Source organism: Cynocephalus volans, chromosome 15 (assembly GCF_027409185.1).
Source record: "Cynocephalus volans isolate mCynVol1 chromosome 15, mCynVol1.pri, whole genome shotgun sequence".
In the NCBI taxonomy this organism is placed as follows: Eukaryota; Metazoa; Chordata; class Mammalia; order Dermoptera; family Cynocephalidae; genus Cynocephalus; species Cynocephalus volans.
Genome location: NC_084474.1, coordinates 18,393,400 through 18,681,757, shown reverse-complemented (window position 1 = coordinate 18,681,757; position 288,358 = coordinate 18,393,400). Strand labels below are relative to the sequence as shown.

Below are 288,358 nucleotides of genomic sequence, written 5' to 3'. Positions count from 1 at the left end.
CATGCCTCCAAGGGTCCACTATGTTGGGAGAAGAAAGAAAGGGAAATAAGAAGGGATTAATTAAGAATGTCTGAACTCACAGTTTTTTAAACAAGTAAACACAGACACACATACCATTAACTAGAAGCAACGTGGCTCTGAGGTTGATGTCTACTCCTCACCAGCAAGGGAATTGATGAACCCTTTCACCAGGTGCAGCCCAGCGAAACATCTCTGTGTTTTCCTGCCCACGTCGTGGAGTTTCATCATCCAGGTCCTGCATGGTCCCAGTGGCCAGGTCCTCTGTTTACCCTTTTCCACCCTCCAGCTGGGGTCCCTAATGGTGGCTCCTCGAGTGCTCCTCTGCCGTCTTCTCTCCCCTCACATGTGCCCTGTGCCCCCCCCACATGCCCACATTTGACCTTGAGGATCAGGCACCGCAGACATCCTTTTCCCACTTGGCCTCAGCTGCCTAGACAGTGGAGTGGAGGGAAGAAAGGATCAGACACTGAGATGGGAAGACAGCACCCAAGAGAAAGCAGACGGCTTCTCCTGTCTCGCCCCAGAGCCTTCTGGCCCCTTCCACTTCCCTCCCCTGATTCCCACCATCTGGGGTCCACCTCTGAATTGACAAACTCCTACTTGGTCACATCTGGTAGAAGACAAAGAAACAAGGAGTTTGGAGACCTAAGCTAATAGGCAGCACTTGGCATGCACAATAGAAGCAGCTGCTGTTTATAGCCCTTTTTAAGGGTGGCCTCAAGCCGGACCTCACACTTCCCCTCCCTGTGGGGCATTGTTTTACACAGAGCATCTGGAACCTCGCAATCTTGCAGCTAAAAAAAATCCACACATCCCATGAATCCATGAAACTATAACAAACTCTCTTTCTGGGAAAACTTCCCAGACCTGCTCCTGTTTACCTCTTATTGTAAGACAGGTCTGTGAAGTTCCCAACTCTTCACTTTCTCTATCCATTAAATGAGAATATAAATATCAGCCAGTCAGCAGTCCAATAAAAATGCTATCCCATGAAGCCTTTTTCTAAATAACAGCCTACGAAGTTGAGACACTTTCAATTTCTTAACTGGGAAAAAAACAGCGTGAATTCAGGTTGTCAGTTCAAGACTAATACCACACTGCATAAGAGGCAAGTAGCAAGGCCCATCCTGCTTGGTACTGTAATCTGTGTTTCTTTCCTGACCCCAGGGTTTCTCCTCCCTGGTCTTGTACCCATAGAAACAAGCGTGGAGTTGGCAGGCGGCAAGGAGGCTCTGCAGGCGTCATCTGACTCCACCAGCGCCCTCCCAATACCCATCCTTGATTTCAGACGCCTGAGCTGGCTCCGTTGGGCAAGGTGGCGCCTAATTACCTCCCTTCTGTTTTTTCCCTTCTCTCCTCTCTTGTCCTCCCGATCCCCTCAGAGGACAGCCTTTCCAAGAAATAACACACACATGCACACCTGGCTCGATGAGATAGGGAACTCACCATGGATACCGGGCTACCATTCCCACTCCGGCAGCGGCCCCTGGGAATAAGTAACTATCTCTAGAATGCTACAAACTCCAGATGTGCACCGACTTGTGCCTTGAGACCTGGCTTCCCTGTCTCATTATGCATATTTTTTTCCACAAGTTCATATATGCATATCAAGCTTTCAGAAGGAGAAAAAATTGGAAATGGTAATCTTCCTTTTAATATGCTACCACATGCCAGCCCTGAACAGCTGTGCACACACAACACGTTGGACTGGACATGAAATATAGCCCAGGACCATTTTCTAAGCATTCATTCCCAGGACTTACAAAACACATTTACTTGGAAGGAGGTCACACAGTCTTCCTTCTGCATAAAAAAGTGGCTTTGAAATAGGTAGAGCCATCTGGAAACAGCCTCCTCCACTATTGATATGTAAAATGCACATATTACACCATCTTGCCAGGGACCATGCAGCAGGAGGCTGAGACACACACAGGCCATAATTGTTTAAATGTACAGCCTCTGGGTCTCTGCAGTGCTTACCTTGCTCTGCAAAACCATTTGCCAGCAGCGTAGGTGACTCTGGACAGGCTGGGGAAGCAATCTGTTCACACGGTCATTCGTGTGTGCACGAGGACCGTCCTGGAGCCCAGATTTGGGAGAAATCATTTGAACACTGTCTGCTGCTGCTCCAGGCTTGCTAATGGGAAAGAATCTGTCAAGTGCGTGACTAGGAGTAACAGCAAACACACCCTCAAGATAATGACCCAGCACTTTTGCTCATTATTGCCAAGTATTTCCATCTTGTCCCAGTAAGACTTAGATCTCACTCTAAGAACTGGTTTTGCTTTGCATTTAAAGGACAAAAACAATAGGTCCTATATTGCTAATTGATCTCTATGTAGTCAGGGGGCTGACTCTATTAACATTTGCATCCTCCCCCTCAAGAGCCTTTTCACTGCACAAACCTTATCCAAATAAATTCTGAACCTCTGGAGCTATTTAACTTTTGTGTTTTTCTTCCATTTTTATTTCCTGGGCTTGTTTTTTCATCTCTGTTTTATTTTAAAAATATAGACATATACATGATATGCATAACATAAAACAACAGCCTTAAATTTTAAATGTCTGGTTAAAGGATATAAACTTTCAGTTAGAATGAATACATTTTGGGGATCTATTGTATAGTGTGGTGACTATAGTTAATAATAACATATTGTACACTTGAAAATTACTAAGAGGATAAATGTTCTCCCCCCACACACAAAATGATTACTACGTGAGGTGATGGATATGTTCATTAGCTTGATTGTGGTAGTCATTTCACAATGTAAACATATATCAAAACATGACATTGAACACTGTAAATGTATTGAATTTTTAATTGTCAATAAAGCTGGAAAAAAATTTAATGCCATCCCAAAAGAAATCCAAGAAAGAATACAGTGCTCTGGAGTAATTCAAAGGGTTAAGCTGTTAAATGCACAAATAGCAGAGCTCCTGTTACAGACGGGGAGAGAGAGAGCATTGGAAGGAGGAGACCACTGTAGGTCAGCTCGTCCTTTACATTGTGAAGAGCTTGAAAGGGCTAATAAACCCAGCAGCCTATGGCAAAGCTAATTTATTTTATATTCCTAGTCATCACATGCAATATTTTTTGGAGGGGGAGAGCAAATATAATTCAAAGAAAGTGATAAACAATAAAAACAATATCTAGTGATGCTTTCACCCCCAAGTTAGGAGGCCTCCTGTCTTTTTCTCCCCTTGTAATGCCTTTTGCATCCTGTTTGTATGCCAACATTTTGGAGGTAACTACCTAAATAAGAGGCTCTAGCCTGGGGTCAGTGGCCCCTCTTGGGGGAGACGCAAATCGCCTGAGATGAGCGACTCCCAGGTGCTGCTGGGAAGCACTGCCAAGCGGACAGCTCTCGGGCAGGCTCCCTGGGCCACGTGGAGACCAGCTTCTCCCGGCCTAGAGCTGCATTCCACGCGCATGAGGTCACCGGACTGCAGATGAGGTAACGGTGCAGCCGCCTGTGAGCTGCCAGAGCTTGCCATATGACCATTCGTGTAAACACAGCGAGGTCCCCGTGGGGCTCCGCGGACAGCTGGGCTCTGCTGCTGCTGCAAGAGGTGGGAGCCGGGACTCCCCGGGAGCTCGACCGCGCCTTAAAGGAGCCAAATCATTGCTTGAGCTCATGTCACTCCCACTCTGACATGGGTCCGCCAGCCTCAGCTGAGAGCACGTCCGGAGAAGGGAGGGCTAGCCAGCCCTGTGGCAGGTTTGCACGGGGGCACGGAAGAATAAATAACACCACCCCTAAAAAAAGGACCTGCCCCCTCGCAGAGAGACACTATGCATCAGGGCCTTGCACGGTAAGTCCAGCTCCAGACGTCTCTGCTCTCACCTGGGAGAGGCGGTTCCACCATTCAGACATGTAGAAACCTAATACCCTTTAAGTTAGAAACATGGTTGGAAAACAAGCGATTTAAAAAGCCAATAAAGAAATACACGTGGTAAAGATCTCTAAACTGTAAAAATGACAGATGCATCTCCAGAGGCAGAGCTGCCCTGCTCAGGCATTTCAGGGATCCCATGCAATTCTCAAGGTCAGAATGTTCTTTCCAGGGTCAAGTCGGATTAACTAAATTCTGCATCTATCTCATGCATTCCTCATTTATTCCTTTTTTACTGAGCCCTACCATGTGTCAAGCACTGTATGAAACACTGGGAAAGTTGTAGAGACAGGACGGTGTCTCCATGCTGGTGGAGCTCACACACCAGCAGACAATCTACGATGTCTACAATAAAGGGGGGGGTCACAGAGGAGAAATGTGGGAGCTACAAAGGCAGAGGGCGTGGGAAGCCTACCATGAGGATCTCACCAAGCTGAGATGGGCGTGTGGGAGTCACAGTGAAAGTCAGGGCAGTAGTGGAGCTGCTAGCTAACACTCAGGGGCAGGGGGTTGCTCAGTGCTGGGTACTGGGGGGCACGTCACGTCTTGTAACAACCCTGCAAGGTAAGTCCACCGTGAACCCCATTTTACAGATGCTCAGAGAGTTTACAGAAGTTAAATAACTTGCCCAAGGAAGGGGTGGTATCAGGATTTGAACAACGGCAGTAGGAACCCAGAACTGGGACTCTATAATCACTCCATCCCAGACACAGTGAAAGGGACACCAAAACAAGCAGACTCTCCGGCCAAGTGTGGGGCCTGTGCCCTGCCAGCAACACAAGGCAGAAGAGAGCTGGATGGTGGGAGAACATTCTGGGAAGGGAAAGAACAGCACATGTGTAGGCCCAAGTACGTATGTGCATGTGGGCAAGATAGAGAAACAGAGAGATAGAGAGAGAGAGACAGATCAAGAGAGAGAAAGACAGAGAGAGAATTCATGAGCCACACCAAAGAATTTGAGCTTTCTCCTAAGGGTCATGGGAAGCCATTTGCTATGGTTTGAATGTGTCCCCAGAATACACGTATTGGAAATTTAATTCTCATGCAACAGTGTTGGGAGGTGGGGCTAATGGGAGGTGTTCAGGTCACAAGGGCTCCACTTTATGAACAGATTCGTGCCATTATAAAAAGGGCTTACAGGAGTGGGTTTGCTCTCTTGCACTCTTGCCCTTCCACCTTCCAAAATGGGATGAATCTTGTTTTGCTTTCTGCTGCTGTAACAGAATACAGAGTGGGTAATCTATAAAGAAAAGGTTTTTTTGGCTCATGGTTCTGGAAGCAGGGAAGTCCAAGAACATGGAGCCAGCATCTGGCAGGGTTCATCCCATGGCCAAAGGCAGAAGGAAGAGCACACAGGACAGAGAGGAAGGGCTGGTCCATGGCTCACTTGGGAGAGTGTGGTGCTGACAACACCAAGTCAAGGGTTAAGATCCCCTTACCCGGTCACCTTTAGGAAAAAAAAAAAGACAGAGAGGAGACATCAGGCTGAACTCATCCCTTTTATCAGAAACCCACTCCTGGGATAATGGCATTATTCCATTCATGAAGGCAGAACACTTATGACCTATTCACCTCTTAAACATCCCACCTCTGAATACCATTGCAATGGCAACTAAATTTCAACATGAGTTTTGGCAGAGATGTTTAAACCACAGCAGATGACACAGCAAGAAGGTCCTCGTCAGATGCCAGCTCCTTGATTTTGCTCATTATAAAGTACTCAGTCTCAGGAATTCTGCCATAGCAGCACAAGATAGACTAAGATATCATTGAAGGGCTTCAGGCAGATTCACGGGATAAGATTTGTTAGAAACATGGCTCTGGCTGCCATACGGAGAATGGATTGGAGAGCAGTGAAAGGCGTGTTGAAATAATCCAAGTGAGAGAAGATGACCAGGATTAAGAAGGAGCTGTGGGCACAGCACCAATGCAAGGGGTTGAGTCCACTCAGGAGGCAGAATCAGCAGGTCTTGGTCATTGATGGGATGTGGGGTGGTGAGAGTGGGAGAAGAGAAGGAAGGTGGAAGAAGGAGGGAGATGTTTTCTGACGGAGCTGCAGGATGCTGGAGGATGAACGGATGGGATGTGCTCACGAGGCACTTGGACGTGCAGGTCTGAAGTGCAGGAACAAGATCCGGTCTGAAGATAAAGATTTAGGAGCCGTAAACACACAAAGGGCAACCGATCCTTGTTGTTGCTGAGTGTGACAGAAATATCACTAATATCCTATTCCCTTTAACTTGTATCTTTTGGATGCTCATAGAAAGGCACATTCTCCCTCACTGGAATATTAGCTATATGAGGACAGGGACATTATTTTCTTCTTGTTCTTCAGTTATTCCCCAGTAAATGGCATATGGAATGTAGGAAATGTTCCATAAACATTGTAGAATAAAAGAACTGAAGGATAACTCTTTCTAAAATAAGCTTATAGAAATGATACGGGCAGAGAGTTTTAAAAGTTTTAAAGCATACCAAAGAACTGAAATTTTAAATTTTCCCTTAAACCCTTACCCCTCAGACCCACTACATAAAACAAGGAAATGATGGTACCCACAGGGCATCGTCCTCCCAGCCTCAGTCAGCTGGGTGCATGCTTCTGCAGCACCCGGCTGAGAACATTTACCTTCTGTTCTTAACTCTATTTGGGTCTTTCTTGCTTTGGCAGTATAGATGGAATCTAAAACTTTAAACGTGGAAACTACATCTATAATACCACTTTTATTGCATAAATATTATCCATTGCAGCACTGAGGAGTCTGATTGTTTCCATAGAAAAGCCAGTGCATAATACACACACACACACACACACACACACACAGAGAGAGAGAATGGTAACAACCAGAGGTCATGGATATGTTACTTAGCTTCTTTGTGATCATTTCACAATATATACATATATCAAAACAAGTTGTGCACCTTAAATATATACAATTTTTATATGTCCATGATAGTTCAATAAAGCTGCTTTTTTAAAAAAGAAATTAAAAAAGCCAGTGCAGCAGCCAGACCATGTATCACTAAACCTGTACTGTCCAAAGGAGAATATTCCACACTTCGAGATCAAACATGTTCTCTTTTCTTAAATTACATCAGCTGCTCTTATTTGAACTATAATTTTCTTCTAAAATTTTAATTTTGCTCACAATTTCTATTGCCTTTTCCTTTTCCTAATTAACAGAAGACATGTGCATCCATCTTATCATGAAAATACTCCAGTTCTTCATCATAGAATGTGTGTCATGTGGTCTCCCTTCTTACAACATTCTTCATTGGGCCCTGGGCTTTCATTTAGGCCCATTGTTTTCTACACGGTTGCACAGCTGTCATCACAGGGCTCCTTTTCATTGTACTCCTGGGTCAGTTCCACTCTTTCCCAGATTCCTGTTTTCCTTTTTCTTTAAGTCCTTTTTTCTCAATTTTCCTATTCTGTATCTCAGCCACACTAGCATTCTCTCAGATCCCTGAAAATACCAAAAACTTCTACTCCCCTCCCCTGCCTCAGATCTGAACATAACCTGTTCTTTATATCATTTAAGTCAGGGTTAAATGTCGCCCCCTCACTGAGCACCGTCCCCCCACCATCCACTCTAAACCACCTCCCAGTCATTCCCTATTAAAACAACTTTTTTATTTTCAACATAACACTCTCATTTCCTGATATTTTTCCAGTTTCATTCACTAATCTATTTTTTGTCCCACCCCATTAAAATGCCAAGTCCAAGAAAGCAGGATTTTTTTCTGTCTTTTCCACTGGTGAATCTCACACCCTAGAGCAGTGAGAGGCACACAGAAGAGATTTGATAAACACAGCTGAAAGAGCTCTCGGAAGGCCCCATTCACACACACACAAGGTCTCTTCTCCTCCATCATTTGACATGACAGAAGAGAGGTCAGAACCTTAGTATGTCTCCTCTAAAATTTTGGTACCCTAAGACTGTAAGTTCTCTGAAAGAAGAGGAGTTATGAGTTGGTGGGACAAGAGGCTAAGGAACAAGATGCAAAAGAGAGATGCATAAGGAAAAATAGTTGGTTGCCATTTAGCTAACTTAGTGGGGTTTGTTTAGCTGAAGGGGAGAGAGAAATTGCTGGGTTTTGCTACTAGAAAAGAAGACTAAATATTTTGAAAATCCCTCAACTGCAAAACCCCAAGATGCTGGACAAATTGCAATATTAAATGAATTGATTAACTTTCAAGATAACAAGGGAAATTCCCAGAAACATAAAATAAAGTAAAACAAAACAAAATAAACCATGAGCAAAAAAAAGTACAAAAGCCAGGAGTGGGGGCTGCACAAGAAACACATGCCAGTATCAGGATTCTAGAGAAGGGTTGGCAAACCTCAACATGCAGGCCAACCACCTGCTTTTGTAAATAAAGTTTTACTGGCACATGGCCATGCCAATTTATTTATGCATGGCCTTTAGCTGCTTTTGTATGACAACAGCAGAGTTAAGTCACTACAACAGAGAACATATGGCCCCCAGGCCTAAAATATTTACTACGTGACCTTTCAAGAAAACCTTTAATAGTTGCTCCGGGAAATGGGGTCTTTTGGGTACAAAGAGGAGAGATGAACCCGAGACTCACATAAAGTTTGAACTCTTCAAAGGGTCTCACACTCCAGAGAGAAGGTGGACTAGAAAAAAAACGTGCTAGCTTAAGAAGTCAGAGGGAAATCTATCTGTCTCCACCATAGCTCCAGGTGGAATGTATTATTAAAAGTAGTAATAGTAATAATAAAAACAATAATGATGGTCTTCCCTGAGAAGTAGTAGTTATTGGCATGCTTTCATATGGGTATCAGGTTCAGAATTTTCACTGCACAGCTAATCTTGAAAACCCTAAACAGAGAAAATAAATGTCTGGCAGAGAGAAATACAAATCCTCTCCAGAGCAAAGCATTCATTACCCAGTCATGTGAGGATGCCCACAGTTTAATTAAATATTAGTTTTAAAAAAGAGAAAAAATTACCAAACCTAGAGGTAACCAGTAAGTAAGAGTCAACAGGGGCCAAGCCCGTGGTGCGCAGGGGAGAGTGCGGCGCTGGGAGTGCGGCGACTCTCCCACCGCGGGTTCGGATCCTATATAGGAATGGCCGGTGCACTCATTGGCTGAGTGCAGGTCACGAAAAAGACAAAAAAAAAAAAAAAGAGTCAACAGAAATAACGAGCATGATTTAATCCCCCAATGTAGTGGATTGGATTATGTCCTCCCAAAACTCACTGAAGCTTGAATCATGTCCCACAAGTTTTATGTATTAGAAACTTGGACCCTACTGGACTGTTAAGAGGGTAGGAAATCCTACTATGGTGATTGAAAGGTGGAACCTTGAAAGGGTGATTAGATTGTGGGACCGTGCTATAGTGAATGGACTGAAAATGGTGGTCAGGGGCATGGTTCTAAGGGCTTTAAAAGAAGAGAGGGGAGAGTCTGTCTGTCTGTCTCTCTCTCTCTCTCTCTCTCTGTGCCTCCACCATCTTGCAATGTGAGAGCCCTGGGTCACTGTCACCACCACAAGATGAACTTTAGATTTCCCAGCCTCAGAAACTGTAAGCAATAACTTGTGTTTTCTTTCTAAATTACCCAGTTCCAGGTATTTTGTTATAAGCAACAGAAATGGACTCATACACCCAAAGACTTCAAATATTAAAATCATTAGATGTAGAATATAAAATAACTTGCATGATGTGAATATACTTAATGCCAGTGATCTGTATACTGAAAATGGCTAAAATGGTAAATTTTAGGTTATGTATATTTTACCACAATAAAAACACAAAAATAAAAATAAATAAATAATTATGTATAAAATATATGAGAAATAAGAGAAAAAATTGAACATGGGAAAAAAAATCAACACGGAAAAGAGGACTATCAAAAATGACCAAATGGATTTAACAAGAAACCAAATAGAATTTATAGAAATAAAACTGTACCTAATTAAAACCATATGTATAGTAAACTACATACAGGGGTACTTCAAAAAGTTCTTGGAAAAGATTCATACTATCTTTTATTTATTTATTTATTTTGTGTGACTAGCTGGTACATATTCTCTTTTAATTCTATTTTCCATGAACTTTTTGAAGTAGCTTCATATATATACATATATGTGTGTGGATAGATAGATAAATAGATAGACATATAGACTAATGGATAGGTGAAAGAGCAAAAGACACACGAATGAAAAAAGCATTAGTCACCTAAAGAAAGATCTGAAGAAAACACTCAAAATGTGGCACAAAAGATAAGAAAATAGATAACAGTAAAAGAAAGGGAGGAAAGAATGACAAGTTCTAACATGACCAGGGTTCCACAAGAGAGACCAAAAAGAATGAGGAAGAGACTGTCTAAAGAGATAATAGCTAAGAAAACTCTAGAACTAATAAAAAACATGAATCCTCAGAGACAGGAAATATAATGCATCACAGGCAGGGTAAGTTTTCCAAAGTAATCACACACACACAAGGTACGTTATGTGAAACTGTTAAACACGAAAGCCAAAGAGGAAATTTCTAAAGGAACAAGAAAATAAAATCACATATGACAAAGTGACTACAGTTTGATATCAGACTACCATCCCCAAAAAAGGATGCCAAAAGACAGTGGAATCACATCATCAAAGGCTAAAGAAAAATAACTGTCAATCTAGAATTGTGTCCTTAGAAAGATGATCTTTCAAGAATGAGAGCAAAATTAAAACATTCTGGTGAAACAAAAACTGAGACAGTTTACCACTCACGGACCTTGATGGAAGAAACATCTGAAGGATGAGCATGTGGAGGAGTGACCATGATCCTTGCAGGGGGCTCTGGAATAGAATGAGAAATGCTGAGCTGAATAGCCTAGGAAAGCAGAGAGGATTTTGAGGCAAGAGAAGAGGGGGAGACAGGAGAGCTGCCAAGAGAGATGAGAGTCCAAAGAAATGTCTAACGGGGTATATTATTGTGTTTTTTCTGGGTGGAATGCATTGCAGATTGTTCCTCCTGATTTCCCACAATATGGCCTATAACATACACCTGGGTTCTTCAAAAAGTTCATGGAAAAATAGAATTAAAAGATAATGCAGAAGGGTGGAGCAAGATGGCCAAACAGAGTTGTCTGCTGCTCATTGCCCCTAACCCCCCTCCCCACACACACAAAGAGACCAAAACAAACAGACAATGATATTTTGACCAGAATGACTGAAAAAATACACTTCAGAGCACCAGGGAATGATGAAATGCTTGTGTAGCACAGAAGAGAGGGATAGCACCGTAGAGAGCAGAGCAAGTATCCTGCCTCTGCCTCACTGTCTCCTTGCAGACAGTGGCGCAGAGCAAGGTGAAGAGAAAGTAAGCTGGACAAACCTCAGGTGTTCCCACTGCCACCACAAACACCAGCAATCCCTGCCACAACAGGGTCCCCCAGTTCTCACAGGCCCCAAGCCCAGTTTGGAGAGTAGATGGGAGTTTGTGCGGCTGCATAGCCTCATAGTAGAAGGCCAAGTAGAGCAACTCCCAGCCTCCTGACCTAAGCAGCTATAGCACAGCACCATCTTGAAACTGAACCCTCTTCTAGAGTGCATCCTGCCCTGGGGGCCAGTGGAAACTGACTCCTTGCATCTTGAGGCCCTACCTTTATCCTACTATGTTCACACAGACTCCAGCAGAACCATGAACCTGGCTGCCTGGAGCCTGAGTCAGACAGAGACCCCTTGATCCTCCTACCCTGCACCCAAGCACACCTGTATTCAGTCCAAAAGCTGGTCATGTGGTGCACCACCCCTTGGGAGAGACAACCTCAGAGTTGCATGTCCATGACCAACCTGACCGGCAGCCAGGCATCAACTCTGCAACTCAGAGAGACTACCAAACAGCCAGTTGGCCCTATATGCCCACACACACCTGGCCCAGAGTCTCCAACCCAGCACAACAGAGGCAGTATTGACACAAACTCCTGCAGTCTAGGCCGCTGACACATTTGCAGACATCTCTGAAGAGGATTAAAATCAAAGAAACTTTTCAGAAATTATGCTACTGAGTCCACCCAAAACCAGAGTCAATGCAACACATCCAACAGACACTCTAGGACCCATACGAGAAAAAGTCATTTGTACATAATCTACACCATAAAATTGGGAAAAGTAACTACTCCATTAGATGCACAGATATCAATGTAGGGACACAAGAAATATGAAAAAACAAGGAAATGTGACAGTAGCAAAGGAACACAATCAGTCTCTTGCAACAGATGCCAAAGAAAAGGACAGTCATGAAATGCTTGTAAAGGAATTTCAAATAGCAATCTTAAGGAAACTCAGTGATATACAAGAGAACACAGGCAAACAATTCAATGAAATCAGGAAAACAATTTATGATCTGAATGAGAAATTTAACAAAGAGACAGGTATCATTAAAAAGAACCAAACAAATTTTGGAGCTGAAGAATTCAATGAATGAAATAAAAAATACAATCAAGACCTTCAACAATAGACTATATCAAGCAGGAGAATTTCTGAACTTGAAGACAGATCTTTTGAAATTGCTCAGTCAGAGGGGAAATAAAGAAAGAAAAATGAAAAAGAATAAAGCCTACAAGATGTAAGGGACATCATTAAGCAAGCAAATGTTCAAATAATAGGTGTTCCAGAGGCAAAGAGAAAGAGAAAGGCACAGAAACCCTATTTAATGAAATAATAGCTTAAAACTTCTCAAATACTGAAAGAGATGTGAACATTCAGATTCACGAAGCTCAAAGGTACCCAATTAGACTCAATCCAATAAGATCCTCTCCATGACACATCATAATCAAACTGTCAAAAGTCAAAGACAAAGAGAGAATTTTAAAAGCTACACAAGTACCAGTCAGCTGCCAAAAAAAATAAAAAATAAAAAAGCAAACCTAGAAGCTATGAGCAGATTTCTCAGCAGAAACCTTGCATACCAGGAGAGAAGAGGATAATATATTCAACATCCTGAAGGAAAAAAACTATCAGCCAAGAATGCTTTATCCAGCAAATCTATCTTTCAGAAATGAGGGAAAAGTAAAGACCTTCCTGGACAAGTGGAAGCTGAGGGAATTCATTACTACTAAACCAGCCTTACAAGAAATGCTAAGGGGATTGCCACACCTGGAAATAAAAAGACAATGATCACTACCATAAAAACATGAAAAAGTATAAAACTCACCTGTACAGATAAATCCTTAATTCAAACTCAGTGAAATAATGGTGCTATGTAAAGCATTCAATACTGTAGTATGAAGGTTTAAATTCAAAATGGTTGAAAAACACCAGCTACGATTTGTGGCTAAGGAATATACAATAGACACAAACATAAATTAAGGCAACAAAAATATAATCTGTCAGGAGGGAAAGTCTAGAGTATTTTCACGTGACCAAAATTAAGTTGCGATCAGCTTAAAATAGTTTATTATAACTACAAGACTCTTTATGTTAGCCACAAGGTAAGCATGAAGAAAGAAATTACAGCAGACACACAAATGAGAAAGAGAAAAAAAAACAACAAAGCTTAGCACCATAGAAAATGACAAACCCACAAGGGTAAGTAACAAGAGAAAAAGAAAGGAACTAAGGATTTACAAAACTAGAAAACAATTAACAAAATGACAGGAATAAGTTCTCACATATCAGTAATAACCTTGAATATACATGGATTAAATTCTCCAATGAAAAGAGATAGAGTGGGTGAATAGACAAAAAAAAAAAAAAAAACCAACAATATGCTGCCTTCAAAAGACTATTAAAGACTAACATAGACTGAAATTGAAGGGCTGAAGAAAGATATTTCATGCAAACAGAAACCAAAAGTGATCAGTAGTAGCCACATTTTTATCAGATAAAAGAGACTTTAAATCAAAAACTGTAAAAAGAGACAAACCAGGTCATTGTATAATGATAAAGATATCAACAAAAGGATATAGCAATTGTTAATATATATATATTATATATATTATATAATATATATATACACATCCAACACTGAAGCACCCAGATATATAAAGCAAACATTATTAGACCTAAGGGGAAAGACAGATTGCAATTCAACAATAGGAGGGGTTTTAACACCCCACTTTCAACAATGAACAGATCATCTGGACAGAAAATAAACAAAGAAAAATCTGACTTAAACTGCACCATAGACCAAATGGACCTTACAGACATTTACAGAACATTCCGTTCAACAGCTGCAGAATACACATTCTTATCAACACTCTTCTCCAGGATAGATCATATGTTAGGCAACAAAACAAGTTTAAACAAATTTAAAAAGATACAGATCATACCAAATATCTTTTCTGACCAAAGTGGTATAAAACTAGAAATCAACAACAAGAAAAACTTCAGAAACTTCACAAATACATGGTAATTAAACAACATGCTTCTCAACAACCAGAGGGTTACTGAAGAATTAAAAGGGAAATCTAAAAATTCCTGAGACAAACAAGAATGTAAACATATCATATCAAAACCTATGGGACATGGCAAAAACAGTTCTAAGAGGACACTTTATAGCAATAAAGGCCCATATCAAAAAAAAAAATTCTAATAAACAACCTAACAATGCACCTAAAGAAGATACAAGAAAAAACAGCAAACTAAACCCAAAATTGGCAAAAGGAAAGAAATAATAAAGCTCAGAGAAGAAATAAATGACATATAAACTAAAAAAAACTATTGAAAAGATCAGTGAAATAGTTGGTTTTTTTGAAAAGATAAACAAAATTGACAAACCTTTAATTAGACTAACCAGGAAAAAAAGAGAAAGGACTCAAATAAAATCAGAAATGAAAAAAGGAGACATTACAATTGATGCCACAGAAATAGAAAGGATCACAAGAGACTATTATGAACAATTGTACGCTAACAAATTTGATAACATAGAAGAAATAAATAAATTCCTGGACAAATATAATCTACTGAAATTAAATTATGAAAAAATAGAAAATCTGAACAGACCACTAACAAGTAAGGAAATGGAATCAGTAATTCAAAGTCTAGGGCTGGCTGGTTAGCTCAGCTGGTTGGAGCATTGTGCTGATTATTACACTATCCAGAGTCTGATCCCTGTACTGGTCAGCTAACAAAAAAAAAGGTAATTCAAAGTCTTCCATTGAAGAAAAGCCCAGGACTTGGTGGTGCTACTGCTGAATTCTACCAAACACTTGAAGAAGAATTCATACCAATTCTGTTCAGATTATTTCAAAATATTGAGGAAGAGGGAATACTTCCAAATTCATTTTACGAGTCCAGCATTACTCTGATTCCAAAACTGGACATGGATGCAACAAAAAAAAGGAAATTACAGGGCAATATCCCTGGTGAACATTGATGCAAAAATTCTCAACAAGATACTAGCAAATTGAATCCAACAGCACATTTACTATGACCAAGTAGGATTTATCCTAGGGATACAAGGATGGTTTAACATATGCAAATCAATAAATGTGATACACCACATTGACAGAAAGAAAGACAAAAACCACATGATCATTTCAATTGACACAGAAAAAGCATTTGACAAAATTCAACATCCTTCATGATAAAAACTTGTAACAAACTAGGTATTGAGGATACATACCTCAATACAATAAAGGCCACTTATGACAAACCCACAGCTAATATCATACTGAAGGGAGAAAAACTGAAAGTTTTCCCTCTTAGATCAGGAATAAGACATGGATGCCCATTTCTACAACTTTTGTTCAACACAGTACTGGAAGTCTTAGACAGAGCAATTAGACAACAGAAAGAAATAAAAGGCATCCAAATTCAAAAGGAAGAAATCAAACTGTACATGTTTGCAGATGACATGATCTTATGTACAGAAAACCCTAAAGACTCCACCAAGAAAAACTCAGAACTAATGCACAAATTCAGTAAAGTTGCAGGAAACAAAATCAACATACAAAAGTCAACAGCATTTCTATATACTAATAGTGAACTATGTAAGAAAGAAATCAAGAAAACAATTCCTTTTACAATAACTACAAAAAAATTAAGATACTTAGGAATAAACTTAACCAAGGAGGTGAAAGAACTCTACAATGAAAACTATAAAACTTGGAAGAAAAAAACTGAAGAGGACATAAATAAATGGAAAGATAGCACATCTTCATAAATTTTAAGAATTAATATTGTTAAAATGGCTGTTCTACCAAAAGCAGTCTACAGATTTCATGCAATCCCTATGAAAATATCAATGACATTCTTCACTGAAATAGAAAAAAAAAAAATCTTAAAATTCACATGCAACCATAAATGAACCTGAAGAGCCAAAGCAATCCTGAGAAAAATGAAAAAAGCTGGAGGCATCATACTACTTGACTTTAAATAATACTACAAAGTTGTAGTAACCAAAACTACATGATACTGGCATAAAAACAAACACATAGACCAATGGAACAGAACAGAGAGTCCAGCAATAAATTCATGTACCTACAGCCAACTGGTCTTTGACAAAAGTGCCAAGAATACATATAGGGGAAAAGGCACTCTCTATAGTGCTGGGGAAATTGGATATCTACAGGTGGAAGAATGAGACTAGACCTCTACCTCTCACCATATACAAAAATCAACTCAAAATGGATTAAAGATTTAAATGTAAAACCTGAAACTATTGAAACTACTAGAAGAAAACATAAAAGGAACAATCCCCTCAGGGCTTGGCGAGAGTTTTTTAAATAAGACTTCAAAAGCACAGTCAATAACAAAAGCAAAAACAGACAAATTGGATTACATCAAATTAAAAAGCTTTTGCACATCAAAGGATACTGTTAACAGACTAAAGACACAACATGCAGAATGGGAGAAAATATTTGCAAACTCTACATTGATAAGGGCTCGATATCAAGAATATATAAGAAACTTAAACAATTCAACAGCCAAAAATTAACCCAATTGAGAAATGGGCAAAGGATCTTAATAGACATTTCTCAAAAGACCACATACAAATGGCCAATAGGCATATGAAAAAATGCTCAACATCACTAATTATCAGGGAAATGCAAATCAAAACAACAATGAGATATCACTTCACTCCAGTTAGAATGGCTATTATCAAAAAGACAAAGGAAAACAAGTGTTGGTGAGGATGTGGAGAAAAGGGAACACTTACACACAGTTGGTGGGAGTGTAAACTAGTACAACCATTATGGAAAACAGTATGGAGTCTTCTCAGAAAATTAAAAATAGAACTACCCTTTGATCCAGCACTCACACTACTGGGTATATACCAAAAGAAAATGAAGTCAGTATGTAGAAGAGATATCTACACTCCCACATTTGTTGCAGCACAATTTAGAACAGCCAAGATATGGAATCAACCTAAGTGTACAACAATGGATGGATGGATTTTTTTTAAAACATGGTATATATTCACAATGGAATATTATTCAGCCATTAAAAAAAAAATAGAATGAAATCCTGTCATTTCTTGCAACATGGATGTTAAGTGAAGTAAGCCAGGCACAGAAAGACAAATACCACATGATCCCACTCATGTGGAATCTAAAAAAAATTTTTTAAAGATTGATATTATAGAGAAAGAGAGTAGAACAGTGTTTACCAGAGACTGGGGAGAGAAAGGGAAAAGGAAAAACAGGGAGAGGTTGGTCAATGGTACAAAATTACGATTAGATGGAAGGAATAAGCTCTGGTGTTCTATTGCACAGAAGTGAGACTATAGTTAACAGTTACATTATGTATATTACATGATAGCTAAAGGAGAGGACTTTGATTGTTTTCTCCACAAAGAAATAATAAATGCATGAAGTTGTGGTTACATTAACTAGCCTGACTCAATGATTATACAACATATAAATGTATCAAAACATCAGATTTTACCCCATAAGCATGTACAATTACAATGTCAATTAAAATAAATAAGAAAGAAAGAAAAAAGATAAGGCAAATCTTTCCATGAAATTTCTGAAGTACCCTCAAACATTTCTCTTAGGTATTTCAGGGAGCTGAATCTCTTTCTCAAGATAGGATTAAGAGTTAGATAAATGCTTAACATGTATGCAGTCATGAACAGGGTTACACAGGACCTATCTGTGGCGTATTGGTAGAGGAATGTCCCCAAGCTCTAGCGGGCATAACCTAAGGGTTTTCTGGTGGAAGCTACTGGTATTATTTTTATAGCGCACTTTTATAGCTTTTCTCTCCATACCACTCACCACAAGCGAAAGGGCTTATAGTAGTCACCCCCTTTTCTGCAGGGGATGTTCTAACATGTCCAGTGGATGGATGCGTGACATCAAGAATAGTGCCAAACCTGACTGCTGTCAGTCAGAACACATTTCTGTTCAAGTTTTCTACCTACAAATTGAATGCCTTTTCCATCTTAACTAAGCACTTATCATATAGTGTGGCCATAAAACTTTTGCAGCTTGAAGTACAACAAGCAAAAGCAACACAAATTTTTTTCTTTTTCACAATTTCATGGATAGATTTGTTCTTACCATAGATCTCAGCATACCATTTTTTTCTTTCTTTATTAAGTCAAGAATTTTCACCTTTTCCCTGAAGAAGCATTTTCCAGCTTCTCCTTGGCATATTCGAATTGCCAGCAGCACTACTCTTGTGCTTTGGAACCATTATGAAGTAAAATAAGGTGACTTGGATACAAGCACTACAATACTGCAACAGTCAATCTGCTAAAGGAGACAGTGACTAAGTGACTGAGAGGCGTGTATTAGACACTGTGGATCCCACTGGGCAAAGGCGTGATTCACATTCCAGGGGGGAAGGAGCTGGATGGTGTGAGATTTCATCACACTACTCAGAATTGCACCCAATTTAGAACACATGAATTGTTTCTTTCTGGAATTTTCCATTTAATATGTTTGGACTGCGGTTGACCGCAGGTTACTGAAATTGTGGAAAATGAAACTGCAGATAAGGAGGGACTATTGTACTCACCAGGTTGTACTATGGTTGGACTATGTCTGAGAAGAAGAGTTAAGTCACATTGTTGATGGCAGATTCCTAGCACAACCTTAGGGAGAAAGAGAAGCCAGAAAGAACTGCAAGAAATACATTTCTGTTGTTTGTAAGCCACCCAGACTATGGTACTTTGGTGTAACAACTGGAAAGAACTAAGACAGTGCCTTAAAATGTTATTGGAACGCAGCCATGCTCTTTGTTTGCATGTAGTCTAGGCTGCTTTTGCCCTATAAAGGCAGAGGTGAGTGGGCGCAGCATCAATAACAAAGTAAGGGACGAGGAAAGCATGAGGAAAGAGGCAGATCGTCACACCAGTGGATGTGGTGCTCACATGGCCACAGGCCCCAACACCCTCGTTTCATACATATGCCTGTGCGCAACCTTTGCTTCTACTGCTCCTTAGTCTCTCTCCTCCTCTCCCAGATTCCAAGGTACAGAATGTTCCATGGCAGCCCATATTTCACATGCCTATTAGAAGGCCATAACCACAAAGCTACATAATTGCCTTGACCATGGCCATGAGCTGTGTGGCTCCCACCAGCCCAGCTGACGCAGCCCTGGTCAGCATGTCCGGTCTGTAGAAGGCACTTGGTTTTGCTGCAACATAAGTCATTCTGAGTAATGATAATAGCAGATGAACTCTGCAGGAACCAATTTCTTCTCTCCTTTGAATTAAGGCACAGAGGTCCCTGCCTCTGTCCTATACAAGGTGATGAGAAAAGATTGCGACAACTTTTGGAACTCCCCAGGGCTCAGCAGCTCCCATGACTGCCTGTTCCCTTCAGAAGGCCATAAAAATGTGCCCATTTTGAATTTGTACTCCAGCATGCCTTTCTCTTCTAAGACAGCAGGTCAGTGGGTTAAGATGGACCTGGTCTACATCCTAGCTCTCCCACTGGGCTGTGTGGCCTTGTTGAAGACACCTCGCTTCTCTGAGCCATGCAAAATGAGGACAGCAAGCCCTTTCCATAGATGGTTGAAGTTGGCATGGCAGGCAGGGCTTCTGGGTGCTGTGCCTCCCCTCATTCAAACTGCTTCCCTTGCCTGTCTTTGCTTCTGTTATTTATTCCTTGTCTTTTTGCACTTCCTGCCACTTTTCCTTTAAGTTCAGCTTCTCTGGGAAGTTTCCAACCCCCAGGCTTGCTAAGGTGCCCTTCGCCTGTGCACGTGGCTCCCCTCCTTTCCTATTTCATAGCACTTACCTCAATGCTTTGAAATTATTTCCACACCTGCCTGCCTTACCTATTCATCAGGTCCTCCAAAGCAGGAAGCTTGAGGCTTTGTTCCCGACTTCCAAGCACACTGCCTGGCACATGGACTCTAATGGAGTGTTGGGAAAATAGAATAGTTTAATCAGGCCCCCTCTTCTCAGGCCCTGTTGGGTGTGGTGCAGCACATTCTTTGTAAACAAATTGTCGGGGGGGTGTGTGGAGTAACTGGCATGCACACCAATGTATCTTTTTAGTTTTGTTGCTATTGTGTTCTTCAGAGAGTTGTGTGGAGCAGCAGCCCTGAACTGCTGGCCGGCAGAGAGCTTGCATCTAAAAAGAGAGCATGTTTACTTTGCTGGTAGCTGCTCAGTTTTTTCTTTGGACTTTGCCAGTAGCAGTTGTATTTCTGAGTTTCTCTTTGGACTGCCTAGCTCTGAGACGTGTGTGCAGAAATAAAGACTATTCTTTCTTCAACCAAAGCTCCAAGGACGTTTCTTCTGGTTACCTAGCTTGCGGACTTGCATGTGAAGGGTTTGTGACCCAGTCTGGACAATGGGCTTGAGGGGTCTGTGAGCTCCAGATCCAGCCCTAGATCTGCATGGAAGGTGAGGGAAATGGGAGGGGAGCCATGGTCAAATCACAGCATCCTTGAGTTCTGGAAATCTATGCAATTCGTCCCTTTCAGTGTCTGACCTCTTAGAACTGGAAGCTGCCCTTTAAGGTACTCTGACACAAACCATGGCAACTCAGCAGGAGCTTTGTGTTGACGCCCCCACTGGCTCTGCAGTTCCAGGCCCTGGAGGACTGGGAATTTGGAGGAGGAGCATCTGTCCGGGAGCCCCGGTCATGTGTGCACACAATCAGTAGCCTCTCCAACACAAACAACCCAGGAAAGACAATACCAGTCTGTTCGAAAGAGAGGAATTCTAAGCAGCTGCTATTTCCTGGATGACTGAGTATTCTTTACCCTGAAAACATGGATAGTCTGACCAGAATGTATTCAAAAATGTCTTTTCCCCCTAGTTTCAAATTAAGAGTTGCAATGTCACCCCTGAGCAGTTAGTGATAGTGACAGCAGAAATAGTGAGGTTTCCAAAGGAAATTTCAGTACTGCCACCTCCAAGGACTATGCAAATTCAAGCATAAAAACCAGAAATGAGAGTGCACGGAAGAATGCAAAGTAAGTGCACACTGTTTTCTGGAAGACCTGTAGGTATAATTTCAGCCTCTGATCAGTCTCATTGTGCAAATGATTTTTCATGTGCCACATAGACATTTCTTTTTTATGGCTTAAATATCAGGCTAAGGAAGAAAACACCGTGGCCTTTTATAAGGGAAAGTGTCTCCCTAAGGAAGTAATTGAAGGCCCCAACTGCTCAAGTCTTTCAAAAGAGACTGTACAAAGCACCCCTGAACACACTGTGGGGAATGATTCTGTGTTCGCTGGGGAATTGGTTAGATGATCTAATAGGTCTTTGCCCTCCATCTAATTTTGATGATTCGCGTGTGACTTATTTAATTGTTATCATCTACTGCAGATATATAAAAGAATGCTTTTACTCTGAAAAAAATCTAAATTCAAATCATCTTTAATATCACCAAGTTTCTACTCCCATCACATTTCAGAACATTGACATATTAACTTTTTGACCTACCCTCCTGCTACCTCCTAGGATACAAAAAGTACATCTGCTGCACAGCTTGGGGTAATGGGGGGGTGGCCTCACCCAAAAGCATATTGAAAGCAGTTTGGGGAGAACTAAGGGTTAAGTGAAGTCCCCCAGGAATTCCAATCTGTTGCAGGCTGCTACTCAGAAGCTGCCTGGGGCCTAGGTGTAACCACAGCTAGGAAAACAATGCCTAACTGCCTTATCCTCGGCAGCATTTAGCATTTATCATGTTCAGAAAACCACCTGTTACTTGTAAGAGAGTCAAAAGAACTCTGAGCCATCACTAAAGCAATAATGAATAAAAACATATTGTGAATTGCTACCCGAACCCCAGGCAGATGTGTTATTTAACTATAGGCTTTATATGTGCTATTAATTTGGAATAAAAAATAACAGACAACAAAACATATACCAAACCAAGACCCTGCCTGCCCCAGGGTTTTGTTTCTTCTCAGGTCCTTGACAGTTGTGGTTAGTAACCCAAATGCAAGCAGAGCCAACACTACTTGCAAACTTGAGTGGTGTCTGACAATACATTAGGACACAGCTGGCAGCCAATCAGAATCAAAGGAACCACTGGGTCACTGTGAATATCCATAAATGACAGTGGAAGGAGATGGGTGAGCAGCAAAAGCCAATTCAGGTTTCCATCCTCCCCCTGCTCAGGGTTCTCTCTAGCTGAGGCCTTTTAGCCCTGCCCAAGCCAAGAGCAGATCTTCTGTCCCAAAGGAATACACACCTGAGTACTCAGATCCAGCCAGGGATACTTTCGGTGTTTCACTGGGAAACATCCAAAAACACATTTCTTCAACTGTCAGCAGAATTGCGATCAAACACAGAAACTCACACAGAAGGGTCAGCAGCAGGGAGGGGTCAATCTGTACTTGGAAGTTCTGTTTAGCGGCAATGGGTTTGTCTTTAAGTCTCTGATTCCATCTCCTTAAGCTCTTTCCAAATCTTCAGAGAGAAACAGTGCTCTTGCGGGGGTGAGGGGGAGGGCAAGGGGCTGTGCACTGAAGAATAGAAGGGCAAAGCAATTTTGTGGAATGCAGGTGTTCATAACTTTGCACTAAACATTACTCTTACGTGAATTCAGAAGTCAGTTGACAGATCTATGCAAATGTATGAAAAGTGAAAAAAGACAAGGTAGCATTTGTTTTAGAGCTTGAAAGCATCACTTTGATTTGCAATGATTTTTTAATCTACCTCTTTTACCACAAGGAAACGCTGCAAAGACAAAAGCCCCAAATGTCACGAAATAAAGCCTACCAATGTTCTGTTGGCATATATTTTAATTCTTGAACAATTATCCTGCCATATACATTTATTCTTGAATTTTATATATTGACACACTAAATTTTGAAACTGAAAGAGAAAATGACACATTATAAATAGCTGAGATGCAGAACTGACTTTAAAATACAGTCTTCTAATACATGTGTGTGTGTGCATGTGGATGTGCTGTGTGCTACTAAATCTGTGAAAAGTGCAAATTGCTGGGTTATTGCAACTGACTGCATATCACTCTCAAAGACCGAATGTCCATTTTCATGCCCTGAAAAAGTTTTGTGTAGGTCTTTTCTGGGTTAGATTATCATCCATATTTAAGACATGATCTCTACTCTAGTTAAAATAAGTTGCACTAATACGAATTCATAGTTGAGAGAGGACTTCATGTGGCTGCAAGCATATTAATGCTCTTCAATGGCTCCCCACTGCCTTTGAAATTAATTACAGACTGTCATTCAAGACTGCCCAAGTATGAGCCCAGACACCTTTTCTGCATTCACCTTCCATTACTCCACAAACTTCACACTAGCCACAGCAGACTCCTGGATGCTGTACAGAGCTCGCTTATCTTTTTTCATCTTTGTGCCGTTGCTCACCCTATTTTCTCCCCAGAAATACCCTTCCAAACGCCCCCCATCCCAGTTGGTGTCATCCCAAAGACCATTTCCTGGGTACCATGACTCTGTCTTATTCACACCTATATCCCCAGCATTCAGCACAGAATCTGGCAAGGGGTAGAGATTCAATATGCATTGAATGAATGAATATTCAAATCCTTTTCAAAAATTAGTCTTGTAATGTAGCCTTTTCTGATCCCTTCCTCTGCTGGGCCGCAAAGCACAATGCTGGGATTCTTCTGGGACTTTCCATATTGGATCTGGTATCACAGTTACTTGTCTCGCCTCCCTCAGCCCCTCCCCCACCCCGCCAGATCCTAGTCTCCTAGACCTGCTGCCTACCTGCTAAAGCTATTAACTCACATGCCTTGCAAGCACCTTACCCTCAGTCAGTGTTTCATAACAACAGTACTATCTAACATTCGAATAGTGCAGAAAAGCTTACAAAGCATTTTCATATTCATTATCTCATGTCATTCCTATGATAAGTATATGAAATAGGAAGGGCCACCATCTGATAGACAATAAAATAGTTAACACTTATGGAGGGCTCACTTTATGCCAGGCACATTAAGTACATAACCTTGTTTAACCCTCATGACCCCCTGAGAACAGCCTTGTTTTTGTCCTCATTTTACAGCGAAAGACTCTGTGGCCTAGATCAGCTAAGTAAAGGACCACGGGCACCCAGCCGGTCAGGGCAGAGTGGCGGTGTGTGGGTCAGGCAGGGCTGGCATCAGAGTTCGTCCATCTAGTCGTTGTCCCTGACTGAAGCTTACAGATTCTGTCTCAAAATTTCAGTGCTGCAAACAGCAAGGGCAAGGCAGGGGGGCCGTTCTTTCCACTACACTTCATGGCCTTTCTGTCCTCTCTGGAAAGAACCCTGAGCTAGCACCGAATGCAGTGTGAGAGCTGAATCTCGCTTGGTAGGATAGCCTCGTGGTTCAGAGCACCGATTCTGGAACCAGACTTCCCAGCTCCCAAGTCCAGCTCCACCACGACTAGTGGTGTGGCCTTGTGCAAGCTGGTTCATTTATCAGTACCTCACCTGTGTAATGGAGGCAATAACAGTATGAGCCACTCAGGGTGTTGTGAGGACTGAAGGAGTTAATGTAGGAAGAGCGCAGGGTGCGTGCCCTGTGCACACTTGGTGCCTTTGGTGCGCTTCTGCAGCCAATGGAGAGTCCAAAAAGACTTTTCTTAGGCTTCGCTTGAGCTTCCAGGCTCTCTGCATGCTTGGACCACCCCTAAACATTCCAGAGAATATTTCATGCCACACAGAACTGGCCCTCGCATCCAAGGCCACCTTAGCCCCAGGATGACTTAGTGGTCACTCTACCATCTACCCAGACTCACATGAGTGCAAGAGCTGACCGAGAAGGAAACACATGGCTCCCACCCCAGCCCACCTCCCTCCCAGAATTCACTTTGGGCCCACTGGGGATAAGTAACAACCACATAGATGCTCATTTTGTCCTCATTTCACACATGGTCCTCCAGATGGTGCTGACATTCTGCACGGTCCCATTTTCCATTTGCGTGCACTTAACCCAACTAAAAGGCCACCACTGTGCCCATCTGCATGAGCTCCCAAGCTCTCTTATCTGTTCATCTTCCACTCCCAGCTCTCCACTTGTCTCTTTCTTTGTTTCCTTCTATTTCTCTACTTCTTTCTCTCTGAGTCTCTCTCTGTCCATCTCTCTTCTCTTTCCTTGTCTCTGTCCATCTGAGGTTTTCTCTCTCCTTCTCTCTCTCTACCTGCCCCCACATACACCCCAACATGACATGCTCATTGGGCTCCCAGGTGAGTTTGCCTCAGTCCTATAGGCAGAAGTAGATTGAGATGGGTTAGAAAGAACATACTTCACACCTGTCAATTAAGCTCAACTGCTTGTGGTGTGAAACTAGATCCCAATGCCTAGGGACAGGCTGACCTGGCTGGATTGGGTCGAGCCTCAGCTGTCCCTCCAAAGTGGCTCAGGGAACAAATGCTCCTTCTGTTCTCGGGGGATGAGAGCGTCTCCTGGAATGTCCGGAAAGCAGCTGTGGGTCCCTCCACAGAGTGGACAGAAGGGACTGTTCCCAGCGAGCTTATGGCACTATATGTACTGCAATTGGTTGGCTATTTTTACAAAATTCCAAATACACAGCAAGAGGACAAACATCGTATAAGGAGGAAATAAGTGATGTCCCAGCATTGGTGTCACTGGAGTCTATCAGTAGCAAAAAAATTTCTTGAGACTGGACTGGCCATAATAGGAAAGAAATATTATCTGAAACAAAGTTGCCTCTATTAATATATTACTTTCGATTTTAAAAGGCCTGCCAAATGGGACAGAGCCCATCAAGAGTGAATGCTGGATGTTGCTGCAAGAGAACGGTAATAATATTTTTAAGGATAGCCTGAGATGCAAGCCTTCATCTATCATTTTCTTCACTTGACAATTATTTGAGGGCTTACAGTGTTGAAAGCATGGTGGTAACCACAGGGGATGTGCGCCCCCAGCCTCACGGAGCTTACAGTGTAGAGGTGAATAAGGACAAGCACACAAGCAATGACCACTTTGTGTGCTGAGTGTCAGGAACATGAAAGTCCAGGGTGCTGAGTGCAGGAAGTATGGACTCATGTGGCCAGTAGTCAGGAAGGGCCTCTGGGAAGGAAGTGACACAGAGCTGAGACCTGACCCATGAGTCAGGGCTAACAAGCAAAGGGAAGGAAAGAGGGACAGAAAGCACAAAGGCCAGAAGTGAGAGAGGTTGGAGAGGGGAGAGAAGCCAAATGACAAAGGGTCTAATGGGTCCCCTTAAGGAATCTGAGCCAGATCCTAAGGTCAATGGAAAGGTAATAAGGAGCTTTAAGTACAATGTAATTAGAATTGCATTTTAGCAATATGTCTCTGGCTGCAGTGGGAAGAAAAAAATGGGGGCAAGCAGATGGCTGTTGTAGGGACCACAGTGGAGAATGAAGGAATCTAGAAGCATTCAGGAGGCAGACCCATAAGGCCTGTGGTTAACTATACGAGGGGCTGCTTAGGAGAAGGAATCAAGGGTGACCTCTCAGGCTTTGGTTTGGAAGGTGATGCCATCTCCTCTTGCAGAGACTCGTGGAAGAACAGCAGAGTGGTCAGGAGGTCCCACAGGGGCATGTTAATGATGCTCATGGCCATCTGTGACACTCAGAATTGGGTTGGCCCATGAGCCAGCCACCTGTGCTCACATCTTGGATAACTCCTCCCTTTGAGTGTGGGCAGGGCCTGTGACGTCCTGCTAAACAATTGAATATGACCAAGGCAATGGGATGTCCCTCCTGGAATCACACTGTGCAATAGGAGACTCTCTCCTAGCCAGCTGGACTCAAGGCACTCCTGAGAGCTTGATGGAGTGAGCAGCTGTGTAGGAAAACATGACAAAGGACTTTGAGTAGACTCTAGAATGTGAAGATGGCCTCCAGCCAGCAGCCATCAAAACGTGGGGATCCTCAGTCACACAGCCACAAGAAAATTAATTCTGCCAACAACCTGAGTCAGCTTGTAAATAGATCCTTCTCCAGTTAAGCCTCCAGATGAGAACATAGCCCAATGGACACCTTGACTGCAGTCTTATGAGATTCTGAGCAGAAGACCCAGTTGAGCCACGCCTAGACTTTTGGCCCATAGAAACCACATGATAATAAATATGTGTTGGTTTAAGACACTAAGCATGTGGCAATTTCTTATTCAGCAATAGAAAAATAATACAGCATCTACCTGGAGATAGCACACAAGCAACTGGCTCTTTGGGTCTGGACCTCAAGACAGAGGTCAAGCCTGTGGATGACACGTTTGGCAAGTATTAGCATATACAAGGGGTCTTCAGAAAGTTCATGGTGGTGCTGGCCAGTTAGCTCAGTTGGTTAGAGCACAGTGCTGATAACACCAAGGTCCAGGGTTCGATTCCTGTACTGGCCAGCCATCAAAAAAAAAAAAAAAAGAAAAGAAAGAGAGAAAGAAAGTTCATGGAAAGATTTGTATTATCTTTTAATTTCATTTTTCCGCAGACTTTTTGAAGAACCCTCATAGATAGGAGCTAAAGCCATGGGAGAGTATGCAATGACAAGGAGAAGGTCTAGGTGGAAACCAGAGGACCCACCAACACTTAGTTGATGAGTAGATGAGGAGCAGTCTCAGAGGAGTCTGGGAAGGAGTGCTCGGCAAGGTGGGAGGAACAGCAGGAACATGGTTGTATTAATAATAGCCAACATTTATTAAGAACGTTCCGTGTACCAGGTAGTGTTCTAAGTGGATGATGGTTATTAACCCATTTAACACTTACAGCTCTTTTATGAGGCAAGTGCCACCATGTTGATATCCTTATTACAAATGAGGCAACCGAGGCACAGAGAGAATAAGTAATTTCCCCAAGGTCACACAGCTAGTAAATGGCACAGCAACACAGGTGGCTGGCTCCAGAGCCCACATTCTCACCATTTTATGCTACATTGATGCTTTCTGTTACGAGGAGCAGAAACTCAGTGCAAACTACCGTAACCCTAAGAGGGAATTCACTAGTTCACCATAACGAAAAAGACGAAGGGTGAAACATGCAGTGTATTTCAGGGACACCTGGGGGTTTGGTGCAATGTCATCACTCCCCCCACTCCACCCCTTTCTGCCTCTCCACATCTCTCAGCTCGGCTTTCCTAGCATTGGCTTTTTTCTCAGAAAGCTCTCTTGACATGACTGCAAAGACAGCTCCCAGCAAGTCCAGCATGATGCAGTCTTCAGAGGAGAGGCCCTGGCCCATCATTTACCCACCTAACCCAATCACAGGGACCAGGGACACAAACTGCCTATGTCTGTGTACCCCCAAAATTCATATGTTGAAATCTGGTCACCAATGTGATGGGATTAGGGGGTGGGGCCTGGGGAGGTGATTAGGTCATGAGGGCAGAACCTTCATGAATGGGATTAGTGCCCTTACGAAAGAGACCCCAGAGAACTCTTTCACCCCTTCTGACATATGAGGATGAAGCCAAAAAGCACTGTCTATGAACCAAGAGAAGTCAGCCCACGCCAGACACTGAACCTGCCAGCACCTGCACCTTGGAACTTCCCAGCCTCCAGAACTGTGAGAAATAAGTTTCTGTTGTTTATAAGCAACCTAGTCTATGGTATTTTGTTATAGCAGCCCGAATGGACTAAGACAGCTCTCCCTGACCTTAAATTTAGAATCAATTGAGGGATAAGTGCAGGAGCCAGAAAGAGTCCACCTGTCAGATGTAAAGAGAATGAAGGGGTAGGCAGCAATAGTGGAGACATGACTTAGGTTTTTGGTAAAAATGGGCTTTCTAATATTGCACCTAAGAATAAAAGTTATCCAAATCATCAACAATACTGGACAGTTGGCAGCTATCCCAGCAGGGTACAGCCTGGTTGCACAGCCTGCGTAGCTAAGCTTGCCACATGGCATCATAATGCACTTTCTCTGCAGGCAGAAGGAGAGACAATGGAGATAAGCCACACATGACTCCTCCCAAGCCCACCTACCAGGTGATTCACCTCTCCACCCACCTTCCCACCCCTTTACCATCCCCCGGGGAATCACGAGGAAGGAAAAAATATCCCAGGTATACAGATATTAGAATAGCTAAAATTTTAAACCTGACAACACCAAGTGCTGATTGAGGACATGTAGCAACTAGAAGTCTCATCCATTGCTGATAGGAATACAAAATGGTGCCATCACATTGGAGGACCATTTTTTTTATGAAGTTAAACATACGTTTACCACATGACCCAGCAATCCCATTCCTAAGTATTTACCCAAGAGAAATGAAAACCTATGTCCACACAAAGATCTGTCTGTGAATGTTTGCAGAAGTTTTCTTCATAGTCACCAAAAACTGGAAACCATCAAAATGTCACAGCAGCTGGTGAATGATTAAACAAGTTCTAGTATGCACATGATGGAATACTACTCAGCAACAAAAAGGAACATGTTATGGATACACACAACAACATGGATGAATTGCAAAAACACTGTGCTAAATGAAAGGAGCTAGTCTCAAAGGGCTACACACTGTATGATTCTATTTATATGATATTCTGGAAATGGAAAAATCATAGAAAAATATCACCTCAATGGTTGCCGGGGCTGGGAGTAGAGAAGGGATTGAGTACAAAGGGGGATGAAGGAACTTTTTGGGGTGATACAGTATTCAATATCTTGTTAATGATAGTGATGACATGACTGTATGTGTTTGTTAAAATTCATAGAACTGCATATCTAAAAAGGGTAAATATTATTGTTTGTAAATTAAATTTCAATAAACCTAAAACAAAACAACAATGAAAATAGGCATGTTATGATAAATAGCATAGTGGTTCTCAAACCATAACGTACTCAGAATCACCTGGAGAGTTTGGTAAAATGGATTGCTCAGCCCTTGCCCAGAGATCTGATTCGCAAAGTCTGGAGTAATGTTTTGAGGCCCCCTGCTAAATTAGGGTTCCAGTCCCAGAGTGGCTGGCAACACCACCCTAACAGAAAATGAAGGGGAGCTGAACATGGATGTTTACAGTGTGCCTTTCACAGGACACTTCTTTCATCTGACAGACAGCCTAATGCCTACTTTTCTGACCCACAACAAGAGGGCCCCTCACATGGGAAACTTGTTTATATTGGCAGATGCCCTTACGGATCTTGTCCGACTATGTCCAGTTTATGCCTGCCTGACCACTGCTCTGGTGCTGGGAGCCTGACCTTGTGTTCTCTGGAGTGTTCCGGGGAAAACCCAGCCTGGGGCAGCCCCTGGTTCTTCAGATGGAAGGTGCAAATTCCATACCCCACCACAAGAGAAACATGTGCAAAGATTTTTCCTTACAAATCCTGAGCAGAGAGAGAGCAATGAGTCGGGAGGGCGGTCCTTCATCCCTGGTCACAAGCGGCAGGAATGCAGAGTCAGGCAGAGACACAGACAGAGCAAAGGACATGGCAACTACCAGTATGTATAAGGGAGTAGCATGTGGATCACTTTGAGTTTGTCAGCAAATGCCTGAATGGTCTGTTTAAGAAAGTGTTGGGAAAGCAAGGAGCCCAGTCTGCTACACTGGAGACATGCCTCTAAGTTCTCATCCCTGGCCACGGGCTTGATCCACTGGGGGTAGTGCAGAACTGGAAACCGTGTCAAGAGCAAGTGAATCTTGCTTCTGGTATGAAAAGTTAAACCTGTATTCAAAATAGATTCCGAGGCAATATCAAATTGTAAGAGTTCACTACAGGTACACCTGAGAATGTGCATTTTTATCACATTCCCAAGGGATGCTGATACCACTGGTCCAGGGACCACACTTTGGGAACCATTGCTCTAGTGAAACCCCTCCACATGGAAACAAGGGGCAGGAAATGAGAGCAAGAGATGAGTGCTCCCTCCTCACCAGGTTTTTGACCCAGTCTGGAGCCGATGGTAAAATGCAATTACGCAGGCTGAGAAGTTCAAGATTTGCAGTTGGAAAGCCGGAGACCCAGGAGATATGAAAGTATAGTTTCAATCTGAGTCCAAAGGCCTGAGAACCAGGAGAGGCAATGGTATCAGTTTCAGTCTAGGTTCGAGTCTGAAGGCAGGAGAAGACCGATGTCCCAGTGCAAAACACAGGCAGAGAGAGTGAATTCTCCCTTACTCAGCCTTTTATTATATTAAAGTTTTCAATGGATTGGATGAGGCCAGCCCATGTTGGGGAGGGCAATCTGCATTACTCAGTCTAGTGATTCAAATGCTAATCCATCCAAAAGCATCCTCACAGACATACCCAGAAATAACGTTTAACCAAATATCTGGGCACCCTGTAGTCCAGCCAAGCTGACACATAAAATTAATCATCACAGTGGCCCAAAACAACACTACTTTGGAAGAGCATCAAAGAAGTCAAAGGAAATAGAACCTCTGTTAATCCAGTTGGTTGCAAATCCAAGAAGTCAGGGGAATGTCACCAGTGGTCCTGTTCACTCTCACACAATAGTCAAACTGGCTTGTGAAACTGTGGGAGACAATGTGCACACTGGAAAGGGACTCCAAAGTCCTTGATTCTACTACTCCAGAGCCACCACCGGCTACAGGAACATGAGCAATTTGTAGGCAAGGCCATTATTAAGTTCACCTCCAAAGTTGTGTCAATACCCAATAAGATGGTGTTTTAGAGGATCAGAAGTGAGTCACTCACCTCCAATTGGCACCTTCAAGTGGATCAGTTATATAAGACACTCTGAATATGAAGGGTAAGGGTAGGTGGGCTAAGTTAACCAGGGGGGACTAAAGGTGATTTTTCTCCCCCACTGTAGTAGTCCATTCTGTGTTGCTATAACAGAATACCTGAGACTGGGTAATTTATAAAAAAATGAAATTTATTGCTTACAGTTTCCGAGGCTGGGAAGTCCAAAGTCCATCTGGTGGTGGCAACAGTGACCCAGGGATCTCACATTGCAAGATGGTGGAAGCAGGGACAGCAGAGAGAGAGACAGACAGACAGACTCTCTTCTTCTTTTAAAGCCCTCAGAACCATGCCCCTGACCACCATTTTTAATCCATTCATTATGGCATGGTCCTACAATCCAATCACCTCTTCAAGGCTCCACCTTTTGATTACCCTAGTAGGATTTCCCACCCTCTTAACTGTCACAGTGGGGACCAAGTTTCTAATCCATAAAACTTGGGAGGACACAACTCAAGCCCCAGTGAGTTTTGGGGGACATAATTCAATCCACTAGATTCTGTCCCTGGCCCTGCAAAACTCATGTCCTTTCCACATACAAATACATTCATTTCATCCACAAAGTCTTAACCTGTTGGAACTCAAAAGTACAAAATTCAAAGTCCCATCTGTGAAATCAATACACGGTATATACTTCTAAGATACAATGGTGGGACAAACATAGGGTACATATTCCCATTTCAAAAGGGAGAAATAGGCCAAAAAAAAAAAAAAAAAAAGTAACAGGTCTCAAACAAGTCCAAAACCCAGTAGGGCAGGCATTAAATCCCAATGTGGGCAAATCAGGTACCCTGACTCCATGTTCAACTTCCTCTGCATGCTGGCATGGGGATCAGGTCCCCAAGTCCTTGGCCAGTTCTGCTCCTACTGCTTTCCTGGTCTCAGGCCATACTTCAGCTCTCCTAGGCTGGTGTTTCACTCTGATAGCTCCACAGGTCTGTGGTCTCCACGGTGGTCCACTAGGCATGATGCTGTTGGGGTTTCTCTGCTGCAACTCTGACCCCACACTTCCACTCAGCATTGCTGTAGTGAAGGTTGTCTCTGGTGACTCCACCCCCGTGACAGATCTCTTCCTAGGCCCCCAGTCTTTCCCATACAACCTTTGAAATCAGGGTAGAGGCTCCCAAGCTTTCCCAACACTAGCATTCTGTGAGCCTAAAGACTTAACACCACGTGGATTCCTCCAAGGCTTCCAGCTTGTATCTTCCAAAGCTGAAGATCCAGCCACACCTGGGGCCAATTTAGCCATGGCTGGAGTAGCCAAAGCAGCTATGGTGCTGGTGCTAGAAGCAACTTCCCAAAGTGGCCCTGGGCAGTGAGCCTGTGGAGGGTGTCTCAGGCCTGTTCCGCAAGACCATTCTGTCTCCCTAGGCCTTTGGGCCTGTAATGGAAGGGTTGGTCCCAGATGCTTCTGCAATGCCTTCAGGGCCCTTTCCCCCTTCTCTTGATAATCCCATTCTTTTGTGTTAATCTTCTAGTACTATTGCATTTTTCTTCTGAAAATGCTGTCTGCTTCTCTTCCTCAAGACCAGGCTGCACATTTTCTAAGTATTTATGCTCTGCCTCCCTTTTAAATTTTGGCTTTACATCATGCCTTTTCTGCCATAACTCAGCATAGGCTGTTGCAAGTGGCCATGCAGCTTCCTTAATGCTTTGCTGCTTAGAAATGTCTTCTGCCAAATACTCTGGTTCACATCTCTTAAGTTCCAACTTCCACAAAGTCCTAGGGCATGGACACAATGCAGCCAAGTTCTTTGCTATGGTGTAGCAAGGGTGATCTTTTGTCCAATTCCCTATAAGTTCCTCATTTCTATCTGAGACCTCATCATCAGCATGGCCTTTACTGTCCACATTTCTATCAATATTCTGGTCACAATCATTTAACCATTTAATTCTAAAATGTTCCAAACTTTCTCTCATCTTTTTTTCTTTTTCTGAATCCTCCAAACTCCTCCAATCTTTGCCCATTACTCAGTTCCAAAGCCACTTCCACATTTTCAGGTATCTGTATAGCAACACCCCACTCATGGTACCATTTTGTGTTTCTATAACAGAATAACTGGGACTGGGTAATTTGTAAGAAAAAAAAAATGAAATTTATTGCTTACAGTTTCTGAGGCTTGGAAATCCAAAGTCCATCTGGTGGTGTGACAGTGACCCAGGGGTTTCACATTGCAAGATGGTGGAAGCAAAGAGAGCAGAGAGAGAAAGACAGACTCTCCCCTTCTTTTAAAGCCCTCAGAACTACATCCCTGACCACCATTTTTGATCCATTCACTACTACATGGTCCTACAATCCAATCACTCTTCAAGGCTCCACCTTTTGATTACCTTAACAGGATTTCCCACTCTCTTAACAGTCACAGTGGGCACCAAAAACTTGTGAGACACAATCCAAACTCCACTGAGTTTTGGGGGAACATAATTCAATACATCCTTGCTGATCACCAGCCACCAACCAAGACCATGGCTTAAGGATGCTGCTTCCATTCCATAAGATAAGTAAGAAAGGAAGAGCATTTTTTTCCCCAAAGCAGCCCACCTTCTGTTCCGCATGCCAGGGCTGAACTCGCATTTCCAAATAAGTTTTCTCTTCTTGAAGTCTCTGGATGAGAGCGGGTAAGAGAGCTGTCCCAGCTGTGGGCCCCAATTTCATCACAGGAAAAGCAGACTGCTCCAGTTCCTTTGTTCTTTTTCCAGAAGTGAGGCAGTTTCCAGGCTTCTGTTTTTTTCCTTTATGACCTTTTTCTGAAGAGCTCACCAAAAAGCAGATACCATCTTTCATCAGTTCTAAGATGCACATTTTTTTCATATGTTAACATCTCAGGAATGGGATGCATTTTCTAACTCATGGCACCTTGGCTGTGTGCAGTAGTTAAGTTGGCACATCTTACAATCAATGTCTTTGTTTTGATGAACTATGGAAATTTCCCTTCAGTGCGGGGACCTTACTTACGTGTCTTCCATAACTCTAACCACAGCCCTGTACGTTTGATCTGATATCCCCTATTATGGCAGAACACAAAGACTAGACAGATATAGTGACCTGCTGAAGGCCACAGCATTAGTAAGTAGCAGAGTGGGATGGTACAGTCATGTGGCCTCCTGAAATATTTCAGCTGGATCAGAATTATCAATCAACCATACCCATGAACAACACAGAGATGAATAAGAATCATTAGAGGATTATAGCTTAAACTCTAGTATCGCAATGTATAGATTTATAAAGATAGCCATACACTGAGAAATTTCAAAAACAGCTATGGGACAAAGCAACCACAGAACTGTCATCTTCCCTGGGCCTCAGCACCCTCATCTGTAAATATGGTCACAATAACTATGGTGGCTACCACTTAGTGAGGATGTGCCTGTAACAGGAACAGTGCCAAGAATTTTCTACATCGTCTTATTTAATTCTCACAGTAGCCCAAAAAAGTAGATATCCTCTTCATCCTTAGAAACTATTGCTTAGAATGTTTAAGTAACTCACCCAAGTTTATAGAGCTAGTGAGTGTGGGAACTGGGATTCAGCACTACCTGCCTGGTACCAGGGAGCACTTAATCCTCATCCCACTCAGCCCCATCCATCAAGGGAGGTGACAAGACCAGACGACCTCTTATGTCCTGTCCCTAAGAGGAAATGGTCCTGCTCTCACAAATAAATACACAACGGTCCTATGCCTGCTGATACGCCCATGATGAAGTGTTTAAAAGTGATTTGGTTTTGTAGCATCCTCAAAAAGTTAAACATAGAATTACCACATGATCAGCATTTCCATTGCTAAGTATATACCCAAGAGAATCAAAAAACAGGGACTCAAACAGACACTTACATGCCAATGTTCAGAGCAGCGTTATACACAACAGCGAAGAGATGTAATGAAAGTGTCCATCAACAGATAAATGGATAAACAAAATGTGGTATATACATACAATGGACTATCACTCAGCCTTAAAAAGAAATGGAATTCTGATACCTGGTAGAACAAAGATGAACCTGAAAGATATTATGCTAAGTGAAATACAAGGGTACTTCCAAAAGTTCGCAGATTTGTATTATCTTTTAATTCTATTTTTTCCGTGAACTTTTTGAAGTACCCTCATAAGCCAGTCACAAACACTTACGATTCCATTTATATGAGGTACCTAGATTAGGCAAATTCTTAAATACAGAAATTAAAATAGAGGCTCTCAGGGGTTGGAGGGATGGGGTGGGAGAGTTCGTTTTTAATGAGTACAGAGTTTCTATTTGAGAAGATGGAAACGTTCTGGAGATGGACTGTGGTGATGGTGGCGCAATATTGTGAATGTGCTTAAAGCCACTGACCTGTACACCTAAAAATTGTTAAAACGTTGACTTTTATGTTGTCGATATTTTACCACAATTTTTTTTTAAATCACCAGGAAAAATGATTAGGGGCTAATTCTGCTACTCCAAATCAAGAAAAGGAACACTTTTGAGCCCTGCGGGAAGGTAGAGGTGAGGACCCAGGTGCCAAGAGAATGTGCTGGAGAAAGAACCATGTTGGGGCAAGAGGGGGCAGGTTGCGTGGGCCGGGAAGAGGGAAGAGATGGAAAGGGCAGAGGACGTGGGTTCTGCTAGACAATCCCGGGCACACACCCAGAGCGGCTCAGAGCAGATGGCAAGTTTGGTCTTGACAGCGAGCAACGGCTGAGGTGTTCCATGTCACTGAGAAACCGTCTCAGGACTCTGGGGAAACTTTAAACCCACACTGGCCCTTTCACATACCAAGCAATACTGTATCCTTCCGCAAACCTGTAAATAAACATGTGCACATCTTAGTTTTAATTGCAGTAAGGAAACAGTTGACTTATGAAATCACTAGCTGGCCTTCAGGTGACATTCGTGCAACCTGCAAGGTTTATTCACAGCGGATTGCAGACGGGGCGTGCTGTGCTGTTGGAGGCGGGGGCTGATGGGCAGGTCCCTCCCGGGCAGGGCGGGCAGGGCCGGCAGGGCGGCTCTGAGCTCTTCCCCTGCAGCGGGGCAGCCACCGAGGCCCAGCTCCCGCCACGCCTGCCTCCTGTTGCTTTCATATTGTTTTCACAGAGAGAGGAATAAAGCTCTACGTTCAGAAGAATCAGGAAGGACTCTAGTACTCAAACCCTTGTTTGTGTGGGCGTTGTGGGCGGAGATGAGAAGCAAGATGAGACGCTGCCTGTCTCATCTGGGTATCGTGGAGGCTGCGGAAGAGTCTGCACTGGTTTCGAGATTTATCAGAAAAATAAACAAAGGAAAGTATTCTCCGAAAAAGTAGCAAAAGTCCCAACTCAGGATCACAGGACTATCTCATATTTAATAACTCCAGTCTATTTCCATCAGCCTGCGTAAATCTAAGAATCAACTCTACCTCCGTGCAGTCAGGGGGCTTGACCTGCCAAGCGTGGGCAGACGGGCGGCTGAGGGCTGCTGTCCGCCCGTGGCCTTGGCAGCTCACTTCCTGAGTCTTGGCTACTCACTCCAAAATGAAGAGGTTGAAATAAGTGGTTTCTAAGGGTAAAAGTATGTGCACTATCTCCATTTATTCTGCATGTATAGTTTTTAATAAGGGTGATATATAACACAATAAAATTTGTGAAATAGAAACCAGTTTAATGACCCTAATTCTATTACCCTAACTAAATAGTTTTATATTTAAATGATTTTAATCTTGCAGGATAAACAAGGTATAACTGGTTCTGAAAGGTACTAAAATGTTTCAGCTGTTTTTTTCTTTTCAGAAAAAAAAAAATTCTTATTAATACATTTGATTTTTTTTCAAGTTTAAGCCCTTACGCTTTCTGAACTTCAGGGGCCTATTCTATGTCATGATGACTCTTGGTGAGTGTTCTGGGCTGAATCATGTCCCCTCCCCGAAATTCATATGTTAAAATCCTAACCCCAGTATCTCAAAATGTGACTGTATTTGGAGATATGGTCTTTTAAAGAGGTTATTAAGTTAATGGTATTAATGGGACCATTATGATGAGCCCTAATCCGCTATGACTGGTGTCCTTACAAGAAGAAGAGATCGGGACACAGACATGCACAGAAGACCATGTAAAAACATGGGAGAAGATGGTCATCTACAAGCCAAGGAGAGAGGCTTCAGAAGGCGCCAACCCTGCCAATACCCTGATCTAAGACTTCTAGCCTCCAGAACTGTAAGTACACAAGTTTCTGTTGTTGAAGTCAGGAGTCTGTGATACTTTGTTATGGCAGCTGGAGCAGACTAATACAGGGAAATAAGACTGATTTTCTTTCTTGGTAAACTATACTGATCCCACTAAACAATCATCGACCACAAAAGTGCTGTGACCAAGGCTTTCTCTATAATAATCCCCAGGAAAACACCTAAACACACACACACAAAAGATGTTTTAATAGGTAAAAGCTATTAAAATGTAACATGAATGTGTTTTGCAACCATTTTTTTGATCCTGTAACAGAATGAGGGTCTTGCAAAGTAACCACATCCTCTGTGTTCAGCTGCTTCTCCCTTCCTGCCAGCCAGCTCCGCTCACACAGATGCATTGAGAGGGCGCCCAGGACAGAGGGTAAGTGGAATAGCTCCCTCTAACCCAGCCTGCCTCTTGAATTCTTTTTGAGAAGATTTGGCTAACAGTCTTTCCACTTTTGCAAAAAGGAGCCGAGAAACACCCCCTCACAGCCCCCGCACGCCCACAGTTTCTTCAGAGAGGTTGAAGCAGGAAGCATTCTCCAGGGAGCAGACCTTTGACAGCTCGTTTCTACAGCTCTAATATGACAAATACTCCAGTGACTCACCAGTGGCAACTAGAGCAGCCCCATTCACCTGCAGTAATGGGAGGATGGCTTCCCACTGGCACTATTGTTTGCTCTGGATTTAAAGCACCAGCTTCCCCTGTACAGAGAGTGGCAGCTGCACAGAGACTTTGTGTCGTGACCAGTAGAGCTTTAAACAACAGTAAAGAGAACAGAAGAGTCAGGCAGGCTTACCTTAGAGGAACAGCTCACAAGGCCCCTCAATTCTGAGTTGGTACAGCCAAGATTAAAAAGGTAAACAATCCACCTTGTCCTACAACACTCCAAAGACTGAATGGAGGCTAAAAGGACCATGGCCCTTGCAGGACCAAACTGCATAAAGGAGCTGCTGAAAACAGCTGCAGCCCAGTACCGAGGATGACCTCCTAGAGGTGGGAAGAATGAAGCAGCCTTAGACCAGGGACATGCTGAAAAGCACCTACTACGTGCAAACAGGATGGAGCCTGAACACCCCAAGGACTTCTGGCCGACCACACAACCCAGCCCCAGCACCCAGGATGATTACTAAAAGGCACTGCAACCTGAATGAATACCACCAGCCAACTGCTGCGGTTACAACCTAGTTTCAGCATTTGCCTCAAACAGTTCATCCTCTTTCTCATGGGGAACTTTTCCATGACCACTGCTACCTCCTGTCGTTAAAAATCAGCCTCTGCACTGTCACTTCCTTCACATCGTCACTGAGGTCACAAAAAATGTAGAGAGTGACACCCCACCTAGCCCTGACCATTGGTGCTTTGTCCAGCCTCCCCAGTGACATCATTCTTTGCAAGGTTAAGGAAAGACAAGCCAGGCTTCCCACAGAGGTCACCTCCAAGCCAGGCCCGATCTTAGGAAGTGTATAATAGGACAAAGAGTCGCCAAAGCCATCAGAGAGATGCTAACCTTGTACTTGTTCAGAGGACATTTTAAAAGAAGGCATTGACAATACAGGCAAGTGCCTGTATCTCTACATGCAGCTTTCCACATACACCTTTCTACTTGCTCCTCAAAGTTTGTAAAAGAGTAAGATCCCATTCAACAGATGAGGCCTTTGCTCAATGTCAACCTCTCAGGGAAGGCTTCCCTGGCTCTGCTGTCTAAAATATCAACATCAACCCTGTTCAAACATATCCCATCCTCCATCCTGCTTTCATTTTTCACCTTAGCACTTGATCAGTCTCTAACATGCCATTTTACTTTCTGCTCTTATTGTCTGTCTCCCAGACTAACATATAATAGTTATATGTTTAAAATCCTCTGTGAAGGCAGGACCATGTACATTCTGCTGATTGCTGGGTCCCTAGCACCCAGAACAGCACCTATCACGTAGTAGAGGCTCAAACTTTCCTGAATGAATGGAATAAGGCAACTGAAAGTTGCAGAGGTTGAATCCAACAATACAAGCTATTAAAAGGCAGAAGCAGTTGTGAACTCAAATTTTCCAATACAGAATCTTCCCCCAGCACCTTGTGCCCTCCCTTCCTGGTAGAACTGAAAAAACTGCCACATCAGCTGGCATCGTGGGAGACAGAGAGCCCACCAAACAAATTAAGGTGGATAGGACGCAGAGAGGAAGAAACACATTGCTGTTGGCATTTTCTTTGAGGATGGCTAGAAAAGCAAAGGCGAGTGGAAGGACCCACGAGAAAAGAGAAAAGTGACAGTTGATTCCAGGCTGACGAAGGAATAAAAACATAGAAGATGAAACAATATGAAAACAGGAACAGAGCTCTGGGGTTGGGGAAGCTACTCCATCCCCAGGGCTTTCTTTAGCAGCAGATGGAGAAAGGAAAAATTCATATAGCTTCCCAGGGAGTCAAGAAAGGAGAAAGCAGCCAACATTTAAGACAGTCAACTTTGTAACAGCCTGAGAGAGCTCTGAGGGTTTTTTTTTGGAGCTGCCTAAAGGAGGGTCACGGAGTCTGGGGTAGAAGCTTCCCACTGAGGACTAGCTGAGCAGAATATGAGAGGGAACTCAGCATCTCTGCAACAAAAGCAACATTCAGCCAGACTGTGTCAGGACCCACCAGTCAAGGGAGATTACACTGGGCTTCAATGATGTAGCTGTAGCTGGAATCTCCCTCTTTCCAGTACCAGTAAATGTAAGAAGGGGCAGGTAACCCCAAGCAGCTTCCCTTGGGCTATAAACCCCGGATCTTTAGAGAAGGATTCAACCACTCAAAATATCATCCTGGGCTAGCACTGTTGTCGTACCTCTCAACCACCACCTCCCGACCCCGGGGGCTCAAAGCTACACATCCTGGGAAAGGTGCCTTGTTAGGAAAATACTCCAGGGAAAATGTTGGTCAAGGGAGTACATGATGACAGACTGGGAATAATGACCTGAAGTTGAGAGATGGGGACCAGGTGGAGTCCCAGGCCAGGCCAGCTTGCCATAAGACCCTGTGGCTTCTGGCATCTGACAAACTTTGCTGGGGAGGAACTCCTGAAAGGGTGGTCTCAGAACCAAGACGCGGGCATGGCTTTTACAGAGAGAGGTGCTGGACACCACCCCACTGAAATAACAGAGGAAGGCTGAACTTCCTGGAAGCATATAAAAGGCTCATCCAGTACCTCTCCTAGCGAGCAGTCTTCTTGGCTTTAAGTAACGACCGAATCAAAATCATCCCTGCTGATGAAAGACAGGATGGCTGGATTCGTTTTAAAATTCTCCAGCAAACCAAACAAGTTGGGGAAGGGGATAGGAGAAACTTGACGGGGAAATGCTATACATACTGAAGCTGGGAGAGGGTTGCATGGGGATTTATTACACCAGTGGATTTCAAAGAGTCCTTTGCAGACCAGCAGCAGCAGCACCTGGGAACTCTGACAAGTTGCAAATTCTCAGCTGGAGCCACCCTCGGAGCTACTAAATGAAACCCGCCGCGGATGGGGCCAGCCATCGGTGTTTTAACAAGGCCTCCAGAGGCTTCTGCGGCGTGATTCCTCTGCCGCTCAAACTTGAGACCCTGTGCATAATACCATCCCCTCTCCTTTTGTGTAAGTGCGATGATTTCCATAATAAAGGGTTTTTTAAACCGTCCCTCTGGGCATTTTTGTTGTTGAGTTGTTTATTTCTTACATCACTTGTCTTCAATTGCTGTTTAACTATTGTTTTGATCTTCTCCTGGAGCCAGAACAAAAAGTCAGGAAGCAGAAGCGACGACGGCTCTCCCCCTCTCTCCCTCAGCAGTTTGCAAATATAAACTTCCTGTACGAGACGCCCGGGCCCGCGCACACCCCACTCACACCTGAAGGCTTGAGTCTGCCCGGAGACCCGGCAGCAGCTCCCGGGGGGGCGCAGGCTGCAGTCCGGAGCTGCCCCGCTTTCCCCGGGCCTTCGCCGTCCAAGAGTCCGGGCCCAGATGGCACCGCCACGCGCCGATCCTGTGCGGTCACCCGGGGCTCGCGAGAATCGTCCTCCACCCCCTTGAGTTGACGTTCACAATTGCAGCTCACGAGCTGTGGGTCCCCTGATCTTTTCCATTCTTCCTTTCATAAGTTCTTTAGACAGAAGACCGGGAAGGGAGGGGAGGGCCGGAGGTCGGGTCACAGAGCGGTCCCCTCCAGGCCTGGTCGTCTCCTCCCCCCGTTCAGGGTTGTGCATTCGGCTGCAAGGCTCAGGGAGACCTGGGCGGCCGCAGGAGGTGATGGGTTAAGACAGAAGCGGGGGCCGCCTTCCCCCTCCCCCGTCCCCAGTGCGCGGTTCCCCCTCTTGTGCTGTAAAACAATCCCTTTGTTTCCTCTTTAAGACATTAGCCTCAGGGGCCATTACAGGGAAGAAAGGTAGCCTGGCTCTTTTATCTGCACGAATCCATTAAGCGTGGCCTCCGTGCAGCAGGCCGCTCGTTTACGGGCTGCTCCACCAGAGGGTCCTGCGGGGGGCCGGCCAAGCGCGGGCCCAGACGCACCTGTATCCCATCCCACTACCTCCCGCTCGGGAACTGCAGTCTGGGGGGAGCGGGGAGCAAGAGGCCCCCAAACAAGAGTTAAAGCAGTAGGGCCGACGAGCTCCGCCGTTGTGGAGGGCCTGCCTCAGCCAAAGCGCCCAGCTCCGTCTCTCCCCGCACACCCGGGAGGGAGGGGTGAGCTCTCGGCCGGAGACGGGAGACGCCCCCACCCTTCGCTTCCTCTGCTCTGCACGCAAGTCTGCCGGTCGGGCCACCGCGCGGGAGAGGGGACGCGCGCGGGTCCGTCGGTCCGCGTGTCTGTCGGTCCCGCAGCCCGACGGGCGCTCGGACGGCAGACGTTCCCTTCCGTGCGCGCTTGATCGTGGTAGTGCGGGACAGCCACGAGTTTTGTCACCGGGGACCAAAAGGGGTCCTTTCACCTTTCTTAGCAAGCTGTGATGCAAAATGCCGGCTGGAAAGCACTAAGGCTCTGGAGGTTTCGTGTGTCTCATCAGAAAGGAATCTAACACCGATTGATTATTTGTATCTTCCCCCAAGAACCAGTCGCCCAAATGCCCGCTCTGCCTGTGCGCTCCGCCTTACCTAGTCGCCCGGTCCAACAGCAAAAGCCGCGGACAGGCCCGAGGCGCAGGCACCGGCGCGAGCGGCTTTGAAGGCAGGGCTCTGGGGGCCGGGACGGGGGAGCGGACAGGAGGTTGGAGCCTGGGCCAGGGCCCTGGGAAGATCCACTGTAATACTTTCGGGAAGCCTGGGGAAGGGATAGTCTCCTATTCAAATTGCCAACAATTCGGATTGTTGAGAGGAGTAAAGGTGGCACGGGGAGCCACAATGCAAAACAGGACTCTTTCTTTAAATTCTCTGTTGTATCTGGGTCTGAGAGGGAGCATCGAGTCTGTGCGTCTCCTGCTTGAAATCTCGGTGGAGTGACCTCCTTTGGATCTTCTCCTGCTCTTTCACCATGAATATAAATATTTTCTCCACTTACCATATGTTACCCACGCACTTCCACAGACCCCACCGCCACTGCCCTGCTGGGCTCCTTGCAAAAGGAGAGTCTGCCCGCCTCTCCCCTCTCAGCCGGGAGGGCAGGGGGAGGAGGGAGCAGTGTTGTTTAAAGGACAATGTCACTTTCCTCTTCATCAAGATTCTTTGTCAATTGCTGGGGAAATAATTGACCTCAAGCTACTTCAGTCACAACCAATAGAAAAATGGAACGGTGATGTGTCCAGCTGTTAAGGGGAAGCAGGCTGGAAAACAAAGGTGGCAGGGAATGGGCTGACATGAAAAATATGTAAAGTTTCATGTGAAACAGAGGAATCTCACTTAAAAATAACACCCAAAAAACCACTAGAATTCTGTTCATGTCATATCTCCAAGGTTGCGGTCCTGAACTTATGCCTTTGGATAGCTTAAACGGAGAATCCCAACAGAGAAGCCCTTTAATACAGCTGCCATCTTTTTGGTTTTCTGACCCTTTCCTTAACTTGCACCGTGGTACTTTTTTCCCAACATCCTCCAATCAGCAGCCAGAATGATTCAGTTTTGTCTGATTCAGGGGCCCAGGGAATGTTTTGAGAGCTCAGTGGTTAAAAAAAATCGTTTGGGATTTTTATGGTTTGTAAGTGTTGGGATAAAGTGGCAGGAGGAAAAGGTGGGACTAGGAGGAATAAGGGGGTCACTGGAGAGAAAGCCAAGAAGAAATTCAGCAATTAACTTCCCTTGGTTCCCTTGGAGAGATGATGGTTAAAAGTAGTTTGTTAAAACAAATCTCGTATTTCAGACCACAAGATGTCCCATTTACGAATCTGATCCTGTTCCAGTTTGAACCAATCAGGCAAAAATCAATAAGGACATTCGACGCCACCAGTGTGGTAACAAGCAAGAACAATATCAAACAGCAACTCAACTAGGCCTCAAACATGAGCTCTTAGCCTGAACTGTGTGCTCTCGAAAAAAGGAGAAAAGAGAACTTCAGAGGGAAAAAATCCAGATGCTACAAAAGCAGCCCCCGACAGCTTCAGTTGTACACATTTTCTCCACTAGTATGTGATTAAACCAGCAGAGTGGATGTGTGAATGTGGCCAGCCACGGTCCCTGCCTTCTCCAGGCTTAGCACTGAAACACCAAGGGTGAAGAGGAATATCAATTTGGCATAAACTCCTGTCACCTGGGTGGAAGAGCTCATCAGACCCACAAATGTATTTCTCAGCAGCTTACATCATGCAGTCACAGAGAGTGGTGGGTGTGTGTGCCAGTCATCTTGAAAAGAAAGCACATCAGTGCTTTCTGTAATAGGATTTTTTCCATTTGTGTCTTCTCTGAGATGACCCCAGGTCATGTGCTGCTATGGTCTGAATGTTTGTATCCCTCCCCAAATTCATATATGGAAATACTACCCTGCCCCCTCCACCACCACCAAGGTGTTGGTATTAAGAGGTGGGGGATTTGGGGAGGTGATTAGGTCATGAAAACCCTCCTGACTGGGATTAGTGCCCCTATAAAAGAGGCCTGAAATAGACCTCTCATCCCTTCCACCACCTGACAATGCAGCTGGAAGGCACCATCTATGCACCAGGAAGCAGGACTTCAACAGACACTAAATCTGCCTATGCTTTGATCTTGGACTTCTCAGCCTCCAGAACTGTGAGCAATAAATTCCTATTGTTGATAAGTCACCTCCCTCCAGTCTATGGTATTTTGTTATAGCAGCCTGAATGAACTAAGACAGTGAGCATATTTCCGAATTTCTCCCACCTCTCACAAGTGTTTTCCCAGATCTTTCCAAGGTTCATTCAAACCATGGCATAATCAGTAGCTACACTTTACTTCTCTCAGAATTACTAACTCCAGCCAGCAGAGTGGTATTTATTTAAGGAAAGAAATCACTGCTGAAGGAATGCTCTAGTTTCCATCACTGTTCAGAGCTGCTTACTCCTGTTTCATTTGATGCTAAAGAGATTTGTGTATGTAACATCCTTGAAAAGAGCTGCTCTGGACTAGTTTTGTTCTAGCTCAATCTAGAACTATCATTCTAGAATTCAACAATTGTCTGATCATGAAATATTCTAATTGTGCCTATTAGGCTCCTCCCCCCACCCCCCTACTACCCCACCTCAAAGCTCCAAGTTCACCTAATGGTTCAAGAATGAAGCCATTGAGTTGGAGCTCTAGTAATGATAACAGATTTGCATTGGACTCTCCTGTTCTCTCTTAGTCTCTTCATGACCCCTGGCACTCATTTGCAAGGTGGGAAACCAGGGTTAGGGTGAAATCTGTGGCCATGGTAGTTAGTAAGGCTCATTGGTTCATGTGAGCATGAAACCTATGGCTTGGCCTCCTTAGCCCTGTATTAAATCTAACATTCAAAATGCAGTTGAATGGACATAGCTCTTGCCTGGAACATATTTGTAATTTGGTAGAATACAATATGGCCCTCACTGAACACTGCCCCATCCTCAAGATTTTCTGGACAAAACAGAAGAAATTAGAGTAAGCTGTTGATCAATATTCTAGATTTATGAAAACCAAATGCTTTTAAAGTATATATCTTTCATTCTGCACATAATTCAGGTTTAAACATCTTAAAATGCTTCATTTTTATTGTGTGTAAATTATTATTCTATTTATGTAAAAACAAACAAACAAAAATACCTAGGAGAAAAGCTAAAAAGAAATCGATCAAATGATTTCTGTGTTTTAGTTTAGAGACAGGATTATGAGTAAATGATTTTTCCTTGTCTCAGTTTTCCAAAATGTTATTAATGGTTACAACTACTTTTCAATGGAACAAGATATATAATCATTCCATAAACATTTGCTAATGCTCATGCATAGGAATCACTATAAAAATGTAACTTAAGTGCATACACACACACACACACACACACACACACACACACACACATTGCTGTCAGTTCTTGGACCAAGGATGGTCACCTGATCCAAAGCTACCAAGCTATTAACTTCTCAGTGACCAGTCAGATCGTCTCTTCTCAATAATTTGAATAAAGACATGTATAAATTGTGGTAAAGTCCACAGCAAGCTTTCCAACTCAGATGTTAGGTCGGGGCGGGGGGGGGGCGGTTAGAACAGGGGTCAGTTCTATAGACAGCGAAGGAATGGAGGATAGAGGCCCCATGGAGAAGCAGAGAAGACTGGTCTACACGGGGGAGTGAAGCAGAAATGGAGGAAGCAGTGGCCACGTTGCCCTGTGTGGTCCAGAAGAGCTGTTCCCATCCTCGCAGCTTCTCAGTGAGCAACGCTCCCCATGAAGCCCTCTGTATTCCAACAGTGCCACATATATTTCAGCTAGCTTGAGTGAATTTCTTTCCTTACATCCCCCACATCTCAAACTATAGCAGAAATAAACACACAAATTATCAGAATCTTTTTTTCAAGTCTGTGCGTGGCTTTGCCAATGATGACCACCGTTTATCCACTGGATGTCTCTCCGGAACCTCAAACTCAACATGCACAAAATCAAACCCATCCGCTTCCCCTCCACACTTAATCCCAGTGTTTCCAAACTCAGTCAATGTCACTTATATCCTCTTAGTTGCTCAAGTCAGAAACCAGGAGTTCTCCCTGACCTTCCCCTCTTCTTCGCCTCCCTATCCAGCCTATTACAAGAACTCTCAAATACTGCCGTGGTCCACCCACCTCTCTGTCCCTCCCTGTTCCACCCTAGCCCAGGCTCCATCACCTCTCCCTGCCTCAGTCTTGCTCCTCTCCAATAGCCAGATGACACACACACACACACACACACACACACACACACACACACACACACACACACACACACACACACACACACACACACACACATTTAAACCATGGAGGCAGGCTTTCCTTTTAGGGTAAAATCAAAGCTCATGTGCACAGTCTACAGAGCCCTGTTCATTTTATCCTCTCCAGTCCTGTCTCTTAGCATCCCGCCCACGCCCTGCCACACTGAACCACTTTCAGTTCCTCAAAAATGTCCTGCTTCTCTGCCTGAAGGACTTTTGTGTACCCTGTGCCTCTCAGTGTGGAACTCTTCCTCTATCTGGCTGACTCCTGCTCTTCTCTTGTGTGTCAGCTTAGATTTCATGTCCTCAAATCCCTATCTGATTCCCCAAACTAATGGTTAAGTATCCCTAATATGTGGTCCCCCGACCTTCCATCCCTGACTACTCACAGCACCTGCCAACCTTCATTGTAATTACTTGTTTGTATTATCTGTGTCCCTTGCTTAACTGTAAATTCCATGCAGGACATTGCTCAGTTACGTCTCCAGTGCTGAGCTCATACTGCATGTTCAATAAGTACTGGAAGAGTGAATATCTTAATGCACCCAAGCATTGCTCTCAAGCCCCTAAACAACACAGAGATATTTGGTGAACAAGCTCTTCTACTCATTTTTGTTATAGCTTACAGTCCTCAAGGATCTGGTACAAGTCCCTAAAACAGAAGGTGGGAGATGAGTCCAGAGAACAACATCAATAATAATATTTATTACTATTATTATTAGCACACCTGAAATTTCTCTTCCCTTATCACATCTATACCAGTAACTTATACTCTTATTATTCCTGACTTTCTTTGCCCAGAACCCTCTCATGCCTTCATGCAAGTCAATCTTACAGGTCTTTCCAAAAGTCCCTCCTATGAACCTAAGCCAAACAACGTCTGCCATGCACGTGCCAGAGCATATCATTCAAAGGAGGAAACTGAGCTCCCAAACAGTAAGGCTGCATACGAGACCAGAGGGTGGTCTCTCTCCCCTAGGCTGCCTGTAGGGGCCAACCAGTCTATTGCAGCATGATCAGAGAGGAAAACTTAGAGCCTTGGGGGCAGGTCAGGTAGCAACTACAGCATCACAGCCAAGAGATGCTCAGGAATTAGACGCATTCCCATGGAGAAGCAGGGAAGACTGGTCTACACCGCGGGGAGTGAAGCAGAGATAGAGGAACCAGTGGCCACATTGCCCTGTGTCGTCCAGAAGAGACTTGGAAAAGAAATTGTTGTAAAGGGGAGACAATGTCAACAAAGATGTTTTGGACATGGAATGGAATGGAGCCACACGTGTGGAAGTTGGGAGAGGATTTCTGATTTAGAAGGATGATAGTTTGGTTTTTAGGCAGATTGGTTTTGATATGGCACAGGAAGTCCAAGCAGAACTTAGAGTTGTAGGACACCAGCTGTGGAGAGGTGAGGACTGTAGATGACAATTTGAAGGTGACTTGTCTAGAGTCAACAGTTGCAGGACAGATGCGGGAGATTTTACAGTTTAGCCAACTACAGGGCCAATAAGAACTCCCCCAGTTAAATCAAGAGGAGCCGAGAGGGAAATGAAAGGAGAACGTTGATGAGCAAGAGAAGGCAGAGATCCGAGGCCACCCAGAACATAGTGCAAGGTTACAAAGGCCAAGGGAGGAGAGAGTCTAAGGAGGAGCTGGTTGCACGTGACCGTGGACATATATTTGAGCCTTACCATGGGCTGGGTGTGTTCCAAGGAACTCTTCTCAATGGTCTCGTTTAATTCTCAGAGCAACTCTGTGAGATGGGTGCTGTTGTCCTCACTTTACAAGTGATCAAACTGAGGCTCTGAGAGACCATACAGCTCATCAAGTAAATGGCCAGTAAATGGCAGAGCTAGGATTCAACCCCATTGTCTTTGAACCCACCTGGATCTTGAGAAATCAAGGGAAAGAGGGAATGGCTGGGGGTGGGGCTGTCAGTTTTCTGTGACTCTAGATAGCTTGATAAAGCAAAGCAGAAGTCTCTATTATGGAAGAGAACTGAAGTTGAGAAAGCCAGGAAGCCCAGTCAGAGGGGAGGGTGAAGGACCTGGGGAGGCCTTGAGACCCACGTCCCTGCTTCTGTTCAGATGCCCTGCCTGGGCGAGTGAACAACGGGGGCTGCCCAGAGCCTCCTACCCTCCCTGACCGGAAGCACAACCCCAGGGTTGCCATCCTGGCTGCCACAGGCCGAGGAGGAGCGGATGAGAGCTGGCAGTGCTGAGACAGAGAACGCTCAGCATGCACTTCCCAGAGTCCCCCATGGTAAAACGCCCTGCAACCCGGAAGAAGGCAGAGGCCCTGGGAGGAGCTCCATGTGGGCAGACCAACCAGTTCAGAGACCTGCTGGGCTCAGGTCTGAAGGACTGCTCCTGGTGGGCACAAAACTCACTGGGGGAAATTTTGTTTCTACATTGGTGAGACAGATTGTGGATCTGTCACCTCAGAACGATGTAACCCAAGCCTGTCCCCACCAGTCTGCCAATTGCACAGACATGCACCATCACACATCCCTCCCCGTCTTGGACACCACTGTTTCCTTCTGCAATAGCTACATCTCCTGCTTTCAATAAATATGGCTGGTTTTAAAGTCAAGGCAAAGGACATTTGCAGATAAAGGGACAGGGTCTGGCCTCTCAGCTGTTTTGCTGGCTTGTAAGCAGAAGGGAATCAGGGCAGGTGCAGGTCACAGGCAGGCTACAGGAATGACAGCGTTCCTGGAATGGTACAAATAGCCAACTCTGGCCAGCACAGAAGAATCGGAAAATGGGGGACCCCTGAGCCCCTCTCCACCCTATTTCCCCCGTACCTTGTTCCCCCCCCCCCTCTTTCTTTTTCTGCCACTCAAGCAGCTCCTCCCAGCCTCAGGCCTTCGTGATTCTCCCTGCCTGGACCATTTCTCCCAAGTGACACCATGGCCGCATCCCTTTTGCTTGTAGGTCTCAGCTCAAATGTCAGCTCCTCAGAGAGGCCTGTCTCTGTCCTGTTTTATTATCTTCAAAGCACTTATCCCTATCCAAGTGTTATTTTAGAAATGACTTCTTAGCCCTTCCCTGCACTAGAATATAAGTTTCATGAGAGCACAGCCTTGGGTGTCTTGCTCTCTCCTGTATCCGTGGCACCCAGGATAGCACCTGGCTTTTATTGAGGCTGCTCAGTACAAGTGTGTCACATTGAACTCACTGATGTGGAAGCTTCAACCCACAAAAAGTGGCCAAATATTTAAAATGATTTGTTTATCAGCAATTAAACTTTAGTTACAAATCCTTATTTTTATCCATCTCTCAACATGGTGGTCCATCCTCTTCCTCATAGGTCACCTCTTCCCTTCATCTCACCAGATCCTACATCTGGAGTGTTGAGAAGACCTGCAGACTCCCAGCAGCTAAAGGAAACCTATAGCTTTAAAAGGATGGTCATCTCAGAAGATTGTATTAAACGCACTGTAAAAGCAAAATCTCCAGAGGAGATAAAGGGCCTCAGGAGTGGGGTCTCCTTTTTAAAAACAGCTCCTAGGTGGCCCCTGCCCAGCTGCCCCACCCAGCAGGGAAATGTGCCCATGGCCTTCTTTAACCCTTCCCTGGCCCTCACCTCCGTACGATGCTGGGAGAGATCAGAAGAATTCAAGCACAACTTGCTGACTGGAAGAAAACAGCAAAAGGAAAAAGAAAAAGATTGATTCCAACATTGCTCCCCTACCCCCTCCTTTCTTCTCCCAAAGAGCCTTCTGTTCAGAGAAATTAAAGGACTCTGATAGCAGATCACAAATTCAGGACAGAAAAGCGCCACTATGTAGCCAGAGACTGTATTGAGGCAACCAGACGTTGAACACTTTTTTGCCTATGAACTTTTGGAGACCATTCGAATGAAAGACTATTTGTTCCTGGACAAACAGTCACCAGCAAAGAAGCCTTTAAGAGGAGTGGGAATTTTTGTTTTGCATTTTCTCTTTGTAAAAAAAAGAGAGAGAGAGAGACTTTGCTCTACTTTTCAGATAAAAGAACTTAGACTAATTTGTTTACTATTGCTGGGGATTCATGTTTACAAGTTCCTGTGCCATTGTGGTAAAAGAAATGCTATTTTTAAAAAGTAAAAACCCACGCAAACCTCCATATTTAGGGTTCTTCTTCCCCTTCCTGCCTTCCTCACTCCCACTTTCATTTCACAGGTGGCCACAAACACATGAGCCCAGTGAGGGCTCCCGGCCAGCCAGCAGGCCTCTGCTTTCTCTCCCAGACTCCATCAGACTCCTCTCAGAGAGGGCCACACGTGGACTTGGAAAGCAGTCTCTAGGCAAAGTGCAGTGAAATTCTGTTTGCCTCAAAGGTCACACCCCAGATTTGCTCCTTTTCAGCAAACCGAACCCGCTGCACACTTGAATACACACACCTTAGGTTCCAACCCCCAACCCCTTGTAGTCCTCATTTTCCTTGTATACGTGGACCATTTCTGAAATCAAGCTAGCAAGATGATGAATAATGTCCTCTTAAAAGAGGGTGTGCCACAACTGGGTCACTGTGTGACTAATCACGGTTGCCTGTAACCACAGTGACTGTGGCTTCAACCTGCCTTGGTCATTTGTAAACCACAAAATGACCCAGCCATCTGCTGTGACTGGATCATGCAGCTCTTCCCAAACTTGTGCCCTCGTTATCCACAGGAGGGATGAGAGCAGCCCTTGGCTAGGAGGTCCCCAGGCACCGGCAGCAACCAGAGTGGATCTGATCACTTCAAACCTCCTCTTACTCAAGTCTTTACCAGCTTCTGTTGCAGAGACAGCTACAGCAAGCATTTGCAACAGTTGCTCTCCAGAAGAGAAAAGGAAGGGGTCTAGAATTAATTTCTTTTCAAGGAAAAAAAAAAGGAAGAAAACTCTCCCCAACTTAATTTGGGGCCCTTTGTCCTGCCTATCATTTATTTATTGCAGTAAAACATGATGAAATCCGTAAAGCTTTCCCCAATCACTAAAGCAATTTAAGGATTTTTCCGGACAAGAGCATCGTTTGCCATAGAGTCCCTGAATGTGTCCTAAGTTAGGAGCACCCAGGCTGCAGTGCAGCAGTGTGGGGCCCCTCCCGGGGGGATTAGCCGGGATGGGGAGCAGCAAGGGGGAGCCATTAACCCTTCCCCTCCTGCTATCCAAGTCACTCTTGTGGGCTTGCAGTGCTTAAAGAATAATAATCATTTAGGGTCAAAAAGCTTATTTGTAAATGAGGAAAATAATTGAGGGAGTGGTGGGGAAGATGTTATCATGGCTTCTCAGCCCTGACTGTCAAATAGGGTTATTTTTTTCTGCACACTCCGGATAAAATTAACCCAAGGTACGCAATGGACCAAGCAACCCCTCTTTCAGCCCCTCCCCCTCACCTGGTCCCCCTCACCCCCGTCATCATCAGCCCCTCAACATCAATTCAACACGGTAACTGCTTGTTGGGGAGGAGGAGAGGGGTTTTCTCCGTAAGGACCGACGGAAGCAACAAATGGAAAGGAAACAGGCAAGGCTTGTGAAATCCCAAACCGGATTCGTAAGAACAACATCATAAATAATGGATCCCTCAAGCCGCCTCCGGCCTGTCACTGCGTGATCTGTCTCCATGGACTTGCCCGGCGCGGGCGCAGGTGACACTGTTGTCCAGGAGCGCGGGTCTCCGGGGGCCTCAGATGTCCCCGCCCGGTCCGGCCCCAGCGCCCCGCGGGGCGGCCTGGCCTAGGCCCCCGGGGACGACTCCCTCAGCCCTGAGGGACGCGCCAGCTGCGGCGACGACGTCCCCCAGCCGGCCGAGCACAGGCTCGCCATTGTTTCCCGGGGCCCCCGCGAGGACACCCTGAGCTGGCCCGGGCGCTCGGGTCCGAGGGGGCCGGGCGGACGGGCAGGGCGTGGGTTGCGCCTGCCACCCGGGTGCGCACGGCCTTCGTGGGCGGCGTGGCCGGGCCCCGGAGCAGCGTGCGACATCTGCGCGAGGGCGGGAGGGGACGTCGTCGCACTCAGGTCGCCCATCTGGAGCGGCTTTCCTGCGGTGCCGGGAGCGAGGAAGGAAGTCAAGGTTAAACGCGGCGGCGGGGCTGCGGCCGGCGGGGGGCGCACGGAGCCCCCGGCCCGCGAGGACGCCGCGCCGGCCCCTGCGGCCCCACCCTGCCCTTGGCTGTCCTCCCGAGCAGATGTGCCGTGACCCTGGGACGATTGGCGCTGTCGAGATGAAAGCAGCCTCCGCTCCGTTTAGAAACGGCAACGCCGGCCCCAGCCCTCAGCAGACCCACCTCTTGTTTTTGTTTGGTGCTCTTGGCAACAAGTCAGCCGCTCATCGTACGGCGGGCAGACCCCTCGGTTCACATTTAAATTTGTTTGTGTGCCAAATGGGCCTGCTGTCACGCCCTTTTAGCTACTGTACCCAGCACCACAGAAACAATGAATTCGGAGATTAAAGTTACCGAAAAACGACTCATCCTGCAGATGTGGTCTGCTGAAGGCTGCTCTATTGACGAATATGTAAAGGGTCTTTGTGTGTGTGTGTGTGTGTGTGTGTGTGTGTGTGTGTGTGTGTGTGTGTGTGTGTGTGTGTGTGTGTGTGTGTGTGTGTGTGTGTGTGTGTGTGTGTGTGTGTGTGTGTGTGTGTGTGTGTGTGTGTGTGAAAAAAAAAAATGATGAAAGGTCAATGATCAGACTCAAAAATAAGCAACCTTATCTGGCAAGCCTGTACTCCCAGAAATGAATGGGAGACTTGGGGTTTCTAATGGGGCAGAGAAAAGGGAACTCCGAATCAAGCTCAATCGTGTGTGAGTCCGGCCCTGGAGAAAGCCGGGGCTAGAGGAAACGTGGGGGGTGGTTTCCTGGATTTCTGCTGCAGGAAGAAACCACCGGCGGGAGGCAGGGCTGTCGTTAGGGGCAGGGGTGAGGAGGGGCGGCGGAGAGCGAGGGCAGGCAGGGAGGGCGGCGTGGACGGCAGGGCGGCTGGGCTTTCTTTGTTCAGTTGGCCCGGGCAGGGCCGGCCCAGTGAATGCGCCTGTGTGCGCGGCGGTCAGCTGCCCGGCGAGGTAACAGCTGGCACCTGTGCGCGAAGTGCAGCGTGCATTAGCAGCATCATTACTTAGTATTAGAGCATTACCAAGGTAATTACTGCGAGTCAGAAAAGCAGAGGACAGAGGGAATTGAAACCCCAGGCCCCTGGCTTATCCAACTCCCAGGTTACAAGTGTAATTTCAAGCAGCGTTTGGAGGGCCACCTCTCACAGAGCTGCGAGTCTGTGACGTTAAAGAGGACACTCGAGAGACGCGACAGCTGGAGCTAGTGCCCAGGGGGATGTTTTCCAGGTTTCATCCTGACTCAAAGGTCAAACTGGTGTCATAGGTAAGATGTCAAAGGTCATCACGCTAAAATTTTCTGATATCCAAAGCAGTTTTACCTAGAACACAACCGTCCTTTTTATCTGGCCCTGGTCTTCAAATGACAACCTTAACAATAAACAATCGTTGGGCTCTTTTTACGTGTTAGACACTATGGAAGCACTTTCATGAATTCTCTCTCTCAATTCTCACAGCTGCCTTTAAAGGAGGCACGATTATTACAGCCATTTGATAGATGAGAAAACTGAGGCTTAGAGAGGTCTGGAAGAGTATGCAAAATTCCTCAGAATTTTGCTCTCACATTTCCCTGTGCTTTTCATTGCTCTAGAGAAGGCTCAGATCTACCGTACCTCAGATTTCCCATTGGTGAGACAGATATATGGTTCTGCCCTACTGTGCAGAGGCTGAGGACATGTTTTACAGCGCTAAAAAGCGACCAGAGGACAAGAGGAACTGAGTACACGTCCTTTGGTTTTCATAGCCAATAAAGCTTTCCCCAGGCTTCAGATTAGTATCGATGCTAGCGCTCCAAAAATACATTCTCTCTACATATAATCTCATTTGAGTCAGGAGTAAATCTCACACAAGTAAGTATTGCGATTTTTGGAAAATATTTTCAAGAAGGGCGTTCTTGTATAGATTGGTATACTAATTATTTTTTACATTATTTTATTTTATTAAAATTTTTTTTATTGAAACACGATTGTACATATCTGTGGGGGTACCTCTTTATCGACATACTAATTTAATTACTGAAAAATATTTCACAGATTGGCTTGGTAAAAAGTTTGCACTTAACACATGCAACTAACTATGTGGACAATAATAAGTTAAAAAATTTAGGAATCAAAATCAGCTGTAAGTTTGAGTCCCATTAGGCCAATAAACTTACTTCTCATCTCCTGACCTAATATTTTTTCTGACATTGTAGCGAAAAATCAGAGAAGACATTTAATGTCAGGTGTACATGTTGAATTTATATCACATTATGATGCTAAACTGAACTGTTATTATTAATAATATTGATAATAATTATTAATAAAATTCACTTACATGAACTGGGAAATATTGTGTCAGATATTACACCAAATGCTAAACATTTATTATCTCATTTAATCCTTACAATGAAAGCCCAGACTTTCACTCCTTTTCTAGGCCTTTTTCCACCCAATAGCCAGAGAGCTCTTTTTAAAATGTAAGTGAGGTGAAGTCCTGCCCGCAGCTAAAGTCTTCCAGTGGCTTCCCACTGTACTCAGGAAAACTCCAACTGCTTCTCTTGGGCTACATGCCAGTGCCACCTTGACCTGCCGATTGCCTAGTTACTCCATCAGCACACATCACATTCCTCCAACCAGGTGTCACCTGCTTAGACTTCTTCAACCTTCAAAGAAATTCCCACCTCAGGGCCTTTGCATGTGCTCCTTCCTCTGCCTGCAACACCCAGCTCTTGCCTGGCTAATTTTTTTCATTCTTCAATTTAGACATCTCCACCTTACGGAGACTTTCCTTCAAATCAATTCCATAACTTGAGTACCCCATACTTTTCCTTCATAGCACGTAACACCGTGTAAAATTACTGCTATTTTGTTTGCTTACTTGCTCATTTCCCTCCAGGAGGTCAAGTTCATGCATTCAGCATTTTTCCACACAGATCTTCAGTGCATGATGCTCTGGGACATGCAACGATACTTGTTAAATTAATAAATAGAGAAGCACTCTGGGAGGCAGATACTATTATTATCTCCATTTTATAAATGAGGAAACTGGGGCACAAGGGTGTCAAATAATTTGCCAAAAGTTATACAGCTGGACCTGGAATGAGCCCGTGACTATCTCAGATTGCTCCCATTGATTGAAACCAAAAACAAAAAATGACAAACATACATGATCATGAAGAAATGTTAGAATCAAATTGGATTCTACAGAAAGTGAACATACCCTGTGAACAATTTAAATTTACATCAGGATAATATCTCCAAACACATCAGAGATTAACATATCAGCTTGCACATTTATTCCAGCCACACAGGTTAACATTAAAACATTCTGTGACTTCAGAGGCAATGTTTCCTATACTAATTTTTTTTTTAAGTTTTCAAAGAATTTGAGCATTTAAACTGTTCTCTTCAAATAGTATGGGCCAGTGGGCCTTCCATCCAGTCATTTCTGTTCTTACCTAAGGAAAATAAGCAGAGCGTGGTTTTATCACATAGGAGCAGGAGCCAAATGCAGCCACAAACCCAGTGACCTAGCTACTTTCTAAATCTCTGAATAACTTTTAAGCAGCCCTCACCCAAGCAAAAAGGTAAAACAAGAGAGGAGGGGCCGTTTTCATGCTTAAAATTTCTGGAGTCACTTCAAAAATCAAGGGTCCACTGTTTCTCCAGACAGTAAACAGACAGCTTTTCTGTGACAAGGAAAACGTCATGGGTCTTATCTCTGTGTTGCTTTCACAGCTTAGGTAAGCCTGTATGTCTCGTAGAGGAAACGCAACAGGGTTTCCAGTAAGAGCCTGTATGCTACAGAACGGTAGCTTCCCTCCAGAGAATTGAAGTCTTCTGTTTTCTTTTGGCAGGAACCATAGATGCTCCAGAGGAAAATACAGGAATTTGATTCACATAGAAAAAAAAAAAAAAATCAACCCTGGTGGGGGAGGGGGGGTGGGTTTTCCTGAAAGACGTGAGTTTCCCCGGTTTCACAGGACATTGTGTATGGTTTATACTTCACGTACCACAGGAGGCTGAAAATTGTCATTTCCTGGCCCCTCCAGTGGTGGTTTTCCAGCGATGAGAGCATTCTGACTAAAGAGTGTAACTTTTTTTTATTTCGAGTCTTCATGCTCCTCAAAGAAAGCCGGCTCATGCCTGCAGGGGGACGGAAGAAAAGGTTTGCTGCAGAGGACAGCCTGGAGCTGGTCTTGTTAGGATCATCTCCGCCTCTTGTGAGAGTTTCAACAAGCAAAACCCAGCCACACAGACGGGCCCTGATGCGCACTTTCAGCATGGTACTTAAAGCATAAATGAGACATCACCTACCTTTCCAGACTGGTTTTTAAACATAAGCATTCAGACCAAAGTGAGATTTTTAGAATTTTGTAACATACAAACTTGATCAGGAAAACATAGACAAGAGATTATATGTACTTTCAGTGTTTTTTTAGTGCACAATTCTGTTTTCACTGGTTCACGTACTCTTTCATTTGTTGAAGTGCATGTGTGTGTGCCTGCATGTGTGTTGGGGGAGTGGAGCTTTTGAAGCTTGACATCTCTATGCAACGTTTATTTGCTGTTAAATGAGGTTGAAGTTAAGCAGAGACAGGCAAAGCAGGCCTTCATTTTGCTCTGGTTTCTTACATTGATCGTTTCTTCTCTTTTGTGTGGTTGTTGTCAAAATTGAATGTACACGGAGGCACCAGTAGGGCCCATTCAGACCTTCAGGAAAGGCTCCCTGAGATGTGGGGAAACCCTTAGTGTACTAGATGAGATCAGCTGTCTGCAGAAATGATAGACCCTGAGGGATGGTCAGAGAATGCTTAGAGAACTTTAAGAACCCCAGTCCAACAGGTGATGAGCACACATTCTCAGGAAGGCCATATCATGTCGCCAAATGGGCTCCTGGCCAATCACAGTGAGTGAAAGAAGAGAACCATTCGCTTCCAGAATTGCAATGGTCAGCATGCAGACTTTTAGAAAGAGAGATAGATCCAGATATTGTCACTCTCTCCCTAATACTGTTTGGGGTGGTGGGAGGGGAAGAAGAGGATGACCTGACCAGTGGATAAAATTATGCGCTCTGGGATGTATAGCTCCCTACAATGGAGATGATGCAGGAGGCTCTTATGGACAGACACCAGAAGGCACCAGCCACATATGTATTCTTGACTGCCTTGGGTTGAATGTCCCCCCAAAACTCAATCCCTGCTGTAACTGTTGAGGGTGGGACATTCTAATATAGTAATCGAAAGGTGGGGCCTTGAAGAGGGGATTAAGTTGATGGTTTAACGGTAGTCATGGGTGTGGTTCAGAGGGCTTTAAAAGGGGAGTGCACAGGGAGATAGCTCTCTCTCTGCTCCACCATATTCACCATGTGATACCCTGAGTTGCTGTAGTCATCAGGTGTGTTCCTTGGACTTTGAACTTCTCAGCCTCCGAAACTGTAAGCAACAAATTTTGTTTTCTTACAAAGTACCAGTTCCAAGTATTTTGTTATAAGCAACAGAAACTGACTAATACGTTGACAATTTGACTAACATGTTTTCTACTAAATTTGAATGAACCAGACTTACGGTTCACGGGTCAGTTTCTTGTGGTTTTGGTTAAGCAAGAGGCAGTCCTAAGCCAAACACCCCCAGGTACCCTAACAAATCATTTCTTGCCCTGAGAAGCCCAGGACCAGACTGGAGACTCACTGTAGCACTGCCCCCTGGGAGACTAGCCTGACCATCCATGCAGCCCCCTAGATGACCTCTCCAGATTTTCTCTAACTCAAACAAACAAATTGAAACAAAGCCCCAGGATATCATGAGCCTATGAGAGAGTAAGTGCTCATTTCTTCACAACATCCCACATGGGAGTTGCAACATCAACATATGATTTTTTTTTTTTACATGATTCATAACTATTAATCAGAAAACAATTATTTTCAATACAGTCTTGGAAACAGACATCCCTGAGTAAAGTTTTCTAAGGAGTTTTCTTCCAGAATAAATGTTTGAAGAAGAATATTCCTAAATGGACATAACTGTTTCTAGTAGGGCAAGAAATCAGAAATGTTTGCCCAAGAGAATTAAAGGAAATAACATGCTTATCGTTATGATATATGCTTAACTTGGAAAGTAAGGCCCCTTAGAAAGTAGAAGAATGAATAAATGAATGAACAAAGAAAGTGCCACTCAGTGAGAAAATGAGGGAAAAACAGTCCCACGGTTTTCTGGGGGAGATACTTGTTCTCAGAACTTCTTTTTCTCGGCTGAAGGGAAGCCACGTATCATGTGCTATGTCAAGTCAAGCGGCCTAGAGACAATTAACCCAGGTTTTCGGAGACCATCCTGGTCCTTTCTAGGCTGGTGCTTGCCCCAAATCCTTCCTCATCAGCATCGAGTTACTCAGGTGATCCTTCAATTTACCTGAAGGCATCAGACAGTAATGTAAAAATCTACAAGAACTGAGCTCATAACGTGATAAGTAACACAACTCTGCAAGCCTATTGGAGGGGAAAATTGGAAAGGTTGCAGCCAATTACTAATAAGACAGACAAACATGAGATGTCTAGAGAGTGCTTGGACTATAGGAGACAGACTGCCAACATGGAAATGCAGGGAGCAGAGATGGCCACCTGGCAGTCCCGGGGACAAATCCATCCAGGAGAGATGTTTTTTTCTTTCTTTCTTTCTTTCTTTTTTTTAAGTGAGCTAATGTGAAATTAAGATACATTTTTTTTATATTTAGAAATATCTGCATTTTCACCCTCTCTGTCTCCAAACATGCAAATGAAATTCTTCGTTTTTAGTATGAGTCCATTCACTCAGGTGAGAAGGAGAAAGATAAAATGATTGATCTCATCTAAAGCACCCCAAAATTTTGCTTTTAGGAAATGAAACCACCACACTTCCACTGAAGAGGGCCAGGACTAAATTTAAGGATGCCCTCCCGCTCAGGCTTCTGTAAGTGCAGGGTTGGCCCTGAGAATGAGGGTCTCCTTAAATTTTGTGCTAGCCCCACAGTTTGGGTTATCACAGTGGGGAGGAAGGAAAATGGAATGGTAGAGAAAACCAAGTCTCCTTTATTAAAACGAAATTAAGGAAGTGTTGGGCTTCCCATTTCTACTACATTTTAGAACTCAAATTACAAAGCTCCTGAATTTTTACCCTCCCCCCCACCCCCGGCTCCTCTGAACCAGTTGGGCATCCACTCCATAGCCCTGCGTAAGAGCCCACTCAGAAACGCTTAGGACTTATGTCTGTGATTTAATAAGGGTATTTCCTGCTGCTGTGGAAGCCTGTCTGCCACGCTCTGCACCCCGTATGTGTGTGGGAGAGCTGAGCAATGTCTTTTCTGACCTGCGTTTTCCTAAAAACATCTCGTGGTCACCTTTTAGCTTTTCTTAACCCCTTTCACCTTTTCGTATCAAACCCATTTTCCTTTAGTCATTGAGATTATTGGTTTCTAGAGTTTCCATCCACTCATACGCCCAACAGTGGTACCACCAAGAGTTTAAAAAGCACGTGGTCTCCACTGTACAAAGATCTTTCTCTCAACAAGTGTTGTTTTAGGTGTATATAGCATATACGAGGGTACTTCAAAAAGTGCATGGAAAAATGGAATTAAAAGATAACAGGAATCCTTCCATGAACTTTTTGAAGCCCTTCATATAGAAATAATGGGGGCTGAACTTTAGGAAAAAATACTAAATGTGTTGTTCAGGCCACGAAGCTCTGATTGTTGTACTCTCTGAGCAAGGCAGCCAAAGGTTGTGCCTTCTGCGTAGTTGCCTTGATTTATCACAAAACACATGACTCTGTCATCCTCCTTGATTATCCGGGACAAAGGGGTCTGACCTGAAGGAAACAATCTGTGGGCTAATTGGTGGCTATGAGATGGCTTTCCATGACCACGCTGCTTAGTAGGGGTGCTCTGCACTGGACAGTAGCAGAGCTGGTTAGATGCACTTTCAGGGAACAGCAGTGTGCGTCACTAAAAGACAAACAGCTGCAGTGGAGGAAGCAGACATGGGACGAGGCTCAGAGAGGAAAACAAACAGAGCAGGCGCTGCAGAAGCCAGGAGGCAGCAAATGCAGGAGTCAGGAGAGGCAGGGATGCAGAGAGGAAGGGAGATGACATGGTGTGGCAGGAGCAGTGGGCACCGAGAGGATCTGAGATTAACCTGTGAGCATGCGTTGTCTCTGGCAGCAAGAGCCTCATGTTCCTGGGAGCACCTACCTCCCCTGAGCCCCATTTTTGAAGGGAGTGGACTGAACTTGGCTGACCTCCACTGCCAGCTCCAGGACTGGCCAGTCAGAGCCTCACACACACCTGAGGACAGGGCCTGGTGTCCGGAGGGGCATGGGACCCAAACTAGATCAATGAGAGCCAATGGAACTGGCTTCCAGAACTGCTACTGTAAAGGGAAGCTCTTTTTTGCTGTAGCTGGGAAGCTAAAATTGCCAGGAGCCCCCATACATGGAAAATTGGCACAAAAGTGAAGTCCACCCAGAGAAAAGCAGAGCTGAGAGGTAGAGAAAGAAAGCCTGAGTCATGCAAGCAGGACCACCTGTGGCCCTCTCTGATACAGGAGGCACCATCCTGGGGCACTGGCAGAGTGAGCATCATGAGGCACTTCCAGGACGGCACTGTGACTAGGTACAGCTGAGATCCGCTGCCATTATTTCTAGTATACATACTAAAACAGTACTTTCTGAAAGAAAGAAGCGTGGAACACAGTTGCTTCTTAGCAAGTGATACTTGATGTGAGGATGTGATACACTACACTTCGTTATCATCTCAGACTCTCAGGGTGTATTAGTCAGTGTTCTGTTACCTATAACATAATACCTGAAACTGGGTAATGTATAAAAAAACAAAATTTACTTCCTACAGTTTTGGAGGCTGGGAAGTCCAAGGTTGAGGGAGCACATCTGGTGAGGATCTTCTTCCTGGTGGGGACTCTCTGCAGAGTCCCAAAATAGCACAGGGTATCACATAACAGGAGGGCAAGAAGATGCTAATGTGCTCACTTGCTCTCCTTATAAAGCCACCAGTGCCATTCCCCTTGATAACTCATTTATGCGTCAACCCATGAATGCATTAATCCATTCATGAGGACAGAGCCCTCATGATCCAATCACCTCCCAAAGGCCCCAACCCTTAATACTGCCATATTGGGGATTAAGTTGCAATATGAGTTTTTGGAGGATATTCAAACTATATCACAGAGCAAAGTCACCAGTTTTCAAAATTACCCTTAGTTTTCAGAAGTTTTCAAAATTATCCCTTAGAAAGCTGCCACACGGGAGAGGGTTTCTCCAAAGTCCAGTACATTAAGATTCTCCTCGCTGCTGGGCAGGTCACTGCTTCTTTAGCAAAGCATCAGCTGGAGCTGCTGGTTTCCATGTGGGGGCTTGTGGAGAATCCATCTCTTTAAATGCGGATCACTCAGCTCACACCACAGAAGGCATATGGGGACTGAGACCCACTGGAGAATGTCTGTTTCTGACTCCCGTCTCAGCCTTTTAGGGGGTAGCTCATTGAGTATCACCCAAATATCAGCTGCCAGGTAAGTTTATCTGGAAAGTAATTTACATTTGGATTGTTTTCCCTCAGCATGTTAGGAAAGCTAAAGGAAGCAATTTCAGAAGGAAAACTTTGTGGTAATGTTGAAACAGTCCTTGGCTATTTCAACGTGTAAGAGTTTAGCAAGACAAGAGTTAGGCCTTCCCAGGAAAACTGAAATAGTGAATGATAACACCAGCACACGTACCATTTCCTCCCCTGCCACCTCTGACCTTATTAAGCAAGAATTTTTGTGGGGAACATTGTAGCTAAAATTCCCACCATCAAGACACACAGGAGGTAAAGGTGCTGTCCTCAGAGGACAAAGATCCACCTAAAAGGGGGAGACTTGATTCAGTGGCACCCACTTCACACACTGAGCCAGACCAGATGAAGACTCGACATGATCTGAGGAGACGCAGGAGAACCCACAAAAATTGAGACCACCGAGTACAGCAGGGGCAGGGACGTGAAAGGGAGGAGCATGGAATGAGGAGTGAAAGTCACGGAAGGCAAATATTCCAATCAGCTGGAGCCACACCTACCATCTGGGAAAATTAAGGGGTGGCACAGTAAGTAGAGCCAAGGAATATTCTTGATAGACCAGGAACAATCTGCAGGAGGCATGGGGACCTATTGTCTATTGGTTCTGGGTCTCTCTCTGTATTAGTCCATTTCTGTTACTTTTTTTTTTTTTTTAAAGATGACCAGTAAGGAGATCTTAACCCTTGACTTGGTGTTGTCAGCACCACGCTCTCCCAAGTGAGCCACGGACTGGCCCTCCATTTCTTGTTACTTTTAATGGAATACCTGAACTGGGCAACTTATGAAGAAATGAAATTTATTTCTTACATTTTCAGAGGCTGGGAAGTCTCAACCAGGGAGCAGATCTGGTGAGGGCATTCTTCTGGGTTATGACTCTCTACAGCAATGCAGGGTATCACGTGGTGAGAGTCAGCACGAGCAAGGGAGAGCTAATCTTCTCAGTCTCCTTACAAAGCCATCAGAACCACGCCCTTGACCACCCATTAAACCATCAAGCTATTACTCCATGAAGGGATCAATCCACCCAGGAGGGCACCATCCTAGTGATCCAATCATCTATTAAAGACCCGCCTTTCAAATACCATAATTGGATTGTCTACCCTCTTAACACTGTTACAGTGGATATCAATATACGGGGAATACATTTTGGGGGACATGATTGACCCATAGCACTCTCTAGACTCCTTCTTGCTCCAAAAGACAGCAAACTAATATATGGTTAAGAGATCAGGGTCTGGGTCAGAGAAATCTGGATTCAAGTCCTGACTCTGTCACCTGGTAGTTGTATGCCCTGGGGCAAGTTATTTCACTTCCCTTTGCCTCAATTTCCCTCTCGCAGATGAAGGTGATAATAATCCTACCTGTCTTAGTGATTGGTCATGAGGATTATAAGAGATCATGGATGAAGAGTGCCTGGCACATAGAAAGTGTTCAGCAAATACTAGTTGCTGCTGTAACATTCTCTACCAACCCTAATTATTTATGCGGTGTCCGTGATAAGTCATGTGTGTATAGATTATTGATAAGCACCATTCTCCTCTGGGCATCCCGAGGCTATATGGAATGCTTAGGAGGTCACTTTGACCTTAGATGTGTTTACAGTCAGCAGAAATTAATTCACTACTAGATCTCTCAGTTACCACACTTCAGGTTCCCACTTAGGAAAGACCTTAAGCAAAAGAAGAAAGAAGCATTCGATGTCAATAAGTGAATTTTAATCTTCACCAAAGTGGGCTCTCATTCAAATGAAGTATCATGAAACGTGAAACTTCTTGGAACGGCCTCCCTTGACAGAAGCTTTGGTCTTTACATTCCAGGAGAGAGGTTGTAAGAAACTGGCCTTTTCAAGGACACCAAATTCACACCAGAAAGAAAACATCTGGAATATCTCCATAAAATGCCCCATCACACACAAACCTGTTAAGAAGGGGTTATTTGTCTTTGCAATTTCATAGTTCTATCTGAGGTGTTTTCCCAATGTTAGACTCATTAGCGGACTTATTCTTGTTTTTGAAGAATAAAGAGCCATCCTTCGATAGTAAGAATATCACATATATTTTCTCCTGAATGTATTTTCTGCTGAATACCCGATTAATTGTGGTTTGCCATCATCTGGCTTTGCATAAGGAGATTTAGATTCATGAAATCATCTACTCAGCTTTTGGAAAGTAAACCGGTTTAAAAAGTAGGCTCTGGCAATATTCATTACATTTTTAAACAACTCTTTTTTTTTTTTCCCATTTCATCACAGTCATAATTAATTTTGTGGCTCAGGTACACGAAGAGATTTAAAGCGATGTTTATGAAATGAATTAGCCTCTCCCTCATCTTGTTTAGAGTCTCCATTGTGAATATACTCAAATTGTAATGAAGAGGCAATTTATGAGAACGCTCTCTGGTGTCCTTGATTCTGTACCCTTTGGAGGATTTATTATTTCAGTTCTTCTCTTTCCTTGGAGCCAGGAAACAGACCCTGTGGCTGAAAGACAGTGGCTTTGCCACTTTTCTTTAAAAAGGAATTGTTTTTCAAACATCATATTTGGCTATTTTGATGAGGCTTAGCAGCAGGAGGTGGGGAGCAGGAAGTGGGGTGCACCGTAGCTCACTGCTATTTATGCAGGTTTAGCGGGGATGGGGTTGCAAACATCCTCTCTAGCTCTGGGTGTGAGAGGTCACATGTCATCATGCACAGCCTGGAATGGGGCTGGGGGACCTGGTTCTAATTCCCGCCTCTGCCCCTACCTCATCCTTGACCCTGGAAAAATCACGTATTCCCTGTGGTCTCTAACTTTCTCTGCAGTAAGATGAGGGAGTTGGAACAGATAAGCTGTAAGGTCTCTTTTGGCTATAAATTTCCATGATTCTATATGCCAATTGTAAAGCCATTCATTTGGCTATTTTTTATTTCAACATGTCTTGGGGGTTTGGGAAGTTGATTACATACATATTCATCTTTAAAATTATTCCTCTTTGCCTATATAGAGCTGTATCGTGATTAACAGATAAAAGGGCTTAATATAGTTACTAGAGCTGTGATGTCCAATATGCTAGTTGTTAGTGCCATGTGGCTATTTATATTTAAACTTGATCTGCTATTACACTGGCCACATTTCGAGTGCTCCATGTCTACATGTGGCTAGTGACAACTGTATAGGACAGCACAGATATAAAACATTTCCACCACCACAGAAATCTCTATTGGACTGAACTACAACCAGAGGGAAAACTTTCTAAATAACAGATTAACTCAGCTGCCCAAGACTGGCTTCTTTCCCCAGGGGTTATTCTTCATCCTAATCCCAGATTGATAAATCATGATCTACAAAGCCAGTTCCCTAAGCAAACAGTCATTTTTTGGCAGAATGTGAGGCACTCTGGAGGCCTGCTTGAAAACACCTTCCCTGTCCACCACTCCCTCTTCTCTCCCTCCCTCCTGCCTCTGCCGGCCACATCCAGGGAGTGCCAGGGACACATCCAGGATCCCTGATGTAATAAATAGCTCAGGAGAGCAGCCACTGGAGCGGAGAGAATATAGCAGTTTCCCTCCATTAAAATGCACCATTGGGCCCAGCCATTTCAAGGCTGGCCCTCGTGAGCGCATGGAGCAAGAGCTGGCAAAAGCCGCAGCTGTGCCCTTCATATGAAGTTGCTTGGAAGCAGTAGGGGAGAAGAGGGCCTTGGTAGCCTCCAGACCAGCAAGACCATTAACAGCGTTCCCATGGGCCCACATAGGAGTGAGGGGCCACAGACAACTGAAAAAAAAGAGCCACTCAGAACCCACTGAATCACTGCAAGGGACTGGCACACAGCCCGTCCCCTGGGAAGTGTTTGGAGTGTGGGTTTTGGGGGAACCAGGCCCACTGGGGAAACACTGGGACACAGCGTGGACAGCTGATCTCCCCTCCAATCAGCACAGGACCACTCAGTGGAGACTGGTCAGGAACATAGAACTGCAGGAGGTGCAGTTTGCTGAAAAGACTCAGGCTCAGATTAGAGTTTCCACACAACTCAGGTGTACCAGACCTCACAAGACCCAGAGGTGCTTAGCAGGTCAACAATTAAAACCTGAGCTGCACAAAAAGCCTTCCCCAGAGAATCAGCAGCAATTTAGCTCAACCATAGGGCTCAAATGCTGCTTCCCACAGGAAGTTCCCCCGTTTTAAAAGTAAGCAAAGGACAAAAAATTAGTTCCTATGCAGAGTTTAAGTGGTGGAAATAGCGAATAATCCAACACAGAACTGAATGAAAAAACAGAAAACCCACAGACCAGAGGCAAAGTTTTATATTAACTAGTACAGGTCTAACATCACCAAAGATCACCTACAAAACCTAGAAGGACCAGAAGCCCCCTGGGCTCCCCTGCCGGAATGGGGGGGGGGGGGTGCCACGGGCCTCAACCCTGCCCCTCCTTCCTCTTCCTTCAACCCTATCCCCCTCCCCCTTCCCCTCTCCCCCCCACCAACTGCTCCACAACATCTTAGAATGTAAAATATAACAATAATAATAAATAATTTTAAAAATAATAAAATATTGGTTAAGCCTGCCAAAAAAAAAAAAAAAAAAAAATGCACCATTTGGTTGCAGGGCACAATATTCTGTTTGGTTTTCTGTTCTTGCATTTTTATTTTGAGATAATTTTAGAGGTACAGATGAGTTGCCAAAATGATACAGAGTGATCCTGTAGCTCTCCTCATCAGCTTCCCTGTGTTACCCCCTTGCATGATCATAATATAATTATAAAACCGAAAACTGCACATTAGTATAATTCCATTAGACTTTCATTTGGGTTTCACCAGTTTTTTCTGTCCTGGACCCAGTCCAGCATCCCACGTTGTGTTTAGGTGGCATGCCTTCTTGGTCTCCTCAACCTGCGACAGTTCCTAGCCTTTCCTTGTCCTTCGTGACCTCACACTTTTGAAAAGCACCGGTCAGGTATTTTGTAGACTGTCCCTCAACTTAGCCTTGCCGGATGTTTTGTATTATTGGAAAGGATACTGCAGAGGGGATGTGGCCTTCTCAGTGCACCATATTTTTAGGAACACGATGTCAATATGTCTTAGGAGTGCAGGTGGCGGCTGCCAGGTTTCTCCATAGTAACATTAATGTTTTTCCCTTTGTAAGTTAATTTTTTTAAAAGGGGGGGCAGGGGGAGATGAGATACTTTGAGGCTATGTAAATATCCTGTTTCTCCTTAAACTTTGTCTCATTAATTTTATCTTCCATAGGTGATAAAATTATTTGCAACCATTAGTATTGTGTTGTTCCACAATATCGATTAAATAACAGCTAGGGGGCATTAAGAAAAAAAAAAGCTACACTATATTAAATGTATTTATCAGTTCTAGGGCTCGCTCTGATTTCAGAAATATGAAAAGGGGGGATATTTCTGAATGTTTGAAATACAGCCAGTCAGCTGATGCTAAAAGTCCCTGTGGCTCTCAGAAGTTGGACTGGGCCTCCTTCCCAGGTCCCTGAGTCTACACTTTATTCTGATTTAATCCTTTTACGGAGGCAGCTGGGTGCAGTGGGTTAAACAGGGCTACAGTTCTCCATGTGTCCGTTGAAACATCAGTCTCGAGAAATGAGGACTCACTATCAGGGAGCCAACAGAGTTCATGCCATCCCTGGCTTTGGCAGGTTTTTAGTGCACATTAAACAGATTCACATTCCCTGAGGCAGTTAGTACAGAAGCACATTCAACTTTCTTTAACTTAGAGTTCAAAGCTGATTCATGGCAGGACCCATTTTTTTCACGGGCCACCAGGGCCAGTGTGCCAGGAACATGTTTTGGGGACCCCAGATGAGAGCAGGGGCTGCAGTCAGATGTTCTGAGCTGGGTTCTGCTCAGTGATTACTCATAACGCAGTGCTCTCCCCCCAGCCTTCCCTCCACCCCAGACTCACTGAAGCCTGGAGTCTGCCCCTGGTATTCCACCGAAATTCTCAGAAAGTGGGTCACTTCAGTCCTCATCCTGCCTTCCTGGGCACATGGCTCCCTTAGCCCCTCCTCCTTCCTGATACTCTCTTTTATTCATAACAACTGTCCTCCTGCCTCTCCTCTTCCCTCCCACCCTCTCCTCTCATCCTCTCCCATTTGAAGACTAGAAGCTGCTGTCCTGAGGGTTCTGCTGTGAGTCCCCCTCTTGTCAATTCCATCTACTTTCCCCAGCCCATCTTGGGCAAGCAACTACCACCCATGTGACCACGAATCCTAAATCTGTATTTACAGACCAGATCTCTCTCCTCATCTCTAGATCAAGCCTTCCAACCTGAAGGTCTTTCAGGTGCCCTAAATTCAGAAAGTCCAAAACCAATCAGCATATTCTCTCCTCCCTGCTCCTGCTCTTCCTCCTGTGTTTCTACCTCCATTAAAGACTTTCTGGCTCAGATATTCAGACCAGAGACCTTGGGGTTATCTTTCACTCTTCCCGTTCCTTTGTACCTCACATCCATTTTGTCACCAATATTAATCAATTGTGCCTCCAAAGGACACTCGGGTCAATCTCATTCATCATCATGTCCATCGTCTTTTTTCTGACCCGCATAACCTCTCACCTTGACAATAACTTACTTCATGGGTCTCCTGGTTACAGACTTTCCCCACATAAAACCATCTTCCAAAGTTATCTTTCTGAAACCGAAGTTTCCTAGTTTTTCTTTCTTGTTTAAGTGTCTTTACTGATTCCCTTAGAGGATGAATATCAAGCCTAGCTTTCAAGACCTCAAAATCTATCTCTAACTCCCTTTTTGGTCCAAACCTTACTAATTTGGAACTATTTGAAGTTCCCTGAAGAGTAAACCATCGAGTTTAATAAACTTTTACACTCTGGAATTCTCTCCCTATGTGCCCCCATCCACCCCAGCGCTCACTTTTTCTTAATAAGCCCTTACTCAGCCTTCAAGATCCAATGCAAACATCACTTCTTTTATTGAGTCTTCCACAATCAACCCAGTCAAAACTAATAATTCCCTCCTCTTTGCTCTCATAGCCTTTATAAATACTGCTACTATAGTATATGCTGCCTTATTTCGTAAGTACTTAGGTGTGTTTCTCACCTAAGACTCTAAACTCCATCATTTTAAGAACTTTATTTCATTCATCTCTCTGTCCCCAAGGAACACCATAGGTACTCGGCAGAAATTTCTTGAACTATTGATATATCATGTGACCTTGACGTGGTGGATATTAATCAAGTTTGGATTATCTCTTTTGCTGTTTTAAGGACTCCCCCACCTTGTAAGTTTTATGAGAAGCACTTTCCATTATAAGAGCTGAAAATGCCAGGAATTCACTTTCCTGGCCTTCCTGATTGCTAGGGCGAGGGCACCGTCAGGCCAGCTCCACCAGTGAAATACTCATGGCTGCACGAGGAGTCAGAAGAGGGTGGGGACCACAGGAAGTTCTCTCTGGTGCAGGGACGGTTGTAGCAAGTCAACTCTCAGAACAGACTCAGCAGTGCAGATTCTCGTGTCTCACGACCGCGGCCCGTGGTGTCAGGCATGGGAGACACCAGCGTGGATCACCATTGGATGAATTCTGTGATGTAACTTGGGGGTGCTATCCCTTTTCTCCCACCCTCCTAGAAATTCTCGGGGATTCGTGATACCTTTTGTAATGAGTTTCTTTTCTGCTTAAATCAACCACAGTAAGTTTCTGCTGCCTACAACTAAAAATGTGCACAGAGGGAGAAATTGGAACCAGAGGTGGTTATAGAAAACAGACCTCACAGTAATGAGGGAAATCTGGGGTTGGTTATGAAGCCTAGTTGGAGCGGATGGCAGAAAAAAATGCAGGTAAGGATGTAACTCTGTCAGGTCTTATGATACAGTGGCAGCATGTTCGTTGTGACTGTCGTCCTCCAAATAAAGTGCCCATTCACTCCTGGCAGGCTTCAGGGGCCAAAGGGTCCCTGCCAACCATAGTACGAAGGTCATGATGAATTCAAGACTTAAGGGAGAGGTGGGTGTCTTTGCAGGGGTGGACACATTAAAGAAACCTCAAATATGTAAACTCTTGGCTCAAAGCATAGTCATTAAACTTGGGACTATTAAAGTAAACTCTTATTTCTTACAGTCATAGGCCTGAGGAATTCAAAACTAAACTCAAAGTTGGATCCTGCAGGCCAATGAATTCACAGTGTTACTAGATCTTTCGTGCAAAATTTAAGACATTTATTAAGAAAGAGTAAAAGCCTTTGAGTTGGAATGGGGATTTGGGGAGATCTAGAAGGATCCTGTGGCTCCCTGAGTCTTCCATGCTGGCTAAGGAAGTGTATCCTCCTTCTCCGACAAGACCATTGTTATCTTGTGGAAGACCCCTCCAGCTACTTCATCTGAGCAAAAACTGTCCTCATGCCCCACAGTCACAACCCTCCTGGACCTCTAATTAACTCCACAACTAGGGTCAGGTCCCAGAATGTTCTGGAAAGTCAAGTATAATACCAAATCTGAGCAGAAAGGACTTGCACACCAAATAAGTGACTTATTGGAGCACGAATCTGGCCAATACATAAGGGGGTGTACTCTGAAGAGCCGCACTAAGGTGGGAAGCATATTCTTGTAGAAAGAATTGAGTTTAATCGACACAGGTACATTTTCTAGAGAATCTGGATTCATTGAGCTAGCTCAGGCAGCTGGGAGCAGTTTCAGTCATTTATTTGCTTCGTCTACTGAAATCCATAGGACCCACTGAATGAGACTGAGATGCCAGACATTAGTTGATAAAATGTAGTTGAAGGAATCCAACGACTTGGGGGTTGGAAAGAGGAGAATGCTGGAAGCAGATTTATCATGAGTGAATAAGTGAAACACATTCCCTCAGACTTTACCATGTCTCCAAAGAGGGCCCCAAGAAAACTCTCCCTTCACTAAAGCAGTGAGAAATGCATGGGTTAGGTAAGGGCAATGTTTTTATAGGGCATTGAGGTTGATCTCTTCTGTAGGGTGAGTGGCTGGTGCTCTTAGCAAACGCCAACTCCTCGAGACCTGGAACCCCACTGTAGTTGTCTAGTAAGAGCAGCAGCTTTGGGGGAGTGAGGTGAGGAATGGAGTTTTGACCAAAGTCCTCTCCCAGAAGATTGAATGGAATCCTGGACCCTTCCCCCTGTTACTAAGTGTGTCATCTCAACCATTAGTAGGGTCCTCACTTTGGCTCTCCCTTAGAGGTGGAGTAAAGGCTACTATGGTTGAAGAACTAAAAGGAAGTCCCTGAAGCATATTGTTCCTAGTGAATAGTAAATCAAAAACTATGTTCTATCCCTGGGGAAATTGCAATGATAAGTTCTTATACCAAAGACTTGAAAGATGTAGGTGCCGTACAATACATAAATCAGCCAGAGCCAGTGTCTGTTGCTTCTGACTAAGGATGCTCATTGATAAAGGAATAGGAACCAGAAGTGGTTATAAGCAGCAGACTTCAGGGTGATGCAGAGGACAGATGGGTTTCAGAGAATGAATGACGGTGGATTATTATAAGGTTAATAATGGGTTTGCTCCAGTTGTTCCAGATGTGGTCTCTCTCTGCTGAAATAAACCATCAGCGCCTGGTGATTTCTAGGCAGATTACTGATCTCAAAAGTGCTTCTTTCTCAATGTAATAAGTAGAAAATATCAGAAGTTTGTTTTTGCCTGGCTGGGCACAGGTTCCTCTTCAAAATCTTGTTTCAGGTATCTGTGCCAAAGGGCTATTGATCATCTCTCTTTCCCAAAAATACACCTTGGTCTACTACATTGACAACATTGATAGGACTCTGAAGCAGGTGCCATAGATGTCTTGGTAAGATATATGTAAGCCAAAGGTATCAGTAATATCCCATGAAAATAAAGGTCGCATCAGTAAAGTTTCTGGGGGGCCCACAGGGGTCTGAAGCTATGTTTTCTCAAAAGTGAAGAACTAGTTATTGCACGTTGCAGCCCCTGCAAAAGAAGCACAATACTTTGTGAACCTCTTTGAGTTTGGAGGCTACTTATGCCACATTTTGTTGTGCTGTTTCCCCCTTGTGCCAGGTAACTTGAAAGGCTACTAGCTTTAAGTAGGGCACCACTAGTCTCCAACTGGACAAGTCTGTGGCAGAAATGCCTCTTCCATTTGAGCTTATGACAGCAGATCCAATGGTGCCCCAAGTGTATGCAGCAGATGAGGCTGTGTGTGGAGCCTCTGTTAGGACCCAGACAGAATAGCCGCAGAGGCCTCTAGGTTTTAGGAGCAAAGCCACAAGCTCTTGTCAAGAATTATTTTCCTTTTGAGAAGGGATTGCTACTGGACTCTGATGGATGTTGAAAATCTAATCATAGAACACCAGGCAGACCTGAACTGTGCATCACAAAGTGGGTTTTATCTCCTCCTCCCAGCCATAAATTCAGACATTCCCAGAAGCCCCCATCATTCAGGCTGCACAGATCCTGAAGGCATAAAAAAATTGTATAAGCGATGGCTGATACTCCATCTGTATCTTCCTGCCATATATGACCCTTCCTTCACCCCACACCTAGGACTCATGGAAATCCCCCCATCAGTTGACTGAAAATGGGGGAGATGACCTGTGCGAATATGCCTTTGTAGAGTAGGTAAGTGGCAGCCAGAAGTAACTGTTGAAGGTACACTTGGTAAAGAGAAGAAGCCTTCCCAGTATAGCTGGGACAGTCTTTTCATTCTAGAAGGAGACAGGAGCTGAGGTCACGCTATACAGACAGTGGCTAATTTTTTGGCCATGTGGTAAGAAATTAGTAAAGAGCAAGATTTACGAGTTGGTGACCAGATTAGGGAAAGAACGTGCATTGATCTCTGAGAACAGGCACAGAACATGCCATGTAAATGCTCGTCAAAAGTCACTCCCAACAAGAGGCTCTCTTTCATAAGGTGGACGCGATGGCCTGCCCTGTGGACGTCAGTCAGCCGCTATCCCCAGCAACCAGTCAACAAGTTCACGAAGTGAGTGGCCATGGAGGGAGAAAGCGAAGCTACGTATGGGCTCAAAGACTTGGACCTGCCCTCACCCGGCTGAGTCTCCCACTTGCCTGCCGCAGTGACCAACCCTGAGTGTCCACGCAGCGCCACACCCGCAAGGAGCTGCCGGCCTTGTGGTAGCCGGTTGTTACATCAGATCCTTTCTGTAATCACCAGAATAAACACTTATTATTATAGATTTGGACTGCATTTGCTTTCCTTCCTACCAAGCCTCTTCCCTCGTGACTCACACAGTCTTAATGAATGCCTTATTAATCGTGACGGTGTCTCACACTCACCTAAAACAGCTCCCCCCAAAGCACTTTAAAGAAGACAGACAATGGGCTGATGCCATGGATTTCCCCAATCTTACCAGGCAGCCCATTTCTCAAAAGCAGCCACCCTGTGGAACAGCAGAATATCTGCATGAAGCCTCAGTCCTAGCAACAGTAAACATAGTGGGGGCAATCTTGCTCTTAAAATGGACCAAATGACATTGACAGTGTATAACCATTTTTGGACCTACAAAAATGGCAAGTTCATGCCATTCAGCCTAATGGACTGGGACATACAGAATGTGTTGAATGAGTAATCGATACACGATGCTCTCTCACCTGTGGTCATGGGAGTGATTAACTTCATGATCACTTGCAACCATTTTGTTTCCTGACCCCACAGCTCTGGGCTTTGTTCAGAGGTCTATAAAAACAAGGGAGGAATGCTTCCATCAGGTGAGGCAGCCATGGGTACCTTGGGTTTGAAGCTGAGACTCACACCTGGACATTTCATGGCCCTTCTGCCATGGGGTGAAGGAGGAAAAAAAATTGTGTGTGTGTGTGTGTGTGTGTGTGGTGGGGCTGTTGGTATGGATTTTGACTGAAGTAATTGATCCGCTTATAAAGAGGAAATGGAGTTGCTGCTCTACAGAGGGACAAAGAAGAGCATGGAGGGCTCCAGGGGATTCCCTGGGGAGCCTCCTAGGACTGTAGTACTCCTGGAACCTGGACTTGGTGAGTTTCACTAAGTTTTCTCTTCCTGCTTACATGAGTCAGACCTGGTTGCTGTAACTTGAAACTAAGAACTCTGCCACATTGGGCTGAGCTGCAGGTCCGCAGCTGTACAATGGAGGTAAGAAAACTGCCCATGCATAGGGTAAATGGTTAAGGACATGGACTTACATATGAGACAGTTCTTCATTTGAGTCCTTGCTCTGCCACTTTCTAGTTGTGGCATCTTAGACAAGTGACTTGACATTTCCAAGACTGTTTTCTCATCTATAAAATAGTAATGACAGTAACATTCATATCATAGGGCTTTTGTGGGGATTAAATGAGATAATTCACGTAAGATGCACATAGCAAGGATCAATGGTGTTAGCTATCATTCTATGTTTTTCTGAACTGATATGACTCAAGGAAAAATAGCTAAAATTATGCATTGCTAGTTATCATTAAGGGTGTATCTGCACCTTTCTTTTCCCTTCCACCTGGTCCTTGTTCTTGACAATTGCTTTAACTGGATTTTAACTGTTTCAAGGTGGGAGGGAGGGCATTTGTGTGCTGGCGGAAGGAGACTTGGCTGAGACTTGCACACTTGAGCGTAAGCACCTGCCTCTCAATAGCTGCGTGGGCTGGGGGAGTTAATTTCCTCATCGCCACTTGAGAGGGTTGGACTCGATTTCCTCCTGGTGTTTTCCAGCTCCAGCAAGTCAGTGGATAAGGGGAAGGGCTCCTGGGATGCACCTCTCCTAGACCCTCACATCTCTGGGCTATGTCCCAGAACGGGGAAGTTGACAGGTGACAGATAAAACAAAAATTTACTTAGATCCCAATTTTTTCTAGCACCAGATTTAATGACATTTCCCCCCAAAAGGGGGAAATATTTCAGTGAAAAGGATCAGACCTTTCAAATGAGTTAAGACATAGCAAATACTTAGAACAATTTTAGGGGAAACCATACAAGCATAAACTATGATGCCGCTTACTTCCTAGATGTGTGGCGCTCAAAAAATCTTCCAAGTTATTTGTTCCCTTTAAAAAACAGGATGCGAAATTGACTTGGAAAGAAATGACCCAACCCTTATAAAATAGGCTGGATCTGAGTAATTTGCTGACTATATTAAGCAAGTAACTTGAGGAGAAAGGAAAAGATTTAGTAATTCTCAGAATGTTGAAAGAGGGATGTTTACTTGGAATATGATGTCATTACTGTGTTTTACATTTAATTCTGATTAAATTTTTCTGAATTTTATTCCTTTAACTAAATTTTAAAGTATTGACTAGACAAAGCATTCTAAAGAGAAAGGCCCAGCATGGAGTATATATTCAATAATTTTTAGTAATTAAATCCTTGTACATTACAACTCCTGCCCTGTCTTTCTCACAGATATACTGAAATGACAGTATGAGAGTGATCCTAAGTACATTTCAAATGTTATTATACTTAAGAAGAAAAGTAGAGATGTCTTAAATGAGGGACTTTCTAACTGAGGTAATACAGCTTTTATAGAATTTTGAGAAAAAATTTTCTAAAGCAATAAAACTGGCATTGTTTGCAGAAAATATAATTATCTGCCTAGAATAAAAAAAGACCAACAACAAACCATTAGAACTAATCAATAGTTTAACAAAGTAGTCATTGTGATCAACCTACTAAAATTAACAAGTGTTTTAATGCTAGAAAATATCCAACAGGAAATTCAAAAATAAGAACCTTCATTCATAATAGCAACAAAAATCTATGAAGTGTATACGAATTGACCAAGAATCCTGAAGTCTTCTGTGGAGAAAACTAAATCTGATGAAGAACATAAAAGGTGATCTGAAAAAATGTGGAGCCATTTAATGCACTTGGATGGATGACTTAATAGTATAAGTATGTCAGTGTTTCTAAATTAGTTCATGATTTCAAGGCAATCATAATCATTAAAAATCAAATTTTTGAGGAGCTCAAACTGATATTACCATATATGTGGAAGAATAAAACACCTAAATCCATCCTGAAAATAGTAGAGAGGATTTTCCACACTAGATAACAAAGCACACCATAAAGCCATAGTAATAAAAAAAAAAAAAAAAAAGTGTGATAGTGGTGCAAGAACAAAGAAGCAAAGCTAATGGAATATTTTACAGACACACACGCAGAGGAACTTAGTACATGATCAGGGTTGCACTACAGACCAATAAGAAAGGACAGAATTTTTAGTAGCTGCTGATAATGGGAAAACTGGCTCACTCTGAGAAAAATCACATTGAATCTTTATGTAACAGCACATACAAAGGTGATATAAGATAGACAAAAATCTAAATATAAAAGATGAAACTGTAAAGTCACGAAAGCCTAGGATGATTCTTTTATTTATTTATTTTTTTTGGTGGCTGGCCCATACTAGGATCGCATCTTAGACCCTATTGTTAGCAGCACCATGCTCTAACCAGCTGAGCTGACTGGTCAGCCCCTGGACTTTTCTGATAGAGGGTTGGGGACTGCCCTTCTAAATCATATCAAATCAACCAGAAAAAGGTAACCCCAATAAAAAAATGGGCAAAAGAGCTGAACAGGCAGCTTTACAAAGACGAAATCAAACAGACTAACAAACATGAAGAGGTACACAAACACATTGGTAATTAGAGAAATGCAAAATAAAACCACAGGACATAACTTTACATCTGGCCACAATTAAAAAGATAAAGGAGAGTAAATGTTGGTGAGGACATGGAGACAGAGGGACATTCATGCAGGGCTGGTAGAGGGTGGACCAGTGCAGCCTTTCTGGAAAGCTGCCGGATACCACTCAGCCACAGTAACTGCATGACCCTGCCATTTCCTTCCTGGGCAGAAATTCTATGGAAATTTGCACACGAGTCTATAAGAAGACATGAGACGAGGATGCTCTTTGCAGCTTTCTTTGCAGTGGTAGGCAGTAGGGGCCAAACTGGCATCCACCACAGGGAAAGTGGGTATCTAAAATGTGGTGGATGCATGTACCACGTGGTGTGCTAAATGATGGTCCCCAAAGAGGCCCCGTCCTCATCATCCCTGGAACGGGTAAATGTTACTTTATACGGCAAAGGAGAGATTTTGCAGATGTGATAAAGTTAAGGATCTTGAGATGGGGAGATTATCCTGGATTATCCGGTGAACCCGATGTAATCACAACAGACTTTAAAAAGAGGGACACAGGAGGAGTCAGACAAGAAGGCGATGTGAAGTTGAAGCAGAGATTGGAGTGTTGGGCTTTGGGAAATGGAGGAAGGGGCCACAGCCAAGGAATACAGCAGCCGCTAGAAACTCAAAAAGGTAAGGAGACTGAAAAGGCAATTCTCTCAAAGAGTTTCCAGAGGAAACCGGTCTTGCCAACACCTTGACTTTAGCCCAAATGAAACTGATTTCATGCTCCTGACCTCCAGAACTGTCAGATAATACATTTGTGTTTTTTTAAGCCCTTATGTTTATGATAATTTGTTGCAGTAACACTAGGAAACTAACACATGCTGAGCTTATGCAAGAGTTACAAGCAATGTAGAAAATATACACATAGCAACATAAATTAATCCTAAAAATTTCAATGTTACGAGAAAAATGTTTTAAAAGATCATGTTAATGAAAGATTCAATATTGTGTCATTATGCCCAAATTCATATATAGATTCAATGCATTCTCAGTAGGCATTTTTTGTAGAAATTGACAAGTTGATTCTAAAATTTATATGGATATGCAAAGGAACTAGAATAGCTAAAACAACTTTGAAAATGAAGAAAAAAGTTGGAGGACTTATATAACTTGACTTCAAGATTTATAGTTGCAATATTCAAGACGGTGTGGTATTGGCCTCAATATAAACAAATAGACCAATGGGACAGAATCTAGAGTCCAGATGCAACACCAAAAATATGACCCGAAGAAGAACAAACTGATAAGTTTTTCTTCGTCACAACTCAAAACTTCTGTTCTTCAAAAGACTGTTAAGGGAGTGAAAAGAGAAGCTATAGACTAGGAGAAAATATTCATAAGTTATATATCTGATAACATACTTATATCCAGATTATAAAAAGAACTCTCAAAACTCAATAATGATAAAACAAACACTCTCCCCCGCAAAGGGGCAAAGGATCTTGAACAAAAACACTTCACCGAAGAGGAAAAATGAATGGCAAATAAACACATGAAAAGATTCTCAGCTTCTTTAGTCATTAGAGAAATACAAATTAAAACCATCCTAAGATGTCATTATGAGCCCATTAGAATGTCTAAAATTAGAAGGACTCACCATACCAAGCACTAGCAAGTATGTGAAAGAACCAGAACACTCAGACGCTTCTGGTAGGAAAGTAAAATGATACAACTGCTTCGGGAAAAAAGTTTGGCAGTTTTTTAAAAAGTTAAACATGAGCTGGCCAGTTGCTAAGTGGTTAGAGCACAGCGTTATAACACCAAGATCAAGGGCTTGGATCGCTGTACCAGCCAGCCAACCCCACCACCCCAAAAAAGTTAAACATAAAATCAAACAAAAAGAAAAAGTTCAATATAAACCTACCATATAAACCAGACATTCCCCTCCCATGCATTTATTAAAAAGAAACAAAAGCATGTGTCTATTAAAAACTTGTACATGGCTATTCATAGCTTTCTTTGTAATAGAAACTGTACATAACCCAAATGTCCATCAGCAGGTGAGTAGATAAATAAACTGGTGTAACCATATACTGCAATACTCCTCAACCACAAAAAGAAATAAACTACTGATACATACAACGTGAATGAACCTCAAAAACAATTACACTTTGTGAAAGAAGTCAGACAAAAACAGAGTATATACCATATAATTTCATTTATGTAAAATTCTAGAAAATGCACACTATAGTGACAGAAAGCAGATCAGTGGTCGTGGGGGCGGGGGCTGGCAGGAGTCATGAAGAAACATGAGGAAACCTGGGAGAGATAAACTCGTTCATTATCTTGAGTGTGGTGATGGCCGTCACAGGTGTCAAGATTATCTAAACATGTCAGTATAATGAATGCCAATTATACTTCAATAAAGCTATTAAAAATAAAACAAACTTGCAAAAGTTAGAAGAGTAGAATGAGATACATAACAAAATGCCATTTATATAATTAAAAATATATGCACACAAGACAACATATTTTGAAAAATATAAACAAAAATAAACATACACAGATGTGTAACAAACACATCAGACAGCTGTCTTGTGGGTGGGAGCTGAGGGACTAGAACTGGGGTAAAAGAGAATAAAGAAAGAAAACAGGAGAGAAACTTGCAGAGAGCGATGATGATGAGCAAGAAACACCATGAACTAAACCTTCTGCAGAAAAAAAAGTACTTTGTATTTAAATAAAAATGTTCACAGGTCAACAAGATAATTTTTTGTGTCAATTGTAAAAGGGAGTATTTCTGAGGTTTTTATGAAACAGATGCAATAATTTTGTCTTCAAAGGAAGACAAGCTATATTTTAGAGCTTTGGGAGGTTGACTTGTAGCTTGCATGTACCACATCTTTGAAAATCCTATTAGAAATCCTGCAAGCAACAAAATGCTGAAATTCCATAAGGGCGTAATTACCTTGATGTTTATAAAACTCCATCACACCCTCTACGTAGGCCCATTGCACAGATGTTTAACTACCTTCAAGCTGTGTTTTCATATGTACAGCTAATAATTCCTAGCTGTGGTTGCCCTTTAAATAGAGCTAACAGTAACCAGAAGATATGCTTAGCAGAGAGGTTTCCCTATGTAAAACATCATTTATTTTTAGTTTATTGCAGAGAAATGTTGGGGGGGGGTAGAAAATAATTAAAAGTGTGTGCTTCCTTAGAACATGCTATCTCCACTAACTGAACTTCTAACCTGACATAAATACATTGCATACTATAACCTGTTTCTCCTGATTATTAACCTTGAGTGTGGCAACCTATAAATCATCCCCGAAACAGCTGGCGCTCAGCATTGCCCCAAAGGTATATGATTACGATCGTTTTATATATATCTTGGTATGCAGACATGAAAAATTCATTGAAGAGGTTGGTATTGTAAGACTTATTGTAATGAATTTTCTCAAAAACATAGATCATGCTTAAAATAGGTGTCTGCTTATTATAATGCAGCCATTTATATCTTCTTGAATTACCTTGCCCATAGCTCAGCCATTTTCTTAAAGTCAAACAAGATGATACCTAAACAGATTTACTGCAGTCACTTTGCACTGCTTAACAGTAAAAGTTTCCTTTTTTTTCTTTTCCTTTTTGTGTTAATGCCTACAGAATCCAAGGTTACAGATTTTTTTAAGGGAATCATTTGGAAAGACATTCTTTAAAGGAATCCTCATTTCCTCGGGTTTGTCAACCATGAACACATAGAGTAGCGAAACCCCCAAAAGTGTTATGCATCTCACAACTTGCCAAGAGGTTCCACTAATCCCTGCAAGGAACGGTTCATCCTATCAACATTTATTAGAATAATAAAATGTTAGAACCCAAAGGCTTTGCAAGTGTCACTGAGGACTTCACTGGGCAAATGAGCAGCCCCAGGGAGGTGGTGACTTTCTCAGGGTCACACATCTGGAAAGGAGGAGGTCACAGATGTGGACCCAGGTCTCAGGTTTGTAATAACAAAAAAATAATCACTCAGATAGTGCTTCCTTGGTGAGGGGACGGTGCTAAATCTTGACATATCGAATGGGTTCAGACCTCCCTGCAGGCTTTCGACATGGGCTCTGGCACCTTCACCATCCTCATCGTCCTCCTCCTCACTCTGACTTTCCACCTGAGGAGAAAGGTCCAGAGAGGGGACGGCCTGTCCTGGGTGCAATTGGCTAGGTGGGATCAGCCGGGCTCACTGTGGCCTGAGTCCATCCCCCAACCAGACTTGTAAACTGTTACCATATGAATTCACATAAGACACAAGTTTATTAGATTGCCAGGGCTGTCGTAGTAAAATGCCACTGACTAGGAAACTTAAACAGACATTTATTTTCTCACCGTTCTGAAGGCTGGAAGTCTGAGATGAAGGTGTTGGCAGGGTTGGTGTCTTCTGAGGCCTCTCTCCTTGGCTTATAGATGGCCTTCTCCCTGTGCCTTCAAGTGGTCGTCCCTCGTCTGTGTATCCGTGTCCTAATCTCATCTTCTGATAAGGACACCAGTGAGATTGGATTAGGGCCCACCCTAAAGACCTCCTTAATTACCTCTTAATTTACCTTAATTACCTCTTTCAAGGCCCTGTCTCCATATACAGTCACATTCTAAGGCACTGGGTGTTAGGACTTCAACATGAATTTTGGGAAAACACAATTCAGCTCATAACACATAGCGTGCCTTTTTCAGGTGGAAAACTTACACATAAAACCACCCAAGTAGAAACGAATAGGCCTGGTCCCTGCAGGGGTACAAATCTTCACTCTTTAGCAGATGTGAGCTGTTAAATATTTTCACTGTGCCCCTTCAAACTGGGTTTTGGAAGAGAATGGAGGTTCCTGGCAGAGGACCTCTGTGCCCACGTTGGACCCTCTCTCTCCTGAAGCCTTGAGGCCATCTCAGAGTCAGCCCAGAGCTGTGTGGGACCCTGCATTCACGACAGAACATGACAGCAAATAATGCATCAGCTTCTTAAATAAAAAGATGGAAATTCAGACTCCCCCAAGGGTGGGCCATTTATGCAGAATAGGCCTTTCCCTTCACCTCCACTTCCTCTTCGTGAGGAGGGAAAGCTGAGGCAAGTCCCAGGGCCTATTTTGTTGAGTTTTGATTTGACTTTTATAACAGAGGGCAAGCAGGAACAAGAGTGCTGTCCCAAGCCTGCAGGAGCAGAGGGAGTGGCCACTGTGGGTGCTGGCTGCCACCTGGCAGGGCGGGCACACCGTGGGCGTCCAGGAGCCTGCGCTAGCCTGGCAGGGACGCTGCTCAGGTCTCGTGGCCAGCTTCCAGCAGCCAGACAGGAGAAAAGGGCTCATTTCTGTCTTCTGCTTTGCATGAGGACCGAGGGGGTGGCCTAGAGGTATACCAGATAGCCCTGTACTTCTATCAGCCTCTTTACCAATGAATAAGGGAAAGAATTTGTTCCACTGAAAACAAACACACGCACAAGCACTGGAGACAATGGGGATGACATCCTGTGGTACCATCATCACGCAGGGCCAGTGGGCACAATAGCTGACACTGTGGAAGAGTTTATGTTGAGCCATCTGCTGAGGATTCTAGAGCATTACCTCATTGGGCCTTCCTAACAGGCCACACGGAAGGTGTCACGACCCTCCCGCTCTGTGCAGGAGGGAGGCGGTCATGCTGCTCGTGGCAGGCGTGGACAGAAGAGCCCTCTGTACCGGAGGCATTTGGGGAGAACGCTCAGTTTAACTGTGGCTCCCCCTCTTCAGGGACTGGTCTTTTATCAGTTTTCCATTTCTGAGGTGGCATGAACTCAAAGCTACTTTTCTGGCTTTCTTTCTTACTGCTCTCTCAAAGAGGGGATCATAGATGCTTTGAGGACCAGACGAAACGTAAGGACACTCGCTCCAGAAAAATACACACACATGTGACTGTGCATCCACGCTCACCGTGGGCTTTGGGAACACACTCAGCCGCTCCCGCAAAGCCCATCCATGGATCCAGGGTAAGAACTCTTGTTTTAGTTTATATATATTTTTTGGCAGCTGGCCTGTGTGGGGTATCCGAACCCTTGACCTTAGCGTTGTAACACCACACTCTCACCAAACTGAGCTAACTGGCCAGCCCCAGAGCCCTTGTTCTGAAGCAAGATTTTGGAAGTGCAGGCCACCAACCATTATTGGGTCATGAAATCATTTCGAGGGGAATGACCATTTGTTTATTTACTTTAATGAAATAGTACAGAAAATATTAGAGTGTATGAGAGGGAGTGAGAATAGTTTATATTGTGTGAAGCTTTAAAAACAATTCCTCTCCAGATATGAATGTGTACAAGGACCTAGTGCTCATCGTGTTGCTCGCTAGGGTTTGAGAATGAGCGTTCTAGATGCCTCACACGCAGTCCCAGCTCCCTCCTCCAGACTTACATCTGCACGTGCTATCAGCGAGAACTGCAGCATTCCTGTGCAACGTTCCTCATAGACCAGAACATCCCAGTCACTTCCTCAGTGCTGTCAGACTGTGTTCTCCCACACCACTGCTTTGGAACTCATCAAGAGATGATGATGGTTTTAAAGTTACCGTTTACTGAGCGCCAATTCACTGCCAGCTGCTGAGGACTTTGCATGTTCACAAAGCACTACAAGGAAGGCATTGTCATCATTATCATCAATTACTATTATTCCAAATATCCCATTGAGGGAGGTAAGGCTCAGAGATGAACGCAAGCTCCTGCTCTCCAGGGCTACCGCACTGAGCGTGGTAGGGAGTTACCTGGCTGGTGTCACAATGTGGTAGAAGGACCACGTTATGGAGCTTAGAGTCCAAAGACCTGCCTGCAAGATGCAACTAAGCCACTTGCTAATCTCACATCACTGAACCTTAATTTCTTTCATAACTAGTATCAGTTGAGATCATGCATGCACAAATGCTTTGAAATCTATAAAGTGCACGCAGGTGTGTGCTATCTATACTACCTACCTCAGCAGCATGCTAAGGCCCTCAAGAGCAAGGACCCTGTCTACGTTATTTTTCCCCTCACCCCTACTCCAACAACCCTCCAGTTAAACATTAAATATATGCCAGTTGACTGCTGCTTAAGGACAAGAAGGATGCCTGTTATTCCTTTGTCTAGTATAACAAGCTTTTAAAAAAAAAGGGTCCTTAATTAATACACAAGAAGACTCCATAACATTTGTCCTTAAGTGAGTGGAGGCTTAATGTAGAAAGGCCCAGAGCAAAATATGGTGCGTTTAATCCATCAAGCCAGAGTGTCCAAGTCCAGAAGGAAATGAGATTATGGACATTGGCAGCAGGGATGCCACTCTCAGGCCATTGCTGCTGCCACTTTTAGGTCACTGTTGGTGGCACCTTTAAGAGAAGTGGCATATGATCATGTTAATGCAGGACAGGTTGATGTGGGTCATTTAACTCAAGTTTCTAAACTTTTTTTTTTTTTTTGGAATAATTCAGAAGCCTAGATGGTTTATCCTTGAAGCAAAACAAGATTAGTTTAAGCTGTTTCTGCTCCAGATGAGGTGTCAGGTGTAGAGAGCTAAAATTACAGGGAGCCAAGGACAATGGATGGAGTTACTTGCCAGCTCCCAGGATCTCTGGACTCAGTACCTTCTTACTTAATTATTCAACACATAACTGCCACAACTGACAACTGGCTAGGATAATTTGCACCTGTCTACAGCTGTTAAAATAGTCTGCCTAAACCTTCAAGTTCTGGTGGATCTCAGTCTGCTCTTGAGGGTGGGGAGAGTTCTCATGTTCGGAGTCGCCCAGGAGCACAGGTGTGCCACATCAGTGCGCATGTCAGTCTGCGGGCACGTGTCCAGCAGCTCACAGTGCAGCCCATCCCGTTGTCCTGTACTCTTTTCCTTTACACTTTAATGCTACACCATACTACAAAAACTCGGAAATACTTTGGGTAAACTTGCTGCTAAGTGCAGATGTGTTGAATGCATGTCAACTGGACATGAGTTTTTGAGCATTCAGTCATTTGCACTCCAAATATAAGGAGAAACAACACGACTCTCCCCGTTGCTTTTTTTCTCGCGTGTATTTCCCACTGTGCTCTCCTAGTCCCTTCTCACCTTTGCAAGGCCACTGCTGTGTTGTCACTCAGCCTGCCCCCAAACCACATAAAAAACAACATACATATAAAAAGCTTTTGTTTCCCTGACATCATAAACAGCATTTTGGTTGCGCAGTAACTATCCCCAACAGGAAGATTTTAATGGTAATAAGCAATCGATACCTGCACACTCATCAATAGACCGTTTTTTGGTTGAAACGTGGGGAACATCTTCAGCTTTAGCTGAATTTCCCCTCTCACCACCATGAGTTGTCACGGCCAGTGGAAGTCTTTTCTCAAAGTGGGCTGTGGTCTGAGTTGCCATGACCATATTACTGTTTTCTCAGAACACAGTTTCTATACAAAATGGGTCTCCATAGAAAAGGAGGATTGGGGGTTGTTGTTAACGTCACAGTTTGGCGAGCAAGGGGGAAAGGGAGATTTTTAAATGGTTTTCCGTAACCCTTGGGGCTAGTCTGAGTCAGTCCAGCTGCTCCTCAGAAGCTAGCCCCAGCCGAAGGAGCAGAAACCAGGGAGCTGAGAAAACAGGCCAGCTCCACCCGCAAAGAACAATGCCTCCGCGGTCACACACAATGGCCACCTCTCATTCTCCCCCAACACTTACAATGAGGTGGTTAGAACTGACCATGGGTTGCAGAGCCCCTGAGCCTAGTGAGAGAACATTAGCTCTGCAGCTACAGACATGCAAATCCACCCTGAGAGCCACAATAGCCCAGAGATGCCTTGTGAGTGGGGCCTGAGGAAGCAACACCATTCTGCTGGGGCGAATTTCCATCCTTGAAGGAAAGACAAGTTCCAGACTTTGTCATCTCAACTTCGACAAGCTGGTGCGGCCTTTTAGGGCCATTCAGAGACAAGGTAGTGAAAGACGACAGGTCCATATTCACTGTCCAGAAATCTTAGAGAATACACTTGGATAATGTGCAAAAATACTTAAGACTGTCAGTTGCATAGGTTTATATCATAAAATCAACTTGGATATAGAGCATGCTTACAACTGTATTAACATTTTTTTTTAACTTGAACATCTTTTAGTCATCCTTCACTAGTCTCTTCTGTCTTGTAGCATGAGATTCTGGAATCTTCTGGTTTTTCAGATCATACCATCAGTTGTGATTAAAAGAGTTTGTAGCTTGATCTATTTTAGGTTTTTTTTTTTTTTTTTTTTAATTTAAGATCGCAGACCTGAATTAATGTTAATGGCAGGTTTATACTTAAGACAGATGGTCCACAGCTAGCCACCACTTCTGCAGAAGTCTAATCTAGTTCTGGCCACATTTCTCTTACTACTCGGTCTTTGGCAAATGAGCCCGCCTCACCAGGTGAAGGTGTGGTAGCAACAACACTGGCCTACCTCACTGGGATGCAGTGTGGACTATCTCACAAGTGCCTATTAACAAACAGAAATGCTGAATTCTAAAAGGTTGAGCTTCCCGACTCCTAAGGAAACATGGTGAAACATGTTGAACAGGATGAGTTTTCTATACTAAAATGTCATGGGTACTCCCCCAAACTATTAAATTTACAGCCTGCTTAGGTTTCTGTCATCCAGCCTATATCCAAGTTGAAGTCTCCTGAACTTACAATTAGGAGATGGTTTGGGGTTACAAAGGATATGAAGCCACTGCAGTACCTGGCAGTGTCTGCCTGGAAAGAATCGAGTTTCTCACATTTGTAATTTTGAAATCGAGTTTTCAGATCAAAATGCAGAGGCAGGGAAGGGCCAATGGAGGAAGCACCTAGAGCATAAAGTGATTACGACACAGTATTTTGAGTTAGTGCTACTATTTGTTAAACTTTCGAAATCTATTATGCTGTTCTTTAACTACAAATCAAAATTTACCACGACGGATTTAAGTCGGACATCAGTAAAGACCTCGTGAGAAAGGAAGGCTCGCAGGAAGCTACTGTGGAGAGCTGCCGCTACATTTAGAAACCACGCCTAGAAACATCTGGATGAGGAATTCTACCATCTTTGTTCAGTGATGAAAATTTCAACCAGCTCAGGAGCTAAGCAAATTATGAGAGTGAATTGTCCTGAAGATAAAGATGTAAGAATATTTGAAATTTACCATATTCTTCAATTCCATTCAAATTACATGGTAAGCATTTAATTAAGGAGATCCAAATTAAAATTCAACTCTGAATTGGTAGATCTTCAGTCCAACAGACCCATTTGGAGGGTGGTTCTAACTCACACCATATAAAATGACTTAACAGTTCCAAATACTTTGAAAATGACTATCCTAAACCTTGCCAGAAAATCCACAAATTGGGTGACTCCCCTACCAAAAAAACTCAATGATGAAATACTTTCCACGGAAGGAGTCTTACATTAGACAAAATATTCCAGAAGGTAATTTATTCATCTATTTTGCCAAATGTAGCTTACTTTACTATGTCTATAAAACTGTGGTAAATCTTTCCTTTGCTAAGAAAATACATAAAATTGCTCATTAGAGAGCCACGTTGAATGAATAAGATCTAACTTTTAAGTGCTTGTTAGAAGTTATTTATGTTGTTTTGCTTCCCAACTTAAATTTATCGATAGCTCTAGAGACAGAGATGTTCACTGCACCCACATCCCTTCAATAATGCTCATACATTCTTACCTCTCCTGCCTATCAGAAATAATTTCTAAAAATTCTTCCCAAAGACAATTAACAAATAATTTTCACTGAAAAAAAAAAAAATGGTAACAGGACACGAAAGTTTTCTGTTCTCAGTATCTTTTTCTTATAACACGAATCATGGCGATCTTTAAAAAAAAAAAAAAAAAAGCATGGTGAATGTTTTTCATTTGTGGAGAAAGTTCTTTAACTTTGGGTATATTTCAGTAGTTGTAGTCCGGAAGAGTGAATTCAAATTATTCGTTAAAGAGTTAATTTATACTGGAGGTTTTGCCTCTTTACGATACACCCCACTCCACCTGCTGCTTTCCATCTCCATTACTACCCACTGCCATCATCCGAGGCTGCTGCAGCATCTTCCACCTGGACTTCCTGACTCCCCCTCATAAGCCATAATGATCTTTGAAAACATGAATATGATCATATCACTTTCTTGCATGAAACCTTCCAAGGACTTTTTATAGCACTTAGAATGAAATCCAAACCCTCCACCAGGGTTACCCAGGCCCTACGTGGTCTGGATCCTGCCCCCAACTCTTCTGAGCAGACAGGCTTCCCACTCGTCTTTATTCCAATCTCATGCCCAATTCAAGAGCTTTGCATTTGCTGTTCCCTTTCCCTGGAACATTTGCCAATCAGATTTTAGTCTGACTGCCACTTCTCACCATGCAGGTGTGAGCTGAGCTGTGCGCCCCACAGAGAGCTCCTTCCTAACCACCTTTTCACCTTATTTAATAGTCTTCCTTGCTTTGCAAACATTTTATTTGTAATCTATCATTTATCTTTTCCTACTAGAATGTAAGCTCCATGACGGCAGCAGCTAGTCTGTTTTCTTGTTTTCATTTCTATTCCCAGCACAGCACCTAGCACATAGCACCCAACATGTTTGTTGGTGAATGTTAGTTATTCTAGCCCAGTGGTTAAGAACCTGTTAGACCCATTTGGGTTCAAATACCAGGTTTGCAGTTTACTAGCTCTGTGTGACTTATTGGGGTAAGCTAGTCTTTTTTAAAGCTTCAATTTCTTTATAAAATAGAAATACTTGTGGAGCAAAATAAATCCACATATAAATGAGGTAACTGTGACTCAAGTTTCCTTAGCCAGACCTTACATTATTCCAGGCTCCAATTCAATAGAACTTTTCTTAATTCCCAATCTCAAACTTTATGGAAGTTGTGGGGGAAAATATGTAAAAATATAGAAACACCAAACACTCCAGTTCATCCTCACATAATTTTCTTTCAGACTTAAGACTATGGTATTTCATGAGAAACATATGTAGGCTTTGAAGTCAGACCACCTGGGTTCAAATCCTGCTCCTGCACTTACTGCTAGCCAAACTCCCCAAGCCGCGGCTTCCTCCTTGAAGACAGCACCACCCTCAGAGAGAGGCATGCCAGGGACAGCTTCATTCACACTAAGCACACAAGTGACACTAGAAAGTATCAGACTGAATTGAAAATATTTCCTACTTAGGTAGATTCAAGATCTATTATCAAGAATGAATTCAAATGCAAAAATGCATTTTCCAATGTGGAAATCTGAATGACTTTAAAGCCTCGTTAACAGATGAATCCCGGATCAGGCACAGAACAGGCCACTGATATATCAACTGGGGGCTCCTTCTGGCCACCAGCTACTAATGCCTTTGCTTTGAAGATCATTGCTCTTAGCATTTCCTTCTAACTGGGACACAGTCTCATTGTATTCTTTATTTACAGAGGCTCATAGGAAAATTTCCAATACTATAAAGAATTTTAGAAAAAGATCCTTTTAGGACTTATTTTATTAAACAAATTCACCCTAGTGAAGTCTTTCAGTTAATTAAATATTTAAATTCCCTATACTTTGGGCAGTTCTAATCAAAAGATCTAGTTCAGAGAACTCCAGTTCAGAAGATACTCTGTCACAGGCACTTTCTTCGATGCACACCCCCATCAGCTTTCAAGACAACAGCGATGACCATGAGTAAAAACGACCACAGGGTCTGTAAGATGGAGGCTTAAAATTGTTCATTTTCCAGAATCATAATGGGTGTCTTTTCATCCTGGGATATAAACAAACTGAATCTCGTCTAAAAGGAATTTAGACAACCTGTCTTGTAACACGCTGGGTGGGAGCGGATCACGTGTTCACGGGGGAGTGGGTGGAGGGAGGCGACATCGCCAAACAGCTTCATCGGCACTTCTCCCGCTTATTTTTAACTGAAGGGGAACATGGCTTGGTGTTTGTCCAGGTGACATGAAAAGGTGAAAACAGTAGATCTCAAATTAGATTTGACTTGGGACCCCACAAACCAGCAGCTCTTGAGACTGTGCGTGCGCGCTCGCGTGCGTGCTTAAGTGGGTCCGTTTCAATTCCACAAGGGTTTTTTCCACACGCTGGTTTCTGGCATCAAGCACTGGTCTGCAGGACAGCAGGGCGCCTTTGTGTCCCTTGCTGACACTACGGCATTGTGTTTTCCTACCCATTAAACCAAGGATAAATGACCTAGATATTGTGCCCATTAAAGCCTCATTTTTCTTTTGCCTTTTGTTCTTCAGTGTACCACATTATCACACGCTGCACACATTTTTTAAGTATTCTCAGGCTCAGATGCCCTTTTGAGGGAGTAAAAGGAGGTTTTGTGTGCGTTTCTGTTGAGATATCTGGAGTGGAATTATGTGAAGGGAATTCAAGGTTTTCCTTCTTGTCTCGTCTAGAAGAGAATCAGGTTAGAGTATTACTAACAGCTAATCTAGTGTAAGAGGATATATCAAGAAACTGTACAAAAGCCAGAATGCTGTATTTGCTTCTATTGCGAATACAAAAAAATAGAATAAACACCAGTTCCCCTACATACTACATTCTATAATTACATCTCTGCATATCATGGGTCACTTTTATTAAAAGCATCATTACTACAGTTGGCAGCAATTTACATTTTATCTTACATGATAGCAGTTTTCAAAGAAAAAAATAAAAGGACATCACAACAAAGAAAAACAATACATTTACAAAGTCATGTCTGTAAACTTCAAGGCTAGTTTAGAGCTGAGGTAATGCTGTTTTAGCTTTGTGGCTAAAGTAACAAAGTCCTTTAATTTTAAAAAGGTACCTGATTCTCTCTTCTCTCACTCTTTACTTATTCATCTACTTATTTTGTTTATACCAGTGCATTACAAGACCACAAGACAATGGAACTGTAGTTCTGTCTGGCAAGAACCCTCCCAGTAGGTTAATTTTCCAAAGGGACCCTTCACATTCAACAGCTGCCTTATTATTGCTGCGCCTCAGGACAGAGACGTTCACACTAACGTGGAGATTGTCAGAGTGTGTGGATGTGTGTATGCACAAGTGTGGGAACCCCATACAGTCAAAAAAGGAAACGAATGAGTGAGTATGATATGTATGGTAAATTTCATCTTGACCTTCACAGCAAAAAAATTAAAAATTAAAATTAAAAAATTAAATATATAACTTCATACTTTCTTTGAGCAGCACTTCCTTTCATTAGTGCCACTCAGTTACAAATTGCTCTTTATTATAATACCAATGGTACCAAAAGAAAAAAAAAAAAAAAAGCAGAGCATTATGTAAGTTTCCTTAAAAAGACATGATCACCTCTCAAATTTCATCTCTCCTAGGGATAATAAATAATGCACTGCACAATACTTAATGACCAAGATACCTTTTGACACACCTGTATAACATGACTTGGACTTTTTTTGCTACACTATGTTACAGAACAGCTTATAAAACTAGGTATGAACATTAACTGTGAGTGTAAACAGTAGGACTACCACTTGTCAAAAGTTTGAACACTTGCACTGGAACTGGTGCTGTTATTCATCGTTTTCATTGTTGTCTATTTCCTCCCCCCCGTCAAGTGAGTCTAGCTCTTCACCCTGTGCTATTTCCCCGTCTTCCAAGACCGAGGACTCTGCAGTCTTATCCAGGCTCTCCTCGGCATCGCTGCCTTCAAGGTTCTCTGCATCTTTAAAGGGGCCTCCCTCGGCCTTTTCAGCAGCCTTTTCTTCACCAGAGCCCACGGCATTCTGAAGTCCTGCCAATGCTGGGAACCCAGGCAGCGTCAATCCCCCCAGTCCTGGAGGTAGAAACATGGATGGGTAGAAGAGGCCTGGGGCCATGGTGGACAGGAGGAAAGGGTTGAAGGCTAGCGGGTTTGAGGGCAATCCAGCCGGAGCAGTAGCAGCACCAACAGATCCATTCGCAGAGTCAGTAGCCGAAACAGCATCTGTGCTTTTCTCAGAGTCTTTGTTGTCGTCTTCATTCTCATTTCCTTTCTCCTCGACTTTTGAAGCGCCGTCTTCCTGTTCTCCTTGAGTAGAAGCAGTAGTGGTGTTTCCAGTAGCAGCTGAGAGAGGGTTATTCAGCAGCCCGCCCAGTCCAAACACGTTGGGCAGGCCCGCCATTCCCGGCAGCATCAGGGGCAGCACGGCAGCAGGGTTCTTAGCATCGCCTCCGGCCGTGGCAGCTGTTGCCAGTCCTGGAGGGAAGCCCATGAGACCTGCCAGCTGGAGGGACTGGAGATTCTGGAGATTCTGGAGGCTCGTCAGGTCCATTCCAGCAAACAGACTGTTCACCAGCAGAGGATTGATCCCTGAAGTGGAGGCGACAGCAGCAGCGGCGGCTGCTGCTCTGGCGATCTCACTTTTGGGCCTTCGTCCTCTTCTGCTCGCCCCTTCTCCTCGCACCACAGGGCCAGTGAGAAGACGGTCAAACATCGACTCAGGAACAAACCCCTGAGGGAAAGGGAGAGGCAAACAGTGGCTATAAAGGCTGCTGAAGAAAGCTTCATTAATTTCAGTTTGAGCCCTTGTGATGAACCAAAAATTAACCCTCTAAATGGAAAAACATAAGCAATTATTTCCCTTCTAAAAGCTTAATGACAAAAATTAGAAAAGTACAAGTTCTGCTTTTTTATCATTATATTAGCTTGCTGCAGTATGCCAAATCGAAGAAACACTGTTAAAGGACCCTCTGTCAGTGAGGTAAATGTCAGGTTAGCTAAGTGACTCAAGAATTAACACATCGGAAGAAGTGGATGACCGTGGTAATCAGTACACAATTTATATGTATCAAATCATCACACTGTACACCTTGAATATATACAATTTTTATTTGTCAATTAAAAAAAGATGTTGTAGGGGAAAAAAACCATAAAATAGTATAACAACATAATAAAATATAGTTGTATGTATTAAATATAGGCTGTTTTATATACTTTAAAATGTATTATTCTGGATATTCCAAATATATGTAAGAATAGAGAAAAATAACCAAAAAATAGGAAAAATTTAATTAAAATTACATTTTAGTATCTACGCAAGAGAAAGGAAAACTTATGTTCACACCATAACCTGTACACAGTATTTGTTTAGGAGCTCTATTTATAATGTCAAAAATCTGAAAACAACCCAGATGTCTGTCAGTGGGTGATGGACAAACCCACAGTGGCACGTCCATGCAATGGAGCACTGCTCAGCAGTAGAAGGGGACACACTTTTGACACACGCAACCACAGGGATGAATCTCAATATGAAGAGTGAAAGAGTCATCTCCAAACGTTATGTACTCTACGCTTCTGTTTTCTGATATTCTCAAAAAGACTAAACTCTAGGGAAGGGGAACGGGTCAGTCATAGTCTGGGGCCAGGGATGAGGGCAGAGGACAGCACAAGGGGCTTCAATGGAAAGCTATTGTCACTATGGTGGCAGTGCACAAAACTACACATGTGTTAAGATTGTTAGAACTGTACATCAAAAGAGAAACAAGTGAATTTTACTGTATACTTTAAATGAACAAACAAAACAGAATCAGCACATCATTAATTTTAAAAAGAAACTAATAATAAAAAAATTTTTTTAGGCAGAATTATATTTTTATTTGTTCATTTTAAAACCAGAAATCGCAGTTAATAATCTTAATGATCTCAACCACCATAATTCTATTCCACGGGCGGGCTGTTGAATAGGCTTGCCTGGGGTGTTGCCTTCGTAATAAGTCTACCTCCAACACTGTGAATGTATATTTCTAAACAATCCTTCTAAATAGGAGCTGACAAATTAATCCACTTCATATTAATAATGTATTAATGTAAGAAATGATGATATATTAATGATGTATGAAATGATTTATGAAAATGATGTAGTATGTCAATTCTTTTAATCTAAGAATAAGTTAGAACTAAATAATTAATGGCCAATGAAAAATAAAGAAAAATTCAAGGAAACAGTTTTGTATAGATACTTTCTTGACAGAAATTTGGAGTTTATACTTACAGACTGCTTAACTATATCAGTCCAGTCTGGAGCAACTGCAAATTCAGGATTTTCTTCCAGCCACCTGGGCAGATCCTTCATCGGAGGTGCCATAGCTCCACCCATCTGGGGAGAGGCATTTGAAAAATGATCTTTAAAAATCACAAGTTCTTCCTTCTCCCCCTTTCCTCACATCTATATAAACACATACATGTATTCTGGAAGAAAAAGAATGCTTCTTCCTTATAAAGAGGGCTGAATAAAACACTTCTCTCTGGGATAAGAAATCACATAGAGATCAATTCCCTTTACCAATGTTTACCTTCTTCCCATTCCGTTTATTGACAACAGGCACCCTTTCTTCTCCTGTCAAAGTGTTTATATCCAATTTATTAGGGTTTCGACATCTATGTCGTTTCTGTTTCGGTTTCTGAAATGAGGAAAACAGCACATCTGCATTCTTCTGCAAAAGAAAAATGCATTTAGTGAAACTATTCAGTATTTACTCTTTCCTATGTAAATGCCAAAGGGAACAGTCATTTTCAATTATTATGAAAGTTTCAAGAATCATTTTAATTATTAGAAACCATACTTTTCCTTGAAAGGAAAAACTCCCATCCATTAAGAAGGAACTGAACAAACATATAAGCTGAGATTTTGCTTTTCTTTCTATCAATAACCCCACTTAAAGTTCTTCTTCAAATGTTTAATCAAGTCATGTTACCTTTAAAAGAAACTTTCTCTAGTACCTTTACTAATTTCTAGTCAGTGACTTGAATGAACACAGGGATGATATCCCATGTGACGACACGAGACTGTCTGTGAGGAGAACCAGCCGAGGGAAAAAGGGCCCTGGGGGGTGGGGCATTCTGAGCAGCAGGAACACTAAGCTGAACTCAACAAAATAAAATGTAAAATCCTACATTTAAGTTAAAAAAAGAAAATCAATCACATAAGTATAGGAAGTAAAAGATTTGCATTGCCAGCTAGACAAATTATCTGGAGGTATTTTCTAACGTTTTAATATAAGGCATAAATGTAAGTTAGTTGTTTTAAAAGAAGCGAATAAAATCTTGGACTGAATTAACTGGTCAAATCTCCAGAAGTCATAGTTACACAGCTCTCTGGCCTGGTCTGGCCTTGTCTGGAGATCAATGCAAGTGCATTCGAGAGTGTTACCCCAATACTGAGACCACCTGGAAACCTTGCTGTGCAGTGAGTAATTGAGGGAACTACGTCTGTTTGGTAGGGAGGAAAAAGTAAGCGAAGGTGTAAAAGACATCTTCAAATAACTGTAAGACTGCCTTTCAGTGGGACAGACCTGAAGCCAGTGTCTCTAACGTAAAAGGTACAACAATGAACAACCAAGGAACTTTCAAGACCAAGAGACATTTAAGCAAAAGCCAGAGGAACCAGCTGCCTGGGATTTCTATGTCTATGGGAGTGAAGTGGACTGGCCCAGTAAGATTCCTTCCAGCTCCAAACTCTGTAATACTTACTGGTACATAACTTGGCATATCAACAGTGTAAGTAGGATGCAGCTTCAGCCACTCAACTAAATCCTTATTTTTAGGAGCATCTTCCCCCACCAGCCTAGTCCCATCTTCAAGATTTATAACAGGGATCCGTGTGTCTGGGTCCAGCTGTCCAGGAGAAGGAATGTTTCTTGTTGGTGGGGTCTCTATATCTTCTTCAAAAGCTTTGGTCACCTCAGCATCCTCCTGCAGAAAGTTGACAATATGAATTCTCACATGAAGAGAGAGATTCTGACAGTGTCCTATCCCAAGAAAATGCTACCCTGGCATAATGTATCTCTGATGAAAAAGGGAAAAAAGTTACTTGAAACAATGTCAGTTTTGGAACAGCTACTAAACGAGAAAATGAAACTTTCATATCATTCTTCACACTGTGGAATTAGTAATTAGGTAGAAACTTCAGTCCATCATGGCGCCATGCTTTGAACTCCTAAGCAAGCCGCCAGGAATACAACATGGGCAGCTTAGTCTGAGCTTGACATGCACAAAAGGTAGCTTCTCAATCTTTCTTGGGGATCCCTGGACAATGTCATTAAAGGTAATTTGTAATTAAAAAATGTTCCAAAAGCCAGTTTATAAGTAGTGTACTGGCACTCAGCACCCATTACGATTTTGCTGGTGGTGTGATGTTTTACAGCAACACTGGAAATGACAACTCTAACTGAAGCCTACACTCTACCTTCGTCCAGCCACTGGCCCTTAAATTCTGTTATTTCAACCCCCGGGCATCCATTTCTCCATCCCCAGGCTCCTACCATGGTTCAGGCCTTCGTCACTTCCCAGCTGTGTGATTGCAATATTCCTAAATGGTCTCCCTGATTCCAGTTCCGCCCCTCTTCAATCCCTCTTCTGCACTGCTATACTGGGATAAGTTCTCTAAAATGCAGTACTTCCCAGTTCAAAAGTTCTATCACAACATTCCCCTATTTAAACTACTTCAATAACTGGGTCCCTATCACCTGCAGGGCAAACTCCAAGTTCTTCAGCACAGCAGTCAGGGCCCTCCACAATTCGCAGCCAGCTTCTTCCAAGCTCGTTTCTGCTGAAGCTCACCTCTCCCATTCCCCAGCCAATAACTTTCAGTCCATCAAATGCATGAGGTTTGCTCTGTTTCAGTCCCTTCAATTGACCCACTCCTACCCGATCTTCACAACTGAACTGAAGCATCACCATCCCCAGGGGAACTTCCTCATCTGTTTCTCCCCAAATCCTCCTCCCTCCACTCCCAGCCTTCCTTTGGGCTCATGAAGTACCTTAGGCCTGCCTTGGTCACGGTGCAAATATGCAGTGAGGGTATTTTAGAACTTATCTGTCAACCAACCCCAGAGGTTTCTAGTGCAAGCACTTGTCAAGCCCTTTATTTATTCTTCGAACCCCAGCGCCTGGCAAAGCAAACAGGGCCAGCTTCCATTATGTTGCCGAATGTGCCCGTCCTTTCCCTGGCAGCACAAAATGCTCTCCAGTTAGAGTGCTGACATAATACAAGATTTTAGAATTTGTCCAGGTCCATACAACTGACATTGTTGGCCTTTATACCTCTTCACTACTCAGTCTATCTATAGATCAATGAGCATTTTCCTTGTATTTTATAGTGCATGCACATCACCCTCCACGACACCAAATGGGGAATCTCCAAACTCAAAACTGCCGGCTCCTCAGAGGCACAGACAAGGAGCACCAGGGCCACTGCACTGACTGGGGTTTCCAATCGATAGATTCAGGATATCTAGCACTATTTAGCTCTTTGAAAAGAGAGCATGTGAAACTGATTTCTTTAGGGTAAAACGCTTGCCATCAGACTTCTGGGTTGTGTGGTTGAAGCGGATTGGGAAAAATTATTTTGATTACACTGCATTCATTTCCTTTTAAATGAAAAGGGAAGAACCAAAATCCATTGGCCCATACATTTCATTCAAACCTAAACCAGCAAAGATGCAGCTCAGATTTCCTAAATTTCTAGTTAGGAAGGTAGGAGGATTCACAGTCACTAGAGCTTTGTACATGAACACAAGTCTTAGGTCTGAAACTAAACATTTATACTAATCTAATAAACGCCAGGCCCCAAACATACCAATATTTTAAAGAGAAGCTTCTCCCACCTCAAGAATTCAGACATAACAATCCTAGGCTCAAAAGAACATGTTTTTGTTTTAGGTTATTCTTCCAAGAGCAATTGATACATCAGAATTTTGGGAAGAACAAATCCTCAGCTACGCTTGGCTCAGGCTGAGTGATCTATACCAATGATCACAGTTTCCAGCTCAGAACCATGACTCAGTCCACTGTAATTCTGTTTCTTTAGCACCACGTCACCAAGAGAAACACAGTCAATGTCATTAGCAGTGCCAGGCCCTGGATATCCACATGGGCACATGCAACAGAAGTGGGTCCCCAACTTACTGCACTCAATGACGTCCGTTTGTGGCTCATGAAAAGCAGATCAAGGCCCTCCACGTTTTTCCTCCTTCCCCGTCTCCTCTTCATGGGAGGCTCTCCATCCACTAGGGAGCCATTGAGCAGATGCCTCGTGGGTGTGCGTGAAAGGCCTGCTTGGAGCAGTTCCATCTGAGTCTTAAAGGCATCAGACACTGGTGTCGAGACACTAGGCAAGATGAACTTTGAACTAAGAGATGAAAAGTTTGAGGTAGAGCTTGTTGCCTCTCTTGAGGCCTTTGATAAATCTACAACTTTCTCTTGTCCATTTTCTGAGACCACCTGAGACTCTCGAAGCTGGGCAACCATCTCCATGAGATTTCGCCTCTTCGCAGCTCTTTCAGCCTCAATTTCAATTTTTCTCCTCCTCCTCCTCCGCTGGCGAGGAACAGAGAGGTTGAGGGCATCTTCCTATTGAAAAATCCAACAGAACAGAGTTGCAGTGAGCCAAAACTGTACCTACCACTAGGGCAGCTTTTACAAATAAGGAACAAGAAGCTTAAGGAATCAAACATTTATGACTGGTGCACAGAGCTGAGGAAACAGCAGCTATCTTATTTCTAGGTAGGACCAGAGAAACATAAGCTCCCAAACTGAGTTACGATTTAAAGCCATGCTTGACACTGCTCTAACTTACCTTTAACAACTGAGGAGAGGCAGTGATGTCCTCGCTCCCACTGATGCTGGCTTGGCCGACCATGGAGAGCTCGGCAAAGCTCCTCTTCTGCAGAGGACTGTCCACGGTGGTGGGTGTGTAACTGGGGATGAGGCCTTGGAAATCAAACATCTGGCGCCTATTTACTGGCCATTTGCCTTTCAACACTGCTTCACAGATGTTGTCTAATCGGTTTATCATTACTCTATCCTGGAGGGAGAAGAAAAGTCACATGAAACTGGAACAAAGACCTGGTGAAAATTACTAAACAAATATATCCATCAAGACGTTAAAGAGCATCAAATTTTAAAAAGTCCACTGGTGGGCAAAGAGTAAAAGAAAGCAAAGCAAAAAAACAAACAAGAAAGTAAATAAAAACCCGTCAAAATGGTTTTGCTCTGGTTGGAAGGTTCTAAGTGGCTCCAATACAGAAAACATACTATTTTTCCATTATGAACGGAACTACATAAAACAGAAAACATATTAAATAACCACCAACTTCAAAATACCCTTGTATTTTAAAAGTAACTCTTATTCAAGCTCCATAGAGACCAGCTGATGAATGTCAGTGGATGACAATGGAACCCCTGTATTTAGCAACTCGATGCTCTGGCCCTCCAGATCCACAGGCTGGATCACAGTGTGTCCCAGGAAGTGGGACATCATTAACGTCACTATTAATAAAGTTCAGCATTATGAAATGGGCACCAACCTAGGAACACCTAATGAATGTCAATTTGTATTCTCCACCTATTATCACTTCAAATTTCATTGAAGCGTGTGCATTAAAAATGTCTAATTACGCTCTTAGACCGAGTTTCCATAGATTAAAAGTGCCTGCTACTATAAACCTCTGACTGATCTGGGAAACTGCCTTCTATACTCAGTAAGGGAGATTATCATAAAGGGTTTCTGAAGGGATATACAGAGGAGGGAAAAAAAGTCTCCGACAGTACATTCTTCAACCCAAAATTTCACCTTGTTTCTTAAACAACACTAACGCTGTGAAAGACCGGCCTGGAGATGTGTCGACTAAAGCCCATTTTTTGTGTTGTTTGTTTTAAACCAGACAGCCCTGTTATGGTGATTAGGACAATTATTTCCCCACCTTGAAAAACAGACCCAAATTACATGGAGATTTATTATAAAATTATGCTATTTAGCCAAAAAAAGTAATTTCCATTTTGCTTTTGGTTACAGATAACTACATTTGGAATTATTCGGAGCAAAGTGGTCAGCAGCCCACCCTCTTCTGAATTAAGAAGATGGGAAGTTTCCAAATAAATGAAGCTGTCTTCAATCTGAAAGCTTTGCTTCAGATAAAAAAAACTTTAAATACAGAATTTTAAAAGTCCACCATTTTATTTTTCTGAAGGATGAATCCACTGAAACAATAATCCATTGATTGCAGTTAACAACATGGGTGACTAACCTAAAAAGCCACAAAGAGCCAAAGACCCATCTATACACATAGTTCTGTTTCTTATCTTTCTTTCATGTCACTTTTCCTATCTTGTTAGAAAAGTATTCTATAGATTTTTTTCTTTGGGCTTTTCCAGATCATTCTTTAAAAACATGAGAAAAATCTACAGTCTTTACAGTAAACTGTGCCTAAGTTTACTTTAAAATTATTTTTAAAAGATCAATCTAAAAAGATCTTCACTCCACCCTATTTTGGTCAACAAAACAAAACGACAACAGCAAAAACCCTCCAACCTTAGGCCAGAATGAGAAGGCAAAGGTTCTTTCATGAAGGAGCTGTGCTACCGAAGTATCTCCATCGTCCATGTAGAATCCATCTCGGGTCTCATCTCTAGCAGTGCTCATAGAAGCATTGCTTTCTTCATCAAAATTCTTCCCTCGAGAGACAGCTCCTGCTGAGAAATGAGTTAATGTGCATTACTCACAAGCAGAATATCACTGAAACCTAAGTTTAGAAAGGACGCAATTAAAAATTTGAATACCAATCAGCTCCATTTTGTTGAATACCTACTATATGGCTAGAATGGTATTGGGCATTTTACAAATATTTGTCGTCTAAAGCTTGCAGTGGCTCTTTAATGTAGGGGGTATCGTTCCCATTTTATAGATGAGGAAGCAGAGACTTAGAGAGGTTACATCACTAACCATCCGGCATTGAACAAGGAAATCTTACAGGAGGCTAAAAGCCAACCAAGTCTCTGACCCAAGAGCCTATGCTCCGCCACACATGGCAAGGGCTAAAGTTTTGGCTAAAGTTGAAGGTTCCAGCTGTAGCAGCACAGTACAGTGCAATGCCTTATTTTTACTTTGTGCCAGTTATAGCACTCTTAACTGTGACTTAGAAAGAAAACTGGTGCTTTTCGGATTCTACTCCTTCCCTTGACTTCTGAATTAGAACAAAATTAATTAAGCATTATTTGTTTTAAAATAATTAATAATATTTAGTCGGTGAATGACTCTTACTCCTCATTATTTGTCCCAATTAAAATGACACGGATTTCTTAATACACTGTGACTCTAAAGTTAACCCCTATTCTTAAACCATAAGTTGTTAGCATGTGTGTACAACTCAAGAGTTTACATTGTTTGAAATATCATGTTTACAGGCTATAAGGGGTCAGGGCAAAACACTCACCTAAGCATAACCCAAAATCATTCCTTCACAGAAGAAAAGGTACAATAATAAATCTTAAAAAAAAAAAAAAAAAAAGGAGAAAAGCAAGCTACCTGGCGTGTTACATGAAAACAAGGCATCTCACAAGCCGCTGTAAAATCCGGGCAGAGGCCCGAACGGCAAGGCATTACCTTCGGGCTGGGACGACTCTTCCGACTTATCGTCATCCTCGTCCTCTTCGGAACCCTTCTCCGACATGGACTTGGGCCCGGGATCCGCGCTGCCCTGGACGCCTTTCGGTTCGTGCTCTGCCGCGCTGGCCCCGGCCTCGCAGCCCGGCCTGCCCTCCTTCCCCCCGCCCTCGGCCGGCTCCTCTTCCTTGGCCTCGGCTTTGTCCCTGGCGGTCGAGCTCTCGGACGCCTCCATTTTGCCTTCTGCTTGCTCCGTCACCTTTTCCTCGTGACCATGAGCGGAGGAGACGACCGCAGGAGTCTGGCCAAACCCCACTGCCAGCGGGTTCAAGGAAGACATACTACCTGCCCCTCGGTTCTGAGCAAAGTTTTTATGTGCGTCCAAGAAGGACAACTCGGGGTCGTTGAGGATGTGATAGTCCGTGCGGCTGACCCCGTGTTTGGCCGCGCCCACCAGCAAGTCCCGGTCGTGCCTTCCACACTCCCACCACTCCGGCAAGTCCACGCTCGGCTGGCAGAGCTTCAGCCTGTCCCCCAGCTGCGGGTGGTGCAGAACCTGCTCGCGGACCTTCCGCAGCAGCTCGATGCGGTACAGGGTTCTGGAGGCGCGCTCCTCTGTGATGGGCTCGATCATGCAGGACAGGTCGGGGGGCTCTGCAACCGGAGCACTCGTATTACTGGGGGAAAACCCAAGCGCCCACGACACTGGCCACTTGCTTACTTTCCACTTCTTGGCCTTTTAGCACAGAACTGCGTCACTAGCGTACTTACCATCCTCTGGCTTGGCAGGCATTCGACACACGCGCCTGCACATGGCCACGAAACAGCTGAAGTATTTCTCCAAACTCTCATCCGACTTCTTGTCAAGTCTGGCAAAGGCTCGAAATTGGTTCCAGTCAAACTGCTGTTTCACGGGGTCAAAAATGACCCCAAAAGTGGATACCACACGGTAAAAATCAGCTTCTTCCCTTCTCGTCCACCTGTTAGAAAGAAGACATGAGCTTGCAGCACCCTTGAGCGAGAAGGCTGAACAGTTACCGTCCCTCCTCCTCTCGCCCCGCTCCGCATCCGCCGTACGTATTTGGGGACTGGAGAGGCGGACCGCTTGGATGCAGCGAGTCCTTCTTGGTTGGTCACTACCTATGATGTCATTCCTGCCTCTTGGGGGTCGAGAAGTGCACAGAGGAGGGGGGCGGACCGGGAGTGGAGTGAAACCCTGGAGAAACTCACTTTTGCCGTTTCTCAGATATAATGGCTTCCCTCTCTGCTTCCAGCGCCCTCACTTCCTCCCGAGGCCGCCGCCTGCGCCGGTCAGTCTTCATCAGGGCCTCTTGCCTCATCTGTTGCCTTTTATAGCTGCGCTGATAGGCAGTAATGAGCCGGCGCAGACGCGTGGTCAGGGTTGAAGTGTTAGGCCAGTAGAGGTGGCCTAACTCAGCATTGCTCTCGCTGTGCTTGCCTGGGGAAGCGGAAAACGTATTTTTAAAATACGTAGCTGCAATCTTGCAACGCACACGATTTTCCAACAAAACAAGATGACTCATTAACATTCAAATGACAGTGTGGGAAAGTGCATTTCAGTGCCCTCATTTTAAAAATATAAATGAGGAATAATATTAGTATGGGACTTACAAACTATTTCCTTTTCAGCTCCTGGTTGGGGGGAGGGGAGCAGGGTTGTTCATTAGTACATACATAAAGAAACATACTTCACAGCACGAGCCACAGTATAATGGTGCTCTCCTGTGAGGTACTTACAGTGATAATCTTGAACATAAAATCACATAACTATTACCTAATGATTTTACCTTAGGTAAAAGGTCAACATTCTAAATAAAATGGCAATATTTCAGATAAATACTTAGCAAATGCCCTACTCCCAGGAGATATATTTTAAAGATACTTAAAATTTTTCACTAATTAAGGTAGAATATAAACAGATCAATTATCTTAGTTGAAAAGATGGTTACTCTGTCAAATAATGTAATGAAAACCCAACCATAAGCAAAAACTAAAATTATTCACAGAAGATATGAATCAGTGTAGAAGAAATAACGTTTTAAGCTGCCCCCGTCTTCACTCAGTGCAAATCTCTGCGAATGAACGATGGCTGCCCAGCACAATCTGCTCCACTCTGCCAACTCTCCCAGGGCCTTACCTGTGGCATGCATTTCTATGGGTTCTTCCTTATCATCTGGAGGAGAATTTGCAAATTCCTTGAAGACAAAGCAAGAAGTGGAATTATTTTAGTTTGGAGTTTCATTTTGTTATATCTTTTAAAGAAAAGGCCATTATCCATAAAGTTTAACAAGCCTTCTATGGGCATATAATATTTTAATGGTGCTGTAAAAACCAATCTACTCAAGTTCTTACATCTATTTCATCCTTGAATGGTGTTCTGGTTGGCTTATATTCTGGGTCTTCATCTTCTCTATCAAATTCTCCCCTACGTAAAATTAAAAAAAAAAAAATGTTTAAATCATTCTGATAAGGGGGGTTGGTGAGGAAGGGTAACGATCTGCCTGAAGCTACTTTTAATTCTGAGTTTGACATCAAAAGTAGCTCTATCAGTACTTAAAACATGCAGCCATTTGGAAAAGATAAACAAATTTTAGATTATCTAGATAATGTATTTTGTTTAAATAGTCATTATGAAATACAAATAGAATACACTGGTAAACATCACTTAAATTCAAGTCAGATGCAATATAGTGCACTGTAAGAACTGAACCCTGCCAATAGATGTTATACTGACATAAAGTTTATTAAAATTTTAAAATGTCCTTCTTACCCGTCACCGCCATCTGCTAGCATGTCTGTTCCTCTCTGCTCAGCAGCTATGGCCTTGGCATCGGGCATACCAACTCGTTCCAGAAAGCACAGTGCGGGGTCAGCTCGCATGGAATTGTATTTCTCATAGCCTGTGCCATGCCCACCAGCCCGCAGAGGACGCACACAGAAACAAAGAAAGGCCCATCACTGTCAAAATCACAGCACCACCACAACACATCAAGTTTGTTTCTCAGTCAAGATTATCATCTATGTTGAATTTACGTGGACCTTGTTTTGGCAGCACAGTCTACATAAGGAATGCTCATTCTAGGGAAGCTTTTGGGGGCCAAGCTACCCTTCGGGATATTATTAGAATTATCACAAACACTAACAGAAAAACAGGTTCAGAATAACTGCAAGATGCCTGGGAGGATTTCTGACCCTATTTTTCCCAAGATCTAATTTTGCTTGACATTTAAAAGCCTTCGTAATGTTCCTTTATGACCTCTGCAGGGGTACTCCGAGTCCACCCCCATCCTCCTGGTGAACAGCCTCAGTCCTGCAGGAACTCACATGGCTGGCTGAAAAATCCCCGTATACGTAAGGCCAGCGAACCTGTCTTATTAGGTTTAGGATGATGCATGTCAGTACGATGACACTGTTCCCTCTATGGTTTTCAAACTGCAATTTGCTTTTTGACTGCCCAAGTTGACTAGATGGAAAATGGCAGATCCCAACAGTGCACTGCGGGAAAATGATTTTGAGGCTGAGCTCACAAAACGCGGCTGCAGTACACAGGCAGAACAGCACAATTCAATTAGGATGTGTACTACAACACCCCACTCCTAACTGCTGTAGAGCCGCAAGCCAAACTGTAATCATGAAAGGTTTTATAAGCCATCATTCTCCCCTTTAGTCAGGCTGGGCTGCTGAGAATACCTCCACGACCTCCAGAGAATTGGGATTATAATCAGGAATCGCTCACTGTATATATCATGCCAGTTCTGCATCCCCAGCCTTTCAAAGTTAACAAGGCTGCATCCCACTCTGGGGAGCCGCGAGTTCTCAGCACTGACATTTGTGAAATATTGCTTGGAACAAAGCCCAGGAGGCACTTGTACAGATTAATAGCAGAGGTTAAGCCCACCGTCCACTTTGACACTGGTTGGCAGAGTTAGCAAGAGAAGCCATGCTGGAAGCAAAGTTTAGGGAGTGCTATCATACAACTTGGCTATTATTAAAACAAATATGGTTTGGGTTTTATTTACAGCCAAGAAAGAAATGTTTTCTTCTCAAATACTCAACAAACATTCAAAAACAGCATCTGATATTTACAGTTCATATTAGATTTTTAGTATGGAAAAATGGTAAACGCCAAGAGTCCTTTGGAACTATCCTCATTAATATTATGACTTTGGAAAAGAGTATGCAAAGAGTTCTAAATAAAGACAAAGCCATACAGGCAAGTTGCAGTCAAACAGAAACGTCACTTACCATGTTTGAACACTCCAATTAAGAGGGATTTATCTGCTTCCTTATCCCACCAATCTGTAGGAACTTCAGCATGGAAAGGTTCAGGGATCCACACATCTGCTTCACTGGAAAGACAACCGTTTCAACAATACTTAAAAAGAATCTGAAGTAATGAATATGATACACTCACTCACGTGCCCTCTCTCCCACAATAAATATCTGAGTATCGGGCAGAGGAATCGGCAAAGGTTAAAAGCAAGGGCCTGAGTTAGTCACCCTCTACCATGACCAGAAACGAACTTTATCACTTGGCACCCCATTTTAAAAGTCACCTCCGAACACCTGGAATTTAGTTCACACCTTGTTATATGTACAAACACACAGACAGCCTTTCCCTGATTCTCATCAAATGCCCACGCTCAGAGGACAAGCACCACATTCAAGATGCAAAAATAAAGACGAGCTACTGATGGCTTATGAAGGTTTTGAAACACAATCCATGATGTTTTCCGACCACCCGGATTATCTCATGGAGGTACAGAACAAACGTGCGTGTGCACTAACCTTGAGTCAGCACCCTCCAAGATCTTATCTGCCTGGTCTCCTATAACTTCTTGTCTTAGGTAGTACAGCATGCGGACACGCAGCAGGACCCTGGAGAGGAAGATGGGGGGGGGGGGAGTTCTTAACTTCAGGACTGTTTGCCAACAGTGGCTTTTGGCAGCTGCTGCTGTTCATCCATCATCCTGCCAAGGCTGATTAGCCATGCTGTATGGTAGGCTTGAAGCGTGACAGATGGTGGCACATAATCACCTCTGTGTGGTGCTTTCTGCTGGCTTCCAACAGGCCTGCCTGGCAACCGCTCGCACTGCACAGAGAGGGACCAAGCTCAGCCCAGCCCAGGCGCACTTCATTTAGTTCTACCTAGTGCAGCTTGTGAAGTTTAGACACGTACCCTACCACTGCCTCTGAAGTATTGAAGCAAGTTTGTAAACAACTGAGCAGATGGCTTTCAGTAACTGTTCTGCTTCATTATCTCATAAAATTTCCTCAGCTGCTGCCTTAATACCATTTTTGGAAGCACATCAGAAGTTGTAGGAATAAACGAGATATAAAATCTGGTTTTACTACCTTACAATAAACCCTCAATATGGAATGTCAGGTTTTTCAGATTATACAAGTTTGCTTCTGCGAAAGGAAGATGACGATGTGGTGGGGGAAGGGTGGGGCCTCACTCTACTCCCATAAGGAACAGAAACCATTTTTATTCCTTCTAGTTTATATTACCTGGGAAACTAAGTTGTAGCTTAAAAAATAATAATAAAACATTAAAAGATTAAAAATGTGTTCAATTCATTGACTTTTTTAGTTATTATCAAGGAACCTATTTTTAAAAACCCTTAGAATTCTGGGAGCCAAATTTTCAATGCTGCTTGGATTTCCTCAATGGCTGAAACATAATTCTTTCAAGAAAGTCCACCTGGTGAATCCCAAAGGCCTGTGTCTGCTCCCAATCTAGCATCCTGTGCTGGATAGCCCCTGGTGTGCATTCAGGATTGATATTTGAAGACCATCTTCTTGCGTGTGAGTAAATTATGACACCAACTGCTATTTCCCTAGCTTTATAATGCCATCATACACTTATAGAACACTTCACAATCAGTGTATCACATTTACATAAACTAGCTCATTTGATCTCCACAAGAACCCTATGATGAAGCAGGACAAGTTACAATTTCTATTTACAAATGCAAAAACTGATGGTAATAGATGGTATGTTATATATCCAAGGTCACAGAGTCACCTTGAGCATGGAACATTCAGAACTAGGTCTTCTGACTCCACCACATCATATTTTCCTTCAGGACGTTGCAACTGTTCTTCAAAACATGAAAATGACAACTAGGGGCAGCTTCACCAAAACAGACTACTCCTGATCATACATAAATAGATTGCCCTCAACATGCCTTCTTCCCCACTAGTCTACCCATGGACAACATGGGATCTTCAGGGGCTGAGTGGGGCTGTAAATATCGGAATATATTCCAAGGTAAGTATTTTAGATAACTCATCTTAATTTTTTTTAGATTACTTTCTTCTGTTAACTCACAAGATTAAACATTGACAGGGCCACAATGAACTGAGAAAGGAGAAGTGACAGTACGGCCCTCCGTGGTTGGCACCTCGTTTCTTCTCTTGTTAAAAAAGAATTTGAAGGCCAATGTCTACTTAGAGGATGCTCACAGAAGGTAGTTCCAAAGGAAATACCCTCCACCTTTGGCTGGATTCTTTATTATTCACAGCAAAACTCAATACAGTAGTGGCAAGGGAGCCTAATGGCTTCTCTCCCTTTTAGTAAAAGACAAAGATTTCTGCTTTGGGAAGAATTTTAGTTATGCAGAGACTTTCATAAACTAACTGCAAATATCACTTTTCTTCTAGAAGAAAAAATACAAACCAATGCAACCAGCAAGCTGAGAGCCCCCCATGGAACTGCTATGCTGGCTAGCCACCAGGAGGACAAAAGGATGACCAGGACATGGCCCCCTCATCCTAAAGAGTTTGTACTCTTTAGTCTTACTACTCTGTAAGTCAGACAGACATGACTGTTCATGAATTCTCAGACCTTATCCACATTTCTTCAACTGTCCCACTAGGGACTGTCTACCAGACTAGCCCCGAGTCTAGGATCACAAATGGTATTGAAGGGTCCTGTCCCTTTCGTCTCCTTTAACCTGAAGTAGTTCCTCTAGTCTGTCTCTCACAACCTCGTAACATGTGAAGAGAAGTGGCTATTTTCTCGGATGTCCCTCAGTGTGGGTCTCATTTTCCATCTTAACAGTCATCAGCATTTCCTCACTTTCGATAAGTCTCAAGGCATAATCGCCTGGGGAAGGACAGTCGGACCCCTGGCTTCATCTCGGAGATGAGCTGGAAGGCATCAACAGTCTTCCTCCGAGACTGAGGGGATGAGATGAGGAACACCAGTTACTTCTCACATACTAATCAGGGAGGCACCCTACGGAAGTCTGCTACTGACAGTAGACTGGGAAGTGAAAACTGCCACCATCACACTGACATCCAGGAACCGGAGCCATTGTTCCCACATTAAACCACTTTGTGGAATCCAGAGTGCTACTGACTCAAAGTTTACATAAACCATAAGGACATACATTTTCTAATAGCTATAGGTGGGGAAGGACTTTAGGAAGAACTATTATATCGCAGCGGTAACAATGAGTTTCTGAGACACCAAATGTCTGAGGTAATGGTTTTGAAAACTCTTGGGAGCCTCATGACAGCCTCGAGAAGGAGGCAGACTTCCGAGGTGAGGTGGGCAGGGGATCACAGAGTCAAGAGCAAGGGCACTGTCCTTGTCTGCAGGGCTTCAAGCCTGGCTCTGCCCCTTCACTGGATGAGGGGCCTTAAGTAAGTCACTCAATTTGAGTCTCAGTTTCCTGGTCAGTTAAGTGGGGATGAGATAGCGCAACTCATCTTAGACAACTCAAATGAGTAATCCACATAAAGCACCTGGCACGCTGCTGGTATCATGTGCTCAGACTTTTGTTGCTGCTACTTTTTAAAAGTGAAACGCATACTTATCTATTTATATCCTGTCTCACCCAATCGAGATCCTGCTGCCAAGCTCTATTTGACTCACGAGGAGAGGGAGTCCTAAGGAGTTAAAGTAACTTGCCCAAGGTCACACAGAGCTAGGAAGTGGTGCAGCTAGCTAGCAGCTCTGCTGCCTGTACTGCTGACACTGGGAAAACACACACTCAGAATAAGGAAACAACACATGTAGATACTCATTTAATATGCAGACAGTTAACAAAGCTCCGAGCAATGGAATAGATTTATTTAGTATTCTTCAATTATCTATAATCAGTTTCTGGAAATAAAGGTAAGGAACATGATTCTAAGATCATAGGTAGGAAACTGGACCCAGTAACTGAGATATTATTAAGCACAAAATAACATATAAACTCTCCAGTCCCTCCACTGAAAGCAGTCAGTTGAAGGTGGGATCACATAAAGCTAACCATAATTCTCTAACACAGATCAGTTAAAAAAACAGTCATCTGCAATGTTCATAGCAGCATTAGTCACAATAGCCAAGGTGGAAACAACCCAAGTGTCCATCAGTGGACAAGAATGGATAACAAAATATGCTATATGGGATACTAGGAAGCCATAAAGAGGGATGGAATTCTGATACATACTACAACATGGATGAACCTCGAAATAAGCCAGACACGGAAGGACAACTACTGTATGATTCCACTTACGAGATACCTAGAATAGACAAATTAATAAAAACAGAAAGCAGAATGGTGGTTGCCAGGGGCTTGGAAGGGTAACGATTCTTTAATGGGCACAGAGCTTATATATATTGGGGATGATGAAAAAGTTTTGGGTATAGATAGTGGTGATGAGTGTACAGCATTGTGAGTGTAATTAATGCCAATGAAATGTTCACTTACAAAAGGTTAAAATGGTAAGGCCGCACAAGGGCAGTAACTACACAGTTTAACTCATAATAATATATATATTTTAAAGAGCAAAAAGGGAGCCAAGCTTCCATGCCCACACTCTAAAAACATACTTGTTGCAGTGATGCTTCAGGTGCTTCTTGTAGCTGTCCTCCTGGAACAGGGCGTCTGGGTTGCAGCCGGTCAGCCAGTCGGCATTCTGCACCAGCGGCTGTGTGCTCTGGGCTTTCACCTTCTTTCCCTTCCTTCCCCTTGGCACGGGGGCTGACAAACCTAGACCAATCACCATAATAATAGAAGGCTTTTACATTCCACACTACAGTGTCAGAGTCAGATATTTTAACGTATGAGACAGGGAAATACAGGGTCTCCACTGCATCTCTTTATCAGCAGTGTGTTACAGAGGTTTCCAGAAGCTCTCTGTGACCCCATACACAGAGCACGTGAAGCAGACCTACCAGAATGATTGACCAAGGCTCGAGTCCGGCCATCAGCCGTGGGCGTGATCAGATCCCAGATGAAGCTTTTGATATTCTCGTCCCCTTTGTAATGGTTAAGACAGTACACCAGGATGGTTCTGCAGATGGTTTCTACATCTTGCTCAGTGAGTTGACGTTTGTAGCGTCCATGGCAAAGGATGTCTGTCCACCGTCCCCAACTGTAAAGCAAATATTCAGCATGCAGATGGTGCCTCTGAGTTTAGATTTGGGGCTTTATCTTAATGGTCAGTTACGAGTGTTGGAAAATCCTGAGTCAAAACTAGCAGTATTTTACATCAGGCGATAGAAAAGCAGTCCAGGATACAAGAGTTAAAAATGCCCCTTAGAAAGTGGACCACAAGTTCCCTGCTCCTAAGTGCAAGAGAGTTGGACTGCCACTGAAATAACACTCACATGGCTAACACTGGCTTTCCCAGGCAGAGGCAGGCCGTGGCAGCGATTCTCAGCACATGAATGCAATCCGGGGACCTGTAAGTTGTATACTTTGCTTCACCCTGTAATGGTTTGCGTGTTTCAGTGCTGACCAACCATATGAGATGAAAGGTGACTCAAAGTAGCTGTGACTACCCCAAGTCAAGGATATGATGCTGAGGGGTATGGCTGCATCAGTCCACCTCAAAGGATGCCACAGTAACTGCTGCAAGACTGTGAAAGCTTTGAGGTTCCTTTTGAGATAGGGAGTGATAACTCCCAAGTACAAGAACACTCACGGGAAACTCTCAGGCCCTTGTGTGAAATGGCTGGGGGAAAGGACTGCGGACAGAACCAAACAGATGGCGCACCACTGAATTTGACCACTGATTTCCTGTGAAGAGCCCAGGCTAAACAGTGCTGTGCTGTTTCATCCAGGAGCTACGGATGGGACCAAACAACAGCTAGGCACAGTGGCAGGAGGAGGCAGGTGCTGAGCCGTGCCCTCTCTCAGGCGAGAGTAGACTGAGCCCCCAGGGCAGTCATGGACAAACAGCCTCTCCGCTGCCTCTCTGACCACTGAGAGCTGCACGACAGGGAGCCCTCGCCTCAGGCGTAGGGAGCAGCACACATCCTCTCGCCCTGGCCGGGCCTCTCACCACCCCGTGGCCCTCCCCTGGCTCCTGTGAACTTTTTAGTCCTCCCTCCAGGCCTCCCACACATGCACTCTCTGCTGTGAACCCTTTTCTGTTCCCTCCCAAGCCAACGCTCCCTCTTACTCTGGCTGATCCACGGTGTCCATCAAGTCACAGGCTGCACATATCACCTTCTGTGGAATTCCTTCCTTCACTCCTCTCAGCCCCAGAGGTGTGAGGATAGCACCTTAGCTGTGTCTTAAAGGTGCGGTGACACAAGGGCTTCCTCCTCCCAGCACTGTCACAGCTTACTGCCACATTTGCACCCCCAGTGTTTGCGAGTGTCCTAGCACAGTGCCCAGTTCATAGTAGGTGCCCAATATACAGTGATGACTATGGGAAGAGGGAAGGGCTGGACTGAGAGATGACAGGCTCTGAGCGTACTTCTCAGCTTCAGCAGTTACTGACACGTGCCATTCCTAAAGTTACCAACACAACTCTCAGCTCTGACCGTTAGGTGGAAACACGGAAGCAGGTGTAAATAGCCAAGGGCTGTGGCGGGAGAGTCTCTGCCCCATGTAAGAACAGGTGGAGAGGACATCTGGCTAGCACAGGTAATGAGTGCTGTGGCAGCGCGGCTGAGACACAGGATGGGCTTCTGTCAAACTTCATTTATTCCATTGACAAGCATTTATTCAGCGCTCAGTGTGTCCGCCTGCACCGCACTGTACACTGAGAGTACAAAGAGCCCCTGTTCCTCAGGGAGCTGCTCACTGTGAATTAGTGGGAGAGGCAAATGACTCGAAAGTCATAGAAGAATGTGATAAGAGTGATGGGAAGCGCAGGCCAGACACCGGTGCAGGGTGCGCAGGTGCTGCATACTGGGAGCGGGTGTGGGGGTGATGCTCTAGGAAGTGGGGAGAACTTTGCACGAAGACAGAGATGAGACAGAGCATGGTACACTGGGGGAGGTAAAGCAGTCTGTCCTATAGAGGCATGGACGGCTCACAGGAAAGAACTAGCAAGACAGATATGTGTCAGCTAAAAGAGCTCTTTATGCCATGACAACAAACGCTTGTATTTACTCTGAAACTAATGGTGATCCATTGGAAGAAACCCTCCAAGATAGGACGTCATCAGATCTGTAGAAAGACTGCTTTGGTGGCAGTTTTTTTTTTATTTTAATGAAATGTCCCACAATCTGCTAGAGAACTCTTATTTACTGGTCCAGATATTTACTGAGCACCCTGCCATTCAAAGTACTATGTGGGGAGCCACAGTGACTCAGAGGTGAATTAGATATGGATCCACCTTTCAAGAACTTGTGTTTCACCAGGGGAAACACAACACATTCAAAAAGTTCAACAAGTAAGATTATAGCCTCTGACAATTTTTTATAACAGAAAAAATATTAAAAGATCACTATAGCCATAAATTTTATGTGAAAATAAAATAGCAAAAGATTTATAATTTTGAGACTGAGTTATTAATAATCAACAAGTAAATGTGGATCTGACATAATTTCTTAAGGTACAAACTTTAAGTTAAGTGCCCCTAATTTCAGGTGACCTCTTCTAATTTCAGAGGATCTGAACAACTTAGAACACTTTAACCAAATGACCCCAGTGCCCTGTAAAGTTACCACAGAGGAATTCCTTTGACTGTGCTAAGGGGAGCCGCACAAATCCAAAGAAAATATAGTTGCTCTACACCAACTGGGAATTCTAACTACTGTTAAAATTCCATTTTACATAGTGAGTCTGACTCACCCATAGACAAGCAGATTCTTCTCCACTCTGAAACACTCGCTCCTGGCGTAGCCCTGCGACTTATCCTGGGGGCGTCGTGGCTTTGCACAAGGCTTTTCTTCAGAATCACTTTCCAAGTCTGAAAATTCCATCAGCTCATCTTCCTTCACTGCACTGTAGAGCCTGGTCTGCTTTCTCACTCTGGGAGTGTCAATAACTAGGTTGTTCTAACAAAAGAGCAGATGCATTTGTAACTTCTGAAAGAGTGACCCTCAGGTTACATCAGATAAGTGTCTGAATAGGACTTTTCACTCACCCTCCCATTTAGGGCATCAATATCCAATTCAGCCTTCTTAGCCCACTTTTGCCAGAAATTTGGATCATCCAAGGAAATATCTGTCCTATTCCCAGAAGCAACAAAACTGGCCTAAAGGGGAAAAAAATACACGTTGAGATGCTTCTCTCTGAGGCAAAATGCAAAGCAGCTTTTGTTTATTCATTCACTCAAATATGTGTGCGTTCCACCACTGTGCCAGACGCTACAGTAGATGGGACTAAGGACAAAAGACTGTCCCTCGGGCAGCTCATTGTCCGGGGGTTGAGACAGACCAGGAAACAAAGGATTACACTGCAGTGTGATAAATGATAGGGAACAAAGGTAAGTACAGGTGCAAGGATATACAGGGGAGGGGCCCCTAGCCCAGTGCAGGCAGAGCACTGCTGGGAACTGAGAAGAAAAGCTCTTCAGGAAGACAATGCCTGGGCTGTATTTTAAAATGCTCATGAAACATGAAAGCACGTGGAAATGTTCACAGCAGAGCATGTGTAAAGGCACAGAGGAGAGGAAAGAGGATAAGGGTGCACAGGGTGGAATAACCCAAGGTCATGCTGGTGAGGGAGGCAGAGCAGGTCGAGTAGGGCCTTGTGTGTGCTGTTAACAGAGTCTGAACTCTATCTTGAGGGCACCGTGAACTATCTGGAAATAGGAATAATCTCAAGGTGGACACAATCATACCCAGACTCACATGTTAGAGAGGCCATACCAATGTCTTGGAGCACAGAGGGTAAACAGAGTAGAACAGGCTATTGCAGTAGTTTAGGGAAGAAATAAGGAAAACTGAAAACAGCTATAGTAAAAATGGAGAAAAGGAGATAGCCTAGAGAGACATTCTTTAAAAGATAAACTACGGAGTTAGAATAATGGGTATGAAACATGGAAGAGGAGGAGGAAGCCAGAAAAAAACCTCAGCATCCAACTCTGGCATCTGAATGATATTTCTCAGGGTGAACAGACAGAGGGGTGTGTGCATGTGTTGGGGGTGGAGGGACAGGAGTGGTGAGTTTGCTTCTCCATATACTGAATTTGTAGTGCCAATGAGGACTGAGGAAAGAACCTGAAAAGAGGCTGAAAGATATGAGGGAGAAGGTACTGGGTCACAGAGCCAGCAAAGAGTCTTTCCAGACTGGAGCAGCTGCGACAACTGGATATCTACATGCAAAAGGAAGAGTTGGACCCTACCTCACACCACACACAGAATCAACTTAAATGGGATCATGGACCTAAATGTAAGAACGGAAACTATAAAACTCATAGAAAAAAATATAGGAGTGAATTGTTGTGACCTTGAGTTAAATAATGCACCAAAAGCACAAATGATAAAAGAAAAAACTGGTAAATTGGGCTTCATTAAAATTACACACCATTAAGAAAAGACTAGGAGCAATAATCTGCAATCACATTATCTGATACAGAACTTTTATCCAGAATATATGAAGAATTCTTAAAACTTGATAATAAAAAGACTATTCAAAAAATGAATAAAAAATTTGAACAGACATTTCTCCAAAGATGATATACATCTGGCCAACAAGCACATGAAAACATGTTCAATATCATCAGAAAAATGCAAATAAAAACCAGAGTGGGATACCACTTCACACCCACTAAAATGGCCGTAACTAAAAAGTCAGATAATAAAAGGTGCTGGCGAGGACATGGAGAAAGTGGAAATCTAATACCCTGTAGGTGGAAAGGGAAAATGGTACAGTCACTTTAGAAAACACTCTGGCAGTTCCTCAAAGGGTTAAACATGGAGTTCACATATGACCCAGCAATTCTACTCCTGGTATATACCCAAGAGAAATGAAAGCACATGTCCACACAAAAACTCCTACACAAATGTTCATAACATTATTCATTATAAAAAAACCATAAACAACTCAATTTCATTACCAACTAGCAAATGGATAAGCAACACAAATGTCCATATTGACTGGTAAAATGATATAACCATATAATGGATATTATTCAGCAATAAAATAAATTACTGATACATATTTCAACATAGATGAACCTCAAGAGCATTATGCTAAGTGAATGAAGCCAAACACAAAAGACCATGTATTGTATGATTCCATTTATATGTAACGGCCTAGGTAGGCAACTCTATAGAGAAAGAAAGTAGATTAGTGGTTTCTAGAGACTGGAGGTGACAGGTCGGGGTGCCGGTAGGGACTGACTGCTAATGAGCACGAGGATGTTTTAGTGGTGATGAAAATGCTCTAAACTTAGATTTTGGTGATATTTGCACAAGTCTATATTATGGCAAAGGCACTGAACTATATATGTAAAACAGGTGAATTTTACAGCAAACAAATGACATTTTAATAAAACTATTAACTATAAAAGAGCAGAGTGTGGGCCTTGTGTGGACGGCTGGAACAAAGTGCAGGTGAAGCCTCAGAAGGAACTCGGCTGGTGGTTGAGAGCAGTTCTGACAGAGGCAGCGTAGGGGTTAAGTGAAGCTGGGAAGAGACAGGGCGGCTGTGGAGACAGCTGGAGTAGGTGACACTTGTGTGGATGTTAGCTGTGAAAGGAAGAGTTACGGAGGAGTAGTTAGAGGGGAAAACAGAGGAGAGATTTTTTAAGACAACAGTGACTCGATTGTTCTTACAGGCTGTTGTAGGAATCAGGATTTGGGGAGAGAAGGAAGGGGATGATGGAGGATCTCAGAAAGGGAGAGGATGGGGTCAAGAACACAGGAGAAGGATGCGCCTCAGGAGCCGGGAGGCAGGTACGAGGACAGCAAGGTCAAGGTGACTGTGGTGCCACATACACAGAAGAGGACCCAAAATACGAGAATGTTTTATGTGCTGGGGGTTCCAGAGGGAATTAATAACTCATGTGTGAATTTGCAGGGTAAAGCAAGTGTTATGTATGCATCTTGTGAGCACTTTCATCCTATCCTGCTTCTACAGAAAACTCGACCTCTTCAGATCGATTCTCACCTTTGCAAACGTGGAACCCTTTCCTTCAGACTCAATGGTAATAGTGTGGGTTCGCCGTAGGAGAATCTGATCAATGTCTTCTTCACAGAATTTAGACCCTTCGTCCTCCTCATCCATGAGTGCACCATAGGCTCCTTTTCGTAGAAGATCCTCTATTTCTTTCTTGGAAAGCTGCTGTACCTGTTTTAAAGAAATATTTAAAATATTCAAAATAATTTAGAATGGAAACATCTGTAGACTAAACAAATCCTTCATTTTTCTCAAAGATGATAAACCTGAATTATAACAAAGGAAAATGTGACAAAGTATGCTTAAAATATTGAGGTTGGAAAATAAGCAGATGCCGAATAATTTCTTACTATTAGCTAAACAAAGGAAGGAGCCAGAATAAATGAATGGTTTGGTTGTTTTACCCCATTGGTAGCATTTTCTCTTCCACTCATAGACTGAAGCACAGCTTTATCCAGACCAAGTTTCAAACTAGCCTTGTCGAACATTTCCCTTTCATAGGAATTTCTTGTAATCAGCCTGTAGATTTTCACAGATTTACTCTGTCCTATTCTATGACATCTTGCCTGAGCCTGGAAGAAAAAAAAAATTAATAAGCCACTGTGATGGACTGAATGTTTGTGTCTTCCCAAAATACATATGTTGAAATTTGGAGGTGGGGCCCTAGGGAGGTAATTAGGTCATGAGAGTGGAGCCCTCACCAGTGGGATCAGTGCTCGTGTAAGAAGAGGACAGAGAGCGAGCTAGGTCTCTTTCAGCTATGTGAGGACACAGCAAGAAGACAGCTGTCTGTAAACCAGGAAGAGTTCCCTTACCAAGAACCTGACCCCACTGGCACCCTGATTTCAGACTTCCAATGTCCAGAACTGTGAGAAATAAATGTTTGCTGTTTAAGCCACCCAATTTATGCATTTTGTTACAGCAGTCTGAGCTAACTAAGACAGTTACCAAAGAAAAGACAAAACTCAATTGCTAGTCCTACACTAAACAAAGGTGTAGTTTAGAAGAGGGTTAACATACTAAAAAATTTCTTCTCACATTAATAATAAATTAATTACTACTTGATTGACTTGCCCTGAATCATGGGACACTGTCTGAGTGACGACACAACTTTAATTTATTGGTTTGACTAGGGATTCTCTGTCATAGTAGACTGACCTTTTTTTTTTTAAGGCATCAGGAAGATTTTCTTGTGTTTACCTGGAGGTCATTTTGGGGATTCCAGTCTGAATCAAAGATGATGCAGGTATCAGCAGCAGTGAGATTAATGCCTAAACCTCCTGCCCTTGTACACAGGAGGAAAACAAACCTATCAGAATCAGGTTTGGAGAATCTGTCGATAGCTGCCTGGCGGAGGTTGCCTCTTACTCGGCCGTCGATCCTTTCGTATGGGTACCTAGAAAACGGCAATATTAACAAGGAGGCATGACAAACAGCTACAGTACACTTCTTCCTTTTTTAAGTAATTAATACATATTAACAGAATGATATGATTTAACAGTAATAATTTCAGAGCAAATAGTTTCTTGTAGTTTTTCATACAATTGGTCAAATGCCCAAAGATTAAATTTTATTTTACTTCCGCTCCAACGAAATAGCTAAGCTCTAAAAATAGCTGAAATCTCTAACAGTAAGATAACTAATAATTTCCATTTTAAGTAAGAAGAGTTCTCCCCTAGTCAAATGTAAGCAATGGGGGAGAGACTGCCCACAATGGTATGCAGTGTCCTCTTGTAGTCATCATATAATTGTCATGTATATCTATATTTTAAAAAAGAGATGACATATTTTCCCCATTTACATCCCCTTTATCATAAATGTCACTTCTAGGTGAACCACTTGGAGCCCTGTAAAGGGTAGTTTTTAATTTCCTTTTTATTATTCTGATATGGTGGCCCTCACCGTCTCTGAATGAGGTAGTCTTCCAGTATGTCCAAGCAGCGCACCATCTGGGAAAAGATAAGCACCCTGTGGCCACCAGCCTTCAGTTTTGGCAGCAGCTTGTCAATCAGCACTAGCTTGCCAGCAGCCTGGATCATTGCCTGGAGCTGAAAATCTGGAGACTCTGCATTGTGTGTTTCTTTAAACTCTTCCAAAATTTTCTCTTCAGCACCTGCGGAGATTGGACAGCATAACGTGCATACTGTAAAAGGTTTTTATTACTAAAAACAATGAATTTGCTTTCAAAATCCACTGAAAATTGTAGGAACCAGATCACCACACTCTTGTTTATGAACAAGAATCCATCCACTTACTCAAAGTTGGGTTTACACAAAACTGTGGATATCATACAAAAGGGATCAACTTTTTAAGTACAACACATTGAGGCATTTAGGGGGAAGATAACATTTTTCAACAAACAAATGTTTGCTGTCTGTAAAAAATTTCAACAACAGACTGCCAAGTCAGAAGTGGCAAAAATAAGCTGAGGGCCAGATACCTACAAAACATTTGGAACCTAAATTGTTAAAGACATGAAGAACTGTTTACTAGCTGAATATAAACACATACAACAAAATCTGTTCTGAAACTAAGAAACAAAGGAATAAAGTCCTAACAATTACAGTGTGAGGGCAGTAGTTTGGGTCTATAACTACATATTGAGATGGCCAAATGAGGTATTCATTTTCAGAATAATTTTTAGGGATTTTTGTGCAGGACCTGAGCACACATCTTCTATTGCAATCTCTAAATCTCTGTCCACATTCATTCCCATCTGATAATTTCCTAAGATACAAAAATTCTATCTTAAATTATCCAAACCTTTTAAAGCTTAAAAAAAAACAAAAAAAAAAAAAACATGCACAACTCTATGTATTTAATACAGGACTTCTATCTTAACCCTCTTTTTCTCACAGCCCCATGTGGATTTTTGCTAGTTCAAAGACTTGGGTACATGACAGAGAAGCCTCAAGAAAATGACATCTTCCTAAGGAATGAAGCCCTACCACTTCCTCCCTGACCCCAAACACACACTTATCCAGGAAGCAGCAGGCTAAGCTTCCTTCAGCTGCTTAGACGGCTTAACTAGAATTATGCGGCACTGGTCTGGCCTCCTCCACCTCTGGGTTAATCAGGGCATAGCTGCTGTGCTCAGCTCCTCTCCCTAAAGACAGAGGATGTGCTCATTTTATCCTTTAGGAAATACAAACAAACTCACTCATCTAATGGGATCATTTCCCAGCCTTAAACTGTGCCAGAACCTTCAAACTATTCTTCCTATCACTGGTTTTAAACATGTGAACTACACACAAGATGGGTATACATAAACCTCAAAAGAGTTTCAAAGGTTAGGTTAGTTAGACAGGCCACCATGGCCACTCAGACGGTAATTCCAAGAAGCACAAGATGCGATGGAAGCACAATCCTATTTCCATCTTCAGGAGCCTGTGGAAATAAGGCTCGTTAGTTACTAATGGACAAAGTATTTATGAGAAGAGATTAAAGACACTTAACGTCTTCACCAAGCACTGAGGCCTTCCACAAAGCACACTAACTTCCCATGAAGGGGGACTGGCAGGAGATGCCAACTTTGCAGGAATTGCTAGCCCCTCACTCTCTTTTCTACATGAATAAAAAGCTAATATTCAGATTTTTTCTTTAGGTGTGGGAGAAAAAAAGCAGGAGTTTTATTAGGAAAAGGTAAGAAACAAAATGCTGTTTAAGAGCATTAGCAAGAATGTTCTTGAACAAAGTTGAATAATGGTTTTCAAAACATGAAATCTAGAAACCCAAGTTCTAGATTAAGGACAGTAAGGTCCTCAAGAGACAGGGGAAATAGATTTAAGTCCATATGTTATATCAGGTCTTTTTGGAAAGTTTGTTCTTATACATTATAAGATCTTTGCAATTCAGGAATAGACAGATTTTACTCTTGTAATATTTGGGCAATTATTTTTGTCCAGATTAAGATTACAATCCATAATCAAAATAAAACATAGTGTTCTAGTAGTATGACAAGACAAGAATATTCTTCAAAAATAAAATAATCATTTTGATCAAATACCAGACATGTTTAAATTATTTTAGTAAAAAGTTTTGGAAATGTAAATAATTCAGTCAAATTAGCAGAAAAAATTAAATTTGTAAAAAATTTTAAATTTATTCAAAGACAAGAAAAATATCTTTTCTGCCTTTTCAATGCTACCAATAATTTCCAATCTTATAAAGAACAGTCAGAAAAATGCATTCTCTGTTACCTGACAAAAGCTATTGCTGAAGTAATCAATTATTCAGATTCTTAAAGTGGTAGCCAATTTATACCAGCAATACTTCATTTAAAAATAACAACAGCAAACATATCTCCTATGTGATTCTCTTAACATCCTATTTACTATGGCAGCACTGAAGGAAAGAGGGTAGGGAAAGTGACGGGGAGGAGGGCAATTTCTATCTTTTGATGCCATAGCTGAATTTGCAAGATTACCAATTAAAGATTTACCTTGATGTTAGATTTGTAATATCACCAATCAGAAAATTAACTGGAAAAGGGTTATAAGCCAGAATACTTTGCTGGCTCTGCCCTAAATTAAAGTATGGCTGGTGGTACATTTAGAAGTGTGTGTGCGTGCGTGTCTCAGACAACTTGGTATAAGTGTGTACTCACTTCTAGCTTAAAGTTTTTTCACTTCAACAGATGGCCACTGTCAGGGCAGTAAATGCAATGTCATCTAGCTATATCAGCCACAAACAAACAAGAAAATATTTTGCTCTTTAAGATTACCAGAAAAAAATGAGTTCCTATTTTCTCTGTGAAAGTCATTCCCATCATGCAAGCCTCATTCTTGTTTTCTGTTTGTCTGCTGTTCCTGACATCCCCCCACCTCCAACAACAACCAATGACTCTCACGTCGTGACTTAATGACTCTAACCAAGGGAACGTGGACACATTTTCAACATTATTCTCACCTTCACATTAGGAAACCTAAAATTGGAAATCACATTCAATATAAAGCTTGGGCCGATGATATAAACCCCATTAAAGTTTTCTAGTTACCTGCTTAACCATTTAGCAACAAAAACAACTCACGACATTTACTGAGTGCTTACAGTGCACCAGCCATTGTTCCATGCACTTCAGTAAAAATTAAGTCACATTAAAAACTTTCTCATTTATGTACGGTTTGCGTTCTATCATCACTTCTAGACTTTTATTTCCCCTTCTGCTGTGCTTATGTTATCACTTTCAACTTCTGCATATGTTGCTTCTATTTTTCACAATTACAGAAATGCTGTGCTTTCTTGAAGTTTAGTCTGATTGGGGCTGTTTTACTCTGCCACAACCAATACAAATCTCAATTTAATCCCCAGGATTAAAGACTTCTCTTATAAGTGTTCAATAAAGGTATGCTGAGGTGGCACTGTGACAGTATGCTTTCTACTCCAGACTGTGGATGTGAATGAACAGTACGGCCCTGGAGCAACATCTGTGAAACACAACGTCTATATAAGTTAATCTGGGCAGCTGTATGCTTAGTGTGCGTGTATTTGCATTTTCTACTACAATTTCCCAAAATAAAGGCGTAAGGACACCTGCTGAACAGACACCACATAACTTGTTGTAAGGACAGAAAAGCTGACCTCAAGGTGTGACCAATTAGAACTGCCACAGACGCCAAGCCTTAGGGAGTCCTAAGAGGCTCCTGGTGAACAAACAAGCTATACAGGATGACCCTGGAGAGCAGTCAGTCAAGGAAGAGACCCACCAGCTGTGTTTTGGGGGAAAACACCCCATGTGCACAATGCACACAATTAACATGTGACCAAAGAGAGTAAACTTGATGGAACTGGGGGTGACTATCTAATCACCATCGCTGAGTTCTCCCCTTTCATGCACATCCTGCTGGCAGCATTCAAGTCCTTTTGTGAGTTTCTCCTTTTCTTTTCTTCCCCCTGGAGGCTATTATTATTTATTTCCTTTTCATCAGCTATTTAATGCGAAAACGTGTATGTGTGTGTGTGTGTGTGCACACGCACACACATGAATCCTTTACTCACAACATCATTTGCCCTAAGCCCCAACTCCGTCTACCCAACTCATGAATGGGCTGGTTGACACTCACCCTAATGGCCTTACAAGCTCTTAAACACGTTATTAGCAGGTTGGCAGTATTAAACATATAATTATCACACACGATACTTTCTTTAGAAAACAAAGTTAAAAACACAATTTTAAAAAGAAATTCATTGATTCAGGCAATAAGCTCAGGTTCTACACTCTTAGACCATCTTCCAGGTGTAGATCACTTTGTCCCTTTAGTAACGGGGACCTCTGGACCTGAGGTGGCTGATAGGCATGTAAAGTTATGAAAGGTGGAAGATTAGGACTCTTTAAATGAGCTGTCCTTCAACTGCATGGGTTGTGATAAAGATAAAACCAGGCTTTGCTCCTTCTTCACTGGAAAGAAACCCAACTACATTGCTGGCAATTATAACTGTGCAGAAGCACCCCAAATCAGCCTAGCATCCATTACCTCCTGTTAATATATATTAACTCCTACCCAGACTGCAGTGATAGCCTCCAAGCTGATCATTCTGCTCGTCTTTCCCTCCTTCCATCCTTTTTATATGATGTTGCCTGATTGATCAACCTGAATCATATTTCCAGTCACTGGTCAGCTCAAACGCTAGCCATGGTTCTCCACCGCCTACAGACTACAGCCAAAGCTCCATGTGCCAGCAGTTAAGGACATCCACAGCACGGCCCTAGCATGTCTAAGGTGCGCTGTCCCATGATCTCCTGCATGTGTCTTACACTTTGGGAAAGTTTCCCTTTGTTTTCTTGCCTTTTTCTCTTTGTTTGTGTTATTACATCAACCTAAATGCCCTTTTTTTTTTAACCCTGAAAAAATCCTTTCTACCTCTCAAGGCTTCTCCTTTAAAGGGTTTCCTAATCTCAATCTCTCAACAAACTGAAAGCTCTTTTGAGAGGAACCCTCCCTTCTTATTTACCTTTGCAGTCTCCAGAGTTATCTTACACATCATACACATGAAAAATTTATTCCATTAATGACTTTTGGAAGTATATAATAGAGATTATTTTTTTGGTAGCTAATATTTTTATTTTATTTATTTATTTATCGAAACATAATTGATTGTACATATCTGTGGGGCAGTGTTGAATATCAATACCTGTGTTATAATAGAGATTTTAACCCATATGAGTTATATAACACTATTAATCTACTTAAGAAAACAGGGGGGCCATGAACTATGCATCAGTAACAGGGACAAACTATTATCAAAGCTTTAAAGTAACCCGCGTATTCTCAGGGAATAGGTGCTAAGGGCCTCTAGACTGAGAGGAATACGAAGGACACTTCCTATCAAAGGCTTGAGACAGCTGGTAGCTGCCTTCCCACAGCAAAGTTCCTCTTTAACGCCTCTGATTTAAACACCTCTCTCCCCTGCAAGAAAACTTTAACAAATGCTAGTTTCTCTTTAGCTGCTAGCACTTCTGATGATTTCTAGCCATGGAGCACTATTGTCTCCTTTCAAGCGCAGGGAGGTAAGAGAAAGGCAAAGTGAGACCATGCTTCCGGGCTTGCTGGGGCAATGGTCACTGGCCTTCAGCAACCACAGAAGGAAGCAGCACAGAAAACAGAAAGCTGGTGAAACCCATGCTGAGTGGGCAGGATGCAGCAATAACTACAAACCATGAAATCCTCAGCCTGGGGGCAGACAGGGATCTCTGGAGCTTTGATTTGTCATTTAAACAAGTTTGCAAGCAGGCCAGCTTACCATTGATAAGGTACGGATGATTGCAGCACTTTCGTAATTCCATCATAGTGTTTAAAAGGTTAGGTACATTAGCTTGTCCACCACCTTTGGAAAGAAACGTAAAATTCTTCTCAAGGATGGCTCGGTAATATTTCTTCTGAATGTTTGTTAGCTCAACTTCAATAATAGTTTCTTCTTTGGGGGCCAAGTTCTTTTCTACATCCTCTTTGAGACGTCTTAACATCATTGGCTTTAGAATAGCCTGAAGTTTTTGCACCTAAAAAAGGACCTTGCGTAAATACTGGTATCATAATTTGCTTGCACGTTAAAACATACTATAACATGAAAAATCAGGATCATCTTATTTATTTACCATCCACTTTGATTTTTCAAAGCCCAGTAAGGGTATAGAGGAGCTAATCTATCACCTTTCATAGAGAAGTACATGAAAGTTGATGATTCTATGTCAAGTGGACTACTTCAACTCTCCAGAGGAGGCTTGAAAAGTACATAGCAGGAAACCCCAGTTTATTCATTTAGCTTTCTTTTCTATTTGTCTAAAGCCACAGGATGATGAGGAAGGGGGAAAAGACAATGTCATGGGAGTGCTATGCTTGTGTGTTCTTCCTTTTTAGAAAGAGCTAAAGAATGAGAGGGAGAGAGCCAGGCACCAATGAGCAAATGGAGATGTTTCTCCCTGGTTCTTTTCTGCTGGTTGGCAATAGGATATAGCACACCATATAGTTTTTATTCAAGAAAAGTAAAACTAAACTGACTTTACGTTTTAGACAGTCAGATAGGGGAGGGGGCACATAAAGACCAAGATTTTAAGCCTATTTCCATATTTACTTCAAATACGGCATACAAAATGTAACAACTAATACCCACATAACTCTTAAACAGTGTATAAAATAATCAACCACTTCTCACACACAATACCTCATTTATTTCTCACAGAAATCCTGTGGAGGTAGTTATGCCGCGTGTTGCTAACGTGAAAATATACAAGCTTGAAAAAGTGAGCACTATGGTCAAGTATCCATGGTTCAGAAATAAGAGTAGAGCCTTAAAACTCCATTAGGCAAATAGCTCTACAAAGTTCAGCGGCTTTTGACACGACCCCTGAAATCTACACAGCAAAACCTCCAACCTGAACAGCACAGCAGCCTCTGAAAATTACATCAATGGGTATGTAACTCCCTAGAAATCTCAACAGCCCTTCACAAGGGCAAACAGACAAACACACAAGAAAACCTTCACAGTGATATATAAAGCTCTGTCTACTAGGTGGGAAAAAACTGTGGTATCATTTACATTTTAAAATACTTAAATTTTAATGCTTTGCAACTTCATGGGTTAATCTTTAATTTTATGACTGAGACACAAAGCAGAGGTGATAAGTACCTGCTCTTCTGTTTTTAAATCACCAAATTCTTGCATAAAGGTGGTTTCTGAAGGGAAGCGACTTGGTTCCAAGAAATGAAGCAGGCTGAAGAGCTCTTCCACAGTGTTCTGGAGCGGGGTCCCCGTCAACAGCACTTTGTGTTCCTACAACAGTGCAAGGAGAGAAACTGATCGAGTTATAACAAAAAGTTCTATACTTTCTCCATTTTTCTACTTCTACCCATCAATGTTAACTCAGCATCTACCTTACACAAAGTACAGGAATTAGGTATGAGGACAGAGATATAAGGAGAACAGAGTTACTGCTTCCAGATAAAAAGATTCGTGGAGAATCTTCTCTTGAACTCTGCAGACTCCTTAAATGTGTCTTGCCATTTTGTCTCTTCTTGGGGTTATTAGGTGAATATTTTAGTTCCAAGGTTTTCTTAGTCCCCAAAGTCTCAATGCTTTTTGCCCACCAAAGTTAAGTTTTTTCCTAAAATCCCTAGGCTCAGATGAAGCTTACATGCTCTTTCTGTTCTGTACATCAACAGTGCTCTCATCTCTCCATCTGCTTCCTGCATGACTCACTTTGGAAACAAAAGAAGTTCTTCTACATGCAACAGCATATGAAAAACTATTTTGTTCTGCAAAAATTTCCAACTAGCAAAGAGGTCAGCCTGGTTTTGAATACCACAATCAGTTTTTTTTTTTTAATCCAATGCTATTTCTAACTTTGTCTTTGAGCCAAGTTAGTTACTTCTTTAATTAATTCTTCCTGTTTAGGAGCTCTCTCTCCACCTTTCCTTGTGCAGTTGTCCCCCTGTCCTCCTATTTCCATATATGCAAAACAGAGGGGCTGTTTTACAGTGACCAGCATTAACAATAGCGAGTTTATTAATCTTAAGAGCCTTATTATTTTCTTCTGTGTTTGGCCATTTGGTGTATAGCCCAGCTAATAAACTATTTCAGAAAATGATAATACCTTCTAAGAGTTTCAAAAGCAATATTCTGACTCAACTTGGAATCTGACAAGACTTGGTTGCCAAGCAGAGTATATGCTCAGTAAATACTAGATGAATGATGTAAGAAAGAACATGCTAATTTTCTCAATATCTATGAGTACAATGTCTTATCTTTTAATAAAGCTCTTTGAAAGTGAGGTTAAGCAGTTCAATTCGCTTTTATTCTTTCTTTTCTCTCCTTTTGAACAGAGGTCGTACACGGACCATCATCATCTTTAGACTCATTAAATTCCTAAAGAGTAAGGAGTTTGCAAATCAACTCAAGATTTTCTATGTATAACCATACTGGTGGGTACCGTGAGCCACAACCACTAACACACCCAAGTCCTAAGTGACTTTATCCAATAATTTTTTAAAAGTACCATCACAGATTCAGGAAAAGAATTACTGCAGTAAAAGAACTGCATCAATACTGTATTGATTGTTTCCAGTTTTTTCATATCCTTTATTACTGAGTTAAACTAAATCCTGAACTGAATGCCTAACCAAATGCTTTGTAAGTTAAAGCCTTTTTAACTTATTAGTTTCAAAATAAACTTATTTGAAAAAAGGAAAGAAACTCCTCTTTTATGCTGCTTCCTTTCAATGACTATTAAGCCAGTTACACCAAATGATTACACATGCAACCTTTTTGTAGAGTTGCTTATGAGTAGTGGGATAAAACCAGCTTTCAATTTAAAAGTGGGTAATGATTAAAAAAATATATTATTAATACATTCAGTATCACAAAACATCATGTAAGAGACCCAGGCTATTGAGCTTTCCACCTCCAAGCTCAACAAGGCCAGCAGATACACTTTTGCCTTGAAAGCATTCCCATTTTTTTGGTTTTTTTTTTTTTTTTTTTTTTTTTTAGCTCTGATGGAGTGATGCCCGTGTAATTTCATTTCAGCAGAACCTTTTATCTGTGTGGGGCCTCCCGACAAAGAAAGATGAGATAACAGAATCAATGAAGAACTACTACGACCTCCATGGTAATGAGGGACAAGGAGATGGCTTTGCTTTCCAAGGGCTCCTGTGCAGGACTGAGAAGATGGTGATTGCTGCTCAATGTATCCTCTTCACAAAAACATTTCCTTTGTGTGTGGAGAGCTGAAGACACTCACTGGTCTTCCTTTTCGAGAATGCACTTGGGAGATAAGCCTCACCAAGCACATTTTCACCATAACTCAATCTAGCGCGGGCAGCAGCAGTCCCCTATGACCTGCACCATACTTGGGTATCGTTACTACTTGCTATTTTGACTGTGACTTATCTAGCAAAGAAGAATAAAAAGTGACAAGTATACAAGTTCTCATGATGTTTATTTTAAGTAAGGATTTAAAGAGCAGGCGATGAGCTATGCAGAAATGGACAAAGATAAATATTCTGATTCTAAACGATAATGTATTCCATCTTGAAAACATGAAATAAAGATTCTTGATCATTAGAAAAATACATATTTTGTTCATTTGCTAATCAGAGCTTCCCAGCTGGTAAGGCAAGGATGAGTCACAGGTATGCTAAGTCCTTGGAGTAGCCAGCAGAGCTTGAAAGTCAGGACCCCTGGGACTGGTCTCCCATGGCAGTGGGCAGCCTTCTCTGTATACAAATATCATATTCCATATGTGTCATTATGTGAAAAAGTTTAGGCAACACTGCAATATGCAACAGAAAAATTATTTGGATAACAGATCCTAATCCATTAATGAGTGTTAGTATAAATAATAGAAAATTCTTTGAATTTTTATCAATTTTTGTCTATTATTCCAACGACAATTAGATTGTTTGATGGTGATAAAGCTAAACTAATTTTTACTCACCAATGAAGGACTGTTTTGCAGTAAGAATCTACTGGAACATATAAACTAATAATAGAACACAACTTAGGTAAACTCAGACGACTGTTTAAGCCTTAAGGAAATGGTGATATAACTATCTCTTAGTGGATCACTATGAAGGTGGATTCCAAATCAAGGTATATTTAGAGATATCATGAGCATGAGCATTTATCTGCAAATACAAGTTTACTTCATTATAACGCTCAAGTATCATCTGGAGAGACCAAATACAGCCATAGAGTGTCTCTTTTCCCTATGCTTACCCATGTCTTCAAGACTATTCACTGTTTGTAAGTGTTCTCAATTGTTTTGTGGATTGGTCACCAAAAACAGTAAGCTGCTCTGAGAACGATCTTAGGATAGCTTTAATAATAATTCATTAGAGAGAAAAATGAGAAATTCCATCCTAAATAGGATAATTAAGTCAAACTGTTTCCTTTAACAAAACTAGATTTTGTTTGTTTTCAATTAAAAGAATAGCTGGCTAATCTAACCCCCTTAGTTTAAGAATAAAAGAAGCTTGTTCAAAGAACCAGCTGCAACAGAAAGCATTTAGGTGTTCTTTCTGATAGTACCAGACTTCACTAAAAAAATTTATAGCCATGAACATATAGAATATTCCTTCCCATCTCAAACACTCAATTAACAAGAAATCAAATTAATCTACACAGGTCAGCACTAAAGTGATTTTTAAAATCTTTTTGTACTTTTTTGAAACTCTCAAGTCATCTGAGACAGTAACTTTGCTTTGAAAATGTACATTAAAAATGAAAAACAGGTAATCATAACCACCTTGTAAACTATGGAGTGAAAAGAAGCCCTAGGATGATTCAAGTCATGTAGCAATTTCCACTGGGAAATCATACACACAGTAGTATGGAACAGAGAATCAACTGAATTCTACTACTCCTACAATAGGTTATCCTATAATACTCCTACCAAAAAAAAAAAAAAATGGAAAATCTAATCAGAAAGACCAGACTATCTCCTTGGAAACTGGAAAAGTATGGGACAGGTGTACTGTAAAACTTCAGATCAAATATGAGGTCACGTAATTCCCCAAACTCTAAGTGTCTGTGTGAACTGAACCAATCCCAGATATCCTACCCAATTTACTGAGAACTTGAATCTACAAATCCTACTAAACCCTGTATGGCAAAACCTATGGAGCCCTAGAACACAACTGGATTATCATCACTGAATGAAAGCTTGGCCCAACAGTTAACGAAATAGCAGTATTTAAGAAGAAAAAGGTAAAGAAAATACTTGAAATTAACTTCAGTGAAAATACCACAATTATATTTTGCTATGATAAAACTGTTTAAAGATATTAGCAAACAATGCAAAAATCAGGAAGGCAACAGCAACTTTTGAGTAACTGAAAGTTCAGGAGAGAAAGGCTTTGCAAATACCCTTCACAGGCACCAGTCAAACTGAGAGCAGTGGGACTGTCAAGTCAGTAACTACTCTACTCAGCTTCAGTGGGATCACCACTATGATCACTCACCAAGTCCATCATCTTGAGTCCCTCCAACAGCTTGCAGTTCCTATTCTTCAGCCTGTGGGCTTCATCAATGACCACACAGCGCCATGGAATATTCCGCAGCTCAGGACAATCAGTCAAAATCATCTCAAAAGTAGTGATGATGGCATGAAACTTATAGGACCCCTTTATCACTCGACCCTACAAGAACATCTCTGAATTATTATTAAGCATTAATGATTACACAAAGAACTTTGAGGATGAATAAATAGCATGAAACGTGCACTTATCCCTTTGGGGACCTCTTTATTTTAGGTAACATACATTCTGTTTTCAAGTGATATTGAAGGTTTTAAACTACGGTAAAACAGATTTTTAAAACCTTTTCTTTTTAAAAGAAATTAGAAAATTGTTAATAAAATTTCAGATCCAACTTCCTTACAGAATACATGCAGTAAAGTACCACTAAGTATACCCATTCTAGCCACAAGCTATAGACTCCAAAAGGTGAAAGGCCAAATTATATGTTATGCTGATTAAAAATTTTTTTCTTTACTTTTAAAACTTCTTTTAGTTTTGTAACTTATTTTATACTTTTAACACTTTTTGTAAAATGCTAAAATGAAAAAACATTCACTTAGGATAGAACTTATAATAATATCCCAAATCTAAAAATAAATACAAACAGATTTCAATATTTTTTTCTCCTTTATTTAATTATAGGTCAGATTTTACACTCAAAACAAACAAATGTACATACAAAACAAAACTCTGTCCTATTTCCAGTTGCAGGACTTCCATTTACTATCTATAGCTTTAAAACTATTTTAGCACAAATTATTCTTCCTTATGTCATTTATAATGCTTCACTGATGATATCATACAATGATTGCATACAGGTAATTAGAATAAGAAAAAATTATCGCAACTGCTACTGAAAACCAAAGTATAAATTCCTCCCTTTAGACTTATTTCCTTCAATGTGTCATATATTTTGATGACTTTACACACCTAATATTTTTCACTTCTATAAGAAAATGTTCTTTCTATTCACATTTAATATCACCATTTTTTGTTTAGTTTTCTCTAAGGCTTGTAAAATAAAATGAGTTAACATGTCAATACATTAACGGATTTCAGTGGTCATCCAAGGTAAAACACTTCATTCCTTCTAATCTAATTATCAGAATGACCAAAGCTGCCTAAATAAAGAGTTGTACTCATAGATGTAGAAAGAATATGCAAACATAAATTGGATAAGAAATCTCAAGCAAATTTCTCAATTTAGCAAAATATAGACCCCCCCCTGTCAAGAGTTTGAATTTTCAACACCTTGAAATGCACATAATAAGCACAAGGAACACGACCTGTCAAGTTTTACCTGGGGATCTTTGAAGTACATTTCATACAACTGAATGGTCCGACGACTAGCTTGACTCCCATGATACACAACCACATTCAACTCTGTCCAGGTTCGGAATTCCCTTTCCCAGTTGGGGATTGTGGACAATGGGGCAATTACTAAAAAAGGGCCATGGATTCCTTTCAAATATATCTCATAGAGAAATGTAATGGACTGGATAGTTTTTCCCAAACCCATTTCATCTGCTAAAATGCAGTTTCGCCTTTGGGAGGGAAATAAAATAAGAAAAGTTTAATGAGTACAGATAATAGACACTGCTGTCTTTTCACAAAATATATATGATTATATTCACAAATGCATATCCACATGGCTTTAGATACTAGATTCAACAAAACACACTTTCAAACAAACTTCTCTAAGAAATAAAAATTATTTCTATATACTTCTGTCAATCTCTATTAATATTTGTTGAATAAATAAATATTAAGCATATTGCTTTTAAAAATATTCTTAGAGTTAAAATATTATTTAAGTTCTTTCTGACTAATATTTTCAATAACTACAAAGGAAAAGAGCTACCGACGTTTTTAAAAGCGAAGAAAAACATGTTTTACATACATGTTGTACCAATTGAAAAGTAGCCAGTTTACTCCCTCCAACTGGTATTCCCTGAGTTTGTTATTGTTTTTATACTCCCTGGAACTCTCCGATTTCTTCCAGTCATCAGCAGGAGGTCGCTCCTGTTTCAAATATAGTAAATCCCATTAGTGGTTTCTCAAAGACCGCACCATTATGCTATTTTCAAATTAAATCCTCTACTATGAGCCAATTCTTACCACACGCTCTGTTTCCGGCTCCCTGGACATTAGTTTCTCAAACTCTTCAATCTTCACTTGATCTATGTCCTGCCTCAGCTCCCATGTGCTGTCTTCATAAGGCAGTGAACACCACTTCACCAGATAATGAGTCACAGGCTGGATCAGGTTTAAATAAATCAGAATTGGATTCATTTGACCAAATATAGGTATATAATTAACATATATACTAAGGGAAAACATGTGCTCTACTTGATGTATGAAGACGCTACCCCAGCATCAGTGAGATTGAATTGGTAAAAGTTTTAAAACTATGACCACTAAACGGTTGTCCCTAATTATAGTTTTGAGGCTAATCTGGAAACAGTATTATTGGATATTACCAAAACGAATTAACTTTCTATCTAAATCATTGGTAAATAATGTTCAAAAGCCAAAAAATATAGTATAAAGAAATAGCTAGTAAATAACAAAGTTGAATCTGAGCCTTATGTGTATTTACATGTTTACATAATTAGCTAGTTTCTTAAAAAATGAGAAATGGACTTAAATTTATTAGGCTCGCTGCTTTTTCCTTAAAGAGAGAGATATTGTTTGTATCCAATCACATTAACATAATAAATCTGAGCTCTAGAAGATTAGAGGGCAAAATATTTTGGGTAATGCAGATCAACAGAATTTCTAATAAAGATCATGTTACAAATACGGTCTTTGAAATGTCATGGGGTTTCATGATACAGAGTTTGGAGTAAAATGGGAGTTCTTTGCAGACTCTACACAAACAAGATTCAATCACTTTATATGTAAAAATTTACAAGAAGCAGCCAGGAATAGCAGAACTCATGGTGGGAGGGCACACTGTTACCAAGACACATATTCAGAAGTCAGAAGACTTGTCTTTACTCTTACTTCCTTATCAAATGTTGTTTACAACCTTGTAAGGTTTTGCAAAACAACATCAGAGTGTTAAGACTGGGATCTCATAAAGAAAAATATTTTCTATTTTCCTCTGTGTACCACATTAAATAGAATTCATCAACTTCACAAAGAATGTCCAATGCTAACTAACAGTAAACTCCATTCTGCTATAAGAGCACTCTCAATTATATAAGGGAACTTTGTTCTACATGATAGATAGATTTATATCAAAATATGTAGTTCTTTACTGATCATATTCTAAAGCTGTACAAAATGTCAATGTATTTGTTTCATATTAAAAACTGATTTTTAAAAAAATCTCTCAGACTAAACACAAAAACATCTCTATTGGTATTATTAAGTCATAAAACTAATAATAAATAAGTTTCAGTTAAATTTAGACCAAATGTGTTACAATCCAAGGTTCTGACCAGGACCAGGTCTAGGATTCTACCATCTTCTCCATAAACACATATGAGCTGCCTGAATCACTATTCTGTCATATCGATGATCTCCTCTTACCTCTCCCCGGTCATCTGTGCTACGTGCAAAGTCCATTATTCGGTCAACCTCCACATAATCTGGATTAAAAAGCTCATCCTCAATCTGCACCAAAGAGAAAAAAAGTTAAAACGTTTACTTTCTGAAACACTATTTCAAATTTCACCAGGCAATAATATTTGGGGTCACAGAAATACAAAATTTATATTTGGCAAATTCTATTATATTAATGGAAATGCTATAATTTAGCAAAATCATTCCCCATGAGGAAATCAGACTTCTCAGACTTTGTTAACCGGGTCTTTTAATTACTGTGTGAAACCTTTTACTGTGAGAGAATGTTTAAGAATATTTTAAATGAAGTGTGAAATTACAATTCACTAATGAGCAATCCAAAAGGCTTATGGCATGCAATGTATTTAGCATTCTTGAAATTATAGTTTGCAATAAAGAATCAGAGCCATGCACAGCAAGCGCTACTGGAGTCTCATAACTACTGGAGTTGTCTGATGCTTCATGGCATCGTTTACAGAATGTTATTCAAAAGCCAAAAACACTGAAACCAACCAATTTCATATTTTAGCGTGAACAGAATTTACACAGTTTGGTAGTCTTTGCCCATCAATATTAGTACCTCATTCAGAATAACAATCTTGTCATTAATCTAAGTGTTCTAATGATTTATGAACATACAGTGTTTGGGTAAAAGTATTAAGGATAAGGAAAATATGTTAACAATCTTTATAAAAGTAAAGACTGCAAACTTATATAAAAGAATAAAATATGGTTCAAAAGGAAGTTACAGACTAAGCGATTCTCAAAAGAAGTCAGGGTCAGAGAAGTTTTCAGATAGCCAGAAAACAAAAGACACATTATTATGTCTTCCTATAAATTAACTTATCAATAATATAACTGTGTTAAAATACTTTGGGGCCGGCCCTGTGGCTCACTCGGGAGAGTGCGGTGCTGGCAGCGCCAAGACTGTGGGTTCAGATCCTATATAGGGATGGCTGGTGCGCTCACTGGCTGAGCGTGGTGCAGACCACACCGAGCCGAGGGTTGCGATCCCCTTACCGGTCAAAAAAAAAAAAAAAAATACTTTGCAAAAGGCGTATTAGAAGTCACCTAGACACCATTCTATCCCCTGAATGCAGGCTGAAAATATAAGCTGTCACAGTCACAGTCTGCTCAAGGAGAACAAACATTCTTTGGGCTACTGTGCCCATTTAAAACACACAGTTTGGCTGCTTTGAACTGTGAATTATGAAACAAAAAAGCAGAAATACAAAACTGTGTTTCAACTGCCCCAGGCTTCTACACAGGGGTGATTAGTAAGGCAAAAAAATCCACTGAGGATGTTCAGTTAAAATATTAACATATTAATACATTGGCTTTGTCAAAAGCTTCCAGATTTAGGTAAACAATATTATGCTTCATTCCTATACAGCATAAACATTAAAATTTTCCATAAACCAGGTTTTGATGGCAAAATCTCTTTAACACAACTTGCTTTTAAACAGAAGCTTTCATATGAAGCACTGAATTAAAATCCTTAAATTTCCTTAACATATCTACCTTTTAATAAATGACTAATCCATGCCATCATGCACATGATAAAATTTCCAGTCTAAATGATCTTTTTGAATAGGGATATTAACTGCAGCAGACTTATAAGGAAGCCTAAAATAAAACAAAGACTATAAAAGCAGCCATAACTGAAAAAACTACTTTTCACCTCAAAGTAGTATCGTCATAGAATATTTAAAACCATGATTATCTATGGGATAAAACAAACAGGAGTGCGTGAGTGCGTGCATGTAAGAGAGGGAGGAAAAGGGTTATCATCCTTCACTGCTAATTCCCATTCAGGACAGAACTGAAGATTTCTAGTTTCCAAGTTAACAGCAAGATAATGTACTTCAACCTTAGTACAGGCAACTCACATAGATAGACTTAGATAAATAGGCTATGTAGCTAGGGCTAGGCACAATCCTCTAAAGAGTATTGGACTATAGGAAACAGAGTCCAGATAAATTTAATAAACAGGACCAGGATTTAAGGATGGGGGAAAATCCACCATTGGGCTTTTTCCTTTTTCCTCTCCCACTGACACAATGAAAAGGTCAGCAGAAAATACGGTGTCTCTAAAAGGAAGCTAATGATTTCAGCTCCCCAAATGTCACAAAAATATAACTTTAATTTCATTAAGGATACGAAAAATAGAACCTCATAGTATTTTCCTTGAAACCATCCTTTCAAAGAAAGAATTATCTTAATATTTTCCAAGATGCAAGAACTGAGTCACGCTCAAGTAACTCCACTTCACTCAGTGCAAACCCCTGCACTGCCAAAAAAGGAGTAAGAGTGGTGGTGACACAGATGTGTCTAGTGAAAGAACAACCACATGACCTCTGATCAAATACAGATTTTACAGTCTGCCTGTTAGAATCACGGAATGAGAGAACAAAGACTTGTCATTCGAGATTATAAGGACTTTGACACAAAAGAACTAAACACTCTTCTGTCATACCTCCTCATCTCCAAAAAGGGGTGGCACTGCAAAGTAGGTTGTTAGGTATTACTTTGCATCAAATTTCATACTTCTTTACAGTTCACATTTTGTTAATTAAATCTTTAATGAAGAGGAGAACTAATAAATCAGCAAGTCTTATCTTTCAATGTTAGAGCTTTTCTTTTACCTAATGGAGGCTGTAAGTGAAACCAAATTGGCAATCAAAAGTCCAGAGACTCCAGTAAGCAGGTTGTGAAAGAATTTTTCTTTAAAATGTAATTGACTATGTGTGTGGGGCACTTCTAGTAAATGCAGATTGTCTTCCCTGTCCTAAGTATTGCTGTCTTTCTATAATTGATAATCTATGATAAAGAGGCACAGGCAAAGACAGTATGCCAGCTTTTCTACCACACCACAGCACTTGTGAAAATGAGTTTAGTGAACTCTCGGAGATCAGGCATTGACTTAAACAAAAGAAATTTGCTGCATACTTTCTCCAATAGAAGTTAAACTTTTATGTCCATTCTAGAACTTGTACTTAATATTTACTGTAGTTTTTAATGTGTTAAATTGCAATAAAACTTGACTACTTACTTTTTTTCAACATCTACTAACTGTACTTTGATTACAAGATTTTAATCATACCATCACTGCTATTTCCACATAACATCATAAGGACCAGTATCTTCTAGACTAAGCAACAGGAAGAATGAGAAATTTCCTGTTTACAAATTTTTTAGCAATAACCAGTTACCAATATGCAAGTAACAGCAAATGAGGCAAAACAGTTTTTCTTAATAATTTACTGAACTAAAATTCAAAACGTAGAATATGTGAATTAAGTAAACATTTTAGAATATTAACCAGGTATTTCTTACCTCTGAAAGGAATTTGTTCTGGCCCTGCTTTGCTTTAAATCGTTTAATCTTTTGCTGAATTCTCTTATCTTTTTCCAGGTCTTCTACAGATGCCCACTGACAATGAAGGTAAGAGCTGAAAGAGTAAAACAGCATCCTTGAAACATGGATTAATCCTTTATTATATATGTCTTTTATAATCAGAAAAATGTCACCTAAGCAGATCATTAAATTAATGCTTAATTACTCATAGAGGCTGCTGAGCAATATTCAATATGACCACTGATGTCTGAGAATAAGAAAAGAAAACCAATAACAGTACCTAAAATTTGCCTTCACCCTCTGTCCTAAGCCTCTAACTCTCTTAGCTACTATCCACAGGAAAAGGGAAAAAAAGCTGTTTTCATAAGTGAATGGATTATACTTCAGTATAAAACATTTAGCACTGCAGAATTGCCTTCACTATGAATTTACGTTTTGAGCCTTTTATCATTAATTGAGAAATGAGGCTTTTATCAAATCAGAAGAATTCATATTTAAAACAATGTCTTTGGAGATAAGGCGTATGGTGTGTCCTTGACTCTTACAATACCTATCATACTGGTCACAAAGGTAAACCTAACTTAGTCCTTCTAGAGCAATCAGGGAGAAAAGGACCACCATCAGCTCCCTGAACAGTGTGCACATGCCCTCCACTGGCTCCTAATCAGTTCCTGCTCTCCCAGCCTGTGTTCTTCCAGGAGCTCTGAAATGATATCCCTTGGTCACGTGTGAATTTTTCACTCGCTGATGTCCCCGCTTGCAGTGGGCAAGTCCCCTTCCCCTCAGACTCACTGCCCTCTGCTCTGAACACATTGCTGTACCTTCCCTAACCTAAACCTGAATAGACTCAACCCTCCCTTTTCCTCACTCAAGACTCACAGGTACACAGTTAATGTTTTATGGTTCCCCTGACATTAAAAAGAAATGAGATGCATGAATATACACATCTTTCAGAATCAAAGTACTACTACTCTTAGAAATTATGCAGCCATTATAAAAAATCTTTCCAAAATAATATGGAAAATAGTTATGATATTAAGTACCATATAATTGGTTTTTATGCAACATCTAATATATAGTTTTAAAGTTAGGACTGACTTATTCCTCCTATAATAGACAGAGGGAGAATAGATTTTAAATACACATTCCTTATATAGAGATAGGAATTGATATAAACCCTGTATGTGCACGTGCATGCGCACATACACACAAATACACGTCAAAAACAGACTAGATGAAAATGCATCAAAATGTTAATAATGATCATTTCTGGGTGATAAGATTGCAAGTATTTTTTTTTTCTTTCAACTTGCATATTCCAAATTTCCAATAAATAACATGCAATACTGTCATAATCAGTAATGAATATTATAAAAATAACCTACTCTAGTCTCCTAATTATTTGACAGAAAAAGGCACATGTACAGTCAGTATTCTTGTCTTGGCAGAGGTGCAAATTACTTCAAAGCACCACCAGTGTGGCCACGTGCTGGACACAAGCACTTAAGCAAGTGGGCCCAGCTCCGCTCTACATCCCATAAACTGGGCTGGAATTTTTGGTCAATGATTCTGCTTTCCAAACCCTGAGGGATAACCCACCTTGAAGACTTATTCAGGAAAAAGAGAAAGAAAGACAGTGAGTCTAAGGTAGGCTGCTATGTCTCAGTAGATGAAAAGCAAGAAAAAGGTAAATTTTACTGATGGACTACCACTAAAATATTAGGAAAATGTCATGAAGGAGTAAACTGAAAGAAAAATATTATGAAGCTAATAAGAAATAATCTGAACTTGGCCCTACAAATAATACAGTTTATGGTCACTTTGGAAAACAAGACTTCATTTTAAAACAATTTTTTTATGAAACAAGTAACACATTTATACCTAATTCTGATAAAGATGGTACAAAAAAAAAAAAAAGAAAGAAAGAAAAAAATTAAAGACTATGCCCCTTCTGAATATCAATGCAAAGTTCTAAATAAAATATTAGCAAATATAATTCCACACTGCATTAAGAAAATAATACATCATTACCAAGTAGGATTTATTCCAGGAATGCAAGGTTGGTTCAATGTTAGGGAATCCACTAAAAATACACAATATTAGTGTATCTGAGGAGAAAAATCATATAATTATCTCCACTGATGCTAAAAAAAAATAAAAAAATAAAATCTTTGACAAAATCCAACACCTATAAATGGATTTTTTAAAACTCAGAAAAATAGAAATTGATAGGTACTTTATTAACGTAATGAAAAATATAAAAATATAAAGACTCTAGTTCATGGCAGAGGCTGTATTTCAAATTACTGGGGCAAAGATGGACTTTTTAATAATGGTTCTGGAACAACAGTGTTTGGGAAAGAATGAAATTAGAGCCATGCCTTATATCATACACAAGAATAAATACCAAACAGATCAGGCATCTCAATAAAGAAAATGAAATCATGCAGGTACTAGAGGAAAACATGGGCAAATTCCTCTTTAACCTGCGTATAGGGAAAGGCTTCCAAGCTGTGACTCAAAAGCCAGGTCCAATAAAGGAAAAAAACCTGATCTATCTATATAATTTTTAAAAAATTTACAATGCAATAAAATACCATGAAGACAAAAGACACCTGAAACTGAGAAAACACAGTCACAATACGTAACCCAGGTAAAGAACTAATATCCTCATACATAAAGAACTCTTAAAAATGGAGGGAAGCACAATAGAGAAATGAGCAAAAGACGTAAACAGACAATTGACAAAACAAGATATAAAAAATGGCCATTAAACTTATGAAAAGATACTCTTATTCACAATAAAAGAAAATGCTAATTAGAACTTTACTGAAATACGATCTCTCGCCGTGCTGGAAAGGGCATGGGGAAATAGGTGCTCTCACACGTTGCTGACAGGGATTCAAACTGACATGACCCTTATGGAAGGGAATTTGGCAATATCTCTCAAAACTACATATATGTTTGCCTTTTGCTCTGGCAATCCCTCTTCTAGGAATTCACCCTGATGCTATGCCTCCAACAATTTGAAAATACACAGGCATGCATGAGAATATGTATTGTTACATTGCTCGTAATTGTAAAATATCAGATGCCTCTTACATGCCCACATGCAAAAGAGCCTGGTTGAATACTTGTGGTACAGCCATGCAGTGCTGTACGATGCAGGTATAACAAAGAATGAGGAGGACTCCCATGAACTGATGATGTACAGTGATTTCCGGAATATAGTGTTGTTTAAAAAAAAAGCAAAAAACAAAAGTGCGCTGATAGTATGCAGTTTTCTATAAGAAAAAGAAGAGAAATTATATATAAAAATATATGTATCTATGCTAATGACAAAAATCATAGCAGGGATAAACCTGGGATTAATGAGAAGGTGGCTAAGAAGGGGTTGAAGAGGAAGGGAGGGTGACACTTCCTCTCTGAGCATTCTTTTGAGTGCAGTTCTGACTTTTGAACCACATTAATATTTCACAAACCTGAAAAGCGAAAATAAGGGGTGGGGCGACTAAAATGGAATACAAATACAAACAGAAACTAACAAACCAAACTGTGTATCGAATAAATAACATAACCACACTGGTGGGGCATGGGAGGAAGAACCAACTCTAGAAAATTCTGACGTATTCAGCCTCTATGCCCTCAAGCTAAAGACAAAAACTCTAAACAAATATAGGCTTCCTTTTCACACAAATATTGGCTAGTAAGTAATTCTGAAACCACTTCCTGTATATTGTAGGATTGATAAAAAAGCAAATGTATTATAGATAATAACAGCCAGGTTTCTTGTGGTCAAAGAAGGAAATTACTAATACTCAAGGGGGAAAGGATTGGATGAACCCTGTGCTATTGGAACAGCATTGGAAGTATCAGTATAAAGGCATTGTTTTTGTTGTTGCTAGGGAGGTAGGAAAGTGGGTAGGCAGAGACAGATACAGATAAATGTGTATATACATAATAAACAGACACGTGTGTGTGACTTACGTGTGCGCCTGTCTATGCATCTCTTTGTGCATAACACTCGCCTCGCCCTATCCACTGAAAGGGACTTGAAGCAATGGCTCCTCAGCCGCAATGAGCACACCCGAAGCCCAGCTCTTGGTTCCTAAATGCTCTCTCCACCAAAGACAACCAAGGCTCCTTGAAGAAATAACTGATTCCAGGAATGAAACAGGGAAGTTACAAGATGAGCCTGGAACATCCTCTGGTGCCAGAAAGTAAGGAATTGCTCAAAGAAGGATGGGGATAAGGCAAAAGAACAGAGAAGACAGCCTGAAGGGGTTCCCACTGGCCTAATGTGGAATAATGTAAGCAAAGTAAATAATACTGTGATATTAAAGAATTATATCCATTGAATAAAATGAGAATCCACAAGTCTCCACAGCTATAAATTAGGAAATGGGCAAGAGGGTAAAGCTCTTTCTTACACCAGAAACCCAACTAATAAATTTGAAAGGAATGAGGAAATCAGTAAATCACCACTTAGCAATCATTACTGTATTTAATAGTCTCAAAGTATCTTTCCAGAAGATATGCATTAATTACGAAAAGAAACACAAATTATTGGTACTATTTTTGCAATTTATCTGTAAATCTGAAATTATGTCAAAACAAAAGGTTAACAGAAACTGTTCATTTAATAGAAATTTTAATTTCCCTTAGACCTCTGTAACACCAGACAGGAAAGCTAATTTTTAGAAATCATCTTGTCTCATCTCCAATGACTGACAGGAGGACTAGTCTATCCTGGCTTGGCAGCAATACCCGGTCAGGAACACTGTGCGCTTCTCTGGAGTTAACAGGCTAGACTGGATCAAGGCATCTCAGGCCCCAGTGCCACACACCGATTTAGATCCTGTCTAGTGGAGCCACTTTTGGACAACTGGTACTTAATCTTCTTTGCTCTTGTTTTGATTTGGTAAACAGACAAGGGAATTACTTACTTTACCTCCTCCTTACCTACCCTCACCCCTCTCCTTATACAGCCATGGGAAATCACATCCTATGCATAATTTCCACATGCATAAACTCATCATGCTCTGAGGACAAAATGATGACAACGGCTAACAGTTACTGACCAGACTCTATTTCATTGAACCCTCACAATAACACTGACAGAGTCTTGTCCATTTTTTTACTTGGTAAAAGGTTTTGCTTGCATCTTCTTCAGAAGTACATCAGTTTATTAACACAGTGCCTACTCCAGCACCGGAAAATGACAGAAAAACCATGGTGCTCGATGCTTTCATTTCCTAGGGTAGGGTAAATTTTCTTAGGTGGTTTTGATAGCAATTTGCAAAAGCCTCTCTTTAAAAAACCCTAGAATTTATTAGTATGGTGCTTTAGTTCTTTGTCTTAAAAGGGGTAAAGTATATTTAATGTTTATGTTACCAGTGAATATTTTTGTCCTTATTCTGTGATTATTACCAGTGAATATTTTTGTCCTTATTCTGTGATTATTATTTAGGTAAGAAAATGGCCTGCCTTCTTCAGCAGGATGACTACTGATCCTTAAAACTATGCTGGCTCATCAAAATGTGTGTCAGGACCAGGTATAATGACTACATGTACAACACGGAATCTACAAGAACGACTTGCTGTGTTTTTCAATTCAGATTTTTAAAAGTTATGCAATTCAAGCCCACTAAACAAATACTAGAAACAAACATTTTAAAACCTGAGTGATGTGATTTCTGGAGCCTTCACCTGATAGCAGAGTTATATCAAGTGCCTAGCATCTCATGAACAGATGAAGGGAGGGAGAGTAGCCCAGGAGAATAAAGTTTATTCTCAGAGGATAGGCAAATGTTACTTAAAATTTTCTTATTATTGCAGAAGTTTTTCTCTCCTCCATAAAGAACTTCTAGGTTATACAAAAAAAGTCTGTCAACTTTTATACCAATTATACATTTTCCAAAAAAATTAAATTCATAAAATACCAAGGAAAAAAAAGTTAGTATGAAATGGCCTCCAAAGTACTACATAAACCATTCCAAAATGTTTCTCAATTCCCAATTTTTAAAAAATAGTTATTTACTACTTTGAAAATATATCCCTCCATTAAAAAACAAAAACAAAAACAATTTACTTACAAGTTTTTGTATTTCACATAGAATTCCTCAACTTCTACCTCCTCTCCAGATTCCTTCTGCAACAACAAAAAATTTCAGGCACATACATAAAAGCATCTACTACAATACTTCAAAAGTAATGATTTACTCCCATGTGAGCACAAAACAGGACTGAAAAAGCAGCCTTGGACCTTCTTGTAAAGATGAGCACACTGCGAGTGGGGGAGGCCAGCGCGATGCAGACTGACACGCAGGGGCCCATGCATACTACTCGACTCCACAAGCTAGAGCTTCTACGGCATGAATCATTTTAACTCCTCCCTAACCACATGCAGCTTCATTCACAACAACCTGACCCCAAATTTGGCTTTCTGCCAAACCCACAGTGTTAAGTAGACGCCAAGTGTACCATTTTCTCAGGCAGCAGCCAATTAGCAACTGCTCTCCTGAATGCCATATGTATTATTTTTGGCTGCCTCATGGCAACTTTACATTGTGGGTTTTGTAATGTTTTAAAATATTTAAAAGACATTTATTTCTCCATATAGTTAATAACTCTAAACAAGAAACCATATAAAACTAAACTTGTTCTTATGCTGTAATTTTAGTGTATCACTATTCATAGTTTTAGTTTTACTCAATGGTACAATTAAAATCTCCTAGACAAGATGTCTCACACACACAGCAGCCAAATAAAATTAACACCCCAAATACTACATTTAGGTAACGTTCAAATTGTGATACATGTCAGCAAAATCAAGAGTTTTTAGTGGTAAGATTATCTATAACATCTCCTTCAATCCTACCTCCTGCAGCACATGCAGAAGATAATGCTCATGTGATATTTCAGGCATCTCTTTTTTTTTTTTTCCTTTTGGTTTTAGGCTATTAAACAAGTCATAATATGTAATTTTCTTCTGGAACATTTGATCAGATAAATCAGGGATGTAAAACATAAACACCACTTACAGATGTTTAGGAATTGCTTTTACACTCTTACAAGAGCCCCCAAGCCTGCCTTGAGGGTCATACGTGGCTGCTGAGCTGCCTCAGAGATGCTTCGAAGAAAATTAAGGCAAGTAGGAACAAGGCAGAGGACAACAAAAAAGACTTCTACTGGATAACAGACTGGCACAGATCTGCTCAAACATGGTGATTCTTCTTAATACCCAACCTTCAAACTATTGTCAAAGACTGTGAACTTCAACTTTTCTTTGAAACTCTTGCTTGTATTAGTTAAACCTGCACTTTAAACATTCACCTGTCTAGAGATCACCAGTAAGAAGACTGGATATCCACTCAGAAATGTGGCAACACCTATCAATATTTGGTTGTGCCCTAAAGGATCTAGGAAAGGTCATAACTATAAAGCAGCTTTTAAAATCAATGTATTCGGGACACCATCTGTGTCACAGACTTTTAGTTATCCAAAATGAAAAGAAATGTCTGCTGGATTCTTTCAAGAGCCAGCAACATAAACCTGGAACTAACTTACAAGTAAATTCTAGTCAATTCAAGTGGCAATCCAACTGGGACCCACCTCACTTTTTTTCTAGTCCTAATATTTCCCCATTTTACTCCTATTTCAAGATATATTATCTCTATATAGAACTAGAGATTCCAGTAGAAAGGGAAAGATAAGATAGCAGAAGACCAGGAAGAATGTGAAGCAAGGATGAGACTAGATCTTTCGATGTTTTTCATAACATGCTGTCACATTTAAACCTAGAATGAAACTCAAATGTCTGGGCTTATATTCTTTTGATACTAATTCTAGTTCTTCAATTCTGAAGAAGTTTTTCGAAATTATGTGTCTTTGAGGTAGTAATAAGACAAGATTTATCATTTCTATGCTCTATTATTTCTTCTAATTTCCTTTCTTTCTGATCTTTTTTCTCATACTTCATTCTGAATAGTCTCACCGTCCCATAAAGCTAAGTGGGCACCAAAGCACACAAGATCAAATCTGGAACAGGAGAGAGAAATTTCATTCTGTCTCAATTCTGTTTCCAGAAAGCTCCAACTCTCACAGCCATATGTCCCCAACTCTCATTAATATCTTTTTTTTTTTTTTTTTTTTTTATTAATCATGATCAGCTATTCCTCTGGGAGCCAGCTATGAAGATGCCTAATCAGAGGGTCTAGAGCTCTCTGGGAGAAAGCGACTAGGTTCTGAGACCTCATTTAGCAGCACCTTGAGCTGGTGCAGAATTGTCCCAGGGCCTATACCTTTTGGATGTCCCAAAATATAACACTGTGTTTAGTTTAACTGATCACAGACCTTCTTGCCCCTCGAACTATAAATAGGGCTGTTTTCACCCTTCCTTTCACATAAACATGATCAGCTGAACTCTTTTGCTCTAGTAATAGTAAACAATTAACAAAACTGTGTGAATTCATAAGCCTTCAGGAGCATCATTTCAATTATTCACTAAAGGGAAGTCAGTTTGACCAGCCCCTGGTGATAGCTTAAAACAGCCCCAACCCTCAATCCCAGCTCAATTTTCAGAAGCCAGTCTGTAACAGGCATATCCAATGAACAAATGAGTCAAAGCACTATTTCCATACACACATACACACACACATACCACTCAAAATTATTTCTTGGACAGCTACCATTAAATTTGAGAGCCCTCTAAGTAATTATTGTGCTCAATGGTGTATCTCTAAGAAATGTGTATATCTTCTCACTAGACTCCAAAACTAGTCTATGCAAATTCTTATTATTCATATGAAATTTAAAGTTTCAAACATATTAAGCCATATTTGTCCCACTATTCACATGAACCAGAAACCTTGATTAGCAATAAATCAACTACTCCATCGACCAGGATTCTGAATAGCCATTCAACAAATGATAATCCCATAGCCTAAAAGAATGAATTTCCTAAGCATCCTATTACTAAATTAAGAAAAATACTTAATTTTTATTATTAATGTTAACTTAGTATTATATTATTAATTTACTGTTAATTTTATAAATTGTAAACAATTGTTAATTTATTGCCAATATTAATACAACATTAATTTAATATTATGAATAATACTAAACCAAGAATAAACATCCTGAGCATCCTATAACTAAATTAAATAGACACTGGAGAAACGAAGCTAAACTATAGTGTAAAAAAGGAACATTTTGTTAAACAATGTACAAAAGAATGGGAAAGCACTTCAACAAAGATATCAATAAGGTGTCGGTATGAATCCTTTCCTATTTCTGGGCCAACTTACTGTACACTCTACTAGAAATACCAAATCGCAGTTCACTTAGGGAGAAAATAAGGACATGATAATTAATGGGGTTAAGAGTTTTGTCTTCTTTGCACTATTTTTTTATTACTGGGTTCAACTAAAGGGAATAAAACAAACACCCTGGAATTTAAGTTCTTAAAAAAAAAAAAAAAAAAATATATATATATATATATATATATATCATAGAGTTAACTTAAAAATAAATTTTAGAGAATATAGTCAGAATTAACTTTGTAAACTATTTTTGGCCTTCTGATACAAAAAGGATTTGAACTGTTCTCTAAAGATGACAGCTCAACGTAGAAAGAGCTACAGGATGGCTGAACGTGGAAAACAAAAGAATTAACCTTTATACAATCCAATGTCCATTCATATATCTACCTCAAAATTCAAATACAAGTACCAACTATGGCCCCTTCCACTGGGTCTCATGCACAGTAACGTGAGTCTGGAACAATATAAACGCATTTAGCATGAGGTACTGAATTGGGGAGGCTCTGCCAGACTTGGCACAACTTCATCATAACGGATCATCTTCCTTCTTACAGAGCAGTGATGAGGCCAACTGACTGAAAAACACTGAGCCCCCCACTTTGTGTCACCACCATGCAGGGTAGGCTCTGCGAGCTCATAGCCAGTTTCTACAGTGCTGGCAGGGGGAGATGAAGACACCTTCTCACAGCCAATTCTTAAATTATTCATGGTAATAGGAAACAGACCAGCAGGCATAGCTAGAATCCACAGAAAAAAAATCTCCAATTTCCTTTTGTTTCTATTTGCAACACTTTCCCTCCAATGTTATTAAAGCTGATAACTAAAGTAACTACACTTCGAGAATATTAGCAGTTTAAAAAGTTAGTATCTGTTAATGTTTAGTACCTACTAATGGTTTTTTACTGCCTTTTAAGAAACACCATCATCAAGGAGCAATTCAATGACCTCCACACCTCTTCCTTACTCCAAGTCATACTTCAAGGCATATCTTGCCTTCCAGAGGCATTTTCTCACTACTTTTCTCCATCCTCAAATTCACCAACTCAAAAAGTGCTCCACACTTATGTACAGGTATAGTGATTTTTTAATCTCCTATGATAAGATAAACCTGGTCATCAGTTAATGGTAACAATACCTATTCCTAAACTATGGGTACTTCTCTTTAAAGGGTCGCTAAGAGGGGGAAAAAGTCCTAAAGTGGGCAAAATGGAAAGAAAAAAGTAACGTCCTGCATAATGCATAGTCTAAGTAGCTCTGAAAAATAGCTAATTATAATTTGCAACTCCCAAACCTGCTGAGTATGCTTGCTGAAACACTATCAATTGAATGAAAATTAATATATTCTATCCAAATGACATGGTATTTACTCAAACAAGTCACTTCAATTCAGTGAAGGGGATTATTCTTTAAAGCATGTCAAATATTTAAATTTCACCATATATCTACAATTCACAAATTAACAATTCTAGAGTCATTAGTAGGACAGAAATGCAACCTTTCTAATGAGTTAAATAGTGCTAATTTCTGCTTGATCCAGTAGGAAATTTGGCTGAGATTTTATCATTTAATTCATCTGGGAGGAAATCTTCACATTCAAAGAGTCATCAGATAGCCACTCCGCATATCCCCACCCCCTATACTCAACCTGAAAATATCTTAACATGTTGCTCTTGATTATTTTTATATGAACTGAAGTTGTACATTCTGACAGAAATCCATACCTTGAAACAAACAACGGAAAAGCTAAAAGCATTGAAATGAAGATAAAGAAAAGTTTACTGCTGGTGCAATAACATTTTTAAGAATCTTTTGAAAATAGTATTTGAACAGCACAGGGTTCCTATTTGATAAGCCTGGGATCTCACTTAAAGTCCCACAGTTCCTCCATTCCTAATCTCTCTCACTGGGAAGTATACTTTGTACACATTTTACTATTTAAAAAGTTTATCCTACATGCCCAAACATGAAGCTGTACCTCCACCCACCTTGAAAGCAAATAAAAAGAATGAACTGTGGGTCTGACAATGACTCAAGCAGAGAGACAGACACCTGTATCTAAAGAAGATCACTTTCTGGAGACACTGAAAATCGTATTTGGAATGTGTAAATGAACCCGGATGTCTGTGTAAAGCATTTTCTCAAAGCGGGCAAGAAGGGAGGTAGCTGGGATGAAACAGAATTTTCATCAGTAAAAAAAACAAATATACAGTGTCGCTGGAATTCTTTGGATAAGTCCCTCAATGACAAGGTTATCAGGCTAGTCACAGGTACCGATAGCTCACCTTTGCTGATCAACATAAACTTGAAATCAACTTTGAAGAGGAAGTCATACTATCTTTAAAAATTACACTGAAAATAGCCCTATATTTCACCTTTGTACTGGCAATAAAGATATTAATGAATATTTCAATTGTATATGAAAAAATGTTACAAAATGTATGAGAAAAAAACCTATGTGCTAAAGTGATAAACAGAACTTCCATCTTATCATGGGGGTGGTGGCCTTCCTATAAGAGATGAGAGGTAAATTCATGTTTAAGATTTTTATGAATATTTATGAAAAAAGCAGCCTGTAACTCTGAAAGTCCTGTATACTTCTGTGGAGACTTTTAACCTTCTTGACTATTCTGCATGGTGTAATAAAACATTGATTGTTTTAATTCCATTTTGGGTTAAATACCCCAAAGATTTATATTGGGCTAATAAATCAGACAAGATTAGAAATACTATCAGAAGTTTTATTTTACAATACTGGAATTTTTAAAGAAAATTATAAGGCAAACAGTCTTGTAAGATTCACACACACACACCAACACACACCATAGATTTTGATTGCGCCAAATGGCACTTACCTGCTTTTTTACTGAACGACTGCTCATGATTTTTTCTACCACGGGGCCTTCTGCATCAACAGATTCCTAAAAATTAAAGTCATGTGAATCAACCCAAATAAAAAACATTTCATCCTAAGCTATAAAAGCAAGAGATCATTCCCCTTTGCCAGTACCTCCATACTCTATAAATCACTGGGTACAAAGTCACCAGTGGGAAATATGATTGAAAAGAACAAAACTCTCACTCTACAGAGAGGCAAAAACAAGATCTGTGCTTATTACTTCATGATGATTATGTGGTTTAATTACGTGGACTAGCATGGGTCCCTAAAGCCAGAGAGCATTCAGAAACTCCAGCTGCCAAGAGAAAATAATCTCTGCATGATAGCAGTCAAAAATATAACTTTTCTTCATCTATACCCATGGGGTAAATATTCTCATCGTTCTGTTATTGTAGGTGGCTTTTATCTATTGAGGTCACATAAAACATCATATAATAACTTAACATAGCACAAATTACGAAATAAAACACAAAAGTGCATTTAATATACTTTTCAATGGGTTACCAGTTTAACCAAAGTACAGTAATGGTTAGAAAAGAGTATTATTTTTTTTAAAAAGATCTTACAATAATCAATCATACATTACTACCCATATTTTATACAAACTATTTTATCCATCATTTACATTGCACGGAGAATAAAGTATGCCCTGCTGGGTACTACAAGGGAGTAATTTCATAAAGGGGTTCTTATGGCGCCTAACAGCAGGAGACAAGCTTGAGTGGTTTATTAAAGTCCCAGAAGCTATAGCACCAAATCCTCAGAGGTAAATTCAGCTTCTTGCATTCTAGCTCTGACTCTTCCTCAGCACAGACCATTAATTCTCCAAAATTGTGTCAAACTACATATCACAGGCTTATATAAAAATAAATCTTAGTGAACAGGGCTTTTTAAAAGATACTGCTAAACAACTAATTTCCCATAGCACATTAGCCAATATTACAAGATTGTTCTCCTGCTGAAAGTCCAATGCTGCCATTGAATTTCTTGGATTCCAGCGATAAAATTTCCAGCCCATCTTTTAAAATGCATCCGTGAGTCACACAAACCCGCTGGCTCACCTGTTGCTCTGACTGTGAGGTGTTGGAGGGGGAGTCCCTCCCAGCAGCGTCTGCATCATCTGCCTCCTCATCAGAAATCTTGAACTCCAGGTCTTCAGTGTATCGCTTTCTCTTTACCTGCCTGCTGGACCGCCTCTTCTAAAACAAAAATCCAACAAAGGGAGTTTTAAAAAGCAATCACTGATGCTCTTTATAATGGCTCAGAATGGTAAGACATTTTTAAAAAATTAATCTTACAGAAATTCTGATAACTTTAATCCTATAAATTACGTGAAAAGATCATGGCAACAACCAATCTAATAGAAATGGGAGAAAATCTGAAGTCAGATGCCTGGGAGAGCCATAGCTCTGCCTCTCAGCTGAAAAATGAAAATAACAACAAATCTTGTTCCTTACTCAGCCAGTGTGTTCATAACTTTCAACTGTAATATTGGAGCTGGGTAATAGAACTATGGAGGTTCATTATACTATTCTCTCTACTTTTGTATGTTTTAACACTTTGCCTATAAAAGAGTCCAAAAAAGTGAATGCATTAGAAGATAATCTGTAAATTACAAAGCTCTAGACAAATACTGTTACATTATCCAAGGTACCCATAATATTTCAGAAGGCCATTTAAATAAAAGGTTTTTGCATTTAATTTTGGTCTTAAAAGAAATAGTCTGAAAAGTTTTGAAGAGATAAAGAGTTGAATGGTAAAATTCACAATGAATGACTATGAAAAGTAATTTTACTTTTCTAAATTTAATTTTTTACCACTCTGGTTAAAATTTAAAAGATTGGCAATAGCTAGCAATACTAGGATTATTGGCAAAATGGGTACTCTCACACTCCTGCGGTCAAAATGTAACCCAGGACAGCCCCTGAAGGACAATGTGGTCCTATCTGTCAAAATTAAAATATGCCAACCCTTTGATTCAGCAGTTTACATTCAGTAAGCTACGTAACATACCTCGGGAATACTAGCAAGATAAATCATTAAATAAAAGGAAAAACAAGTCACATAACAATAGTAGCTTATAATTCTATTTAAGATAAAAAAGAAAAAAATTTGTGCACTTGTATGTGTGGATCATCAATATAAAAACTCCTTAAGACAAAGAGACTGTATTTCTTGTCTACTTCTCAATGATTCAATGAATATTTGCTTAAAAATGAAAGCGTACGTGTATGCTTCCAATAACAGAAAAGAAAAATCTGAGGACACAACAAATTGTTCATATCTATTAACTCTGGGGACAAAAGTGAATGGAGGGGATTTTGCATTTTTTGTTCAAAATAATTCTGCATTGTTTGACCTTTCTGACGAAGAATAGGTTTTGTAAGCTAATTAAAATGGGGAGAAATAACTTTTTCATTAATATGTGTATGTGATAAAATCTTATGTTGAAAATGACAGCTGTAAATTGCTAATTGCAAGAATATTGCAACCTACTGAATGAGTTTGCAAAGCACACAGAATAAACAGAACATTAAGAAAAATAACACTTCATATAAACTTTCTTCTAAGAATTATGAAATAAAACTTTTTAAAGAGGCTTGTGAATTTTAAAGTTGGGACAGTAAGGCAGAGAGTGGCAAAATACCCATCACGTGCACCAAAGGCAAGACAGGCACGGACACCTCTCAAGTCAGGACCAACACAATCCCAGCACTTTTTCCCAAAGATTGGTATTGATTGATTTTAATCTTGTTAAATTTGTGCTCTCCCTGCTCTCAAAAAGGGAGTTGATAGAGTTCGCAATACAAACTTGGTATGATATGACCATCAAATGGATTGTTAAGAATGTGAGCTCCAAGCCCTATACAGTCATGGCTGCAGAGGCACAAAGTATCTTTCTGACATGAGCCTATTTGGGGTAATGTTTTATTAACAGACTTCCTAGCAGCTTAGACCACAGGGAATTGAGACATGGGCCCAAGGATCATCCTCTAAAGAACAAAGCTTTGGTGCTGCCCAGAACAATCAATCCCAGGTGAAGGAAGCACAGAAACCAGCAGGGGTTCTGCCATCTACAATCCTTCCCCACCTCACAGGAAGCAGTTTGACCTCCTCCTGGGCCCTAGAGTGGAGCACCCCTGTTTAAATCAGGCCTGACTCTTATCATGTGACTTGAACAGTTTATTTTGTGGACCTCAGTTTCTTGGTCTGTAGAATGGAGTTAATGATAGCAGCTACCTCATATGAATACTGTGAAGATCACATAAGGGAATTCATTGAAAGCATTCAGAACAGTACATGGTACATAATGCAAAATCCAATTAGTGGGATTAAAGTCATCATTAATCAGCTCCAGCTTTCCAAAGAAAAGTGGCCCAGTTACCTTGTACAGCTTCCATTCCCTCTTTCCAAAGCTGACCTACTTAACACCTGCTATCAGGCTCACTTTACCATCCCTCACTTCTGGACCGTCAGTTTCTTTAAGATATAAAAGGCTATTATCAAGAACAATGTTTTAATTTTGTGAAATTTAGCATAATATCTGTATTTCATTTGATACATCAATTCAACTAAATTGAAATGAATTAATTTATATTTCCATCTTTACGTCATTACCTTAAGGAAGAATGTGCTACGAATGACCCATCGTGATGTTTTACTAGGTTTCCATGCTTGAGGCCACTCTGTCACAAGCATTCTCCCAGCATAAGTAACTGGATAGGGTCTACACTAAATCCCCTCTGATATGAAAAGAAATGTTCCAGGATGATCAAATGGAGGGAGTTTTCTTATTTTTTAATAGAAATTTATGTATTGGTAAATAGAACTTTTATAATATAAATTACTTCTCATTTCAACTTTGTGATATAAATCTGTGCAATCATGATGGGGTTAGTAGTGGATACGAGGTCATTTCATAAGTGTAAAAGAGCTCAAAATACAATTAGAACTCAATTTTCTGAAATTTTTTGTTATATGGCTTCTCCTCTTTCTAAATAATAAAAGATCTTAAGTTTATTTATTTCTGGTATCAATGTTCCTTTTACAATTTCCCAATATCAAATGAAATTATTTATTACATAATGTTTCTATTAAGGTCTGTTAAACCACTATTATATGAAAGATTTTTATGAATCAAAATGAAATGTAAAAATTGCATTTAAACCATAACTCAAAACTTTTGAATTGACACTAAAATAACAGGCTGATTTTAAAACTTGGATTACTTTCAAAAAGATATTTCTAGTTATAACAGGTGTACTGAATAGATTTAAATGTGCTTCCGTGATCTCACTGTTGTAGTACTCTGTGACACAATTTTGAGTTAGTTAAAATTACATGGCGTTTACTTCAGTAAATCAATCACAAAACTCAAGAATCACAAAACTCTAAGCCCTTTGTGCATGTGCTACAGGAAGAAACATTAATAAACAACCAGTCAGCATGCATCACTTCCTGTGTCAGAGATATCAAGAAAGCACTGCCTTCAAAGTCAGATCTCCTTGTGTGGTTGCTTATGTTAAAGCTATTGAACTCATAACAGTTAAGCACTAGCCAATTAGAAAAGATGCACCAACATTCATGTGAATTGGTTAGCATTGATCTATAGGAAATGCAGGGAAAAAAAAAAAACCCCAAAAAGCATAAAGTCCATTTGAGTCTGAATTAATACAAATAGACTTTTAAAGAAGAGCAGCAGTATTTGTGAAAGAATAACAGAATTTCCCTGACTCATGTGGATAAATCTTTTCAATACTATCCAAATACTATTGTCATAAACAAACATAAATCAAGGGAAAAAGCACTCCTGAAGACAAAAATAAAATCCAAAATCACTAACATATTTTAATTTAAAACTCCCTGAGCTATTTAAAAAAATATATCTACTTACCTTCCCAATCTTTGTTCTGATGTATAAAAGGAAATTACATTAATTAACCCACACTGCCAAAGGCATCACTATATTAGTTATACAACCAAACCAAACCAAAACACATCCATTCACACTCTCTCTCCATCTCTCACCCTTTCAGGTCCTTAACTTACGCCACTGTGTGAAGTTACGGATATCAGGGAGTTCTACTCAAACAAACAAAAAACCCCAAAATATCTGATATTCTTTAAAAGAGAGCTGCATATGGCAAATATTTTGTTTCTAACTGTTAGGAGCATAGGTAGGAAGCCCTGAGCATGCACTAAATGGTAAAAAAAAAAAAAAAAAAGTCTAGAATGCATCTAGGGGTCGGCTTCCTATTCCAGGCTGCTCCTTGATAACTCAGATGTCATTCACATAAGTTACATTCCCAGCCATCCCAGTGGACCATACTGGCAAGCTTCCAGGGAACCTAACAAGGAAATAATTTTTAACTGTCACGTGTAAGGGTCCCTCTCAGTCCAATCAGTGAAGGCAATGTGCTTTTACTCACAAGAACCCAAATTCCTAATGTTTATTTCAGGACTAGTATTTTAATTCATTCCCATAAAATTCTCCAAAAATCAGGAGAATCTAATACTGGAAAATTCTGCAGAGTCGCCATCCAGAAAGTCACTGACTTGTTCACAGAACTTTAGTATTATATGAACATATCTCAACTCTGACCATCAGATGTCAGAGTCCTTAAAACAAGCTATAAATTACATCTTGATTTTTTTTCTGAAAAATGAAAGACTGACAAGCAACCAAATTTCAGGGCAATTTAAAAATGTGAATGATGCTTTAAATGAACAAATATATTAACAATATGTTAACCTATATGTTAATGCTAACATATTTCATTTACTTCTGTAAACATATATATAAACATCAAAATATAATTTACAGAAATAAATTGAGATTCTCCATTTTATTAATTATGAGTCAAAGATGGCAAAACCAAGCAGCTCTGATCAGGAGCTTAATTTTCTCCTTGGCCTCTCTGGCTCTCATCGCTATGGATATAATGTTCCAGACAACAATAAAGACATATCAAAAGCATCTCTATTACAAGATATACGAGGTCTAGTGTACTTTATACACAGCTAAAGTTACTCATGCTAAATAACCAAGGCTCGGGGATCAGAATAATGGTATTACCTGAACACCTGGATCCTCGTCTTCTTCAGGAGGAGGAGATGGTGGGGGCGTTTTGTCTAAGTCTGAATTTTCAGAACCTTCTGTTTTTCCCTTGTTGACCTTTTTCTTCAAAGCACTTGCTTCTGAATCAGGTTTCTTATTACTAGAATTCAAAGTGGATTGTTCACTTTTTAATGTGGTTTCCCATATGTCCCATACCTTGTATTTCCCACATTAATATCTCTAAAGTATCAATGACAACTGATAAATCAATGCATGTTGGCCATTTATAGTTAAGTGGTACTCTCAATTAAGTGTTTATGGCAAGAATCCATATTGATGACTGACCAGATTAAAAAGAAATTGCATGCAAAAACTCCTAATATTACACTTACTTAGTACATTTGTTCATTTGTGCAAAATCCCTGCCAATACACCAAGCCATAATGAAAAACCAGATTAAAGAGTAGTTTTGCTATCAAATTTTTAAGGTGCAGAACATCTTTTTAAAAATGTCAATGAAAACTATAATATAATGATCATCTCTCTGTGTTTCTCACAGATAGTTTTACATACTCCTATTCAAGTACTTTTTTGACCAGTACTAGTAGGTGTCCTTTTTTATATCATCCAGTTACATTTTTATCCAATTTATAACCTTTTAAAATATAATCAAAATATTTAACAATTTCCTGTTCTACATAATTTTACTTAATGCTGAGCTCTTAATAAAAAATAAGATTTATTTTGGTGGTAGGCATTTTTAAAATAATCACAATTAGCCTTTTTTCCCCAAAAAAACTAGGTCTCTGAAATACAAAAATATAGCAAAACAACCCCAATAATTAAAGCCCATGTTCCATACATAGTATGTTGCTGACAAACATTAATAGGATTTTAATGTTATGTAAGACAAAAGACATGAATAAACTCTTAAGAATTTTTTTTTTAAATTTAAGTTTACCATCATCTCTAGAACCTTTCCTTGACATTCTTTAGAATGTACACTTACTGCTACCTTCCAATTGAATTTCCAAACTGGCCCCAAGATTTTCTAACATTAATTATCATTTGTTACCCAACACTGAAAGTAATCCTACCTTAGTAATGATTATTTTCTACTGTTTCTAGGGAGACTCAAATTCTAATAAATTTTGAAAGAAAAAGATATATATATTTCAAAACCCTTTCAAATTTTATTTATTAAAGTTTATAAATACCCAGAAAAGTGTGTTGACAGAATGCATTAAACAGCATGTTTTTAACCTCAGCTACTACAAAAGAGGTCAAGATATCGATAAGCTTCTGAGTGAAGCACGTCATGTAAAATATTCCAAAAGTACTGTTAATATAATAAAGTATCCATCAAACACCTAAAATGTATTTTTCCAACTAATAAAATATTTTATCATCTTAAACTGGCTATTTTTAAATACTCAGAGCTTGTTTTTATTTTGTGTTGTTAACATTTTAGCATAGCAAATAGTCACATAAGGAAATCACTTAAAACAATTCGAGATTATAGTAGACGGCAGGTTAAGGAGATCTGTTTATTTATTTATTTATTTTTAAAAGGCAGTATCCTAAAATCTTTAAGTCTGCAAAAGATCCACAGAAAGAATATTTTTTAAATTAAAAAAAAATCCATACAACAGTTCCTCATCCAACTGTCCTAGTGTTTACGCTACACATGGACAGAAGTCTCCCCTACTATGAGGCTCCATTTCCAGCATTTATTTCCGCTCTAACTGCCACAAATTATACAATACTACAGCTGAACGCTGGGCCCCTTTCCTTTCATCTGCACGCCAAGAGCAATCAGATTACCCTGGTAACCAGCGGTCACATGACCAGCACCTGCTCTTTTGGCTGGATGCCACTGACTAAAGCCATCTGCTTCCCTCAATCAGCTTTCAAACATTCTCAACACCTGCGCTGCAGTGTTTTGTGGTTTCTTTTATCAAATCAGTGCAAAACTGCTTCCAAAACTTTACATATTTCTCAAATTTGTTTAAATCAGAGGTAGGCCTGTCAAAGAGTTGAACCACTGCCAGGTAAAGTGAGTTGGCAGCTAGTGCTTTTCACGGTGACCTCTTGTTACCAGAGCGAAGTACAGTTTAATTTACTGGGGTTGCCGGTCCGTGTGCACTGTCCTACAGGAGTAAAAGGCTTACTATCTGGAAGCCGACCAGAGCCCAGGTTTGAGGAAACATCAATTTGCTGAAGGAGAGAAGTGCTACTGATTTCCCATCTGCCCTTCCCAGGAATGAACTGCATGAAACCTCCAAGATGGCTGAAAGTCAGACAGGACCTCTCCAAATGCTTAGACAAAAAGCCTGTAGCCAAGAGAAGCACTTGCCCCAGATCTGATTATTGAAAGATTTCTAAACTCATTCAACCTTGCACTATTAATGTTGTTCAGAGACAGCCAGGGATTTTCCATGCATCAATATACACATCAAAAAACACCCTAAGAAGTCAAAAGATGCTACAAAATCTTGTATCTACCCAAAGACACTGCAGTCAAAGAAAAAGTTATTTAAATTAAATGGCCTTTGCTACTATTCTGCAATAAGCTTATTTAGATTTCCAACTGTTATATTAAAACTGCTTTGCCCCCTGACCCCGCAAAAAACCAAAGTCAAAAATTTTCTTTTAACAAATAAAGCTTAATATAGAATGGTGGATAAGAGCATTGGTTTGAGTCAGACAGACCTTAGTTCAAGTTCCACCCATCATTGATAGCCTGTGACCCTGGAAAAATTTAATTTCCCTGGTCCTCAATCTCCTCATCTGTAAAATGAGGTTATTAATGGTACCTGCCTCCAAGATTCGTTATGAGGTTTAAATGAGATAATGGAGGAAAGCTGTGGCAGCATCAGGCCCAGATGCTTAACATTCACACACATCTGGAAAACAAACAGCCAAGTCTGGGAAGTATTCTCTGGCCCTGGCTCAGACCCACTTGGACTGAATCAACTACAGAGACTTATTGACAGGACCCCACCTTCACTGAGGATGACTTCATCTAAGCAACATAGAGAGAAAATCCTTTATCAACATTCCAAACCACCAACTAAAGGAAGAAACAAGCAAGCCAACCCACAGCACAGTCCTCCCTATGCCCACCATAGTGCGATTTCCCACCCAGACAATTACAACAGCCTCATCACTGCCTCGTCACTCCCACGCCCCAAGTGCAAGGCTACCCAACATCAGACCGGTGGAGAAAGAACACAGAGTACACATTCATAGTCATTATTTAAATCTGTAAGGTTCAAAACTGGTCTTTTATAATGTCAAAGCCAAAATACAGCCATACATTCTTCTTCCAAATTATAATAAAAACTTGAATGTGCAAAAAGGGTAGCTCTTCCAGTTGGGGGCATGAGAATGTTGTAAACAGGTAACATCTCTTAAACCAGCACTACAACACTGAGAATGAGGTCAGTGAACTGCTTGGCACAGATACAGAACCTCCAACAGCCCCAGTGATGGTTACCCACAGGGCTTAGCCAAGGCTGGCTGCCATGCATAACCTATGAGCGGGATCACGAGAAAAAGTAGGCATGTGTGGGGAACACTTTCAAATTAGCCCCGGATGGCACGAGCCCTGAAGAAATAATGTGTGCCCTCATTCCTCTTCTAAACCTGCTCTGCCTCCTGCATTTCCCAGCTCAGCATCATGGTAATGCCTCCAAAACATCACTTGCAAATCCTTCTCCACATGTCACCGGCATGACCAGCTGTAATGCAAGTATGACTGGATCATTCTGATTAAAGTCAAATCCCCTATATGTAACGCCTGAGATTCTCAATATTGGCCTACAAGGCCCTTTGCAATTTTTGCAACTGGAAACATTAGCTTTATTTTCCCACTCTTCTCACAGTCCCTGTCCTTTACCCTTCATGCTGTAAGCATACAGAACTATCCTTCTAAAACACACATCTGTCTCTCCTACCTCCGCTTTTGCCCCAACATGCTCATCTGTAAGACTCAGATTGGACATCACTCATTCCAAGAAGCATTTTCTGACCACCTCGGTCTGGCTCACATATGATCTTCTCACTCCTACATGTCACATGAGCCACCTCACACAAGGGATATTTAAGACATAAAATTCGGTGGTAACACTACCTCAGTGTATTTAAGTCAAAGCACTGTATGTATGTGTCTTTCTCCAACTATCCTGTAAGCTCAAGAAGAACTGTACCTTATTTATCTTTGTATTCCTAGTACCTCCTCAGGTAGAGGTTACATATAAATATTAGTTGATCTGGTTAATTATACAAGTAATAGTAATAGCAACACCAAACATGTATATAGCACTTACTATATCCTAGGCATTACTCTAAGTATTTTTGCCATTCACCGATTTAGGAAAATCCCATAGTGTCTATCTTTATGACAAAACACCTGTAAAGCATTGTTCAATGGGTCTAAAGAATTACCAAAACACAGTGAAATTTAGCAATTTTTCAAAACCAACGGAAAAGACTACCATTTACAAACTTTGCTTCCCTATTCACAAAGTTCTTTTATCTCCTGATCCTTATCTCCCATCATTATTGATGTGACTGAGAAGCAGAACCAACTGCTCATGAAGCTACACAATCCCTTATAATCTTGGAAGGAGAACATTTTTCTGGAGATGCTCTGGAGATCTGAAGAGCCACTGTTCCTCCACTGAGCTCACATTTCACACTTCTTCATGAGAGTGAAGTCACACGGATAAGCAGTCAGAGCTACGTGCCAAAGCTCTAAAGTTCTGGGATTACCCCCAATGTCATCAAAGCATACGCCATCTTAATGAGAACTCTCAGAAGCAAGCATTAGGGGAACACAAGCTTTGTATTCAGAGAGCAATATATGTCCCACAGAGGGGCATTCTAGGGAATCTACTCTTATTAAAGGATTCACACTCAGCTTACAACAGTAAGAGTCCATAAAGATGGGCTGAGTGCTATTACCTGAAATGGGGTTGGATGTATTCATCTGAGCTAAAATATAGCACAGAGAACTAATTCTCTCTGTTAAGAAAGAGTGCAGGCATTCTAAATAAGGCTTTTTGCAAAGGACCAGAGCTTTCTAGAAGGTCAGGTAACTGCCCTGATTTATTACAAAATTGAATGCAGTTAAACACTGATTAGTGTCAGCCTAAGGTTCTAAGTCCTCAACGGAAAGAAAAATTGAAAAGAAACCATAGTGTGGACCCACATGTGATAAGAATATGGTCAGTTAATAAAGACATCTGGACAAGGGGAGGGAGTTCTCTCAGTCAAACAGGCCCTTTACATGGGATAAGTTAGTGAAGATTCTCATCGTATTGGGAAAAAATCAACCTTGAGGTTTAGGTGAAAAAGGTAAACCAAGTTCATTTTCGGGGACTCAGCTTCTCCAAAATGTTACACTATAATCTTTTAGGAGAAGAGCAAAAGGCATTGAAACGTTATATGCTGAAAAGGCTTTTTAATAAAGAAGTGAACCTAATGGATAAGAAGTATGAGAGATGTTTGTGGCATGGGATAACACACAAGGCATGGTACAGGATGCTTGTGGCATAATGCAATTCAAAAGATTTGGGCTGCCACAATAAAACAGAGTCCACAGTTAAGGTCAAGGACTCAATGCTGGCAGAGAAGGGCCTCAAACCTCTCAACTTAAGGCACAGGATTTCCTTTAAGCTCTGCTACTATTTGATAAACTTTTTAGACAATGAAAAATAAAATTAAAAGATAAAAAGGCACACTAACAAAAGATAAAGTTTGAAAAGTTTTAAAAGATCAATTAAAGTAGCATAAGATATGGTACATCATAAAGTAAAATGAACCCCACAAAATACAAAAAATTTCAAATAAAGTCCTAAGACTAAAACTCATTTAGCAGCTAAACTAGAAGGTAACAGAATGCAGACGACAGAATAAACGAATGAGGAAAGAGACAAAACAAACTCTGAATGGCAGATGATAAATCCAAAGGTCAACACTGTCACACCAAGACAGCCAGCGCTCCTGAGGTGCAGGCCCCAGGGGTGGTCAGCAGACCACCCAAACATTTGTGATTCTGCACAAGGCAGAGCGTGCACCTTCAGTGTTCTGAACTGGCCCACCTGGAGCCCACACACTTCACTCTAAGCAGGTGCCTTGCCACCCCCAACTCCTAAACTCCACCCACAAGTGCTTCACTCTACTCTTCTAGCTGAGGAAGAGAAAGAAAAGTTGTGAGAAGAAGAGAAAGGAAATTCTGTTTTACCTATGAAAAACAAATGTATAATTTCAATGACAAATTACTAATAGACTTTTTAAATTCCTAGAGTCACTGGATGAACTACCTAAGACAACCAATTTAATTTTAATCATCATCATAAGTAGCTGTGGTAGAATAAAATACTCCCTTAGTATACTAACTGTGCTAAATATTTAGAAAAGGAATGGCAAAGATTAGAAAAGATCCAGAAGCCTAATTTGCTTTCACTTTAAACGTGCATTTCAAACTCAACATACCTCGCCTTTACATTTTACAATCAAACTTCCCACAGATGAGGAAGCTGAGGGTCAAAGAGGTTAATGCTTTAGCCCAAGAAGCAGCAGTCCTAGGACTGGAGCCAGAACTTGCCTGGTTTGAGTCCTGGGACTGGCCCAAGCTGTCTAACACTCTTCATAGAGATCTCCTTGGGAGTCGAGCACTGGCTGGCCTTTCCGAGTACCCTTCAGGGCTCTGAAACCTTCCCTAGTGACTATTTGGTAATTTTTTCGGTAATTTTTTTTACTGGTCTTCCAGTAACATTAGTACCCTGTCTTTAGGATAGCTACCATTAACCATTTTATTAAGTGGTATTAACCATTTTTTAAAGGAGAATGTTAAAAAAAATAAAAGAAAATACAGTAGAGAAAGCTCTCTTGAAAAAGCTGAATCCATTTTTAATACTGAATATATTCTAAAGAAAAAAATGACTTTTGTAACGCAGTCAAGAATTAACATTGAAAATCTACAAGTTATTGAATGTTACAGATTGAATTACGATCTGCCAGAAGTAACATAAAAAAGTTCAGTTACTCAACGTGTTATCTTATTGCAGAAGCTGAACACAGATATTAGCCATTTTGGCTATGTGGCACCACCCAGCACTGTAATGCAACATAAAGAATTAAACAAATTAGACATTACAAAGCTGATGCAAAAGTATGCCTTCCAATGGCCTTTTACCATAGTGTACCCTTCCAAGTGCCAAACTGTAGGGCACATATTTGACTACTTGTATCACATTCTAAGATGCCACTCTCATTTATGCACAGCATTCCCACAACCCAGGAAGGGAGACAAGTGAGGGTAACTTTGGCAGTCAGAACCCCGCTCCCTACATACATAATTATCTTCCCTGATCTGCCAGGGTGGCTGATACAACAAATGAGACGTGCTGCCCGCCCATATTTCAATCAAGTGCTACAGGTAGAATGAAAATCAGGCAGGCCAAATGGCGAAACCACAAAAGAGAAAGTATCACCACCCACCCTAACAGGAGAAGCCAAACTCCTATGAAATTATATTGTTCCCACAGAGGTCACAACTATACATAAAATTAGTTTTCGAATGGAAGCTCAAAGGTGTCGCCTTTCTAATGTTTAAGAAAAAAAAAAAGGTGTCTTTTTTTCTTAATCCACACTATTTCCCTATTTAACATTTTAATGCTAAACCACACAGACTGCATTTAAGGGTGACTGAAATGTGGGCTGGCATTTTAGATGACTGATGCACCAGACAGTAGCTTTGCACAAGCATCCAATGACTCAAGGGGGCCTATGTCTAGGCAGAAGATGACTAGCAAAAGGACCTTTACATATTAGGTGATAAACTTTGCATTTGCACAGAATTTCATTTTTCAAAAGCATTTTCACATATATAAACTTTTTTAATTAAAAAAGAAATAAAATCAGCCTAGGATTCCTTCTGCTCTTTATATTCTCTCACATCACAACCACATCTATGGCAACATAGGCTCCACCCTAAAATTCCACTTAAGACAGACTTCAAAGGAATGTGTTGCCAGAAATATCTCCCTTTAACACCCCACTGCTGCTCACAGCCTCCTCACCTTTCAACTTTGACATGATGGGTGCAGTGAGTGTTGAAAGTGGGATCTACGTCACCTTCTCCCACATAAACCAAAGTGGGAGAAGGCCACTGCTTTGGAGTACACAGTAGCTCACTGGGAGGGCAGAAATGAATTTCCAGCAAGCACACCATGGTTCATTCCTACCTCTAGCACAGAGCATGAGTTAGCAGAACTTGCTTTTGAGGGTCTATGCTATCAGGCATTCTCTTCCCCCAATGGATACAAACTGAACCACACGTTGTCTAAGTTATCAGGGTCTATACCAAACAGTAGCTGACGAGTCTCTCACCCTGCTCATTCAGCTGACTTAAGATGAATTAGATACAGGAAGAGCCAAAACGGCCTCTCACTGGCAATGGAAAGGCTTTGACATGGTTATCCTAAAGGAAAGCAGGATTTGGGATGAAAAAGATCCTATTGCCCCTTTGTAAAAGGGAAGCTAACCTTTGACACAGCAAGAAAGAAAGGGTCCCATCCCTGACCTAGAGCTTGGATTTCATGAACCAGTGACTTGGCAGGTCAGTGGGCAGAGCCACACGATGCCCATGGGCACTTTGCCTTCCTTGTACCTCACCATCACTGAAAGGGCTCAAAAGTCCATTCTACAACCACACGTTAGGAAATCTATACCCTTTACCCCAAGCACGATGTCTAAAATTTAATTCTGTCTTTCCAGTTGCCCAATGTATTGGGTCAGGGCTAAATCATATCATTGAGTAAAACAAAGAACAAGAAAATAGAAAGAGGAAAAGCTGTGGGTTTAATTTATCGTATTACCACCTGTCTACCTGATGGGAGGATATCTGACTATCTGGCTTTTGCAAAACTGGCTTATAAGTAAAACTGGCTAATGATTTGCTTTTGTGCCTAATCACTATTGAAAAATTTTACATATACAAGAACACACTATAAAATATGTATTAGTCTGTCAATATGCTACTGTTGGGCTTGTTGGCTCAATAAAAATATTTCTCTGGTAAAAGCTGCCACTCTCTTGGATCATAACTGAGGAAACAATATCTGAAAAGCTAAGGTCCTCAGAAAAAGCTGCTACATAAATAATACTAATACTGTTAATGATAGTGATAGCATGGTTTGCAAAAAATACATCTTACATGTTTTTGGTACTATGTGTGTTTTTAAAAAATAAGAGCACTGTGTTTATTTTCCAGTTTAAAATAAAATATCTTCACTTAATTGAAAAAACAACATTTTCGTTTTCTACTAAATTTAACATTGGGGGTGGAGAACAGAGCAAGGAACAAAATGCATTCCTAGAAACCACGCTAGCAGCAAGTCTACACTGCTTCATTTAGCTTAAGCTTCAGTAGTCAAGTCACAATCTTTGGCCAAGTTCCCTTCTTTCTGCACATTCAAAGAATCTTTATGTAGCTAAATGGACCACTAAATCCTTCAAGAGTCATTCAAAGGAGGCACTTCCTCCAAATTCTCTCTCATTTCACAAGGCCCATGCATGCACAACAGAAAACTCATTGAAAAGAAGAATGCAAATCCTCATATTTTAGCTCCATGAATCTTTCCGTATGCAAAATGGCATCCTCTCCAGCCCACAAACATCTCAGCTTTTATTTTCAATACTAATTGCCAATATTTGAAAGCCATGAGGACACTTGGGGAGAACACAAGAAAAACGGATAGAAAAAAATATATTCAGTGTAAAAAGGGAAAGGGAAAAGAGATCTGGTCCTACTAACGACAAGGAATATGGCCCGTTTTTCTCACTGAGACATTAAATGTCTTTTTCTAAGATGCTGAACATCTTTTTCTGTTCCACTACATTCTATTAACAGCTTCTGGGCAGATTCTTTTAGGTTTCCCAGCATAGGAAAGACGCATGTAATTATATTTTGGTTGTGAAAAGGGCCAATTCTCTAGAAATGGCCACAAATTCAAGCTTCTGCCACTTTATAGAACAAGGTGGGATGCTAGGTAGGGAGGAGGCTACTGTAAAGGCACACAAGGAAAATCAGCCCCCTGACCTCAGCCACCCTTTTTGTGTCCTTTATTACCAAGCACGTGTGAATGATACAGACACAATGCAGAGTGGCACACCACCAGCGGGTTGCTACCTTCACCACCCACTCAAAGGACAGCACACTTGTCTGTAGAGCTGCAGCAATGACATGGCATACAGGGCTGCAGAAGGAAGATGTGAGCAGCTCTACACTAAATTTTTCATTTCACTACTGTTTATTCCCTCTATTTCAGCCCTCTGTAGGAACATTATTTTCTATATAAACAAATTCATCAAGTTAACTTATTCAAGGATGGAAATAACTGGTATCACATAACATTTTGCAAAACAAAATTGCCACTGTTGTATTCCAGTGCTTAAAAGCAAACTGCTATGGCAATTCAACCCCAGTACTAACATAACCCAAACCCCCTATTACCTTCATCACTGCATATTCAATTTACATAATTATTCTGCTATGCTGTTCAGATTTACATGTAGTTGTATGCATTCTAGTTATCGTTGCTTCAGGGATGCTATTTCCTTTCCAGACTTATTAGAACAACGAGACCACAACTTGACATACTCAATTCATCTGAACAATAGAAACAATGCGGTCCAATAAAACAATGGTTTGGTTTGTTAATTCACTTAAAATCTCAATTCAATTACCATATGCCTGGACAGCCATTTCCATCTGACCATCAACGACAGGAAAGCCTCTCAGGAATGTCCTTACCACACGTCACTGTAAATCAGCAAGTGGCCCTATAAGTGGTTGGGTCACCAGGGCCAACAGAGGTGCTGCCAACACTCTCGGTCCCCTGCCCAGTGTGGCCTCCTATGTCTCTGGACATATTTGCATCAGCTCCCTTTTCTCTGGCCAACCTTCAGACTATCAGGAGTGTTCCATTCAACTATTTTCACACCACGTGGGGGAAAAATAACTATCGCCTATAACAAGCCTTGACTGAGACTATTAGTCAAAAAGCAACAGAGGGATGTGAAAAGTACTGGACTTTCTTCTGGGGAGAAAATACAGCCTCTTCTTCCTACCAAACATGTGTGACTCTAGTGCGAAGTCACTACTCAGGTTCAGCAATACTAAACACTTGGTCTGCACAGACTCTGATTCACACATCAGTATGACAGCTGACGACATGCCTATGAGGCTTGCATTGAATGTTTCTCTAGTGCATAAATATAGGGTCTATATCCATGCCAAGGAGGTGTGGCATGCCCAGTACTGACTATGTTTGATGCCCCAAGTTCCAAATAGTTGCTTACAGTTTTTAGGGAAATTTTAACAAGTTTCACTCACTATTAAATACATCATTTTAATATCTGATCCAAAGTACACAGCAGGAGGTAAGGTGTGCTAAAGTAAGTTTTTAAAGACAGAGCCAGTCTGATGTAGACTCACAGCTTGAAAGAATATACATAGTGTTGTTTTCTTTTTATCAATTTTTACCATTACATGATAAATTCAAAAAATTAAGATGAAAACTGAAGCTAGATATATCTTGATGCTACAAATAATATTGGTGATGCATTTTCTGGACTCCAAAAGGCTTCTTCAGAACACAGACTCATACATTTTAAGTTAAAGAAAAAAGAATAGATTCTTTTTCAGACTTTACTTTGATTTCTTTCTCCTTGAGAGAAATAAGCACATGCTTCCTCTTACCAAAAGCATGATACCTGAATTTAGGCAATTATATGTTTTAAAAATATGAAGTCAGACTGAAATTCTAACCATGTCTTCCTTGCTCACTATTATATCTCTAACACTTAAAACAGTGCCTGCACATAATAAACACTTAATAAAATATTTCTTAAATAAATGAAAGCAGACTTTATAATGGGTTTATAAGTGTAGAAGAATGTTCATAAGGAGAAAAAAAATGTTTTTCAATTAAGAGAACACATACTGAGGCATCAAAAAGTGCATAAGTAAATGCAATTATTAAGTTATCTGTAACATCGAGTTTTGAATATAATTGTTACTTTGGCATCATAAAAGGTACTGATGGTAAAAACATTTAAAAGACTATGATTCTAACTTTCAAAACCCTGCAGAATAACATGAGTATTTCAAAAAGTTTGTGGAAAAATACAATTAAAAGACAATATGAATCTTCCCACAAACTTTTTTGAAGTACTCTCATACTTGGGGTTGTTTAGATGTTTTTAGCAGAAAGTTAAAAATCCAAGTCTTTCGCTTTGCAGCAACATCTTTGTAGTTACAGAACTAAACTCCTCTCTTACCTGCACATGGCACACACTGGGCAGCCTATAAGTGAAAAGTTTACAGGCCAGCAATCTCAGAGTTCACGGCAGCTGCAGAACTGAGTGTGCGTGTATGCAAATGCATGTGTTTACATGTGCACATGGGGGTAGAGGGTGGAATGTGTTTTCTACAGGAGTTTGCAAACAGGTTCAGATTAACCAAGTCTGACCATACTTCCATCTGGAAACTATATTTTCTAACATGAGCCATATTCCAAAAAATAGATTCAGATGTTTGGAACTTGTTCAGAACAGTTGTAAGAAATGTTCAGTACAAATGAAAAAAATTAGCCTTCAATGTCTTCTCCTCTCAGCTTTTCTTACAGAATAAATATGCCTTCTGGGGGGTCAGGTAATTGGTGGGAAAAGTATGCAGTAAAGAAGGCTTTTTCCTAGAACCTAAAATTCATGCTATTCTTGAATGCATATCTAATGGATAAGTGCTATTTGATTTGTCCCACATTGCTCACTAAGATTTCAAGGCTGCCCCTGGAAGGCTTACTCCGCCAAGTAGAGAGAATTAATTCTCCTGTTTCAACTTCTGAGAAACAGGGCTGAAACGTTAGTGAAATATAGCAACCATTCTTTCTTCTATAATCCTTCCTACCCAGTTTTGCTTCGTCACTGAAAATGAGGTTGGGGGGTCTATGCTTATAAATAATTATGCTGTTAACTTGGTTCCATTTGTTAAATGACAGATTTTCACAAAAACATAAGAAACTGATTTTTAAATAATAAATAATTTGTATCCAGTATGGTCTCTAAATCAACACTTCATAATAACTGAGTCCTCAATTTCAGAATGTACAAAAACCTTAACTTTTTAGTTGGATATTGGAGAAAGCAGCTCAACAATGATGACAAAAATCAACGTGCTCCCACCCGCCACTCCACAGGTTACAGCTGCTTGGTGCTCATTTGTGCACTGTCAGTGTTGTGTGGTGGTGGTTTCTGCCCACAGCCTACCTTGACTTTTTGCTGGATTTAGGTTTTGGCGTGGCAGTTTTTGCTTTCTTTTCCTTTGGCTCTTTGGGAATCTTAGGGGCTTTTGGGGTCTTGGGTTCCTTGGGCTCTTTTTTCTCCTTGGGTTCTTTCGGTTCCTTCAGATCTTTTTTTGCCTTCGGCCTTTTCTTTTTCTTTTTTTCTTCTTGGGACCCATCTAGTGAGTTTCTATTTAGTTCGTGGTTATCAACCCCACCAGGGAAGTCATCTTTACCAAAACTTTTGCTGGGATCCTCTGCAACAATGTGGTTGTTTTTCTTTTTCTTCTTCTTTTGCTGTGGCTGCTGTTCTATCGACGGCAGGTAATCATCACTCTTCACTAGCTGAGCATTCGGTCCACTAACCTGAGTCATATCCGGCACTGGTTTCTCTAGAAAGGGCTCCGACGGAGAATGCTAAGAGACACAAATAGGAATTGAAATTAGTTTATCATTCTTTGTAGTAAAGAAAGGAACTGAAAGTTAGTGGCTGATGTTTCTAAAATTTATTCTCTACTCAAGGTAGCAAGTATTTTACCAACTATACAAATGTGGAATCTGTCATTTTCTCTTACCCAAAAAATATATGTATTTCTTTAAGAGGAAAGATTTTAAATAAGAGAATAAAAAGCAGCACTTTAGTAATATAGTAAATAATTCAGTTCAGGGGGAAAAAAAAAAAACTCTCAATCAGCTGAAGACATTGTCCACTTTTTCAACAGCCTATGTGGGAAATGGTGAATGACAAATCGGTAGCAAAAGCTCAATGACAATGAGTAAATCTAAGTGGAGCTCTTTTCCTCATGTAGCAATAGGAACTCAAAGTAAAGGTATATAATTTAGCTATTTTTAAAAAGAGCAAGGGTACTGAATATTGCAGGATTCTGGTACTGTTAAAATCTGAAATCAAGTGTAAATACAACATACAAATCTTATATAGTACGGGCCACTTCTGGTTTAAACGACATTAAAATGTCAAATTAAAAGCACATATCCAAGCTTAATCATTTTAGATTGGTTAAATCTTTTGTACTGATATGTAATGTGGTCAATGTTTCTCCTAACTCCTTCAAGCTTTACATTTCGAAATTTCACTGAGGGAGAGAGAACCCAAATAGTTAATCTGACATGCCTTGCAAGAGATTCTTGACATTCGCTAGGAATATACTCAGAGACTGTTTCAAATATGTGGAATGCTGAGTGGTCAGCTGAGATCAGAGTAAGTGACTCCTGTATATGACAGCATCACTATTTACGATCCAAGCCAAGGCAGAGCTACATTATCATCTATACCATAAATTATGACATCCAATGAACCTTTACATTTTGATCAAATACTTAAAAATGTTAAATCTGCAAATGTTACTCATTTTCTGCCTTTTTCATATGCTTCTCCTAATATGTAATAGTAACTGAAATATGAACATCTTACTGTATGCCAGGCATGTGCTTTACACCCGTGACACCATTCAATCCCCATACCACCCTAAGGGCCAGGTATGATGAGTCTTCTAATTTTATAGTTGAGGACACTGACACACTAAGATGAAGTAACTTGCCCAAGGAGGTACAGATGGTAAGTGACAGAACAGAGCCTGACATTGAAGCCGACAGCTCCAGAGCCCCCACGTCTCACCACACAACCTACAAAAGCTAAGCAGGCAGGAGAGCCCACGTCTAGATTTGCAGAGACTTGAAACTAATGTGTAAGCCAAGCTTTACCATGACCAGAGGAGAAACATTAGAATCAAACATTAAAATAGAGGTACCAAAAATTACATTCCAATACAATTAATATTAATCGAGCATTTATTTGATACCATATACTTAGCTAGGTGCTTTCAAATGTTAGTTCACCTGCCTCTTACAACAAAAATGTGATAATTTACCCCCATCTTTCAGAAAGGAAGTAAGAACGCAAGGAGGGGATGTGGCCACCCAAGGCCACACAGTAAGACATGGAGCTGAGACCTGAAGCCAGGTTTCCTAATTCCAATGCTCTACCCATTCTGTCCATCTCCTCCTGAAATCTTACACATGGGCGTCTTTCTGGGAAAGGCTCCACAGGTTTCTTTCAGTTTCTAAAGCGTTTGGACCCCCCCCCCCCCCCCAAATAAATAAATAAATAAATAAATTCACTGCCTGAAAAGAAAGCAGTTATATTGTTCCCACTAAAACCTGTCATGGTTACTAAAGAAACCTCCATTCAATTCTCCAGCTGCACTAGTACAAGAAAAAGAGCCCAGGACTCTGAGTTAAGAGATTAAAATCCTATATTAATAGGATATACAAAATATATGTGTCTGTGTGTAGAATATATTTTTATTCTATTAAAAGGTATATTAAAGCTATCTTATCTGGGGAAAACCACTTCACACGTCTGAGGTTCACTTTCTCCATCAATGAAATAAAGGGTTTGGGTTTAATGATTTCCAAAGTCTCTTCTAAAATTTTGTGGTATTAAAAAATACATATTGCTCTTTCTTGGTCATAGCTGAGAGGGAATGAACCTGGAAAAGAATAAGCATATATAGGAAGAGAGAGGAGCAAGAACAGACTTTGAGGAAGAATGCACGGACGTAAATCTACATGAGCAGATTTCCCTATAGGGACAACACAGCTAACCAAACACTGAAAAAAGTTACCCCCTGCCTCTCTATTTATCCCTTGCAAACACCTTTAAACATCAACAGAGGCAATGTCCAAATTAGCATTACCTAAGAATTAATGGAACCTGATTTAACTATTTCATTACACTCAAGTTTAAGTTAATTGTTACATATTATTTCCTAATGCAATTAAAAAGGAGAAAACTATACCTTTTTTACAAGGAACACAGAAATCAACCTTATCTGGGACAAGCTCTTTTTCAGGAAATGGAAGAAAAAGTTGTTCTTGGAAAGAGAAAAGTCTAAACAAAAATTAAAACTTAGAATGGTGAATTAATACCAGGTATGTGTGCCTTTATTTAATCTGCATGGCATTAACTCCAGTAACAGAACACTAGCTTCTGATGAGAGATTCTCTGGCACGCATTTATAAATTAGAAGCATATAACACACAACACAAAAAGATTGAAAACTTATCTACACACTTCAGCATACAAATCGTTTTAGATGCTCCTTTTAGTAATAAATGAAACCATAAATTAGTAACTCAGTAAAAAATTTAATCTTCCATAAGGAGGGAGAAAAAGTAAAGATTAAGTACAAAAAAAAAAGTATTAATCCTGTTTGATATGCAGAATTATGTTTTGGTACTATCTGAAATAGGGTGAAAAAGGTGCTCAGAAATATTATAGTGTTTACCAGACCCACATCTCCTTAAATCTTTTAGGGAAAAGCTGTTTTTGTAAACATTTAACAAAGAACAGATGGCCTGCCTTAATCATGTGGGGAAAAAAACGTGAAGCTCCCAGTAATACCCTGACAAAGTCTTCCAGGCCCAGCCGTGCCCACTCCCCCACCCCCACCAGATGCACGGTACAGTCTTCTCTAATGCTATTTAATTTTACGGCAGACATTTTCCCATCAATTCCCACTGCCTGACAGGTAATCAATGCCATTAACATCTGATATTACCATATAGGGCATTCCTAAAACCTTTCATTTATTAGAGCAAATGTGGAGCATGTTAGACACCAAAGGTATTTTTAAATACACCCTATAGGACCTTCTGCTTGACATATTTACTGTCATACTTCCATATACCCTTCAGAATATATAAGAATGGTGTTATAAACTTTTGGAACTTAAACGGCATGACTAATATTTAAACGATAAATAAAAATGAACCAAAGTGTGCATGTTTTGTTGAAAAAATTACCATAAGCTAAAGACAATTTTTATCTTAACTCCACTGTTCACAACACACAAATTAGAAAAGAACACCCAAATAAGTTATCTTATATAAAACAGCAGAATGGACAGGATGCAAATTTAACCAAAGGAGAGCTGAGACAGAGGATGTGAGGGCAATCCCTTGGCTACTTTTAAGCAAATCTGACCCAAAATGCTCAGGAGCATCATTAGAAGAACATGAAAAAGTATGTAAAGAGTAACTTCTAAAAAAATTAAAAATAAATAAATAAATAAAGAGTAACTTCTTATCTACCTCAAGTGTGCTTTTCTTCCAAGATTCATCAGCATTTTCTAGCTTAGGAAGCTATCTTATTTCATCATGGTTTGCCTTAATTATAATCTGAAGCCTCACCCTGTTAGCAATGTTGAGTAACAGGAGTGAGGGATGTAATATTAACAGTGTGCAGTGCTTCCAACATGTATAATCTCTGCAAACTAGCAACATTTTGTAAGACAGGACATCTATGGATAAATATTTTATTTATGAACAAACATGTTTATTTATATGTATTTATTTACATACACACAAGTCTAAAATAAAAATAATGCTTTACAGGGCTGGCCAGTTAGCTCAGTTGGTTAGAGCACAGCCTTATAACACCAGGGTCAATGGTTTGGATCCCTGTACCGGTCAGCAAAAAAAATAATAATGATGATGATGATGATGATGCTTTACAAGAAAGGAAAAGATACTACCAACTGGACCAGAATAGTACAGTACTTATGAAGACACATTCCTCCCCCAAAATTAAGCTAAAAGGAGACAATAAAGAGGAGGCACTGGTGCTCTCAGAGAAAAGAAGATTCTGGTGAAGAAGTGGAAGACCAATTAAGATCCCAGCAATAATAAATACAACCCTTAAACCACACTGTAGTTTACATGGCTTATAAAAACACAAATATTTAGTCATTTAGGATTGAATCATCCTATCTGGTGTTTTAAAAATGGCTTTGGAAACATTTCTATTATGGACATTCTTAACTTTTATTTTTTCCACAATTCCCCAGGTTCTTGATCCCTCTATACTCTTTTTAAAAAGGAATTCTGGTATGAACACTGAAGCTCAATCTTCAGCCAAAAGAGTGTGCAATGGCTCAAAAGAACATTTAGCAAAGGTTCAGTAAGTCCTATTGAGATTGTAACAATGGCATTGAGAAAAAAGAAGATATACTCAATATCTGGTGCCCAATTCATTTATTCATTCAACAAATATTTGAGAATACAGCAGTAAACGAGGCAGCCACAGTACCTGCTGGGGGACAGGGCAGAACACCTAATGCAGGATGAGGCCAAGGAGGCTTGCTGAAAGAGGTCGGCCCAAGCTGGGACAGGAGGGGAGGCAGATGCTGGCCAGGGGTCCATTCCTCAATGGAAACAGCCTGAACAATGAATCGTGCCTGGGACTGGGTAACTGGAGGCATGAAAATGCATTAAAAGCAAGCTTTTAAAACCTGCTTTGTGGGGTGTGATCAAGAATGAGCAGATACTAGTTTGAATGTCAACTGAAATAATTTAACTTTGATTCTCTGATATAAAATAATAAGCACAAAAATATTCTTAAAACAATCAAGGACTGAAATATTTTCTTCTTGGCTAAATTTAGTATTAATGGAGTCAAGACCTCAAGTTCAAGCCTTTTACATTCCAGTTAGTTTTATTTGGTTTATTTTAATTTCCGGGAAAAATTATTTATTAAACGAATATGTTTATGAATACAAAAACAAATGAACAATACCAGGCTTGCTGGTCATATGAATTAACTGAAAAGGCAAAAAGTATAGAACAACATTTTTTAAATTAAGGATTTCAAAGGTGTTATATGAAAAGAGGGCTCAAGTCACATGAGGTTAGAGAATTCTGGGCTAATCAAAGCTCAACAGTTTTCTTTACTACAGGACTTTCCAAGCCCTTAACATATTGGGGAGGTTGATGGAGACAGTACATATCATGTCCTAACACTATTTAACCATGGCATCCCTTTTTTTGAAGAATATCTTGAATAAACATTTTTCAAAATATACTTTTGATTATACTGATATAGATACAGCAGGACATATCCATCACCTTCTCTGGAACAGGGATAAGCATGTGTGTGGTCTCTCTCCTTCTCAAAGCAGTGGTTCTCAAATGTTTTACGAGACAGTATATGACTCTATGAACAAATATAATTCTATATAAAAATGTACTGAAACAGCTCACTGAATTTGAGAGGTTTTTTTTATGCTCAATTTAAGTCACTGGTAGAAATAAAATCAGAATATTAGTATAATATGATGATGATGACTGTACTACTTCTATTATATACACAGTCAAGATAATTACCAAGTTAAATAAAATGGATTTTGAAATGTCATAATGTAATAATTTATCATGTACCTCAAAATTATTAAAGTTTAGAATTGAAAATTTAAAAACAATTACTGCTGAAATATCTAATTTAAAAATCACCTGAAGACTTTTTTTTAAAACTTATTTTTTATTGGAACACGGTTGTACATATCTGTGGGGTACAGCACTGAATATCAATACCTGTGTGCAATGTGTGATGTTCAAATCAGGATAATCAGTATATTCAACATTATACAATGTAATCGATTTTAGCGGAGGCGTTTTTAAACCTTTGGTCTTTTGCTTGCGTTTTTAAGCTGTCCTTAGAATCGATTCATCACATTAACAAAATCTGAAACAGCTACAAATTAACATGAGCCACTTTTATGGCATCTAAATTATAAGCACTTACCCAAAGTTATTCAACTAGAAAATGGCAAAATAAACTCTAATCCAGGAGACATAGCTACAAAATCCACATAATTTACCAAGCCTCCTCTGAGAAGGTCTGTAACGTGGTTAGGCACCCCATGGTGGTAGTCCACAGCTTAGAGGGGTGGCAGTGGAGTTCTCCAGCCTCGGCTGTGGCCGCAGCACAAGCCCAGGGAGCAGCTTGCTGTCTTTCTCCAAAACTGTAAAGGCCTTAATTCTAAGACCCTAATTCTAATTCTAATCTACAGGTTAAGATGGGTTTTAACTTAATACAAATTTGGAATTTTTGCCTTTAAGAACTGACAGTCTTATTGTGCTTTGGAGCTAACAAACATTATCCAGTAAGATTCTCAAAATCACCCTGTTTGACAGAAGTATAATTCAATTCAATGAATATTGGGACCTACTTTGTCCCAGGGACCGAAGCAAGTCTTCGAGAACCAGAAAAAGATATGCCGACTCCTTGCCTGCCTTGAAAACTGTCCCAAAACCACCTATAAAGAACCGCTTATATGATTCTTTAATCAATCTACTATATTTCAAAGACTTAACCAGTTCTTTTCTACAGCTTCATAATAGAGCAACTGCTGCTTCTTAAGAAAAGCACCAGATGAAGTCGTTAAGCTTGAATTTAGGGACTATATAGTTGAAATAGCCTGTTTGTCTACACACATGCCACTAGGGGCGTGAACTGATGTTAAATTGAACACGCTTTTGATGTGTCTCCATTGCTTCATAAATGCTTGCAAAAATTAGCTTAATTGTTTATACCAGACTTGAGTGATGTTTTTACATGTGCTAGCTTCCCAAAAACTATATGCCGGTAATCAGACTGTGTTGCTGATCTGGAACATCTCCTATCCCTAAAGCACTTTTGATAGAAGGAAAAGAAATGTAAAGGGGCCAACAGAAACCATCACTACTTTGGGCAGGGGAGAAACAAAAACCACCACAAATGCAACACAATTCAGAGCTTACTACAGTATCGGCGAGTAACTTCTTAGGTCTTCTGGGCCACAAGCAGCACCCATTCTCCTAGAATAGCCAGAACCCAAGAAAAAGCAGGGTCTGCAATATGCACCTCACAGTGCCTCTGACTTATCATGAGCAAACCAAAACAGGAACTGATTAGAGAAATCTGAGATACAGTCATACTTTCACCCTCTTGTTTTGAATTTCTAAGCTCCTTAGGGTAGTAACGCATCAAGAGATATCTTTTACCAGACTTTACTTTCCAGAAGTAAAATGGTGATGATAATATGTTCAGGGGACTACGAGTACATTTTATTATCTCTCCCTTCTCTTTTTCTTCCTTTTCTTTATCATCACGAATATAGTACCCTTCCCATTGCAGGCTCACTTCAATAACTATCAGTAAAGGAGAATCTATAGAACCAATTCCCACTTCACAGGCATTTGTCTTGTTTATTTCAAGTTTGCCCTAAGGTCCACATGTTCTCCAAGGTGTGTCTGGAAGCCTGACTTTGACACTGGATACCCACACCTGAAGCTATCCAGCTCACCAGGGATCAAACTCAGCAAAACACAAGACAATGGTGCTTCCAGGCTGCTCAAAATGCTTTGTATACACTGATCCTACTCAAAAATACTAAATACAAAGACCTAATTCGCATACTAAAAAAAGCTGCAGTCAATTCAACAATTTTTTACTATACACTTAACATTGTATTTTGCTATCACTAGTATAGTCAACAGCAAGTCTGATCTTTGAACCAGAAAGGTGAAATGTAGAGTTTAGCTCTAGAAAAGCAATTTATGCCAAATTTGCACTTACGTTTCTACTACTTTAAAAAGGTCAATATTAAAAATAACTAACAATGCCATTCCTATAAATTTAAAAAGTCAAACTTCCAAGACTGACAAGAAGGTGTGTCTTTAATGCTGATTATTATCCCAGGGGTTTCTGCAGAATTGGGAATAGAATAATCTTCCAAGGAGAAAAAAATCAATTTATAAGATCAGTGATAAAGTTAATTTACACACTCTAGGCAAATTCTCCAGGATTCAGAGAGTAAGAGTCTAGCAAATTTAGTCTGCAATAAATGCTTAATGATAGACTACTTCAGTCCTATAAAAACTCATTCCTATCTTGTGGGAAGCAGAATTCTAAGATGGCCCTATTTTTTCTAACTCCTGAGTGTAGAGGACCTGTGACTTCAAGCTGACAGAATACGGCAAAGATGAAAGGATTTCACAGGTGTGATCAAGGTTCCGAAATTGGTTGGTTTGGAGTTAAAAGGGAGATTATCCTGGGTGGGCCTGATTCTATCAGGAGATGCATTTAAAGAGGGTGGGAGATGCTCTACCGCTGGCTTTGAGGAAGCCAGCTACCACAGAGGGAAACCCACCATGGCAAGGAACTGAGGGCAGCCTCCAGGAGCTGAGGATGGCCTCAAGTGATAGCCAGAAAGAACTGAAGCTCCCTCTCACACAGCACGGGAAATGAAATTGAATGGTCCTGGAAGCGGATTCCTCTCCAGTCACGATCCCAAATGGGAACACAGTCCTGACAACACATGACTGCAGCGTCATGAGGCCCTGAGCAAAGGACCCGGCTAAACCATGCCCAAACCCTGGGCCAGAGAAACTGCGAGAGAGGAAATAGACATCGTTGTAAGCCACGAAGTTTGTGGCAATGTTGTCACTCAGCAACAAATAAATAATACACACCTTAACATTCTCTACAGTTCTCACCTGAAATTTCTTTTTTTTCACCTAGGATCCCCCTTTTCTCATGAAATATTTCTCTCTCCACATACAGACAGCAGAGCAAGACTTTCTTAATGCCTGATAAAAATGCTGCTGCTGATGCTATCACTGAGCACTTCTGTGCCAAGCAGTGTTCCAGGTCCACAACAACCTTATGAAATTATCTCCATTTTACAAATTAGGAAACTAAGGCACTCAAAGAGGTTAAGAAATTTGCCCCAAGTCACAAAAAGCTGTTAAAAGAGAAGTCAGGATTCAAACCAGACAACCTCTCTGCCAAACCCATGTTCTCAACCATTATGCCTACTACATAACCACTGTAGCTCATGCAATCCTGCTACAGTTTCTCCAAAGAGAAAGATGCGATGGCAAAGAGAGCTGGGTGTAAGGTAACAACTGGACAGAGAGGTGGGACCTACTCAGACAGGAACAGCCCAGGTGAGATTAGAGGGTGTGGCTATTACAAGCAAGACAGTGCTTTAAAGTACAAGGCATTAGACAGTTAACTACCACTTAAATTGTCACAGGGAGATTTTTAGAGAAAAGGCTGCTCATTTTCAAGTAAAAAAAAAAAAAAAAGCCTAAGAAACTAAGCCATAAGCAATATTAAAGGTTCCTGATACTTATTTTAAAAGAAAGTTTATTGCAGGTTAGAAACAGTCAGTTTAACACTTGAAGGGGACTGTGTCCCCATGACTCCTTCCAGCTGGAATTACACGTGAAACAGAAAATACCAGAGCAATTAAGTATTTTATAAACACTACTGAGGGGTCAAAAAGAGGGAGGTTCATTCATTGACTAATAACGCAGTAATAAACAAACAGCAATGTTATGCAACTGAGAAAATTATTATAATTGAATCTATGCAGCTGGGCAAGAATAGAAGCCTGGTTATGTATATTAGCTCACAAACGTTTTGTGTGGGTAGGTTTTAGTTTTAGAAAATGTTCAGATCTGAGTTCCTTTTACAGTCAGATTTTTTTTCTCTTAACTGAATACAATTCCACAATTACAACTACAGATCAGAACTGCCCCTCCAATTACCTGCTAGTCTATGTTTATAACAAAGGAATAAATGTGTACACTGTGGTCAGGCAGTTAAACTTTCTTGAGATGTACTGATTTTATTACCTTGTTTGTGCACAGCAATATGAATGATGACTGTGACATGCTAGCATACTGGAAGGAAAAGCCCAGAACAAACTAGCTTTTCACATTTTAACATTTAGCCCCCTCTGTGTTCTTGGAGTTTCCTTCACACCTTGATATTTTCCCCTTTGCAGAGCTTTATTTTTGCCCACAAGTATACACTAGAAGATAGAGAAACACCTCCATCACCATACTTAAATTTAAACAGATGTGTGCACCAGGGACAGAAAAGTGGTTCGCATACTTCCCTTGAATCATTGATGTCACAGTATTAGAATCAGTGCAGCACTATTCTCTTGGGTTCAAAAAAAGAGTGTGGTAAAAATCTACCATCTTTCCATAAATGCAAGTAGTGAAAATGCAAACCAAACCAAACCAAACCAAGTTTCTTTTTGGGAGATACTCTACCTAGATATTGCCCTTATCACTACATGGAATTTTTTCTTAATTAAATAACAAAATCTGAACAAATCAGTGATCTATGTCATGCTCCCATCTGCATAAAATCTAACTAACTTCAAACTCAAATAGATGATTAGCTAACTAGAAGGGCAGAGGTACACATGTATCTTCGATAGGCATACATTTTACATCAATGATATCTATTTTTATGAGATAAAAGTACTAAAGCTTTAATGGTGGCAATTAAAACAGCCAAGAGTTTGAGTAGCTCGATGGCTGAGTCACAGACCTTTTACCTATAATGGGATCCATTATATGCCTGAACTCAGTTTGAGGGAGTAACAGAGGAACAGATTCTTAAATATGGTTATAAAACAGCAGTACCCTCTGAACTAAGCTGTTTTAGTTTAAATGGCTGTGAGATTTAGCCTGGCCTTAGCGTCAGCATCCATTCAGCAGCCTTCTTGAGAGTTCTTAGATCCTAGTGGCTGTGTGAAAGTAGCTGAACACTTTGAAAACGCTACAGAGGTGCTGTTACACAAGAATTCAAATTCAAATAATTTGTTTCTTTTTTAACTTGTTTATATCAAAAATTCACCACTGCTCTGAAAATGTATTACTTTAGACTGCTGAAAGAATATCTTTCTACCTAAAATACAAATACTTATGCTCTAATATTCTCATTTAAAATACAATTTGGGGGGATGAATAAAAATGCAATTATTTTTATTAACATTAAGATGGAGTGTTTTTAGTAATATTTACATACGAATATCAGCAAACAAAGAAGTGAAGTTTTTTTACATGGTAGTTTGACATTATTATTCAAAATTATCAGAATAACCTCTGCAGTTCCAAAATGTAAGTCACCCCACTTCTGATCCAACACTAACCTCTTCTCTACCTCAGGAACCAAAAGATTTTGTCTTTAGTTTCTACTACAGCAAACTCAGAAATGTAAACATAAATTATTTGGGGGACATCTCACAGGTTTTTCTGTGCATTACCACCACTACCATCCCCAGGGACGGCTGGCAAACAGGAAACAAAATGCAGAACAGGCTTACCTCCACCCAGGAAGGACCAAACTAGCACAGAGGAGAGGTGGCCTTGGCCCAGATGGCCCTAATGTGGCTGAGGTCTCACAAGGCTGCTGAAGGTCTGTGGCCACTCCACCCAAGCATGTTAGCACTGGACAAGAAGTGCCAGACTCTTACTCTGGCATATTCCTCTACACGCCAACAGCTCCTTTTAGATGTTAAAAGGAAAAACAGCAGAATGAACTTGGAGGATTTAATGTTTGGTTTGACTTTTGACCATAACAATAAAGTGGGAAGACAATCAGCTTCCTCCTCTAAGATGAAGTTGGATCAGCTGAACTATAGTCTCTTCTAATCCTAAGACCCTTGGGGAACTTTGCTTTCAGTCCTGCTCCAATGAAAACTATCCCTACATGTCTAAAAAGAAATGAAGGAATGAAGCATTTGTAAGATGGGGTGGAGGAAGATAATTTCAGACGGAAGTATTAAGGAAGTTTCTTAGATAAACACAAAAGATAAAGTTTATTTGAAAACCTACAGTAGAAAGGTCAGAATTAAATAAGATATACCAGAATTAGAAATCTAAATGAAACCTTCAAGTACAATTACTTTTCCCATAAAAAAAGAAACCTTTCAGAACAACATTCCAATAATACATAATTTATTTCACAGATATAACATCTATGAGGTTTTCTCACAGTAACTTTAGTCTCTGTTCAATATAATACCATAAAATAATATATATTAAACATGCTTAGGCATACAAAACTCATTCATGTTTGTGAACCTCTGATGTACTAGATCCACAGCAAATAAACCCATGAAGAGATAACAAGAAAGGGGAGGAGAATAAAGGAAAGCAGAAATAACAAAAATCACAAGTCATTCGGGACCACAAGAAGTCACATACAAGAGCCACCGCAGAGGGAAATTCTCTCACCTGGAAAAGGTCTTTGGAGGGGGACAGCGTTGACTTCAGGGAAGTAAGGACAGGGAAGCCTCCAGGGATGCAAATTACTCACAGCACAGCTGCACACGCGGCTGCGCATGTGGTGCACAGACATTCACCACCAGAGTGCCACGACCTTCAGATGCCACCAAACACCAGCCAAGGCAAAGCCTACGCTGGCTTCGAGTCACCCCAACACATAACACCCTGTAGCAACACTCTTTAAAACTGTTATTTAAAAGAAGTCTGCCTCACAGAATTATATAAATAGCTATATCCTCCAAAGTGAGCTACCAACCTACTTCCACGTTTGTCCCCTGCCTGGCCACACACAGTTCTTTCCACTTGCACATGCTCCTACCCCACCTCTTTCACCTTAACAGATATTTATTGAGCCTCTGTTGACACATCTTCCTCCCGCTCTTGCCTCCTTTCTCTGCTCCCTTTTAGAGAAGAATCCCTGAAAGAGTGACAGTATTTGCTGTCTTTACTCCTTCTCCTCTCATTTGCACTTGAATTTGCTCTAATCACACCGATATTCCACAAAAATAGCTCTCATCAAGGTGACCTCCAATGGTCTCCTTCTCATCTCACCTGACACAGCTACTCACTCCTCGCTTCTTCACATCACATCCAGGACAGCCCTCTCTCCTCCTATCCTGCAGGCTCTTCCTGGTTTCTTGTCAATGTCTCAACCCATCATTTCTGCACTGCTCAAGGCCTCCGGGTTTGGATCTCATCTCTGCCCATGCTTCCTTGCTGCTCGGTGCCATCACTCTAAATTCTACCCACATGCTGATGATTCCCAAAGTCCTGTCTCCAACCCAGACCACTCCCGAAACTCTAGACTTCTCTATACAACTGTCTACTCCATATATCCACTTGGGTATTCCAATAGGCATCTCAAACTTAATCCATCTAAAACAGATTCTTGATTTCTCCACCCACCCAATCCCACCATACTGTTACTCCACTCCACTGGCAGAAAGGTCCTTGACCATTTTCTTAGTCTTACTTTCCACCTCCAATCCAAACTGTAAATTATGCTGACCCTACTTTCAACATGGACAGAGAATACCTCTCTAACAGCCTCTCCCACTGGTCTCCTTGTCCAAGCCATGTAAGACCTTGCCTGGGCTACTGCAATAACTTCTGCACTTGACATCCTTGTTTGGAGCCTAGCCCTCCACCCCAGTCTATTTGCTATACAGTCTGAGCGATCCTTTAAAAATGTAAATCAGATAATGTCACAACTCTCTTAAAGACCTCCAATGCTTTCCTGTCTCCTTCACAGGAAAACCCAAAGTCTTCACCATGGCCTACGAGGCCCTAAATGATATGGATTTCTGCTACCTCTCTAACCTGGTCTCTTATAATTCGCCCCCTTTCTTTGCTCCACCCGCACCGATTTCCTGCTTATCAGCAAACAAGCCAACATCCTCCCACCTCAGGACCTTTGCACAGGCTACCTCTGTCCTCAGAGCTGTTCACCAAAATATCTCCATGGCTACCTACTGCATCCTTCAGGAGGGCTTAGGCAGCAGCAGATTAAAGCAAGGGTGACAAAATATTAGCAACTGTTAGTTCTAGGTGAACGATAAACAGGTGTTCACTGTATTATTATTTCAACTTTTCTATGGATTCGAAATTTTCAAGAATCAGAGCTGGAGGGGAAAAACCCTTTGCTGCTATATGATCCTTCACTGTCACCTCCTCTCCCTGACACTCCTCCCTCATTCGCCCTCCCTGGCCTGTCCTCCTGCATGTTCTCCCTCAAGTCTGGCAGTCCTCAGGATCCCACACTCCACATGACAGAGCCAGATGCTCATTTCCACTTGAGCCTGCATGTTTCCTCCTAGCACCTCAAGATCAGCACGCCAAAAATCACAATCACCTCCCTCTGCCAACCACCCCACTTTCCAGTCTTGGCTAAGGTCACTGTGAGACCCAGTCATCCAACCCAGACGGAAACCTTGTTTCCTCCTCGCCCTCTTCACTGGCCACATCAAGCGCGTGGTTAAGGCCTGCCACCCCTCCAACTCTCTCAGCAGTCACGTCCCCTCCACCTGCGCTCCTCCCGTCCAGGCCATACCAAAGGGCTTTCTCACTAGTCTTGCTCCCACCCATCACTGCTTCTTCAACGTACCCTCTGAATCTCTGAGAGATCATTCTAAAATGTAAATTACTGAAGCTTCTGTAGATTGCTTGAAGATTCCCTGTGAATTACACTTAAAACTGAAACTCTCAGGATGGCTGGTCAGGTCTGTCCCACACGTGCCTTTCCAGCCCCAGGCCCTGCCTCTCCGCCACACACTCTGTGCCCTGCCAAGCCTAACAACTGCAGTCACGTGAAGGCCCTGTGCTCTTTCCCCATTTAGGGACTGTAGATTCCTCCTGCCTAGAACGCTCTTTCCCACCCTCTCCTCCCAGTTAATTCCTACTCAATCTTCAAAACGTAATCTAAACATAACCATCCTGACACCTTCCCTGATCTCTCCAGGTGGAGTCAAGTGCCCTCACAAGGCTAAGTAACATTTATCATATTGCTTATTTATTATTAGATTATCTAGTCCTCTGGACTGTGAGCCCCTGATGGACAACAGGGTGTTATACTCCTGTTACATATACACACACACACACATTTTTATATCCCTAACACTTAATGCAGGCTTAAAGTTTGTGGGTGGAATACCAAAGTCTTACCACGCCTTCGAGTGTTACCAGGATGTCACATCTCACTGCAGCAGCTCATGTGCTCTCTACTCTCAGAAAGGGCACTTAGGCTGCCTCGTGCTCTTATATCTTACAGCAGCTACACCTGCACAGAGTCCACCCAGCACAGTGCCTTAAACCTTTCACAATGCATATGTAAATGAAGGCACACTTTACTGAATGGTCCGAGGCAATGCTGCAACATCTCCTGTCCTCTGACAGCAGCACGTCCTGTAGTATTTCTGCATAAATTTCTCCTTCGTCTGACTAAAGCATCACCTTCCTTCCTGGCCCTGCGAATAATTAAGTTGTGCATCTACCCCCATATAAGTCCACATTTCTCTCTCTTCAATGAAGTTATATTACTGCATGGTAACTGGGATGTTTAAAAGGAGAAAACAGCTTATTTCTATACCTCTGGGACCTCACATAGCAACTGGCACACTGTAAACGCACAACAATGTTGACTGACGAATGAATACATGGCTGAGTAGATGGGTGAGGTTCTAATCTCATCTTTGAATATCCTAAGTAAGACTTCATAGGCAAGAAATGTTGCCTTCCTACTATGAACTAATTATGATCACTCATCTCATTCCCAGAGGGACATCACCAAACAAAAGCATTCCCTGGAAAGAGACCTAGAAAAAGTTCTCAGAATTTAATCTCCAAAAATAAAAAGGTACAGACATTTTCCATTTTTCCAGCTACACTATATAGATCATACTTTTTAAAATAAAAAAAAAGCTTATAATTTTATTGTACATAATTTAAAATTAAACTCTAAAATTCAAATGGCTCATGAACTGCGCAGAGTTGCAGTCACTTCAGATGAAAGGTTAAGGTACTTCTGTGAATTTTGACCTTCGTGTGCTTCTCTTTTTTTCTCTGACCACAGCCCATCTACTGCTGGGCAGGGAATGACAGTCTACCTTCCACTGAAGCCCAAGAAGAGAGGCCTCAAGCTGCAGACAGGCAGGAATAGTGAGAGGACAGGACACCAAATGAGCAGTGGGCTCAGAAGGAGAAGGAACAGCCCAGTGGGTCTTTGCTGGGTTTAAAGAGCTTCAGTCCCAATTCCCAGTCCTCAAGATCATAAAACCTTCGACTAAGTTCCGTATCCATGAAGCCAAATGTCCTACCTAAATCTCAAACTCCTAAACTTAACTCATCATCTTACCTCCTGCCCCTTCATTCCTGAAAACAAAAGTAAGTCTTATATTCTTTTCCTGAATTCTTCTTCCTAAGTGAGGCCGCTGCTCATCTAGTAAGCAAGCAGGAAACGTGGCAGTCGTCAAGTCCCATTACCTCCCAAATGGCCCATGCTGTCCAATGAGGCCACCACCAGCTTCACATGGCAGCTGAGCCTTGGAATGTAGCCCATCAGAACTGAGATGTGCTAAAAGTGTAAATCCACACCAGATCTCAAAGACTTAGTACAAGGAAAAATGTAAGATAGCTCACCATTATTTTTATATTAAATATTGTTTGTTAAAATATTTAAATATTACATGTTGAAACAATATTTTGGATATATTTTGCATTAAATAAACTACAATTTTGCCTTTTTCTTTTTGTTCTTCTAATGTGGCGACTAGACAAATTTACATGGCATGTATGGCTCACACCCTGTTCCCCCTGAACAGCACGGCCTAGGACAACTCTGTTTCTTTGCTGGCCTCACCCATGCAGTCTGGTCTTCTCCAATCACCCTTCCCAAAGTCCTTCATTCTGCTGCCAGGTTATCCTTGGTCCTGGCTTGCTTCCAGCCATCAGGCACAACACAGTCCAGAAGACACCTCTTCTGGCAGGAGGTCCTTGAATAACATTCTCTCCCCCTACACCCCCAATACACCTCTCTCCTAGCACATCACACATTTAATGAATACCTATCAAGCATATGTGCCACGCACTGAGCATACAACGGAGATGATAACAGGCAAGGCCCCTGACCTCACTCGACTTGGAATACAGTAGGTGTAAGAGAGTATACTAGCAAAAATATAGCACTAGTAACAGTAATGATAGTAATAATGTGTCATTAATAGCAGTAATAATTTGCAGACAATTTAGTGTACTAAGTACCAGATACAATTCCAAGCACATTATGTGTGTCATCTCTCTTAATCTTCCTAACAACGTTATTAGATAGGTCCCAGTAAAATTCCCATTTTAGAGGGGAGAAAATGAAGGCCCAGAGACACAGTCGGTAAGCGACACAATCAGGACTCCAGGGCCACACTCTTCAACACTGCTGTGCTGCCTTCCAAGGTGAGAACAGAGAGAGCACAGACTGGTGTGGAGGAGCAGAAGACATTAATTTAGCCATTTGGCCAACAAAGTCTAGGGAATACACAGATTAAAGAAAATCTCTACCAAGAAGACCTCTGCTATGTGGCAGGGATACTGGAAAGCCTGGATGAAAGTCCTAGATAAAATAAACTCGGTAACATAAGCACCCCTTGCTCCTACTGTACTCTCACCAAACAAGATCTGATTGTGAATCTCGGTTCCCATGTATGTTGAGAGCAGAAAAAGGCGATGGTGGAAACTGTAAATATCGTTAAGCACTATTAAGTACTGACTGACCTCCACTGTCTTCAGGTATCGGTTTCTAGTACCATCTCATCGAGTTCTAATCAACTTTGGGTGTAGATATAGTCCAGATTTGCACAGCTGAAACCTCTGTGAAGCCTTGTCAAACCCCAATATGAATGGTCTATTCTTGTTCCGCAACTCAGCCTTGTGCTCACTCTTCAGCAGCATTTATCATGTGGCATTCCAAACACGTGCTTACCACTCGGTAGTAGCCACAACTGACCTCCTTAGAGGCAAGAAAAAGGCATCATTTAGTAAAACATTCTAAGCATTTATTATATACTAGGCAGTCACTAAAAATTTGATTAATGAACAAATGAATGAATGAACAAACTAATGACTCCACCAAGATCCAGCCATCCTCTGAGGCCCCTCTGGGTAGACGTCCGCCTATCTCAACAACCCTATTTTTCACACTCGAGCCTTAAACAAGCTGTTTTCACACATGATCTTCACTAAGAGAATGAATCTTTAACTCCATACTAGGACTGAAAGAACGAAGAGAGGAACGTGCTGCGTGCTCCACTTCCCCGGCGCAGCAGGGAGCATGCCCGACTGAAGAGTGCTCACCTCTGCAGAGCAGTGGACGTGCTCCCCAACTACACAGTACCAGGCCCCAATTTAAAGTGAGTTGTTTATTGTAAATGCTCTCTCACCCAAAGATTGCTTAAAAAAAAAAAGAGAGAGAGAGAAGCAAACAGTATCAGAAACCACAGGTTGCTCAATGGCAAAAACCAATCCATCTGCTCCCCTCTCTCAAGACAGGGCCTGGGGATGACAGCCAGCACCCCAGTTCTGCTTTACTTTCTCACTCGCAAACATGGGTTAGATTGTTTTCTAGATAAAAACAGATCTGTAATTTTGTAAGGAAAAGTTATTATTTGGGATTTTCCTTTAAACCAGTGGTCCTCAAAGTGTGTTCTGTGGACGCTTGGGGGTCCACCAGACTCTCTTGGGACATCCACAAAATCAAAGCTTTTTCAAAATCTTCAGAGATGTTATCTGCCCTTTCATGGTGTTGATGTTTACATCGATGATGCAAATGCAATCAAGGCAGTGACAGCAAACTGTACTAGCAATTGTTATTCTCCTCGTGGTCACAAACTCACATTAAGAAAAAAAAAGCCAACTCGTTTAAGAATGTCCTTGACAAAACAGTAAAAATTGATTTTTATTATTCTTGACCCTTTTTAATCTTCTGTGTAAGGAAATGGGAAAGAGATGTGAAGAATTCCTGCTGAACCCTGAGGCGCCAAGGAAAGCTCGAGCAACCATGTGGAGGTGTGAGCTGAACTGGGCTTTCTTGCATGGAACACTGTCTTTACTTAAAAGAACGACGGAAAGACATACCATGGTTATTCAGGCTCGGGTATTTGGCAGCAATTTTCTTGAAATAAACACAAAGTGAGCCTGTCACTTCAAGGAAAGTAACTGACATTATTTGTTTACAATACTGAAATATAAGCTTTCAAGCAAAAATCAGAATTTTGAAAACATTATTAACCTGACAACTTCCCAATCTTTAAAGGCTCTTCTGATAAGCAGGTGGTGATGTTAACAAATGTAATTTTTAAAAAAACACTGTATACATGCTGTAGACCAATGGATTCTAATGTAATAGTGTATAAAAATTTAATGGATATAGCTTCAGCTCCCATATACCAACTAACATTTAAGAAACTCCCAACTTGTTGAGTTCTGGTGTAGCATCAAAGAAGAATATTCATAATTATCTGAAAAGGTATTAAAATATTCCTTGTTGCAACTATATATCTGTGTGAGGACCAATCACTTCACATACTTCAACCAAATCAAACTGCAACAGACTGAATGAAGCAGCCGATGCAGGATCCAGCTGTCTTCTAGTAAGCTGGACATTAAATGTTAGCAAAAATATAAAACAATACCCCTCTTCTCTCCACGTATTTTGTTGGAAAACAGTTATTTTTTTTCAAAATATGCTACTTATGTTAATGTAATAGGTTTATTATCGTTATTTTTAAGAGTTAATAAACATTTTTAGTTTTCCAGTTTTAATTTCTGATGTGGTAAATAACAATAGGTAAAACGTCATAAACAAAAGCTCTTTGGGGTTCTCAAGATCTAAGAGCAAAAGGATTCTGATTGCTTCCAGTCATGATGGCAGAATAGACAGTTCCCAGTATCACTCTCTCACAAATCAACAAATTTACAACTATTAAAAAGCAACAGCAGGCAAGCTGGGATGCTACAGTTTAGGGGAAGAGGAGGAGAGACCTACAGAGTTCATGAAGGCAGGAGAAACCACGATGAGAGAAAGAAAGGACTGCTCCCAACATTTTCAATCCCAGCCGCTTCCAGGCTGGAGCTGGTGAGCACACGGAGCAGGAGGTGGCAAAAGCCACAGCTGTGCCCTTCAGATGGAGTTGCTTGGAGGCAGCAGGGGAGAAAAGGACCTTGGCGGCCCCCAGGCCAGCAAGACCACTAACAGGGTTCCCATGGACCCACACAGGAGCAAGGAGCCACAACAACTGAAAAAAAGTAGCTACTCGTAGGCCAGTGAATTATTGCAACGTGAGTCATCATATGGCCCAGCCCGTCCCATGGGAAGTGTTTGGAGCATGGGTGGTGGGGGTGATGGGCCCCTGGGAGAACACTGGGGCACAGCATCAATAGCTGATCTGCACCCCTGTCAGAGTAGGACCACTCAGTGGAGACTGGGCAGTAATACAGATCTACAGAGGGTGCAGTTTGCTGAAAAGTCTCAGGCCCAAACCAGAGTTTCCACACAACCCAGATGTACCAGAACTTGCAAGACCCAGATGTCAACTATTAAAACTTGAACTGCACAAAAATCCTTCCCCAGGGAATCAGCAGAAAAACAGCAATTTGCTCAACCACAGGGCTCAAGTGTTGGTCCCCACAGGAAGTTCCTCTATTTTAGAAATAAGCAAAGGACAGCAAATTAGTTCCAGTGCAGAGACTAAGTGGTGGGAACAGCAAATAACCCAACACAGAACTGAAAGAAAAAACAAAATACCCACAGATCAGAGACAAAGTTTGATATTAACTAGTAAAGGCCTAACATCACCAAAGAACACCTATAAAACCTAGAAAGACCAGAAGCCCCCTGGGCTCCCAAGCCAGGGAGCAGGGCTAGGGGCTTCAGCCATGGCCCCAACACCTATAACCAGCCCAGTAATGACCACCAGGCCACTGCAGGAAGTGCCTCAGGCTCTCGAGCCAGGGCAGTGGGGTCTGAGTTCTTCAGCCAAATCCCCCTGACATCTGCATCCAGTCCAGCAACGACCAAGCCACTGCTAGAAGCCTCATCTCCCCTGCAAGAATGAGGGGGGTACCACAGGCCTCAAACACGCCTCCCCTCCTTCCTCCTTCTCCCACCTTATTTTCTTTCACCTTCTCCTCTCCCCCTCCCCCCCAACTGTTCCACAACATCTTAGAATATAAAAAATAATAATCTTAATAAATAAACTTAAAAATAAAAAAAATAAAAAATAGAATAATTCAAAATGTATTCTATCAGAACTAACACTGTCATCTTTGGTATCTACTCTCTAAAGATGAGTGATTCCGTACTTGTAAGTCTACACAGTAAGTCAACTTGTTCAGTCACCTAGCTCTAGTTTCTACTAACTCATCTCACGGAACATACTAGCAGGCAATACTACCAAACAATCCATTGAAAAATTACTAAAGATTTTCCACCAAAACAAACAACGGGTGATTAAACCTGCTCTGAAATTTTTTCAGGCCAAAACTGTCTTTGCCGTACCCTAAAGCAATCCTTCTCAGCTTTTGATGCCCTTAACAATCACCAAATGAGCTTCAAAATAAGGACCATAGGGCCCAAGCTAGCAGTTGGGCATCTTTGTTTAGAAAACTTCTGGGTGATTCTCATGTGCTGAAGATACTAAGAACCAGTAGTAAAGCCCTGACTGACCACTCTATGAGTCTTCAAACCAGGACAAGTGAAGGCCTGGAGAACCCTAAAGAGTTTCCAAGGGACAGGGATACCTTCAGGGACTATTTCCAGTTTCTTAACAACCACATAAACTCTTTACTAAAATGCATCTGCCTTTTGCTATTTTTCCTTTTCCATCTTCCTTTTCACAATCACTTCTCTCTACAAAATGCCTTTCATCCATCCCAAATCTCATTACAGAGCAATGCCCCGGACATGAACACCACCGGGGCACCAACCCGTTCACGAGGGCCCCCGGCAGGAAAGCAGAGAACTGAGGTGAGCAATAACAAAGGGTGCAGTGCTGCACTTCATCCAGGGAACAAGTGCCCGTTTAGTGAGGTGACTGTCATGCAGACAAACACACTTTAATGCATTTATTTGAACTGAAGAGTGAAGTCAGCATTTTAGAAATTCTGAAGACGACTGCTCTTCAATTATGATTCTAGAATTGTACTGTCCAATATAAGTAGTCACTAGCCATATGCAGCTATTTAAATTTAAACTAGTTAAAATTAAATAAAATTTAAAATTCACTTCCTCAGTCACACCAGCCCCATTTCAAATGCTTCAGGCACCATATTAGACACCACAGAGAACATTTCCACTATCCCAGAAAATTCTATTGGACAGAGCTGCTCTGGAATCTTGATTTAATAAAGGGCTGAATTCCTTTCCAAGGGAAATCCTGGATTCACCCACAGTCATTTTTATGGCCCCAATGCCAGCAGAAGGTGGGAAATTTCAACCCAGGTGAGAATGAATATAATAGAATATTCCCTCTACAAGCCTCTTATCTTGTTTCCAAAGAACAGGGCTCTTCTCTCCAGCAATAAAATACAAAATTGGTGTTTTACATTCTTTTTTAAATTGAGTTGAGATTCATATAACATAAAATTAAGCATTTTACAGTGAATGTTTCAATGGCATTTAATACGCTCACAATAATTTAGACATAATAATAATTATGACATAAAGAATTTGTCAAATTATTTTCTATCAAGGTCCTGTCCATGGCCTAATTAATAGGTCAAACCTAAGATACGCAATGTACACACCTCAGGCATTTAAAATGTTTTATACGAAGAACTTGTGAATGGGAATCTTTGGGATTAATAACTTTCTAAAATATCATTTATGCCTTAAAACAAGATGCTCTATTCACATTACTTAAAATAGTAAGCTGTGTTTAACAGTTTGATACACAGCAAAGATTTATGCCAAAAATAACAAAGTGAGCTATCTAGCAGGGCCAAGAGACATGAGGTACCCATGGTTTTAGGGCCACCTGGTAAGAGGGGAGAGAGAATACAAGAAATACAATGTTTACAATGGCTACACACACAACAAAAAACTCTCTTCTAGTTTTAGTTGTATTACACATCTTATTTTCTGGTAATTTAAATAATTTGTCTTGTTTGATTCTACCTGAGTATATGGAAGTCACTTACCACATGTGACTATTTAAATTAAAATTAATTAAAATTAAATAAAGTTAAAATTTCAGTTCCTCAGTCTCTTGGTCCTGATTTCAAGAGCTCAATAGCCATATGTGGCTACTGGCTATCGGATAGAGCAAATATAGATGTAATTTTCATTGTGACAGAAAATTCACAGACAGCGCTTGGTTGTTACACATTTTCTACATTCATTATTAGCATTATATCAAAGTACATAGCAAGCCTTCTTTAAAACAACTTAGAAAACAACAGATACTTTCAAATAAATTTCCATAAACAGTTAAATATATTTAAAAGCTCCCCCCCAATCTTGAATTCAATGAAAGTATATAACACCCTAGATTGTAACCACTCTATAGTATACTCCCACTAAATGAAGGAAGCATTTCATTTTATATACAGATTGTGCATAGATTACATCTCAATAAAGTAAATACAATCATTATACATAATATATGGTAAATATTATATCTGATGGACATTAGATAATAAATAATACGTTTTCCATTTACTTCTCTCCAATCTCATTTTTATCAGTATTTTTACTTAAAAATATAAAATATATATATAAATACTATAAAATACTTAGAATATTTAAACACTATGGTGTATAAAGTTTTAAGACCACAAAAGGGCCTTTTCCCTTATATTTAAATTGGACCAAAGACAGAACTGCACTTGTTATTAAAGAACGAAACCCTGCGCTCCAGGCTCAATTCTAACACAAGTCTCTTCAAGCTCTAAAACTCTATAGCTCTAAATCATAAAGTTTAAAAAGTAGCAATGGTGCTACAAGATGGATAAAAATTGTCTCCAAAAACGTAAACCTCGCATATTCAGAAAATGTGAATTGCACTCTTGGCTTTTTTTTTTTTTTTAATTTAGCTAATAATTTAAATTACAACAACCCTTTTTATTTTCTTTTGTGTCTATCTCACTTTAAACATACAAAGTAACTTTTTAAGAAAAAAACAAAACAGATTAGGATAAAGCTCTTAAATGGTGGAGCCTTCGCAAATCAAGTGAACGCACAACTGTGCCTTCAGTGCCCTCAACGGGAACTCATTTTCTCAACAAAAGTATCACATCATCTCAGCGTTCTGGAGAGTTCACATGAAAATACAGGAAGTGTTGCTAACAACAAAGGGGTGAAGTGGATCGCTGGATCCAACATCTTTAAATTTATATTTAACAAAGTAAAGACTTGGTACTACTGAATTATATACACACCTATATATAGGGACCTATACGATGTATAGTTGAGTGGGTTAACCTGCTGGATACTGCAGGGAATACCAGTGAACCTCCCTAGCAATATGAAACAGGATGTCAACTTAACCTGCCACTTGAAGTTTCTAAAAACGAAGTGATGGTTTTCATCTTGGTTGAAATTAGGAAAAAATTAAACACAGAGAAAGCAGCTGGTGTTTTATATACATACAGTACCACATTTCTTAGAGGTTCAACTGAAAAGAAATACAGGACTGTGACAGCAATTTTTGCTTCCTCCCCCAAATAAAAACATTATGTCTGTTTGCCTTGTACAGTATGAAGAATCTGATAAATTGATTTGTAAGGCACTGATAAAGTCCTATTTTACAAAAGAAGGGAAAGTCTTTCTACTTTAAGGTGAAAGAGTAGAAAGTGAGAAAAGAAAGCATTCCAAGAGCACATTTTGACAGCCACTGTAACAGCAGCTATAATAAAAATATTTAACATTTACTGGGTATTTATCGCATGCCACATGCTGTGCTAAAAACTTCACAGCCGTTATCTCATTTAATTCTCATAATAATCCCATGCAATTGGTACAATTATTACCCTCAGGAAACTAAGGTTTAGGGAAATTAAGTAATTATTCAAGATGTCTTAAACTGGAAGAGCCACATTCGAATGGAGGTCTCAGTGCATATGAAGCCTATGGTCTCACAAGTCTGGGCTCCTGCTTCTCCAGCAACCTGTCCCAGCACTGACGGACAACCACCCAGTGTGTAACCAACCACTAGGCTGAAAAGCAGGTGTGAGATTTTTTAAAAATGACATGGGAAACACTAAAATGAAATAAGTAAACTGACACCTCTTCCCATTTACTTGTCCTTGGAATTAAATTTATATTTAATATAAATACCACTCTAGCATCTAACATGGCACAAATCTTCAAACTGTCTCTCCATGATTACTTTGAGATTGTCTGCAGATTTACAGCTGTAACTATGAAGAATAACGTTAAGATGTCAAGACTAAAGTAAATTCTCCAGTTTAGTTCTAGCAATACTTTTCCCCTAATTGTTCCCCTAACCCACTTCCCAACTCTCCTTCCCCAGCTTATTAAAACTGATCTTATGACTTGGCTCATTTTTGTTCTATAAATAGCTAGTCTCTTACTGCCTTTTTTCCCTTCACTAATGACATCCTAGCTTAGGGACCTTATTTATACGTGAATATCGGTTTTTAACTTTGCTGTAAAAACTAAAGCCCTAAGCTTTAAGCTCAGCTCTAAGGACAGATCTTTTCCAAAATTAGACTTTGAAATAGTTCCTTCCTTGAGTTAAGTCTTCTACTATTGTTTCCATGTAAGAGTGACACGTTGTTGAATCAGAGGTCAAAGACAGCAAGACGCTGAGCACAGGAGCTGCCGGAGCATCTTATCCCAGTGTTAAGGTGACTGTACTCCCGTGGTATGTCTCGTTGTTTGATGAATATATTTAAAGGGAAATAGGAAAGCATCTACAGGAATAGCTGATAACAATGAAATACTACTTAGTGCCTCACTAAACCATCAAACATTTTCCCTAAAGAACTCTGACTTATCTCCTTTAATACAGGTTATGCTCCATGCATTTCAACAGTTCTCCTTCATGGAACTATCGCTGCAATATTACAGCAGCCAAACACAGAGTTAGCTTAGTAATGGGCCAATTTAAAGCAAAGTCAGCATATCCTACTTATTTATTGCCCCAGTTCCATTTCTCTCTGTGGTTACTTATAGATTATCTATAGACTTACACCTGTAACTACAGAGAAAGGACAGTAGCATTAAGATATCAAGATTAAGGTAAATACTCCAAGTTGGTTCCCCAAATGTCCATTCCCAGCAGCCTCCAAAGTGGTATTAGTTCATGTTTGGTATCTCTTCATGCTGACTGACATGTAGTTATGTTTTTTAAATTAACATATCTCTGAACAATCCCACAATTTTATATGATTTTTTTTAATTTAAAGAGAATGCTCACACTATAAGGGTCCATCAGGAAACATAACCTAAAAATTAATTAAACTTTAATTTCAAATATTCCTATAATCAGCAAGAATTTTGAGTCTATATACTCCCCCCTTCATTAAAGACGACATTCAGATATATACTTAAAAATAAAAAGTTTCAAAAAAAGAATGCTCTAAAGTTCCTTGCCTATTCACTAGCAGGGAAATGCACCCTGCAACCTCCAAAGCCCTACACTGAGCAGCCACTGGCAAGAGGCCAGAAGACTTCATAGCCCACCAAAAGGGTGAGGGTGGGATTCCTATGCTAATGTTGCAAACCCACTCCAGGCTGCCTAGGAAGGGCACAGGTCATTTGAGAAACCCTCAACAAGGCTTCCCAATATCACTTGACATTCTTCCACTCTTTATGCCCACAGCCAAAACAAACTTTAAAAACTACTAGAATTAATAACTCTTGCTTACACCTTAAAACAATTGTTTTTGCTTTCACACTGTTAAGGTTAAAGTCTAGGAATTCTCCCAAAACCTATCGTACAAAACTATTTAGAATTAAACTAAACACAGAGGTGGTAGAGGAGAACAGGTCAAATATACCAGAAATATTATGCTCTTCACTGAGAAGCATCAAAAATGCATGTTTCCTTCGAATAACTACCAGGTTGATGACTTTGACTTAATCATTGAAATAGGGGTAAGCAAACACCCTGCAGCTTTTCCTGACCATCACTCTCACTGTCCTGGAAATTGTCCTGGAAAAAAAGCAAGCAGGATGATGACTGCCCCTGTATGTGTGCTGCCTTTTAAAAATGGTGCCTATTTCTTAGATTTTTGTCAACTTCCTTTAAATTCTCCACCACCGCCACCCCTAGTGCCATGCCCCAGCCCAAGAAGAGAGTTCTCCTGTTTTTTTTTACACTAAGTGAAGAAAAAACAAAAACCTCACTTCTGGTGACGCACCATCACCCACTAAAGTTTTGCAAGGCAAAAGCCCAAGTTTGCTACTGACTTCCTTCACTGATAAAAGAGCTGCACTCAGCAACACAGGAAAAATGAGGGCCATCCCCCATTTCAGTTATCTACAGGTTTACAGCTATAACTACAGAGAATGGAGAACAACATTAAGATGTCAAGACTAAGGTAAATTTTCCAGATTAGTTCTAGCAATACTTTTTCCCTAACTATCCCCTTAACCCACCTCCCAAGTCTCATTCCCCAGCCAGCTATTGCTCTGCAATGACACAAACCGCCTTTCTGAAGGACTGATAAAATGAAGAAGAAAAAAGTAGCACTGAAGAAAAAAAAAAAAAAGGCAGGACACATGCAAAATAGTAAGAATGAAGGCTTTCTCCCTTACTCTTGGAGAAAGCAATTTCATAAACAAGCAATTCTATTGGAGACCAAGAGGCAAAAAGATTCTGAGTTGAGGGAAAAAATTATCTGCTAAAAGTATTCAAAAACAGCACTTGAAACTAAAATCTTGAAAATGGCTATAATATACCTTTTAGAGAAACATGCTATTTTTTTCCTGTTGCACAGACACCATTAAGACAGCCGTCTTTGAAATCCAAACAAATGATATCTCACTCCAATAATGTTACGTTTTCATGAACTGATACTAATACCCCTAACACAGGAGCACACACAAACCCCTCCAATGCTGCATTTACTGATGACATCTAAAAAAGGCTTACTACTTCCCCAATCTTACAAGGGAGGATAACACCTGTCTTGAAAGATGACCATCATAATTAGACTACACAATTTTAAACTTATTTGTATGTGTACAAATTTATTTATACTCTAACTTGTTTTTTAAAATAATCTGAAGGGCTGGCCAGTTAGGTCCATCAGTTAGAGCGCAGTGTTAGAACACCAAGGTCAAAGGTTTGGATCCCTGCACTGGCCAGCCACCAAAAAGAAAAAGGAAAAGAAAAGAAATATAAAATGAATTTGAAGGAACTGATATGAAAAAGTCTAGCACTGTGCTATTCAATGTGTCAGCCACCAGCCATATGTGGCTATTTAGCAGTGAAATACAGTTCACCCAAACTGTGTAAAATACACACCAGATTTATGTAAAATATCTCCTTAGTAATTTTTATACTGATTACATGTTGAAACAGTATCTTGCGTATGTTAATTAAATATTACTAAAATTAGCTTTACCAGTTTTTTTCTTTTTAATGTGGCTACTCGAAAACCTAAAATAACATATACGGCTTGCATTTGCAGCTCTCATTCTATTTCAGTTGGACAGTGCTAGTCTAGAACGCAATAAGTGCAAAAAGGAATGATGGCCAGAATATTACACTTAAATAACAAAATTCCCTGTTCATCTCAGTGAAGGACTTTGTCTCCTACCCACCCTCCACCACATTGCAATCTTTGTCCTTAATACAGTGTTATTTCTTTAATGTATTTGAATGAGGGCAACCAAGAGAGAAGATGAAAACACAGCATCTAAAAGTGGCTTCCTAAAAGTTAAGAAAATCAACTGGCTACTTGCGACACCTAGCACAAGACTAACACCCAGGCTTTAAAAGTAAACTAAAAACCAAATTCTATTGCCTACAGCATTTTTTGATAGTCACAGAAAACAATGCTCTTTTACAAAATAAAAGTTATCTAAGAGGCAAGGCCATCAGGTAACTTATCTGTGCTTTCAGAACCTGGGGTGAAAGGGTAGATGGAGTAGAATTTTTCCGCTGCGCTACTGTATGTAACTCAGCACTTGGTATTTTCTATTTTAACCCACTGTAATTCTGATCTCTGGGTTAAACTAGCTATGCAGAATGAAAATGCAGGCAGGTTACTCACTAAACTGTAGTATATACGAATTGAGGTAGTGAGAGATGAAAAACAAGCTACAAACAGCAACTAATCAACAAGGAAAACAGAGAGCAGTAAAGGCTGGAAGGCTTGCTTTAACCAAAGCGTCATGAAGAAATAAGGACTGAGCCACCAGCATGAGGAAAAGCAGTGGTTTCTTCTGCCTTTCCTGTAGAGCACTGGAGGGTAGCCTGCTCCAATGAGGACAAGCTTGGGTGCCTGTTTTCTGAAGGTGGGTGCACTTGGAAAAGCCCCCGAATATCACTTAGTTGTAAAAGATGGTTTTTCTTTAGAGATATTTTGTTCTCCCATCTCCCCCAGAAATCTTTAGGGGTGTGAGAGTATACATAATGTCAAAGGTAGTATTGACAGAATAACCTCTCTCCATGGTAAAAAGGTATTTTTCTCTATTTCTGATCACAACTTGCATACATGCTGCTTGAGATGCATGGCCACCTTTCTCCATAAATTTACCTAGTGGCTGCCAATTACTCTGTCCATGTCTGGAATTCTGCATTTACCGGGTAAACTGAGAGAAAAAAAAATTTATTGTAACATAGTTGATTGTACATATCTATGGGGTACAGAGTTGAATATCAGTACCTGTGGGCAATATGTGATGCTCAAGTCAGGATAATGAGTACATTCAACATTATATAAATGTAATCGTTTTTTGTGGCCCTTTTCCAATTCCTCCCTTACCCCCATTCCCCTTCCCCTTTCCCACCTCTGGTAACCCCAGTTCAAGGTGATTTCACTAGAGAACTGACCCTACTTGAGATTTACCAGGAAAACGTTTTCCCAGAAAGACTGTTTTTTAAAGATATTCCTAAGATGTCGCAGAAAAATAGAGAATTGAAAAAACTTATATCACTGATTATCCTAAATGTTTTTGTTTTTTAACCTTGTAAGGGAAAATGAGGACACAGGGAAATTATTACCCATCACCTCAATCTTAATGGTCCTTTAAATTTTTTCTATTTCTGTTCTCTTTCATGATGACTGTATTTCAGGATCAAATTAGTGAAAGGGGCACAAATATATCCAAAATATACTTATTCTAAGGACACAAAGTTGCAGACTGTAGCAAGTCCACCAGAACTTTCCATTTGAGATAATAATCCATGAACTGGGACACCTGTGTGGACTGTGCAGTAAAAGTTATTCAGAAACTCAGAGACTTAACTGTAACCTGAAGGACAATTTACTTAGCCAAACTTTCTTTAGAAAAGCTCTTCAAATGAACAAAACACCATTCTGTGCTCTCCTTCTAGGTTGTTCACATCCATGTCCGTTCCTGGTCCCACTCCCTCTCTGCTCTCTTCACACTCCTGCATACTGCAGAGCACCCCATGGTGCTGTGTGCTTGCTGAAAACCTCCCAGTGCACCCCCGTGACAGGGGGCCAGGACTGTCCAGGCCCCAGCCCCTACATTCCAGCAATACCAGGGACATTCAAGATCATTGGGGCTCTCTCGTTTTTTGCCCTCACTGTTTCTTAAACCTTAAATTCTTTCCCCTCCCCCTTTACCCATCCTTCTCTCAACTCAGACCGATCCTTCACATCTCAGCGAAGATATCACTTCTCCCGAGAAAGCCCCCCCCAGACCCCAGCCTTGCCCACCCAAAGACTGGGTCATCCAGTGCTGATCTCTATGGTGTGCTTTTTACAGCATATCCTCACCTGTACCCCCTACCCCTCACAGCAAGATTGCTCTCTCTGCCCCAAAGAGGATCATATAGGGAGCCTTCGTATTTTATAAATATTCCCTGAAACCAAGAAAATAAAGTTAAACAACTATGACAATGTTTGACACTGAAATAAGTAAAATCATTTTCAAAACTTTGCAACAGGTAATTCTGAACACCTGCTAAATGATAATGTGCTGTTTTTGAGTTCCTACCATGTTAAGTACTTAAAGAACATTACTGCTAATCTCTCAATGCCTCTTACCAGGAAGGCATATGAGCCCTCACGTCAGAGATAATGAATTGAGGCCCTTGGGTTAAGTAACCTGCCCAAGATTAGGGGTTAGTAATCAGTTACTGATGCTTCTACTCAAAAAACTCAGACTCCAAAGCCTGTACTCCTTCCTTCACACCAGTGGCTCTGAAAGTGTGGGCAGGGATCCTGGAGGGTCTGTCATGTCACAACGATTTCTACGTGATACTGAGGTGTTATCTGCCTTTTCACTTCCATTTTCTCCAAATGGACAATAGACTTTTCCAGAGGTTCATGACTTGCACACAGACGGCCATTCAGGAGCAGGTGTAAGAATCCAATATTTGAGAAAATGTAAAATAATGCCACTCATTTTCTGTTTTGGGAAACAGTTATTTTCATTTAAAAGGTGTTATTTACATTAAAATATAGTGGTTTATTTTTAAATGATTAACAAATCAATAAAGAAACTTTCCTTGGTTTAAATTTCTGAGACAGTAAATCTCAATACATATAACCCACATAAACACAAGTTCTTTGGAGTCCCCAATAATTTTCAGCAGTATACAGATGTCTGACATAAAAAGGTGTGAGAACCACTGTTCTAATCAGCAATTGAAAGAGAAATAGAAGCTAGGGTTTTACCTTTTCCTGTATATCTCATCAAATAAGTATCTAGAGCTCCCATTAAAGAATATGTCCACATACCAAACCAAAGAGCAAAAACTCAAGAAGAGTTAACAGTCTATTTGAATGTGATAATTCAGTTAGCAAATTACATGGATACTTCAACCTAATCTAGTTGCTTCCCTGCTACTCAGCATGATTTTAAACCACCATTCTGTCAAATATGAAGTAATTTTAGCAGTTCTAAAGCAAAACATAACTAGTTAGGCATATTTGCTAGGATAGAATGTGAGTCATTTAGAGGGGGGGACAGAGAGATTTTTAGGATTATGTGATAGCATCTTAAATTACCCATATCATTAACCTCCCCATAGCTAGCAACATGGACTAAAAGGGGGGTAATAATTGCACAAACCAAGTTTAGTATTTCATAACTAAGTCTATATTTCACAATATTTAACCTGTTCCTTAAAAATAAAATTAATTTTACATTGTATCTACATGTAAAATGACATAATTATAAAGCAAGTCTTGCATCTCAGGAGATCACAAACTAAAATCTAGAAGAGAATTAACATATATACCACGGACTGGACATTTATACTAGGCACTTGGTATATATTACCCCACATAACCTCAACACCCTTTGGGTTGGGTACTTTCTTCTTCCAGGTTTACGGATGAAGAATTTGAGGTTCAGAGAGGTTAAATTGCTTGCCGAACATCACCAAGCAAACAAATGGTAGATCTGGGACTCAAATACCTTCATGACCTTAGAGTCTACATGCTTCCCAAGACTTTACACCTCCTTAGTATTATTTTCAAAACTTAGTATTTCCAAATCTGAAGAGGATGCAAAGTTAAGCAAAAATAAGAAAACAAATACCACAAGCAAAATAGAAAACGTTAATTGTACTTATAATGGAAATACCTCAAACATCCTTGTCTACCTCCCTTTAAGAGTCCCGAGTTTGTCTATAATGAGGCACTGGAAGAAGAGGGATGCATGTGGGGTCTCCCAGAGTCCGGCGCAGGGCACAGCCTGCTGGGGCCTCCAGCACCCAGGGACACAAACCCACAGATGCTCACAGGTCCTGGGAAATGCCCATGGAGGTGTTTGTACTCTCAAAACTCAGGAGAGCTGGAGGAGATCAACAGTCCTCATCCAGGGATCGGACTATAATCACAGGGTGTCTCCTTCAAGCTGTGCCCACCCTCTGGTGAAGAGAAGATGCTGCTCTAAAAAGATCCCTTATCTAGTAAGAAACTTTTCAGGGAATCAGAGAAGAATAACTCCTGGAAAATAAGTTGCATTCACTTCTGCCCTAGAACCCGCCCAGGCCTGCTGGTCTCAGGGATAGCACTTTGGGTTGTTCTGAGGAGGGCGTTTTGTCCTGACGTTGACATAAAGGAAAACCAATTGGCTAGGTGTGCTCTTCTCCTTGCTCTCGGGGCCCCGGGCCCTGCCCTCCAGGGCCTGTGCAGCCAGCCTGTTTGCCCCCGTCCCATCATCCTCTGGGAGCCCTGTGGAACATGGGGACCACAGGCCCAGCACCTTCCACTGATGTTGGGGCTCTCCTGAGAATTGCCAAGTATGCCCGACAGCCAAGGACAGCTTCCCCCAAAACCCTTCATGTCCTGACCTCCACATCCCCACCCCCAACCCAGCCGAGGCTGAAGATCTGGGGTCTCTGTACTAAATGCCCCTCTACTAAAATGCCTTGAGTGTTTCCTGACCAAAACCCTTTCACTTTCACATTGCTTCAATCCTTCTGCTCCCACCACCTGATCCCTGGTCCCAACTGTCCACATGGGCCTGGACAACAAATTCACAGTCCATCTTCTGCTTCCCTATCCAGCCTGTGGACTGTCTAGTTAATATCACTGGCTCCCCATTTAAGTCCAAAATCCTTAAAACAGAATACAAGACCCCAATGATCTGGGCCCTGACTGGTATTTTCCAACTTGAAGCCCCTGCTTCCCATGGCTATTCCCTACAGCAAGCTTGACTTCCCACATCCTTGTTCAGCAAACTATCCCCCAACCTGAAATGTCCTCCTGGGCTTACTTGCCCTGGGTAAGTCCTAGGTAAATTCCGAGCACCGTCACCCACTGGTATTTGCTCTCTCCAGACACCTGTCATGTAATCATAGACAGTCTTTCACTCTGTTTTGTATTTTCACATACAGGTCATGGTTTCCCCAAATTCATAATAAGTCCATCAAGAACAAGCCCTGTATCTGACAGCTCTAAAATCACCTTCTGTGCCCTCCGAAAACAGAATTGCAATCCTAGTGGATGATCAATACATAGTTTTGAATAGCACTCAGAATAATCTATACACATGGATATTAATTTTTTTCTTATAGACCTTGAGCATAAACACCAAAATTTACAATGGAAAGATGTCTCTGTGAATACTAGAGTTTAAAACTTAAATATGTTCTCTTATAAATTCTGAAGAACAAAAGTCTCAGCTTACAAAAAAGGAAGACTCCCACTTCAATGCTGGGTACCCAAACTCTCAGAGACCAAACACCTTCTGTGGATTATCATTTACCGCGATTTTCTATGGTTTGTGATTTAAATTCATACTGACATTCAACAGTTGGTAAATAAGTATTATAGAAGTAAGTAAGTATCATATTGCAACTTACCAAGAAAAACAAATTATAAAAGGAGAGATGGGGGAGACTACCGCAAACACATAAAACTTTGCTAGAAACCAGTTTTCAGTGTATTTTTAGGAGAGGGAGAGGGGGAGGGGGAGAAAGAATAGAGAAAGAAGAAACAAAAGGAAACAAAAATGTCTGATATGTTCTGAGCCCACTGTCCATCTTCCTGCTGGCAGGGACCCAGCTACTTGCAGGAGCTGTGACCTATTCACCTCAGTTATCTATGCTTCCTTACCACCTAGCACAATTCCTGGTATGAGGAATTCAAGAATTCTTGAATGAATGAATGAATAAATGAATGAGCCAATAACTGAGTGAGTACATGAAGGGAATAACAGGAAAAAATGACAGTCTGGAGCAGTACACAAGATAAAAATTAAGGCATGATTAATAAAAAGACTTTTCATGAAGTTTAAAGAAAAATTCTTTTAGACAAGTTAACCATGTTGAATTTTACACTGCAATACAGACAGGCTACATGTCCCCTTACCTGATGTACAGGCACTTTCTGCGGGGTGTTCTGGGGCGATGGGTGGAGCTGTGCCCAAGGCTGGTGATGAGGGTGTGGGGGTGAAGACTGGTGGTGCAAGCCCGGGTGGGGCTGCAGCGGAGGACAGGTTGGCAACTGCTGAAAAGACGGCTGCTGACCAGGATGTTGTTGGCCAGGTATCAGTCGTTCCTGGATTGCTTGTGGATCTGCAAGGCCAACACCAGGACAACCATTTGGTCTCATGTGCCCGGTCAACTCCCTCGGTGCCGAGGACATGCCCATAAACGGATGAGACTGCTGCATGTTTCTGGGGCCCATATTCCTCTGTCCGATTCCCATGGCACCAGGGGGCTGGTGAGATGGCTGAGGGTGGGGCATATTTGGATAACTGCCAACTTCCATTGGTATCCCAGCACTTCCAGGCCTGACTTGTGGAGGAGGAGTGCCTGCTGGATTACTCATTGCTTTCATGGGTGACATGGGAGGTGGAGAGGCATAAGTTCCCTGAGGCTGTGAAGGATGCATAGTTTGTGTGTTCATTTGGTTAAGTGAGCCACTGGGGTGGATGGGCTGCTGGTGCATTAGTCCTTGACCACTGTTTGATGGGAATCCTACAGCATTGGGGTATCTTGGTACGGACTGATTCATTGGAGTATTATTTGTAAGGCCTAAATTTTGATTCATCCCTGTATTGTTAACTAATCCCTGATTTAGGTTACTGTAAGGATATCGAGAATACTGCCCTGAGTTGTTTATAGTAGGAGAGGGGACTGTCTGGCTCCGAGAACTAAAGTTAAGGGTTTGTGGCCTGACAGCTCCTTGTTGAGGAGGATTCGGGGAGAATCTGGGACTGTGGGCAACGGTTTCTCCATGGAGAGCAGTAGGGGGGTGGTGATGGAACTGCTGCACCGAGTGACGCAAGGAAGGTGCCATGCTGGGACTCTGCTGGGGCACATGGGACAAGTGGCCAGGCCCTGAGGTGGCAATAAAAGGATTTCCCTGATTGAGGCCCTCTTGACCTTGGGGAAACTGGTTCATCCTCTGCTGTGGCTGCCCATGCTGTTGCATGGAAAAATCCCCACGTGCCATATAGCTGCCCATCTGCTGCATGTGCTGAGGATGGCCCTGCGCTGGGGGTCCCGACGGAGCTGGCTGCTGTGGCTGTGGCGGCTGCTGCTGGTAGGGGGCTCGGATCTGGTCTGGTACCTGAACAGCCCGGGGGCCCCACATGGAGCCACTATCCACAAAAGATTGCCCATGCCTTTCGCTCTGCATGCCAGGGTAGACTCCCATCTGACCACCGCCACTGCCACCATGGGGCACCTGAGAAACGGGAGGGGTATGGTACTGCGAGTGCGGAGACGCGAGTCCGTTCCCAGGGGCGTTGCTCATCATTCTGCTAGGCTGGTCCAGCAGATGCATCTTTTGTTGTTCGTACTGATTATAGTGATCAAAATGGGTCAACTTTGTTTGACTTTGATTAGGGGAGGGATGATGAAGGGATGGCTGTAAAGCGGCAAAGCCTTGGTCTATTGGCATTTGCTGACCCATGGGATTTACTGGATTTTCAGGGTAGCCACATTCTCCAAGGCCTTCAAGGCCTTCACTGAAAATATTCCCATCCTCGCCAAACAGACTCATCATTCCTGGATCCGCCATCTTCTCCCAACACACGGCTCCTCCAAACCACAACTTGGGAGCTTGTCTGTGCTTCACTTCACTGAGGTGCTTGTCCTCAAAGCCTATAATCCTCAACTAATCTTCTTCATGTCATTCCATATTTCTTTAATTCTCTTGGACCCTGCAGTGTCAGGCCAAGTCTGGATATAGGTCCTAGAAGGGAGTGGGAGGTGGGGAGGAGGAAGGAAGAAAACAAAGAATTAGGAACAAATGATAAAAACTGCCAATATTTTACACATTTGAATTTGGTTTCCATCAGCAATACTAATCTAGCCCCCTCACTGAGCTGTATTTTATAAATCTAGTTCACTTTAAGAGAAACTCATTAGCTTCAACCAGAAGCATTATTATGATCGGTTACTTAGAAAGCAAGCAAAACACTAACCTTAACCTTAAATTAATCCATTCACTACACTTCCTAGCATTCCATTCTTGGATGGAACAGAACAAAAGAACACAACATGAAGCAGCAGCAGCTGCCACAGCAGGCAAGCAGATGCACGAATATAGCCAAGCAGCCCATCTGCTGAACTAAAGCCCTGGAAATGCTCTGGTTACCAACAGCCCGCCCTTAACCTTATTCCCCTGAGCAGTGTAATCAGATGAGCAGCAGCAGCACCGAGGGCTGTGAAAAGCTCAACTTAGTTAAATTGACTAGAGGATTATACAAATACCAAAATCAGTCATTTCGTACAAATTAGATATTTACAGCCTACATACAACTATGTAACAGCAACAGAGGCCTCTAACAAGAAAGCATCCATAATGATGTTGAAAAGCAAGCTCGAGGACAGTATAATAAATTCATAATTTCATTATGTTTAATGGCAGGAATATAGAAAATTCAGAAAGAGACTAAAAGGAATGCTTTCATTCTCCAAGAGGACCATTTCACTCATGGCTCTGGGCCCACCTCACTGCTGATCTGTGCTGACAGCAGAAGACACCCAATCACCAGGCTCGTTTTCCACCCGCAGTCACACTAGGCACTGGTGGTGGACCAGGACCCCATGTGACCACTTGGAGAACCTTTAGCTGGATGAATGCTTTGTAGATGAGGACTATTCTCATTAGTAGAAACAGACCTTTCCCCAAAACCAGTCTAAACCGAAAGTTACTTTAACAGAATAAAACTCAGCATGTCCACATGGCCCTCACCATTCCTCATGTGCTTCTGGGGCAAGGCAGGACATAAAGAGATGGGGAAGTGGGCAGGCGTGACTGTCGGCACCCCACATGCTCACAGCACACAGCATACACTACCTAAGGCTCCACACTGTGTCCAAACTCTTCCTAACAGATTGTGTCAAATTAAAATACCCAGTTTTAAGAATGCTCCAGCAATCAGAGGAGGAAAGTGTTTTTGTTGAGTGCTGATTAAATCGACAACGTAATAAAGAACTAATTCACATAGGAAAAATGTCTCTGAAATCTTAAACATCTTTGGAATTTAACTCATTTTTTCTCTTTTATAAGCCCATTAAGCATTGTGTGATGCTGGCCCACTTGAAAAACAAAACAATATCTTCCTGAAGAATTTCCAAAGTGATGTTATAAACAAGCTCAGTCATAAACTCTACTGACAACGCTTCTCTGCAAGCACGGGTATGACAACGAGGTAACCAACACTGCCGGGAACTCATCAGTGTGACAGACGAAAATTCCCCTTCTGCCTGCCCTATTCGTACATGTTCCTAACAAGGGGAGAATTTTGCTTACAGAAAATGTAAACAACATTTCTGCTCACTGTCAGAACTATAGACACAACACCTGAGAGGGTCTCCGGGTCTGCAGTTCTCAGGTGACAGCTGTCAACTAAAGTCAAAGGTCTCCCCACTCCATCGCTAACTGCCATGAATCTTCTGATCTACTGTCTCCAAATACAGAGGTCAGATGGGTGAAAATAAGGTGAGCACAAAAGCCATTTTACTAAAAACATGCTGCTTTACTTTGCAACTACTTTAAAATCCAAAATAGAGAGAAGTAGAAATCTCCAGTGCCAAATGCAACAAATATTTATAAATTGACTTTAATCCTAAAAAGTCTAAGCAGCCAGTCTTCATTTACTTATGACTCATTCTAACTTTCAAGGAAATAAATACTGGAATAGTACTTGATAATAGCTTAAACCAGCCGTGCAGACTAACCACTTACCAAAATAACCTTTCAGATTAGCTTAAGGAAAGTAAGGTCTACTTATATGTCCTGGATGACCTTGTTTTATAGGATAACAGCTTCATCCTCCAGGGTCCACCAACTGTCATAGGAGGAAATGCTACCGCCTGGATGGAGCTCCCAGCCAGTGGGGGAGGGGGGATTCCAGAGACACTGAATGATCTGCCCCACTGGTGACCCTCTCCTGCAAGACCACTGAGCCCAGTGGCAGAGGCAAAGCCAGCTTGGCGAAACAGGGATGGAGTTGGTGCTTACTTTTTATCAGCTTAAGGTTTAGTTAGCAGAAGGGGGGAAAAGTTGCCTACAGGCATGGGAAGGGACAAAACAGAGAGCCCTCATGAGAGTAATCTCAGCTGACACTCAGCTTTGTTCCTCTTCTTTCCAGTTCCCACTCCTTCCCGCTAAGAGTCCACTTCCCAGGGGCATGAAAAATGCCATCCAGTAAGCATGCTGCCCACCAAAACTGTGGCCACACTCAGGTGAATCCTGGGAAGAGAAGTTCAAAACCTGTGGCTTTATAGTCTGTCATTCCTGACCACTAACACTAGGACAGCCACCAGTGCCTTCCTGCCCCTTTTCTGACCTCAAGACCAGTCTGGCAACTATGCCAGGAATTCATCTGGTAGCGCATTTCATATTTCTGATTTGAGCTAATCTAATTAATTTTGATCTTTTTAAAATTTGATCAAGACCATCTGAATGCCCACTTTCCCAAGTGACAGCTGCAATGTATAATTTTGTTTCTGTAAAAGATATGTATTAAAAACTACTTTTTGAAGTCTTTTCCTTTCTCCACATTCCATGTCTACATTTTCTGTCTAGATGAAAACCGTTCAAAATGGGCCACAATTGACAGCCATATATGTAATTTTTTATTTTCTAGCAGCCACATTTTAAAAGTCTACAAAAAAGCTATAAATTGATTTTAATAATTTCTATTCAACTCAATATATGCAAAATATTGCCATTTCAACATGCAATCAATTTAAGAAAATGAATGAGAGAGTACATTTTTTGATATTGAATCTTTGAAACCCAGTATGTATTTTATACTTACAGCACATTTCAAGGGAGAAAGGTACACAGGGGGCTCATGGCTACCATACAGGACAGCATAGTTATAAAGTATTAAAAAGAAGAAACAGAAATAACAATTTAGCAGTGGTATCGAATAATTCTCCTAATTATCATGGGTAATAAATATTCAATTTGTATTTACGCTTGATTTGGCTCTGAATAAAAATAAATTAAAACTCAGGTCATATTCATTTATTCAAAATATATTTACTGAGCACCTATTATGATCCAGGCACTGGTCTAGATGCTGGAGATAAATATATATATATATTGGTGACAAAATACAAACGAAATTCTCTCTTGTCCTCATGGAGCTTACATTCATCTGAAAAGGATGACTCTCTTAAATAAGACTGGGATTATGTTATAAAAATTTAGGACACCATTTTACAAGTAGGTGTGATATTACATGGTAAACAGTACAGACACATATAATAAAGACATAGTAATTTAAGTTTATACTCAGTGTCCTACTGGCATGCATCTTCTGAGATGTGAACTGCAGGACAGTTCAGAAGATGCATGCATTTGGGGGTAAGGGGGGCGCACAAGACTGCTTGATTAACAGAGTCATCAACACTATGGGGTGCACTGGGAAACCAATCACAAGCATCTGAGAGCTGGCCTTCTAATCCAAGTCCCCCTTCATTTAACAGATGAAGGCCAAAGGACTAAACATCTTCTACAAATTATTTTAGTGACGAACAATTCCCAAAGAAGAAAGAAATGAATGGATGAAACGGCAACTCACTAGTGAGGGTACAATATTAAAGGCCTGTGCTTGGTCGGTTTTATTCAGATAAAATAATTGCTACCATCACCAAATGGAAGAGGGTTTCCTTTCAAAACATTTTTTGCGTTCCAGTAAAGATGGTGGAATAGGCGGTCCCCAGCGTCACTCTCTCCCACAAATCAACCAATTTACAACTATTAAAAAGCAATGACAGCCAAGCTGGGGCAGCTAGGGCTGAGGGCTGAGGAGAAGAGGAGAAGAGAACTATGCAGTTCACAAAAACAGGAGAAGCCATGGTCAGAGAAAGTAAGGACCACTCCCACCATTTTGAGCCCCAGCCATGTCCAGGCCCGAGCTGCTGAGCACATGGAGCAGGAGCCAGCAAAAGCCGCAGCTGTGCCCTTTGGATGAAGTTGCTTGGAGGCAGCAAGGACAAGAGGGCCTTAGCCCCCAGGCCAGCAAGACCACTAACAGGGTTCCTGTGGACCCACATAGGAGCAAGGGGCCACAGACAACTAAAAAATGGAGCCACTCGGAGGCCGGTGAGTCATTGCAAGGGACCAGCACACGGCCTGTCCCATGGGAAGTGTTTGAAGTGGGGGGGGGGGGGGACAGGCCCACTGGGGAATACTGGGGCACAGCATCAATAGCCGATTTGCCCCCCAATCAGAGCAGACCCACTCAGTAGAGACTGGTCAGGAATACAGATCTGCAGGGGGTGCAGTTTTCTGAAAAGACTCAGGCCCAGACCAGAGTTTCTGCACAACCCAGGTGTATCCAACCTTACAAGACCCAGGAGTACCTACAAAGTCAACCATTAAAACCTGAGCTGCACAAAAAGCTTTCCCCAGAGAATCAGCAGCAAAGCAGCAATTTAGCTCAACCACAGGGCGCAAGTGCTGGTCCCCACAGGAAGTTCCTCCACTTTAGAGGTAAGCAAAGGACAACAAATTAGTTCCAGTGCAGAGTTTAAGTAGTAGGAATAGTGAATAATCCAACACAGAACTGAAAGAAAAAACAAAATACCCACAGGCCAGAGACAGGTTTGATATTAACTAGTAACGGTCTCACTTCACCGAAGAATACCTATAAAACCTAGAAAGACCAGAAGTCCCCTGGGCCCCCAAGCCAGGGAGGGGGGAGGGCCAGGGGCCTCAGCCATGCCCCTCAACACCCACAACCAGCCCAGTGACAACCACTGAGCTGCTGCAGGAAGTGCCCCAGGCTCCCAAACCAGAATTGGGGGGGGGGCCAAGGGCCTCAGCCCCCTTGACACCTGCAACCAGCCCAGCGATAACCACCAAGCTGCCACTGGAAACACCCCAGGCTCCTGAGCTGGGGAACTGAGGCGCCAAGGGCTTCAGCCACACACACCGCAAAATCTGCAACCAGGCCAGTGATGACCACTGAACCACTGCTGGAAGCCCCCTGTTCTCCTGAGCCAGTGCAGTGGGGGGCCAAGGGCTTCAGCCATATCCCCGTGGCATCTGCATTCAGCCCAGAAATGACCAACCCACCACTGGAAGCCCTCTGGTCTCCCTTGAAGGAATGAGGGTGGTACCATGGGCCTCAACTACACCCCCCTCCTTCCTCCTTCTCCCACCCTATCTCCTACCCTATCACCCCCTCCCCCTTCCACCCAACTACTCCACAACAACTTAGAATGTAAAAACAGATGGAGCCAGGGACCAACCCCTCCTCCCGCAACCATGCATGCCACTGCCACGGGGCCTGCCCAGGGTCCTGAGGCATGAAGCTAAGGACCGACCTGTCCTCCTGCAACCAGGCAAGAAGCATGCCCAAAACACCACTTTCATGTGGGTAGCCTACCACAGCCACCACAATAGCCACAGATGCCACAAAAGTGGCTAGATGCCACAACCACTGTGCAGATGGCCTGCCAGCCACTCAAATGCATTGACACAAGGAGAGTCACCAGCGGAGAACAAAGAAAAGAGGACGTCTCTCTTCACAAAGCCCATTCCAGAGTGATAGAAAAAGCATCTGCTCTATGATAATAGTGGGGGACCTGAACGCACCTCTTAGCATTGGACAGATCGTCTAGGCAACAAATCAACAGAGTAACCATTACTCTTTCAGAAGGAGAGAAGAAATCTAGGGTGATCAGAGGTGAGAGGGGGGAGGGAGAGAGGGATGGGGAGAGATTGGATAAAGAGCATAAAGAATAAGTATGATTTGCAATAATATAATAATACTGATTTGATCAACATATGTCACCATTGAGCCCCAAAAATATGTATAATCAATTTTGATTCAATAAAAAAAGAAAAGAAAAAAGGAAAAAGATAAAATGAATAAAATTAAAATATATATGTTCTAAAATTTTTTTTTTAATTATACCGCATATAACTATAGGAAACAACCACATATCAGCACAAAATTAGGGCTATTGGTAAATTTTATTGGGAATAAGCAGGACGAAAAATAGTTCCAAATGAACAAGATAGCAGCACACAGAGAAACAATGATGAAAGAAGCGGGTGCATGACAGACCAAGATGAAAGAAATAAGTCATGTAAAATATTAATATTCTGAAAACACATTTGTATATAAAATTCATTATTAAATAAGTTAAATTTTATTTATGTTTCTTTTTATTATTTATTATTAAATGTATTATGTATTTGATTTATTAATATACTGAATTTCTCACTTCCCAAAACTTACACAATTCTTAACTATTATGCTGTTCTCAGAACAGAACAGCATTTGTGCAGCTGAGTTTTGATTTGATACCACAGTGACACAGAAACCTTTTGGACCACAGGTATGGACTGGAAAGCTAGCAAAGAGATAGGTGAATACCAAAAACTTTTCACATGCAAAATATTTCCTATACCTCAACCACTTTTTGTCCAATTGTGTAAGTAAAATGCCATTCAAAGGAAACTTTTTTCATAGATACGCCACACACATGGGCAAGTGTGAGTCACAGGATATGTGCCTATTAGATGCTGAAGACTCTTTTGCTGTTATATGGCTTGATTTTTAATTGTTCTCCTTAAATTTCTCTCCTCCATCTACAAAGAGCCTGAGGTATAGCACAAACCTATGACAATGATTCTGGGGATGGGGGTGGAGCACATTTCAGAATTTCCAAGAGAGCATCTAGGCCACGAGAGAACACACCTCCCTCCTCACCACAACCCATGAAAACACCTCTCAATCGTTAAGGTTACACATCGTCCCAAGAGGGGGAAGGGATCCACACGCTGAGAGGTGGACACACAGAAGATGAAGGGTTCACACTGCCGAGCTTCTATTCAAAGTGAAAGTCCTTTCAACTAGATCATGAAGTCTGTGGACAGCAACCTCCCCACACACTCAATTCAGCCCCTTGGAAAAGAGGGAAGTGTAGAGGGGCCAATGCTTGCTGTCAGAGAAGGTATCTATTGCACTGACAAGGACCAAGAAAGAGAATCAGGAAGTGCCTCCAAGATACCACCATCACAACATTAGTTCACCACAAGTCAGTTCCAGACCTGCCTCCTGGACCGAATGATGCCCTTCCTGAATGCCCTGGCCAAGACCACATTTTCTTCCTCATTAGTAGGCTTGGGCAGTGCCCATATACTATGACTGTGCTGTTTGATCCAGCAGCCACTAGCTTAGCTACATGTTGCTATGCAAATTAATCAAACCTAAATAAAATTTAAAATTCAGTTCCTTAGTCATACCAGCCGCATTTCAAGTGTTCAACAGCCACATGTGGTTGGCAGCTCCTTTTTAGACAGTGCACATAGAGAACATTTCCATCACTGCAGAAAACTCTATGGACTGCACTACTGCTGCTTATTTCTTACAAGTAATGTTTTTAGACAAAGACCATATTAAATAGCAGCAATCCTCTTTCATGAAAAATATTTTCTCCTGCTCAGAAATTACTATTCTTCTAAAGGTCTATACCTACCCCTCATGATGAAATTAATGGTATTCCTTCCATATATCATATTGTATGTTAACTATATTTTCAACCTAATTTCTTTCTGTAATATCTCCCAATACATATTTCTATTTCTTAATAAATTTTCGCTGTTAAGAATTCAGAAAAATATTTAGAAAGAAAACAAAAAAAGGATGTAAAGTCATTCACAAAATCTATGTTAATCCAAGCACCATATTAAAAATAAAACCATAAAAAGTAATAAGGACTGTACTGAAAGCTTCCATTTACATCACCAGGTAACCTCTGATTTTGCTGATACTAACAGAAGAGATGCATTTTTGGTAGGGAAAACTATGCCCTGAATGCAAGCATTTCCTATATCAGATATCAGTATCGCCATCCACCCCATCAACCTAGTTAGACAGTGGGAAATAATCCCAGATCCTTCCTGTCACCATTCATTTAAAAACTATTTGAGTGCCTACTTCACGCAAAACATTTAACACTGGGTATATGGCATTAAGCAAAACAGGCATGGCCCTGTCTCCATGCAGCTTGCTGTTCTGATAAATACCCCTCAGATATCTGTATATTCAACCCATCACCAACCTGCTAACTATCTCCTAGTATCTTACAAGTCTGCCTCCTCCTCCCTGTTCATATTATCTCTGATGTAATCAGGCCTTCGTGCTTTAAAGAAGGACAAAAAAATTATATGTCTAACTGGTTCTCCCAAGGCCAGTTTCACACTGCTGATTGAATGATCTTCTAGAACAGAGATTGCGTCATCTCTCCCCAATTAACATCCTTAAAGGAGTTCTCATAGCTTTTAGGATCAAATACAAATGCTCCAGCACAGTTGAAGGCACTTTGTAATCAGATCCCCATCAACTTCTCCATTCTCCACTCCCACACTCCCTTCCCTCTGCCCCTGAAACACTCACAAACACCCTCATTAGACATATGAGACCACTGGATGCTGACCAATCACCCATTTGTATTCGCTCACCTCCCTTGCCTTCACACCTGCGGTCTCCTCTTCTCTGGCCTCCTTACCCCTCTCATTGTGCAGCCTGGCCTCTTTTTCGTCCCAGTCTCCTTGTTACCACCCTTCTGGGGGAGCTTCCTGACCCTCAGCCTGATTTTGAAGCCCTCCCTGGTAACACCACCGCACCACCACAGGCAAGAGCTACAAAAGGGCCAAGCACACTAGTGTTTTTGTCTGTTTACCCGCCTCTCTCCTGGAAACTAGAGCCTTGCCACTTGAAGTGGGGTCTGGGACAGCACCACCGGTGCCCCCGGGAACTGGTGAGGGATGCAGAATTTCAGGCTCACTTCAGACCTCTTACACCAGAATCTGGCTTTTATTAACAAGGGCCCCAAGTGATTCCTGTGCACGTGAAAGTGCTGGGAAGCACTTTGGGAAGTGCTACTCTCAGACTCTGAGCTCTTCCCACACCCTAACTGAGCACTAATTAACGTGAGAATAAATAATCACCAACTTGTGCCAAAGAATCACAAAGCAAGTAATACAAAGATACTACATTTAAAGAAAGGGTAGTCTTGGAGGAGGAGGGAGAAAAAAAAAAAAAAGGTAGTCTTGGCATTTGTGACTGACAAAGAAAAATACTGACTTCATCCAAGGAATTATTAATGGCCCTTAGTGAAAAATTTTAAGCTGTAATGGTTTACAAGTAATGGACATTTAAATTTTAAAGATACGCCCGTCTGCTTGCTAATCATTATGGCAAAGCAAAAGAAATGCAGTTAACATTAACATCTAATGCTATATTACATAACGTGCTATTTCACAGGTTTCTTGCAGAAGTCTTTCAGTTATTTCTACATAACTTTGCGGAGTCTGGATATTCTGAGCTGCCTTTCAGATAAAGAAGATTTTTTTCTACGTATAGTGCTGGGGTAATGTTTCCTTTCAAGGCAACTAATAAATAGCCCTTGGCTAACAGCTAAGTGCATGCCCACAGTGCTAAATTTTTTCCTAAAGCATCAAGAGGAGCATATTGTCCCATTCATAAATTATGCCACTAAAGCATAAGAATCATGGAAATTGTCTGTAATAGAACAGCCTTTACATTCTGCAATTCGACACTCAAATATCACTCCCTGAAGCTAACTCCTTCAAAAACTAAGCCTCCTGAGTAGGTGGCCATGGCCAGCACCCTGATCCTAACCCTAGAGACAGCTGATTTGCTGCCCTGGCAGATACTAGCAAGACATGTCCAGCATGGTGGTCTTCCCATATACAACTTATCATGGCCCATCAACAGACCAACACCCAGTTTAATAACAGGTAAAATACTCAACATTATATGGCAGAAGAGAAAAGAGGACAAGCATATATCTATATGCAAATCTATATAAACCATACCTGTGTACAAGGGTACTTCCGAAAGGTCATGGAAAGATTTGTAATATCTTGTAATTCTATTTTTCCACAAACTTTGAAATACCTTCGTACATAGATAAAATAGTTATGTAAAATATGTGTATCTGTCCCGTATCTTTTTAATGTTATCCTAATTAATTTTAACATGGAAAGAGGGAAAGCAAATGAAGAGACAGGTCCAGAAATAAATAAATGGAAATTTAAGTAGCTTATCTGAGAAAGGAAAAATTTAAACTTCAGAAATATATTTCAACCCACATGGCAAGGATGTTTATAGTGCAGACTGATGAACAGTAATACAGAGTTTACGAAATTTGCTGAAAGCTAGTATGCATCCTGCTCAATATTGTCAAATATCCTGGAGTTCTTTAAACAAAACCTAGTTGGCATACAAAGGCCAATGACACCACGTGTTTATTAGCATAATAAAAGTATCACCATTAGAAAGTATATTTTCTCACTCGTTCTAGACTCATTTCAAGCTGCTGACTTGATACCCACACACACCCGCACAGAATATCTGGGTGATGTCAAGCCTACAAAAAGTAAGAAAGAAGAGAAGGAAGGAGATGCCCGTGGCCACTGTCTGTCCAGGGAACCCTGGCAATCACCAAGTCCTGTGCAGCCCACGCCAAACCACGAGAGGATGCCAGAGGTGGGACAAGGACAACATGCTGAGGGGCTGAAAAAAACAGCAAACAGCCAAGTGCTCTCACAGGAATCACACTGTATCCTTACTGCAGCTGTCACTGATTAGTTAACTGATCTGGCAATTTCCTACATTCTTTTACATTTTTAAAGGTTCTAGAGAGCTGAAAAAGGATCTATTTTCATATTCCAGGGGGAGTTTAAAAGTATGCCCAATCCTGCCTGGTTTGAAAGGCAGGGTAGAAAGGGTGTAGTTAGTTAAACAGTCTTTTCTGACACACACTACCAACATTCTTTTCCTCAAAGAAAAAAAACAAAACTCCCTGGGCAACAACACAACTGAAAACAATTTGTTGGTTCCCTCTGCTAGAGTGGAATGTATGTGATGGGAAGGGAGCCTTACCCATCACGAATAAAGCTGAGCACAAAGATAGGCGAAGTGTCACAGGATGCCAAGGGCAGTGGTTGCACAGTGAGCTGGAGGCCTTCTAATCTCAATGCTGTTAAGGCACCACATTTCGTGCATGCAGAAGAGACATACACAGGAATTATAAAAATTCAAATTCCCATTAGAGAAATAACATAGAAATGAAGCCGAACTATAAAAGGAGGGTTGAGGAAATCTTTGGAAGAGTATCAGAGAAAGTATTTTGGGAAACTGCAGGTAACCTCAAAAAGGTAAATCTACAGGAAGAAAAAAATGGAAGAAGACAAATGTAACTTATTCAGTGACTACAACATTAAATTTCTATTTCAAATAAATTATATTTGGCATTGTATATATTTGAAATAAATATTTTACAAAAGAGATGGAATTATTTAAAATAATTACTAAAAAGTATTATTATTCAAAATTATAATGAAGTTGGAAAACATTTTTCTATACCTACATTTACTTTAAGTGCAAGTAGGTTCTATAACGGCACCATAATCAAAACTATCAATACCATGCAGCTAAACACACCTGATATATCTTTTATCGAAAGCCAAATTAAATACCTTCATTCACATTAGCAAATGGTAAAAGACAAAGGTTTTATCCATAGATTGGGTATATTTAACTTCACATTTTCCTACATCTACAGTAAAAGCTCAGTCCTAAACTGCCTCTCTCCTCCTTTTCCAGCAATCTTCTGGGTTTCCTTTCCCCAAACAGCTGTGTACTATGGGGAAAATGAACTCATGAAACATCTTTTATAATTTTCTAAGCAAATTAATTCATAAGCTAAATCTGATTTTTTTAAAAGCTACAATACATTCTGTAACAAATTCCCTTGTTATTTTTCTACACCACCACACTATTCTAACATCATTGAAAGCTGACTATAACGACATGCTTCCACCTAATGAACTTCCCCTAAAAATCATTTGACTTAGCCAATTCTAATTTTAAGTAGTTTACACATTTGAATGTAAAAGATTCTTGATATTAGAATATTATTCTAACTTGCAGGTAAACTTTATATTTCATTTTGAAAAAGGATCCTACTTAAGTAGTCATACATTGCTACATCCTATACATTTGATCACAGATCAGTACGAGGGTACCTCAAAAGTTTGTGGAAAAATAGAATTAAAATATAATACACATCTTTCATGAACTTTTTGAAGTACCCTCATATTTAAGTATACCTCAAGTTAGCAAGTAAAAGACACTATATGAAAGTAAGTAAAGTGAGAAGACAAGCTACTATCAGACATGACGTGTTTCACATGAGGATGATCAAAATAATTTAAAAGCTACCTATCAAGCTTTATAATTGAATTTTGTACCTTGTTTAATCAAAGATCATAAAAAGAACCAGACACCTACTCAGCTTTAAAATACAGAGTTTACTAACGTTTCAGACTGTTGCACCCACCCATTTGTATGGTTTTAGCAAGTTTAATACATCAGTTGCTAATAACATTATGATCCAGAGAAGGAAGTCTAAATAAAGTTTCATCAGTGACAGTATTTACATCATATTAAGTCTACCCACATTTTTAAGCTTCCTCTCCCATATCTACTGCATCTCTAAACATATCAAATTCTCTAGTTTATGCCCATTTCTATGAGATAATTTGAAAATGTTCACTATTTTTCCTACAATTCTGAAGAATATAAAGGTTTCTCACTATGCTACTGAGAGTTTAGCACCTGTAGAGATCAGTGGCTATGACACATACCTCGAATTTTCTAAAATAGTCTTAAAGATTCTGTGTCTAAAGTATCCCATAAAATACTTTACTGCCTACATTCCATCTTCCAGACTGCATTTTACACCTAGAAGGCAAAAAATGCTCTGACAGGCCACATATTCCAATTGTGCATTCAACTGCCAAGGTTCCTTAGTGCCAAAACCCTGCCATCCTAAAATGGTGAGACAGTTTATGGTAAAAGTTCTTTTTTTTTTTTTTTTTTTGTCTTTTTCATGACCGGCACTCAGCCAGTGAGTGCACCGGCCATTCCTATATAGGATCCGAACCCGCGGCGGGAGCGTCGCCGCGCTCCCAGTGCCGCACTCTCCCGAGTGCACCACGGGCTCAGCCCAATGGTAAAAGTTCTTAAATGCGACTCTGTACTTGAAATTGCTTAGGTCATTAATACACAAATAACTTTTATTGGCTACACACAAACTAGGGAGTTAGTAGCTTTTAATCTATCAGAATCACATATAACTTTTTTATTGAATGAAAAATTTCCTGTTACTTTACTTTTGAAAGAATTCTTTCCATTTTTCCTTATTTTTCTTTAAATGATGCCCATTTAAAGGTTAACCTGTGAACATAAACTATATTTCAATATGTCTTTCACCACAAACCATTTCCATGTCCCTCTGTTACGTCTCTATAAATATGCCCAGTATCCCCATGTAGGTGGGCACATCAAGGAAGGAAGACCTTTCATTATATGTCCGTCACTTTGTACCCCCAATGCCGGACCCAGTGCCTAAAAAGTGTTTGTAGAATTAGCCATCACATAACATCTCAGTATATTACTAATACTCCTTCCTTCGGCCATGAAGACAATAAAGGATCAATAGCTGCACTGGCTCCTTCAGATATTATTCACACAGGAAGGAGAGTGGCTTGAGTTGGGGAATTAAGCATCTTCTGTCTCTCCACTAATACTGCGCCATTCAAAAGAACAGCACATTGATGAGACTTTTCTAGCTTTGCCACCCCTTGCTTGTGTAATGACCTGCTCCAGCCTTCAGAGGGAACCTAGCAGGGCAGTGAGGCCTGGAACGTTTCCCATCAACAAGGCAAGAGGACCCAGCAATCTCTTCTCCCTGCCTTACCTCCCATCTACATTCTGGAGCACCAAAGAAACATACTGAGCACTATTTATTACTTATAACATTTGAAAATCTTTTCTCCAAAAAGTTCTCCACGCACTGCTTTCTCACCTATTTTAAGCAGCACCAATCTTTGCTAACAATCCAAAATCAAGTATCATTAAAAAATATAATGTTATCTGTCATCAATAAATAATAAAATGTTTGAAATAAATCTTGACTATTAAGGTTCATTTGGCCCCTTCAGTTAAAGATTATATTTTAAGCGTTTCTGATGTGATCCAGTATAAAACAAGTAACCATGTGAATAAGTTGAAGATAACTGATTCTTGATAAATCCAAATAAATTTTTCATAAAATGATTTTTTGACACTGTAATATCCTTACATATTCCTATGAATATTTTTTGAGTTCTTGAGTTTGTTTTCTGTGAATTTTTGACACCACCACCACTACCCCTAATACTACCAGGTATGTTCTTGCTCTTGGGGAAAGTGCTTTGGTAGAGGCAAGAACAGAATGCTGAGAAGCACACAGGGACCCCCACCCCAACAGTCCCTGTGCTGTCCAGTACAGTACCCATTACCCCAAGTAGCTAGCTAAATTTAAATTAATTAAAATTAGATAATTTTAAATTTTAGCTCCTCCATCACACTAGTTATATCCAAGTGCTTAACAGCCATATCTGGCTAGTGGCTAGTGAACTGGGCAAACAGCATTTTCATCATGACAGAACATGCAGACAGTGCTGGTTTAGAGCACTCTGTCTACATTGAGCCTACAGAGCATGCAAAGGAGCTGGGCAAGAGGTGAGTAGAGGACTAAACACTCACCCAAGGCTTAGGAAAGCAGATTATACGAAAATGTCTGCAAATGCCTCAGTCTGGCTTAAGTGAAGGCCAGATCATGAAGGTCTTATAATTCATTCTAAATTCACAGAGAAGTCACTGCAAAGTTTTTAAGTTATGCTTTTTAGAAAGATATACATTTTAGAAAGAACTGCACTTACTAAAATGTTCAGCATAGAACAGGAAGAGTAGGAATTGTACAAGACCGGTTAGAAGGCTTTCGCAGAAATTCAGGTAAGAAATGAGATGATGGTGCCACAAAGGAGAGGGGCATACTCAAGAGAGAACTGCCCGACTATCTGAGTTGGTTTCTAGATGAAGGAAAATCAAAGATGATAACCAGGACTCTGGCTTGGGTAACTGAGTAGAGAGAACACATTCACTGGAACATGGGGAACAGAAGAGAAGCAGGATTTATTTGGGATGGGAGAAAGGAGTAGAGAAAACCACCTAGAGCTCTCTACTAGACAGTATGATATAAACGAGGAGCTCAAGACAGAAAGCTGAGCTGAAGACATGGCTGCTTAAGTCACTGACAAACAGAAGGAAGGCAAAGTCTTCAAGTGGACGAGATCACCCAGAGAGCAGGTAGAGAAGAGAAAAGAACAAGAACCGATCTTGAAGAATACCAACAGTCACAGGGCAGGCAGAGAGCCAGCCAGCAAGATGGAAAGAAGCAAGCACCAAGAAACAGCTTTAAGAAGGAAGTGATCAACACATTCAAACACTGCACATAAGAAGGTAAGTGTCCATGAAGGAGGACACCAGTAACTCTGTCACGAGTAGTTGCTATAAAGTTGCGGAGGCAGAAACTCATGCTACGGTGGTGAGAAGTGGAAAGACAGTGAAGATCGCTCCCAACATGTGGCTGAGAAGGTGAAGAAAAAGCTGGGCAGGAGCGGAAGCATTCTGATCAAACGCTAGTATCTATTTACACAACATGAGGGAAACAGGACTGTGTCCAAACACAAGCCACATGGCCCGGGCAAGTTCCTTAGTCTCTCTGTGCCTCAGTACAAAATGAGGATAATAAGAGTGTTTATTTCAGAGGGTTATTAGAATTAGCGCATTAGTATTTGTAAAGCACTTAAAGCCATGCCTGCCACTTGGTAAGCACCATATAAGCATTTGTTAGTTAAAATACACAAATACAGTCAGCCCTCCATATCTGAGAGTTCTGCATCTGTGAATTCAACCAACTGCATGTGGAAAATATTTTTTAAAAAGTAAAAATGATATACAAACACAATGGAATTCTACTCTGCTATAAAAGAAGAATGAAATACTACCATTCCCAGCAACATGGATGGACTTAGAAAAAATTATATTAAGTGAAATAAGTCAGGCACAGAAAGAGAAATACCACATGTTCTCACTTATTTGTGGGAGCTAAAAATAAATAAATAAATACACAAACAAACGGGAGGGCAGGGAAGAAGATACAACAACCACAATTCCTTGAACTTGTTAAGACAAGTGAACGGATATGATGTTGATGGCTGGGAGGGGGAAGCGGGAGCAGGGAGGGAGGAATCAGTAAAGGGACACAAAAATCAACTACATTGTATATTGATAAAATAAAACAAAAAAAAGTAAAAATGAAAGATTATGACAATAAAAATAATACAAATAAAAAATACAGTATAACAACTATTTACATAACATTTACATTGTATCAGGTATTGTAAGTAATCTAAAGATGATTTAAAATCTACAGAAGGATGTGGGTAGGTTATATACTAATACATGCCATTTTACATTGGGGCTTGAACATGGAAGAATTTTGGTATCCTCGGGGGGTTCTAGAACCAAACCCCCACGGACACTTACAGATCACTGTAAACGCTAACAGAATTAAAAGAGAGGAAGAGGAGTAAGAACAGGAGAAAGAAAGGGGATGATTCAGGGAATGGGCCTGACAGGGTGAGAGGGGAGAGAGAGGCGGCATAGGCAGCGGCAGTGGGGAAAGCCGGGGAGCCCGCCTCTTCCCCGGGGCAGGCAGAAGATGGGGTGTAGACGCACAGCAGAAACAAGCAAGCACAGGCGGGTGCACTCTCATGCCTATGACTGGCTTGGTGAATTCCAAGTATGGCGGTGGTCATGAGGTGTTAGTTTTAAAGAAAGAACCGACAGGAAAAAAATCACATAGAACACTATGAACCCACTGAAGATCTGAGAACAAAGTAACTCAACCTGCTCTAGAACTTCCTTTTCTCATTTGTGAAATACAGATAAAAGCACCTACCTCTAATTCATGAAGACTAAATTAGATTGTGTACATAAAGCACTTAGTACAATACTTGGTTACACAATTGACACTCAGTACAGATGATCAAACACTTTCTGCTTTAACCTGAAAATTTTAAATATGCAAAATATGTGAACCAGGCTGTGTGGTCTTGATCCAGTTACTCAGCCTCTCTGACTCTTGGTTTTTCATCTGTAGAGTGGGGAGGTGGGACGGTGGCTGAACAGAATGGTGAAAGTCCCTCCACTCTAAGATGCCAACCTCACTAGTTTTGCAATTAGAAATACGTTAAGTATAGCGGTCCTCCTCTGAAATTCACGCTTCCAGTGGTAGAAAAATAGCCAACGCTGAAAAAAAACACAGATAATTGATAAAAAATTGATTATCCAAATAAACCAAATACACTTACGTCATACAAATAATTCAGTGAAGCTCTGATTTTAAATGTAAAATTACCAGGAAAGTACTAGCAAATCTAAAGTAATTGTTCTTCCCTAAACGTAAATTAGCCTGCGGTTTTTGTAGCAAAACTGCATACTTCTGCTGTCAATTGTCATGAACCATCATTTCTCAGAACACATTTATGTGTCATCCCATGAAAGGCATCAGAGGAAATCCCTCTGCTCCAGCCCACCCAGAGAAAGGGAGTCAGGGCACTGGGACACCTGCAGCACCACCTCTAGGTAAAAGGCCTTAGACAATCCCAGGCCGCTCCTGAATGTCTGGAGTGCTGGTCCTGACAGGAGAGAGGCAGCTGAAGCAATTTCCTCAAACGAGTGAAACCTCCCGCTGCTCTTTATTCTGAGACAGGTCTGTCTCGCAGCACACCGTCTCTCCCTACCCACCACCATCAGCTCTCCACTATCCCACTGCAACCACTGCAACATCCCATCAAAACCATACAAGGGTTCAGATTAACTACAGAGCAGCCTCGAAAGCTCTGAAGTAAGAAGCAGATGCTGAGTATATTCTTTCCATTTCCCATTTATTTGCTGAACAAATTTGAGTGAGAAGTAAACTCCATAATTTCCTTTTCCAATAACAAAATAGGTTTATGTCAACTGTCACCACCAAGGATACTGTGAGGGTTAGTTAACTATTTCAAATTCCTACCAAAAAATATGCTTAGTAATATAAAAAATACATAAAAACTCTATTCTCACTATGATCAGTCTTGACACTCCCTTGGGACACTTTTTTCCTCAGAATTCCTGACTATACAGATAGAACAGATCTCAAGAAACCACAAGAAATTTCATCTTCAAGCCATCCTTGACCCTGACTTCTGCATTTTGAAAACTTTCACAAGAGGGCCGAGCCCGTGGTGCACTTGGGAGAGTGTGGCGCTGGGAGCGCGGCGACGCTCCCGCCGCGGGTTCGGATCCTATATAGGAATGGCCGGTGCGCTCACTGGCTGAGTGCCGGTCACGAAAAAGACAAAAAAAAAAAAACTTTCACAAGAGATCACAGAACATTTCTTTAAAACATCTCCATCCCTAACAACCCACCACCAGTGCATTTCCCCACATCTGGAATCCACAGAACAGCTTCTGCAGTTTTTTCACTTGTGAGGCCTGGCCCAAGCCTGCTTGGGACCCCTCCCTTGAGACCTGGAGGAGTATGGCTCTGGGAGCCCCCCATCATCCCTGGGGGCTCCTGAAGGGCTGTTCCTGCCCTGATTTCTATCCCTGGAACTTATCACTGTGACAAGGACAAAACAGGTATATGAATATACTTGAGAAAGGAATAAAAGATAACAGTTCTTTTTAACAAATAATCCACTAAATTCTGAGTTTCTAATTCTTGATATGGAGAGGCAAATTGGAAACACTTGAATGCCAGATTTGCACATCCTGTCCTTTGTTTCTGAACTCACCCCAAAGCTTCTGCCCTCAACTTTACATATTTAATAGCCCTGGGCTGAACCCATTTCAACACAAGCCTATGATTTAATAACAGCATCTTTTTACTGACCGTTGTCAAAATTAAGTTTGGAAATGTTAAAGTTTATAAAATCACCACCTCTCAGATTAATGTCATCCAATTGTGACATCTCTCCAACACTTTAGGAGAGCGTAAAATACTCATAGAAAAAAAACGAAAATAAATAAATAAATAAGAAGAAGTATTATGGCTGGAGGAGGAATGCAGAAAAGAGCAGGACCTAGAAATATGGGCAGAACCAGTTGTGAAGCCAGCCAGATCTGGCTCAAACACTCTCTCTACCTCAGGCAAATTGAAGCAGCTCTCTAAACTTCAACTTCCTCATCTCTAAAAATCAGTATTCCCTCACTTCCCTCAAATGGCTGCTTGAAAGTGATTTCATGTAGTTGTCACAAGTGACTACTAACGGAATGTCTTGGACAGAGCTCTAGTCAGTAAACACCGGTTGTTCTCACCTTGTCCTGCACCAATTTTACCCTAGTCACCCAAATTTCCTCACTCCCAGTTTAACCCCCAAACATACTGGGCATCTCCCACAGGAGCTGACAGTTTATGACATTCAAATGCAGTTACCCCAAGTTCTGAATTCCTGTGCTGTATTAAGAATCAAACATTCCCTTTAAAAATCACAACCATCTTCCCAGATTTTGAAGGGTTCCTGCTTTCATGCCTCTAGAATCAGTGAATCATGGAACATAAGAGCTAAGACTCAATACCCAAGCCAACTCCTGGAACTCACAGGGAAATAGCAAGGCGGTAAATGACTTGTTCAAAGTCATCCAGCCAGCTGGGGGGTGAGCAAAAGCTGGGACCCCCATCTCTGGGAAGGGTGCTTGCTCCACATCATGCTGGGCCCTGCTATAATAAATATGTTAAACTGCTAAAGAATGTGTCCACATTGTTCTCAGTTAGGTAACATGGTACTTTCAGACTAGAACACTATATTTGTATATAATTGGGTAAAGGTTAACATTTGAGGCCACATAATTTTAAAACAGTATATCCAAACACAATGTATGGAGGAAGCTTCAAGTCACAACTTGAAGCAATTCCAAATAAGGCAGCATTCTAAAAAATGTTCAAACTGTTGGTGTTATCACTGAATATGGTGTCCTATCTCCATGGTCACTATTTTGAAGGAAACAATATCCATTTACATAATTTCTGGTGTATTAACTCAACCATGTTATGAGAATTTTTTCTTTTAACCAGCAGAGCACTTGCTTCTCCAAATATGACTCTCCTTTCTATACAAAGAGGTTTGCTCTCTACACCATCGTGCTTTTATATACCTGCAGCCTTCCAGATGGTGGTCAAATGTCAGAAACCATTCAACTCAAGGCAGATGGAGAAGTCAACTGTGCAAATGAGGTGCAAACTCTTTTCTAAGAACACCATTTTCATTTGGAAAAAAAAAAGACTGACAAACTGTGGTTATGCTGACGAGTATTCGGCAGGTATTTCTAAAATGAACAAAATAAGTCTGTCACTTCAAGGAAAACAATCGACAGGCTTGCTTGCCAATTATAAAATTTGATCATTTAAACAAAAAATCAGAATTTTGGACAACCTGTATCTACCACCATGAACTTGGCAGTTTCCAAGTACTTTAAGATTTTTCTGATTAGACAGGTGGTGATAGTTAACAAACGTGGTTTTTTAACATTGTATAATAAAATGTCAATATTCAAAAGGTTTATGTAACTCATTGAACCAATATTTTCCAAAATACCAATGAATGATGTTACAAAACCATGAATGAATAAAAGATTTATTCAAATTGCAAAACAGACCAATTAGTTTTAATGAAACCAAACACAAAAATTTCACTGATATGATTTCAGATTTTATACTGCAACTAACCTTTAAGAAACTACTCCTTGCAAGCATTTCATGTAGTATCAAATTATCTAAACAGGCTATTCAAGGGCCAGCCTGTGGCTCACTTGGGAGAGTGTGGTGTTGATAACACCAAGGCCACGGGTTCGGATCCCTATATAGGGATGGGCGGTTGGCTCACTTGGGAGAGTATGGTGCTGACAACAGCAAGTCAAGGGTTAAGATCCCCTTACCGGTCTTCTTTTAAAAAATAAAATAAAATAAAAAATGAATAAACAAAAAGGCTATTCAAATATTCCTCCCTTTTCAATTACATGTGCCCAAGAGGCTATATTTTCTTCATGTTCTTCAACCAAAACAACATATTGCAACAGACAAGATTCAGAAGCAGCTATGAGAATTTACCTGTTTTCTCAAGCTAGGCGTTAAAGAGACTTACAAAAATGTAAAGCAATATCACTTGTTCATTTTCACTAAACTTTTGTTTTGGAAAAATAATTATTTTTCACAAAAGTTATGCTATTTATACTAACATGTATTGGATTTAGTATTATTTTAAAAGAATTAAATAAATATTTTTAAACTTCTCAGATTTATTTATTTTTTTGACAGCTGGCCGGCAAGAGGAACCGAACCCTTGACCTTGGTGTTATAAGGCAGTGCTCTAAACAACTGAGCTAACTGGCCAGCCCCTCAGATTTAATTTTTAGTAAAGTAAATATTGATAGACACAACCCACATAAACAAAAGCTCTTTGGATTTTCAACAAGAGTGTAAAGTGGTCTTGAGACCATAAGTTGCAGAACTACAGTTCTAAATGATTAGCATCCTTACTATTGGCTGATAACATGTTGAAAATGCAATATGCCTATAATTTATACACACACACACTTATGACTTTTACAACATAAAACATTTTAAACATAGCAAAACAAAACTAAAAAAAACACTTCAGATACAATATCCCAGACATGAAAAGCATGGCTACAATATTACTCATGGAGTAGAACCAGAAATTCAGTAATTTCCAGTGCCATAATAACCAAAAAAGCCACAGACATCCTTGAAAAGGAGCCACAGACTCTTTAAAATAAAGGCTTCTTGGCTAAAATGTTTGGCTTTCAAGAGAAGTTGGGAAGGGGAGTATAGAGAAGTAGGTAAAGAGAAAGTCCCAACAGCCAGCAAATCAGATGACCATACAGTATCAGGTGAAGAAAAGGAAGGAAATACTTACTTTTGCTTTGTAGTTTACTATTCAAATACTGTAGCCGTTCATTTGTTCTTCTCTTTTTGCACAGAGAATGCAACATCCCCTACTCCACCCTAACCACTCTGTCTGAAGATCAGAGGAGGGCTCAAAAGCTTTTATTCATGCATCTAGCTTCAATAATCCCATGAGATCAGCAGAGTAAGTCTTATCCCCACTTTACAGATGGTGAAACTGAGGCTCTGAGAGTTTAAATGACTTCCATAGCTGGGTGGGAGAGCCAGTATCCCTACTCCCAAGTCTCCTGAGCTGTGTGTGAAGCCTGTTCAACACACCACCGACCTCAATGGTTCTCCATAGGGGGTCCAGCACCACAGGGGAACTGGTTAGAATGTGACTTCTCATGCCCATCCAGACCTCTAAATCCGAAATTCTTGGGGTGAGCCCCAGCAATCTGTGATTTACCAAATGTTCTGATGCACAAGCCACTGGCCTAGAAACAATAATCCGAAAGGCAGGCACCCACATGCCAAGGCAGTGGTTCTCAAATGATCTCAGTCTTCCAGAGCACCACAACAAAATACCATAGACTGGGTGGCTTGAAGAGAAATTTATTTCTCCCAGTTCTGGAGGCTGGAAGTCCGAGATCAAAGAAGGTAGGTATCATTCTGAGGCCTCTTCTGCTGGCTTGTAGGTAGACACCATCTCGCTGTGTGCTTACATGGCCGCCTCTTTGTAAGACAGGAGAGAGCGAGCTCTCTCATTACAATCAAGGGATTGGAACAGGATCCCACCCTTATGACCTCATTTAACCTTAATTGCCTCCCTAAAGGCCCTACCTCCAAATATAATCACACTGAAGACTGAAGCTGCAACATATGAATGGGGGAGGAAGGGGACCACAATCCAGTCCATAATCCTAACCAGAAGGAAAATGCTCAGGCTCCATGCCAAGGCTGATGCTGCTGGTCCAGGACCTCACCTGCAGAACCTGTCACATGGAGGGACAAAGAGAAAGGAGTGCACGTGGAAAAGCAACTGCCAAGGGAATCCCAGCACTGACAGGGATCCAAAGCAGCTGGCGGGACTCACTGGGATTACCACAGAGAAGAGAGGAGAGAGGGAAAGCAATCTCCCATGCTGGTGCTGCCACTGATGGTGGCAGACATTTACTAGACGTTTACTCATGTGCCAGGCCCTGGGCTAGGGCTTCAGATGCCCTTGTTCTTTTAATCCTTGTTACCCCCATTACAGGAATGGAAGCTGAGGGCTTAAAGGTTAAGTAGCTTGCCAAGGAGCCACTGCTGGCGAAAGGCAGCAATGGGAATAATCCCCAAGACAGCTCTCAGAGGCAGCTGGCTTAACCTCTACTATCTCTAGTAGAACTGAGAAAGGTGCCCAGGTTCACATCTGATCTTCAATCACAGAAAGTGATTACAGGAGCTGGAGGACATACAGCACAATGGTGTAGAGAACAGACTTTAAGGAAACACAAAAGGACAAAAACACACATAGAAAGACACTCGACTTTACTGGTAATAAAAGAAATGCACCTATCAAATTGGCAAAGGGCAATAATGTCCAGAGTTGGTGAGTGCAGAAAAAAATGGGCAACTCCTGCACCACTGAAAGGAGTGTGAACTGATGTGGCCTTTCTGGGGCCAATCCAGGCACATGTACCATATATAAAAATGAACATAGTCTGTGACCCTGTAATGTCCCTTTCTAGGAATTTATACCCAAGTGTACAGAGAGGTATATAAAGGTATGATCTTTACAGCAACAACATTTTCAATAGTGAAACACTGAAATGACTTAAATGGCCATTGAAAGCAGACAGGTAAATGAAGTTACATGGAATAGGCTATGGTTGTTTGAGCTAGATGAAAAGATACATTAGATCTCTGTGTTGATATAAAAAGATCAGTCAGAGTATTATGAAAAGAAAGGAGTTATGTATGTATAATCTGCTCACACTCTGAAACCTTTCTCCCACTAAAAATCCCAGAATAATGAACGTACCTGAGTTTATCAGGGGTGGGGGCTTTTACTTTCTACTCTGTATATGTTTTATGGCTTGATTATTTTGGAATAAGCATACTTACAAACAGCCAGATGTTAGAAAATAATTTATTACAATTTTTTTTTCTTGTGTCAAACAGATCTGGCTTCCATCCAAGTTCTGCTAGCTGGTAACCCCGGCTGGGCCAGTAAATCTCACACAGCCCTGGTTTCCTCGTAGGGCAGCAGGAACACCTGTGGGGATGAAGATGCCAGTTGTTGGTTGTCTGCTCTCAGAATGGACTCTGCTTTCCTTCACAGTGCTCACCAGAGACACTGCCTTCTGTGCTCTGAGCAGGTTCCCTGGGCTGGGAGCCCCTGCAAGGGCAGGTGCAGAGCATGCCTTGTGTACCTTTAATACCCCAGGACCCCACAGGGCCTAGTACAGAGTTGATCTCTTAATAATTCACAGACAAGACAAACAATTCACAGACAAGACAAACTAACCCCTAGAATTTTTTTTTTTTTTAATGGCCGGGAAGGGGATCTTAACCCTTGACTTGGTGTTATCAGCACCATGCTCTCCCAAGTGAGCCATGGGCCAGCCCCTAACTCCTAGAATATTTAATCAGTACTTATAAGAATGTGTAAGTCCAAGACCAATACATATTTCACTGTCAAGGGAATTTTCGGAAAAAATGTTTATACATGTTTGAATCCCCATGTATGCAACAAATATTTCAAAGATACAAAATCAACCTACCTATATAAATTTCTTAACAATTGTGGAAGTTCAAAATGCAAGTTATCCAAATTTTCCAAATTCCTGCTTTGGAACTTCACAAAGTACTTTCAGTCCACTAATCTGATAATTATAATTCAGATTTATTTGTATTAATAAAAGAAGTCTGTCATCTCCAAAGCTCTCTACCCCACAGGTGACAAATTCTTTCTCATATTCAAGTAATGAATCATTCAAGTGTTACTCCAGAATGCAAGATGCTGTTTATACACATATAATCAAACTTAAATCAATCAACTTTAATGGCTAGTTATTTCACTCACACTTTTCAACTCATCCCACCCCCTGCATACCACCTGCCCATCCCCTGCATTGCTAAGATTCAACTACCTAACCACTTGAGTGGCAGCATGACCACGTGGAAAGTAACAGTGAAGAAGTGGCATTACATAGTGTGCCACCACAGAGGCCCCACCTAATTTGTAGATAAGTAAAATATTCTCCGCTGGAAATACTCTGAAATAACAAATGTGTAATAACTATTGCCAAGTCTAATAGTTAATGAATGTGTTTATGTTCCAGCCAACACGTTAACTAAATGAAAACACCACAATGATACACTTTCCTTCATTTTCAAGCAAGCAAATCACCATAATCCTAACTTGACAATAAACTAAGGTTATGAATAGAATTTTTTAAATTTCCTTTTAGACAATATACTACCTTTACCAAATGATCAAACTAAACATCACCAGTAAAGGGGACAAAGGGACATCACGTGCCCCTGACACAATGCTGTGAGGGAGGGCACATCACCGCCCAAGCATCGCTGCAGCCAAGAAAGGCGTAAGCTAAATCTAAACACGGGGAAAATCTGATCTGCTAATTAAGACCACCTCAAGGAGAAAAGCTGCCTTTAGTTTCTGGAAGCCACTGCAGTATAACAATATTTGGTATCTTGCTTGCAAATGTTCATCAGCTGTACCATGCCAAAAGATATGTACTACAGAGAAGAAAGCTGAAGACATTTTCCCTCCAATGATTACCTTCTATATAATTTGAGGCAACAAATATTTCCGGAGCACCTACCATCTGTCACTGTTCTAGGCACGGCGGATGCATCAGTAAACGCTGCAGACAGCAATTCCCACTTTCATGGAAATAATTACATTCTAGTGAGGAGAGGGTCAAACAGAATAAATGAGTAAAATGTAAGTAGCTAAAAGGTAAGTATGAGAGAAAAACCACAACACAGAAGGCGGACAGGAATTTTGGAGGAAGGGAGTGTCATCTTAAATTGGGGGTGGGAGGGGATGCTTCACAGGGAAGATGGCACTTAGTGACGATGTGGAAGGAGCTGAGTGAGCCCAGCAGGCCCTGAGAGGGCAGTGTTCAAAGAGGACAGAGCAGGAGTGGACACCAAGAGGTGGGCTTGAGTCCAAGCACCCAAAGGACACCAAGGACATCGTGGAGGCTGGGGGTGCTTCTGTGAGGGCTGAGGTTTTACCCAAGAGAGGTGGTCCAGGAAGCATTTTCAGCAGAAGAGAAACATGATCTGACTCGGGCTTTGAACGGTGACTGACTGCTACGTAGGAAAGAGACTGAAGACAGCATGGGCAGAAACAGGGAGAGCAGCTAGGGAGCTGCTGCAGTAACACCGACAAGAATAAAGGCCACCTGGGCTAGGGCAGTAGAAGTGGAGACAAAAGTTGTCAGATTCCGCATATACTCTGAAAGTGGAGCCAACAGGATTTGAGGACAAATTTCATGTAGCTGTGAGAGAAAGAGGAGTCAAGGAGGACTCCAAGGTTTCTAACATCACAATGTGATAAAGGTTCTGAAAACGATGGTGATGGGAAGGACTTTAACATCTGCCACCTCACTGTGCCTCACAACATCCTATGAAGTACACTGTGAAGGTACAGAGCCACCACCTTTCACAAATGAAGAGACATGGCTGGAATGGGTACGTGTTTTGTCCACATGTACAAGAGTGCTTCAGAAAACTCATGGAAAGATTCATATTATCTTCTAATCCTGTTTTTCCATGAACTCTTTGAAGTACCCTTGTATAGAGGTGTTAGCAACAAAATAGGAGCCTAGATTTCCTATCCCAAGTTTAGGGTTTTTCCATTATATTGTGTGGCGTTTTTCTGTTTTCTGGTTTTTTTGTTTTTGTTTTTTTAATGTAGAGGGTTACCACGTGCAGAAAAAGGAGAAGCCTTGTTCTAGGGTGTTTCAGTAGGCTTGCTTAAACCAGCCGGCTCGTTACCATGGACTCAGCTGCTGCCCCAGGTCGGGAAGCTCCTTTGACCAAAGCCAGACATACACAGGGCCCTCTGGAAAGTTCCCCTCCTGAGTTAGTGTCTCAGTCCATAAGGGATACATGCAACTGGAAGACCAGCAATGGTTCATCCATCCTTATCAATCAAAAATGCACTCCAAAGTTTAACCCAATGCTGTTAGCTCTTCACTTTGATCTCTCTTAGGAAGCAAATCATGTCAATGCTGCTGCCGTGGATTCTTTTAACATCGCCTGTAAAACTCTACATCCTTTTTCAGTCACATTTCTCACTGATCAAAGGAGCTATGCATGTGGCTATCCCACCAACTCAAAAACCAAGTACTTCAGACAGAATATGTCTCCCCTGGACCCTTGTCGCTGTCAGCAGAATATTCCCTCTCGCCCCCTGCCCCGTGCCACCTCAGCGCTCTGCCATCGCCATCGCCTTGCCAGCCTGCGCTCCCTGCGAGCACAGCTTGGACAGAGCCCGGCCCGCACGAGGCCCCGCCATGCCGCGTCTGCAGGCTGCTGAGGCCCGTGACCGGGGCCCGTCCGGGGTATGGCCAGGGCAGGTCTCCGCCAGGGACGGCCAGAGCCAGGATGAGCAGAGGTGAATGAGGCGAGGCCAGGCAGGGCAGACGGGCAGGGCTCCGAGCCAGGTGGCGCAGAGCAGCGGCAACCACCAGCTCCAGCAGCCTCCGCTTCCTCGCCCTGGCCTAGGGCCATGTCTCTGCCCGTGGCCCACCTGCCAGGGCCAGGGTGGGGGAGGCGGCAAAGCGTTGGTCCCCTCGGCCCGCACCCCCACGTTTTCGGGCTGTGTCTGGCTTGCTCTCCCCTGGGTCAGGACGGGGTCGGCGAGCTCCAGAGAACCCTGAGGCTGGGCAGCGGCTAAACACCGTGCTGGGCAGGGAGGCCACCTTGTCCCGCAGCTGTCGGCCCAAGTCCTCTGGGAGCCTGGGGAGGACAGCCCTCACCCCTTCCTTCTGTCCTGTCTGACCCACTAGAGACTCTCCTCTGTAGCTGAGCTTTTTCTCACCTTTGACTCCTATCCCAGGAGTACCTTGGAGCTCAGGGCCCTTGCCTGGGACACCCACTAAATCCCAGGACATAGGCCCTGCCTTTCCACCCCTAGCCTAGGACCGTCCCCACCAACCCTAGGGCACAATCCCCCCACCCTGTGTCCCCCTCCCCCTCCCAGAACCCTCCCTCTAAACCCCAGGCCACACACACCCAATCTCTGCACCCCTGGCCCACAACCCTCCCTCTAAACTCAGGACACGGCCTCCACCTTCCCCTCCACCTTCAAAGGCCTTAATTTGCCCTAAGTTTTACCAGGAAGCATCGCTTAGAGCCAAAATCTGGGGGTGTGAAATGAAGGAATGCGCTTTTTAAATTTTTTTTTTCTTTAAGTTAGTGTCATTAAAGATTCATTACTTCTTATGTCCTTTTGGGAAAAAAAAAGAAATCATATCAAAATTCCTGGACTGTATGAAGACAATGAGAAGCCAACCTATGGTGTTAAGCAGACAAGTGACATGACTTGGTTTTGGGGGAAAGGTCACTTTGACTACATTGTGATGCTTTTTCCCTGACTTCTAGAATCTGTGTGGGTCTACCCCATACAGCAACAGAGCTCTAGACGAGCTCCTCCTCAACTCTTAACCACGTCCCCCAAAGCCTCTGGCCTCCCAACAATCTTGACAACACCACCCTAGAAAGAATGTTGCTTTTGTAAATAAAATGATGTTTTGATCCTGTCATTCTCATTTCAGAATTCAACGACTGCTCTTGAAATCAAATTAAACCTACTGATCCTGACAATTGCCTATCACCTAATATATTCTAGCTAAGAAAACATGCTTACAAATCCCTCCTCAAATATAGTACAGCTTTTCAATTACAAAAAAGTCCTTAAAATGTCCACAAAGCTTTTAAAGTGACTTAATTTGGAAATAATTTTTTCCTTTTAGTGATACATATTGAAGTATTTTTAAATAAAATAATATGCTGTTTAAGATTTGCTTCTAAATAATACAGAACACAGGGGAAGCCAGCGTGAGTATGAATGAAATAAGACTGGCCTGAGTTAATGGACTTGGTGAAGGACACACAAGGGCAGATTCTGCTATTCTGTCTCCTTTTGTGTGTTCCTCTATTAGTGCATGTGAAGCATCTCAAAGTCCTCAAACATTGTATAAATTCTTCTTTTCTTGTTCTATTACTTTTCCTTACAAAAGATGATGTTGTATAGAATGATACAAACATCACCCTTAAGAGATTAAGCTGTAGTAATTCAGTCAAAAAACATTTCAAAAAAGAAAACTGCAATTTCAGACCAAGTTACTCAATGAAGCATTTGTAATTATTTCTTAAAAACTGTCCTGCCTAAACATTTTCCTTCTATCAAAATTATGTCAAACAACTGTATTTGGCATTTACAGCTTTGTAAAGCTACAGCTGATTTGTACTGACAGATACTTATGCATTTCCAAATAATCTTCTTACATAAACTATATATCTCCTACATCATTTGTAACTTCTATCTCTATACATGAAAAATGTTTATCGTATGTGACTTACAGAATCACTGACTTTCAATGTTGGAAAGGATATTCAAGCTTCTCTGGTCAACCAGCCATTTGATGTTTCTGTTTTTAGATTAAAGCGTATATGTAATCTGTTAAGATTTAATGGGTAATTTAATGCTGTACACTATGTACACAAATATAGTAGGAAAAGTAAGGGACCAATATAAGCTTCCTCAGTCCACAATGGTAGGATCAATTACTACTGCCTTCCTAATACTCACTCTAAATAATTATCACTTTAGTGAATAAAATAACGCTAATATTTCTACATCACATTATAGCTTCTACTGTAGGCAACTGCAAGCTACAAAGAAATTTTGTGCTCAACACCTTTCCAAATAACATGCTTTACCATGTTGTGTTCAGTTGTTGAAGCTTCCCCACAATTAGCATGAGGAATAACACCATTTCTACTCCTCTCTCAACATTTAAAGTCAAAGTCATCGAAGAACGAAAGATTTCATTACCACCCTGTACTGACAGAGACCAATATTAATTATTATTTGAATTAACCTCTGAGCCATGGTTTTCATCAGTACTCAGAAAAGACAGGAACAATTTCTAATTACATGCCACCCTTATTATAAGTCACTAGGCCGCCAGGCTGTATCTGATGAGGCTGCTACACTTTGCCTTGAAACTGCTCTGGACTCCATTATAACCTTCTTGTCTCATCCACAAGGAAATGGAATTCGGCAGGCCTCAGAGATTCTTTCCCCAGGAGCTAACTTTTTTCTCCCCCTTTAAAACGTGATGCGGAACTGTAAATAAGTTTATTAGTAAAAGTCCTGCACAAAGTAAACAGTTGTTCAATGTTTACACTTTACTCTAAAGATGGACAGTCACAGGCTTTTAATGGCTCCACTTGTCCAAAGACCTTGGAGGTACCAGGAAGTAGAGCAGAACTGCAGGGAACATTGGGTTATTACACCCATTATGTTTACAAAATGTCAAACAGTTTTAGTGTAAAAGTAACCTATGATATAACAAGAAAAGAAAAACCCAACAACAGAGAAGACTAAAACTTGAAAAATACATTTCATTTACTCTTCCACTGCCAGCCCTAGTCTCACTTTCCAAAGATAATCAACTCAACACAATTTCCTGTGCATCCTTTCCTGCCTACCTGCAGACACATGTCTGTGAACATCATGTGTTTTCCAGCCCTTTCTGAAGCAAGAATCCAGGAGGTGGACATCACAGCCATGTGACAACATCTCAGCTGGAGCTGTTCCTATGTGAAGTTTTGGTTTTGCCCTCATGCAACTACACTGCTCTCTGAGGTACACGTTGCACTCTAGTCTTTAAAAAACGCACCATTTTTCAATCCAAGAGGTTTCAGGCTGATCATCCATGACACAAATATGCACATTTAAAACACCTCAAAATTAAGGATTTAGGTATGGCATTATATGATCTCTAAAACAATGTTATAACACTTGCAACAGGCAGTGGAAAGCAGATAAAAATGGATCTGTGTTCTCAACAACAAGAAAGACACCGAGTTTCTGAATCTTGATTAGAACTTGATTTTAAACTTAACAAAATCAACTATAAGATTGGTAATTTATCAACATTAATACAGTTGGTACAATGAAGAAAGGAAAGACGTTCATCTGTCACAAGCCAAAGAGCTAAATGGTGCATTTTGAACAAACAGATTCCCTTCTCAACTATCCTCTACTGGGTTAGTGCTTCCAGGATAAGTGCTGTGGGCGATACTGAAAAATATACTGCTGCTGGGACTAACATCGTCAATAAGATTAAAAAGAAAACTCTTAAAAATTAAAACATCTTCACAAGAATTATAATGAATTAAGAACATGTATTTTGACATCTAAAATTCCTTTCTAGGGTCCCTCCTCCCCCCATTTATGAAAAGAAGAGAACCTCTTCAGCTGAACAAGATATAAAGAAGAAACTGGAATTGGGAGAACTCTTTCCTCCAAAAAGGAGTGAATTTGTGTAATCACTGCAAAAACAGCTATTATAAACACTACTAAGCGAATTAAAATCTGAAATGTAAAAGGATAATCGAATTTATTACCAACGACCCATATTTGTAACTCTCCAGTCTTAAATACCCCACTACTAATAACAAGTTATAAATATGTGAATTTATACAAATCATTATCATAGGATTCATTTTAAACTCCTCTGTAGGAGAACCACTATCTTTGTCATTTTCTATTACTGTGATTAGAAGTAAGAATAAATTGGATTTATTTATACATTTAAGGTGTACAACATGATGTTCTGATACACAAAGTAAAATGGTTACTATAGTCAAGTTACCCATCATCTCGCAGTTAACCTTTTTCTTTGAGATAAGAATAAATTGTAACTAAAGTTTGCTTTCACCCTTAAATACAGTTTCAATTTTTTATTTAAAAACTTAAATGTGCACACGATGTGTCAGACACTGGGCTTGGTGCAAGGCATAAAAAGTAAACAAGAAATTCTCGATGAGTTCCATTTAGTCAGAAGAGCAGAGAAGAAAGTAACAATGACACAACGACACAATGTGATTTAATAATATAATACACTTCGTCACGAGATGATAACTTTTACCTAAGAGCTTTATTTTTCAATTCAATCAAAACCTGCAAACCTACTACCCTAGGCTGTTCGCCGGTACTATGGGGATACAAAAATAAAATGAATAAGCTTCAATGATTGTTTCACCATATTTACCTTCCCCGCCTTCCTCTAACTTAGCTGAGTTCTAGTCAAGCATACACAGGATTCCCTCCTTTAATGGAATCCACCATTTTATCAAGTTAATCAAAATATTACAAGCTATACAACGCACCTTGGCTACTTGTTAGGTAAGGTTACAATTACCTACCCACTTCAGAGATCAGACCTTTCCCCTTAATAGGAAAATATTAATTAAAAAAATACTAAAATAGCCTAGGCTGCCTTCAGAGAGCTTATAATGTAAGGGAAGAGAACAGGAACGTCGATAACGAGGTGCAATTCAAATTTAGAAACTGCAACAGGAGCGAGCTGCGGTCAGAGCCGAGCACCGGGCACAGAGCCGCGAGCGCCCGGGAGAGGGCGCGCCAGCGAAGCGGCACTGCGCATGCGAGCCCCGGGGCTGAGCGCCCACTGTGTGCTCACTGGCGCCACGTCTGCTGCGGGCATGAATGACCAGAGAGAGGAGATGACGGAAGGTAAGGAAACTGCATCCGGGGGAAAAAAAACGGAAATGGCTTCACAGAAGCAGTGGCCTTGGAAACAGAACCTGAAGACAAGCAGGACTGATGGGCACAGACGGGTCTGAGTGGGCAAAAGGTCCTCGACACGGGGCGAAGCAAGAGCAGAGCACGAGAGGGAAAGTACTGCGTGCTCAGGCACCGGGAGTGACCCGGTGAAGCCTCATCACGGGATCTACTTATGAAGAGGGGTAGATGCTATGGTTGGAAAGTTAGGCCGGCAAGGTCAGGAAGAAGGAGGGAGGCCTGCGTGCAGGCGGAGCCCGGCAAGTGGGTGTCGCACGCAGGCGTGTGGCCGCTGGGCCGTGCGCAGGAGGGACAGACGTCTCTGCAGTCGTCTCCGCAGTCCTCCCGCAGAGAAGGCCACAGACCCTGAGGGTGCCGGGAGATAAAATCTACAAACTCTTCAGCGTGCTGGATATGGAGGGTTGCGAGACGAGAGAACGTCAGAGATGAAGTGGAGATTGTGTACCTGGGCGACTGGAGAATGGCTGGGGAGAAGGCCGATGTGATTCTGAAGCCCTAGTCCTCAAACACAGCTCTGTCGTCCCCCCTCCCAGCGTAAAAAAAAAAAAACTAGACTCATTCCCAATGCCCTCCTGAGCATCTTCGCATCTCCTGTTTCACCCAAATTCTTTTTATTTCCCAAATACAAAACTTTGCTGCTTTCCTCACACAGCCCTCCTCACCACTCTCTCTAGTTAGCACACATTCATTACATCCTGCACAAATTCCTGCACAAAGCTGTCCTCCAGGAACCCTCCCCAACACTTTAACTGGCCGTGTATGACAAACACTTAAGGTCTTAATACTTCAACAGGCTATACACACTATTTGGTTCAAATCTATAGGTACCTGGCACCACGCCTTGCCATAGCAGGTTTGTCAGTAAGTGCTGGGTGGATCATCTATTAGTTACCCAATTCTGATCATCAATTCTTCATAATTACTATTTTCTTATAGAAGGGTAACCTGTAAACCTTTTTCATTAATTCAATCCATTAATCAGTAAATGAAGTATCTTTTACACTAAGAGACACATCTAAGTTGCTCATGGGGAACAGGTGAGTGACATAAGAATAGGACAGTAAATTACAATCTCCAAATCTAGAACTAGAGGAGAGTCACTCAGGGCAAAGGGGACTGCTGGATGTACAGATTCACCATATCTTCAATAAATGAAGTCATCAATAAATCTAGTTTTGTCAATATTTGTATATTTCAGCCTCTGTGAATGCAGGAATAAACAGTTTCAAGACCACACTAAACAGCATCAAAAGGTATTTCTTATTAACAATTACCTGTTCTGCATCATAGATTCAGAGCTCCTATGCAGAATCTGAATATATATTTTGTAAGATCTGTGTAGATTAGTAAACACTTAAAAGAATGCCCATTTTCTTCATATATGAAAACTAACTTTCAGTATACTGACTTTTTTAATTGGCAAAATAATTTCACTGAGAGATTTAAAACCTCTTAAAATCACCAAATCGTAAGTAAATTACTACAGTTTGTCCTTATAATTTGAAGATAAATGAGTTTCTAATTTATCGTTTTATATACTACAGTTCTAATTCTTATTTTGTATTATGACTACTCAGTAATTAGAGCAAGATCTTCTACTGAGAAGTTCTGTGCATGCAATATATAACAAGTGGTCTAGTATCACCCTTTGCTCTTCCATCACATACACTGTTTAGACATTGTACCAGCATACTGTTTAAATTATCTTTATTAAACTATATGCAAAATTCTGGCCAAGCATAAAAATATTCCTGGTATCATAAAACTATTTTACTAAATGTGTAAAAATACTAAGTACTATAAAAATGTGCCATACAGAGTTATTCCTAACTACTTCCTGAATGTTACCAACTTAAGCAATTCATAATGGTTCCACTATCTAACCCAAATTCAAACTTTAACCATTTTAAGTAATTTTGCACTGGCATAATCAGAAAACTTGCTACTCTCTCTAAAGCAATCAGATCAAATGAGCATAATCACCACAGTGTACAAGGTTCTGTGTGTTTCCATTAGATTCTCTGCATTACTTGAAACTGCATAGCTAGGGGCCCACTAAAAAATTTAATTCATCCTTTTGGGATGCCCAAGGCGGAAGTGCACTTGACTCTTCTGGAGTCCTGAGACCTAGAATCAAGCATATCTCACCCATCTACTATGTATATGGCCTTGGAGAAATACTAAGTTTCTTCTAAAAAATACCACCTTTCCTATATGGATTATAGTACCAATGTGTGTTAAAGTGCCTGGTAAGCAATAGAATACATTACAGATGTGATTCATTTTATTATGTAATGTTGACCCAATGCACAGGGGTTGATGTAAAAAGCATTCTTCCATGTAGCTTGTCTCCCTCTCTGTTTTCTCTTCCACCTGTGTAACAGTTAACTTTGTACTTTATTTGTAAATCTCAAAAGGTTGGTGGAATGCATTTCCCTAAAGCCCAGGCACCAAAATATTAGCATAAATGTGCTATTTTTACTTTAAGAGGTTTAGTTACGAATACCTTATTACAAATTAAACTGGTAACATTCAGAACATCATTAGGAATAATTTAGCATGGCGCATGTTTACAGCACTTAATATTTTTGCAAACTTGATAAAATAGTTATCTTTTAGATGCAATTTCATATCTAACTCTTCAATGAGTCCGATTTTTCAATGACACCCAACAATTAAGTAACTATCATACTAGCTCTGTGAAAGAACAAATAAGCATGTTTATATGTTGTATATACACACCTCTTTGTCCTCAATGGATTTACATTCTGGTTGGAAGAGCAATGAATAACTAAGTAATCTCACTTCCTACTTTGCAGGGGAAACAGGAGCCCCTCTGATGGCTACATGTGGGAGTTCCTAATAGCAAACTCACAGGCTCGCTCACATCTGCATCCGTCCGCTCCTCCTGCCTTCCTGTTACCACAGAGCAGCTATGCTCATCTAAGCTGAGTCCTGTTCTTCCACTTCTGGACTCCATACTTCTCTCCCTTTCAAGACTCTCACTACATCAATTACCTTTTACTCTCCTTCCTATACAGACCCTTATAGCCCACCTCTCAACTGGATCCTTCCCACTTGCTTTTACACACTCCAGTCTCTGCCATTTGATTTTTAAAAGAAAAAAAAAGTAGACAAATTTCACCTGGATTGCACAGGAGGGGAAAAAGAAAGCTGGTGAGCCTGCATCCGGGTGACTGGCCAGGGGCTATTATAGTCAGGTGTGACTAGACAGTCTCTACACTGCACAAAGGACTGGGGGAAGCAAGTGGGTGCAAAAATCTAGCCAGTACTCCAAGAGCCAAGCCACATGCCATAGAGAAAGGACACCTCTTGTTAATTTGCAGAGAAACCATATGGGCTATCGGTTTGGCCCCATGAACATCAGTCACGCAGGTAGCCATTTAGGCAAACCAGCAATCCAGGAGTCCCCCAGGACACCTTCTTCCCCCTAGAGCTCTTCACAACCAATCTATCATCAAATGTTACTGATTTTACTGGCTAAATCTTTCTGAGAGAATAGGATTTCAAGAACTTATCCTAAAACGTTTTCTAAAATTTAACTACTATAACGAGGAAAATGGAAGCACAAATAGCCTCTATTCTTGTTTTGTTTTCTTCTATCTACATCCAGGACCACCACACTAGATCAAATCACTATCACCTCTCACCTAAACTACCCAATCATCTTCTGCCACCCTCTCCAGCCCCTTCCTATCTATGCACATGGTGCAACCAGAGTAACTGCTTCCCATTCCTCTGGGGGTACAGACCAAGCTCTCCCCAGTGCAGCCACAGAGCCTTTCGACAAGAGGACCCCAGTTCAAGCTTACCTTCCATGGGTGCATCTCCTGAACTAAATCAGATGCCCGTTATCCACTCCATAGCACCACATACTGCTCCTTTTTTCCTAAACAATGATCACAGTTGCCCTTCTACAGGTTTGTGCAATCATGTGGTTAATATCCATCCACCCCACCAGACTTGAGCACCCAGTACAGTTTTGTTCGCCTCTGTATCCTCAACACTTAGCATAGTGCCCAGCCCACAGATATTCATAATTACTTTTTTGGATCAATAAACAAACATGAAACAACTAATTCTAAGGCCAATACCTTAGGAAGGGTGGGATAAAATACATGACCAAGTTCAAGAGTACTAAGGAAATTTAACCAAGGGAGAACTTTTTCTACGAGTAGGTTAAAGAGAAGTCTTAAGAAAAGGAGGGAGGGATGGAGGAGGAGCATCAGGGGGGAAAAGTTTTAAGACTGGGCACAATTCAGAGAATGGCATGAGTGGAGCTGGGCCATGCTGAGGAGGAGAGAGGGAAGTGGGACAGGAGAGAGAATGCAGCGAGGGGTCTCAAACGAGTAAATGAAAGTTTTACATTGTAGATCCAGGAGCTGAGGCATGGCTAAATCGAGATTTGGCAGAATGAAGTCAGATACAGAAAGAGGTAGGAGTTAAAAGCTGTTTCAGAGATGAGGCCAAACGACAGGCCAGGCGTGGTAACTGGCTGAATGCAGGGAAGGAGAGCAGGTTGGGATATTAAAATCTGAAGGAGCTCTCCAAGATGACACCAGGAGGAGAGGACTGCCTGCCGGTGGGACAGCCCTTCCAGAAAGGGGTGGAACAGTACCGTGTTCACTTTACACTCACAAACAGGAATGTAATGCTAATTTTACGATGCAACTAAGCAAAATGAGAGCTTCATGGTTCCAGTTATTGAAGCATCATGAATTTGCTTTTTTTCCTTGAGGGCGAGTAGAGATTATTGTCTCAACTGACTCTTAACCAAATAGGATTTCAAGAACTTATCCTAAAACGTTTTCTAAAATTTAACTACTATAACGAGGAAAATGGAAGCACAAATAGCCTCTATTCTTGTTTTGTTTTCTTCTTTGTTTCCTACCCATAACTCTGACTTGACCAAAGACAGGAAGAGAAAGCAACAAATTCTAACACACTCTCCCCTAGGCCTCCCATTTCAGTGCTAGGACCAATCACTGGTCAGAGGCATCTGACAGAAGAGTGAAAAGATGTGCACACGTAGGGAGGGGGAAACAGGGAGCTCCTGTGTAATGGGCACAGAGTTTCAGCTTTGCAAGATGAAAAGAGTTACATAGTTGGATGGTGGGGGTGGATGCACAGCATTATGAATGTATTTAATTACCACTGAACTGCACACTTAGAAATGATTAAGATGGTAAATTTTATGTTACATATATTTTACTACAATAAAAACAAATTGGAGACTAATGTAGTCTCGGTTATCTAAATTTTTTAGGTTTAGTATTCATATGTTACTTACTGATTTACAAATAAGCGATTTGTTAAATGTTTAAGAATTGCTTCAAGAATATGATTATTGGATCTTATAAACAAAATTTTTTCATGATAAAGAGTTCTGTTAACTTTTTTAAAAATTGGAGGAAAAAAAGAGAGAGGGATGGGCACATTCGCTGTAGAAGACAGCTGCAGTGATGGCCCAACGTGTCCACACCTCCCCAGAGCAGGAACCCCACACTGCCCGGCCACAGAAACTGCTCTGGTCAGAGAGACAGCAGCGAACTTCAGGCAGTCACATTTGAAAGTGCCTGAGCACTGGGGCTGCCCTCCCATCCGCCACCATGTCAACAAGCCTGAGCCACTCTACTGGAACATAAGGCATGTGGCCCAATCTCTCACACACACGTACACACACATGGCCCCAGCTGACAACTGGCCACTGGGTGAGGAGTGAAGCCAGCTAAGACCAATCTAAAATGCAAGCTAGATGGATGGCTGCTGTTTTAGGCCACTAAGTTTCAGGGTGGTTTGTTACAAAGCAACAGGTAACTAAGATTTGCTACAAGAACTGAAGAATCAAGCTACAGGCCCCTAAGAAGCTGAGCAAATTCCCTGTCATTTTCACATTACATTCACCAGCAAATGAAAAACATTTGACAGGTAAAGGGTTGGTGTAAGAGATTGTATGTTTAAGTTTACAACCAAAATCAGTCTCCATCTTCTCACAAACAACAAGCTTGTGAGGCTGGAGGGTCGTGGCATAAAAAGTTTTGTTTACTTAGGGGACCAAATAGATTCCAGTTGTTCTATGAAGAATGGACAGTCAAGTTAAAGAAAAAAACAAAACAAGGGCTACAAGACAAGGTGTGATATGAATATAATAATTATACTTACCTAAATAAAAATCAGGAGGAATACCTAGTCTAAAAAGAAAGTGAAATACCTACAATAAGAAAACACTTTACTTTCTGGGTCACATACCCACCACATTTAGAAAATCGGCATTAAGGCAGAAAAATAAGAAATGAACATTCAACAGTGCTCACTGTGTACAAGGCACTGTGCTGGGTGCTTTACACCACACACCCACTCACCCCACACTCTCCACCCCACATAATCCTCACTGCTACCCCTGAGTTATTAACTGTCCATATTTTGTAGATGAATAAACTGAAATCAAAGCAATTAAGTAACTCTCCCAAATCACAAAACTACCAAGTAGAGGAGCTAGTATTTGATACCAGGTCTCACCAATTTTAAAGTCCATGTTTTTTCTCTATTTTGTTCTGCCTCCAAAAACAACACTGCAGGGAAGAATGTACAGGCCTTCATTCCCCAGCAACTCTGTGCAGAGCACAATGCTGGGACTTAAGGATGGTCACAGGGGCACGAAACCACCCTACCTCAAGGTACAAATTCCCTCTAGGAACTGCAGTAGTAGAGTAGTAGTAGTAGAGGATGGGTGCCTCCCCCAAAAATAATGAGGGAGAAGCTTCTCGAAATCCCCAGGAAGGTTAAAAATACTTTGTAAATTCATATAGAGCTGTTGCTAAACCAGATACCTTTCAAACCAGCAGCTTTTTCCTCACCCAAACCCACCTTTCCAAATAAAATTCACTCTTTAAAAATTGTAATTGCCTGATAAAAACATATTTCAAGAGAGAATCATTATAGTAAGAAATAGTCCCATCATATAGTGTAGACAGTCACACAAGAAAGAACTATGATACAATAAAATAGTCTGCACTGTAGTGATTGTATACGTGGAGACGCCGCAATGTAATCTTTGCGTAAGAAACGTCCTCTTCATTAAAACTAGTTAAGTCCCATCTGTTCCCAACCAAATGTCCAAGTTTAAGTATATAGAAAAATAGAAAGAGGAAAAATAATCTACTTAACCTTAAGAGATTTACACTTATTTGGGGGAAATAAAAGGAACAGTCCTCAAATAAAGATGTTGAGATCATAAGACTCTGTAGACACGGATGCCTCCGTCCCCGTGACTGCAGACTGGTGCTGTGATCTCTTCCACCACGACGACCGTTCACTGGGGCTTCGCTGAGACTCAGTACTACATACCACACGGACATTTCACACGTGCTCGCTCACATATGTAGTGAATAAACCGTTGCTGCTGCTTATAGAGATGTATTCAATGTGATTTTTTAAAAATTTACCTATAGTCTGCTGACTTGGTCAAATTGCTGCTACACACTGGCTCCTACCACATAAGATATTCTGAATCACGTCAGGTTTACGTCCGTGTGCATACTGTGTTCACTTTCCATCGGATTATTTTCCAGCCCACACATTCGTTATCCACAAACTCCTCTCAGCCCAAAAACGAAGACACAGTTCAAATGAACAGACTGTTCTAATCTCTGAGAGCAGCCCACCACTGCTGGAAAGCACGGCGTTCCCAGGCAATGACACACCTGCCGCCATCCTGGTCATATAGCCGTCATCACTTCACTTCGAGTGTGGGCGTCAGGCCCTGGTCTCCTTTTCAGGCTTTAAGTAGCTTTCCCAAGGTCACATGGCAAAGTGAGGAGTCTAAATTAGAACCAGGTTCGAACTCCAGAACCCCTGCTCTTAACTGTGAGGTTATACTGCCTCCAATGGCTACCAACAGCAGATGTAGCCTCTGAAACCTTCGTGGTTACAGACCATTCGACTGGCTAACCTGTACTAGCCAGCACATGAGCTGGCCATACTTTTTTAAGTTTCTCCAACTAGTCGGTCACTTGATTTGGCATCATGTCATCATGTAGGCCAACTACAGTCATCTCCCAATTCTGTGGGGCTGATTCCTTTGGGTCTCATGTTGTCTTTATCTAGCCTGGATTAAGATATACACAGAACCCTGGTTTTCGTGAGGTCAAGACACAGTCTCGGCATGGCATCAACTGACAAACTCCACAACCTGTTAGGTAACATACACCTACTCCAGAACAGTCGTCACAGCTGCAATTACTGTAAGATGGTAAGCTTCCAGAAGCTAGCGAGATGCAATTTGTGAAGGTGAAAAGCTGCCAGTGTGGCTAGAAGGAGCCTAGGGCAAACGATCACAAGTATTAATGTAGTATTTAGTTTTATTCCTAATGATTTTTTGAAATTTGGCTGTTTGGAATTTTAAAAAAATTCCACAGAAACAATCTCAAGCTATCAAACAACAATAACAAACAAAGGGGGAAAACCCACTTCATCTAACCCATTATGCAGCTGAGAGAGCAGAACGTGACGGACGATCCTTGAAGCCAGAGGAGCACCAGAGAGAAGAGATGACCATAAGCTCCTTAAGGTCTTGTCCTATTTCTTATTCTAATTTTCTCTGCCCTCCCCCACCCCATCCAACAGTAGACAGAGGCTCCAGGGAAGGAAAGAGAGGAGTTACAGTATATCCCATAGCAAAGGTGGGAGACACAGAGCTGGATACAGCAGAACAGTCTGGGGGGAAAAGTGAAATAAAATAAAATAGGACTGGCTCACTCTAGGTGAGTAGAAACAGAACAGTTAAAATATCAATGTTTGACAATTTTGAAATCATCTCAATTCTCCTGGATGGTCATATATTTTTTTGGTGACATTAAAATATTTGGTTATATCACCTAAGATACAGAAATCTGTGGGATAAAACAGAAGCCCTAGTCATGTTGTGCAAAACACAGCTCCTACACTTCATTACAACCCAAATCCACACTGCTCTGTTAAAACCATGACACATGGGAAATCCAGAACACTCTGACCAAGATACTACTGGCAAATGTTCTATAGGTAGCTGCCACAATAATACTTTCAATCTTTTCTTTTAAAGACATTAGTATCTAATTGTTCTCAAGATGCATAATGCTCACAATAATGCCAAGGAAAAAAGTTATCTACCATCTTTATTTGAAAGTTCTGCAGTCATACTAATAGACACCAAGGCCCTGCAAGTCCTTACACCCTCATTGTCATGTTCTCCTCACTAAGAAACAGAGCAGACCATACAATATTAATAACAGCTCAGTTCAATAAATGCTTGGTATATGCCAGGCACCAAGGAAGGTACTATTATTAACCCTATTTATAAGTGAGGAAACTGAGACACAGAAGGTTACTTGCCCAAGGTCCCAGAGCTAGTAAGTACTGGAACTAAGCTTTGAACCCAGACAGTCTGACTCCAGGGCCCTTGCCTCTAACCTTTATGCCATTCTACCTCTTCCAATCTCTAATTATACACTTAAGTAATCTTTAAATTGCTATCATTTTATCTGAAATTATTCTTTCCCATGGCTGGTGGAGGAGGAATGTCTAACAACAGGTTCACATTGGAGTCTGGAGAAGTCTATCGACCTTGTTTTCCTCCTGTACTGGTTTCATACTAAGTAATGCAAAATCCTCTCAGATGATCCTAGATATAAGAAATCAAAGGAGGCCCTTCATTCCTTTGTATCACTAATTAGATTTTAAACTGCTTGTGAACAAGAACCATTCATTTTCCTAGTTTTGCATGTGTACAAAATAGGCACTATCCTAGTGCTAAGTTCAGAATCTATGCTATCAAACACTGGATCATTGTCAAGTCAGGCTTTGCATGGTTAGCTGTACATTTCTCATTTTACTGTGAGTTTTAATAGATTTTGGCATTACTCTTGTGGAACAGTCTTGGTGACACTGTTTTATGGTACCCAATGTGTTGACAGCAGTCTGCCAGATTAACACTGTAAAAAGTTGCCTACTGTCTGCTTAAATTAGGGCCAGTAGCCAAGCAGAGTCACACTGAAATGCCTGACACACAGTCCATCTATGCTGTACCCTATGTGTTTTTCACAACATAGGGAACAAGGTAAGAGGTGGCAGCAGGTGTGATTAAAATGACACACAGGTGGGACATCTTTTTGCTAAAGATTAGAGACTTAAGTTCCAATTTCAGATGCATCCAGACAAGTTTCCATTTTGTTCCATAAACAAAGTTGAAAAATACAAGCGACTGCAAACTGAGGGTTTGTTTTGTTTTGTTTTAGTTATTACTGTATTTCATCAATTCTAAAACCTTTTTTTTTTTCACATTTCAATATGTCAGTAAGATGCTGATAACAAGAAATAGGATACATCTTACAACCGATACCAACTTAGATTTGATGAAATACAGTAATAAAACGTAGCTGCATATATTCTGGATTCTATGGTTTTCAAGTTTTATGCTACCATCAACCCATTTACTGATAATTCCTTTAAGGAACAATGTTAACAATTTGTCTCTGTTTTTCCTTTTCTTATCCCCCTGTGTTTGCCATAGAAGACATAATAAAGAATGTTTGAGAGTAAATTAAAGGTAACATAACTACAAGGAGACAAATACTTTAAAGCTATTTTAAGTGCAAAGCTGTTACTTTTCTGCGAAGAAAATATAGCCTGAAAGCTCCTCCAGGCTGCATGCAGGCAAATGTGTTTCTTCCATGAGAAAGACACACTTCCACGGTGAAAGAGTTCCAGATGCTAAAGTCTTCCTACTAACCCACATTGGCTCACTCCAAGACAGAGTAAGCCTTTTTAACTAAAAAGCTCCAGAGTCTCGAGGGGTTTTTCCTCCACCTCCCAAATATCAAAATCATGCTCACATATTTAAACAATTAGGTGAGAGGTATAGAAGCTAGCACCAAATAGGTCTGAAATCTGAGTGCTAAACGTGCAGTTAATATTAACCAAATTCAGATCTCAACTACAGAAATTTTTTAGAAGATGATTCTTGTATTCTTTGACTTTAGAAAACTAAAAAAAGGCAGGAAGGGGAATTTTTTTAAAATTCAACTTATTGCCCAACAAAATTTCTTTGGAATAGAAAATATAAGCCAAAGACTACCAAGAGATCTAGAAGAAAAGAAAACCCTAACTGGCAAAAGTTGGGAGTATTTGTTTCAGATATATAACTGGTTAAAATTACTTTAGGAAAAAAAAGATTTTCCTGTCTATACCACAAAAATACTGAAAAACTGTCAGAGTCCTTCCTTCCATATATGGTATCAGATAGTTTCTTGGGTTTTAAAACCCTTTGGTATAAAATTTAGAAAAGAAAAAGTAGAACAACGAAAACAAACTACCTATAGTCCAAAGAATTAACATTATTAGTGTCAGTAATGCAACAAGCCCTGTGTAGAGTGCTTTAGATGGATTACTGCATTAATGCACATACACCTATGAGATAAGTACTGTTATCAATCCCATGTCACAGTTGAAGAAATTGAGTCTTAGATAAATTAAGTAACTTGCCTTTTGTCAGAGAGCTAATAGGTTAGACAGAACTAATAAACCCTTGTCCAAAGTCACACAGCTAGTAAATGGTTGGGGAGGGATTCAAACCAGATCTGTATAACTATGGAATCACAGCTGTTAAAACATGAAGGAAAACTGCCAATCCCTGAAATTAACCATTTTAAAAATTGATGTATTTTCCTTACTCTTTCTATGCTTATAATTTAATCTGTATAAAATCAGGACCATAGTTAACACATTGTTTTGAACTCTACTCTTTTAAGCTTTCTATTTTCCAAAACCATAATTTGTAATGTCTGTATGATATTCTAACACACGAATATAGCATAAATTCAACCATTCTCAATTGCTCATTGTCAGAAAAAAAGTTGTGACTTCTTATTCATAATAGTTGACTGGATTTCAGATTTTTCCTTAGGACAGATGACTGATACAGCTGGAATGGCTATTTATAAAGATCTTTATAAATATAGTCTCTCATTTTCTCCCAAAATGTTTATATTTATTGAACTTCAAGCAACAATGAGCATGCAGGTCTTACCATATTCTAACAGCATAAGAATTTTTCTTTTTTTTTTTTTTTTTTGGGTGGCTGGCCAGAATGGAGATCTGAACCCTTGACCCTGATGTTATAAGGCTGTACTCTAACCAACTGAGCTAACTGGCCAGCCCTCATATTTTTTAAATCTTCACTAATTTGATAAGAAGGAAAAAAGTATCTCATTTTAATTTACATTTACTTTATTACTCCATAATTTGGAAATTTTCATGTTTATTGACAATTAAGCTTTCTCTCTATACATTTTCTACTCATATCCTTTGCCTCTTTTCCTGTGAGCTGCAACTGTTTCTCTACTGCATTCTCTCACAGAATGTGTTGATGTATCTTTTTAATAGACCCACACAATAGTATTACATGAGAGTCATTAAAGTATAAGACATGAGACAGTTCTTCTTAATGTTACAACACATACACTCAAGAGAGTTGAGAAATGACACACTTCAATTTGTAGTGACTGTATTTGTACAGCTCTCTTACATACTGCTAATCAAATTATCATTGTGCTGTTCCAATTCAGAAAGTGCAATATTAATATTCTACAGAATTGTCATATTGTTTTGACTGCATCCTATGGTGTAAGAATATTTACAAAAGCGACGTCAAATTATAAAATCATTTTTTTTAGATCTTGACTTTATTTAAAAATGTTTTTTAATGTTACATATTTCGCCTTATTTTTTTTTCACAGCTGACCTGTAAGGAGAACCAAACCCCTTGGCCTAGGTGGTGTTACGAGGCAGCACTCTAACCAACTGAGCTAACCAGCCAGCCTTATTTTCGCCATTTCTTGACCTACAAGTTGCAGAACCTCTCACTGAAATGGCTTTATTTATGAACCTTTCTAAAGTGATCTTTTTATGTATCTTGCCCTTCTCAAACGTTTTCTATTTCTGGACTGAATCTAAGTTCCAACTCCCAAACCTTAGTTCTCCTGAAAGGGGGCTTTCTAAGCTATTCTCGCTCCATGCTCTAAGCTATTCTCGGAGTGACCGGCTACTCATCCAAGGGTTCCCACCCCATGTCGACATTGTCTCTTCCTCTCCCACTCAGTCTTCCCTGCCCTGGCCAAAGCTCTGCCACCTCCCGGCTGAGCTGTTTCAACAACCTCTGACTTTTTGCCTCTACTGTCTTCAACTATAACCCATCACATGGTTCCAAACTAACCTTTCTCCTCCATTTCCATCACATACTGTAAGTCAGGATCGCACCCAGTCTGAACTTCCAATTTCACCACAGCTCAGCCTCTCCCGACCTGTCCAACCGGCTGCCCCTCTCCCTCTGATCCTCCCTAAGCCCCAGGAGGCTGGCCCCTTGCATTGAAGGCTGAGAGGAAGAGGGAACAGGGGTGTGGCAGTGGCTGTGTTCCTCTCCCCACCGTCCATGTCTAGGGCACTGAGGACAAAAGGCCCCTGCCCAGGCCCCTACAGGTTTTTCTGCGCTGGCCATCTGTTTCCTGCCAGGACCCTTGGCTGACCATGATTTTGTTTATTCCTCGGTTCCTCCAACTTATCAAAGAAGAGGGCAAGTCACACTTTCTGATTTCTTTCCCCACTACTACTGCAGTGACCACACTACATCATAACATCTCAGCACTTAATTACGTATTGTGCTGTGCTGTTCCTCATGGTCCATGTGCATTAACCTGCACTTCCTAGCTAGGGGTAACATTTTTACTATCTCTTCCAAAGCTTAGCACGGTTATAATTTTATACCAGTACGCCATCACAAACAATAAAGTCATACCAAAATGTTAGGGAGAACATCCAAAAGATGCGCAAGCTCATGGTTCTTGCCTGTCTTTGAAAGGAGTTAATAACAGTTTTCACCAGATTTCCAAAAGCCAAAAAGATTTGTTAAAAGCCTCACGCAGATAAAAATTTTAAAAAACAAAAAACATAAAAAGAAAAAGAAAAAAAAAAGCCTCACACAGAAATTGCCATTTGCTCTTTACAAATGTAAATCTGAAAACATTACTGAATTATTCCTTGTCTTTAACAACCATAACTTTGCATTGATTCAATTTCTTTTTAGAGCTGGCGTAGTCATGGCCCTGTATGTAAAAGTTCACACTAATATGAATTTGGTTAGGCCCAGCTTTCTGAAACCCATTCTGAAAGTCTGCTTCAAGGCAGACATCTGTCCCGATGCCAGTGTTACCAACTGGGTCCCATGGCTCTGACATCATGCCCTACGGTGCAGTTCCTCAGGCTGTGCTCACTTCGGCAAGTGACCCCACCCCAAAAGCTCTTCAACTGCTAGTTTAATAGTTTTCCCTCTGACACGGCATTATCACATGGACACTATCATGTTAACCTACAAAAGCACTGGGTTAACCCACGTCCCTTAAGCACCTAATCATAACAATGCATGAAAAATGTGTTCCAATTAGATGCCAGGAACACAGTAATGGGGTTTGAGGAAAGTAACCCACCTCCTCCTCCCCACTCACATTCTGAACCAGCTGGGAGAGGACCACACAGGGGCTGGCTGGCCCCTCTGTCACTAATGAGGCCAGGGAGGAGAACAGGATGCGGGGCAACCTCACACTGCCCAAGATGGGGAACCCTGACATTAAGCTGTCGGGCTCAGCTGCACCCAGAGGTGCTCCACAAGCCCTGCCCAGAGGAGGAGAACTAGAGATGGGGTCCTCTCTGCAGTCGCCCCAGGAGGGCTGGGTGGTAGGAGCTCGGGTCCTTCTTGTGGTCTCGCAAGCAAGGTCTCGAAGACACAGAAGATGGTCAGGGGGATTCCCTTCACAGGGGAGCAGGAAGAGAGCGAGGGGAGGTTCCCCCAAACACCAGTCATAACCTTGCTCGCTCTCCCCTATGCAAGTAAGAGCAACAGCAATGGCCTAGCCGGCCTGGGGCTGCACTCTCACAGCTGAGCTGGTCAGGAAGGGCACAAAGTAGTAGAGGGAGCCAGGGTACCAGGACGCAGGGTGTGGCATTCTCTGAAGAGACGGTGTCTGCAACAGCCTGGTAGCTGCCTGCGTCTGGGCAGGACCTGAGGATATCAGTGAAAATTCACGGTGCACGGCGTGGGTTCAAGAGAAAGGGCTGGGGTTGAAACTTCATGCTTTTGTTATGCTTTTGCAGGAAGGAGGAGTTACGATGCCTTTGGTTTTAGACAGTCTGGGAACATAAAGGTTAGGAGTTCGGGGGGCTGAAACTGGAAATAAAAACACAGATTTAGGAGTTAATCACATGGGAGCAAGAGCTGAACCAGACCCTAGAGAAGGCCAAGATCAAAACCACAAGCACAGGCCATATATAGGGAGTAGGAAAAAAAGGAATGAAACTGAGGCAGCATCGGAGGGAAAGTTCAGGACCCTAACAGTGCCAAGGTCTAGGACAAGAAGTGTCAAGTAGATGGGGTGGTGGAAAGAGAGAAAGAATGAGGGCCAAGAAAAAAGCTCCAAGTATAAGCTTCCTTCATACCTTCCACATAAGCATCCTGTCTTACACAGAATTATGCAAACAAGTCCCGCAAAACAGCACTAACCCACTCACTAAATTACCTTTTACAGTGATTCTCATTTTAAACATATTACATGCCCTTGGAAATAACACTGGCTTGAAATGGGTTGTCCCAAATAGTTACTGCTGCTTATCAAATCTATTAGCTTTACATACATCTACAATGTAAACCAGAAATACACATAGAACAAGTTCTTAATTACTTGGTGGCAGAAATGAAAATAAAATTTAATACAAAGCAATCTATTCTCCATCCCTTTTACAGCACCTTGAAAGACTATGATTTCAAACTCTCAATCAGTCCCGCATCTTCACCTCGTGTATTAAGAGACATGCCAAATAGCTGTTTCACTCACTTACAGTAATGGAGCATTTCTTAACATTCCAAAAATTACTGTAAGAATTTATGCATTACCATTGTCTAAATTTTTATATTTCCAAAGTGTCTTCATTGTATAACTAACATATTGGGCTAAATACATGGCTTCTCAAACTTCAGAGTACATCAAAAACACCTGGATAAAAATTCAGATTCTAGATGACCTACAGAGCCAGGCACTGTGGCGCACCTGTAATCCCAGCTCCCTGGAGGCTGAGAATGGCAGATCGTGGGTGCTTGGGGGTTTGAGGATACAGTGCTGTGTGGAGCAGGCATCTGTGCTGGGTCTGGCACCAACATGAGGTTCCCAGGAGATCCTGGGGGTACCAGGTTGTCTAAGGAGGGGGGACAAGTTCCAGGCTAGACACGGAGCAGGTCTAGATGACCCACAGAAATTTTAATTCAGTAAATCTGGTGTGTGGTTGAGGATTCTGCATTTTTAACAAGCACGCAAGTAACTGAGTTAATTCTAAGGCCCAGTAAATATCTATATCTTTAGTCATTCTAAGTTTACTAGATGAAATTTTTTTAAATTACATATGAGCCTTAAAATCATCTACACAACAGACCCATTTCACAGGTTCCTCGGAGAAAACAGATGAGAAAGCAACTTCAGTGCAGCTCACAATTCTAATCTTCCTTAAAGATCAATGGATACATTATTTCTGCAAAACAACCCTGTATCTTCTTAATCCTGGTGGGAGGAGGGGGTGGCAGGGAGGGGGAGATAAGAGCATTAGCTGCAGGACTGAGGCAGACGCCCAGGCTCAAAAAGCACCCACCACTCCCTCCTCCCCCACTGACTCAAGGAGCAATTACTACTTTACCTTTTCTGCCAAGGAATAATGGACAAGCACATTCTAACCACAGTCTCAAAATGGTGAGAAGAGGAGCAGTTGGGGTTCCTTACACAAGGCAGAGTATTGAAAGAGTAAGAGATGCACAAGTAAATTTTATAAAAATATAAATTAATGCTTTAATATCTTGAATAGAAAGACCCATTTTCTCACCTCTTGCCTAGTGTTAGTAGGTGAAACAAGTCAAGTCACTTACCAGATTGAACAACTGGCCCAAGCAGTCTTGTAAAGAGGAGGGTAAAGGGTCATTTTACAGGTTTCCCAAATTAAGGTATTAGTAACATTAATGTTATTATTTTAGTAGTGATCCATAAAGGATAATGCCAATGCTACGGGCGTTTCCCTGAGTTCTAAAAATTCTGAGATGTAGAGAATGACAGCAGCCCTCGGCTGTCAACCATTCTGCTAGTACAGCCTGGGTTTCTGTGGGTGCCCTCAGACCATCCACTCACCTCTCCTTCCCTACAATGAGACAACAGTCAAGCAACAACTAAGATGCAAATTTCCCGGCTACAGGACAGTGGTATTGCCTGCCAACCAGCAATTGAGCTGTAGCAGTATCACCACCTGTGTGCTCAATGGGGCACAAATCCTATGAAATATACTTATTTCAATGGATTTATCCTTATTAATGCATTTGACAGCACATAATAGAGTTTTCTTGATCCTGCTGGAACCTAGCAGATAAATGAAATGACTTTCAGCACCCCAAACTAGTCACAAAGTTCCCTATAAACTTGAGGTCTGTTTCATACATCAACCCAGATTTTTACTTTTGTTTTTTAATGAATGTGAAAATGAAAAGCTTAAAATGTTTATTCTGGTGGTAAACGTAGCTCTGAAACTTAACATAATTGAGACAAAGACTAAGAGCACTAAAAATAGCAAAACTTAAGTTTTAAGTAGACACCCTACTCAAGCTATTCAACAGTTTATTCAGTTGCGGGCGGGGGGGGGGACTATAAACCTGTACATATATCACCACATATATATACATATCCAGACATATCATTCACAGGCTATTTCTATGGGGCAAAGTAGTATTAGTACTTGGGATTTTAACTTCTTTTTAAAATCCTTTGGCAAAGGGACACCCACCCACCCTGTAACATATAAGTCGACTAATTTATCCATTTGAATTCTATGCCTATTTGAGAGTATGACTGAGTGTATGGTTGTGGAAGACAGCCTGCTGCCTTGGGTGTCAGCAGAAGCTGTCTGCAAGTTTTTCACGGAGGCTGCATATTCACGCAAGTTAATGCACACATGAGGAACAAGTGCTATAATCAGGAGCCAAAGTAGCATCCTGGTCCTTCCTGGGTGCAGCTCTAGCCCTGTGCAGTGAGAAAAAGATGCTAAGTGAATCACATCTTGGATAAACACTGGGGGAAAATTGAGAAAAGCCAATTCTGTAATAAGCTGAATACTTTAATGTTGGCTACATCTTGGACTGATAAATGAAAACAGAGTTGGAACACTAGTAAGTCTTGAGATGAGCATGTGCCTTTTAGGTTGAAAGTGTTTGCAATTGATGAGACATGACATCTGAGGAAAAGAGGCCTCACTGACTATAACCTGTTAATAAACACCTTTCAGCCTCTCAGTTTCTTTCCAGGATCTTGACATATGCTCTTCCTACCTTTCTGAGACCTAGGTTATATTGATGGACCATCCAAAGCAATTCCTGCAGAGCGTTAACGCTACAGGCTGTGTTAAATGAGCCTGTCCTCATTTGAGTCCCAATTTTACCCATTAAAAGCTGTGATCTTCGGCAAATTTATTAAACAATCTCTAAAACTCTAGAGAGTAAAATGGCAATTACTGTCCCAACCTCAGTGTTTTGACTAATCCTGCTTCAGGATACAGTGAAAACAGTTCATGTAATTAGCTTAGTAAAATGCTAACTCACACCAAGTCCATGCTCCATAAATGTTAGCTATTAAGATCAATCCCTTAGAGTCACTATTCTTTTTTAAAACTTTCTATTTTGATACAATTTCGAACTTTCAATAAAGTTGGAAGAATAGCACAATGATCTCCTATAAATCCATATTTATCAATTGTTTACATTTTGCACCATTTATTTTATTATTCCCTTCGAGTGTTTTTTAAGTGATAATAAAACAACATGAAAACTGTCTACACTCCATGTCTTCCATTTCCATGCCAGCCTGGGTAGCAGTGGAATTTTAAAGAAGCTAGGGCAGCCTCTTTAGGAAAGAAAGGAAACCCTCTCACATTCTAGTTGCCACTCACATCCCAGACCCCAACCTCAGACCTATTCTGATTTTAGATCCCATCTTGTCTCTTCCTTGCACTATAATCAGAACTTGGGAAAACAGGACTGAGTCAAAAGGTCTGAGAACTGAGGACATGGAGTTACTACAGATTTTAAGAACACCGTGTGGTCTCTGGTATGAACTGGAAAGTTCTAGTATTACAGAACTGATTGAAGATGCCCACACCACTGATCATCTAGAATAACATCACCCACCATGTTTGCAGACCTGCAGGTTAGAAGAAAAGGAGGGATGACTGGTTTCCCGGGAAGACCGTCGTAACTTGGACAGTGGAGGAATATCTTTACAGCTCGGGAGGAAGAAACGCTCCCTCACATTTGTCTTTTGTACCACCTGGGATACGTGAATCACCCCTGTGTAATCAACAAAAGGATTAGGTAAATAACATCTGGTTGTACTGCTGAACAAAGGTATGCATACATATTAATTTTCAAATGTCTACTCCTGAGGACAAGTAAAAACTAGCCAATCACCACTACAGGCCACTCATTCTTGTCTAGTAATAATTTAGGATAATGGTTTGGGGGACTTTTTAAATTAAAAATAAAATCAACATACATGGTTTGATAAATTCAATGATTAAGAATGAACTAATAAAAATGGTAACTACTCAGTAAATATGCCCTGTGCTATACCAAGGGCTTTGGGTGGAGTATCTCACTTAATCTCCACCATAACCCTGGGCAGTTGGTAGTACTATTATCTCCAGCTTTATGATTCAAAGCCTGTCTCTTGTCAGAACTCAAGTTCTCAGCCACCACAGAATAAAAACCTCCACAAGAACAACTGTTCTCAACTCCACAGGGCAGAAAAGGCCTGGAAGGTGAAAGGCGTGAATCCCTTAGATGCCAAGACATCCCATGACATATGACCCCACAAATATAGCAGGCACAAACAGAGGAAACACGGACAGAAATAACCTGGGCTGACAGGATACAGCAGGAGGGCAGGACACAGGATTACAGGGTGTTGATGGTACTTTTTAATGCACCTTTGCCTATGAAGACAGCAAAGACGCACACTTCAGAGCTGGTCTAGGCAGCAACAGCAGCACAACGGCAAGGCACACAGATTATGATGTCTGGCCAATCTGAATTCAAACTCCTCCCCCACCACTTGCTGGAGCTGTATGGCCCTGCAATTTAACTTCCCAGCCCTCTCAGTTTCCACATCTGTTTAATGGGGGTAGTAATTCTACCTATAACCTAGAGTTCTTCTGATTAAAACACTAGGCATAATACCTAGCCAATGAGAAATGTTAGCTAGTCATTATGGTTATTAACGTTATTTTAATGTTGTTTTATTATTTCTGCACTATGTTACTTGATTGCTCTCAACACACACTTACTGGGGGTGGGGGAGAACACTGTTCATTATTTTAATTAAGATTTTGAAATTCTCAGGATGAGTCTATGTGATTTATCTGGCAAGATCAATACACTTGTAATTGGTCAAAGCAAAATTTCAAACACAAAGAAGGTCAAGTATACAAAAATATAAAATACTGCAATAGAGACTTCGAAAAAAAAAAGTCCACTTTAAGGATCGAGGCTTAAAAATTTTAATATACTGCCAGTCGCATCCATAAATAAAGTTAATTGCTAGGCCCTTACACTTTAAAATACATCAGCAACTAAGGCATATTTTTTTGTATACCTGTGCTCAAATTGATTTTATTATTCACTTAGTGTAGCAGCAGGCACTGCTTTGGAAACTAAATGCATGTTCCTAATTCTTCAAGGGACTTCTCACTATTTGCCTGCTTTGCATTATGTTAAAGATGTGCAATAGTTTTTTAAGTGTGTTGAAATAATATGTACATTTGCTAATTATGTTTTAAATATCAACAGAACAGATTTCCAAAATGTCTGTGGTTTCTTTCAAAAGGATAAAAAGGACAAAGTGGACTCTTTAAAAGGGTAAAGTATCCCCCCAAACTTGCTGCTGTAGAACCAGGAGGAAAACTAATTACCAAGGTTCCCTTTATTAAACATACTACAAATACAGTGTAGAAATCTTTGGCTGTTTTAAGTTGAGGATTCTAGGGAGAGTAGGCAATATGTCAAAACTAACACATGTGTCTAATTCCCTGCTTTTCCCTACACAAAGGCTGGGTGTGGAAACTCAGTCATGTGCGGTCCCTGCTCAGCAGCAGTGGCTCTTTGCCTGACCCCTGTATTGATGAAGTACATGGTGGAAAACTCAAGTCCACCCCATGCCCTCTGCTGCCTCCTCGGCCTCTGCTGCAGCCAGCAGGGCAGATGGGCCCCAAATAAATGTCCCCTGTATTCCTTCACTCTCAGCGTTCCCACATCTCAGGAGGCTGTGTGCACCTTTTCATTTAGTGTCTACCCCTCTGTGGTTGAAACAATTTCTGAAACCGTAAGAATACACTGTTGACCAGATCAAACAACAGAATGTATGTTAAAGGAGTCTTTAAATTTTTTAAATTGTTAAGTTGAAGAAATAGTAGTAGAAGTAATCTGCCCCCATAGTTGGCACAAGGCCTTCTGAAACGAAAGTCAGCACACCAAGCTTTTCTACTCTTCACACGTGGGAACATTACTTCTCCTGAATTTAAATTTATTCAAATAATCCCTCAAAATCACCAGAAGTGAAGGTATAATTTCAGATGATGCAGGTCCCTACAGCCATATAAGTCCCTATCTTGCCCACCTGAAGGAGATAAGAAGGACCCCAGTCAACCTGATTGTGTCACAATGGCCACCAGAAAGGCCTATGAAGAACACACAATGGCAGTAAGACCACTGAAATAGGCCCCTAGCCAAAGACACTGAGTCCCAGGAAGAATTTCTATATGCACATCCAGAACAAAATCTGATCTACAGCCAAAAAAAAAAAAAGATAATATTATTACCTACATAAGTTGGCAAAAGCAAAATTACAAACACGTCCTTCAAAAAAACTGTTTCAAGGGCCGGCCCCACGGCTCACTTGGGAGAGTGCAGCGCTGGTAGCACTGAGGCCATGGGTTCGGATCCTATATGGGGATGGCTGGTACGTTGTGCAGATAACACCATGCCGAGGGTTGCAATCCCCTTACCGGTCAGGAGAAAAAAAAAAAATGTTTCAAGATTAACGTTCAGGATTTTCATAATTTGTTATCTCATGATATTAATGTCAGCAATTCAGAAGCTTTTCTGGATTTATCAGTAATCATCTCTCTTTTGCCACCAGCAACTATGCTGAATAATCCACTTCTAATAATTTAACAAAGTAGCTTTTTGAATAATTTGCACATTAAACTGGTTTTTCGTACTCCACTAAAACTCAGGTAAGTATTCTGAACAAAACTGCTATTTTTCTCCAAAATTAAACACTGTATTCCCTTCTCCCACACCTACATATGACTGCAACCGTCTTCTAAAATGTAAGAAGTACAGCACTGAGGACATGTGGCACCCACCACTGTCTCTTGGTAGATCAAAGACCTTGTCCCAATATATAACTAGCAACAGAAAGTGGCCTCCAGGAGGGGAGATAGAGAAGAACAAGATGGGGCAAGGCCTGGCTGCCCCCGGGCTCTAAGCTCAATCTACAACCCACAGACCCCTACAGCGTACCACATGTTCGCCAAGTGACAAAGGTTCCCACCCACCCACCCCCATTTCACTGAACCCACTAGCGATCTCTGGTGGGCTCACCATACACCAACATCTTTCAGGGAAAGCTAGCAGATTATTTTTGGAATGTCCAAGAATGCCCCTAGCAATGGGAAGAAGGCTAAAACAATGGTATCATGGTCCATTATCAGCTACCTCAGTCATATGAGGGTACTTCAAAAAGTACATAGAAAAATGGAATTAAAAGAGAACATGAATCTTCCCATGAACTTTTTGAAGACCCTGCATATGCTACAAGAACTTATGATCTTCCTCCTCAAATCTGATCCTTGTCAGCCCCCATGAATAATATCAGATGAGCAGAGAATACACGAGAAACCTACATCCCCTGAGACCTCCCTCTCCCCAACACACCTGTCCCCAAGTCCTATTCACTGAAACTCCTAAATATTTCTCAAATCTGTCCATTTCTCTCCATCTGCATGGCCACCAACCTAGTCCAAATCATTGTCATCTCTCCATCCATGGACCACGACAAAAGCAGGCAGAATACTGTCAGCAACCTATTCTCCTTCCTCCACCCACCAATTCGATCCTCTTCAAAACACAATTCTGCTCCGGTCAAACACTGCTTACCACTCATCAGTGGCTCCTACTGCAGCTGGCACTGCCTGGCATGCCCTCACTCCTTCTGCTACCATCATTTGGATGGCAGTGCTAAAGCCACTTCTTAAGGGCTGATGCTCCACACCATCCGTTGAATCCTAGAATTATAAGCCCTCACTCCTCCAGGTATCCACTGCATAGTACCTCTGACCTCACAGTAGCTTTATTTACTCTTTGTGAGGGTCCACCATGTCTTCTCACGTCACCACTGTATTCCTAGTTTGTAGCACTGCACCTTTCAGTGAGTAGGTAAACAAATAATAGTTGAGTCAGTGAACAAGAAAACAGATAAAAGAGGAAAACTAATCACAGTCCACACTCACTTGCCATGAGAGCTAAGCGTGACACCCACAGAGGTGGTACAAGGCCCAAAGGCCCACTAAAAACAATGTCTCAGATTCCGCATCAGCACAAGCAAACAAGCCCAAGAACCAATCAGCTCTTTACTACCTAGTTATGCGTCTTCATTAATAGTCTACATTATTTTCACTTTTAAAAAGATGTTTTTAATTTTCGAAGTAAAATCAGAACCCTCAAAAATACTTCTCTGAGCAAACAATCATGTTTGCAGTCACCTAACATTAGTTAAAAAGTACAAGAATCTAGTTATGGTAATGAATACATGCTTCTTAAATGAAAACAGTAATCAAATCTTGGAATAATTATCTCTGCATTTTTCTAGATGGATAAGCATGTATATATTTAAAAAAAAAAAAAAAAACTCCAAACACAGTAGAGGCAAATTACTGCTGGCTTAAGTACACCTTTAAGAGCTGTGTTATCATATGTTGTAGAATTCTAAAGCCAGAAGGTACGTTTGAGTCAGAACATGAGGAAGAGCTAGACTCTTCCAAAGCCAGCTCAGTCATCCAACAAAGACAAACCCAACACTTCTCCTGCTCGACACCAGGCTAGGCACCAGGAAGACAACTGTGACTAAGAAGAGCTCTACAATAACTGGGTGACCAGCCAGAGGGAGCTCATTTAATTAATCTCTCTGGGCTTTAGTTTCCTAATCTGTAAAATGAGAAAGTTCAACTCATTCTCTAAGGTCTCTAAGGTTGTGTTCTAAACATCCAAAGATTCTCTAATGATAATAAAGTGAATTTCTATTTGACAATATCATTATGATTTACTATTTCTATGTATTTTTTATCACAGATGCAATTTCATTTAAAATTTTTAATATAAAAGCAAAATATAAAACAGCAGTAAGTTTGTAATTACTTTCCCAATGCTTAACTACCATCATAATCAGCTATAGATTTCTGCCATAATTGCAACCCGAGTGATACCAAATTGAAGTAAATAATTCCATTTTCATATCTCTTCTAGAAAAACTATGTGATCCCAATTTCTTTAATAATTTAACATCAGTCATCTTCAAATGTCAAAGATTTTTTTTTAGAAGACTAGAAGTTTTCCAGGGAAAGAGGAAAATATCTCCCAAACTAATGAAGTTATAATGGTTTTAGAAACTTGTTTTGAAAAATGTTAAATTCTGATTTTTATTTTTGGGTGGCTGGCCAGTACAGGCATCTAAACCCATGACCCTGGTATTACAAGGCTGTGCTCTAACCAACTGAGCTAATCAGCCAGTCTAAATTCTGAATTTTTAATGGAACAAAAAGTATAGATTTTTTTTAAAGATACATAAACGTGTCCGTGTGAATGAAAAAGACAACTCAAAAAGACACACAGGACCAATATGCTCCTGACGTCATCTCAATATCAGCCAAAATGTTGGTTTCCATCCTTTTTAGTGAATTTGGCTATGTGACCTATATCCATGTATGTGCTTATTTGTTTACATGTAGAAATCATTTAAATACTGGAAGTGAATCACTTTCCTACAAAGATGAAATTTTCAGAACCATTATTTGTAGTCACACACTTTGCTCAGCTGAGTAAGCATTTTTATTCCTGCAATGCCTCATTTATAGATGTTTATAAGATGGCCATGGTGTCTGCTATCAAACCCAAAAGGCTGTATGTGGATAACGAAGGATGGAAGATAACTATTACTACCAAAGTTAACATTAAAAGTCAAATGTGAATATGTGGTTACCTGTAGAACTCTCTGTCCTACTAGAAGCTAAACTCCCTGAGGGAAAGTACTGCCTTTTATTGTTTTACATATGGAACACTTGCCAAGGTTGCTGAATCAAAATTAACTAAATGGATGGAGACTGTATGGCAAACAAACTTTCTCAAGCATAGGGAATAAAATGCTGTAATGCTAGGTTTTAAAGAACTACCCTAAATTTGGCACTTACATTGCTCTTACGGGTTACATGGCAGGTATATAGAAGCATTTAGAGTGCATGCTCTCATAGATAAAAATATTCTTGTTCTTTTAATCTAACTGCTTAAAAATTGTAAGTATTGTATTATTGATTTTGCACCTATATGAATAAAAGGTTGTAACATTCCCTTCATATAGTATTATAAGGGTATTCCTCATGGTATTCATTTTAACTCAATAAAAGTAAGGCTAACCTAGAAAACTCTCATCATGAAAAAAGTTTTGGAAATGTTCCTGTAAGTTGAACTGATTTAAAACTAAACCAAGTACAGGTGAATCTATGAAAATACTATTTTAAAACTAAGTTACTGAATACATTATTTAAAATTTGGCTTCTATACTTCCAACTTGGAAAAAAACGTGTTATTCTTTTCCTTGAAAGAGGGAAATAATATTTCAGCTTTTTATCCATCACCTATACAACACTGCCATTATCACTTCTCTATTCTGCCTTTCATGTTAAAACATAGAAAAGGAAGTTCCTATGTCCATTGTTTAAACCAGTGTAACTAGAGTTTAGAATTCACATACCAGTCTACTATAATTCATTTTTCATCTAGAAACTCACTTGAATCTTGAAAGCATAAAGCTATGATAGAATTCATCACGCTTCAGTTTAGTGACTTCTACAGAAAGAGAGAAAAATAGAAAATATCAAGAGAAGATAAATAATAAAACCCACAGTGCTAGAAAACAATTGCAATTCTTGAGTGCCATGCTGAGGAAATTCACCTGTTACAAGCCGGACAAAAATCCATCATGTCCCTTCATCAGCAGACTACCAAAAAAGGGAGAATGCCATATTTCCACTATTGGGCAAAGTAAGAAAATTTAGCTCCTAAAATTTGCTGCTCAAACCCTTTTCCATTTCTGAATTCTCAATTTACTTTGTAACTTTTTCCCTACGGTGTACGTCTTTCAGGGAAAATAAACTTTTTAGGAGCAAACTGAAGACATAAAATGTCTCCTACTTATCACCCAGAAAGGCAAACCGAGTCCCACTCCGTGCCCCAAGCATCCAGCTTTCAGCCTCTTTATTATCACTGTCAATGAATGGGCCCCAGTCAAATGAAAGCTGCCATTTTAGGGTAAAGACTGGAGGGCTTCTGTTGTACGACAGCAAGACAAAAACACTGCGCGACAGATGTACTGGGGGGGGGGTTGGGAGAATGATTCAACTTTATAAAATTACAGCTCAAGTTATTTCTGAAATAGGAATTGCCTAGTATTTAGACATTGCTGCAATCTAAATGTAATTATAACTGGGATCAATCAGGTACCCATGCTACTAAGGTCATAGTCACTATGATTTTTTTTGTCATCGTTAGAAAAGATCTGTGAGGAAATATATGTATTTTTTTCCTACTGGGTTATCGCGTATAATGAGTACTGCCCCCCCCCACAATGAGAGAGAATTGGGGGGACATAACACTCAACCCCTTAGAAGGTATCGCCCACTGCTAACATGACATAATTTTTAGAAAATAAAAACCAGGCCCTTCACATAACCTTTTTAAAATAAGTTAAGATATTTAATGTATTCTAAAACTCAAGCCCACAGGATAGACACATTTTAAAATAAGTTATTTAACCCGATTACTAGATAATTTACAATAGGAAACTAAAAAGTATACTTAGCAAGTGGAGAGCTGGATAGTGTATCTAATTCTAGCAATTCAAAAGGAAACTCTCCATGTGGGTTGCTACTTTTCTTTTGTCCATTGTCTGTTCAGAAGAGGGGGAAAAAAACTAGTTTAAAACCGAGGCGTGAACAGTCTCTAAAAGCGACCTCCGAGAAAACCGTCAGACCCTAGCAGGAGCACTCCCCGCGTCGCCCGCTCCACGGGGGCGCTCACAAAGCGGGCGGCCGGCCGGCCGGGAGTTTGGGGTGCGCTCCCACGGCGCGGGGCTCCTCGAGGCAGAGCCATCCGGAGAAAGGCGGCTCGGTAATGATGGCTGCTCGGGGCCGGCGGCTCCTTCCCCGGAGCCTCCCGGCCAGCCGCTCCCCCCCCCCGCACCCGGGGTCCGCCGGCCGCGCTCGCCCCGCGCCGCCGCGCCCGCCCCGCACCGCAGCCCACCCGGTGCCTGCGCCCCCGCCCGAGCCCCGCGCCCCCGGCGAGCCCAGTCCCCGGTGCGAACCAAACAAACAACGCGTCCCCCGCCGCCCTCCTTCCTCTCCCCGCTGACCGCTTGGCCTCCAGCCACCTCGGTCGTTCACGCTCCGAGCCGCGGCTCTCGGCGGGGGCAGAGTGCACCCGGGCCACCTTGGGGGCCACCTGGTGACCCCCCAACGCGGCGCTGACCCCCGGCCCGCTGGGGGAGGGGGAGTCGAGTTGCGTTCGGGGGTTAAAGTCGCTATTATGTAGCCGCCGCCGGCGGCCCGGCCAGCTAGGCAAGGTGGGGTCCCCTCCTCGCCGCGCCTCCCGGCGCTCGCCCCGGCCCCGCTCCCTTTCTTCTCCTCCACGCGCACTTGGGAGCAGCCGGGGAACCCGAGAGCCCCCGGCTCCGGGCTCGCAACTCCGCGCCCGCGGCCGGCACTGGCTGGGCTCGGGACGCCCCCCGCGCCGCGTGTTCGCGTCGCCCCCGCCCCACGCGGCGCCCAGCGCACTTTCCCCGCTGCCGACCCACCTCGCCCGGTGGCCGTCCCCGCGCGGGCTGCCGCCGCCGCGCCGGGAAGGACGCACTTTGTTCGCGCCGGTGCGGCCGCCGCTCCCGGCGAGTGCGGCGTGGTCGGTCCGGAGCGGGGGGCGGGGGCGGGAGGCGGGGGTCGCCGCCGTCCCCGAGCCGCCGCCGCTCAGCCGCCCCGCGCCCGCGCGCCCATCGCCCGCTCGCACTTGAGTTGGAGCCCAACTTTTCCTCCTTCCTTTTTCTCTCGAATAGAGCCGGCAACTCGTGCTCGGCGCCGGCGGGAGGAAACGCGCTCGCGCTCCCCCGCGCGCAGACACGCTCCCTCCTGTCCCCCGTCCCCCCCCCCCCACGCTGGCAGCACAACAAAAAGCCATTTACATGCGAGGAAGTGACCCTGGCCGCACCGCGCGCCCCCGCCGCCGCCGGCCCCGCGGACGCAAGCAAAAGTTGGGGCACCGGGCGGCGCTCGGGGCGCGGGTTCGGGCCCCGCGGGCGGCAACGCCAGCGACACAGCGCGGGCGGCGCTGCGCTCCTGCGCCCGCCCGGGCCCCCGCCCGCCCTCGCCCCTCGCCCCGCACACGCCCAACTCCTCGTTCCCAACTCCTCGCGCGGCCCCGGCGCCGGCCCGGAGCGATTTCCTGCCGCCGCCGCCCCTCCCGGGGGCGCCGGGCGAACTCTCGCTCTCACCGGGGTCGGTCGGTCGGGCTCCTCCGCTGCCCCGTGCCGGGGAGGAAACAAAACGCAGAGCAGGCTCCGGAGTTGGCTCGGCGGCCGCGGCCAGGGGGCTGAATCCACAGACGCGGAGTTGGCCAGGGGCGAACGGGGCTCCGGCGAGTTTCAAGGTCTCCGGGTCCCCGGGCCGCCTCCTCCGCGGCGCTCCTTTGTGTAATTTCACTCGATTCAAGTTTAATCCGATAGTTCCCGAGCACGAGCGCGTCCGCACCACCACGGCTCAACCCCCGCGCCGCCGCCGCCGCCGCTACCGCCGCCGCCGCCGCCACCGCCGCGGCCCCAGCACGCCAGCGCCTGCGCGCACCCGGCACGCCACGCGCGCCCGAGGCCGCGGGGCCGCGCGCGCCCGCCGCCGGTTCCCCGCGCGCCGCCACCTGACGTCAGGCGCGCCTGGCATAATTTATGCAAGAATTCGGCCGGGGTGGCGGAGGCCGAGGGAGAGGCCGAGAGAAAGGGGGCGGTGCGGGGCTGCGGGGCCGCCGGCTGCGGAGGGCGGGCCGGGCGCCACTTCCCGTCCCCCGGCGGGCGCCGGCGCTGCGGGCGGTTCTCCCCGCCGGCCGGTGCGCGGCCGCCGCTCAGCCTTTCTCGCCGGGCTCTTGCGAGCGCCCGGCCGCAGCGCCCTGGGCGCGGGCTGGAGAGGGTGCCACGTTTCCCCGCGCGGCACCTTCCCGAGTCAGGGTGCGCCGCCCCGGGGCAGGAAGCGGCAGCTCGGAGCCGGCAGCGATCCTCCCGGCCGCGGCGAGGGGTTTCCAACACTGAGCGGACGGCGGCGGCGGGAGGTGTTTGGCTGTCTCTTCTGTAATTATCCTTCAACTTGAAATTATGTTCCCACATGAAATGATTTCGAGTGGACACATTCCATTCAAATAGATTCATCCCTGCTTCCCCCACATTGGTTTTCCTACCTCCTCGTTGATAGGACAGCGGATCCATTACTAAATCAAAAAGTTTAACCAGATCACGTTGATTTTTTGTTGAATTTGTTACCATGCCAAAAAAAAAAAAAAAAATGACAGAAAGAAGAGAGCGCAATGGTAATGAAACAAAGAAATAGGATGTGTGCCTATTATTAAACGTGTCAGGACTAGAATATTTTAAACATTCTTTGGCCAAAGTGGCACTTTTATATGATATTCTAGCCTTAAATATCCGAGCCTCTTATTTCTCTTCCCGATACAAAATGAATATTACACTTGCAGAAATTTGGATTTTTTTTTTTTTAATAATTTTCCTTTGGGGAGATAAGTCTGCAAGCATTTATTAAGTACCTTTTATATGCAAAATACTGAGTAATTATATTTTATAAAACCGTCAACAATTGTAAACTTTAAGATGATTTTATTAGGTTGAGAATTGCATTCATTTTTAAATCAAAGGAGGAACTTTTATCAACCAAAGATCATCCTATGATAGATACAGAATAGAGCAACTTGCTATTACTGGACTCCAAAATAAACAGAAAAATGTAAAAACATGCAAAATATACTAATCTTTTCACTATTTGATGGTTACACTACCTGTAGTGCTAAGCCTGTAGTCACAATATTTCTAATTGAACAAAAGATTAATCAAAACTATTTCATTATATAATTACTACAACTATTTAGTAACTAAATTTGATTTTTTTAGACTTAATCACTAAAACATTTATTTTCTATTAGTAATAAGTTTATAAATATTTTTTACACTATGTTGTGGTTTATTAAGATGCACTGCTTTTGGCTCATATATTTGAGTTGTGTTTTAAAAAGAAATGAACGTTTTAATCAAGGAGTTTACAGAAAGAAGATCGACACTGCAGGGAAAAAATCCTGACATTAAAAAATCTGAAAACATCAAAATTAACTTCTACCTTTTTTATAGCCCCAAATCATAAATCGAGAATAAGAATTTTGAGGTTAGGCTTCCATTTCCATTAAATTTTTATCTCAGTGAAAGCATGTGAAGGATGCTTTGAGGTGTGTGTGTGTGTGTGTGTGTGTGTGTGTGTGTGTGTGTGAGAGAGAGAGAGACAGAGACAGAGACAGAGACAGAGACAGACAGAGAGATGTTAAAGATGGGATATAATATCTAAAAAGAAATCATTAGTATTAGAGTACATAAAAAAAAATAGTGTGGCATAAAAGAAATTATTTTTTATCTTTCACAGTATTCCCCAGCTCAATATCAGATGTACATTTCTTCCAAGGCAATTTACTGGCTAAAAAATATGACCTCTACATATAGTGAAAGTATACAATTTACTTGTGATCAGCAAATAGTATTGACTATGAGGAGGTCCCCCCATGCCCTTGTAAATTTAACTAGAAAGTTAGGAAATTCCTTTTGAAATATACCAGAAAAGGTAAAATAGAATAGCCCGTGTACAATGTAAAAACAGCCCTGCAGCCGCTCTCTGACTTATCCTGGTCACTGTCCTAAGCCATTATGAGAAAGTCTCTAAGTTTTTAGAAGTTGTTCTGGTGTGAGACTTAAGGGCCTTGAAAAGCGGAAGCCCTCAGGGGCAAACTCCTAGGCAGATCCGGCCTACCTAAGTCAATCTCCCCACCACCACCACCCACCCTTAAATGTGGAATGTTTTCTCTCCATTTAATTCACTATTGAAATTTTCCCAATGAGAATAATTTGAATTCACAAACTTTCCCTTTAAGTATGCAAATAACCTTAACACGAGATAAGGGACTCCTGGTCTTTCAGAGATGATTGTAAATTAGTTCAATGGGTTGCTTTCTTCCCAGCACTGGGCTGAGACTAACAAATTTAGAGACGTAGTCATTCATTCAACTTTGAGTTCCTAAGAGGTTCCAGACATGGGTATGCACTGGAGATACTGGAGTGAACAAAACAGGCAAAACTTCCCACCCTCATGGAGTTTACCATCTAGTGGATTGATAATTTTGATTTAGTGATAAGAGAGAATGCTAATTTGGGCATCTGAGTACTTGGGGAACAGGACAGGCCTGAGTTAGTAACAGCCAGAGGGTAGAGGGAAAGTCCTAGAGACCCTGGGAGGTGGGGAGTCAGCAGAAAACAGCTGAGAAGAATACCAAAGACCACATGACCTATTACAAAAAGGTTTTCTAGGCCCCAGGAAGTGAATGGAAACAGTCTCTTCTAAACCCAGAGAAATGCTAACTGACTATGGTTGTACTGCATTACTGCTTAGACAAATAAGTGTTTGTCTCTGGGAAAATAGCCCATAACGTATCAACCTATAATAGTTTAGGGGGCGGGAAAAAGGAGCCGTAATTTGCACATCCGAAATAACTGGAAAACTCCAAACTGCTGGAGCACCTGTACAGCTCAAGCCCTATCTGTTCTACCAAATGTTTTGAATTTTAAAATATTATATAAATTATATTAATTCCAGTGTTGAGGACATACTTCAATGCAGTTTTGGGATTCGTCTTTTGAGATTGTGACCAGAGCCAGTTTGCGAGTCCTAGAAAATAATTCTTTCACCCCATATCTTTTTTGTTTTTCCTACTAAGAACAATATTATTCTACTTCATCATTTACCAAATTTGCATCCAAGTGATTTTTGGCTAACTCCAAACAACACATTTTGCCTTTAAATGATGATGATTTACTGCCATTGAAAATATATAGAAAAATAAACTTACGGATATTTAGAGGGATATAAATGCTGAAGAAAGCACCAGAAAAAGTCTTAAAAACTTTTTCTGCATCACTGAAATAATGGCATAATTGTCTCTTGTAAGTTTTTCATGAAAGAAAAAAAACAATTGAATATGTAAGTGCTAGTTTATTTGTTAGAAGATTGGTCACATTCCTTTAAATTAAAAAGTTCCATTTTATTATATAATCTAAAATTATGGCTTCCCATGTGATATTGCCTTTTTTCTTATTAGCAGAACTGCTTTAAATTAACTGTTTAATAACTCTTATGCCAATTAAAGTGTACCTGGCTTTGATTGCTCCACATAAAGACTTATTTCTTTGATGGGTGTTTTCCCCCACGTTTTTAACATAGATAGTATATGAATACAAATTGGTCCAATTATTTTTCTGAAGATTCTTTTCTTAAATGATACTTGGGGTACCCTCCTGTACCTTTTCATTTATCAAGTATATGTGGTGTGAAATTGTTTTGCAATCAGCTCAGAGTATCTCTTAAGTAAGCAGATAGTATATTGGCTTATTGGCTTAAAAATCATTAGCTATAATTCCCATTTTATCTCCATTAGCCCAGAATACTGCTAGGAGCTTTTGCAAGCAACTGTCAAGGTTGGTAAGGTCAAGATATCAGGTAAAAAGAAGGACACTAGGGTTAGAATTAAGCCATTGTTGGCTCCCAAAGACAGCAGGTTTAGCTAAGTTTCAGCCATTCTGTCAAGCAAAATTTTATTGAATGCCTACAATGTGCCAGACTTTGTATTAGCACTGGGGACATGCTAAGGTTTCTGTCCACAAAGAGCTCAGAGTATGTGGCAGCCAAAAGAAAGCAGTGATTTTGGCATCCTAGGATAGTAGAGCGGGCTTTGTAGAATCTGGGAGCCTTGCACTGGGTCTTCAATAGGCATAGGAATGCATCAGAACAGGGACGTTCATCGGAATAAGCGGGAGGAGGGATTCCCAACAGAGGACAAAGGGGTCCAGTGGGTCCAACGCCCAATGAGTTCAGGTTACTGCAAGTGGTTCCACTGTGAATGGTACATGGAGGTTGAGCCAGTCTCCCTCCACAGTGTTCTCTGATCCCCTCAGGATGGTTGGCTGTTCTTCCTTCCTTCTTCCAAAGATGCCCATCTCTAGTAATACATACTTCTGTTGAATTATAATTAATTCTTGTCCTATCTGTTCATTGGGTGCGAGCTACTTGGTAGCAATGATTGTGTCCTGTTTTTAGTATCCCGTTACCATAGAGCCCTCCATATAGAAGGTACTCAACCAATAAGTGCTTACACACCAGGGTGCTTCAAAAAGTTTGTGGAAAAATGAAGTTAAAAGGTAATACAAATCTTTCCATAAACTTTTTAAAAATTTTATTTATTTATTTATTTTGGCTGGCCGGTATGGAGATCTGGACCCTTGACCTTGGTGTTACGAGGCTGCACTCTAACCAACCGGCCCAACAGTCCAGCCCCTCTCCATGAGCTTTTTGAAGTATCCTCATACGTGTGTAAGTGGCAGGAGTGGGTAGGTAGTAGGAAAAAAGGAGAAGCAGAAAGAGCCAAGGAGAGCTCCAGACTTCACCCCAAAGGTTATGGACTGTCATTGAAGAGTTTTCAGCAAGAGAACAAGTCAGATCTGTACTTAGAAAGTTCTCTCCAGGAAAGGGAAGAATGTGGAAAACTACACCAGAAGCAGGGAGAAAAGTGAGGAAGACCTCCTAGGACAAGAAAAGGGAAGACATGCAAGCAATTATCAACTTCTTTGTTACCAAATGCTTGTCACGTGGGCTGCCCTGCAATGGGCAAGAGAAGGCAGAAGAGAAGACCCACTCTGCCCTGTGTGGACAAAGATAGTGCTGCATCTAGAAGGAGCAGTGACGGGAAGTGCAGGGGGCACCAGGCCCCAGTGGCACTGCTGCCAACCTGGACTGAGCCTCTTCTCCACCTCATCTCTGCTGTCCTCAGTTACCACCTTCAATATTCCATGACTTGGTGTCAACAAACTAAGTCATAGTGGGCAGTCCCCTAAGACTGTTGTCGTCTCCACTTCTAGTCTAACGAATGGAAATTTATAGTGCTAACTTAGCTAATTATAATAACATACTTTTACAAAACATTTAAGCTGGAAAATTGTAGTGTGTCAGTCATCCAGTAGTGATTGGCATTGCTCTGTATCATGCAGCGCAGGTGCTGCAAACACAAAAATTAAGCAAACGCCTGCCCTGAAGAGAGCGCTGTGAATCTAGTAGGAGTGAAGACACCAAAGCCTGTCATTATGATTAAAATGTGTACAATCGTGGTATTATTGGGTGCAGTGACAGTGCAGAAGAAGGGATGACTAATTCTGCTTCTGCCCAGATAGCAGGGAGGCTTCACAGAGAATATGACATTTAAAGTGAGCCTTGCTGGACTCTGCAGATGGCAGAGGGTGGGGAGGCCCACCAGGCAGGAAAACCGGCTGAGACATGCACAGGACAGATGGCTAGTGTCGGCCTGCGAGTAATTTGGCTCAGTTAGAGCACAGCATACATGGGGAAGGAAGTGAGGATGGAACCAAAAGGTAGGGCCAGGTCAGGAAGGGTTTGTAGCATATCAGATTTTTTTTTTTTTTTTACCTTATTCCATAGGTCATGAGGAGTCATAATCGTCAGCAGGAAAATAGGATAAATATGGATGCACTGACCATGTGGAACAAACCTCAGAGTAGGTGGACATCAGTAGTAGTGGACATCTGCTGTCTAAGTGACTGTCTAAGCACAGAATGATGAGGCCCTTGACAAGGGCAGCATTTGAGGTGATGTAGAGATAAAGGAATATATGCGAGAGATATTTAGGTGACATATTTGGGAAGATTTGGTGAACGACTGATTGTTGGGAGGTAAATGAGAGAAAGGGGTGAAAATTCTCTCGAGGTTTCTACCTTGAGTGACTGGATAACTAGTTGCATCACTAACCAACATAAGAAATAGGAGTAGGGGAAGAACACTGGGCTTCAGTGTGGGAATTTGAGGTGGTTTGTGCTGTGTTCAAGTGGGGATGCCCATTAAGTAAGAGATGGGAACTTCAAAGATTGATCGGGCCTAGAGATGTAGGTATAAGAATTATAAGGTATGAATGATACTTAGATTCATTGGAATGGATAAGATTGCTTGGGAAAAGATAGACAGGAATCTTTTTCAGTTACCTATTACTGTATGTCAAACCACCCCAAAACTTAGTGGCTTAAAAGAACAAGTTAAATGCATCTGGTGGGTTGGTATTGGGCTCAGTTGAAAAATCTGGAGTAGTTGAGTCTCTGTCTCTTCCTCTGTCTCTGTCTCTGTCTCTCTCTCCCTGGTTAGTTTTTCATCCTGGTCCTCCTGATGATGTGACAATCTTTGGGGAATGTCCCAAGGAGGCAGGCCCCAATGCATAGGCACTTATCAGACCTCTGCTTGCTTCAGGTTTGATGACATTCCACTGGCCAAAGCAAGTCCCATGGTCAAGTCTAGAACCAATGTGGAGGGGAAGAGGAAATATCCAGAGATGTGATTCACGGGAGGAATGTTACTTATCCATGCAAAACACATGCCAAGAGAAAGGCAGGAAAAAATAATAAATATCAAAAGAGAAGTTATTGAAGAAAAGTCCAAAGACCAATGTGAAAGGGAAAATAAGACATCGTGGTAGACAAGTTTCTAGAAGGGAAGTGGTAACAGTGTCAAAAGTCACTGAGAGATCAAGTAGTGAAGGAATGAAAAGTCTTCATCGGATTTGGTCATTGTTAACCTTTTCAGTTTCAAGTGTTGAGGGTAGGAGCTAGATTGCAGAGGGGCAAGGAGTTACTGGGAGTGGAGGATGTGTAGGCAGTTGATATAGACTGCAGATTCTTATTGTAAGCTTGGTTATGAAATGAAGAGAGATGGGGTAGTATCTAGAGAGAACTCACATTAAAGAGAGGTAGTCGTTTTTTGTTTTTATTTTGTTGTTCTTGTAATATCAGGGTGATAAGCATTTTTTTAGAGTAAGAGAAAGGAGTGAGGGGCAGAGAGGGGACAACTCCAAAGGAGAGTAAGGTTGGTGAGGGGGACCAAGCTCAGGGGTGAAGGGAGCAGTGATATCTGTTTTTCTGAAGCCCCCCAAAAAGGTTGGTGAAACTGGCATAAGTTTATTGGTTGGGTGGAGAGACATGGCCGAGTTAAGCAAATTCATTTATAATAGCTAATTCAGTGGTTAATCATCTGCTGACATTGAAATGTTCATGGGTGGTCAAAAGACATGAGGAAAGCATTCCAGTTTTGAAATAGCCAGTGTGGGGAAGAAAGAAGCTGCAGAAAGAAAGGAAAAGGACTCTCTTTGAGTCCTGAGCTGAGATTGTAGTGGGACCAAGTTGTTATGCAACTTTCTTAAGTGCAGTTCACCCCCTGGGGAAAAGGACTATACACAGTTAATTGCCAGATTCACCCAAAGGAATCATTCCCCTCTTTGGAGACCCAAAGGGATCGTTGGTCACATAGCCAGTGCCAGGGTAGAGTCCCTGGGGAGCAGGCAAGATCAGCTTGAGTTGTTACCTGGAGCAAGGAAGTAGCCACAATCATAGGTCCTTTGTTTAAATACACATGAGTTGTTTGTAGATATATGTATGATATATAGGGATTCTTGGTCATCTCAAATACTTTTTTTTTTTTAGAAACAAATGTATTAGCAACAACAAATAAATAACAATCATGTCTTCTCTTCCTTCTATTCCATTAAGTCCCTGGATGGCTGGTAGATTGTTTGGTGGGATTATGGCCAATGTTAATCAGGCCAAGGACCGGGGCACTGTGCTCTGGTGATCTCAGTAGTGTCAATGTCATATAGTGGGACATAATATTATTATTCCAAGTTCTTGGATAATTCTAGGCCAAACTGTGTCAAAGTCAAAGTTGTACTTTGATGTGCAAAATGAAAATAGGTCATAATTTAGGGTTGCCTAATTTCATATCTCATGTGTCAGACCTCAAGATACTCCTACATTTAAGTTTGGTTTAGATATTTGCCAATAACTTTTGCTAGCACGTGATACTCCAGTCCTCTTCCCCCTTGGTGAAATATTCACAGTAGATGGAATATTGGATTTAGTTTTTGCAGATAATGTACACAAAACCCTCATTTTACAGGAAAGGAATGTGAAGCTCAAAGCAGTGGCCCAAGGTCACTATGCTGTGAATGACAAAGATGGGATTCAAACCTAGGTCTTCTAAGCCCTTGATCAATGCTCTTCCCCAAACAGAAATCTAACAACTGTCAGAAGACTGCTTGCCTTTCTCATGATCCACTGTGAACTGAACTCCCTTACATCCAGTTGTTCATACTTTCCTCTGCTTTAAGGGAGAAAAGTCACATTTGATGGACAAGTCTGCACTATGATTCCCATAAGATCTTGCCTTAGGCTGCAGCTCAGGATAAGACTGACTTGAGAATTATGCAGCCAATTATGATTAATCCCTTCTCCTGGGTAGAAACACTGACTGCTCTCTGCCTAACTGCTGCACATTGAAATATGACAGTCATAGGCAACACGACACTCACATTTGTAAGAGGTTGGTGCAATGCCAGCACCTAGCACAGTGCCTGGCATACAGGAGGCACTCAACAAATGCTCATGGAATGAATGTGGCATTTAAGGTGCAGGGATGACTGGATACAGAAAGGCAAAAATGATTTTTAAAAAACATTCTGTGCACTGTAATCTGAAAGTGGAAACATTACTAATTTTATCTTAATTTATATTTTAACATAGTGAACTTCATCCAAAGTAATTACTTTTTAATATGTTTGTAATGTGTTTATAATGTGATCGAGCTGCTATACTGGGGCTTTTCATTTAGAAAGCTAGCAAGAATTTATATTCGACTGTTTTCTAAGCTCCTCTCTGCAGATGCTCTGGGTGTGTAGTGCTGTTGCTAACCTCACTTCACAGAGCAGAGCTCCATGGGGTCAAAAAGGCAGAAGCTACCTGGATGCAGATCTGCAAACATAGCCCGTTCCATCCTCACAGCCGCTGTTGTGGGGCCCTCACAAGCCCTTGCCCTCAGGCCACTCCTAAGTCACCTGGGTCTAAAGTCGATTAAGTATGGTTTCACATGTTTCACCCACAGCTTGTTCGTTTATTACCTTTCTCAGGAAAAGAAAATGTAATATTGCCAGACCTGACTCACACAGGGTGAAATAGTACCTGTGAACTCAGAGACGGTAAAAATCAAGGCACTGGAACAAGAGTGACTGAATTTGGGGAAACAATACTGTATTCCATAGTGTATGTTTCTCTTGCCTCATGTCTTTTTTTTTTAATTGTGGTAAAATATACATAATATAAAATACACCATTTTAATCATTTTCAGGTGTGCAAGTCAGTGGCTATGCACTCACACTGCTGTGCAACAGTCACGACCACCCACCTCCAGAACCTTTCCACCTTCCCAAACACAAACTCTGCACCCATGACCAACACTCCTACTTCCCTTCTTCCCAGTTTAAGAGCAACCACCGTTATACTTTCTCTTTCTATGAATCTGACTATTTTAGGTACCTCGTATGAGTGGAATCGTACAATATGTGACCATTTGTGCTTGGCTCATTTCGCTTAGCATAATGTTTTGAAAGTTCATTCATGTTGTAGCATGTGTCAGAATTTTCTTCCTTTTTAAGGCTGAGAAATATTCCATTGTATGTATACAGCACATTTTGTTTATCCATTCATCTGTCCGTGGACACTTCAACTGTTTCCACCTTTTGGCTATTGTGAGCAATGCTGTTATGAACATGGGTGTAGCCTCCTGTCTTTTTAAGATTAGGACCCATCTGACCAAGGTCCTGCTGCTTTGTAACTCCTCCTTCCCCGAGACTGGTTCACTCCAACTTCCCCCATCCCTTTGTCCTCTCCCTGGTATAGGTCTCACCTCCTGGGAGCAGAACTAAGGCTTCTGTGCTCAGTTCTTGGAAAGGTCCTCTTGGTCCTGCAGATTCCCTGCTCTTGTCTCAGGACATGGGACCTGGAATGGTCCTGATGCTGTCCCCAAGAGCCACTGCAGTGGCATCAGACCCCCTCTTGCCTGGCCCTTTCTCTTCAGGAGCTCAGGTGCTGAAACTTAGAATGCCTCAAAGACAAGCCTTTCCAAAACATGCTGCAGATAATAACCAATGTATATCGTAACAGGGAAAATTTCAGTGAAAGGCAAATGTGTTGATCGGATAATGTTATTAGACTTCCTCAAGTTATTCTTAACCATTATAAAGCAGAAGTACTTGCTACTTGATTAGTTACTGATAAAATCTTCAATTATTTATATTTTGAGTTTTTCCTATGTACAAGGTGATAAACTGGATTCATGGGGAAATATACTAAATGTTCACATATTCCCTTTACTGCAGCCAGAAAGAGTACTTTAATCAGAGAGATACAGACCATGACAGCATAACTAATCAAATAAATTATGGTTTATACCTACAATAGAAACTATACCGGTATTAGAAAGAATGAGGCAGACATTTATGTGCTGCTGTATTGTCATCTCCGAACTGTACCGTTATATATATACATATATATAATTTACATGAAGAAGAATGCATATGGTATGTTCATAGTCATGGGGAGAAAAATGGAAGGATTTACAAATACACATGCATATACATATATATTTTTGTATGTATGTACATATATGCGTATTTATGTGTATGTGTTTATAAATGCATAGGTTATGTCTGGAATGAAACACAAAGGCTAGCAATGGTTATTGCCTCTGGAGTGGGCAAGTACGGATGAGAGAATACTTTTTTCTGGGCATCCTCTTTGCACAGTTTAAATTTTCTGTGTGTATGTATTACTTTCAAATTTTTAAAAAAGTTTATAAAACTAGCAATAAAAGGCAGCGTGTGGTAAGTAACAAGTGAGTAGCGTATGAACAACAGGAGAGGCTCTCAGAGGAAAGAAGCCTCACTCTAGGCTGGGGTAGGCAGGGTGGTTCACAGAGGAGGAAGGGCTCTTCAAATGAGCTACACAGAATGGGTAGGACTTGGGGACAGGGAGGAGTGGCAGGAGAGCAGGGTGGGACACCAGTCCAATTAGAAGGCACATAATATGCAAACTTGGAGTCCTATGAGGTAATCGATTGACCTTTGCCTGGGGCAGAGGAATGCAGTGGTATTTCATTTACTTAATGTATACATGAGCTGGCTCATTCCCCAATGCATAAGAAGCTTATGAGATGAATAGGAACACAAAGTTATTATGGTAGAAGTAAGATCTCAGTCAAGACCTAGGGGAAAAGTATAAAATTTCTAACTGAAAGTATTGACCAGTTATTGAGCTTCACAACTGCATTTGAGTCTCCTGACAGCCAGAGTAAAAAGGAAGACTGTAAATACACAGCTTTTACTATGGAAGAAAGATGGTGAACCAGCTCTTTCGAAACTAGTTCTTTCTGTTATCAAATTTTACAAGGAGTACCACATGGGAATTCACATAGGGGACAGTGAGTTGGGACACTGGGCAGGATCGGTGTAAGCCAGGATAACACTCAAGGGATCTTGGCAGAAGGTTTTCCAGTATGCAGGTGTCCACTGCCTACCTTAAGAAAGTTTTTGGAAGAGTGAAGGGGTATTATGTCACCTAGACAAATTTCCCCAAATATCACTCTCTTTACAGGGAGCTCATTTTGTTGTTGGGAGGTTGTGTGTTTGGTTTGTGATGAGAGCCAGAGAGCAGGTGACATGAAGGCAGAGCCTGGGTGCCTGGCATTCCACATTGCTGGTCCATGGCAAGGCACATGTTTTAGGAACCAGACAGACAGGTAGAAGTTCCTGTTAGGAAAGTCGAGAAAGCAGCAGCCAGTGCTTGGCCAGGGTGACAGGCAACTTCCTCCTCCCTTAGTGTCCCCGAGTCAAATCCACATTATCTTCTGAGGGAAGCTTTGCCTTATTCCAGTGCTTCAGTAATTGTTCATTTGACTCTCCTGTATTCAACGCTAAGATTGTCAGACACGACATCATCTAAATATGCTCATGACAGTTGATTTCCATAGCTGTGGGAAAAACATCTAATGCTGAGCAATACCAACTGCGTATGGTAGTCTGGAAATGCAGGTTGGGACCAGACCGTGTTGAACTAGTTTCAGTAGTTTACGATTTATTCTATAGGTAATGGGTAGCCTTTGAAGGTTTGTAAGTAAGCAAGCACACGAAAAGATGCACACGATGCTATGGAGTTCGTCAAGTGGCAGTTGATGGGATGAAACAGAGGAAAAAAGAGACCAGCGGGAGGTTACTGTGATACTTAGAGCCTGTAGGGTAGTGAGTGTGAGAGTCAACGGGAGCAAGTGGACGCCACCACTCTGCAGAGGAAGAACTGGCAGGTCTTCGTGACTGAATATCGGAGCTGAGGAAAAGCGGAGGATGACTGAGACCTGGAACCCAGGTCACCTAAAAGGACAATGGAATTAACAACAGAAACAGGGAAGGTGTCCGGAAGGAAAGCTTCTGTGGGGGGATGGTAATTTGTTTTTATACATGTTCATTTTGAGATGATGACAGAATTTCCAAGAAAAATGATCTAGCAATCAGACAAAGAGAAAAGAATCAAGCTGAATACTAAGTAAATGAGATTTCTGATGGAACTACGTAGCATGACATAACATGGAAAATTTCATGAAGTCTTCTGGCCAAAAAATGAACTTGAATCAGTTCAATCCCCTAGATCAGGCTCCCAGTTGACTGGAAATTTGGAGGGGACAAATGTGTTCAACAACACCATGGGGGTTTGATCAGCAAAATCCAGGATGTGGCATATTACAGAGAACAAGTGGTCTGCTGTTTTTAACAAATCAAGTGGAAGAAAAAAGAAAAAAGAGGGAAAGAGAATCTGAAGGTCAGAAGAGACTTAAAGAGCCACACCAACCAAGTGTAATTTATGGACCTTATTTGGATCCTGATCTGAACAAACCAAGACACAAAAAAATATTAAGACAATTGAGGAAATTTGATCTGACTGGTATTGACTGATATTAAGAAATTAAAAAAATTTTAGGCATTTTTTTTTTTTTGCAGTTAAGGCTTTTTTAAAACAAGTCCTTATATTTTTAAGATATATACTAAAACATATACGGATATGATTTTGGGGATTTGCTTCAAAACAATCCAGTGGGGGTGGGGGATGGAGAACTGCAGGGTACAGATAAAACAAGAGTGCCCATAAATTGATGATTGTTGAGCTTGGGGGTGGGGGCGGGGACACATTATTCCACAATTCTTTCTACTTTTGTGTATGTTTAAGATTTTTCATAATAAAAAGTTCAGAAAAATAAATAGAGAGTTCATCTCATGAATGTCAAACACTTCCCTGTGAAAATAAATATCTACAGAGAGGTGAGCAGGTAGTCTAGACTGAATCCTGAGAAAGTCTCCTATTTCAGGTGAAACCAGGAAAAGTGGACAACTGGCTTCCCGGTGCATATGCTCCACTGGTAAAAATCACTTGTTTGGAATTTAATAAACCTGAATTTGGGTCCAGCTCTATTATTAGCTTTGTCACTCAGCTCTGTAAGCCTCCAAGTTTCAGTTTCCTTGTCTGCAAAGTGGGGATAATCATCGCATGTACTTCATAGAGTTATTATGAGGGTTAAATGAAATAATGCACATGAAGCATCTTACATTCTGCCTGACACAAAATAAGTGTTTATTAAATGTTCACTATTAGTATTATTGTTCTGTTACTGAATAGAGTGGTCATAAGAGGTGAGGGAAAAACCAGGCTATGTAGTGAGACAGAAGGCAAGAGAAAAATTTGACGAAAGGGCAATGGCCATGGTGCCATGTTATAATCAAGGAATCTGATGCTTTCATCAGATTAGGTAATAGGAAGATTAGATAATTTGGAGGTCAAAGACGACGTCATGTTAGTTTCACAAAAATGTGGCGTGTGCAACCACATGACAAGGAACTAAGCTAGGAACAGTGGCAAAGCAATAGGCGCAGCAGATACTGTGTGTTTCCTTATTTGGTGGTGAAAGGAGGGAAAGGAACAGAGCAGCAAAGACCAGGGCGCCCTTTTGCAGAGTAAGGGAGTTCTCGCGAGTGTGCAGGAGGGGAGGAGGCGCCTCAGAGCCACAGAAGGTGCGAGGCCGGAGCAGGCGGAGGGAGGGCTGCTCTTGCGGGGAAGTTAGAGATTCCGAGAAGCTGATTTACAGTGGAATACAGGTGGTGGGTTTAAAAAAAAGGGCAAAGCTAGGAGAGAAATCAGGACTTTGAGGACACCATGGAAGAGATTGTGAGGGAGAAAAATAACGGAAAGAAAAATGATCTGATGGGGAAAGAAGGAAAGAGAGAGAGAGAAGGAAGGACGGAGGGAAAGAAGCGCAGAGATGTACGTGTGGGAGTAAGAGTGAAAGGGAAGAGGTGAGCAAAGGGCTGGACACCTGGGCTGGTGGCTGTGGAGGGCAGGCTGGGGCCCAAGTAGCGGCAGCCTGTGCACTGTCCTGTTGTGGAGATTGTTCTGTGGCCTGGAAGGACACCACCTCTTTGGTGATTGGAGAAGGGCGTCAGCTGACACCCGGTGATAAATCTGCTTCCCCGGCGGCCGTGGTGGAGTGGAGCCCCCCAGCTGCCAGGGCCGGAACTGCAGGTACGTGATAAGGCCCGGAGATAGGAACACTCCGCTGATCCAGGGAAAAGCACAGCACGAAGCAAACGTAGCCAGTGAGACTCGGCGTCAGAAGAAAAAGTGTTAAAATGTAAAACCTTTTCTTTGCAACCACTGAGCCCTTCACTCTATTTATACCCTTTATCTCTTCTCCCCTCACCCCATCGCTGATGTCCTATTTTAAACGCAGGTATGGCCCACCTCCTTTTTGTCCCTCAATATTCATTGCTCCTCTCCACACTAACAGAATTCTTAGCTGGGCACATGGCTCCAAAATAAAGACTGTGTATCTCAGCCTCCCTCACAGCTAGGTGTAATTAAGTTAGGCCAACAGTATGGAAGCAAAAATATTGGTTGTAAGCTTCTGGGGAACTTGCTAGAAAGACCGTCAGTGTGTGCCCTCTACTCCTACTCCTTTCTCTGCCTTGCTGCCTAGAATTTGAATCTAGTGTCTGTCTCAGACCATGAAGACAGTGGCACAGCCTCAGGATGGTGAAGTGAAGCTGAAAGAGAATCGATCCTTAAGACTTGGAGTAGGGACACGTCAAACCAAGACTGTCTGTCCTTGAACTTGCACAGGATTTTGATAAAACTTCTACTTTGTTTATGCTAATCTTATTTGAGGATTTTCTGTTACTTGCAGCCAAACCTAATTCTAACTGATATACTAGGTATTAAAATTAACTAGTCTTTGGGGGAAAAAAGATAATGTAAACGGTAACGCCTTGATATTTAAGAATATCAGTAATTAAGAGAAGCAGCATTCCAGGCAGTGGAACCCACTGGTGCAGAAACTTGGAGCACAGGGAGCATAGCACTTTTGTTCATGCAGGACCAGGATGGGACACAACTAACCAGAGCTCTACTACATGGCTTTAGAAGTGGTCTAAATTGTTGTGGAATGAGGCTTAGAGAGAGTGAAGTTTCACACAGTGGGAAAGGAACTCAACAATGGACTTGTAGAAAAAGACTGATAAACTTCACTTGGAGTTGCAGACAATAAAGCAATATGCAGTGGTACCAGTGCACACAACCACATGAGCCCCAGTGATGCTCAGGAGCTGGAGCAGAAGAGAGGAAGGATGGAGAAGGGAGCAGTAAATGGTGAGTCATCAGGTTCGAGCAGGTGCTGGGGGAGCAGCTGAGGGAATGGGGGCCCCCATGAGGTTCAAGAGCAGTCGTAATAAAATCAAAGTCATGCAGGAAGGATGGGAAGCCCTGTTACAGACTGCACATGGATGCACTTCAGAAATGGGGCAGTTCCAGGCAATGTCTTCAGTGAACATGAGAGAGTGAGACTCGGGGTTGGAATGACAGCTCCTGGGTGGTGGTGGAGGGCAGCAGCTGAGTTTTATTTGAGGAGAGCTGGGGGAATATGGATACCAGACCTGGTCCAGGAGTGTGTGTTTTAGGGACAGTGAGGAGCATTCTCCAGAGAGGACTATGGAGGGGGTCCTGACCTCCAGGGAGAGACTGAGGCTGGATGGAAACAGCAACACAGAATCAAGTACAAAGCACAAGGCAGATCACATAAAATAGGTCTTCAGCCAGGGTTTTCACCATGGGCTTCCAGGTTGGTTTACTTAATATATTTATTTATTGTCATAAAATATACATCACACAGAAGTTTCCATTTTAACCACTTTAAGTGCACAGTTCAGTGGCATAGATTATATTCACTTTTTCCAACTACCACCACCGTCCATTTCTAGAACTTTGTCCTCACCCCAAACTGAAACCCTGTACCCATTAAACAATAACTCCCCTTTCCCTCCCTTCCGCCACCCCCTGGTAATCTTTATTTTTTATTCTACTTCCTGTCTCTACAGTTTAGAGGAGCAGGCAACAGGAACTGCAGATTTGAATAGGCATGTGAATTCCTTGTGGCTGAGAATGAAAGATTAAGGAAAGGCCATAGGAGCAGAGATGCCCAAGGACTTGGGGACCCAAGACCCAAACCCCACACCAGCATGCAGAGGATGTCGAACACGAAGTCAGGTTACGTGATCCACCACCTTCGAGATTTAATGCCTGCCCTCGTGGGTTTTGGACTTGTCTGAGACCTGTTATCCCTTTCTTTTGGCCTATTTCTCCCATTTTGAATGGGAATATGTACCCTACGCTTTTCCCACCATTGTATTTTGGAAGTACATATATTGATTTCACAGATGGAACTTGGAACTTTGTAGTTGAAACAAGTTAAGACTTTGGGGATGAAGTGAATGTATTTGCACGTGAAAAGGACATGAGTTTTGGGGGATCAGGGGTGGAATGGAGTGGGTTAAATTATGTCCCCTCAAAAACTCACTGAAGCTTGAATTGTGTCCCCAAGTTTCATATATTAGAAGCTTAATCCTCACTGTAACTGTTGGAGGGTAAGAAATTCTATTATGGTAATCGAAAGGTGGGGCCTTGAAGAGGTGATTAATTTATAGGACCACACCATAGTGAATGGACTGAAAATAGTGGTGAGGGGCATGATTTGGGAAGCTTTAAAAGGGGAGCATGAAGAGTCCATCTCTCTCTCTCGTCTCTGCTTCTACCATCTTGCAATGTGAGACCCCTGGGTCACTATTGCCACCACCAGATGGACTTTGGACTTCCCAGCCTCAGAAACTGTAAGCAATACATTTCATTTTCTTTATAGAATACCCAGTTCCATGTATTTTGTTATAAGCAACAGAAACAGACTAATACAATTTTGCCTATTCTATGTATCTCATATAAGTAGAACTATACATTATTTGTCATTTTGTGCCTGGCTCATTTCTTTTCTTTTCTTTTTTTTTTTTTTTTTTGTCTTTTTTGTGACTGGTAAGGGGATCGCAACTCTTGGCTTGGTGTCGTCTGCACCGTGCTCAGCCAGTGAGCACACCGGCCATCCCTGTATAGGATCCGAACCCGCGGCCTCGGCGCTATCAGCACCACACTCTCCAGAGTGAGCCACGGGGTCGGCCCTGTGCCTGGCTCATTTCACTTACCATAATGTCCTCACAGTTAATCTATGCTGTAGCATGTGTCAGGATTTTCTTCCTCTTTTTTTTTTTTTAATTTTTAAATTTTGTTTTCGGCAGCTGGCCAGTATAGGGATCCAAACACAACCTTGCTGTGACAAGGCAGTATTCTAACCAACTGAGCAACCAGCCAGCTCAGAATTTTCTTCTTTTTAAAGACTGACTAATAGTCCATTGTATGTATGTAGCACATTTTGTTTATCCATTAATCCATCAATGAACATTTCAGTTGTTGCCATGTTTTAGGGGTCGCTAGGTTTCTGATCACCTGCAGTAGTCTCAAATACAGCAAATAGAGTGTGTTTGGAGGGGTGGTGGGGAGAGGGAAAGTGAGAAGCAGAGCAGAAGAGGGATATCATCTGCCCCCTCCCTGTCCAAATGTAGAAACTGATGCCTGTAGAAGGTGTGAATGGCTCCAAGTCAGGAAGACCTCAAGTCTGATCCTCTGACTGCTTTTTGTTCTAGTACTCGTGTTTACCACCAAGCTAGTCTGAACTTAGCTGAACTCCATGATGGGCAAAAAATACGGGGACAGTCACTGAAACAGACCCCGGAAGCCTGAGAGGAGAGGCATGATGCCAGAGTGGCACGGAAACAGAGCCAGAGAGAGACTCTTCCCAGGCAAAACTGTCAAAGTGTCTCTGGGCCCACCTCATTTGGTCATTGATCCTGTCTGAGTCTCTTTCTTTGCTGTTCACCTTCCCTTTTCTTACATATTTATCTTGTTCTTTTTCTTGGTCTCAGGAGGATAAGAATGATCTCTGTTGAGCAGGTAAAAGATTAATTAGGTGTTAGCTTAAAATGCCATGTACACCCCTCCTAGGGAGACCTGTATTTTAAGGGGTAACTTTAGAAAATTGATAACTTTAGGATCAAAAGAATGGGACTCTACTGATAGAATGGCGAGGGTGAGGGGATGTTTGCAGACAAGGGGCCTCTCTGCAGCTTGCTGGTGGACTTGTTGTTAGAAGGCTGCAAAGAGAAGCAGCTGGGGGACCTGCCCACCCAGCTCTCCTTCCCTTTCAAAGAATGGAGGCTTGCTCAAAAATGTGTTAGGTCTTGGGTTTATTTTTTGTTTATTTGTTTTCCCAGAACTCGATTTTAGCTTCCTTGAGAGAAAATGCATCTTATATTCATTTTGGCATACATACAGTGTGTACCATTGCACTCCGCACATAAGTTCTCAGTCAAACCTGCTAGGATGATTAATCACTGGCCAAATATTTCAAACATGAATGAAGATGTCAAGGATAATAGAAGAATTCTTTCATTGCTGCTTTGCTACTTTATCACTCAGATTTATCATGGGTCAATAATAGTGAGTAAATGTGGCCAATGAAGAACATCTTTCTTTCTTAACCTTTGAT

The 288,358-nt window shown here is 41.4% G+C and overlaps 1 protein-coding gene and 1 pseudogene across 4 annotated transcripts; both read right to left on the bottom strand.

Moving 5' to 3' along the window:
• The window catches only part of LOC134363641 (ribonuclease P protein subunit p29-like), a 21,806-nt pseudogene extending 21,803 nt beyond the window's left edge, over nt 1–3 (bottom strand).
• A 91,175-nt stretch (nt 4–91,178) lies between these two features.
• Nucleotides 91,179–268,954, bottom strand: CHD7 (chromodomain helicase DNA binding protein 7). Of its 4 annotated transcripts, none has more exons than XM_063080139.1 (39): nt 268,645–268,954; nt 230,902–231,052; nt 204,803–206,635; nt 169,383–169,813; nt 156,060–156,201; nt 151,045–151,182; nt 149,940–150,005; nt 143,860–143,915; nt 137,744–137,858; nt 134,375–134,458; nt 132,956–133,093; nt 132,738–132,859; nt 132,138–132,381; nt 130,781–130,957; nt 126,450–126,593; nt 125,067–125,322; nt 119,229–119,439; nt 118,527–118,722; nt 117,731–117,898; nt 117,318–117,497; nt 114,346–114,456; nt 114,051–114,256; nt 111,194–111,393; nt 110,849–111,008; nt 106,807–106,896; nt 106,264–106,367; nt 104,789–104,918; nt 104,371–104,443; nt 104,156–104,213; nt 103,228–103,456; nt 102,769–102,977; nt 101,998–102,651; nt 100,927–101,087; nt 99,193–99,420; nt 98,523–98,966; nt 96,087–96,308; nt 94,910–95,050; nt 94,609–94,713; nt 91,179–93,069 (listed from the first exon to the last, which is right to left on the bottom strand). In XM_063080139.1, the coding sequence occupies exons 3-39, from the start codon at nt 206,459–206,461 to the stop codon at nt 92,149–92,151; spliced, it is 8,973 nt and encodes a 2,990-aa protein (XP_062936209.1). In that variant the 5' UTR covers nt 206,462–206,635; nt 230,902–231,052; nt 268,645–268,954; the 3' UTR covers nt 91,179–92,148. The 4 variants fall into 4 exon arrangements, with proteins under 4 accessions (XP_062936209.1, XP_062936212.1, XP_062936211.1 ...); XM_063080142.1 differs by having other exon boundaries at nt 100,927–101,084; XM_063080141.1 differs by lacking the exon at nt 268,645–268,954 and adding an exon at nt 267,958–268,037.
• Between the last annotated feature and the right edge of the window lie 19,404 nt (nt 268,955–288,358).

What these genes read in the sequence shown, in the direction of transcription:
- CHD7 (XM_063080139.1), bottom strand. Translation starts at nt 206,461, where the DNA reads ATGGCGGATCCAGGAATGATGAGTCTGTTTGGCGAGGATGGGAATATT. An exon ending in AAATCCAGCAAAAAGTCAAG is followed by an intron (nt 156,202 to 169,382) that starts GTAGGCTGTGGG and finishes TTTGAATTCTAG; the next exon opens with TAATAAGAAACCTGATTCAG. An exon ending in ATTTAAAAACAGAAGAGCAG is followed by an intron (nt 125,323 to 126,449) that starts GTACTTATCACC and finishes GTCCTTTTTTAG; the next exon opens with GTGCAAAAACTTCAGGCTAT.